The sequence below is a fragment of the Styela clava genome, chromosome 7 (genome assembly GCF_964204865.1).
Source record: "Styela clava chromosome 7, kaStyClav1.hap1.2, whole genome shotgun sequence".
Classification (NCBI taxonomy): domain Eukaryota; kingdom Metazoa; phylum Chordata; class Ascidiacea; order Stolidobranchia; family Styelidae; genus Styela; species Styela clava.
The window spans coordinates 2,643,999-2,895,684 of NC_135256.1; the positions used below are offsets into that span (position 1 = coordinate 2,643,999).

The window sequence follows — 251,686 nt, forward strand, 5'->3', positions numbered from 1 at the left end:
CATCGCCTTAGGGCGGTTCACGTAACCACTGGTCGGTTACGGCTTCCTCCACCATCAAGTACATGCTTCCGAAAAAAAATGGCTAACTAATCCCATACCCGATTTGAACTGGTAACCGAACGAGACGCCGTCGTTCGCCATATGGTTAAGCCATCTTATCACTTTCTTCTCCCGCGGGATAAATATGTAAATCCTATTCTAATGCAAAAACTCCACAGATCATCAAACAGTGTCGTCGAGTGCACTCACTTAGTTCGTGTTGTTATTTCGTGATTACCGATTGACGTGCGTTTGTTTGTGTTCCGTGGTGATTTAATTCGTCGAATTCGTGAGTCGAAATGAATTGAGTTATATATCTTGTTTTAATAGCCCATTCAAACAACTCCTTCGATAGCTCAGTTGGTAGAGCGGTGGACTGTAGAGGTTGATTACTCAGTAATCCATAGGTCGCTGGTTCGAATCCGGCTCGAAGGATATTTTGCGTATTCATCGACCAGGAGGAAAAGTTACAAACATTTATTGGCAACTTATGGCAACATAGTGCATGATTGCCACCAGGTAAACTCATGTTGATATTAATTGAAGCACAAACGATGTAATTTGCCTTATCGTTTTGCTAACACCGGTTGTGCTTCGTTTATTATCAACTTACGGCAACGACGCTGTGAAATTGTCCTCTCATGCTCATAATTACAGCAATTAGCTTGTGTTGAACCGCAGCAAAGCTTTATTTTTTATTTTTAAGTTAGACCTTATCAACTATCGGGTCCGGCCGGAGGTCGGAAAACGTGGATTTGCAAGTTTTTTGTCTTCCGTTATGAATTTTTTCGTCAATGTCGTGACTGTCAGAGATGAAGTATATAAATTGTTATAATAGACTTCTTTAACAACTCCTTCGATAGCTCAGTTGGTAGAGCGGTGGACTGTAGAGGTTGATTACCCAGTAATCCATAGGTCGCTGGTTCGAATCCGGCTCGAAGGATATTTTGCGTATTCATCAACAAATGGAAAAGTTACAAGCATTTATTGGCAGCTTACGGCCATGATACTGTGAACTTGTCACCGCTTGCCATGCTTATATGCTCATTATGGTATTTAGCTTATGTGGAGCTGAAGCAAAGATTTGTATTCCGAGCAGGGGCGTAACTGAGAATTTTCAAATGAGGAAAGTTCTAGGATTTGTAATTGTCAAGATACACCCTAACAGCAAGCGAATCTGGCAAGGGTTCGGGAAACGTAGATTTTAGAGGCTGAGAATCGTTTCAAGCTGCGAAAATTGCTGTGTTCGATGCAGAACAATGCTTTTCTCAGATTTCAAAAGGGGGGAGTACCACCCTGAACCCCCCTCCTTGTTTCTTCCCTACATCCGAGCACCCTTTGGCAGAAATATTGACTCATACTTCGGCACCAAATTTCAGATTTGAAATGAAAATAAAAATAGATCGAATCTAATTCCTACTATGAGACGATCGGTGACAGTACATTTGAACCCATGTACATTTGAACCCATGCGTATATCCACGGGTTCAATCTATATGCGGGTGCTAAAACCCATGGGTTAGGGTTAGTATCGGTTTAACTATCCGTGAAACAAAAAAAATTCCATAGGTGCAATAGCATACAGGTGCAATTGTCATGGGTTCAAATGTACGTGGGTTAAAATGTAATGGAACCGAGACGATCAATCTTAACTACGACGGCCTTTGCAAATGCTTCCTTTTAAAATTTTGGGTTAACTTGACTATTTTTCAGTTTACTTTTTGTTTGGCTTTTTAAGTTTTGAACATAAAATTGGTAGCGGCAGTCGGAGAGTTGGTAATGATTTGAAAATTTAAAATTCCAGCCCAATATGCATTCCTCTTAGCCCTCACCCTAACTGAATAATACTTTTTTTTTTAATTTTGAGCGGTTGTGGGGTGTTTCCTTAGGCCGGGGCTTCGTACAAAAGGCGATACTTTTGATTGTGGATTTGTTGTTTCGTAAATATCGGTTTTACATTAATTATTCCGCTGATCGTGTGTTTTGTCTTCCGTGGTGAATTAATTCGTCAAAGTCGTTCCGACAACTCCTTCGATAGCTCAGTTGGTAGAGCGGTGGACTGTAGAGGTTGATTACTCAGTAATCCATAGGTCGCTGGTTCGAATCCGGCTCGAAGGATATTTTACGTATTTTTCAGCAAGGGAAAAGGTTACGAACATTTATGGAAAGCTTAGTAGCAATAAAGCTTTGAAGTTGCCATCACATATGCCATGTTTATGATTACTGTATTTACATCGTGCGGAACCGAAGCAAAGATTCGTCTTCCGAGTACACTTTAGCAAAAATATCCACTCCTACGAACGTTCCAATTCCCAGTTTTGTAATAAAAAAAAATAGATCGAATCTAATTCCTACTATAAGACGATTAATCTTAACCACGACGGCTTTGCAAATGCTTTCTTTTCATACTTTGGGTTAACTTGACCATTTTTAAGTTTACTTTTTGTTTTGCGTTTCAAATTTTGAACATAGAGTTTGTAGCCGCAGTCGGAGATATTTTGGATTCTTTATCTTTTGTACAAATCCCCCGCTACTAATGCGAAAAATGTAAGATTTGAAAAAAAACCTCCGTCATTTTTTAAAATAACAAATTAGTAATTATCCAGTTGGATTAGAGTTAGGAATGATTAGGAAAATTAATTTCCAGTGCAATTTGCATTCTTGGCCGTTACCCTAACTGAATAGTACTTTTTTTTTTAAATTTTGAGCGGTTGTGGGGTGTTCCTTTACGCCGGGGCTTCGTACAAAAGGCGATATTTTTGATTGTGGATTTGTTGTTTCGTAATTACCGGTTTTTCATTTATTATGCCGCTAATTCCAATTTGGAAGCGTAAAAAAATAGATCGAATCTAATTCATACTATGAGACAATCAATCTTAACTACGACGGCCTTTGCAATTGCTTGCTTTTTTTTTATTTTGGGTTAACTTGACCATATTTCAGTTTACTTCAGTTTTGCTTTTTGAGCCCCTGTCACTAATGCAAAAATATGAGAGTTGAGAAAAATACCTACGCCGCATTTTGAAAAACCAAATTAGTAATTATCTGGGGCTCCCGAAGTATGCGAACCAAGATGGCGGACATCGGAATGTAATATGTGTACTAGGTTAGGGTTAGGCCATAATTTTAGGTATAAATACTACGGGAGGCTCTTGGCTAGTCTTCGAACTGATAATAGGACTAAAATAAGGAAAATTGGAAAAAAATTATCGCCTAACCTTAACCTGTTACCCATGTTACGTTCCGATGTCCGCCATCTTGGTTCGCATACTTCGGGAGCCCCAATTATCTAGTTGGATTACAGTTAGGAATAATTTGAAAATTTCAGCGCTATCTGCATTCTTGGCCCTCAACCCTAACTGGATAATTATTACTAATTATTTTTATTTTGAGCGGTGGCTGTGGCTTCGTACAAAAAATCCGACATTTTTTTGATCGTTGATTTGTTTTTCCTAATTACCGGTTTTTCATTTATTCCACCGCTGATCGTGTGTTTATCTGCCGTGGTGATTAATTCGTCAAAGTCGTGACAGGCGAAATTGAATTGAGTTATATATATTGTTATAACAGCCTGTTCAAACAACTCCTTCGATAGCTCAGTTGGTAGAGCGGTGGACTGTAGAGGTTATTACTCGGTAATCCATAGGTCGCTGGTTCGAATCCGGCTCGAAGGATATTTTGCATTTCTATCGACAGCAATGAACAAATACCGTTCCTTATTGGCATTCTATGAAGGCTATATTATATCGTTATATGGAATTGTGGAAAGTTTCCATCACGCGGCATTCTTTCATAGTGAAACACTAACCTCCGTATTCGACTTCATGGCGCTTTTCATAATTAGGGCGAAATTATTCGAAGGTCGCTGGTGGCAGGTTCGAATCCGGCTCAAAGGAATTTTCGGGAAATGTAAACTTTGATTAATTTCGAAGAAAGCTCTGACTTTGGTTAGATGGAACATTACAGAAATATATTTGTGCAAGTGCGCATCAAAACTCCCAAATCACCCAACACAGCTATCTTTTAGGGGGAGCTGGCTACGATGGCTGTATGGTCGTATCGTTCCCCCCAGTCTATACCGAAAAACTTGCGTATGTTCTTGTATATTTTATTATCGTTGTAATGCTCGTTTCTTCTGGATGACAAAATAATAAATCTCTCTCCACTCTTGCTATGACATCCTTACATAGTACCCGTATGAATCCACCAGCGCAAAAGAATGGGAAAAGGGTAGGTAATTAGTTTCGCGTAAGCTCAACTGATGGCTTGTATCAAAAATCTACAGATTATTTTGATTGTTCATTTGTTGTTGCGTAACTACCGGTCTCTCATTTATTTTTATCTCCCGTGATGATTTTATTCGTCAAAGTCGTGACATTCGAAATTGAGTTATAAATTGTTATAACAGCTTGTTCAAATAACTCCTTCGATAGCTCAGTTGGTAGAGCGGTGGACTGTAGTGGTTGATTACTCAGTAATCCATAGGTCGCTGGTTCGAATCCGGCTCGAAGGATATTTTGCGTATTTTTCAGCAAGAGAAAAATGATGAAACAATAGATCGACTCTAATTCCTATTTCGCGACGATCAATTTTTCAGTTTATATATTGTTTTGCTTATTAAATCTCGAACATAGGATGAGCATTCCTAACCCTCATCCTAACTGAACAATTACTAATTTTTCTTTTATTTGCGGGGGATTCGCACAAAAGATCCGATATTTTTTATTGTTTCGTAATTGCCGGTCTTTCATTTTTTATTGGGTCGCTGATCGTGTTTTTGTCCTCCGTGATCAATCAATTCAAAGTCGTGACAGTTTAAATCACACTGTTTAATGAGGATTGTAATACCAGCGGAGTCAACAACTCCTTCGATAGCTCAGTTGGTAGAGCGGTGGACTGTAGAGGTTGAATACCCAGTAATCCATAGGTCGCTGGTTCGAATCCGGCTCGAAGGACATTTTACATTTATCGCTTAGGGATGAACGCTCAGTTATTTCTGAAAGTATGCAAAGTTTCCATTTCTCGCCGCGCTTCTGATCACTCAACACTCTTAATTCTAGCATAAAAATATTCGACCAACTCCACTTCCGACTTGGTGGTGTGGCGAATAGCACTGAGATTAGATTATCGCATATCTAGTAAATTACCCTGCGTGGGTTCGCGGCTTTGAATCCCGTGGTTGGAATTTATGTGCGAAAGGCTATTGTTTTTGTTGAAAATTTAACTTAACTAGATCTTTCTATATTTTGATTTCTTTTACTTCCGAATATATCTTTATATTAAACTGTTTTCAACGATGTCAAGATGTGCGTTGACATTTGCGATCGAATCATTCACTAATGGTCGCGTGTCTTCCCTATCGCCTTCGATACCTCAGTTGGTAGAGCGGTGGACTGTAGGGATTAATCACTCAGTAATCCATAGGTCGCTGGTTCGAATCCGGCTCGAAGGATATTTCGATTACTACCTAATATCCTTATATAGATTTATGTTACATTTTCATTACTTGTCCGGAAAGTATTGGGGGACTGATAGTGAAAGTGTGGCACTACGGATATGACCATCTTGACAGAAAAATTATCGTTAATTATAGCCGATCATGCGTGGGACTTATCATGTTGGCACTACAAGTTACATATCTCGGGTTCAAATCCCATGCTCCATATCTCGTCAAGAGTGTTATAAATTAGGTGTGCAATGATAAAGCGGAAAAATTCCTGCTCTTCCAAATCAGATTTCAGTGGTCGTATGGACAAAATTACTTCGCTTTGGTCGTACGTCGCCATCGACTCGACCCTGTGACTTTTCGGGCGATACGTTATGCAGATATCTAATTTATTTATACAATCACGACTCAGAAAAGATTACTGTAGCGTGTTCACAATCAAATAATAATTGCTGTACTATGTTGTCGTAAATATCACTCATCTAACGTTGGTGGCACAATCAATTCATGCCGAAAATATTATAAAAAGTCAGCGCTGTGCACGCATTTAGAGTAGCCATAAAAGGTTGAAAACCACTGCTTTAATTCCTATTTCATAATTAGACGACACGCCCACTGTAGATCTGCAGCGTAGTATATCTAAGGTTTATTTACATTAAATGGCATTACCGATTTATCTGATCTTCTTTCGTGACCAAATATGGTCATATCCACGATTTATATATAGTTTTGTCACAGTTACCAATTCACAATTATTATGATGTCATTGGAACAGAAATAGGAAAATTATAACTTTGATTGTAGCCGCGAGACAGAAAATGAATAAAATAAACAAACATTGATGTAAATTTGAACATTATGCTGGTCTTGGTCATTTTGCTGGCTACAGATAAAGATCAGCAAACTGATAGGATAGGTTACTCTACGATGTCATTATTGGTGATGTCATTCGAATACTAATTAAATAGGTTATCCTGTGATGTCATTATTGGTGATGTCATTCGAATACTAATTAAATGAGTTATCCAGTGTCATTATTGGTGATGTCATTCGAATACTAATTAAATATGATATCCTGTGATGTCATCATCGGCGATGTCATTAGAATACTAATTAATATAGGTTATCTTATGATGTCATTATTGGTGATGTCATTCGAATACTAATTGAATAGGTTATCCTATGATGTTATTATTGGTGATGTCATTTGAATATTAATTAAGAAGCATTTAGGTTAGAAAAATTTTTCAATGCTTTCCAAACAAACGATCCTTCAATAAATATTGTGTTAATTTGATTTGTAAAGATTTGAATTTTGAAATTGGTCCCTTTCTAAATTTTATGAGCATTTTGGGTTGGAATGATGCCTTTTGGTGGTTTCCGTCAAATTTTGAGATAACTTGAGTCAAATTTTCCCCAAAATTCTGACTCGCGCGCATTCTTAAGAGAGAAGTGGAGTACTTCGTAATAATAATGGAGCGCAAATAATCAGACAAACCCAATCAGAGAACGAAATTGAGTTCTCGTGCTACTTTTGTCTGTTGATTTTTCTAATCGAAGCAGTTCTTTCACGTGAATGTCAGTTAGCACAGATCAATGCTTTGATTTCACGTGTTTTAGGGTAGAAAACACAGATTCGCGGATGTATGTTGACCCAAACATTGACAATATCCTAAGCGCCGCTCGTTTGACATTGGGGTATTTTTGCATTGGCATGCTTTTCCATAACCTAATGGTCTCTTCCCTTGGAGCACATTTCAGCTAGTATTCCTCATAAAGATCAATCATCTTCAACTCAGTTGCAGCCCCGTCTGAGACTAAAGGGAATTTCAGACAATTCGTCTCAGAATTAAATGAGTCATCGACGACGTAATCTGTGAGGTTTTATCTGAACTTCAAATAAACTCAAATGGTAAACTGCAAGTTTGCCGCCGGACTTCGTTTTCGATGCGATTACGACAGGCGTGGTAGTGCAATAAACAATTGTCAAACCAAAGAATGCGATTGTGACGTAATAATGGGCGTTTGCATGGTAACGTGAATAAAGGCGCTCGTGTGTCTTCGAAATAATAGAAGAATTCTCGATGAATCATAATATGTTTAATCGAAACATGATGAAGTTTAGAAGTAATTTTTTCTTAAAATAACCAAGGCGAAAAGAGCCGCATGTAACCGGCACAAGAGTCGTAGCTAGCCTCGGTTTGGCCACTCCTGGACTAGACCATCTCGCCCACGCGCCCATCGTATTACGCATTACCTCATATAAATGGAAAATTCACAAGTTTCCTTTTGACGCTACTCAATAAATCAGATTACAACATTCTCCCATAAAATAGCAACAAACGCCGCACCCATGTCGTACGATTAATCATAAACAAAGCAAAACCACTACTTTTGCTTTCATACATGTTTTATTTATAAAATTGTATACAAACACAAAATTTTAAATTAATAGGCTTCTGAAACAAGTTTTACATATAGAAAGATCTTTAAAAATTTAAAGGCATAATCTGTTTATGCACGAAATAGAGTTTCCATAATTTTTTGACATTAAGCGCACATGCCGTCCTAAATTATCTAATGACGGTCATTTTTCGATCAATTTTTGATCCTATTATGTTATCTATATGTGAGCAGATAAGAAGTTAACATTGTCATGATGTTATTTTTCATATGATATCACGATTCAAATAAAACGACCAGATCAAAAATATGAGATTTAAGAAAAACATCCCCGACACATGTAAAAACAAAAAGATCTTTGTGTGATAAAAACAGTTGAGTTTTTGATTTCCCTATTTTAAAAAAACAGATTCGTCATTTAGAAGCATACCCCAACCCTATGAACCTAACGGTTTTACCACGAATACTGGTTTTACTGCAAAATGCTATTACGGCGAATTTTCCGGACATGTAGGATATGAATAATGTTTTGCGACGCAATCGACTTAATCTTCGACAAACGGTTTGGAAACCAATTCGATTGTACACGAAGGGTACAGATGTATCGCTGTGAAATTATTGCTGTTTTTATGGAAAATACACTTTTCTCTGTAACTAATGAACTAACCAAAAAAAGTAGAAAATACGTGGATGAAACGTAAATAATATCCAAAATGAACAAGTGTAAATATCCAAAGTAAGGCGGGCAACATCAGATCTAACAAATATTTGCGTTTTTATTTGCCCTCTCAAAAAATTGTCTACTGTTGGCCACCGTTCGAGAACCGCTGGTATAACAGGTTGTATAAATTCAGGAGTTCTCACAATTTCATTAATTTATAAACTGCCAAAATCTCACAACACACGAAGCATTGATAAAGTATAAAATTTATTTTTTATAACTACGCCAAGAAAAATTTGGAAATTTATTTAATCAATGTGATATGTGAGTTTGTTTTGTGCACATGAATTGCTAAAATATCGCTGATATTCAGTATACCTAACCGTACTTCTTACTCGCGGTTAATTTTTGACCCATTTGAGATCATCGTGAAGAAAATTGATAAAACATTTTGCCGGGGATTAGATTGATATTTCGCGACATACTCGAAATTATATTGCATTATAACTAATTGGTTCTTAAACGGTGGAGCGTGGCCCACAAGAGATGCGTAGAAAATTTGTTGAGGAGACGGGGAGCTAAATAAAAATATTTGTGGGATTCGTTCTTGCCCGCCATATTTCCAATATTTACATTTCTTTATTTCGGATATCTACGTTTCATCCACGCATTTTCTACGTTTTTTTTTTTTAAATACACTTTCGTCTTACTATCTGTTATTTGTAGCTTATTGTTAAATAATTATTATTGAGGTGTGGCGCGTGACTTTTTTTGAAAATTCGACAAGGCTTAAAAAGTTTGAGAATCACTGAAATATCGTTAAAACAGAGCCTATGCAAGATCCTATATTAGAAGACTCTTCATTTACATAGAATTACAGCAAAAAAAGAGAATCATAGTTATAATAGGGTTCACGAATAACTATAAGTTCATGCTGATCTCTGCGTTTGAAAATTATATTACGCAAGGTTAAAAAAGTAACGGATAACGGATACAAAAGATTGTTTCCCTAAAGTTCAAATATTTAGTATTTATTTATTTGTTTAGTAAATAACCTTTAAGGAAATTATTGCGATTTTTATCATTTGATTTATAATATTTACTCTTTATCGCAATGAGTTGGCAAAATCTATTTCGAATTCTGTAACGAACCTAGCGAGACAGTCAGTACTTGGCGTGAGATAGTTTGATTGAACATGCTTCTCTAGGATCGTGATTATGATCTTATACAATACAATTTTATTTCCACCTTCGTCTAAAACACGGTACAAAGAAGAAACAAGAAAGACTCATGAGAAAAAGGGCAAAACCTAAAACTCGTGAAGAAAAGAAAAAGTACATTCAACTGGAATTACGAATAACACTAGCATTGCAAGTCGATGTTTATTTATTTCAGCGTTCTGACAGAACGTGTGGCTAACGAGTTTTTGTGGAGAAAGGTTTGATAATTTACAAAAATGTCCTTCGAGCCGGATTCGAACCAGCGACCTATGGATCACTGAGCAATCACCTCTACAGTCCACCGCTCTACCAACTGAGCTATCGAAGGAGCTGATAAGCGTGTAAAAGGGTTTTATTGAAGACGGTTTTCACGGGGAGTCGCAACTTGAGCAACTTTTTTTGAGGGCGTCACAACACAAAAAAGTTTGAGAACCACTGCTAAAACGAATATTAGCGAACATGCTTCCCTAAGATCGTGATTCTGATCTCATACCATACAATTTTATTTCGATCCTTCGTCTGAAACACGGTACAAAAAAGAAACAAAAGAGAATCACCTCTACAGTCCACCGCTCTACCAACTGAGCTATCGAAGGAGTTATGAACCTCTCGCAATAAAATGGAGATAAATTTAATTTAACCAAAGTTTTCACGATTGTTAGCGAAAGAGCCGAATCGCTCACGGCTGATGACGACAGAAAACACACTCAAGTGCGATATGATGCCAGGTGTTGGTCTAGCTTGGTAGAAGAAGAAGGAACGAGGAATAGCCGTCTTGAAGCACAGATAAAAATAAGTTATTGGGAAATACATTTTTGCACCGCGAATCCTGGTTTATTTTCGATTACAATGATAATTGCACTGATTGGTTTTCAACCGGAAGACGTCGGAAACGGTCATCATCGTTCGCTCCCCAAGTTGTGCCATGAATTTAGTTATTACTTATCGATCTTAAGATCGGTAAGTATATTGATAGGTATTTGTATGTATGTCTGTGTGTGTGTGTGTGTGTGTGTCTGTTAGATGAACGCGATATCTCACGAACGCGGTTGAATCTGCTCCAAATTTTGCATGTGCATGCACCTTACCTCGGACCAGACGCCTATCAATTTTGGGTTAATTATGTCGTATAATTAGCGAGTTATTAACTAATTACCGATCTAAGATCGATAAGTCTTCGGTCTCCGACCGATATTCTCGTTATTATATTGATGTTGCTTATAACTGGCTTAGTTTTGTGCAACAGGACTATGATATTACGCACGGGTGTTCAAATGCTTCGACCCGATATGAAGACGTATTCTATAACAAAAGATAAAATTCTGGAATTTGTTAGTAAGTTGATAATATTTATATTCAGTTCTTTGCAACAATTGCAGCTTTGCAAGACGATGTTTATCAAAATCACCGCTCTGACACAACGCGATGAGTTGGGGTATTGTATAAACGTTTGATAATTGACTAAAATATCCTTCGAGCCGGATTCGAACAAGCGACCTATGAATTACTGAGCAATCAACCTCTACAGTCCACCGCTCTACCAACTGAGCTATCGAAGGAGTTGTGATTTTACCGCAATAAAATGGACATAAACCTAATTTATCTAAAGTCGTCACGACTTTGAACGAAAGAGCCGAATCGCTCACGACTGATGATGACAGTAAACACATCCAAGTTTTCAACTAACTCTTAAAATAACTATTTAGTGATGTATTTTTTTTTTTTGAAGTGCTATTTCGCTACGTGCAGGATTAGATCAGTTATTCTTGAATAAAGAAAATCCATATATATACGATAGTAAAAAACAATAGAATCCATATATTTCTTAATTACTCCTAAAAAAATGAATACAATTTATTTAACACTTGAACTTCTGTTTGTATATCATTGTATCGAGAAAGCTCAGTAATCTAAGACGCTATGCACCAAAGTCATGTTATATCTAGAACAGGGTGGTCCAAGATTGGCAGCTCCGCGGGCCACAAAATTACTTTTGCATTGTTCGCGGGCAACAATAGTGCCAAGAACTTCGCTCGTTATACTTCGCTAGTTGCCTCAGCAAGCCATAACACTGTCAATTCAGTGACATTAGGGATGCAACAATATGTCAGAAGATTTTTTGGTTAATTTTATGACGATGAACACGAAATGCGATTTTTTAATTCCTCTCCGAATGTGACGCGGGCCACAGATAATGAAGCGGCAGGCCACATGTGGCCCGCGGGCCTGGGTTTGAACCACCCTGATCTAGAATATCTTCCAAATGGGTTCTAGGAAGATTCGCGCATAGGAAAAACCGCCGCAAGAGCATTCTGCTGTGAAACAAGTATTTGTGATAAAAACAGTTAAGTTTTTGAAGTACCTTTTAATTTAAAAAAGATTTGTTATTTAAGATTATACCTGAATTGTTTTAATCACAAATACTTGTTTTACAGCAAAATGCTTTTGCAGCGATTTTTCCGATGCGGCGAGATTTCCTACGACGAAATTTCCTGCAGCGAATTTTCCGGACACGTTCCAAATTACTTGGCTTCTATTTTGGGGTTCACCATCTATATATGGACATTCTTTCAATTGTCCGTGTGTACGCGAAACAAGCAGCGGAAGGAATTTCTCCGTTAAATTTGAGAGTTCGGAAATGCACTTTGTTATATATTATATGTTATTTTGGGAATTTAATAAAGCGAGAATTCAAAAGTAACAAAAACAACTTTAAAAATGTGTACGTGATGAATTATTGGTTACGGAGAAAATTTATTCGATTTCTTCGAACAAGGCCTAATCTTTACATTTCAATTTAGAAGTTTTCTCTTTGTTGTAGAGAGTAGAGGCTGGTCATTTATAAGAACCCACAACACCAATTTTCGCTTTTGGAACATTGTAAACGTCTAATTTTCATAGAAGTTTAAATCATTCGTTTCCCACATAGTTAGCTAATTACAGATCGACTCAATTGTCGTTTGATGATTGTTACTTTCGTCTGCACGCGATGCAAAGTGTGTTGTGTTACGTCACTTTAAGAATTTCATTGTGGTCATTGTGATACAACTATTGTTCTCTCGCTGAGAACGACTTGGAACATTCAGGGCTTAAAGATTAGAAAAGATTAATTAACGAAAACGTATTAAACTAATAGTTTTTTTAAGAGAACACTCATCTTTAACTACTGGAAATTCAAAGCTGGCAAACAGTTTTCAATATTTAATGCAGGTGGTTGGTAATATTATTTATACAGGGTGTTAAAAAAGTAACGCAATATTAACAGAAGTTAAGATGAAATACTACCTAAAACATTTAACGATTTTACCAGTATTGAATTACGGTGAAATGTCATTTACACATTTCAAGACTGACGCTTTTTAACGTTGCTATGGCGAAAAACTTTACCTTAATTTTGCGTAACTTTTTTACTACCCCGCAGATCAAACCCGCTGTCTGTCGAATCACATGGCATGGCTATAAGGCAGGGGTTCCCAAACCGCGGCCCGCGGACCGAATCCGGCCCGCGTAACGATTTAAAATGGCCCGCCGAGCTTAAGCGGAATTGTAAAACAGATTTTGTTTCTACCTTTTTGCAATCTAGAAACCTCCGATTGTTATGTCATTATCACAGTTTAAGCTCGTGTTCATCATAGCATTCCGTCATAGCATTATATAAGTATCTCAATTATACGTACCGGTGTTAGGATCACAAAGGCAGTAATTTGGTTTTCAGCCATGCAAGAAAGGTTCGAAGGCTCGTATTCCTGTATTGAAAGGAATCAAACTTCAGCGATTTATCCACTTTGCCAACGAACTATTTTAGTTCTGTGGCAATACTACATAAAGCGCCATTAGGTGTCAAACAAACACGTTTCTTCCGGCCCGCAAACATCCTTCCGATTCTAATTTTGGCCCGCGGCCAATAAAGTTTGGGAACCCCTGCTATAAGGTATTCATATGACCGTGTATTCATCTCGGTTCCTAGCCTGCTGTATATGAATAAGGTAGTCAAATATCCTTCTATGAAGAAAGAAAATGGCGATGAGGACCAAATTCATCCAACAAATTCCAAATGCGCTGTTTATATGATTACAAAATAACCCGCTTCGGAAGAGCCCATTGAAATGGCGATTGGGGCAATATATTTATCCCTATTCCAGTCAATATAGAAGCCCAATAACCGTCTTGGGAGGAGGTCATTGAGATGGCGATTGGGACCATGTATTTATTTATCACTATGTCTGTTGTCCAAAGAAGCCCAATAACGGAAGAGTCCATTTAAAATAAACATTGAGATCAGTGGGTGACCGTGCATTTGAACCCACGTACATTTGAACCCGTGTGTATATCCGCGGGTTCAATCTATATGCGGGTGCTAAAACCCATGGGTTAGGGTTAGTATGGGTTCTAATATCTGTAAAACAAAAACAAAATTCCATGGGTGCAATAGTATGGAGGTGGGTTCAAATGGAATGGAATCAGTTCAGTGCTATTCTTAAGTAGATGTTCACTGCTTCAGAAAGCAGCCAGAAATACATTTCTTGACGTCTGAAATAAGCCTAAATGACGAATAACACTAATCAATGAAATAGCGCGAACTTAACGGTTATACATATGTAAATTAAATGTGCGTTGTGAACTCAGTTCGGTTTATTTCAAACTCAAGTCCAGTCAGACTTCAACCCTGAATTTCCAGGAACATATGTTTAAAAATTCCACTTCTCGTCATTACAAATCATTAAACACAATTTACATAATCTCATTAAATATACTCATTCTTCAATTATGCCGAATAGCATCCATTTCTTTTGGTCTGTGGCTGAAATTATCATTACCTGTATCGTTAAGGAGCTTAATAGCTTCCTGTCTAACGCGTGATCCTTTGTTGTATATTGTATAAAATGTATCTTTTTTTACTTGGGATTTGCGCATCTTCTCTTCGAATTGGGCTTTATACCTGACATGGGCAAACTACGGCCCGCGGGCCAAATCCGACCCGCTGGGTAATTCAATCGGGCCCACCCTATGCTGCCACAACCAAGGTAAAACCAAATTTTGATGTTTCAGCTTAAAAATGAGCTTAAGGAATTTGTTGAGATTGCGGTTAGATAGATTCAATTTTAGCACGAGGCTTATTGTTTTTCACGTTTGCAACACTGTAAATATTGTTCATAAAATGTAAATTTTCACGCTACACTCACATGACCCGCCAGTCAAAGTGGGCAACATTTTTGGCCCCTGGTCTAAAAACCTTACCCACCCCTGCTCTATACCATGCAAAGGTTTTCAACCGGGGTTCAGTGGTACCCCGAGGTTCCGTGAGATACTATTTAAATCCGAGAGTAAAAGTGAGTATATTATTAAAATATAATCAAATACCTGTTGGGTTTGCCACTATTGTTAAACTAGCTACGGGGTCCGCTATATAATATGATGAAGAGATCCATGTGCAGTTATTCGTTTTTATAGTAATGCTGTTTTTCTTGTCACTTGCTAAACTTATTGAATTTTCGGTTGAATCTTTATAATGAACTGAATTTATAAGTTTGATCCTTATCCGTTTACCAAGAACGACAACCGGATGACTTACTGTAGTTTGTCATGAGATTGTGTCGTAACAACTTTTTCACGGGTTAAGTATGAAAAACCCCCAAAAATAGGATGATCAAATCATGGTAATTTAATACCAGAGTGTAAAATAGAAGTTCCCGAAATGCTCTATTAAGCGATATAGAAAAATAGCAGCTTTGATAAACCAGATTATTAAATACCATATTTTGTTCGACTTTATTGTATTCATCACCAAGGGTACTGCACTCGATAATCAGTATCCGTTTCGGCGTCTCCTTTCACCCTGGAATGTGATTTTTTATATTTTCCTTCAATTTGTGTATGTATAGTTCGTATTTTCAGCCTGGTGAAGAACTAAATTACAGATTCCTGGTACACAAAACTACGCCAGGTATAAACATGATAAAATAGTAGTAAGTCCCAATCTGGCATAAAAGCGCGAATTTTGATTCGAGTACCATAATTCCCTATTAGTCAGACCTACCCATATTTATCAAATTCAAAGTATCGCCGCAGTAAAACGAAATTAGCTGATATCACATTGCATGGCATATTTCTAATTGTTAGATGTATTCAGTCAAAGCTAAAAATGAACATAAGGCACCACCCAAAATTAAAAAAAAACTGGAACAGGTACAGCTTTGAAACCCGTGCCAAATGGCCCTCGGGTCCAAAATGGTAGAAGATCCAAAAAGTCCATTTCTGAATTTTATTATTTGGTTTCTGCGAGACTAACTACTCATCCTTCTTCTATGCTTTTGTGAATCCGTATGCATATATTGCAAGGATGCTGTAGCAAGAGTAGAGATAACAATCCTAAGTGATTCAAGAGTCTTGCTGCACACTAACACAAATATATTTCTGTAACGTTTCGTCTGACCAAGGTCCGACTTCTTCAGACATACATAAGAAGTCTGACCTTGGTCAGACGAAACGTTACAGAAATATATTTGTGTTAGTGTGCAGCAAGACTCTTGAATCACTCTGAATTTTATTGCGGCAATGTTAACAGGGTGGTCGCTGGAAAATTTTAAGGTCAGATGAGATCACGAATAAAATGCGTGCTCACTCATTTTTTTTTCGGTACGTTTTTGTTTTTTTTAGGTTGATATCTTTCAGGTTCTATTTGATTTATATTTTAACACCCACTTTATGGAAGAAATCAGGAAACAGCATTGTAACATTGATGCTTTTTAAAAAAAATAGCTGTTTGATAAATTTTCTGTAGTTGGACATCAAACTATGTAACTACACCAAACTAACTAAGCCACAATTTTTTCAAAGCGAAAAATTCCGAAATAAAAATTACCAACAAATCGGAAATTCAGCCAATTAATTGTTTGATTATAGCGGTAAATAGTTATAATTTATAAAGTTTCAGAAATATTCCATTAACGCGAAAATTAGGGTCAAAAAGGTAGGAAATTCGAGTAATTTTGGTCAAATTGGAAACGAAAAATTTGTCACGTTTTAAATTTTATAATTGTTTATTTCCGTATTGGTAATTATTACGTCATAACATATATGATTGTTACCCACAATACATATTATTCATGTAATTATGCTGTTATAAAAGCGATTGATATTGTCGTCTTCCAATGTACATATGTAGGCGTGACGCGATTACCTTTTCAAATCTTGTATTCGTTTTATTTATTACATATTAATTGGTTTGATGTTTGAATGTAAGTATCTGTGATGCAACAAATAGTAAAATGGTAAACGTTATACTCTGGGCTGCCATCGATATGAACCCGGAAATAAGGACATATGTCAAAATAGGGACGTTTCTTAGAAATGGGGACAAAAATATTTTCTAAGACAAACTTTAAAAAAAATGGGACAAATCTTAGAAATAAGGACGTTATGGCAGCCATGGCTGTACCCAATGGATAGAAAACTCATTGTCAGCCCAAATACATTGAAAATGACGCAGCTCAATCGATAATCACCCTGAAATGCCATTTTTAATTTATTTTTTTATATTATGTTATGACTTCATTACAAATATAACATAAACAATAAAATTCACTGGAAAATTAAAAAAGTAATAGTTTTTTGTTGAAAAAACAAGGGACCCAAGAAAAAATTTAGGCGAGCCGATTTTGAGTCGCGACCCATAGGTTGGGAAACACTGGTCTGCGATATATCCTCAGGCCTTTAGATTTTGGATGCATGGGTTTTCGTAAAACTCAAACCGAACATAGAAGGCGAAAGTTCAACGCCCTTGAAAAAAGGCCATTCATTTCTCAGAGCTCAATATCAGCGGTAATTTTCACATTATAACGGGTTACAAGGTTATTATCATGTATGAGAAAAGGCGTTTAAACTTTTACCTGAATCTCTATCACGAGACCACGAAAAAACATCGAGGGTCACGGCCCTGTAATCCGTGCACGCAAGCTTTCCTGAAGTATACATTGTGGTATTTTGTGTGGTTAGCGGTAGGAACTAGGAACAAGAACATACAACTCTGCACAGTGATGCGTCGGAAGTTTAAAACACGGAATCTGTGGAGTTGCGTTCGAAAGGTTTGTTTTATTGAGCCACATCATTTCAGTCTAGAAATACAGTCAAAATAGTAGAAATAACGTAAAAAAACACAAGACGACATTAAAGTTATCTATTATACGAGCGAAACTATACTCTTATGTTGGCTAAATTAATTTCAATAAGAACCAAGACCAATTTTTGACGCTCCCGTAGTATGTGAACCAAGATGGCGGACACCGGAACGTAGTGTCTGTACCAGGTTTGGGTTATTCCATAATTTTATTCCAATTTTCTATATTTTAGTTCCATTACGAGTTCGGGGACTCGGGGCCAAGTGACTCCCGTAGTATATGTACCTGAAATTATGGACCAACCCTAATCTGGTACACATACTACGTTCCAGTGTCCGCCATATTGGTTTACATACTACGGGATTGGTATATTGTCATTTTAAAGCCGCAAATAATCAACAGGTTTTCTGTTAAAACCTTCCATCAATGTGTTTTGTCAATATTGTTGGCTAAGTAATAAAATTAAAAGAAGATTACAATATGTATCGTACTCGATTCTAAGAAAAGTATTCAAAATAATACAAAGGGTATTGTACGCTAAAGGTGACGTAACCATGCTCCTCCCAAAGTTTACAAAATTAGATATTCCAGATGAATGAATCACAAACGCAGAGTTGCAGAAACGCTAAAATTTAAAAAAAATGTTTATGCTTTGCCATAATTTCTGTTTTATATTTGCTGAGATTAGATAGCGATAATCTGTCATGTGGTAATGATGTAATGCAGTTCGACAGCCATATTTGGTCATGCCAACCACAAAAACCAAAAATATACGCTGTCAAAAATTTGAGTAAAATAACCAAAATTTATGTATGATTGTTAAATTATCATTATGCATTATTATTATGAAATATTTCGCTACTAGCCCATGAGACATATAAGAAATAGACACAAAGAATTCACAGTAAAATGAGAGAGAAAAATTGCAGCCGAATGTTGAATTAATTGTACACAATGTTACAGGGGCATAGCTATCTTCAGCTAGAGTTTCAAGCTACGAAAATACAAATGCTATGTATGATACAAAAAGATTTTATTTTTTTTACACTCTGAAAGTGGGGAGGGGGGGGGGGGGAGGCGGCGACCTCTAAAACCGCTACGCCTCTACGAGTTCCCGTGATTAATAATGGGACGAAATGTTCATAAAGTCATTTTACAATTTTAATTCAGTTTTTTATACATCTTAACCAGGTATGCTTTATATTATTCACTGTTTATTTAAGTTTTTACTTGATTCCACACATCTGTACGGGATAACAAACTATATATTGCGCAATTTCAAAATTTAAGGTTTTTACTTCATTTAATACACCTTCATATGCTCGTCATTAGTTGCACAAAGCACATTAAAGTTATGTTACCTAATTTAAAAAATGACGACAACATCCTGTAATACGCGCGGGCGAGCCATACAATAACCAAATCTAAATTGTGAAATATACAACAGCATCGTAAGAAACTAACTAGCTACGCCACTAGACTTTTTGTTCATTCTTGTAAGCAATTTTGAATTTGGTGGTCAAGGTTGAATGAGCATTTTTCGGCGCTCCAGATGTATGTTTACCAATATGGAGGTAACCAATTTTGTTCGCCTATTTTACATCAAGTTGTATAAAGGGACTGAAACCTATAGGCAGGGGGATATTCACTTAAATAACACGGACATTTCGCAAACTCGTAATATAACTAAAATAAGGAAAATCGGAATAAAATTATGGCTTAACCCTAACTCGGTACACATACTTCGGGTGTACCCAATATTATGCCAAGTATGACAGAATTTATTTCTTGTTTGTATTTTTTTATGTACTTTACCCTAGTTATGACTTAGCATCCTGTACTAGTAAACTCTATTGTAATATTTTTTTTCATGGATTTTGGAAATGATTACATCATCGGCGCGTGTAAAAACTCATGTATAGACTGAAAAATCCACGTCTCATGCGCGATTACATCAAAGCATCAGGACAAGCAAGTATGGTTTTTGTATAGACTATGAATATCAATGTTTCACGCGCGGATGATCCCCACATCGAAATGTCAAGATAAGCCTCAATTTTAGACAAATAATCTGATGATATTTAACTTTGTTTACAAAACACTCATAAAATATTTGTCGTTGCGCTTCCCGTGATAGTATAATGCGATAAGCGTTTCAACTCAAAGTAAAGTGTGTGGCATTACGAATACTTTACAGAGAGCTTTTTTGTTTAAATGAGAGATCGGGCATTCTTCTTCTATTTTTAATTTTTGTGAAATAAGTTTAAAAAAATGAAAGAGAATAAATTAAGTAATCGTTTTAACTAAAATTAAATCTGTGTGACATTACAAATACTTTACAGAGGTATTTTTAGAGCTTTGATAGGTGATATATAAACTTTTTTTTATTTGTGAAAAAGTTTAAAGAAAAACAAATGATTTTAAGTAATATTACTCACACGAACTTGAGTATATTGTAATTAATAAATTCACGCACAATGATGTTGATGTTGTCTCCTGTTGTCAGATTAGGGTTCGTCGGAGTCGTAATTTTAAATTTTGAACAATCTTTAGTCTAAAGTCAAAATTACGAATTCCAGCAAAGTTTTCGAAGTTAAAAAAGCTCAAGTCTTGAAAAACTTGTGAAAACAAATATTTTTGCCTTTTTACATATTCACCTTACGGCACTCCATAAGTGTGTGTACCAATATGAATGTAACTGATGTTTTTCGCCTACTTTACATCAAGTTGTGTAAAGGTACTGACACCTACGGGCAGGGGTTATATTCACTTGACTAACACAGACAGTCCCCAAACTTGTAATAGAACCAAAATAAGGGAAAGCGGAATAAAGTTATAGCCTAACCCTAACCTGGTATACACACTACGGGAGTAACTGACCTCACAACAGGGCCTTAAACAAGTAGCATTTCATAAGATGAAAGCTGATGGTTCAATCAAAAAAAGATGGAAAAAAAAAAAATTCGACTAAAATTGACACTTTCACTTTGATAATTAAATGCAAATGACCACTCAGTAGCAAAAAACAGCATCACCATACTTTGCTACTATACAATCAAAATTACCTTTAGTAACACAAATAAATCTAGCAATTTTTGAAAGGTCTGTTGCCCATCTCAAAATGTCTTTGTGGCCCAGCAGTTGGCTATGGCCCACTGGTGGAAAACTGGTGGTCAATCCGATTTTATGACACGATGGATGAGGTGGTGGACAAGTTATTTATTCTACAATGCCATCATATAGTCGAAAACTTCAAGCTTCTGATACACTTCTAATTGGTTTTTGGCTATTTAAGTATCGAAACTCCTCAAGTACAAGCTAATTGCATGTTCAACATTTCATTGTTCGTTAATAATGAATTAAATGTGATTACACAATCGTAAGCTTATTGCTTTGTCACGGAAGAAACGTGTTTGATTGTTCTGTAACAATCGGTTTCGACAACAGCTTTACAATAGATTTGTTTCGTTGCAGTCCGCCGTGCCATTACGCGCCGTTCCGAATGAAACTCTATTTAAGTTGCAGTTCACTTCACTTATGGTTAAAATACTTTCGATGAAAATCAGGAAGAATGTCCATTCATTACATCAATGGATGGTTTATCTTCTGTATTACGCTCTTCACTCGGATCAAGGCCATGTAATAGCTTCCACTGATATGTAATACGTTATTATTTTTGGAGGGAACCGGAATCTTTATTAGTAGTAGTCCAGTGGCGTATTTAGGGTGTGGCAGCCATGGGCGCCGTTCGAACAGGGGCGCAAAAACGACGAAAAGTTTTAATCGTAAAATGTTTACATAAAATAAGGCACAGCTATCTCATTTTAATAACAGTCGTTATAAATTGTCAACCAACTATCAATTGGGCAAAAATTAAGGTGCAAGAATATTCGCGGGCCGGGAGAGGCGAGCGCACGCACGAGGCCGATACCGGTACTTATAATGATTAAGATACTGGCATAATCGGATTGTTATAAAAATACACGTGCTCAAACTGTGATAAGGACATGAGAAATGGCGGTATCTGTAACTCAGAAGCAACTGCTCTAGTCTCTTTAATCGATTCAATTCGTCATTTTAGATGACGCTTCTGACGTACGAGAGAAATTGTTTTATACGCAAGCTCGCGACTGCGCTCATTCTTCATCCATAGTATACTCGACAGAAATACCAAATTTTGCTTTCACAAGAAAACTGTTAAAAATACGTGTTGCAAGTTTTTATATACATACTCAGTACTTAAATTCGTTTAATTAATACAACAGGAGATATAGTTAAACTATTAGAAATAAGTTCATAAGTTAGGCTTTCTATACCAAGAAAAAATAGTACAACGGCACTATTGAATTCTGCTTACAAAGACAATACTTAAATAGAATAGTGATAAGTCTATACAATGCACTTTCGTTTTGAAAGCTATTTTAATATGGAAAATGCAACAATAGAGTATTTTGTTAAGAATATCACACGAAGCTTGCAGTGATTATATAAAATAGGCTTGTAATATAAATAAAAAATAATACAGTGGAGCTCATGGAATTTGCCTACATACGTGAATTGTTGAAAATAATAGTCATAAGTCGATCACTAAATGAAACAAGTTTTATTGTCGGATATAACATAAACGAATCACTTTTTATATCCAAATTTAACGGTTTCGTTAAAATTTTTGAAAACAATATTTCATTGTTTAATTTTATAAAAATACATCGAAAATGCGCCTACAGCAACTACTTAAAATGTCTTTGTTCGACGAAACATAAGAAATAATCTCGAAAAAGGTGTCGTAAATGTTTCCATGAATGTAATCAGGAAATTGTAAGCCGTAAATATTTATTCTTTCTGCTCTTTGTATACATTTTGTATAACTAAAAGTCGTGTAAGCCGAATGGGTTTGGGTGTTAGTTGAAAGAGCAGACTTCACAAACTGAATTTAATAAAATGGTTATAGTTATAATATCAATAGTTATAATCTGATGTCGCAAGGATAAACTCTTAATTCAACCAGAGGTTCCAAGAGGGTTTTCTGAAGAATTTTATTTGAATTGCTTTCTTTATAGATGTTTATATATATCAAAAGCTGCAATCTATGCGCAAAGATACACTCATCCTCCACTGAGAGCGAGTCCGACCCTCCTTTAACAGCGTTTATTTAAATTGTTGCAAGACTCGTGGAGCCGTTTTCTATAGAGACATTTATGCCACATGATGGATTTTTTTGAAAAGTCCATAAAGCGGCTTACGAGTTTTTTTCATCAGTATTATTAACACTTTACCTTGGGATGTTATCTCTTTATTTGTAACTTTCATAATGAATTCTCAAAACTTTTTCTATATATATGGTATTTAGGTAAAGTTAAATATGAACTGAACAGTGTGATATTCTCGATACTGCGTAACTGCTACAAATTCACGTATTCAGGCTTCCGATTGCCCAATTATATTTATAAAAAGAAATGCTGAAAAGTTTTCAGTATACACTGGTTGATACACCAGATACAAAATAATTCAAGTCAATACGGTCAGGGAAATAGATTGAAAAAAGGAATTTTACAAAGCACAAGTTAATCGTGTGTTGAGTGTACTATATCCGTTTGTGCTGTTTATGTATATGTGTGTTTTAATACAAAAAAACGTGTTGAGTTGGACTGTTTTTTTTATAGATAATCGCAGTCGGACACTGTAAACTTCTGATACTGCCGAACCAGAAAATAAAGGAAAGGCAAATCTGCGACCTCAGTGATATCTAGATAACGGTCCTAATATTCTTCTCTAATACTTGACTTCTGGATAATTGCAAAACACATTACGTATTCATGTTACATATTTAAATCCCGCCGCGGATGTTTAGAGTTTGTGACAAAACTTCAAACATAAAAACACGAAGTTATAGTTCTTGGAAAGATATTCGCTCAGATAACACAAGATTAAAATGCCGGTTTATTAAAACATTACGCTACCTAACGTTCAAGTGATATAAGTAAGTGCAGCAAGTAGCAATGTTTGTATACACAACTTGACAAGTCATTTTTGTGCGTGACACATGCTTAAAGCTATTGTGATAGAGACGAACAACTTGAAAATTGGGAACGATTTCAAAGAATTGAGTTTAAAAGAAATCTGAGGTTTACAAAGAACGCGTTTTTATGAATTTCGATACCGGTTTTCATATATTCACTCTGGATATACGACAACTATTATGTGAAGAATTATTATTTTGGGAAGAACCTGATTCTTCCCGGTTTGCAAGTCACACCCTAACAGGGATGTGTGGAATATCGGAATTACTATAAAATGGATATTACATGTTTGATTTATTTGCTTTTTCGAAAATTTTGGCATGTGAAATTTTCGAATACCAAATTAGTTTTGTCTAATTTGAACTATTGGCAAAAATGCGAGGGGTGACGTTCAAATAAACTGACGGGATTTCACACTAAGTACTGAGCTTAATAAGCTCAAATCGAAAGTTTCGAAAAACGTAAAAATCAAATAGTGTAGTCATCTTTACTCTTGATACTGCACCATTGCATTTTACTCATATGGATACACCAAAGCTAAGGCGTAAAAAAGGATAAGTAGGCTAGTTAGTACCACATAAAAAAATGTGTGTGAGTGTGTAGCAAGGCTCTTGGATCACTTACAATTATCATCTTTACGATTTCTACAGTATTCTCGCATCATACGCGTTCGGGTCCGTCAGCGAAAACGAACAGAGGAACGATAAGTAGTTAGTCCAGAGCAACCCCAACTTATAATTCTTGATCTAATCTTTAAAGTTTTAGTTTACACATTTCCCGTTTTATTTAGATAAATTAACATTCCTCAGGATTAGTCGTTGACCCTTGCCCATGAACTTGATTTACTGGACGTTGTTATGGCAGGAAAATAACTTTACGGTGAATTAAATGAGATCTTTATCTTGTCACGTTTTGTTGTTCGCGAAGTGGCAATCTAAATGAGCGCTAACGCGAGTTTATATTGATCACGCAATATCAATCAATCATCATTTTATTCGTCAGAACAAAATAAACGTATCATAAGAAAAAAGTAATTTTAGGACAATAGAAAGAAATTGCTCTTCTGAAGCAATCAGTATGTCGAAAGGCAGTACTAAAGTATATAGGGGTTGTGGCGGTCACGAAATGACGAATGAAATAAGCGCTAATGCGAGCTTCGGTCGGTAAAAAGTTCTACTCCTTAAAATGGTAACAAATGCTGGTCAGTTTCGTTGCACTTCAATAAGGAGTCCGGTAGTTTTTTTCACAGGTTACTCGCGAAGACATCTTGCGTTCGCGCTTAAAGTTGTTTAAATGTTAAGTAATTCTCACAAAACGATTGAATTAAAGAGTTCTATTGTGTCGCCATAACATGTTGACGACTGTTTATTATTGCGAAACAATGGCATAAACAGAAAGTTCCTTAATTCTCGCTAATATAAATTTAACAATAAGTACTTGTTTTCGATAGAAAAATTGCGTGAATTATCGTTAATCTTCCCAAAAATTCACCTGCATTTTGGCACACGATGTAGAACCTGCCAGATTGTTTAAAATTTGTGACATAACAATAGGGCAATAATTGAATAAATGCACACGAATGTCGAGCATCGTTGTCAGTACGGCTGTAGCTGAGTTCTGAATTTGCTGAAGGGATTGGACAAGTGTGACTGAGTAAAAATTGTGACCATTCAACTTGAAAAAAAAAACAGTAAAAATTTGTGCCGCATTTACGAATCAAAAGAAATTTTAAAAATTAAAATAAACACAGTCTTCTTGCGACTTCTCCCATTTTTCAGCGATGACAATTTGAAATTTAACGATACATTTGTTTTGAAGAAAAACGATGTTTCCCAGCCTCGCTAAAAATCTACGCAATGCAGCAAAACATTAGGCCTACGGCGTGAGTCGTACAAAAAGTTCGAAGCTCCAATATCTTATTCAGTGTGCGGTAAATTGAGCAGACAATGCTAAACCTGAAAAAATAATCAAAACAGCCTTCTTGTGACTTTTCCCATTTTTCAGGGATGACATTTTGAAATTTAACGATACATAAGTTTCGGAGAAGAGCGACAACAATTCAGCAAAACGTTAGGCTTACATGAAAGGTCAGAGCTCCAATATCTTACTCCATGTGCGGTAAATCAAGCTGATAATGGGGAAGCGAAAGATTCCGGTCATTCCAAAAATAGAACCTCCCAGTATGTTTCCCAGCTTTTTATAATCCGGGAGGGGGGAGGGGGTGTTCTGAAATTAAAGGGGTGATAAATATTTTGCTATTATCGATAAAACTTTTAAAAAAAATGTGTTGTGCATTTAACAGACGAACTACATTGATAAATATTTAGGGGTGCTCACCCTCTAAATTACAACCTCCTCACGTCAATGGATGCCAGCGCAGAAATTTATTCCGGATGCAGGTGTGAAAAACCGCCCACAATTGCAAACTCATCCATTACCCGCAAAGGCGGCATCAGTGCCATGATCGGTTTTCCGCATGGGATGTGGCTGCTAAAATTCATTGTTCTGCTGTCGCTCTAGGCACCCACAGAAGAATCTAAATTCTGTTGTAAAGTTCACATTCCACACTGTCAAGAGCCTGTCAACTTTATCAGATTATTTTATTTATTCAAGATAGTAACGACATGTTTTTCCACCGTACTACCGATTGCCGAACTATTTTTGGCGCATCAACTCAATGAAAGGAGAATATGCATCATTAAGTTGACTACATTTCACGTTTAATCAGATATTCGCAATCAGTAACCTTTTACATAAATGAATTTTGAACCTGATAGGTGGCGATTTATGAGGAGACAGCCATGGTACAGAAGCTTTAGGCAGTGGTTCCCAAATTGAAGGCCGGGGGCCAAAATATAGAACGCAAAAAAGTAAAAATATAAAGTGTTTAACTATTTCACTCAAGTTTGGCGGACCATATTAAATCATTACGCGGGCCACTGCACGGCAGATGACATTTATCAAATGAGTTAAAAACGTTTTATGTATAACCAGATAATTGCAATCAGTAAACACTTGTCCATCTAAAAGTTATCTGGCATACACGCAAAGAATGTTCTATATTTGCGTTGCGTGTAATCGACACCGTCACGCAATATTGGTCGATAGACTACTATCAATGAACAATGAACTTACTGTAAATAACATGTATGTTGCATGATACACATCTATCAACAGCGCTCCAGAAATGTGTGTACCAATAGGGAGGTAGCTAATTTTGTTCGCCTACTTCACATCAAGTTGTGTAAAGGGACTGAAACCTGTGGGCAGGGGGGTATATTCACTTGGCTAACACAGACAGTCTCCGAACTCGTAACAGAACTAAAATAAGGAAGATCGAAATGAAATTATGGCTACGCCCTAATCTGGTGCATACATTACAGGAGTACCCTATTAACATCGATAAACATGCACCTAATCGACAACTTCAATGAACCATGGCCAAGAAAACACTCTCAATGAAGTGCTGGAAATAATTGTGAACTGCTTGTTTATTGATGCACATTTTCAACAGCGATGAACATGTTAAGAAACCTCAAATATTTTTCGTTTAACAACAGCGTTTTTGCTGACATTACGAAAAGTTGTGTTAACCCCTTCAACACGTTTCTTCGTGAATGCCGAAAAAGAAGTCACACTGTATCTATATGTATTTTACATATTAGTGTATAGGAAGAGGCGCTAAGACTTGTACGTTCAGAAATATTGCCAGCTGTGTTGGGGGTTGGAAATATGATGAAGAGGGTGTGAGGAATTGATGCGAACGCTGCTTTCTGAATTTCAAATTGCCAAGTTTGACCGTAACAACTAGCGGGTCCGACCAGAAAACGTTGGTTTTCAAAAGTCTTGAGGGCCTAAGAAGCATTTCAAGCTCCGAAAAATTGCTATGTTTACATTTTTGAAGAGGGTTTCGAACCTGCGATGATTTGAGGTGCTTTGACAATCTTATTCCTAACGCCTAGCGCCACACCGCTAACTTAGGTCTAATACTTTACCCGATAAGAAATCGCGCCCACGAACAATAAACTGATTCATATTATAGATCAGGATTCGTGATACAGTGAATATCAGATTTTCCCACTTTTTAAAAATAAACAATTCAACAAACAAATCTTATCATTAGAAGTTAAAAATGTCATCTGCCAGACAAACTAGACACTGTGACGCCATAACGTTAAATTAGTTTCGTTCGCAATGCTGGATGTTTGATTGTGATGATAACAAGAGGAATGAGAAAATCGCACACCTCGTTGTTTGCAGCAGAAATGGAAAACCAGCATTTTTTTCGAATATTTAGATCCCTAAAATTGGCTAAAGCACCGAAGTAATTGCAAAACCAGAGAAGCCCAATCACTTAAAAGTGTTCACCGTGTTTCCCAAGCATCGCCTCAACGCTGTGCTGAGCCCACAGGCACGTCGTCATGAAGCTTGTTTCTTGTGTTACATCCAGCGTGAATAATATAGTCTCAGGCCGCTCTATTGTATAATAAGCCATACCATGCAGACTGCGAGAATGTTCAACATCCTGCGCATATTTTGCGAAATAATCGAGTGCAAGATGCGACTGTTTTTTGTGTTAATTCAAAGCAAAATCTCAATAACAGGACGCGATTTATCGCTACAGATGTGACGTATTTCCTGTCGAATTTTTAAAATCGGATTACTACCACACGATTTGTAAAACTTTTATTTGCCATCGAATTATGGTCATATAAGCGCAGCATTGTGCTGACACAAAAGATTATCTTAAATATTATGATTCACAATAGAATAACAACTTTTAAAACAATGGAATTACAATTTAACCACAATCAAACATGAATCATGGTTAGGCTTCGTTAATTGTCAACATTTCAATTGTGGCCCAAACATATCAACACATCACGCTTGAATGTCCTTTATTTAATTTCAAATCTCAATATTTCATTGTTCTACAACAATAAAGATTATTTTTAAATCTCACAAAGACTCGCAAATGTTTTCTGAAGATACATCGTGTTTTTCGTTGTCTCTATTGTACTCTGACAAGCATGAGAAAATATGTGATCACTCAATCTCAGGATGGAACATGATGTCACACAATTTTCTGGTACTCCCGAAGTAGATGAACCAAGATGGCATAATCGTTAGGCCATAATCGTATTCCAGTTCTAATACGAGTTCGGGGACTAGCCAAGTGACTCCCGTAGTATTTGTACCCGAAATCATGGTCTAACCTGGTACTGGTACACATGCTACGTTCCGGTGTCGCCATTTTGATTCACATACTCCGGGAGTACCAATATTCTTTCTTATAACAGGGAACAGCCATCACATGAGTATGAGGGCTAACGTGAATTTTATCCAGTCAATAACACCTGAAACAGTTCTTATCACATACCACTATACATAATGCGCACAAATTAGAGTGCTCCCGAAGTATGTGAACCAAGGTAGCGGACATAGGAACGTAATATGTGAACCAGGTTGGGGTTGAGCCATATTTTCAGGTACAAATATTACGGGAGTCACATGGCTTGAACACGAACTCGTAATAAAACTAAAATAAGGAAATTGTGGTAAAATTGCGGCCTAACTCTAACTTGGTACACATGCTACGTTCCGGTGTCCGCCATAATGGTTCAGATACTTCGGGAGTACCCGGAATTAGGCCACGTTCTTACACGGTACTAGACTATATGATATTCAACAAAAGTTGAAATGTTGAAAAATATCAAAATGAGAGAAAACACAAATTCCAATTTTTAAAGCCGTTAGGTCGTCAGGATTAGGCGCAAAGTTGTCGGGAAGATCAGTGTACAAATTTTCAGAAATACTCTTGTTGCAATTGTCGTCTTCACAAATTCATGGGTTGCATTGTGACGAGAATAAAACAATCAGATAAAGACAGCTAATAAATTAACTCGACAAAATGCTTTCTACGAGAGATTAGATACTACTCTATGATGGTTGATGATATAAATTGCCTGATACTTCCGACACGAATTGTGGGTATTCCACAAATATTTTGGCGACAAAGATCTTCAAAAATAAAATTATGTCACCTGGCTTTCTACATATTATACTCTTTCATCTTGCCGCCACAATACAAAAGTCGTTGAAATAATAATTTGACATGCTACTGTATTGTGTTTTAACAATACAAATTACGTTTCAATTGTTCGGAAATAAATGATATCATTATTTTGACAACATTTCTGTGTATTGGAAATGTCACAGTAACAATAACATTGTTTTAAAACAATAGTCCTTCCAAATTTGTAACAACAGATTATTACAAAACAATACCAAGAAAATAGACATCACCCGCCCTTTAATGATACATGTATCGCATGTCATTTAGAAATTATTGAGGGTGAAACGAGGGCAAAGCTTTTACGACAATTATGACAACATAACTAAACAGATTAAGCATAAAATATCGCAAATTTGCTGCGTCAACAAGACTGGAAGTCTGCCATAATTTGTTTTCACTAAATGGTAAAAAATCGAAAACAAGTAACGTCCATCTATGCAAACTTTGCTTTGTCATTAGATTTTTAACCACATTTTTTGGGGTGGGACAGGAGATTGTCTATGTCTATTAAATGTAAAAGACTGGGTAGTGATATATTTTTTGCTGTTAGTGTTTATGCTTGGATAAAGAAAGCCATTATTTGCACTGATTGGGTCCGCAATTGCCGTTCATATGTAATGAGTCGTGTATTATACATTATTTTACGCGTTGCCGAGCATGGCCATAGGGTTAGAAGTGAACGTGCCGGAAACGTCAGAATACTCTTCCGAATAGACATTCAAAGGTTGGCGCAATTCATAACCTTTATTTATTACCCGTTTATTTGGACCCGATATCTTTGTCATTTACGAACCGATAATCTGCAACAGTGAATGCTGTCAAATATACACTGATATTAACAGCAACCTCTAATGCAGTGGTTCCCAACCTTTTAGGGCTCGTGGCCCCCTTCCGGAGGCTTTTAGCACTCACAAGCTCCCCCGTTCCTCTTTCCAGTGGTATTTATAGTGGTAGTTTGATTGGTGGATTGGTTCCGAAAACAATTTTTTGTCTCTGTGACAAATAAGATAATTCTGGATCTGGTAAGAAAAACTTGGAGATGCTGTTTTCAAAATATCCGTCTGTCAGTCAATAAGGTGAAATGAGGTCGAGGCCGGATAAGATATATTATGACAACACTTAAAAACAGGTGTGAGATAATGAAAAATCGTTTTTTTAGTCTTGCTGGGATATTTATTCGCAGACATTTTAATTTTGGTCACTTGAACCCTCACTTCAAATTAGGTTTCAAACTGAAATGGGCAAACTAAGAGCCGCAGGCTAAATACGGCTTGTTGGGTAATTCAATCTAGCCCGCCTAATTCTACCACAATCGAACAAAATTCAAATTTTATTGTAGCTCAAGGAATTTGCTGAGATTGCGATTAAATTTACTTTTGGCACAAGGCTTATTGTTTTTCTCGTTTGCTTGTGTAACACTGCAAATATTGTTCATAAAATGTAACTATTTACGTCACACCAGTCTAGGTGGGCAAAATTTTTGGTCCAAAAACCTTGCCTACCCCTGCTTCAAGAGTTATCTTCATGAAGCTTGCATATATCCCCCTAGGATTTTTGATAACTCAATCTTTTACTATTCAGCACTTTCATGTACTTTAGCAAGGGTGGAGGGTTTATAAAAAGGATTATAAAAAGCAGAGCAGAAATATTATTTTCCCAACACAGCGATTTGCGGGACTTCACTCCCGAATAATATAGATAGCATGTTTTCAAATATGTCGCAGAGTTCGCGAATGACATAGATAATAAGTTTATTTCGTGGTGCCAGAAATAACAACACAGATTATTATACATTACCGTACTGATTTCATCGCAATTGACAGGAAGTTGCGATGGACCAAAAGTGGTCATCATGAGCCTGCGACGCCAAGATTCAAATTGAAGTGAACTAAAAAAAAAGCAATAGACACAAAGAGAATCTTAGTCATTCAGAATTTCAACAACAAGGGATCGGTATACGGTAAATCTTTATATATGATATGAATGCTATGCTTGTAAATTTATTTTCATAGTACTTAGATAATGAATTATATGATACGCTGTTTAATAAAATTGTCTCCTACTAACGTTAAAAAAATAAACATGTTCGGGAAAATCGCGATCCTAACGCGCATCGACCTGGCAATTTAAATTGCTATTTATGTATGGATGCTTAGCGCTATCAAGTGGTAAAACAAAACAAGGATTTAAAACGAACCGTGTTGACGTCCTTGTTATCACAAATAAGTCTTTAATACGAGAATGTTTTGAAGGCTCATAAGCAAACTAATCCAATTCGATCAACAATGACGAGAATTGTAGCAAGTGGGAAAATCTCAATCAAGTGACCCAAACCTTTTTTTCGAAGAAATCAAGCAAGCGTCCATATTTATCCAGGTAGCTACTCTGTTTCGAATGAATCCGATTTTGAATAACCAACCCGATAGGTTTCATTGATACGACATAAAAGGGGCATGAGCATGGGCGTAGCAATGCCAAAGGATGCGGTTACTTTTTCAAACGTAAGGACGCGCCACATATCAGTGTTCGTATATTGTTCCACGAAAAAGAAACTACAAAAAGTCATAATAATGCGTAACTATAAAATACTGGGTAACTTCAATGCGCTTTCACAACAGTGTATTGAACCTAGTGCAGCTGAATCAAAACAGTGGGAATGTAATCCATGTTTTGGTATCGACTATTGTTGCTAATCCAAGCAGATAAACGGGGTTGTCGCGGGTACAATGTATCTCAAGTGCCAAAATAATAAACAATATCCCACCAGCGCTGAAATGCGTAACTTTGTAGAAAGTGAGTACGGCGATTCCAGGCAATGTGAATGAGTCGTATGGAAAAAGTCGCAACTGAGCACTCTGGCGTAAAAATCGGACAATGGCGAATTGTGAAAATTCATGCCATTCAAAAAAAGTTACTTCGGTATAATGGTGTACCAGGTTATAGGATTATGCTATAATTTCATTCCGATTTTCCTTATTTTAGTTCTATTACGAGTTCGGGGACTATATGTGTTAGCCAAGTAAATATACACCCTTAACATAGGTTTCAGTCCCTTTACACAACTTGATGTAAAATTGGCGAACAAAATTTCAATATTAGTACACACACTTCTGGAGCGCCCAAATATTAGTAGCTTCCTCTATATAAGTGGCTGCTTATGGAAAGTTCGGGGCAAACATATAAACACGCCACATAAAAAAATTGGGGTTCTTGCTTGTGTTGGTAATGAAATCAGTTTGGAAATTATAGCTTTTAGTCGTCGCAGTGGAATCAAATCTATAAATCCGCCGAGTCTGCAAACAAACATATTATATTCGCAAGTCCATATCATGCTACAAAGTACTCGATGGAGTAAGTAAAAGGGTATGAGTGCAGGCTATCTTGAATTCCATAAATGTGCGCTAACACAGACTATGTTAGAAATAATCTGGTCGTACGATTGATGATCACCATCCGGTGAAATATTTTTTTATTTCTAAAGTGATAGAAGTGCAATGTGTCAGGCTGTATATGTTTGAATATATAGGTATATTTACTAAAATTAACGCAAAGAAAATTTGTTTTGCGTAGCATTGTGAAATAAACTCGAGTATTTTTGAGCGCCATGCACCAACAAACTGCCTATGAGTTTTACCTAAGAGCTCGATCATCAAAATATACAAAAAACAACACATGTCTAGTTTTTTCACTGAATTATTATATCAGATATAATATTAAATAATAAAATCATTTAAACTTATCTTAAAACTAACAATTTTTTTTGTCAAACCGACCAACAAATGTTCGTTTTCAGAAGACGCATGCTGAAACATAATTTAAATATGGCGGAATACGATAGTCAAAATATTTCGTCTTCGAAAACATGTTTACAATTTCTACTACAAAGTAGCGAGTTAGAGCATCTTTCTGAAGCAATCAGGCGAATCACAATATTGTTGCAATGTTTAGGAACTTCTCATAACGTCAACCGCCGTGAGAAAAGTTCGTGCAAATCGAAGAAAAATTTATATAGGAAAAACTCAAACTTCACAGTAATAGTAAGATCCCAAATTTTCATTTTGATTACTCAAATATTGGCGCTCCAGAAGTGTATGTACCAATATGGAGGTAACTAGTTTTGTTCGTCTGCTCTACATCAAGTTGTATAAAGGAACTGAAACCTATGGGCAGGTGGTATATACATTTGGCTAACGTGGACAGTCCCCGAGCTCGTAAAAAACTAAAATATGCTCAGTTCAACCGGCAAGCTTAAGGAAAATCGGAATAAAATTATCGCTTGAATCTACCTGGTACTGGAATACTCAAATATTTTACTTGTTGAATACATATTACATTTAATTAGCACGGTGGTTTTGAACCTTTTATGGCTCGCGCCGCCCTTTTGGAGGATTTTAGCACTCATGGCGCTCCGTTTATAATTCCAGTGGTATTTATAGCGGTATTTTAGTTGGGAGATTCCAAATCCTGTTATGTTCAAACAAATCATGCCAAACAAAAAAAATCTGTGAAATAACCTTATTCAGCCACGGCCCACTGCTGGGCCACAGTAAGATAACAGGTGTGCCACAAACATATGAAAAATTGATAGAGTTATTGATAAATTAGTTAATTTTGACTGTAGTAGCAATGAATGATCGTGCTGTTTTCTGCTACTGAGCGATAATTTCTATTCTAATTATTTGAGTGAAAGCGTCCATTCTTGCGGAAATGTTTTTTTTTTGCTTCTCTTGTAGTTTTCCCTTTTGCACGAGAAAGTTAATGGGTCACAGAATATTTATGCAACGGTGAGTCCAGTGGAAAGGAAGACACGTGAGTGAACGACAATATACAAACTTTACCACCTCAGTTTTTTTTTTTCATTCAAATTTAAGATTTGTAAAGAAATACACAAAATTCATTTATTCCTCACAATAAATATGCGTTTTTCTGTGACTTTGATGGTATCTGTCTGACCAAAAAGGTATTTAAAAATTAGAAAATCTCTAGTGAAAAGGAAGCCGCGCGTCAAGTGTTTGCACGGAGCGACCGGAAAGCCGTTTCAAGTGTTTAATAAATTGCGAATTGATTCGAAGGAGTTTCTTCAATTGAATTGAATGACAGGTTGATTGTGAAGTGACAATGGAGGGCATTGTGATATTTAAATTTTTGACATGTTTGATAACAATCAATTAAATGTAAGTGGTGGTAACATTGTGTAGGGACAATGGTAGGATCATATTACATTCTCAAGTTCTCGATTAAAAGATTCCGTAATACAGTATTTACGTAATGAATTACACCAGTTACCCGCTCTACGTATGGCCACCCGTATTTCGAATGAAAATTGAGAGCTTTCGAATATTAAACCTTCACAATTGCTCAATTTAAATATTTTGTTAGAAATAGCTCCTTATCACCACCTTATGGACATTACAACCAAGGACAAGGCATCAAGACAGGTAATTTCGTAATTGAATATGATTTACATATTTATCACTGGGATATAAAAGGCGGCTTCATACTAGTCTGGTTACCAGTTCATTTTGGGTATGGAATTAATTAGTCATTTATTTGTTTCGGACGCATGGACTTAGAAAAGCAAATAAAATTTGTATTTGATAGGGGCTGAGAAGCGATAAATATGGCTTCCTGGTCAAGCTCTGTATCGCTATTACAAAACTAACTTTAGACGGGTAGTAATAATTCTCTCGGTTGTACCGGAATTAGAAAAAACATTAAAGAAATAAGAAACGCTAATCTAAGTTTCAGTTTGAAGAGTAGAAATGTGGTATTTGCATTTTTATTTTGTTTCAAACAGTGCTTGACACAACACGCGGACGAACATAGACCAACTAATTGCGTACTAACATCTTCTGTGTCTTCAATGTGATGGACAACCCGGCAAACCAATTGTGTGGTTTTAAAGTGGACAATAAATATAAAAGCGAGGTTATAAGGGTAGATTTTGCAGTAGATTGATAGCGAGAGAACAGTACATAACACACACAACCCTGTGTTCTTAGAAATTGTTTTCATTTCTCACCCAAACCACGCTCAGATCCAAAGATTGATAACATTGTAATGCAAAGATAAAAAGATCGTATTGCGCTCTCAAGTTCAGTATGTTTACTATTCTACATAATATATTTTTTTAATCGGGGTAGGCGTGCTAGAGGTGTAGCAATAAAATGTATTGTTCAAAAAATCTCAACGTTAGGGTACAAAAATCAGATCATTTATCAGATAAATTTTTCGAGGTGAGGGAACCATTAAGAAAATAATCTTTCTAAAATTCTACTGTTGTGAAACATTACCTCAATTTCCAACAAAATTCGCTGAAATGATACAGTACAGTATTTACGTATAAACCCGATCAATAAGGTATTTTTTGGTTTGAAGAAGAAAAAACGCAGAACTTTCGGATTTCCTTATCAAGCGGCGATGGCTACTGTAGTGTATGTTGCTAAACTCCGAGTGCCGAGACTGCGCTTACTTTTGTGTCCGCTTTAAAGTCTCTAATAACGTATAAATCCTTGTTGTATATTTTATGAAAATTCAGCAACAATAAAACAGTATAAAATAGATAATGAAACACTAAAAGAACTTAACTTAGTTGAGTTAGGAAACTTATGATGCTCGAAGCGGTTGACATCGACGAAAGGTTTCCTCAGCACACTCAAAAAAAAAGGCAGACACTGGAACGTAGTGTGTGCACCAGGTTAGGATTAGGTCATATTTTTAGGTACAAATACTACGCAAGTCACTCGACTAATCCCCGAACTCGTAACAGAACTAAAATAAAGAAAATTGGAATAAAATTATGGCCTAATGGGAACTCCCGCAGTATTTGTACCTGAAATTATGGCCTAACCCTAACCTGGTACACATACTATGTTCCAGTGTCTAACCTGGTACGCATACGACGTTTCGGTGTCTTGGTTCACATAGTACGGGAATACCAAAATTTTTTCACGTAAAATGTGCCGTTTTTTCTGAACCAAATAAGATTAACACGAGCTTACGCTTACGGCATGGACAAACACGTATTCTGCCGGTAGTTCCAACATGTCTTTCCTGTTATTTTTTCCTCTAATTTCAAATAGAGTAGAGAAACCATATTTGCAGAGCCATGCAGTTAAAAATTGCAACATTACTTCGATGTTGTTGTTTTGAAACTGATTATTGAATAGAAATTTCAGGGAAGATAAACTTCCAAAACTGATTATCAATTGGAGTAAGTTGCATATTGAACGAAAGTAAATAAATATATATATTCACTTTAGATCAGGGGCGTTCAAACTGCGGCCCGCAAGGAAAAATTGTGCGGCCCCAGAAAAGTGCCAATTTTTAAAGAAGTGCCTGCAAAACGAGTTTTAGTTCAGATAATCTGGCGCGTGCGAGCAATTTCGATTATTTTTGCGTCGCAAAGTCTATACCAGTACATGAGTGCCACTGTCCTATTAGTAAAACTAGCTAGCAAAATACACGGTGTTGCAAAAAGGTGTTTCTCACTGAATTCGTTTAAAGTCGGTGTGACAATAAATTTGAATAGTAGTTTTCTTCAGAAATTGATGCTCATCATTTCTGCAAGGACCCCTAACAATGCCGTAGGATCAATAACAAAAAGAAACAATTTTTTGTGCCTGTAACCCTAAAAAAGCTATCCTAAATAAAGGTGCGGTCCGTGGCGTCTCACAGTTACTTGTAACTGGCCTTCTGACAATAAATGTTACACACCCTTGCTTCAGATAGTTAAGGCTAAGTTATCAAACTAAACATGAATGCTAGGTCTGCTTGCGCTTGTTGTCGAGAGTTCCAGGCCTTACCTTTAGCAAACTTACACATATATATAAAAAGCACTCACCCGCATTTTCGACACAGTTGGTGGTCTGCAGAAAATTATGTCAGTGTTCACCCGTTCTCCCCGACGCTAACTCCCTGTACACTCAAATAATCTACGGAAACCTAAAGTCACCCAGCATGAAAAAAGACTGCATTTCTGAACTGAAACTACAAATCGGCTCACGTGCTTCATAGATTCGAGTATATACTATGGCGTCATAATTATTTATTACACTATTGTGAAGGTTGCCACATTGGATAATTTTTGATACGAACATAAAGTAGTATAGAGATGGAGGATGGTAAATCATATTGACAAATTTCACTTGATGAGACTTAGGATAGGATTTGCCTATTCATCCGATGCTCGTCCGGTTACCATTCCATGTCGGGTATGGGATTAGTTAGGTATTTGTTTTCGGAAGCATGGACTTGATGGTAGAGGAAGCCGTAACCGATCATCGGCGGCGAGGAGTCCAGCAATCCTCTCGCACATAACCATGCCGTATTTTTAGCTCTTAGCACTACGAGCCACACCGCCGCGCCTTCGGTACTTCAATGCACATGCACTAAAAACGCGCTTTCCATGACACCTATCACGAGTTCGGTGACTAGCCAAGTGACTACCGTAGTATTTATACCTAAAATACGGCCTTACCCTAACCTGGTACACATACGTTGAGGTGTCTGCCATCTTGGTGCACATACTTCTGCAAGTACTCCACATACACAAAGACTTCATTCACAACCTATATACTTTCTGACAAACCATTTATTATACTTTATTTGCATGCATGATAACCTGAAAGGCACATTTCATAACAGGAAATATCTTTTAAAAATGAACTTCAAGAAGAAAAAATATTTACATTAACAGAAATACCTACGGAGCCAAGCACAGCTACAATAAAATAAATGGAAACCCACCGGACCATTTCGAAATTACGAAAATCGGTGGAGTATACATGCACTTTGCACAATCAACCAATCTGGTTTTGGACCTCCAGAAGTATGCGCACCAAGATGACGCACAACCTGAACATAGTCTTGTGTACCGGTTAGGATTCAGGTTGTGCGACATCTTGGTGCACATATTCTGGAGCACCCTGGTTAAATGTAAATGTGACCTTAAAATGAGTAAATAAAATCTGGATGAAAAGTTCTAGGAGCAACAACACCAAAGCACAAATATTCATTTTCTGGCAATTCAATAGTTCAAAAAATTATTTGCATGGAGAATAAACAAAAAAAACAATGGAAGACATAACAAAATAATCAGGGGTGGGTTGAAATAGGGAAGAAGTCAGTATTTGATACATTGAGGTGCCGGTGAAGAGCAAACGCATATTAACACTAGGAATACAAAATTGTATCTGGAGTTTCACTGTATGTGCATAGTCTTATGATGCTTTTTCTGAGTCCTCACTAAACCATGAAACACAGTCGAAAAAAGGTTGACTTAGAGCTATATTAATAACGGAGCTTAAAATCTAGTGTTCAACCCCTATTGCTACAACTATGATGTAATAATTCAGATTGAGGAAGATTTCGATACCACCAAAATACATAATAGCTCCTCCTGTATGGAGTGAAGGCGTGAATATGCCTTATGCAGTGGTTCCCGACCTTTTATGGCTCGTGGCCCTTCCCGGAGGTTTTTAGCACTCATGGCCCGGTATATCATTCCAGTGGTATTAATAGTGTGTATTTGATTGGAAGATTTCAAATCCCATTATGTTCAAACAATTCATGCTCAACAAAGTAAAAACACTCTGTGAAATAACCCTATCAGGCAATGAAACTAGGAAGAAAAACTAACACCAGTTATGCGCCTAGCATGGTGGCCCCTTCCAACTGCTTTGTGGCCCCCTTGGTGGGCAACTGGCCCCCAGTTGGGAACCGCAGCCTTATAGCATGCTTACCTTTGCAACGTGTTTCAAGAAAAAAAAATGAAAAAAATATACTAATAAAGGAATAGACACTATTATTGCTCCAAACAGATGAAAAACATATTTGATCAAAATTGCAAAGAAAAAGTATAAACACAAAAAACAATAATATATTTCAATCAAACAATTTGGGCGAGACTTGGATCCCTATGCCACTGCTTATTACTAGGCTTGTTTTTATAAACAATAAAATTATTGATTGTAATAGCTAATCATAAAGAAAACCATGGCCTATCACAGTCAAGTGAATATACTCTCTGCCCATAGGTTTCAGTCCCTTTATACAACTTGATAAAGTAGGCGAACAAAACTAGTTTCCTCCATATTGGTACACACACTTCTGGAGGGCCATTTTTCTGCTCAGAAAAGATATTCTGGTAACACTTTGAATTACAACTTATTTGCTAGAAATTGTGATTATTGCTTTTTTTGTTATCAGAAAATAAATAAAAACTATCAATTCAATATACTACATACATAACTATATCTACGAAAAATTCTAAAGATAAAAAAGTTACTACTAATGAAAATGATTTTCAAAAAGGCACTCGTGGTATTCATGGCACGGGAGACAAACGTGTAAAGTGTGTGTTTCAAGTAATGAGACCAATAACAGCAAATATTAGACTTGCTTGGTGATTTAAAACTGCCGTATACAGCATTAAAAATAGTACGTTAGAGACAGTCTCAGCTTATAGTAGTTACTCGAGAATTCCTCAAATTCACAATTTTTGAAAAATGTTCTAAAATATGCATGAAATGGATAATTTACAATGATGAGCATGTTCTACCAGTGAAACGTTTCAGGGACCCTTTTTTCTGCGATAGCCCTATATACTGCCGTCCTTGGTCACAATGTGGAAATAATATGTCGCTTAGGGCAATCAGAAACAAACAAAAGATTTTAAGCTAGTAATTTTGTAAATAATAAAATTCGCATAATCAGTTAATATAGTTAAAAGCCAAATAAGCTTGCCTAATATACAGCAATACAGATGTACTCGATCCTTTTTTTTATGAAATATGTTTGAACGACTCTGTTAAGCGAGTCACTGTCAAGCGTTGCACTGTCATATGGACTGAGATGCACATATTGAATGTATTAAGGAGAAAAATGGCACGCAACCTTCCCATATAGACAGTTACAGGGACTCTGTTTCTTTTTCTATGAGTGATGACAGGATAGATTATAAATATCTAGCTGTCATGTTTCTGAATGATATTATTATGAAGATATTACTTCTTAATCATTGTTTCTTTAAATAGAGACCCTATTGACGCTACAGGACATAAATTGGTTGAATACAAAATATCTTTTAGCATAATATAACGACGGTAGTAAGTATATGGTGCCACCAATATTAACACACCCTAATAATATGTTAGTATCGTTTCCAAATGCATTCCTGAAATGATTTTATCCTGTCATTTGAAATGTTTTTTCAGAAATTTAGTTTCGAATATTTGCACTGAAAAAGGAATAAAAAGCTCCGTTTAAAATTTCTGTTTGTTCATGCACAATAAAGAATATAAGCAAGAAATGTAAAAAATATGGCCACCCAATGTACCTTGCAGACATGTGAGATCAGATTAAAAGATTTTACTTGTAATAGGAGTCCTACGTTTATTGTTTATTTAAGTTGGATACCGATTTAAGCTTAAAGTATAAAAAGGCAAACCACTGAGCTTTTTATTGTCAGAATTTTGTTATATTTGTTTATTTTACTAGAGTTTGACCCAAGGTTGAAAATACATGACATTTTTGTCTGTCTAGATCTGTAAATAGGACGAGACATCAGAGCCTCAATAAGAGCCTCAATAGGTCCATGATTTTATATTATTATTCTTTCTAATTCACCTGTTTTCTGTTCTACCACCAGTCTATATTTATCGCCAGTCCCTAATGTCCTGGACAAGCCTAAAAAAGCCAGCTAACACTTGAAAGAATGCTATGCTCATGATAATATAAGGTACAACAGACTGAATCCCAGTATAAGTAGAATCCTCGTGTTCAAATTTAACTTTAAATTCTCCAGCAAATGATAAATCTCCTGCGCGATATAATGATCTGAAAAAGGAATATGAAAACATTTAGGACAGTGGTTCCCAACATCTTTCGTTAAACTCCTTCCTCATTATCCATGAAAACTACGTTATTTGTTCAATCTTCAATGGATTCTTCAACTAGTAATATGCACAAGTCTCACTCCCACTTTTATACAGTTTGAGTAGTTTATGATGTGTGCGTAAATGAGTTATTTTTTTTTTTCTCATTTACTTTGGGGATTTCAATTCCAACAACAAAAAAAAAAAAAAAAAAACGTGGCGAAATGTTTTTTAAAAATAGACCCCAATACACTAATCATAAGCGGCTGTCACTAACAATGCCGGTCACAAGGCTGCAGCTGAAAGACGAGAGAGCAAGCAAGCAATGATATGCTGGTACAAGGTGACCCCAAAAACAAGACCCGGGTCATTTGAAACATATTCTAGAGCAAACATAACTTTTGCAAATAACTTCCTTTGAAATTTACAAAATATAAACCCAATGTAAAATCTCTATCAGCGGTAATGCAGCAGCAGAAGTCTCACTGGTATTTTCCCAAATAGTGAATCTGCCTGTACATGTCTAGAAGGTTTATTATTGTGTATTTTTATTTGAAAGTAACAAAGCATTGTTTTTAATTTTGGTCGGCACACGAGAGAATTTTGTCGTTAAATTCAGCCGATTTTGGCACTCGAGCCGAAAAAGGTTGCGCACCCCTGTTCTGGAGCGAACATAACTTTTGTGCAAAGAGTTCTAGACCAGAGCTACTCAACTGGCGGACCGCGGTCCGAATCCGGACCTTTCGAGTATTGGATTTGAACCGCACCGAATTCCTTATTTAGGATCATTAGCCCCACTTTTTAAGTTTCATTTTATAAAATGACTTTTATAGTTTTGAATATATATGACAAGAACTATAACCCCATAATAAACAATCTTGATTTGCTAGTAATCATTCACCGGCCGAGGAAGTGCACGTTTAAGGATGCCAAAAAAAAAATCTGGAAAGATCAGACCCAAATAATTTTGAAAATTTGTATGCGGATCTTCGGTAAAAATAGTTGAGTAGCCCTGTTCTAGATTACTGAAATTTTTTGGTACGATCATCCAAAAACAGAAAGTCGAGTGTTGAATAAATTTACTTCATTTTCACAGAAGTAACAAATTAAGTTCTTGTATTTGATCCCCATGATTTGGTTTATACATGTATTTGTTTATTCTTTGTAAATATTGTTTCCAAATTTATTCTAAAGTTTTATAACCCTCGCTTCTACTTACATGTAATCCGAATGATTCTCTCCACACACACTTTGTTCGTTTGTCTCCGCGTTGTGTCATGTAATAGCGCCCACTAGTTCATGGACTTGGTGAAGGTAATGACTTCTTAGAGGTAGACCAAAAGTACGCTCGAGAGGAATGGCACTGCACTGAAAAATAAAAGATAAGGTATTTGGGCCGTCACCATCAGCAAAATCATGTTTACGATAGCTTTTGCACAAGCTCTTCAGAAACTATCAACATAATTTTTTTTTTTAATGAGCAAAATGTGGGGTGAAACAACGTGAATTTGTAGAAAACTTCAAAAATATATAGAAGTGCTAGACAGTTTTCGAATTTGCATCTCCAAGTCTTAAAAAATTAAAAGTGATTTATCCAGGAGTGACATTTTCTTCTACGAACCACAACAACAATTTAACGAAACACTGAATATTGTTGATGCCGACAACAAATTTTAGCCTAGTCTCTCGCAGCTTTTTCGGGACTTTCCTTCTCTTCAAAATAAACAAAGAATACCGATCCTTACATTCCTAGAAGCAGGAAGACTAAAGTTCAATTAATCCAGGGAAAAGTGACATTTTGTATCACGAACCACAACAACATGACCAAGAACATTCAGCAAAACATTGCATATCATCGCAGCCAAACCGAATTAGCTTACGCTGCATTTCAAGATTTTGAGACATCGCATTCAAAGTTTGATATTGCCAAACTTAAACACAGAAGATGTTCCCTCATCTATAATGACAGAAGATCAAATAAAGTCCATTTCTTTGGTTTTACTGCGACGCCCAGTGATTCGTGACTCATGTTGTTATCTCCAGACTAAAGTTCAATGTCTCATGTTTTTCGTGATCAAAATCGACCCCCCCCAATAAAAATGAATACCGAATACTATTCCTTACATTCCTAGACGTAGGAAGACTAAAGTTTAATTTCTCATTTTTTTCGTAATCAAAATATATCCCCTCCCTCCCCCACAAAAAAAAAATACAGAATACTCTTCTATACATTCCTAGATGCACGTAGACTACAGTTTAATTTCTCATCTTTTTCGTAATCAAGATATATCCCCTCCCCCCCACAAAAAAAAAAATACAGAATACTCTTCTATACATTCCTAGATGCATGTAGACTAAAGTTTAATTTCTCATCTTTTTCTTATCAAAATCCCCCATCCCCCCTTCTTAAAAAAAAAGGAGGCTCCCGAAGTATGCGAACCAAGATGGCGGACATCGAAATGTAATATGTGTACTAGGTTAGGGTTAGGCCATAATTTTAAATACTACGAGAGGCTCTTGGCTAGTCTTCGAACTGATAATAGGACTAAAATAAGGAAAATTGGAAAAAAAATTATCGCCTAACCCTAACCTGTTACCCATGTCACGTTCCGATGTCCGCCATCTTGGTTCGCATACTTCGGGAGCACCAAAAAAAGATATAGAATACTATTCCTTACATTCCGAGAAGCAGGAAGACTAAAGTTTAATTTTTCATCTTTTTCGTAATCAAAATCCTCTTCCCAAGGTTTAAATCTAGATATTTCTCCAACCGGTAACAAATGTCCTTCCGTTGTGAAAATCCAGCTTAGTTGTTTGTTGTTTACTGGGTTTTCGACATCAAAAAGCTGAAATAAAACAACACCCTATTGACACAAGGAATTAACAGCACAAAGTAAAAATATCCAATCTAAATGATAAATTGCATCAGTGCGGAAGTCTCCTAATACAGTATTTTGGCCACAATTGCGGTATTCGACTTTAAAGGTGACTTTAAAATTGGAAAATCGAAATAAATTTTCATACATTTCCAACACAGATTTTAAAACTTATGCATTAGTCTTGTTTGAGTAGTTATAGGATCGGATTTACATATTTATTTATATTAAGGAGAGAAAAAAGGTAAGATGGCTTAGCTTAAACATATGGCGAACCACGGCCTCTTGCCGGTTATCAGGCCATGTCAAGTATGGGATTAGTTAGCCAGTTACCAGTTTCAGAAGATGAACTTGATGGCGGAGAGATCCGTCCATAACGAACAGCGATTACGTGAACCACCCTACAGCGGCAGGGAGTCCAGCAATCCTCTCGCACATAATTATTGTCACAAGAGTTAATGCTGCCAACACACATAGAGTAATCAGAGGCGCGATAGCGAGCGTATACCTCTTAGCACAATGCGCCAAATAACCTATTGTGGAGCAGAAAAAACTTCACTGGAAACTCACCAGATATAAATATTTACAAGTTTCACTAAGAAAAAAAGATTCCATTCTGTCTTCTTGTGATTTATCCAGAACATTGTGAAGTGATGCATATCCGCAATGCGTTCGAGCGTGACGATTTATAGATTGCAGAATTTCTTGACCGACATGAAGATAAAAAGGATTTTTGGTCGCCTGAAAAAGAGGGAAAATCTTGTGTGTTGAAATAACCAATAACAACTATCTTTTCCAACACAACCATAGTTAAGATAAGTAGTTCACAATTGGGGGCACAGCGAAGTTTACAGGGGTCACAGAATGCTAGCGTAAAACTTATTTTACTTTTCCCTTCAAAAAAAAACTTTCTGTTCTTCCCGGTTTCATTGCTTGTTAATTACCACTGAAATGATAAACAGGAACCTATGAGTGTTAAAAGCGTTCGAAAGCGCCATCGTCAGCGACCTCCTTGTGTCTGCTGAAATAACGACTGTAGTTTTTATGGATATCAATTTTGTTGAAAATATCGAAGAAAATAACGTCATAATGACCCCGTTTGTAACTTTGTGCTTCTTACCACTATAAAAACGTAAGCCTAGCTGTTGTAAATAAACTGTTTTCTATTCATAGTTTTTTCATATTGAGATTTTCAGACCCCGGCCCAGTAACTGAGTCCCTGATGTATAGAGTGCTGTGAGAGGTCGATCACACATAAATTTTCCTATAATTTCATGGCGCAAATATTAAGAGCCACTTACAGGGTTTTCTCTCAAATACAAAGTAAGAACTCATCATAACTTACTTGATATAATAAATAAGTGCTTTCTACGAGTTCTGGTCTTAAAGGATAAAAACGAACGTCAGGCATTTTTAGTTTCCAATTGAATCTCTCTGGTAGCGCATCATAGCGTTTCCATATTGCATAATATAAAGCATGACAACATATGGCTTCTTCTATGTCTCCACTTAGCACCTGATATGTGAAATTTTAAAAAATAATGGGAGGAAAAAATTGTATCAAAATACATCGAATGTTGAGTGCAAATTAACAATTATCAAGTTCAAACTGGGGATCCTGATCTGGCATGTCTCCGTGGGCCGCGTAATTTTTTCTTGCGAGTCGCATTTGGCCTGTGTGCCACAAATTGCATATCCCCGGTTTAAAGAAAACATTTCCCAGTTTTCACGAATTTTTTTGGACAAAAATGCTTTAATAAAACTATATAACTCACCAATAATCCAGGTAGAAATGCTTGCAATGAATCGACCCATGTATTCAGCATATATCCATTGGTGATGTCTACATTGACATAGATAGGAGGGTCGCCATAACCACTGTTGCAATGCTCTCGCCTAAAAGAAAAATTTTTGGATGTCACGACTAGGATTGAAAATTTAAGAATAATTTCTTGATACTCTCGGAGTATGTGTACCAGGTTAGGGTCCCGACATAATTTTACTCCGATTTTCCTTATTTTAGTTCTTTTACGATTTCGGGGACTGTCTGTGTTAGCCAAGTGAATAGGTTTTCAGTTCCTTTATACAACTTGATGTAAAGTGCGCGAACAAAATTAGTTACCTCTATATTGGTACACACACTTCTGGTAGCGCTTTGAAAATAACAGCGAATATCATACATGTTTACATTTAAGATACATTTGAAAGGTTTCACATATATACATGTGATTTTTGAATTTTCACATAACACATCAAGCTTAGCCCCTTCTTAAAAACTTATTAACATTTTGCATAGCATAGAATATTATTCTGATATACTGATAATTACTGTGACTATCATAGTATGTGTTTACATTTAAAAAATATGGGAAAAGGTAGGTAGGTAGTATGCGAATCAAGATGGCGGACACCGGACTGTAGCATGTGTACCAGGTTAGAGTTAGGCCATAATTTCAGGTACAAATACTACAGGAGTCACTTGGCTAGTACCCGACCTCGTAAAAGAAGTAAAATAAGGAAAATTTGAATAAAACTATGGCCTAACCCCAACCTGTAACACATTCTACGTTCCAGTGTCCACCATCTTGGTTCGCATACTACAGGAGTACCAAAAAATATTTGAAAGGTTAACACATATATCTATGTGACTTTTGACCAATTTTCACATATCACACTTACCCCCTTCTTAAAAAATTCTTAACATTTTGCATAGCTTCTGTGAACATATGGAGATCTTCTTCATCTCCAAATAATATGTGAGCCTGAAAAACAATATAAATTGGTATATATTAGTGTCTAATGCAGTTGTTCGGAACTTTTTAAGTCATACCACTTTTTAGAATTTGTGAAGTCTAGCTATTAATAAGCTACAAATAACAGATGAAAAGGCGAAAGTACGTTTTATTCAAAAAACAAGTTGAAAATGGTGCTCCAGAAGTGCGCATGCACCAAGATATCGCACAACCTCAATTCTAACCGGTACACATCTACTATGTTCAGGTGGTGCGCCATCTTGGTGCGCATACTTCTGGAGGTCCCAAATATTTTTATTTTTAATTAGCTTCACTCCCTCTCAAAAAATTGTCTATGGCCCATCCCTCCTCACACCCCTAGCCCACTTCACTATTCGAGAACCACTGGTCATAAATCAACGTAGTACTAGTCGCTCTTGGTATTTTAACTTAAATCAGAGACAAGTCTACTCTTCTGAACATGTTATATAAATGAATACATCTCAATTTAAAGCAGAAAAGTATTTTAACTTAAATCAGAGACGAGTCTACTCTTCTGAACATGTTATATAAATGAATACATCTCAATTTAAAGCAGAAAAGTATTTTAACTTAAATCAGAGACGAGTCTACTCTTCTGAACATGTTATATAAATGAATACATCTCAATTTAATGCAAAATGAAAAGTATTTTAACTTGAATCAGAGACGAGTCTACTCTTCTGAACATGTTATATAAATGAATACATCTCAATTTAAAGCAGAAAAGTATTTTAACTTAAATCAGAGACGAGTCTACTGGTTCTCATTTGCTGGGCCACAAATCTATTAATAAACGCTAGAGTTATTGATAAATTTAGTTAAATTGGTGGTTGTAGTAATGAATGACAATGCAGTTTATGCTACAAAGCGGCATTCATCATTCAAATTTTTCATTCTAAGTAAATGTGTCTATTTTTGCAAAAAGATTTTTTTGGTTTTCTTGTAGTTTTTCCCTGCATGATAAGTTAACGAGCCCGAGAACTTTTGTGCAACACAAACGGGACATTTGGTTGAGAACCACTGAGCTAACCGAATATTTCCGGCTGACATTGCACACCCTGGTTGAGGTGGTGGACATGGGATTTGAATTCAACCTGTAATGTCAACTTAGTCAAGTTCAACATTTTAACCAAGAGTGTATCCAAGAATTTTCAAAAGAGGGGGTTCTGACATTTCTAATCCAAGTTAGACCATAACAGCTAACGGGTATTGACGGGGTCATCAGGGTCTAAAAAGCGTTTCAAGCTACGAAATATCGCTTATGATACAGAAAAATCGGACTTCCTGAAGTATGTGCACCAAGATATCGCACAACCTGAGTTGTGCGAGTACCAAAAAATCTCTTTTTTTACATTTAAACAGGGAGAATTTTCTGACCCACAAGCCCCCCGGGTACGTCCCTGGCTACAAGCACAACACAACTGCACCCATATGAAATAAAATATATAAGACTGGATATCTCAGACTTGAGATCCCACCTTTAATAAATATTCAAAATAAGAATCTATTCCAGCTCCCACTCCGCTAAGTCTGCTTGTCCATTTTCCTGTGTTCACATCAATTGCAAGACCTGGGTAAGTAATGTATTGGTGATTTAATGCAAAGGGTGTGCAAACTATGGCCAGCGAGCCAAATGCGGCCCATGTGGAAAAATTGTGTGGCCCACGGAAAAGTGCCAATTTCAAATGACCTGCGGCCCGCGAAACAAGTTTTTAATTTCGTTCAATCGGGTACCAGCGAGTAATCCCAATTCTTTTGCGTTGCAACACTTATACCGGAATCAAATTTCTTTATTATGCCTATGATGTTAAAATGTCCTAACAGTTAGCTTGCCCAAAGCGAACATTGCATGTCATAAGATCAATAAGCAAAATTTTTTTGCGAGCAACTACTAGAAAGCAAAGCAAAAGTTGAATTCCATCAATTTTTTAAAAAGTGTAGTGAAAGTAATTTTTTTTTATTTTTGATATCAAAAGACATTGGAATTTTATTGGACTGCATTCATTTCATCGAACAATTTAAAATTTCACCCAGGTTTTTGATGGTTTATAAAAAATGGCCTGAAATGTAGAAATTTTGGTATAATTGACATATTTTGTGATGATCCCGGACACAAAATGTTCGATTGTGTGGTACAGTTATTTCACATGGAATCGACGCATTGGATTTAAGTTAATAAAGTTTAAATGTTTGCAGTGCTGTAGGACATTTCTTCACCCATTTAACGATTCATTACCAGAATTTTAAGAGATGATAGAGGCCGCTATTTCGAAGTGGAAAAATGTCCTGTAGTGTCACTTGGAATAGCCCATATGTTAAATAAGGGTGCAATCCGCTAACTAATCCCAAACTCAACATGAATTGGTGACAGGACGAGATGCTGTGGTGCGCCACATGATTAAGACGTTTGCCGACTTTCCTCTCCCTAAGATAAAAATGATGACTTACCAAGCAGTCCAGTTGTTCCATGTCTTCTTTTCCAAATCTCTCGGACAGCTCTCCTTGCAGAATTCTCAAAAGTTGGATCTCCGATTAATCTGCTCAGCATTCCAAATTCAAGGAGAAGGCTTCCAGCACCAGCAGTTGCTGTATCAGTCAATGTATTCTTGGGTACTCCATATTGTAAGTTGACCTGAGATAGTTTGTAAATATAAATAAGCGAACATTTTCATTGATGGAATATTGCAACAATCTGTTTATTTTACTGAAATCATAATATACAATGTTCGGTACTCCTGAAGTATGCGCACCAAGATGTCGCATAACCTGAACCCTAACCTGGTACACAACCAGAGTTCAGGTTGTGCTTCAGGAGGTCCCAATGTTTTTAGGATTTACATATTTAGGGTCTCGTGTAGTTCCGTACCTAACGTACTTCTATTGGAATCGTTGCGACGAGAAAACGAGAGAAATAACTGTTCGATTTCGGGTGCTCGTTTGCGCGTCTTGGATGGCAGCTCGTATAGTTTGAAGGGCTCTATTACGTCACTGTGACGTCGTAATGACGTAATTTTCAAATGGTCTAGTCAGGGTGGGGTTAGGATTGATACATAAAAAAATTGTCATGCTACGCCCACTAGAAGTATGTTAGGTAAGAAACTACATGAGACCCCATATTTATCCCGGGAGAAGAATACCTATAGGACGGTTTAATCCTATGGTGACCCACTACCAGCCAATGTCGTGTATGGGATGAGTTTGCCAGTAACATGTTTTTGGAAGCATGGACTCTTTTCAAGAAAAGGTTTTTAGCTGTACTCAGTTGCCTGTGAGCTTTCACTTACGTACTGTCAGTGTACCCGCCTAAATAAAGAGCTTTGTATGCCAAGTGGTTTAGTAAGAGTTCGGCGCTCCATACCGATAGGGAGAGAACTCACCTAAAAGAAGGAAAACTGGAATAAAATTATGGCCTAACCTCAACCTGGTACACATACTACGGGAGTACCCCCTCATCAACATACCCTCGGATACGGAATTCCATTCGGCGTATTTTCAAACGCTGTCATCAATCGTACTGCGAGATCGTGGGCAAGTGAGAGAAGTTCGTTGTCATAATCCACAGGTCGAAGGTCACCAAAAGGTTGTTCTGGGTCATTGATTATGAGATGAGCAGATAAGAGAGAACCGAGGACCCTGGATATAGAAATGATCTAAATTATATTACGCACTTCCAATGGGGCTTTTAATTTAATTAATTTTTCTAGGTTTTTATTGAGATAGTTTAGTGAAAACATCAAATTTCGATTAATCAAACAACGCAAGCAAAAGCAACTCATCATTTTTTCGTTCTAACTCTGGCACGACTGACTTTTTTATTGGCTGAAAAGCAATCTTGACTGGATATATACATATATAAGGTACTATGTACTGGGATTGGGAATAAAACCGTACTGCTACCTGTACAAGCGTAACCGATAAGGTAGGTCACCGTTTACAGATAATGTTGAAAGACAGTAGGTTCAAAATTCTACAATTTCAATTTTTTTAAATTACATATTTGAACCTCGGATGTCGCTGCTCAATAACCAACTTTGGTTCCCTGCGACTTCCCTTCCCCAGTAAAACTGTGTAATTATCATTTTCTCATGATTTGTTTCGTTTGTTGTTTTTTTCACTGGTTAGAAAAAATAAACTTGACTTGTTCTTTAAAAGCATCTCTCTCTCTCTGTGAATTTTTAAACCAGAACCAGAATCGTTTTTAAATCATAAAAGTAAATCAGTTATTCACAAAGGCAATCTAAAATATTAAATCAAATTCGATTTTAAGCTTCTTTCATCAAAACTCACTAAAGCTAAGTTTGGTCATCATAATTTTTGAGTGAAGTTATCTCAATCCTTTAGCTGTGGTTAGTCACGATGAGTCACAAACCTGATATTTGTCTCGAACACTTGCACAGTTGAATTTCTGTCGAACGAAACTGTTTCTAGAACAAGCTGAACAGCATTCTTGAACTCTGTGACATTACCAAGTATCTAGGAAAAAAGTGAACTTCAAAAAATTGGAATATGTTGCAAATATCTTACAGTTCAAGCCTAATTAAAGTAATTAGGTTTAGTATCAATTATTATTTAGCAAGGCAGTTTAGCAAGGCAGTTTCTTACAGTTAATTTTAGAGTCTAATTAAACTAATTACGTTTAGTATCAACTATTATTCAACAAGGCAGTTTCCTACAGTTAATTTTAAAGTCTAATTAAACTAATTACGTTAAGTATCAACTATTATTTAACAAGGCAGTTTCCTACAGTTAATTTCAAAGTCTAATTAAACTAATTACGTTTAGTATCAACTAATATTTAACAAGCCATTTTCTTACAGTTAACTCTAAAGTCTAATTAAAGTATCAATTATCATTTAACGTATGCCCAGTATGGATTTCCACCGTTTGAGGCCCACATCTTTCCTGGGTTACTAATGGGTAAAGGAACCGCAATATAATTTCGAGCAATGTGCGTATCGTCGGTATTCTTGCGCAAACAATATATTGCAGCTAATAATCGAAACATGTGTTCACTAAGATTCCTACAAGATAGAAGGTGAACATGTATTGAATAGGCAGAATAAAAAAGCATCCAGTCTAACTCTCTCAAAGTTGAAGAAACTTAGTGTGGTGATTTATGTCTTGAAGTTTGCTGTTTTTCTTTCTGTATTAGGTTCACCACACTTGGCAACAAGATTTTGAGGATGTATCATGAAACTAACAGTGATAAGCTTAAATACTAAACGACATGTAATGACATGGGATGGCATTACTTAAGCAAAATAGATGCTCTCGAGTTTTTGCACGGTGATACATTCCCACACATACAATTACTATTGGGCAATAATTGCTTACCAAATCCAAAATAGAAAATAAAATTTACTAGAAAATGAAATCAATAACTTTTTGTTGCAAAAGTGATCCTAGAAGATTTTTAGCCGACCCATAAGTTGGAAACACTGGTCTAGCCCACCAAGTAAATCCATATTCATAATTTGAATGAATCAACTCACAGCTAATGTATCCAGAGAATCCACCAGAGTCAGTGAAAAGTTTCCAAGAACGTCGTTTATATTGATATTGGATCTGAAAGAAAATACAATTCTTCGTATAGGCAGGATAGGATTGACATATTTATTCCGAAGGAGAGGAAAGCCGATGAGACAGCTTAATCATATGGTGAACCATGGTCTCTCGTCTGAGTTACCATGTCCATGTCGAATATGGAATTAGTAAGCCAGTTATCTGTTTTCGAATACATGGACTTGATGGTGAAAGGAGCAATAACCGACCAGCAGTTATGCGAATTCTATTTCCTCAAAGTAAAGTGAGCCGTTAGAGTAATTCTTCAAATGACATTTACTGCCAACCTTTTTTCTTTTGGGACCCACTTTTGTTGCACAGAAAATATTGTGGCTCACTTACTTAATCCTGCAAAGGGAAAAGTCACAGGAAAATCAAAACAAAAAATTCTTTTCCAAAAGATAGACACCTCCTCTTAATATTTAAATTGAGAATTACCACTCATTAGCAATAAAACAGCAACAAAGTTCATTGCCTGTACAATCAAAGTTTAACCAATTTATCGATAACTCTAGCAATTTTCAATGGATTTGTAGCCCACCTAAAAATGTTTCTGTGACCCACTGGTTCTGCTATAGCGAGAAAGAACCAAAAAAAATCTCAGACATCCTTGCAACACATAAAGATCCAACAGTACAAGAAACGTGTAGTAAAGGATGAACAACACAAACATGATAATAATTTGATAAGTAAACAGAACTTACGGATTCTCAATATCAGGCCCACGACCGGAACATGCGATGGGATTCAACTCATCCTGTAACAAAACAAATCAGAAAACTTGAGTTGCAAAAAAATCTGAGCAAGATATATTCAAAGTAATCCTTTCTGGTAAGCGATTACAAAATTTTCAAAATGCAGACTAAAATCTTCTAGAATTTGGGACGACATAAATTATGTGCCTTCCTAACAAAATTTGAATGAATACTTGTTAAGCAGGGAAGCTGCTGGACAAGCTGACTTTTTTGTTAATAGATGGATTGCGCCTTTTCTTGTTCTAATATTCCATGATTTTACAACTGAACCAAATTTACTTGGATTTTTGAAGATGAAATAACAAGCAATATGACACGTATTATTGCTACACGTACACGTCAAGGAACGTACATGCAAGGAAGGACACTGGATCACAAATTACAATCTTACAATTACAATCTTACACGTACATGTCAAGGAAGGACACAGGATCACAAATTACAATCTTGTTTCTCTTTTACATTAGCAGAGAAAATGTCAAACATTGATTCATTAAACATTATGTAGATAATTATATTTCAAACGTTTTATTAACAGTAAATGGCGCTTCCGAAGTGTGTGTACCAATATGGAGGCAACTAATTTTGTTTGCCCACAGACATTCCCCGAAATCGTAATAGAACTAAAATAAGGAAAATCGGAATAAAATTATGGCCCAAACCTAACTTGGTAAGCACACTACAGGAGTACCCAGAAATATACTGTGAAGTGGCTGCATTAGAAACCAAAATTGAAAGCTTTTTTATTACTATTTGCACACTTATTCCACCTTTATTGAGCGGAGTGTAACAAGTTAGAATAATTCCATGTAAAAAATAACGAGTCGATGCTGCTTATATACTCAGCGATTTGAAGATTCAAAACACTTACTTGTGGAAAAGCATATTTCATGTAGTTATCATATCCATAATAAAACATCTTCTTGGCTTCATTTTTGAGATTAAGTCTGTCTTTCCTCGAGAAATAATGATATTTATTTCCATAAAATTCTCGCCAGAATTCATGAGAGCTTTCATTTCCACCCGGAAAAAATTCATATTCCTCATAAAAATTATTGTCAACAGCTGTCACTTCATATATATTCAGAAGCGTTGCTATGACAATACAAATATACATCGAAAAGTCAGTACTCCCCAAAACCCCCCAAAATGTTGTGAAATTTCTATTTTATCATCTTCTTGCCCTCTTCAGTTACGATGCCAAATTTTTCTCTTCCATCGTAGTTCAATCAATATTCTATCAAATTTTATTTTAATTTCTGTTATCTGTCATAAAAAATGTCTATTAATTTCATGGGTTCGCGCTGCATCATCCTTACAAGACTTTTTGAAATTTTGAATTGAGTGTTTCGCCAAAATTTTGTTTGTGTGCCTTGGAAGTTGATAGTTTTTCAACTGTGGAGCCATGGTAATTTCTGGATTTGCTTTTTATAAAAATAGGATGAGGTTCTTAAAACAGTAACAGCTCACAAATTGTGCTTGTGTTAGGAATAAGCCATCGGACCTCGTTTTACCCTGCGTGGGTTCGCAGGTTCGGGCCTCCTCAATTATGTGTGGGGAGATTGTTGGGCTCCTTGCCATCGTAGGGCGGTAAGGTGGTTCACGACTCACGTAATCGCTGGTCAGTTACAGCTTCCTCAACCATCAACATCAAGTCCATGCATCTGAAAACAAATAACTGGCTACCAGTACCGGTACCAGTAACTACCGGTACCGTAATCAGATAACCGACATAGATGGGTACCGGTACCGGTAACCGAAACAAAACCGTGGTTCGTCATGTCGTTATTCCAGTATTCCGTTCTATTGGCCTTCCTCTCCCCGGGAAAAAATACAGAAAATTCTAAACAGTTTCAAAAGCTTTCTCAATAATGCAATAGAATTGGGCAGTCAATATACAACTTACATACAATACGGTACAGTACGATACTGGTATATGGTTATTTCGTATCCTTTCTCTTATATTGTCCTCAAAACAAAACTAGAATACACGATAACTCACAAACTCGAGAGAACCTCAATACAACATAGCAAATTTAATTCTGCGATGTTCCCATGGAACACTTAACAAAAATTGACCAAAATTCGAGCGAATATAACATTTTCCTGTTTATCAGTATTATAAAAAAAAATATTCATAAAATGTTTCTAAAATAACTGAACGGCAAAATATAAATGCGTTCAAAGATATTTTATTTATGGCATTTGCATGGGAGCACTGAATCATTTGCGAGACGTAGCTCAGGAACGTAATGGAGCGTGACAAAAATACTACATCATTACCAGCTACCGGTAATTACTTTCCGTTTAGTATCCCTGAGATTCAAAGAATTCTAGAGACTATTATTACACGCATGAATTTGCTATTTTAAATCCAATGAAGTACGATGATATGCAAAAAGGTATCTGAATTTAATTTAACTAACGGAAAATGTTGCGTGGTAAATGGATTGTTTTTGATGATACGTAGGTCAAAAAAACAACTTTTGGAAACCCAGCTATCGTTTATGAGGGATTTCACATCGAGCAAAGCTGTGACTGATATTTTTTTTCAATTCAACCCTGCTTTACTTTTTTTTTAAACAGGATTATTACTTATCGATTTTGATCGGTAAGTATGTTGATAGGTATTTGTCTGTCTGTCTGTCTGTTAGATGCACGCAATATCTCACGAAAGCGAGATTGAATCTGCTCCAGATTTTGCATGTCCGTTTATCACATCTCGGATCAGAAGCCTATTGATTTTGGGCGAATTATGTCGTATAATTAGCGAGTTATTAATTAATTAGTGATGGGACACAAAGTGTCACTATGGAGTAAGAGCGCTGTTTTGGGGGATCACCTAACTTTCGATCGATAAGTCTTCCGCCTCTGACCGATATTCTCTTCAATGTTCTATCATTATAAACATCCTTGGATAGTCTTATCACTCTTCAAGATAAAGTTGATGACCTCAACAGTTTTCCTCCAGATAATGTATTTCATAGATGTTATCACGGAGCAAGGCTTTCAAGTCTTTACGCATAGATAGAGCTATTATTTTTGTGTGTGGTATCATTCAAGCTTGACACTGCCTGCCTCGGGAGATGTGGTGGGCATGGGTTAGAAACCAGGATCTTGCAAATTGCGATGCTAACTTAGTTTATTACACCAACAACTTCTGAAACATTAGGATCTACATATTTATCCATGGGAAGAGGAAAGTCAATAAGATGGCTTAATCATATGGCGAACCATGGCCTCTCGTCTGGTTGTCAGTCCAGGTCGGGTATGAAATTAGTTTTTCAGATGAATAGACTTGATAGTGGAGCAAGCCGTAACCGACAAGCCTTTACGTAAACAGCGTCGAGGAGTCCAGCAATCCTTCTGCACATAACCATTCCAGTATGGGGTTCGACCCGGTAGCGAGCAGATTCCTAACGCTTAGCATGATGCGTCACACCGCCAGGTCAAGATTTGAAGCCTGTATCTTGCAAATTATGATTTGTGACGCCAACCTAGTTCGTTACACTTACAACTTCTAGAACATTTGCGAACAATTTTGTTCACAACACTATTCTTTCGACTCAAATCACAACACATGCTTAATTTTTCTAATATATTTTCTGATTACCATAGAAATTGAAACGAAATTATTTGACGACAGAAAAGTTAAAACAGTGGCAGAATAAAATAATGAGAATGATGATTCAGGGATAATAATTCTGACTAATTGGCGAAGAAAGAATCAAAAAGAAATTATCATAAAAAGAAATAATTAGTAAACAGTATGTATAATTTTATTGGGCTTACAACAGGCACACAAACCGCAACTACTTACACAGTATGAAGCTACCATTTTTCAAAGGGCAGAATCTTCCCTTTTACCAACGCCAATGAAATCCTCATAGACAAAAAATAATTTTAATAATATTTCTCACCATCACTTCATACAAGCGACTAGAATCTGCCCAGTTCTACATTTTCTAGTTAATTATTTTGAAAAATAAAATTTTCTTATACTTTTGAGAGGTGCTTTCATCCCTTCACACAAACATCCACTGCAAATGTAAAACAATTACTACTACATTCGATTCTATCACAAATGGTTGAAGGTTTGTGCTGTATTTAGTGTTTCCACCTTTTTGGCGCAATGCGTTAATTTTTGTATTTCAGGTTTCTAATTTATTAATCAAAGGCGAGCGTTTTCTCTCTCTAATGGGAATTATTCTCGTTTAATTATACTTGCATTTGCTCACAAAGAACCAAAGTTCTATGAAAAAATCTTGTGCAATAATTTGGACTTTAGAAATGAAGACTACACAGGGGATCGTAACTCCATAGTGGGTGAAAGAAAAAGTCCAACACTGTCTAAAATACTTGTTACCAATATGAATTGTGAGGTAACAAAACACTTTTGCTGCTGAAAAAAATTTTTGAATTCCAGAAGCTAGTTTGGGCCACATTTTAAGTCAATCAAATTGCGGGATTTCCTAATAAATATTCTATGATATAAGAAGAGCATCAACTCTCTTGAAATGTTTTCTATCATAAACTGATAATAGTAAACATAAAATAATATGTTTTTAATTAATAATACATAAATTCCCAAACCATACCCCTCTAACATAAGCATACATGGAGGGGTGTTATATTGACAGCAGGCTAGAAATAGGGATATATATGTAGTCCTAATCGCCATTTAAATTGCTTACTCCACAGAGCGGTAATATGATGCCATATAGATGCAGGTTAAAAATGGGTATGAATATGGTTCAAATTGTCATTAGACTATTGCGTAGATGCAATTGAGCTTCCATAAAGACAGCGAAGTTCGATTTTGGGGCACGCCTATAATCTTCAAACCATGAAAGCAATTCATCAATGTCTCAAAATAAATAACACAGAAAATCGTGTCTTTGTGTAAGATTACTGATGCAGAGGCTCCAGTAGTAGATGAAAATCACATAACCGAAGTTTGGGAATGTACACTTTGCTATATCTGGTTGCAGGAGAGATAAAGGGAACTGCTGCTAAACTACTATGGACAAGCTTGTGCAGCCAACAGATTTGGGCATAACTGGGGGCTTACCCAGATGGGGGGCTTGGGGGTGTAACGCCCCTCTTAAAATCTGAAAAAAGGCGTTTTTATGCATCATACATGGAAGTTTTTGGGAATGCTTTTTAGACCCCCCAAGATTCTTGAAAGCCCAACTTTTTAGCTCAGAGGCGTGCAACATACGGCCCGCGGTACCTATTACGTGGTCCGCTACAGACTTCATACTTCGTAGCCTATAAATTTAAAAACTTTTTCTGAATTGTAACGGCATCATTGGCATTTTTGACAAGACTACATCACACTGCGATTTAATTCCGTCTACAGTACTGTGACGACCCCCCATTGTTGCAGCATAATGTGCATTGTATGAAAACCACCTTGTTTTGACAGTGGTACGTGATCTTACTTTATGGTTGCAGGTTGTTATACGAAAAAGCTTAACAAAGTTCAAATGTCTAGCAATAAGAAAAGTTGATTATCTTATCAATCACCTACCCAATGAATAAATTGATTGTGCTCTTTCATTAAATAAATTATTCATAAAAAATTATGAGTTGTTCGATGGTCTGGCCCCCCGGTATCGCTTAACTTGTAGTTTGTGGCCCATTGCGCTAAACAGTTGCACGCTCCCGCTCTAGCTGTTATGGTCCAACTTGCCAATTAGAAATTTAAACTCCACTTTGAAAAATCCTGGCTATGCCCCAAGGCATAATCGCAATTTATGAAGTAAACAGTGTCCCTGTGAAGTGGCCATTGGGCTAAAAGTTTTGAAAATCACTCGTACAAATAACATCAAAAAGCCTTGATTAATAGACTAGTTTATATGATTCTTATACCGGAAGAAAAAATATGAAGAAATTAAGTTTGGAACTTGGAAAAAGTCAAAAGAAATTACTCTAAAGTAAAAAATTTGCCTACATGAGCATGTCCCCATTGAGGTTTACCAACTTAAATTGATAGAAATCATTATAGAAGAGTTTAGAATAGGAATAGACATATGGTCTCAATCTGCATTTGAATGGCAAACTCCGTAGAGAATTATTGGTCTGCCATATAGACAGCAAGTTGGAAGGTGGGATGGGTATATGGCATCAATCGCCATATGAATGGCATCCTCCCTAGAGGGCTGCGATATAGACAACTGGTTAGGAATAAGGATAGATACAAAGTCTCAATCGGCATATGAATCGGCATATAGATAGCAGGAAGTTTTCCAACTTAGATTGGTCGAAATCATTATAGAAGAGGTGATGAAGCCTTAAATGTAATTTGCTGAATTTGAACAATATTGTAATTGACCTTCTGTATGTTGCATCGAAACCTGTAAAAAAGAATTGAAGTTAAGATAGGATTTTCATATTATCTCGGGGGAGAGGGAAGCTGATAAGATGGCACAATCATTCGGTGGGTCGATGCCTCTTCGGTTACCAAGCCATGCCAGGTATTGAATTATTGTTTCCAATGCATGAACTCAATGGTAACTTGAAGTTAAAATTTGTTAAAAAATTAACATTGAGATAGAATTATTGCTGGCTAAATTTGGACGTTCAGTCGCATTATGAACATTTATGTGCACAAACGCAAGATCATCGTTGATTAAAGGGAATATGATTACAACCTTTCCTTGTGGTAATAATTTAATGATAACGGAGTCAAATTTTCATTCCAATGTGTAATGATTTGTATTGCAGAAAGTAATATGGGGATTTTAACCTGAAGAAAATGAGAAAAATATATATTTTCGGATTTCGAACAACTCCACCAATTTTTTATTAGAATACTTTGTTGATACTTTTGCTAATTATGATTAGATACCAGCTTAAAAAGGGCCTGTTTCTTTGTAATATTTTCAAATAAAAACATTTTCGGGGAGATGGGGGGCAATGGGTTAACACAGCTTGAAATGGGGAGGTGGTGGGCAATGGGTTAACCATAGCTTGATATAAATAAACAAAATAAAAGAAATCGCACCTGTTTAAGTAATCATAAATGTATAAACTAGCGATTATCCTTTGCAACATTATGGAAAAACCAGTTGAGTGAAGTCGACCAGGCATCTTTCAAAGCTTTGTTGAATTTGCTTCGGAACTGTTTCCGAGCCTGTTCTTCTGACACATGGAGTGCTAGAGATTCACGAAGATAGTTGAGATCCTCCTGTATAAATAGGAAATATTGAAAGTTGGTTAGTTGGAAGACGAAAAGAATCTAAAATTTAAACACATTCCTTATTAAATATTGCGATATTTGTCATGTTTAACACAGAAATTTGGGTAATCCCGTAGTATGTGAACCAAGATAGCGGACACCGGAACATAGTATGTGTACCAGGTTAGAGTTACGCCATAACTTCAGGTACAAATATCATGGGAGTCGCTTGGCTAGTCCCCGAACTCGTAATAGAACTAAAATGAGGAAAATTGGAATAAAATTATGGCCCAAGGTCAAAATTTGCATTCAAAAAATCATTCAGTTCTTTTAACTGTTTAACTGAAACTGTAAACTTTTCCAACTCTTGCGCCAATCAGAATTTGCTGTTTTATAACTTACAACTAGAAATTTATGCAATTTCAGTAGATTAATAGTCGCCATAACTTTGTTCAGAGATGAGTCTCCTGTACTTCTGAGTGAGTGCGCTTAATGTACTACCATAATTTCGGTAGCTCTCAGGATTTAGGTGGTCTCCCGCATGCTTGCTTGCAATACAGATGAGTCTCTTTACTTTTGAGTGAGCACATGTGACTTTGCTTTGTGGGAATTCTTCAAAAATAATTTTAAATACACATAAAGATCAACTTACCAGAGAAGTCAACTCAGGCAATCCGGATGACAACATCAGTGAAAAGAGAGTGACAAATAAAAATCCTTTTTTTCGAAGAATCAAGAATGCATGATCACATAGCTGGAAAAGAAATATTTTATCAACAGTGAACAACGGAGAGGGTCGCTAATATGCTCGCAAATACACCGGTGACAGAAGACATTAAGGTAGTTTTTCAAATAGTCAACTGGCGCATAATATACCACTGCCCTAATATCGCAAAAAAGCAGTTACCAAAGTAAGAGGTCGCCTCTTACGGCATAACTCTGATCGCACTATGATCACATAACTGGAAAAGAAAATTTTTATCAATAGTGAACAACGGGGAGTGTCGCCAATATGCTCGCAAATACACCGGTGACAGTAGACATTAAGGTAGTTTTTCAGATAGTCAACTGGCGCATAATATACCACTGCCCTAATATCGCAAAAAAACAGTTACCAAAGTAAGAGGTCGCCTCTCACGGCATAACTCTGATCGCACTATGATCACATAGCTGGAAAAGAAATATTTTATCAACAGTGAACAACGGAGAATGTCGTTAATATGCTCGCAAATACACCTGTGACAGAAGACATTAAGGCAGTTTTCCAGACAGTCAACTGGCGCATAATATACCACTGCCCTAATATCGCAAAAAAACAGTTACCAAAGTAAGAGGTCGCCTCTTATGGCATAACTCTGATCGCACTATGATCGCATAACTGGAAAAGAAAAATTTTATCAACAGTGAACAACGGAGAGTGTCGCTAATATGCTCGCAAATACACCGGTGACAAGTGACATTAAGGTAGTTTTCCAGATAGTCAACTGGCGCATAATATACTACTGCCCTAATATCGCAAAAAAACAGTTACCAAAGTAAGGGGTCGCCTCTTACGGCATAACTCTGATCGCACTATGATCACATAACTGGAAAAGAAAAATTTTATCAACAGTGAACAACGGAGTGTGTCGCTAATATGCTCGCAAATACATCGATGACAGAAGACATTAAAGTAGTTTTTCAAATAGTCAACTGGCGCATAATATACCACTGACCTAATATCGCAAAAAAACAGTTACCAAAGTAAGAGGTCGCTTCTTACGGCATAACTCTGATCGCACTAAAAGTATGGCTTACACATGCATAACTCTGATTGCACTCAAACAAAATGACCTTTGCTAACTTAATTCCAACAGCTACAACTCGAACCATGATAAGTTCTCCATATAAAAGAGTAAACGCACACGCACACACACACGAAGCAGTGCTTGGTACGCTATGATGGCAATAACAAATTGTGATTGGTTGTCGTACATGTGAATGTGATCACATGTGGCTTATATCCAAATTTTATTAAATTCACTATTTTAGTGCCGTTTTAGAGGGTCAGTTGGCTCCTATGCAAGAATATACTATAAATAGCAGCTATTAAAATTTTTTTAGTTTTCTAAAATTTGCTCGGAATTGCAATGGTAGTAGGTTCCAATTTTCACTATCCCGGGACAAAAAAGTTTGAGAAACGCTGAATTAAATAGATACAATCAACTACATACAAACCTTTCTAAATTTCTCAAATTCTTCTTTCGTGTCTGTCTTTCCTTTATTGATGACATGAACAAAGTCATGAGCGAGAACAAACGGAACTCTCTCTCGCTTGATTCCATATTTCGATTTGAAATTCCCGAGAATGTGACCAAAGTCAATGTGGAAGAGCTGAAAGAAGTTTTAAACAATTTTAATCTTTCTTTATCTTGGCAAATCGCTTTTCCATCGCTATCATACTTTCTATACTTTAAAGATCATTTTGTTTCGCCAGTATTAGGTTTTCTTTCATATATATTCATAGTTCATACAATTTAGTCAATATTAGCCAGCTAAATTATTGCAAAGGGGTGTTCAAGCGACTCCAAAGTATATTTAATAAATGTCTTAATCAAACAGCAATAAATGTCCAGAGCAATAACCAAAGTAACACATACAGACATAAGCAACACCAACTGAGCTGTGCTCCAGACTACTGAGTGCACATGGCCATATCACCTTCACAGGTGGTTGGTCATGAACAGTCGCCTGCAACTGATGACATCAGAGGTCATTCTCAACCATCTGGGAAAATGCTAGTTGCCAGAAATACAGTTAACAAGGAGTTTCTTGACCCTTTGGAATGTTTCATTGGGGTTCGCTATACCATATATGTATATATATATACAACTGTAAAGAACTTATTCTTATCTATGAGATATATATCTATTCAGTAAGGTCGGAAATATCAGGGCAAACACTTTAAATGTTAACCGTATAAAATTAACCGATTAACCGCAGCGTGTTGTTTGAGATAATAAGTTACGTCCCATTGGTTCCAAAACAATATTGTGTGATATTATCTTGCTATCGCTTGAAATTACTAATGAATCGAGATGGTTTCATGGCCGCTCTACTGCAAGAGTTATGCAGCGTATATTCAGACATATGAACATATTTTTTTAACCGATTACCCGGTTATCACTTCCGCTATTCAGTTATATATAAATAACGGTATTTTATATTTTTATATCCTTTGCTTTTTACCAGTTCTGCAAGTCTTACTATGAATAAGACTGCTAAAAACCACTTGCCAGATATTACCTGTCCTTTCTCAGTGACCATGATATTATCGGAGTGTCGATCACCAACTCCCAGCACATATGTGGCAACACAGTATCCAGCACAGGAATATGTGAAGTTTTGTATTGCAGTTTCTAGTCTGTTCAGGAATGTAATGAAGTAAGAAACAGTTTTATGAAAGATAAATAACGTTATTTAGGGCAAAATTTTGATAATAGTTGGTCTAGAAAATAGACCACATGTATTTCTTGATTACTTCAAAAAATGGCTAGAGTTATTGATAAAATAGTTAAACTTTGATTTCAGTAGCAATGAATGAATATGCTATTTTTGTTACTGAGTAGTAATTCTCACTCTGTCTATCTATACAAAAATAATTTTCTTTTGTTTCTCCTATAACCTTTCCTTTGCATGACAAAGTTAATAGGCCAAGGAATCTTTCGTTCGTCAAAAGCGGGCCTCGACAAAAAAAGAAGTCTTTCACGCCCCTCATACAAACTTACTCTTTAGGAGTCTTGTTGTATTCCTGGATCCATTCAAACAATGTTTCATGTCTAAATGCTGCAGTGAATCGACCAGCTTTCTTCTTTTGAATATTAGCAATGGTGTTGGAATTTGTAACAACCTGAAATATGGTAGGTTGTAAGGCATTTTATGTAAGTTTTCCATGTCTTTACTCCAGGGGTTCTCAAACTATTGATGCTATGGGACCCATGAAGAAGTTGACTTTTTTTTACATCCCACAATAAATTTTAAAAAAATTAATTATTGGAACATATGGATAATGTCATATTTGAACTGCCGCCTTGTTGCTGCATTTTGAAGCTAACATTGTCAAATTTTATTAATGCTGATATTAGTTCTTCATACAGTCACAAAATTAGCCAAGTCAGTATTTTAATAAATAAACAAAAAGCCACACAAACCTCGGTACAAGCCGCCACTGATATCATTTTATTAATTTTTATAACACATTTACTGCAAATAACAGTTTAGATAAAAATGTTGAAAGCTAATACACTTAAAAAAAAGCAAGCTTTTCTAGTGCATAGCTTATTACTACACAGATGTTCACACTACAAACATCCATGACAGCGGTTCCCAACCAGGGGTCCCCCAGGGGAGCCACAGTTGAAAGAGGGCCACAGCGCTAGGCGCAAAAAAGATTTTACTTTTCACTTCACAAGAAAACTGTCTGTTAATTCTAGTTTCGTTGCTTGATAATTTCATTTCACAGAGTGTTTTCACTTTATTGTGCATGAATTGTTTGATCATAATGGGATTTGAAATCAATAATCATAATAACACTAATAATACCACTGGAATGATAAACACTGGGGCCCATGAGTTCTAAAAGCTCCCAGAATGGGGCCACAAGCCCTAAAAGGTTGGGAACCAATGATCATGATATTTTTGATGTGGTTGGTGGTAAAAGAGCTATGTAATAATGAATAGGATAGGATTTACATTTTTATCCCGGGGGAGAGGAAAGCCGATAAGACGGCTTATCCATATGGCGAACCACGGCCTCTCGTCTGGTTACCATTCCAAGTCGGGTATGGGATTAGTTATATTGTTTGTTTTCGGAAGCATGGACTTGGTGGTGGAGGAAGCCGTAACCGACCAGCGGTTACGTGAACCACCCAACGACTGCGAGGAGTCCAGCAATTCTCTCGCACATAACCATCCCTGCATGGGATTCGAACCTGCGAACCCACGCAGAGTAATTAGAGGTGCGGTGGCGAGCGTATTCCTAACGCTCAGCCCGTTGAGCCACACCGTGGCGCCAATAGTAATAGTAGTAATATAATAGAAAAGGTGAAGTACAACACATTACCAAAATCCATAATTCAGTGATTAAACAATATAAGCAAACCTCAATCATTCCCATCTTTACTCCGGTAGATAAACAACCATAAGGAATCATCCTGAGATCCAAACCTTCCGATTTCCACAGAATATCCATGATGGATATAATCTGCAATGTCAGCATATCTTGACGAAGATCTGGAATTAATAAGAAAGAAATGCTCAAATCTAGGCTATGGAGTCGAAGAATATTTATACAGAGGCAGCCAGTAATTTTCAAAAGAGGGGGGAAGGGGGAGGAGTCAGATATTTCTAATTGCCAAGTTAGACTGTAACAGCTGGCAGGTATCGCCGAACGCTGAAAAACAAAAGTTTCCAAGAGTCTTCAAAGCGCTTCAAGCTGAGGAAAATTTGCGCGTTCGATACAAGAAAAATGCTTTTTTTTCACATTTCAGAAGGGAGTTCCGACCTCCAATCCCCCCACCCAACTCCCTTGTTCGTACAATTGACTCCAGCTCATATTGCTGGAAATTGTAAACAAATTCGTTCATTAACACTGTTTTTATTGCATCGAGACTGTCTCCGTCATGTCTGCATAGGCAAAAAACAATTTCACACAAAAAAAATTTGATAATTCACATCCTGCAGTGGGATGAATGTATACAAAAGCTCGTTTCATCTCAAATGCAGTGTCATCATGGCAAATCATACTTCGACCTTCTCTGGCAGCGAGGCACACTTGTCGCACTCATGTCATGAATGTCACGTACACAAGCACAAGTACAAGATTCATCATAGTTGCAGCGTCATCATGGCAAATCATACTTCGACCTTCTCTGGCACCCAAGCGCAGTTGGCACCCCAAGAAACCTGTTTTATAATATAATAACACATTCTTGAAAATAAAGAACATACCATCTCCATTTTTATAGATGACGCTTATCTTTCCAGTCAGAGAATCCTGGTTCTTGAAAACCAACCATAGAGGCCTCATCTTGCTGTTCATAACTTTGCATGGCTCGGTTCTGAATGAGAAATTATACAATATAAAAAAGGGAATTGCTGCCTTCAAATAAAACTCAATTGCGATCTTTAATGTGCATTTTATGCTTTCTGAAGTTTTTAAACATGAAGGCCTGAATAATAATGACAATGTCAACAAAACAACATAACCTCACGACATTTACACTTTTTTTTACATTTATTTAATGAGAGGTGCGTGGCTGCTGCTCTGAACACATCTTTTCAAATATTCAATCATTTATTAGTTATGTTTAACACAATTCTGATTATTTTTGGTGCGCACTCAGCAAATCGCCGCTCCCTTTGGAACCACTAACTTCTTAATGAAGTACTACACTTATGAATAACATAATCTTTTTCCACGAAATACTAAGTATATTTATGAGATTTCGTTAGATCATAGTCTAAATTCTTCAGATAAAACAAGATATGGCTTAATAAACAGCGAATAAAGCTCATAAATAAACTTACTATTTTGTGAAAATAGATTGTTATTCATATTTATCTTTATAATACTATCTCATTTAAGCATCCTTGTGGCAACTGACACATATGGAACCGAAGTAGGAAGTAAACAGGGAGAAAGAACTTGCTGTTTTGTACACAATACCCTAGTACAGGGTTACTCAACTATTTTTACCGAAGATTCTACTTCAAAAATATTTGTGTCCGGTTTTTCCACAAAATTATATTCCGGCATCCTCAAACATGCACTTCCTCGGCCGACTAATGGTTATTAGCTAATCAAGTTTGTATGTTATGGTGTTATAGTTATTTTCATATATATTTAAAGGGGCTCCCGAAGTATGCGAACCAAGATGGCGGACATCGGAATGTAATATGTGTACTAGGTTAGGGTTAGGCCATAATTTTAGGTATAAATACTACGGGAGGCTCTTGGCTAGTCTTCGAACCGATAATAGGACTAAAATAAGGAAAATTGGAAAAAATTTATCGCCTAACCCTAACCTGTTACCCATGTTACGTTCCGATGTCCGCCATCTTGGTTCGCATACTCCGGGCGCACCTATTTAAATCTATAAAAGGAATTTTATAAGAGAAAACTTCAAAAGTGCAATAATTCAAAATAAAGAATTAGGCGCGGTCCGAATCAAATACCCAAAAGGTCCGGATTTAGACCGCAGTCCACCAGTTGAGTAGCCGTGACCTAGCACACCCAATACTACACTTACTCCGGCTTCTCTAGTAAAATGCTTGGGTCCAGCGGACATTCCACTTGGCTGAGAGCCTCAGAGTATGATTCTTGGTTGATGCATTCATGTAGAGCTTGTCTTCCTTGACTTGGAACATCACTCTGCTTGATGCCAGGTGATTTAACCTGTGGAATGGAAGGATTTCATAGTGAAATATGGTTTAAAATCGAAAATCAGCAGTTATATTGGATGTAATGGCCTAGCACAGAGCTTCCCAAACTGGGAGTCATAAAGTAACGTATTTCTCTAGGTATAGTACGCACTTTCGCAGCCAAATTTCAAGTTCAGAATAAGGGAGTGCGTATTATGCATTGACATAGAAAATATCGAAACAATATTAATCCTTATTTTATGCTTAACTGGCTAATAATTCTCACATATAATAATCCTAATAAGTGTTTTAATTTCATTTAGCAAAGCCTGTTAGGACTGTTAGACCGACTATTATCATATAATACAACCTTATATTACACAATCAGAATAGATGTATATTAGCTTGCACAGCACCCATGCTGCAATTATGATAAGCAAGAACAAGCAGATACCAAATCAATGAAGCGTAAAACAATAACAATGAAAGAAGTTAACAGGCAGTGTTGCCAGAAATAGACAAAACAAAATAGTACAAATAATACAATATCAACAATTTCAGATCATGCTTGTTTCAGTAGAATCCAACGTAATTTAGCGTTAGTAAAATCAGCAAGCATCTTAATCAATTCAGAACTCAAGCGTCCGAACGAATTAAAAGAACAGCTGTACATAAATCATAATATGTCACTCAAATTAGTGACGGCATCTTTGAAGTGCAAGTGTCTGAGCACACGCTCTGAATTCTTTGACTTTGGGCCTCAGATTTTAAAAAGATCAGAGACAAATAACAGCATGCATGAAGAAAAACTGTAATTTATATGCCAGGCTAAATATTAAACCAAAAAGCCTTGCAAACTACGAAAGAGTCTTGCAACCTGATCTTACCAATTGATTCAGTGATTTCATTTTCATCAAAGCGTCATGTTGTCTCACTAAGTTATGCAGATGTGGAATATTGCCGTACAAATAGGCTTCCAATATCAGAGAGAATCTCCCACCAACGTACTGATCTGACATCTCAGACCTAAAAATAGAATATGAGTGAACTTGTATCTAGTTAGTGTTACACGGACGATATAAGAATTCCTCCCCAAATAAGGAATTCTTAACCCATTTAATTTAGTACTTCCGTAGTGCAATGTTTCCCAAACCCCTGCGGACTCCTGTTTGTGAATCTTGTTTTTGACAAACCCCCATCCTATGTCGTATTAATTTATGTGCCTAACAAACGAGAAAGTATGTCGTTTCCTTTAATGAAATAAAACTTATGAGTCTGAATAAATACATACTAACGTTGAATACTGGCAGGCTGACGCAATTCAATAAGATTAAGATCTATTTGTGTTTGTTCAGGACTCTTTTCATATGGTTACGGACCCCCTGTGCAGTCATCACGGAGCCCCAGGTGTCTGCGGCCCCCAGTTTGGGAAACCCTGCCGTAGTGTATGTACCAGGTTTGGGTTTGGCCATAATATTGCTACAAAGTTACGGGAGACCACTACAGTGTCAATAGCTACTGAAACTGTACAGATTTATGGTGGTGCACACAACCAGAATGAAAAGGAGACTAATATCTGAACAAAATTACTCCTCGCCGGCGTAGGGTGGTCGTACCATCAAGTCCAATCATCTGGAACAAATAACCAGCTAACTATAATCCCAAACCCGACATGGACTGGTAACCGGACGAGAGGCTTCGGTTCGCTGAATGATTAAGCCGTCTTACCAACTTTCCTCTCTCTCTCAGGATAAATATGTGAATCCTATCCACCAATAAAATGTCCAGAGGTATGGACATTTTACACCATATTTGAAGCACTTCAATTCAATAAGCGCATACTTACTTCAAATGCCAGAATAGAAAATGTCCAACTTTTCTGTTTTTCCAGGCTCTTTCAAGAAGAAACAACACGAGCGGGTTATCGATGTACGATTCATATTTGATAACTTGAACTAATTGAAGTAGATACTGTTGAAGTTGGTCGTCTCTGAAAAAAAAAGAGTTTGCTTTGACCAAATTTCTCAGTACTCCCGTAGTATGCGTATCAAAATGGCGGACACCTGAACATAGTATGTGAACCAGGTTAGGGTTAGGCCATAATTTTATACCAATTTTCTTTATTTTAGTTCTATTACGAGTTCTGGCACTAGCCAAGTGACTTCCGTAGTATTTGTATCAAAAATTCTAAAGAGAGAAAAAACTTGTTAGACTAACAAATTTCGTCCGCATAATTCAGCACTTTCATAGTCAAATTTATTTCCAATATTAGGGAATACATGTTATGCTTTGGGGGCACACTTTAATTTTAAAATGGTGTAAAACAACTTAATTCCTTGATCAGAGTTGTATGATGTGATATGAAACATTGTTTTTAAAATATGATGAGGTGACTTACGGTAGTTTTCTTAAACAAGAAACGGCAAATTCTCGAACTTTTTCATCAGCGTACTGACAATCAAGCAATTCTAACGCTCGTTCGGGTTCCAGTTGAGTCCAACAGTTCAGTAAAGCTTGCATCTGGAAAGGAAAAGCACTTATGCAAGATTTTAGAAAGATTGTGGCTGATATGGCCCCAACAAGACATGAGATTCCAAATTTTAAGAACAGTTTATCCTTTGTATCGAACTTAATAACAACAGATCTCCTCATTCCAGAAAATTATGGGTACTTCCGTAGTGTGTACCAGGTTAGGGTTAGGCTAATAATTAACAGGCTAATAATTTTATTCAGATTTACCTTATTTTAGTTCTATTACGAGTTCTGGGACTGTCCGTGTTAGCCAAGTGAATATACTCCCTGCCCATAAGTTTCAGTCCCTTCACACAACTTGATGTGAAGTAAAGAACCAAATTAGTTACCTTCATTTTGGTATACACACGTCTGGAGTGCCACATTATGTATACAATTACATTAGCTACATAAACATGGCACTCTTAACAAATCTAATACATAACTTCTGGAATGCCGAGAATATAACGCATTAACGCTAAAGAAATACATTTATGCTACTGTGCAGCAGGACTCTCCATTCATTTAGAAGTTAGAATGTTAGTCTTTAATCTTGCTACAGCATCCTTGCATTGTACACATAGGGATCCACTACTAGAAAACTAAAATAGGGAAAATCGGAATAAAATTATGGCGCAACCCTAACCTGGTACACACACTATGGGAATACCAATTAATCTATCCCATTAATCTTAATCTATCCTATTTCACAAACCTGAGCGACACTTTTGTAGGAATTCCACTTGATGGTGCCAAGTATCTTTGACAAATACTGAGGATAATGGTCTCTGCATTCCATACGAAGGTACCTGTCAATAAAGATAGAATAAGATTTTTATATTTATCCCCGAAAAGAGGAAAACTGATATGTCGGTTTAATGATATGGAGAACCGCTACCTCTCGTTCGGTTACCATTCCAGGCATGGACTTGATGATGGAGGAAGCTGTAAGCCAGGCGTGTGCAACCTGCGGCAAAATTGTGCAGCCCGCGAAGAAGTACCAATTTTGAATGGTGTGCGACCCGAGAAACGTTGCAAAGCCAATACCAGAGTCCAATTTATTTCATATGACGCTACAATGAGCGAAGTTAGCTTGTGCGTCGCCCCTAACACAAGATATTTTTCATATTTATCTGCAAAGAAAGAAAAGTTCATTTTGAAAACATAAGTCCGTGGCACTCCATTGGTTACCAGTAATATTGCTCAGATATGAGTCTTCATTTTGTTTGAGTAAGTGCACATAACATCGCTGAGTTATAATTACTGTTGAGTGAGTTTGTCACCTGGCTCTGAGAATAGCAATTCCTTTTCATTCTCAAACAATTCATCTTACAACTACCCCCCCAAAAAAATCCCCCCTACCATAGCAGTTCTTTTTCATTCTCAAACAATTCATCCTGAGATGGTTTTCCAAGCATTTCATCTAGTTGCTGTAAGTGAGTCTTCGAAGCTTTTGTGAAGATCTCTGGGTTTGTTGCGACATCAGTCTGCTGTGCTGCCTCTGCTAGTACCTGCAACATAGAATTTGTCAATTTTTTCTTTGGGAGGGGGGGGGGGGTTAAAAACCTTCAGAAAGTAGAACTGTCGGTCTACATGTTTAAATATAGAATTATTATAACATGTTATATAGAATGTCGTTGGAAGTCTTAATCTTTTTTTAAATTGCGAAGAGAATTTATCGATACCGTATATTGTTTTGGCCGTCACATAAATGAAGTAAAATACTTGAACAATTACTGATCAAAAAACAACAAATCTGGTTAAGATATATACTGACTTCAAGGCAAAATTCAACCTGTAATGGGACTTAATGGACACCCTGTATATCATTTACTTGTGCTGTAGCTGTTTATATTGAGCAGTGGTTCTCAAACTTTTAAGAATTTGTCAAGTCTCGCGCCCCAACTCAAAAATAAATAGTTCCAATAACCTACATATAACAGACAGTAGGCAAAAGTATTATTCAGAATGTTGAAAATACATGGATGGAACACAAATATCAAAAATAAGAAATGGAAATATCCAAAATATGGCGGGAAAGATCAAATATTTTTGTTTTCAAGCAGCTTCACGCCCGCTCAAAAAAGAAGAACTACTGGCTTATAGAAAGAACTAATCCATGGGTGCAAAATTTTTTTACTATTGTCACCTTTATTATGCTCAGGTATGAGGAGGCCAATCGACGATGCTATGTATCTACATTTTTAACTATAAAATTGGGGATCCAGGAGTATGTGTACCAATATGGAGGTAACTAATTTTATTCGCCTACTTTACATCAAGTTGTGTGAACGGGCTGAAATCTATAGGCAGGGGTATATTCACTTGGGCAATACAGACAGTCACTGAACTCATAGTAGAACTAAAATAAGGAAATTCGGAATAAAAGTATGGCCTAACCTGGCACACACACTACAGGGAGTAACATAGAATTAGTATAACTTGTTATGTTTCATTTACTCGTGCCACAGCTGTTTACATAAGTGAAAATGAATAAAAAAATATATTAAATTTTCGGAATCGGAATCGCAGTCCCAGACAATTTTCAAAAAATATCTCAAATTTTTTTTTACTCACGTCTTGGAATGGAGGGTAGGCCACAGGAGTTGCGTATTCAGAAAGATCTAGTTCAATGTACACACTTTCCTCGTCTGGGTTGGTTGTTACGACACCTAGTGGATTTAACGTGTCGTTTTCAAGATTCTCGGGCCAACTCCAACATGGCAGAGTATGCTGTGAATATAAAACATCAATAAAAATTATTTTATTCGCGTGATGGCCTAATTCAACATTTCCCAATGGGGGGAGGTTTTCCACTGTTTTCGCATAAGAAATATCGAATCATCGTATATCCCTCGCATATAAGAAGACCCCCTAAAACGTTGAATTTATAAAATTCGCATATAAGCGGACTCTACAAATCGTAACACGCCACACGCACCTTTCACAGAAAATGGTTGTAGAAGGGAATAAATGAAAATGATAACCAACCATCCTTTAGTGCGATCAGAGTCATATAAGCTAAATTTTTTACCCAAAGTTGACAACTTTATTCTTTTTCGAGAAGGAAATATAGGAATATAACTTTGTTTTCAATGTAGTTTTACTAATATTATTTAGTTATTATTGTAATACATATTTATACACACATTATTAGGCTTGCACGTAATTTACGAATTTACGGAATCTAATATCAGTTACATAGGCAAATTTTGAATTATGTAAAGTCGTAATTATTGACAAATCGAACTCAGTTCTCCCGAGGATAAATATGTAAATCCTATCCTATCTTTAAGCGAGTTTGAAATATGACCCCAGTCGCCATTTCAAGCTGCTGTACTTCCCATTGACAACTGACAAGTTGAATAACCAATAAAACGAGAATATTGGTCAGAGACTGAAGACTTATCGATCAAAAGTTAGGGGATCCCCCAAAACAGCGCTCTTATTCCATAGTGACACCTTGTGTCCAATTGCTAATCAATTAATAACTCGCTAATTATACGACATAATTCATTCAAAATCAATAGGCTTCTGGCCCGACATATGATGAATGCACATGCAAAATCTGGAGCAGATTCAATCCCGCTTTCGTGAGATATCGCGTGCATCTAACAGAAAGACAGACAAATACCTATCAACATACTTACCGATTAAAATCGATAAGTAATAATCAACTCACCCTCCCGCTTTTCAAAACTCCTTGGAAATCAAAAATATTCATGTTGACCCAGAATAAAGGAGTTGAATTTGCGTAAATGGATCTTTGGTCGTTCTGTGAAAATAAAATAGAGAGAACAGTTATTACCTGGCTTTTTCATAGGTACTCCCGTAGTGTGTGTACCAGGTTAGGATTAGGGCATACTTTTATTCTGGTTTTTCTTATTTTGGTTCTATTACGAGTTCTGTCTGTGTTAGACAAGTGAATACGCTCCCTTCCCATTCGTTTCAGTCCCTTCTCACAACTTAATGTAAAGTATGCGAACAAAATTACTTACTTCCATATTGGTACACATACTTCTGGAGCGCCTTTTCATATTAAGTAAAAGCAAATGTGGTGTGGCCATTGTGCTAAACATTAGGAATACGCTCGCAACCCCACCTCTGATTACCTTGGATTCGCAGGTTCGAATCCCATGCAAGGATAGTTATGTGTGAGCAGATTGCTGTACTCCTTGCCTCCGTAGGAAGGTTCACCTAACCAACCACTGGCCAGTTACAGCTTCCTCCACCATCAAGTTCATGCTTCCGAGAAACAAATAATTGGCTAAGTAAACCCATAATCGGCATGAATTGGTAACAGGACGAGAGGCCGTGGTTCGTCACATGATTAAGCCGTCCTATAGGCTTCCCCCCAGATGGATATGTAAATCCTATTCTATCCTAAATGTCGTAAATGTCTCAAAAGCCTAACTATTGCAGGGTTTTGCTTTCTTGATCAAAGTCAGACTTCTTCAGACAAACATTTATCAAACTATTCCCAATAATAGCAGTTTTTATGTATCGGAGCATGCATGTACAAAGAGTTGTTCTTGTGGGGAAAAAAATTCTACATAAAATTTACTTTTTTATCTCCTTTCTTCTTGTTTGTTCCCTTTTTCACATCTTTCTTATCAATGACACAGATTGAAATACAGAGACGAGAATTCCTCGGCAGGTGGCAAGACGTTATATCAAAATAACAGATGTCTTCCCAGTCCAATGTCAACTTCTCATTCTCTAAAAAAACATAATCTTGTTAAATGAAAATAAAACAACACAGGATTGAAAGCAAGAGAGTACAAAAAAATACAAAGTACACCGCAGTACTTAACAGCAAGGTCGCAGGTGGCACATCACGGAAAGCGTTGAAAAATATGCTTGCAATTGCACCCCGGATTATACTGTTCAGGTTCACATCCTTTGGGGGTTAATTATTTGCGAGAGGATTGCTGGACTCCTCGCCGCCTTAGGGTGGTTCACGTAACCGCTGGTCAGTTACGGCTTCCTCCACCATCAAATCCATGTTTCTGAAACACATAACTGGCTAATTAATCCCATACCCGACCTGGACTGGTAACCAGACAATAGGCCGTGGTTCGCCATATGATTGAACCATCTTATCAACTTTCCTCTCCGAGTGATAAAAATGATATCTTATCGTCACTGGATTTCTTTGGAAATAGCTAACCAGGTGGCATTCTTGCCAGTATCTAAATTTCTATTCTCTCACCTCTCGTCTCCTTTGCATTATGAGTGTAGCAGGTATTGCATAGTGTTGAAATCCCATGGTAGAGGCCGATGTGAACAATGAACTAAAAAGAAAATTAAATAGAGATGACTAGGCTCAACTGATTATCATACCGGCATATTACCGGGTACTCCCATTGTGTGTGTACCAGGTTAGGGCATAATTTTATTCCAATATTACTTTTTATTTTAGTTCTATTACGAGTTCGGGGACTGTCTGTGTTAGCCAAGTGAATATACCCCCTGTCCATAGGTTGGATTCCGGTTATATATCTTGAAGTAAAGTAGGCGAACAAAATTAGTTAAATCCATATTGGTACACACACTTCTGGACCAGCCATTGCCGTGGGCTACGCCTGTTTTTCCCAACCTATGGGTTTGAACCCAAAACTAGGTCAATTGAAATTCTTTTAAGTCGGTTGTTTTTCAAAAAAATCATGATTTGGTATTGAAGTGCTGATCAATTGTATTTATGGGAAGTATCACTGTGTAAAAAAGTATGGAGCATCTATTTTGATCAAGTAAAGCCATGCTACAAATTCAGAAGCTCGTTGATAGCAAACAGTCAGTGAATAAACAATGATATAATTTTCAAAAAATTGACAAATTTGGCATGAAACTTTAGGAAGCATCTAAAAATAATTAAACGTAAAATATTTCAACATTTCCAACTCTTTGCGTACTCTCACCTTTTTGTCAATCTTGGTGTTGATGTTCCCGGTCCTCACGACTTGAACATTGAATGAAGTATCAAGTTTCCAAAGAGACATCGTGTTGTGACGTCGACTCGGCATGGGCGGAGGTAGTGGGGCAAGCTGTATAATAAAATAGAATTATTATATTATAGTCTAAGCCAAGGGTGCAGAGCCTGCGCCCGCGGAGAAGTGACAATGCGGCCCGCGAAACGAGGGTTTATCTTACTTTTATCTGATACGTGAGAGTACTTCCAATTCTTTTTTGTTCCAAGGTTTACCTGTGCTTGTGCAAAGCGAACAACGCATGTCATCAGATCAATAACCAAAATTTTAGTGCCTGCAACTACTAGAAAGCATATGTAAATAAAGGCCCGCAATTTCACCCAGTTATTTGTATCTGGCCCTTCTATTAGAGGTTAAACTCCCCTCGTCTAAGGCAGTGGTTTCTGAACAGCAGTCCGTTTAACGATTTTATATGGCCCGCCGAACTTTAGTAAAGAATTTCACCACTTTGTTTTTTCTTTTTTGCATTCTAGATACCGCCATTGTTTCGTCATTGTAGTTTAAGCACATACATATTCATAATAATTCAATTATACCGGTATCTTATCAGTAGCAGTACCGCCACGTGCGGGCGCTCCCGTCCAGCGAATATCCTTCCGATTCTAATTTTGGCCCCCGATCAATCAACATTAGGAACCACTAGTCTACGGCGAGGAATCACACACATCTTGCTATTCCAGATATTGCCTGAAATTTGCTCAGATGTAATAGTTCAACTGCTGCTGCAGGGAATTCCCCAAGTAGTCATCATCGATATGCTATGTCACGTCACGGACGTCAAAAATTTCCTTGTTGTGGGTATGCTCGCTGGAGCATGACGTTGAGTTTATCTAGTTCGTCAATATTTTTTTTATGGAATCTTCCGCTCTCACATATATTTTAGTTCCCAAATTGTTTGAATTATTTATGCTGATTTACTTCTGTATTGTTCGATTTAATCTGCTTCTATAATGGTGTCGCTGACATGATGACTTTTGATAGTCTTTTCGCGACCCCTCGTCTATTGCAGTTCAAATATTGTACTTTTTTCTTTCAATGAATTCTATTTAATTTTTACCATTTGTTTAAATGTACAATGTTTTTGCACGACGAAAAATGAACATCTGAATCTGAGATGACCTAATATTCAGATGTCCTAATAAAACAACGTAACATTTCCGAAGCTAACTGGGTTCAATGATCCAAAATAAAGAATCAAATGTAATCTGAATCGAACACTCGAAAAGTCAGGATTCTAGGCGCGGTCCGTTTGTTGAATTACACTGCACTAAACTATCACACTATGATTACCTTCAATTGTTCGAATCCATATGATGATTGAGGCAAGATCGGTCGAATTGAAGCGACATGATATAATATCAATGTGGGCGTGTCTGGGGGTTGGGTCTCTTCAACATTGGGTCGTTTTACTAATCCATCACGGAGAACCTGTTGCCAGAAACAAAACAAAAATTTAGTGAAAATAAAAGATGCTTTATTGGTAAGGCTGCTTAATGCAAATGACAAATAACTTAGGTATAAGAAAATTTGCGTAAAGCAAGTTCATGCACACTCACTCAGAAATAAAGAAGACTCAACTCTGAGCAAAGTTATCGACTTACCGGTACTCCCTCGAAAGTAAAGGAGACTCATTTCTGAGAAAAGTTATGGCCACTCACTCAGAAGTAAAGAAGACCCATCTTCGAGAAAAGTAAAGGGCACGCGCTCAAAAGTAAAGAAGACCTTACTATTTGCTTTACTATTGCAAAATTTTGGATGCTTATTTTGCAAGTGTTTGTTGACACTTACAAACTGAGTTACATGATCAAAAACATCATTTTGATCAAAATATACAACCAGGTGCCTCCAACAGGTACTGATAGCTAATTTTAGAATAGTCTTGCCAACGAAGTGTCTGAGCGGCTGCAGAAATTACCATTGTTACATCATCGTTTACTGTTTGCTGATTGGTTATAGTTACATATATAAACAAAGAGAAAATTGATGCTCGAAGAAACTCCATTGCACAAGACTTTAAAGCAAGTCAATAAGGACCAGAACACATCTAGGAAGATGTGGACTCCACTTTACCGATATAAAGTACTGTCACTGGTACGCTAAAAACACATTGAAAACATGTTCGCTGACCATAAGCTCAGCAAAATTTATCATAGAGAAATCCATGTGGTGGTACGTTTAGTCAAAATCGGCAAAAGTTGGAATAAAACAAACAGTAAAACAAACTAAATTTTTCAAAAAAAAAAAATGGCCATCATCAACCTCAGAAAATTTGAAACAAATAAATTCAGTAGTTGATTGAAAACATAATATGTTCCAAAAACATCAACAATCTGTAAGTCAACATCAAAAAGAACAGTCAAAATGCAAAAGATAAGATAATAGCTGATACCTTGTATTGAAAAAGCTGATAATTTCCTACAATATATTCTTTCCCTGGTGCTCTGAGAACGTAATCTTCGGGATTGGTAGTCGGAAGAGCAATGCCTGGGTATTGAAAGAGTATATTTTAAAAATTTGCTAGAAGCATGGGTTTTCAATTGATAGGAATTTTTTTCAGTTAATAGTGGACATGACAACTTAGTACCGGGGTGGGCAACATGAGGCCTGCGGGGCGGGTCCCGCTGACTGTACATCAGTACATTACGATATTACATTATTACACTTTTAGAACATTATGATGAATTCATTATGTGTTTTTGGTCTCTATTTTTTGAAGTGTAAACTTTACTTTAAACGTAATTTATAATTTTTTTTCTTGCATTATCGAATAAATATGTGATTATTAAAATATTGAATAAAATTCATGTTGTAGTCCGGCCCGCCGAGAACTTCATTTTCCCATATCTGGCCCGCCGACTGAAGAAGTTACCCACCCCTGACTTAGTAGACACAGCAACAATGATATTGACTGTCGCTAAAACTCTCTTATCCAAATACCTCGACCGCCACTCGAGGTGAAAAAAAAGAGTAGAAATTGCCGGAACAGAATGACTATGGTATATCTGAAAATTATATCTCTGTTGTTTCCAAAATTTAATCATCGGTATGTAACAATGACTTCTTATACATATTTCAAATGAAAATTTCACAAAAAATAAAGGCTAAAGTGTTTCTGTTCTATGCATTAATGTTTTTCAACCTATGGGTGACCTGTTTAAAGTTTTATTTTGTTTATTTTATACAGTATTTGGTATTGTAGAATCGCCCAATAGTAATTTTGTATGTGGAAAATTTCACAGCATGAAACTTGGAGTCTACTTTGCCTGAGTAAACCCACAACATGATTTCAAAAACTCACTGTTGGCAAACAAGCACAACGTACTAACTACCAATTAATTTCTGATGAAATAAATATTATGTAAAAATGACTGTAATAGGCGCTTTCGAAGTATGTGAACCAAGATGGCGGACATCTGAACGTAGTATGTGTACCAGGTTAGGGTTAGGCCATAAGTTAGGCCTAATTTTTCTCATTTTAATTCTATAACGAGTTCGGGGATTAGCCAAGTGACTAACCCTAACCTGGTACACATACTACGTCCAGGTGTCCGCCATCTTGGTTCACATACTACGGGAGTACCCTGTAATGTAGTAGCCATTTAACTTTGCGGCCATAAAAGCACAACATATCGTTCCGTATGTAAGAATATTCTTGGGTCGCAAAATTTCACAAAATTTATTTTTTTCAAATATTTGGGTTAATTGAAAAAAAAGTTGGTAACAACTGCTATGCGTTACCTGCATTCCTCCATGTTGACAAAGCTTCCCTTGTAAGATCGTGGCTCATCCAGTTCGGATTAACTTTCATTTTCTTCACCATACCCTAGATTAAAAAGAAACACTTTGTACAACTTTTAAGAATTGAATATTTTTCCTACGGTACTCCCGTAGTATGTGTACCAGGTTACAAGATATGTGCATGCAGAAAAATCCTTTCTAAAAAAATTGTAGTCAGGGATGTCGAAAAGGATTGAATATCCAGCCGATGATGTGGCCCGCAGCTTCATTATTTGTGGCCCGCGTCACATTTGGAGAGTAATCAAAAAATCGTATTTGATATTGTTTTGTCAAAAAATTAACCAGAATATTATCACTAATATCACTGAATCGACAAGTCTTTTGGCTAGCTGAGGCAACTAGCGAAGTTGAATGATGGTGTTTGTTTTGTATTGTACTGTTTACCTATTCTTGACGCTATTGGTGCCCGCAAACGATGCAAATATAATTTTGTGGCCCTCGGAGGCGACAACCTTGGACCACCCTGCTTTAGGCACCAAGAGTCTTGAGATAACTCCTGTTTTCCGGAACCATCAGCAGTTGCTGTCTAACTAGGCAATTACATATTCCAGAAACCCCGTCCCCCTTTTGAAAAATCCATGAAACGATCCTGAAAATGACGCAAGTTAGAATATATCCACCCTATGAGATTTTATTTCAAAATTCATTCAAATAGTAGACTCTTCTGATGACCTCCAAGCGAGCAAGTGCAGTTTTAAGTATTCTGTGGCGTCTGCAGCTGCCACAAAACCATGTGGGTATTTCCATACCATGGCCGCTACGGCCAAACTTATGGCGACTGAGTTTTTAGCCGCCTCAAACCAATGACCAGCTGCGTTACCGCGCAGCAAATTGAAAACCAATGGCAGGTAAAATTTTTCTGCCGTAACCACGACAGGTGGGCCGTAAAGACAGGGCTGCCCCTTATGGTGACAAATATTGGGTGTGTTGGAACGTTTTTCTTATGAATACAGTTTTGATGGATTTGGGGTTAGGATTTAAGTAGATAGAATTTCGCATAATAGATTAAAGTCTGGTACATTAATTTGTGAATATACCGTTAATACTGATTACTGAATAGCGCTATAAAACCATGGCAAGAGCTGCCGCGGTTCGTTCGTGGCATGAGCTGCCATGAAGTAGTAAGAACTGCGCCTCCAAGGGAGGGCCACCCCCCAATAAATGCATAATAGTTGCTTGTTCTTAGCCCAGTGGTCCCCAAACTTTTTTAAAAAATTTCATGGCGAACCCCTTGCAATTTTTTTAATGATTCACAGCCTGCACTAAAACAAAATATTAAAAGAACACAACAAAAAATCAATGCGTCGTATAATTAAAAACACTAAAACGAACAAAAGTATATGTCGAAGGTTAATAGAATGGGTGCACTTGTTTCGTTGTGGAGCAGTATTTAGAAGCAAACTGGCATAACTGAACTGCCTACTGCAGGGGTGCACAACTCAAATGAGGATACGTGCCAAATTTTTCAAAATAATCTTGTCGCGTGCCACGCTCAATTGTGGTATTGTAAATTAACTCCCGTAAAACAAACAAATTGCAATAACAATACATAATAACGGATATCTATTTATTGAAACAATTTAATGTCCTGAAAAAAAAACTGCTGATTTTGATATAAACGTGATATTTTAATGTATATCATAAATATTTCTTTATTTTACAAAACCGTTCGCGTGCCACGTTTGAGCGTATGGCGTGCCAAATTTGGCACGCGTGCCTCGTGTTGTGCACCCCTGGCCTACCGTAACTCCCTCCTATACCAGTAAATCCGGGCCCTGAGAAAATGCTTCACGGGCCCCAATTTGGGAACAACTGTCTTAGCCTTTTAGAAACTATTCAACAACTTCAAAAAATACTGTACCTCTACATTCTCATATTTTACAGGAACAAGTCCATACTGCCTCAAGAAAGGTTCTTGTTCGTACACAATGGAGGGTGGATAATTATGATTTAATAAATCCTTCCAATGCATCTTCTCCCTTTCGTTGACAACCTCAAGAGCTTTCTTTCGCATTTTTGTCCTGAAATGAGCTTTCTCTGGATCTTTGTTGATTTCACTTTCATCTGAAATAGAAAATTTTTGCGTTTTTACCCAGGGAGAGGAAACTCGTCCATCACAGCCTCTCGTCCAGTTACCTATCCGTGTCGGACATGAGATTTTAGTTAGTTAGCCAGTTATCTGTTTCAGATGCACAGACTTGATAGTAGAGGAAGTCGTAATCGACCAGCGGCGACATGAACCACATTCAAAACATTAGTGAAAGTCACTTAAGCCGGAGTCAGGAGTTGGAAATTACGACTCTTAATAATGATAATGATCAGAGTCAAAATTTCAGACAGAAACTCAAAAAGCATCCAGTTGATTAAGTATTCTTAACAGACAATTAAATGCTTGTTCAAAATTTGATTTTTTCATGATTTGGAGCTGGGGTATTCGAAAAGACCTCAGCAGGGTTTTCTCAATGAGGAAACAATGAGTTTGGAACAAAAGAGAAACTGTTAAAATTGTGGTACTCCCGTAGTGTGTGTACTAGGTTAGGGTTAGGCCATAATTTTATTCCGATTTTCCTTATTTTAGTTCTAACACGAGTTCAGGGACTGTCTGTGTTAGCCAAGTGAATATACCTCCTGCCCATGGGTTTCAGTCCCTTTATACAACTTGATGTAAATTAGGCAAACAAAATTAGTCACCTTCGTATTGGTACACACACTCATGGAGCGCCAAAATCCTACCATTAGTTTAAACTTACTTTTGATTCCAGCAAGTGTTTTGATTTCTTGTGCAACTCGTTTTTCTTCAATGTTTCCTTGTCGTTTGACAAGTTTGAGCATCGGCAGCTCATGAAGAAGGTCAATCTGGAGAAAGAAGGTCATTGAAAGTTTAAATTAACAGCATGGATGCACTTTAACAAGATATATTTACAAGGGTGTCCAAATACAAATTCATACAAATTTAATACCATTAGATGGCCTATTTCCTTGATTTTAGAAATCATTTCATTAGAGCAGGGGTTCCCAAACCGCGGCCCGCAGGCCAAATCCGGCCCGCGTAACGATTCAAAATGGCCCGCCGAGCTTGAGTGAAATAGTGTGCAAGTTAGTGCAACAGATTTTGCTTCACCTTTTTTCATTCTAGATAGCGCCAAGTGTTACGCCATTATCACACTTCAAGCACGTGTTTTTATCGTAACAATTCAACTAAAGCATTATCTCAATTATTCGTACCGGTATTATGATAACATAGGGCAGTAATTTTATTTATGAACCATAAGAGCTTAGACATGTCACGCGCTTTCAGGCGCTACACTCTTCCGGCCCGCGAACATCCCTCCGATTCAAGTTTTGGCCCGCGGCCAATAAAGTTTGGGAACCCCTGCATTAGAGTATCATTTTGAACAATCCAAAGCCCCCAGAGTCAAAATGACTGTAACTGTATAAAATAGAGGTACAATAATATATATTGGATATTGAATGAATGAATCGTAGAAGGTTTGCAAAAAATTCAAATATCGCTTAGCCTTACGGTAATAAATGCACTTGATGTAAAGTAGGCGAACAAAATTAGTTACATCCAGCGACAAGAGCAAAATTACAGCAAAATTTTTATCCATGTGAGCGCATTTTTAACAAAAACTGTCGGATCAGGATTTTATAATTGATGAAAAAAATCTGGGTGGACACGGGCCACAGTAAAGGTCTTGGGAGCCGGGTTATGGCGCACGGGCCGCTTGTTGCACATTTCTGTAATAGAGCTTGAGATTTCTCAGTGACCTCTGATACTATGACAAAGATTTCTTGGAAAAATCTATCAGAACATTTACTTTATTAAGTTTAACATTGCCGTTCATATCAAATAGGGTTAAATAGATCCGAAAGTTTTAACCAGAAATTGCAGTGTCGAAACTCGCAACGATCATACTGTGCACTCATTCAGAATTTGTAATTTAGAAAGAAGATCTAAAAAGTTACAAACTACTAAAATTGCTATGTATGATACAGAAAATTTTTTCTTTTTACTTTTCAAAAGGGGGGGGGGGGGGGGGGGGTATCAGCATATCGACTTTAACTCACTTGATTAAAGATTTTATAATTTGTGACACAGCTCGTGAATAGATCATCTAAGTAAACACTCTTTTTTTCTATGTACTCAATTTGGAATTCCCACACCGGTATATAATAATTATAAAGCAATTGATACCAATTTATACCAAAGCCAATTGTTAATAATTAGTAATTATAAATTATTATAATTAATTCTAAATCAATTCGATTTGTTTAAACATCTCCGGTGAAATCAAAAGCTCTTATAGGCATAACAGTCAAAGGAAAATTTCAATCAAAGCACGGGAATCATTCTTGAAAGAAACTGTAGATAGAAATTTGATTGAACAAATTTGTCAATAATTAGTAAAATAATTGTTGAATAAAACAAAAAACATTATTAACAAAAAAAATTGTTGTTGAAAAGTAATTGAATCGATTTGTAAATAATTATTATAAAATAAAACAACAGACGTGATTAAAAATGTCAACTTCGAACGCTCAAATATTATTCGCACAATCACGTCAACAATATTCCAGTAACAAACATGTTTGCAAATCGATTAGGAGACGAAATTACCAAAACTAAATATAGAAAGGTAGATCAATAGTTTGTTTGAACGCGTAAACTGATCCTGGGAAATAATTACGGCCACACATGGAGTGTGATGTTATGGTGTAATTTATATGTTATTTGTACATGGATATGTGATATTTGTTTTTATGTGAATTGAGCTAGTTATATGCTTCTTGTATGGTATATCGCTTGTTTGGGCGTGTAAACTGCTCCTATAAAATAATTACGGCCACACATGAAACATGTATAGAATGGAATCTTATGATGTACTCTATATGTGATTCATGTATGGTTAGGTTATGTGTGATATTTGATTGTTATGTGAATTGAGCTCGTTATGTGCTTATTGTATGGAATATCGCTTGTTCTGATGTGTAAACTGATCCCACGAAAGAATTATGGCCACACATGAAACACATATAGAATTTCATGTTATGGTGTACTCTATATGTATTTCATGTATGATTATGTGTGATTTGATTCTTATGTGAATTGAGCAAGATACCGGTATGTGCTAATTATTTGGCCTTTTATTAATATATAATTAGGTTATCCTTGGATACATAGACGGTTATTTGGTTATCATGCTTGGTATTTGCCCGGTTGAATGATATTTATGATTTGCAAAGTAATTGCCTGGTTTTTGCCAAACAAATAAATAAAAAACAGAATCATGAAATCAGGATGGAAAACAAAACCTTGGACAAGGTTTAAAACATACAGAATATAACATGTGAGGTTTTGCCAAGAAGAAGTTATTTTATACACGATCACAGGCACCAACAAATTGACATAAGGCACTAATTAAAATCAAAACTAAAACAGGTACAGATACGAAAGCCAGACCAAAATATACACAATGACAGGAGATCAGAAAAAGAGCATTTCTGAAAAATGTGAAATACCGGTAAGCTACTTTCATTTTCATTGGGAAGCCCATGTTGGTTATCCTGTTTTCACATTGTTCTGTGGGCTGTGGCCCTCGCTTGATAAACCTTTCTGCTATCCACACAGAAACTGACGTCATATACATTCTCACATGACACCTCAAATACAACATCGTCAGCCTATCATAGGTAAATAGAATTTGCATCAACACGCACAGATTGAAACAAGGTTTGTTGAAATGAATTTTGTTTTTGAACAAGCTAAACCGAAAGTACCAATATGGAGGTAACTAATTAAGTTTGTCTACTTTACATCAAGTTGTGTAAAGGGACTGAAACCTATTGGCAACAAGCTAAACCGAAAGTACCAATATGGAGGTAACTAATTAAGTTTGTCTACTTTACATCAAGTTGTGTAAAGGGACTGAAACCTATTGGCAGGTGGTATATTCACTTGGCTAACACAAACAGTCCCCAAAATCTTAATAGAACTGAAACAAGGAAAATGGGAATAAAATTATGGCCTAACCCTAACCTCGTACACACACTACGGGAGTACTGAAAAATTGTGTTCATAGCAATTTCATTTCCGAATTTTGAGCCCTGCCAAGACTTGACAGACAAAGAAGGGGTTTTGACTTGATTCATCTCAGGCCAATTTCCTTTTCCCGACCTTTGGGAAATCATGGGAATTAATGTGTTGATTTCATAATTTGATCATTTTATGAAAAAAAAAATAGATTGACTTAAAATTGCATTTGTATTAATGGTTTTTATGATTACTGAAGCTTTTGGGTACAATCATACATAAACAGAAGTTAAGTGTTAAATTTTAAAATTTTCCCCATTTTAGAGAAAAAGTGATATTTTACAATTCTGTTATTTTGGTTACCCTGTATTACGTATTCATAAAGATTATTCCCTGTTATAACCCAGCTCAGGGATAACTGGCGGACCGCGGTCCGAGTTCGGACCTTTCGAGTATTTGATTCGGACCGCACCTAATTCTTTATTTTGGATCATTAGCCCCACTTTCAAAGTTTCCTAAATTCCTACCATAAAATACTTTTATTGTTTTGAATATAATATATGAAAAGAATTATAACACCATAATAAATAATCTTGATTAGTTAATAATCATTAGTCGGCCGAAGAAATGCGCGATTAATGAGGATGCTGAAATATATTATCTGGAAAGACCGGACCCAAATAATTTTAAAGTTTTGTATGAGAATCTTCGGTAAAAATAGTTCGTAGCCCTGACCTAACTTATAAAAACTCTCAACTCTTACCTCAATAAGCCTTCTGTTTTCAGTCACAATTTCTTCTGTAGTTCCTATCCCTGTGACGTACATGAACACGTACATATCTGGTCCCGAGAGTTGTCCAAATAAAGGGAATTGTATTGCACGATCCCATAATTGCTGTGAATAAAAAATAACATAATAAATATTTTGGGATTATTATTTAGGGGGTTCACAGCATTTGGTTTTGTTTGACATAAATAAGATGCTGCACACTAACATAAGATGTATTTACAACAAACTGTAAACTGCTTGTCTGAGGAAGTATGATTTTAGTCAGACGAAACGTAGAAGAAATACATTTGTGTTAGTGTGCAGCAAGACCCTTGAAATGCATAGAATGGTATTTATTCCTGCTACAGCATCCTTGCATTATACAAATACAAACTCTTCAATTAGGTGAATATTATTAATATGTAACATAGGAAATAATATTCTGCTGTCGTGAACCCAATATACCTTTTCAATATGTAATTCAAGAGTCTTGCTGCACGATAACACAAATGTATTTCTGTAATGTTTGGTCTGATGAAAGTTAGGATTCCTCAGACAAGCAGCTAACAACAATTGTGATTGGTCAATAGGCATAGTGTGCAGCAGGACTCTTGAATTACTTAATATAGTCATGTTTATTCCTGCTACAGCATCCTTGCAATACACCAAGCATACATATCCTCTATCACAGCGTTTCTCAATCTGTTCTAAACTGCGACTAAATTGGTCGCCATGCCGATCTCTGTCATACTTCGGTGGCTCTGGGTAAATTTGTCTCCCACCTGGCGACAAACAGGCGGACAGGACTAGCTAGCTAAACAGGCGGACAGGCCTAGCTATCTAAACAGGCGAACAGGCCTAGCTATCTAAACAGGGGGACAGGCCTAGCTATCTAAACAGGGGGACAGGTCTAGCTATCTAAACAGGCGGACAGGTCTAGCTATCTAAACAGGCGGACAGGCCTAGCTATCTAAACAGGCGGACAGGCCTAGCTATCTAAACAGGCGGACAGGCCTAGCTATCTAAACAGGCGGACAGGCCTAGCTATCTAAACAGGCGGACAGGCCTAGCTATCTAAACAGGCGGACAGATCTAGCTATCTAAACAGGCGGACAGGCCTAGCTATCTAAACAGGCGGACAGGCCTAGCTATCTAAACAGGCGGACAGGCCTAGCTATCTAAACAGGCGGACAGGCCTAGCTATCTAAACAGGCGGACAGGCCTAGCTATCTAAACAGGCGGACAGGCCTAGCTATCTAAACAAGGGGACAGGTCTAGCTATCTAAACAGGTGGACAGGTCTAGCTATCTAAACAGGCGTACAGGCCTAGCTATCTAAACAGGTGGACAGGCCTAGCTATCTAAACAGGTGGACAGGTCTAGTGCTAGTCTGGAAAGCATGAAGTTTTCGTTAACCGTTGAATGTCATAAACCGTCTGCCTAACTTTTTTTAACTGTCAAGTTTACAACAACCTTTAAATTTTACCATAGAATCAGTTTTTTGGAAACCAACCATCAATATTATCTTCTGATTTTTTGGTATTCTGCAAGGCAAGATAAAAACTGTAGGTGTTCTGAGGCAAAAAAAGATTGAGAAACGCTGCTTTAGTATGAAGGAGAGGGAATTAGTCTCGCACAACTTAATTCAGAATTACCTTTTTAATTTTTTCAATAGTTGAATTCCTTTCTACTTCCATAGGTATGTAGATTCCAGTGGGAAGTAAAAAATCCACCATGACATAAGCTGAGTTATGGTATCCCCACTCATCATATATCGTCTCCTCTTCTTCATGCTGGTTATGGTGGTACATCTTGCTCTGTAAGAATATTATTGTTTCTCAAGGTTGGGCTCGGCAAATGCTCGCCACTACACATCTGATTACCCAGTGTGGGTTTGCAGGTTGGAAACCTTTGGGGAATAATTATGTACGAGAGGATTTCTGAACTCTGTTCCACCGTCGGCTTCCTCCACCATTGACCAATTTTGTTGCAAAATAAAACGCATTATAAAAATTTGCTGCTCAGGTAATTTCAAGATATTTTGTTGCTTAAGTTGACGTCAAATTGTACCAATTTTTAATTACTGGTAGACCAAACACTTACCTATAGATTGAATCTAGCGACTATCCAAAAAAACTGTGATATTTCCAATAAAAATTTGAAATCAGTCGGGGGTTGGTGTATTTGGTCGTATAATGATTCACATTTTTGTGATATTTATTATGAAAGTCTAAACCTAACTGTTTAAAGATAAATCATAGTGTTGAACATGTTGCAAATTTAAGTAGGAAAACTTGACGTTCATGAGCGTTGCATGGATGGGATAAAAACACCAAGTAGCAAAATGTGACCACATATCGTTCATAAACGCCTCTTCGATAACCGCATCGCTCGCTCACGTCCATACCAAAACAATTTCATTGCTGTTGCCATTTTATTGATGACTGTATTTTTTTGTTGGCAAAATAGTAAATCTGTCTTCCCATTCCTATCAGCCTAACGGTTGAAAGATGAATTATAGCGTTGTAGATGTTGCAAATTTAAGTGAGAAAACTTGAAGCTGATTTTTCATATTCATTTCAACTTCATTATAGGAACTAAGACAGTGAGAAGAAAAATGTGACATGACAGTTTAATTATATGGACAGCAAAGGCTTCTTGCTCAGCTATCATTGTCCTTTCTTCTATTCGAAATGAAGCGCTTGATTTTTTAACTTTTTCCTAAGATTCTGTAATTTCATTTTTATCAAATTTTTTAAGCAACGTAATTGGATGAGATGGGAACTGTCAGAAGTGATAGACCTAAGTGTCGCTGCTTGATAACCAGACTTGGTTCTCAGACCAGACTTGCGAACCGGTATAATTTAATTTTTATCGAGTAGTTTCTGAGTAGATTGTGGTGTGTGTGTTTCAATTAATTTTAATACTTTTGAGTGAGCGAACAGTACCACCTCTTTCCGCAGCACCTTTCAGTCTAACTTCTGTAGGTTTTAAACTTCACTTAAGGTTTTGTTCGCTTTCCTGATTCTGTAATCAGTTTTATATTGTTTTTATCATTTTTTATCGTCTTTCAACGTTCAGACGTTACCGGTACCGTACCGTGGCTGATTACCGTACAGGATTATGGAGTTGAAATAAACTTATACTATCTAAGCCCCGTGTACCTTGACCGATTACCGGTTCCCCTAGCGGGTTACTTATAACAGTATAACCATTCAACGAAATATTGAACTGTGTTCATCTCCCTCAAATAAACCCGAAAAACGCTAAGCGTATGCTGCCGCGTTATACAGCAGAGGAAGCCATAGCGTAAAACACAAATCTGGTAAACAACTACTTCCTTGTCGTCACGCTTCATCTCCTTTCTTTGCGTCATGCTGCGAGTGTCTCCCATTTGATACATTCGTCATGAGATTTTACTGAATTATTGTTTCCAATGTGCCCGAATTTCCTATTTTCTTAGTTAGAGACGTACACATATGTGTTAGGAATGACATATTTCCGTACAACGAAACCATATTGGTCAGGGCTAACTTATTTTTATTTGAATAAATCGACATTTCGGTTTTTCCCCTCCACAAAACTAACATGAAATAGTTTGCTCGAAATTCCTCATATTTACCTGTATTAGTTTCACTGGGTTGACATTTAGAAAAGTCTACAAAATGTACTTCTTGCTTTTTTACCTCTGGTCGAATTACTTCCTGGCCACCTTTACCTATTTATATCTGGACACGAACAGTGTCAATGTTCACGAACAGTGTCAATGTTATGTAACATCTATGGTGCCATATACCGAGGCTTACCATGCGTCCCGCTTTTCAGCGTTTTGTCCCGCCGTCCCGATAAGTCGGTCAAAGGTCCCAATTTTCCAGCATAATACACAAACATGTTCTCGTTACTGTTGTTTCTGTGTAGCGCAGCGCTAGCCTACTTACTGAAGGTGAATGCGTTTGTTTTCCGCTGATTCCCATTGATGTCAGACGTATCGCATGTAAAACCAATACTATTTAGTCTAAATTCGCATTATTTGTACCGGTATCGTTAACGTCAATTCTTTCCTATTTTTCAAACTGAGCCCGATATTTGGACAGAGAATATGCGCATGAAATTTCGATAACAATATGGTTTGGCGAGGCGGTGTGGCTCAACGGGCTAAACGTTAGGAATACGCTCGCCACAACACCTCTAATTACTCTGCGTGGGTTCGCAGGTTCGAATTCCATGCAGGGATGGTTATGTGCGATTTCTGGACTCCTCGCCGTCGTTGGGTGGTTCACGTAACCGCTGGTCGGTTACGACTTCCTCCACCACCAAGTCCATGCTTCCGAAAACAAACAATATAACTAATCCCATACCAGACTTGGAATGGTAACCAGACGAGAGGCCGTGGTTCGCCATATGGATAAGCCGTCTTATCGGCTTTCTTTTCCCCCGGGATAAATATGTAAATCTTATCCTAACCGCTTATCAATGTGATTCAGCCTCCATGAATAAGTCTAAAATTAAAAACACCTCTTCAAACCAGGCTGTGGAGTAACAGAACATCTCGCTCGTATTCATTCTGAAGGATTACTCAAGACCAACATAACATTTAACATGGTTTGTTTTGGAGTTCCAATTAGTTGCAAAACGTTTCTGGTAATAGTACCCCATATCGCCTTCCGAATTAATATTTTTGTATGCAGTACTGACTAAAATCTCTCAAAACAACAGGTTTCATTATAAGCTGCTTGTGTTTGAATGCTCAACTTTTTTCTTGCTAATCAACAAAGAGTCAGGTCATCTAGAGCTGAAATTTTGGGAACCATGTTTATCAAAATGAAACATCTTTATATGGAATGATATGTATATTTTCAACACCAAAAACTACACAATTATTTGTACAAGAACAACAGTAATCCAAGCAGTAGAAAGCAGTGGGATATTTGCTAAGCAGAGAAAAAATAGTCTTTAGTCCACCTGCGAGAAACTCCATAAACATAGTAGCACATGCACAACCAGAAAGAAGCAACAAACGATAAGTTTAACCAACGTTTTTCCAAACTTGATCAGGGAAATATGGCCTGTTCATTCAGACAATCGTTTGCTTCTTAATATTTGTACAAGGATTACTATGAATAAGCTTGGTAGAAACCCCTCGCTAATCTCATCATCGAGAGATAATGAAATTTGATGACATGCGTTGGGCATGGGAATACAATTTCTAACAAGTAGAGCTAGCATGCGTGGGACCTGAATAAAGTGGGGAATGTAGTGACGTAATCCAACCAAATGCTCTGCATTGCAGGTGACCCAAAAGATTAGCTAGGGTTAGTTAAACACAACTCTTCCAATTTATACAAGATTTGACAAGTGTGCCATTGGATCGGACTGTAACATATTATTTTGGGGTCGAGACACCTTGGTTTATAGACAAATATCCCTGGAACTTGAATGAAATAGAAAAAAATAAGTGAAAATGAATTACAATGTACAAGTCATTTGTAGTGATAAATACAGTTAGCTTGTTATATGGGCAGTGCTTGTGCCTTTGATAAATGAAATTTTTCAACTAAACACAGAAGGTGTTACCATGGTTATCAAACACAAGAGGCAGTTATTTAAATTTTGAGGATAAGTTGTTTTTATTCAGTGAAAATTAATTACATATGTATTCGAGAATACTGTGAATTTTTATAAATCAAACATTGTCTGACTTTGTGGCTTTTCATGTTGACTGAAAAATAGGAGATCCTGCACTGATATAAATTTCTTATAACATCCAATACAAAGCTACCGTATATCTACCGTTAAATAGTTTCTTTCAGGGCAGTGGATCATTGAACTGTCTCTTTAAACATAACTGTGGTTCATAATAACAATGTATAAGAATAGAAAGTGAGAATGAAAGTGAAATCCTAGGCAGGTTAGGGTTCTATGTACATTCAGATGAATAGAGCAGGCAAATAACGACATCTCAAAGAATGGACATCTTTGTGCGTGTAAAAATTTATATAGAAAGACAGCTCAAACAAAACACATATATACATTTGTGGGTGGGTACTCCACAGAGGTATGTGTACCAATATGAAGGTAACTAATTTTGTTCACCTACTTTACATCAAGTTGTGTAAAGGGACTGAAACCTATGTGCAGGAGGAATATTCACCCTGCTAACACAGACAGTCTCCGAACTCGTAATAAAACTAAAATAAATAAAATTGGAATAAAATTATGGCCTAACCCTAACTTGGTTCACATACTACGGGAGTACCCATTTGTGACCGAAAGTTTTTTGTGCCCAGAATAGCTGATTCGGAGCGTATTGTTAGTAGACAAATAGGATCCGATGTTTTCTTGGTTAGGATAATGAATCAGCAGGCCAGCGGCGAAAAAATTAAGATGCAGGGCAAAATGGCGGTCCGCACAAACTAATAATCGAGAAATTTGATGATGGCCGTTCAATATGATACTATTATGTTATTTGATAAATTGTATGAAAGAACAACAACAAAATTAATATGATTCATGCAAAACAAATAAGATATTTACAAAGTATTAAAACCCCATGTGTGAAAGATATTATTCCTGGGAATTCGTAGCGGGACACAAACTTTTTTATTTTATGCAACGCTCATTCACACTAGGATTTAGTTCTTTTAGATTTAATATAACTTCGAAAATTGGCTTTTATATCGAACTTTGTAAAAACTTAATGACACTGCGACAGCTTTTTTACTTTCCCCAAATGTAACAGAAAAATTAGCAATTTTTTGATTGGCAGTTCAATAGCAGCAGAACAGTGAAAATTGAGGCAGTTTTTGTGGGCACGACCGCAATTTAAAACAAGACACATAAAACCTTGAAGAAACATGTAAATTACACATAGAGAACACATATAATATAAAATATTTCAACCTAATAAAATGCGTAAACATATCCGACACGCTTTACATACTCCACAATTTTTTTTTAAAATTACATCTTAGTCTTGTAAGAGCAAGTGGCAATTTTTAACATTTTTGAACTATTCAGAGACGAGTTTCAGATTTCTAATGGTGATAATAAAAGTTTCTGACAAAAATTAAAAAAGCAATGAATTGATAAGACGATGAAAGAAGTTGAATTATGTTACGTAGGACTCAAAAGTTCTGTCAATCATCTTAAAATAGTTTTCAAAATGGCTCAAGGTTTCGTTGAAATTTCAGTCAGCCTTGTCTAACAGCTTAAATTTGATTATTCGGCGACATCTGGCGTTGCCGCATAAAATTTATTATACATAAGATAAAATCAATTGTTCCAATATGAAGTACAAAAAGTGGATAAAATATACTAAATTTGAACATTTCTGAATAACTAACTTCTACAATTTTTTTTACAAATTCTAAAACCTTTAAAATAGTGCGCTCCACAAAATCACACATTTGAGAAATCTTCGACAGACACAAATGAGTAATTTTGAGAAGGTACGCAGATATAAAAGCAATAATTTTGAGTAGTAAGTATCTGGCAAAAAAACAAAATTTATTAGAATAGCAAGTCACTCAAACACAAGAGTCCTGTCTTGATCACTTCAGAAATACTACATAGTGGGGTTTGAATAGAAAGATGGCCACCTAGAAATAGTCAACCGTTCAGATATGGGCTACTGTCGTCTTGGACGCTTCGGTATTATTTTTTTAACATGGTATAAATCAGGGATGTCCAACAATCGTCCCGCAGCTCACCAAGCCATTTAGTGTGGCCCTTGTCAACACTAAGATTTTCCCCATCAAGCAAAAAAAGCAAAATTGTTGCAGTATTAAAACTTTCGCAGTTTTGGCCAGTGCATTTATTACTGTAAGGCTAAGCAATAGCCGCATTGCATTATCTTCTATGGCTTTTCCCGCTAAATGTTTGGCCCACCGACAAAAATTGATGCACACCACTGGAATAAGAAGTATGGAACAAGGACAGAAACCATTGATAAAGTGTTTAGAATTTCCCATCTCCCTCATACGAAAATTCTATTATAAAGTGAGGAAACTTTACAAAAAAGACATTTGTGTGGTAGGTAGTAAGAAAATCCCATCCATGTACAATATCTTCTATGCAATCTCACACTCAGACAAAATACAGATAAAGCCTCCTTCAAGCGTTTTTTTCAATTCTTTCTATAATGTTATATTTGTTTCTTGTGTCAGAATTTCTGGGTGGTACTTTCCGGATACACATAATTGGGTAACTAATATAGTTTAGTCTCTAAAATGTGAAACAGTTCTTTCATTCGGAGACATTTCCCCCAAAACAGGAAAAATTGAGAGCAGTACTTTGTAATTCCCCTTATCGGGGTACACTTTTTAAGCCTTCTTCCCTCTTGTTGCCCGTTTAGATTTCCTGACTGGAGCAGGGTCCTCAATCTTCTTAGCCTGAGACGCTTTCGTAGCGGGTGCCGTTGGTTTCTTGCCACGTGTAGTGCGCTTTGGCTCATCTGCGACCTTTTCTACTTCTTCAAGCGCTGGTGAACCATGATTTCTTCTCTTTGGTGCATTTTCAATTGGGGCTTCCGTAGCATCGGGCGTCTTGCGCTTACGACGACCTCTATTGGTTGTTTCTTGTGTGATGGGTTTATTTTCAGAACTTGCTGTGTTTTTAGAGCGACCCTTAGTGGATAAGCGTACATTTTTTGCCTCTGGTTCAATCTCGGTGTTAATAATGTTAGATGTCTTTGAAGCACGAGATGATCGTTTAGCTGCCGCAGATACTGGTTTTTGCTCAATTTTAGTTTCTTTCTCTGGTCGGGATTCAACAATCTCCTTTGACTTTTTTCGTGAGCGAGACGATTGTTTTGGCACTACCGGTGCAACTTCTTCTGATGTTATTTGTTGTTCTGCATCCACGATTTTCTTCGATCTTGATTGTCTCGATGTTGGTGGGGTAGTTTCAGCAGCTTTTTCTGTTACCATGGGTGGTTCCACATCAACGGTTTTCTTCGACCTTGATGACCTTTTCGACACCGTTGTTATAACAACCTCTTCATTCACAGCCGTAGCTTTCGCAGTATCCTTAGCTCCACTTACAGAGGCCTTTTTACTAACTTTACTATCTGAAGGAACTATTTCTGCAGCAACTGCTTTGCCTCTGCGAGTAGATCTGGTAGGAGCGGGCCCTACAGCTTCTGGTTCAGGTTTTTCAGCAGTGGCCTTGGTTGTTCTAGTTGTTTTGCCACCTCTTGAAGTTTTGTCTTCCGACGCGGCCGACTTTTCTTTTTGCTTTGAAGAAATTTCCGTTTCATCTTGCTCTGCAATAACTTCGAGTGTTTGTTCCGTGGATGCTTTGCGACCTCTAGTGGATCTTTTAGTTGTCAAAACTTCTGTAACTTGTTGAATCGCTTCATTTTTACGAGCACGAGACGATCTTTTTGGTTCTGTAGCTTCTTCCACAACAGCTTGACTTCCTTTTTTGCCACGTGCTGATTTTCGAGCGGCCACTTGTTTTATTTCAGCATCTACTACTTTTTCAGCTTCAATGGGAGCATTCATTTTTGTCGTGGTGGTTTCGTTAACAATAATTTCTTCTTGTGCTAGAGCTTTACGAGATCTGCTGGATCTTTTTGGTTGGATATCATCTTGAGCAATGTTTTGGGCCTCAGTTTCTCTGACGTCCGATTTTACCTTCTTCTGCGGCATGACGACAAAATCATCTCTCAGGGAAGACGGAGTCTTTCGTTTTCGTGTTGATCTTTTGCCTGAATCCTCGTCCAAAACATTTTCGATCGCTTTCTTATCAGAGCCTTTCTTATTTTCAGCAGTTTTCTTTGTTCTTGGTGCCCGCCCACTTCTCTTACTTCTAGCAGGTGAGTTTTTCTCCACATTCTGAGATTCGGTCTGTTCTGGTTGACTGGTTTTCTCAGCAATAACTGCCGTAGTTTGTACGTTTTCGTCATCTTTTCCAAATAAACTATCCAATCCATATTCCCCATCAATAGGCTTGTAAACGACTTTTTCTTTCGGTGTTTGCAGTAAACGTTTCAAGCCAAATTTTTTCTCCACTGGTGCGTTCTTTACTTTATCGGTGGGTGTTTTCAGTAAACGTTTCGTGCCAAAGTGTTTTTCAACTTCCTTGTTTTTCGTTCTCTCTTTTGGCGTCTGTAGGAGCCGCTTGGTTCCGAAATTCTTATCCACGGGTTCGTATTTCGATTTTTCTTTCGGAGTTTTGAGAAGCCTCTTTGTTCCAAAATGAACCTTGACCTCTTCACCTTTGACCCTGGGTGTCTTCATCAAACGCTTGGTGCCGAATTCGCCATTTATTCCAGTAGCCTTGATTTTCTGTTTGGGAGTCTTCATGAGACGTTTTGTTCCGAGATTTTCCTCCACTGGCGCATTTTTTACCTTTTCTTTTGGAGTTTTGAGAAGTCGTTTTGTGCCGAAATGAGATTCGACAGCGCCGTACTTTTCTTTGGGAGTTTTCTTAATAAATTTGGGATTCTGTGTTTCTTCAGCGACAGATAGAATCGATTCTCCCTCAGTGAAACTCTCCTCGCTTGAGTAGTCTGTGCTCATGTTGAAGTCAACTGGAGTCTGTGAGAAAGAAATGGAAAATTTAATAAATATAAGTACCATTAGTGTGGTTTTTAAAACATTTAGCCTATGGTAAAATTGAAACCTTTGCTATAAACTTCACAATTAAAAAATTAGGCAGATGGTTAACGAAAATTCCATGGTATTAATAAGACTGGCACGAGTCCTATCCGCCTGTTTGTCGCCAGTTGGAAGACAAATTTATGACCCAGAGCTGCCGAAGTACAATCGTGATGAATTGAGTTGGCAAAAGCTAAATGCTAAGATTATGCCCTTCAAATACCAATAGCTTCTCCTTCTTACATTTTGGTAGCAGAGAGCAAATCAGAGCTGAAAATGAGTATGAAAATGAGGAAAATTTTAGAGCCATTTAACTTGCAATCATGACCCGAGATCTTAGCCTCCTCCTCCTTTCAAAGTTTTTGGAAGACTGAACAAGTCGCTAATAACGCGCGTGGTTATATTTTGCTAAAATCGCTGTTTTCGTGAGCGCGGCGTGTCATTTAGGCCGCAAAAATCTTTACAGCGATGCTTATTCTTTCTAAATCACAAATTTCTCTTCTCCCTTTTGAAAATCCTGGCTGCGCCCCTGATCATGACAATATTTAATTGAAATTGTTCTGTCTATTGTGAGTCACTCACCATGTCTAAATCATCGTCCATTCTTTTCTGAGTTCGTCCAATATAAATGGTTGCGGGTGAATCGGCATGAGTCAGGGCTCGAATTTGTGCAGGAGTTTTAGCAACTGGTCTTCGTGCACCTCTGTTAGCTGGTTTGGATTGCTGGAAGAAAAAAAGAGATAAAAAGAGAAAAAAAATTTGATACCAGGTTAGGGTTAGGCCATAATTTTAGGTACAAATACTTTGGGAGTCACTTGCCTAGTACCCGAACTCGTAATAGAACTAAAATACGGAGAATTGGAATAATATTGTAGCCTAACCCTAACCTGGTGCACATACTACGTTTCGGTGTCCGCCATCTTGGTTCACATACTTCGGGAGTACCAAAATATATTTTTTTTAAATGTCCCCAAGTGAAGTGACTCCAAGAATAATTTATATATGATTCCAGGCCCCAGCTATATTCGGCCAATGCTAACAAGAAAGATACCGGCTAAAAACAATATTACAACCGTACTCACCACAAATAATTCAGCGGCAGTAGAAGTCGTTGTTTTAGTCAGCGGTTGGTTGTCTGCGTTCTTTCTGACAATCTCTGACCATAGGAGGACACCACTCTTCCTGTTGGAAGAAAAACATTATATTTAATGAAGAGAGAAGAAAAAAAAAATTTGGTAGAAAAACCGCATATTTAATGAAGAGAAATATACTTAACAGGTTTTAGTTTTAGTTTAGAAATTTGACAGTCAGGCTAAAAAAAGGTCAACTTTGAGCCACTAAAAGGCTGTTGATTTCTTTTTCAAATATTCAACGAGTTCTGTGAGATTCCATATTTCATCAATAATTCTGCAGTATTCCTGTCTATATTCATCTATATTTGGACATATTTTATTTATGAAGTTAAAAATCTAGAATAATAACCAACCTTTTTACTCTCAAACTTTTTCTTCTGGCAGATTTGGAAATTGATTTCCTGTCTACACCACTTCTGCGAGGAGTTTTCTTCGCAAGAGATTTTCTTCTCCCTGGGGTGACACGACTCTTCGTTGCAGATTTAGGGGTCTCGGTGGTCTGTTTCTCCGCAGCTTGGGTCAAGTTTTCTGCATTAGAGAAAGTAGCGATATCTTGGGGTGAATTAATTCTCAAAGATGACCTTCTTCTGCCTGGGGTTGTCAGATTCTGCTTTGCAGATTTAGGGGTCATAGTCGATGGTTTCTCCGCAGTTTTGCTCTTGTTTTCTTCATTAGATGGAGTCGCAACCTCTTGTGGTGATTTAATTCTCAAAGACGAACGTCTGGAATTTTTGTTTTCAGATTTTGGCGTTTTCCCAACACTTTTCCTACTTAACGGCAAAGATTGCTCCAAAATCCCAAAGTCATACGACTCATCGAAAATTTCTTCAGCTTCCTGTTTTGGCATCTTCTTTGTTGATGGCATTGGCGTGATCTTGTTATCAATATATGAAGAATCCAGATTTTCATTCATTTTCGGGGTATTTTTTACCTCATCTATCTTCCGAGTGCTTTTTTTAGCTGATTTCTGCGTTTTACTGGTTTTTCTCGCTGGTGTTTTTCTTTCAATAATCTGTAGTTCAATGTACGATGAATCAAATTCTTCTTCTTCAGAATCCATTGTGACATCACCCTCCCCATATTCTGATGTCATAGGAGTGTTTTCGACACTTTTCGGAGTGTTCGAAGTTGATTTTGTCGTGGACCATCCTGGAGTCTTGCTTCCTGTTTTTGGAGTTGCTTCCTGTTCATTGACCTCTAACCCCTTATTTTCTTCCATATAAGGAAGCGTATCATCAGTGTCATAGTAGCTGTCATCAACATTAACAGTTAGTAGCGTTCTTCGGTTGGACTTCGGAGTAGGTCCGAGACTCTTACGCTTCTCACTTGGTGTCACTACAGAGATTTCACCGTAAGGGACTGTGTCGTCTGAACTAGGATTAATTTCGTATTCAGAATCCTCTTCTGCACCCTCAAGCGGTTCGGCCATTTTGGGGGTTTGGAGTTGCACACTTGTACGCTTGCTCCTTCGCCCTGGAGTGGTGCTCTTCCTCTGTGGTGCCTCAAGTGGAATCGTATCGTCAAATATGTAATTTATTTCAATTTGCGGCTCGTTGCTTGGTTCCAGAATCTGTTGTGTAGCTTTCACGCTACTTCTGCGTTTTTTGGTCGCAGATTTTTCGACTGGCTGTGGAACTGGGGAGTCGTAAGGTATAGTATCATCTAGCGCCATCTTTTGGATGCTATCTCTACTTTCTTTGGTCGCGGATTTTGGGGGAACCACCCCTGGAGAGGGCTCATATGGTACGGTATCATCCAAACTATTAATATGCGCAGATTTGATGCTGCTGCGTCGCTTTTTGGTTGAGGATTTCGGTTTTGCTGGCGAAGCTTCATATGGCACTGTATCATTCAGTATACTCTGTTGTGTTGCATCAGACGAAGGAATCTCCATTTTCATACTACTTCGTCTCTTTTTAGCTGCTGGTGTGTTATTTTCAGCCACCACAGAAGTTAGGTTAGAACCAGAATTTATATCAGCAACCTTCGATGCCTCCTTTTCCCCTAAGCTTTGTCTACGAGCTGGGGTTTCCACTTTTTCCTCGATCACTTCGACATCGTTGGGTTCTGCATCAAATAAGTCAGGGCTCAATGGTCGTGTAGCATCAACATCTGGATCACTCTTTCCAAGACTTTTTCGTCCACTAGAGGTCTTTTTAACAGGAGTTTTTTGAGGTCCAGTGGGAGTCGAACCGGAAGACACAAGTTCTGCAACCTCGTCTGGCGTTACCTGCTTGCTTCGGCGCATATTTGTTGTTTTCTTTTCCTCAGCTGAGTTTTCTGGTAAACTTTGAGTTGCAGTTTGCGGAGTTGCTTGCTTTCCAACGCTTTGTCTTCTCCCTGGTGTAGACTTGTTTTTAGTTGGCTTGTTCAGTCCAACTAATTCTACTAGCTCGTCAAAACTACGTTTTCTTTGTGGTTTTTCTGCGCTTTTCGGCGAAGGCTTTTTTCCTATACTTTTACGTTTTATGATCTTCATGTCACCACTAGGAGTGCCCTTCGTTTCCCTTAAAACACTCTGTCTGCGAGTAAGAGCAATTGGAGTGTTTCCAAGGCCCTGCATGGGTAAAGCACCCTTTTTAACAGGGGTATTAGGGGGCATGAACGCAGCGAACTGCTCTGGACTAAGCTGTGGCCCGAACGATACTCTACGACTTCCTTGCTTGACACGTTGAATCAGAGTAGATTGCGGCGTTCCCATACTTTTCATCTGAGATTCCGTCATGTTGTCAATGTTCCTCATCGATGGTGGATATTCAAACCTAAAAAAGAATGCAAACTGCATCATGTTCAACAATAAATACAAGACAATAAGCTTAAATTTGGAAATGTTGAAAAGTTAACTGTGAGTTGTTCTTTAATTTTGTGGTTGTCAGAAATGAAAAGGCTTTTTTCGAACAATACGGGGAATGTGATCAATCAAACTAATAAATTTTTGGAATGACTAAGTTCAAGATTATTTTAGAAATATCAAATAAAATTGATTGTAATAATTGATTCCTCCAATTTTATTTCTAAGCAAATTCTGTCGATACCAGGAAACCCCTCAATCCTAAGAAAAACCACGCCGACAAGAATTGCAAAAAAATGACTTTAAGTATCTAGATCAGGACAGAGGCAGGCAAATTTTTGTACCAGGAGACCACTGGCTGGCCACGTAAGTGTAACATAAAAATGTACATTTTATGAACAATATTCACAGTGTTACAAAAGAAAAAGTGGAAAACTATAAGCCCCATGCCGAAACAAAATTCAAGTTCAATAAATTCAGATTTCAATAACAAGTGCGTAGAATTAATGTAGTGCATGTAAGATTGCTTGAAAGCAGAAATTTATAGCATCATAGGGCAGATTCAATCACCTAATCAGCCAAATTTGGCTCGCGAGTCGTAGTTTGCACATCAGGATTCTAGATTCCTGAAGTTTTTTAAAAACTCATCTCACCTGAAAGAACGACCAGCAATAGTTAAAACATCATTGTGATTAATTGTTGCATCATTGTTAACTTCCTTGTTATTGACCAATAGCTCACCTTCCTGAATAAAAATGTAATTGGTTAAATGAATCAATTCTTCAGCGCATTTATAACTAGTCTTGCAATCAGGGTGGTGCAATGTTAAAAATGTTAGTTTTGTTGGCATTGCAACTAACGTATATCGGTTTTGAATCTCATGTCCACCATGTCTACTACGTTGAATACAAGGGGATGCAACCTACGGTATCAATGAGAAGTTCACCAAATTTTAAAATGATGAAGCGATTTAGTAATTAATTGAGCAAAAATTAACATGTATAGGAATAATCTATATCTGTACTTCAGAAACAAAGTAGCCTTAAAGATACGAGTGCTTGCTTGTCTGAGTGGGCCCACATGATGGGGGGCGCAGATGGGTTGGAAAGGGGCCACAATGCCATCCACACAACTTTTTCCTTTGCAAGCTAACTCCCAATTCTTCCCTATTTCACAGGGTGTTTTCACTTCTTTGAGCATGAATTGGACATAATTGGAGCCATAAAAGTCTCTGAAAGTGGGTCACAAGCCATAAAACATTGGGAACTAATGTTGTACACATTTGATGTAATATATTAAGATAAACGTGAAGATTCTGGTTTTTCTACAATCAAAGTGATTTCCTATGTCTGTATGTATCTGTGACGGATTAGCTATTGCCTTATTCAGAGTGAAGTTATAAAATATCAAAATTATATCAACAAAATGGACTCTGGCCAAGTAGATGCTGTAACTGTTTCAATAACTTCAAACAAAAATGCGATTTGAAATGAACGCCGTAGCTGCTTAATAATACTGAACAAAAATATGATGTTTGTCTGGTGGGAATGACTTTCACATCCAGACATCACATTTTTGTTTGTCGTTATTTAGGCATTTACTTCGTTATACCCCAAAGAAAAGTACACACTTGATTTATCTTTGAGAGAACAAAGTTTCCATTTTCATCGGCTTGAAGTTTGCATTCCCTGTCTGAAACAGTCGGGAGCTGAATTCGAATCTCACAATCGCCATCTCTGAAACAGGAAAATAAAAAATAAGTGAAGTATCATTTTATTGTGTTTGCTTTATTCCATTATTTTACGTCTGTTGTTTTGACAGTTGTCTGAGTTGTAGATGACTCAATGTAGAAGGGCATTTTTCTTTTTAGAACTTAGCCTGCAGAATTGTGATTGAATAATTAACAAACTACAGACAGACAGAACTACTGCAGATTGGGAACTATTTCCGTATTTTGTCAGGGCATTTATTCAAACACATGCCCGTACATTACATTTCTGTATTTATAGGCATACCAGTACAGTACTGCAAGAATACTGGCTAACTGGTGCCAAATTTCTTAAAATTTAAAAAAAAATTAATATAAAAAAAAAGAAAATCTCACCTTCCGAATGTGCAATTATTATTAGTCACTGGATATTGCGATCCACTCGTCCCATTCCTTTTAATAACGGTTATTTTGCCGTAAATATTGGCCGACATTTTCATTTACTTGTCGGACCAAAAACAATCTCTCTTCAAAACATAAACACTCTTGTTTTATATAAAACTATCTTATTATTTATTCTAAAACCTGCAAAAATATTTTAAATCTCAATAAGTGTTACAATATTTCGCAAACACCAAACTAGAAAAACGAAAATCATTCCAATTACATAAATTGCTGAAACAGAAAAACGCAAAATGAAATCGCCGATCGTACTACTGTACTATACCTAAAAGGCTAAAACAATAAAACGACCTTAGCCTGTGCCGCAAAGTGTTTACAATTTCAAGTGTAAACTTATTGTTTATGTAATTACCGTGATAACAAAGTAATCAATCGTTAATTACAAATTTCTAATTAAGAGAAAAAGGCGCTCACACTCCACGACGACTCGAGACGAAAAAATGCGGAGCGAGCAAGCGGGAATTTCAAATTCAAAACTTCCGTCTCCGTAGCGCCGCATGTGTTTACCTATTTTTCAGGAAAAACTTGATAGATTTATGGACTTTTCCCCGACCTTTGACCCTCGGAAAATTCTCCCTATACTTTACCATTGCAAAATTGTCAAGGCTATTTTAAGAGTGCTTTTGCGAGTTGGCGTCTGTAAAATGGGGTATGTGTTCCAAACCATCATTATGATTCATCGCATACAACAATCTGTTTTTTAAAAGTACCGTTAAAGAATTTCAGGCTAGTCTATCCCAGCTATTTCTACACTAATTTTTATTACTGCAATTAAATTAAAACTCCTAGAAAGACAGAGTGATCATTGAATTATCTGATTTTTATTTAAGTTCCCAAAACACAACTGAAAACTAACGAATAGAGTTCAAAAACGCGAAAACGAGGTAATGTTTACAATCACGCTTGAAAATCAGTCTGAGTGAGAAAAGTGTCTGAGCGGATGCGAAAAGGGGGCATTGTTACGTCACTTTTTGCATCTTGCTGATTGGCCAATGTTACGAAGTAAACAAGGAAGTCGATGCTCGGGGAAAGGTCCATACGCTAGTACTAGTGATAGCAAAGAGGAAAAATTGGAAATACTTTAATTCATATATTTAATTTATCAACCAATGTGTTTGCCACCAATGGAATTCAATTTTTCAATGTTTGGCCACAAGCGGCGCTAGCACACGGTCGACAACAATCAAGGCATTCCGTTCTCAAACGGGAAGCGTGCAGCTCAACTTTTGCAAGTCACGGTGGGCGGTCGCCGGTTTATTGCAAAAAAATTTGCTTTCATATTAACGCGTAGATCAGGATGTCGATTAGAAAACATAATCAAATTAAACTTCATGGCGTATTGAACCTTCACCATTTCTAGTCGAGTGAACAAATAAATAACCCACCAACCGCAACATATGGAGAGGACGACCGTGAGCATCCCGCAATGCATTGCCCATGTTTCACGTAGTGTGATTATTTCTACATCTTTCTATTCTTATTTTTGCGACATTATGATATAATCAAGAAAATCGGAAACTACAACATATAGTTTGATTTGGACTGGTCAATTATGGCTTTCAAATTGCGAACTATGATTTCATTGGGTTTGTAGCAACAAGAATAAAAGGCGCACTTGACGAAATTTTCATTAAACAATTTTAACACTTACCTATTTACAATGTGTCTCTTGAATTCGAATTGTCCGACCTTTACCTTAGGATCGTGAAAGCGTGTCTGATTTCGATTTCACTTCGAACAGTCAATAAATAACAAATTGCTTTTATGCGCAAGTAAAATGTCGCCTCTTACTCTAATTAGGATTTTTCGTTGGATCGTCTCTTATGCCAAGATCCTTTTATAAAAATTAAAATTTATCATGATGAGACGTATTGACAATAAATCCCACACAATAGCGCCTGAGTAATTGACACGCATGTTTTGGAACTTGAACGCTCCATAATCTGACTATTGTACATATCGTCGTTGTGCCGTACCTCTTTGTCTTTCGTATTGTACTACTAGAGTTTCATTTGTACATTCCATATCTGCGGCCCTACTACAACACAACAGCCATGAACTGCAGTTATACTTATTATGGGCGCATGTCGCACATCCCTGTCTTAGGCACGGCGGTGTGGCTCATCGTGCTAAGCGTTAAGAATACGCTCGCCACCGCATCTCTAATTACTCTGAGTTGGTTCGCAGGTTCGAATCTCATGCAGGGTGGTTATGTGCGAGGGGGTTGCTGGACTCCTCGCCGCCGTAGGGCGGTTCACGTAACCGCTGGTCGGTTACGATTTCCTCCACCATCAAGTCCATGCTTCCGAAAAACAAGTAACCAACTAATCCCATACTCTACATCAGGGGTGGCCAACACGTCGATTGTCGAGTCTCAGGTAGACGATCGCATCTAATGTTGATGGAATTTGATAGCATACCCCAAAATTTTTCTATTAACTAGTTTCATGCAGTGTCTGTTGTGTTTTAAAACAGGACGAATACAGTACTGTACTTGCGCAAAATGAGGCTGTATATCTGAATTGTATGACTCAAATAAATTATGGAAATTTTTTCGGGAACAATTCGAAGATTTTAGTCGATCGGGGTCGAAAGCAGGTTGGTCACACCTGCTCTACATGGAATGGTATCCGGACGAGTGGCCGTGGTTCGCCATATGGATAAGCCGCCTTTCCTCTCCCCCGGGATAAATATGTAAATCCTATCCTATCCTAGACAAGTAAGATGTATAGGGTTTCTGTTTTACTGTTTAAATATTATGCAGATACAATTACATTTTTGAGGCAAATAAACATGCATACATTTATCTCATATACAATGGCATATCACTTCTATAAAAATATTTGTTCAGGACATTCTTTTTGGATCGTTTGTAATCTTATTGGAATAACTTTGGTATGTGGTAGGCATCATCTACGGTGAACTCGTAAGTGCAAAGAGCGAGGCCGGGCTTTGATGGTGGTCGCTCTCTCCCGTCTATATCATAAAATTGTTTATTAAATTGTTTATGCTGTTTTGTTATAAGTTATAACTGTTCATTCTGGTTGCAAAATTTTTTTTCTCTCTCACATTATCTCAATAAAAATCTCATGTATTTATTTTAAGTAAATACTAAAAGTTTGCTCCCGCCCTCGAAGATTTGCGATTGATTGAATTTTTAATTTGAACGTCTTGGTTACGGAAACAGAATCCAATGTCGAACCTGTCCAATCGGAAGTGCGCCCGCGTGGCTATTTTTCGTGATGCAGATGTAAGGCACATCAAGCTGCCCCTAAACCGCAGATGGCTTGTTTCAATCCCTCGCGTCATTTATATTTCAACTTCATATATTTCTCTTCTTTTTTCAGGTAAGTATTTCTACTTGGGAACGCATTGTGTGAAACCTATTACCTTCAATTTGAATTATTTTCACCTCTCCTCTAATATAAATAATATAATAAAAACATTGGAATCGTAATAAAGCTCAGTGAATGTGTAACACTTCTAAATAGGATTTACTCTCAAGAATATTTTCTAATTTATGTAATATTTCAAACACTCACCCCATTACAAAATGGCGAAGTGACGAGACAATTAATTAAATTGAATGACAGATAACGCTGAAGTATTTCCCCGAAATCATGATATTTTTTAATCTTCAAACAAATTTTAACCGCAAGACTGACCGAAAACGAAAAAACAAATGCGCAAATTGCTTTAATTTTAACTCTGCCTGAAACCTCAATAACAATAATTTGACAATCGTATTTTTCTTTCCTAAAAAGTGATATTCGCCGCCATTTTGTACCGTTATGTAATGGGATTTGTGAAAAAAGTAATATTGATAATGACAATAACATATTGTCACATACAGGAGACGACAATTTCGTTCATTTTGTAAACATGAGTTGTTTAGAGTTGATACTTTAAGATTCAGTAGGCTTGGTACAATTTAATTATGTGAGTGTGTAATGTTTTGGAGGCGGCAGGAGTCAAAGAATGATTACTCTTACACAGTTGTACTAAAAAGGTGGGGCGTAGGCATTTTTTGAAGAGGAGTGAAGCTAATTAAAGTTTTTGTTTGAATTGATCTTGCCGCTTTATTTTGTTTATTGTTTAAAGATTGCAGAGAGCTGTTGTGACAAATTTTGCTCGTTTTTTAAACTTATTCATTATGTACGTTCCATCCAAGTATTTTCAAATAAAACATACTCTCGCCTTACTATCTGTTATTTGTAGATTATTATTAGCTAGTTATTTTTGAGGTGAGACGCGAGACTTCGAATATTGGTCGAAGACCGAAGACATATCGATCGAAAGTTAGGGGATCCTAAAACAGAAACTGCTGTTCCGATTTATGCGCTCTTACTCCATAGCGACACCGTGTGTCCCATCACTAATTAATTATTAACTCGCTAATTATACGACATAATTCATCCAAAATCAGGCTTCTGATCCGAGATATGATGAATGCACATGCAAAATTTCAACCTTGCTTTCGTGAGATATCGCGTGTATCTAACAGACAGACAAGCAAACAGACAAATACCTATCAACATACTTACCGATCGATAAGTAAAAAGGGGCATGGCTTGAAAAGTTTGAGAACCACTGCTTTAATAACAAGTCGGAATCGCGCGAATCGAGTTTAGATATGCGAACATTAGCGGCTGCATATGTATTCCAACGTTATTACTTTTGTATATTTACTAAAACGAAATTGAATTTATTAACCGGACTAGGGCCGTGGTTTGCCATAATATGATCAAGACGTCCTATCGTTTTTTTTCTCCCCCGGGATAAATATGTAAGTCTTTCCTTATTTTTGTAGTTGTTGGCAGATTTATGTTATAGAATCTATTTCTGTAATATTGTACCATACATATCCTTGTAATGAGTTCCTTGTGCACTATTTTAAAAGCTTCTTTTTCCAATTCATGGCAGTAAGAGTTATTTTATTGGATCTCCAGAAGTATGTGCACCAAGATGGCGCACAACCTGAACATAGAATGTGTACCAGGTTAGGGTTCAGGTTATGCGCCATCTTAGTGCACATACTTCGGAGCGCCAAAAATTTATCTTAACGTTGTGGCACACGTCGTTTTGTTATTATGTTGCTGTTGTTATTAGAATTTTTTTCTGCTTCTTATCGCCTTTCTCTTTAATTACTGGACCAAATTGCTTTGAAATTCCCAGTGGTTGAAAAATGTATTTTCCGTTAGAAGGGTGAAACTTTCATTTATTTCCAAAAAATTTCTGTAGGTCTAAAGGGATTCGTTTTTGTGAGAGATGACGTCATTAAAATTGCGCACCTTGTGGCGGTTACGTTTGCGTTAGCCCTGAAGATTGTGCTATATTTTGGACTTCGCGGTACCTATAGAATTTGTGTCTATACATTTGACCATCGCTCTCTTCTTATTTTATAAAGCGTTTTTACACTTTTAATCCAAGCGGCCATTGACTAGTATTATTTGGCCATGTACTTTCAACGATATTTTGATCAAAAATTTAGCAATTTTTCTTCGTAATTATAATTTTATACCACACTTTCATTTCCTGTATTAGAAGTAAACCAACTACTCATTTAAGTTGTTTTTTAGACGTTTTAGTCTTGATAAACGGTGGTAATTATGATTAGAAAAAGATAATAATTTAATGGGACCGCTGCCAATTAATGTTTATGAATAACTTAATGTTAGGTCGGGCACGAGTCGATGAGGAAATTCCGATTAACCACGCTATACGTAGTTAAACTGAAATTCATTTCCCGCGAATGTGATCAGGGCGATTTCTACTTATTATCGGCTGATTTATTAAAGCCTATTTAGATTGAAGCTCTGGTATGGCAAATTACGGCCCGCGGGCCGCGGCCAAATCCGGCCCATAGGTTAATTCCATCCGGCCCGCCTGATGTTGCCACAACCAAACTAAAATTGTCATGTTTTAGCTAAAAGTATCTCAAGGAATTTGTTGAGATTGCGATTAAATTTAGTTTGGCACGAGGCTTTCTGTTTTCCACTTTTGCTTTTGTAACCGTGTAAATCTTGTTTATAAAATTTAACTTTTTAGTTACACTTACATGAGCCGCCAGTCTAGATGGGCACTTTTGGCCCGTGATACAAAAACCTTGCCCCTTCATGCTGAAACTCAATTGCGCCATATGCCTATGGGGCTTACCATAAATATTCATTTTGTTACATTTTTTAACGGTTGCAATCCATTTATCACTGTGCGTCAATTTAACTTCTAACGTTAGCTATACCGCATATACTATACTATAGCTATACTAGCTATACCGCTACCGTTAGCTATACCGGCTTACCATAAATATTCATTTTGTTACATTTTTCAACGGTTACAATCCATTTATCACTGTGCGTCAATTCAACTTCTAACGTTAGCTATACCGCAGTTAAATTATTCAAAACGCCGAAAAGAAGGTGCATGTTTTCCCCTGAGTTGATTATTACTAAATTTGAGAAATTCACCTTCCACGAATGAGAACAGGGTAAATTTTTACGTAAACGTGGTTGATTGACTAAAACCTATTCATAATTGAGCTGCATCCCGCGATATACCTGGGATACTGGTCAGTGGTGGACTCGGCATTCTCACACGCAGCCGTGGGACAATTCTCCATAAGCCCTAGATTATCATTGGTTCTATACTAAATGATGACATAGAATAACGTAAAATAATAAAGACGATTATTTTTACGCATCATTGGGTGCATATCCAATGCCTTTTTTGGAATGAAGATTCATTCGTTAATGTACACGGTGGACTTGACCAGGAATTCTTTTGGGGTTGTGGAGTCCTTTATGACAACATATAGATTAAACACTTTACCCGTAGTCCTGGGACAATGCCCGGAAACACCCAGATTCCTCGCCTTTTTCTCATAAGTTCTAGACCAGTTGTTCCTAAATCTTTCCAAAATAGTCCTCCCACGGGTCATTTTTAAGTTCCCAATACGTATAAAAACTCTATTTTCATTTTTCATTCACGGAACATTCGCGATACGTGCAATTTGTACTCTGGATTTTGTATTATTTGAATAGTTTGTTTGGTAATGCATCACAATAATACTGAATAAGTAATATTACACGCAAAACCAAATTCAATTTTCCCCCCATAAAAAAAAATTCTTATTTCTCCCGTGGAGGAATTCTCTCCCGTCTCAACTTTCATTTTCTCGTTTACCCCTTTTCCAGTTTCAAAAGTTAAATTTTAACCCCTACTGTTATTCACTTCTACGTTATGAGCACAATGGGCTTTGTAAAAAGAGTTTTCACTGTAGAATTGCGCATATAAGTATCTGAAAGTTTTATGTTGAGTTCACATATGTTCAGTTGAAGTACACAGCAATTGTTTTTATTCATAACTATCGAACGTATGTCGCCGCATTCCCAACATTTCTGGAATCTGCTACACGTCCAAGTGGCACATTAGATCATATATTGAACGAAAACCGGTGCTTTAGTTATTCATGAGGCAAAAAAAAAAAAATTCTTCGGGCGAATTTGCGCTGTTGCATAAAATAATCGGGTAGAGTAGAATCAAAGTAGAGATTGAGATTCACTGAATGAATTACTTGATTTTTATTAACTGACAACCTATTTTGGGTCACTCCGTATGGTACTCCGGTAGTGTGTTTACCAGGTTAGGATTAGGCCAGAATTTTATTCCGATTTTTCTTATTTTAGTTCTATTACGAGTTTGGAGACTGTTTGTGTTAGCCAAGAGAATATACCCTCTGACCATAGTCCTTTACACAACTTCATGTAAAGTAAGCGAACAAAATTAGTTACCTCCATATTGGTACACACACTTCTGGAGCGCCCCGTATATAAAACTAACTTGTTATAAATGTGGGTATAGGATTGATAGTGAGATAAAGTTTGTTTCGTGAACAGGTGTAATTCATGGTATAAAGAACCCCAGTTGCCGCTTTGCTTGTGATTTCACTTGCTTAACGTGATCTCAATCGCATAACAAAGTAATCGGTGATTCATTTTTCCATCATACTAAATTTAAATTACACACAGTGAATAAATAATACAAAAAACGAGTAAATTGGCACGCCAGGATGGAGGGAGTCGAGACATCAAGACTGCTAATCGAGCAGCGACACCCATGAGTAAGTAGTACCGTGTTTCCCCGAAAATAAGAACAAGCCCTATTTCAATTTTTTCCGAAAAATAACACTAGGGCTTATTTTGAGGAGATGTCTCATGTTTTCATTTATCAAAAACAAAATTACAAAGTAGAGAATAACGAGATTTTAAAATATACCAAAATATGAAAACCGATATCCATTTACTTATAAATAACACGTTTTTATTTAAAATAACTGCAAAACATGGACTATCAATCATTTGAAACCTGTCAAACAAATTTTTTTTCAAGGTAGGTCTTATTTTCGGGGAAACACGTAGCACCGATTGTGTGCAAATACCTTCAAGATTAATCTGCGAGTTACACTACAATGAACAAAATATGTGACACTATACACATGTAGTACAGCTTTGCAGACCACTTATTGTTGTCTGGTTTTAAACTCTGAGGACAATTATCGCTGGTATGTAAATGAACAAATTAATCTAACGTGATTAGCGAGTTATAATAAACACAATGAACAAAATATGTGCACTATTCACATCTAACAGCTCTAAGTAGACAAATCAACAGTAATACGTGAGTAAAAAACAGAAAATGAAAGTGAATACCTCATTGATGTGTGTTTACTACCTTTGTTACTTTGATGGTTTTGGTCTGTTGAAGATTATCGCTAATTATCCACTACTAACGACAATTTTTGAGTTTTCGACTTATGTTTTCACAAGTGCTAGTTAACAAAACAAGTAAACGTGCCGTTTTACCGTTACCGCGTAGAACTGCACATATTTCTGGAATTTTGAGTGTTGGCTTACGTACATAGTAATGCTCTACAACAGGGTGGTCCAAGGTTGCGAGGTTAAAGTGCCGCAAAAACTTTTGAGGTCTCGCGGACAAAGTCGGAGAAAACCAAAAATTGATCAAAACATCGCGTACACTCAATTTAAATATATTTAAGAATGAGAGTTTATTGTTCTAATCGATAAATTTCGGTATCTTTTCTCGTGTTTTGTTTTGTAATTGAGCTTCAGATTACTTTCGTTACAGATATTACTTGAAAACACACCAGACACTGTGGTTTAACGTTGTTATGGGTTAGGAAATACGTTTATTCTCAGTTTACTTCGGTCACCTTTATTTTTCTACACTCATTGTATCATGAATTTATTACTCAATGCTACTGTCAAAAAACAACCAAGTCCGTCTAAGTTGGGACCTCGGGCACGGACAATAAAAAAAACTGGATCGCGCGGAGCTAAGTCAGCTCTGCGGTTCGCTCGATCGATTCGATTGATATATTAGTTGAAAAGTACGAATTGTGATTGTATGGAAAGTATAAGACAGTGGTTCCGAATATGTTATGGCTCGCGGCTCCATTCCGGAGGCTTCCAGTGTTATTTTGATTGGTCGATGTCCAAACAATTCATTCACAACTAAGTCAAAACACCATGTGAAATAACATTATCACGCAATGAAATAAAAGGAACGGGGTATTCTGATAAAGTGAGATCAGTTTTGCGCCTAGCATTGTGCCCCCAATCCAACTGCTTTGTGGCCCCCTTGAAGGGCCACATGACTCCGTTTGGGAACCGATGTAATAAAAAATACCTAGGCCAAGTTTTAAATCCAATATCTAATTTAGTCGGTGTATTATGTCAATTATTAAATTTCCAACATCAAGACAGAGTCGTCAAAAACGTATATATATATAATAATGACATTCGTCACGTGTCAATATTAGTTATCAACAGGATTTTGCTAATTACATATTAATGCTAAAGCTCTCAGTTTAATTTAGTTTCACTGTTCTTCATTATTAGTAAAGATACTTGGGTTTGAACAAGTTGAGGTTTGTGTTGTAAAATATAGACGTGAATTTTTGCAGGCGTAAGTGTGTTAACGTGAATACCGTCATGTCGGCTGTAAAATCTCTTCAAGTTGAGATAGAACTCATCGGCTTATATGCAAATGTTTGTAAAATGCACGGTTATAGCAGGTTCTGCTTATATGCGGAAAAATATATATTATATATATATATATTCAAAAAGTTAGCCTGGCAATCCCATTTCTCTTAATGTAAAAAGCAGGCTGAAAACTATCTTCAGAAGGAAATATTTATATTCATAATTTTTGTATATTGCAGAAGGATCTGAACCAAGAAAATGGCTTCATTCATTTATGAAAAAGAAGCATTTATGTAAGTTTCATAAATTATGAAACGACTTTCACATTTTTTAGTAATTTGCTAATTGCCTTTCTGAAGAATGTAATTTCAATTAAATCCGTTTCCTTGTGTTTGTATTTAAAATGGGGAATTTGCATACTGTGGGCGAAATAATTGCGGATTCATTAGAAATTATGTAATTTACTTTGATCTGAAGTGCAATAAATGTCTTAAATATAGAAAATAATTTTTAAAGTGGTTACATAACATTATTAAGAAATCCACAACTCAAGGAAATCTCAAATTAACTAATTATCAATAAAATAAAGTACATTAAAACCATAAAATTTTGGTTTCTAAATCAAGAAAATTGTTAAATGTAAAACAGACTTTACCGATGATTTCACTAAATAAAAACTGCGTAGTTATAGAAACAGTAATTATAAAATACATAAAAAACGTTATTTCTATTTAGACTGCATTATTTTAGAAAGAGGGAGGGGTTGTAATATCCTTTGCTTCAAGTAAAACTGTTTTTCTGGAAAAACGCCATAACATTTGAAAACAATATTACTAGATATTTAATTTAAATAAATTTTTGCGCTAGGAATACATGATTATTGCAATTTTAAAATATTGTAAAACACGAGTCTGTTGCACAGATTTTTAGATTGTGTTGTTTTCAAATCAGGAATTTAAAGTAATATACAAAACTTCAATATAGTCACCACAAAATCTGAGGAAATGTGTAAATATTGAATTCATTGTTCAAAACTTCCAGATGTTTTTTTTATTAAATTAATATGAAAATGCAGTTCCGGTTTGTGTACGTGCTCAACTATTGAGCGTATTTCTATTGTAAAGTACTAATTCATTGACACTTCTTCTGATCCTCTTACTTTAACTAGCCCGTGTACAACATAAAAGAGCAATAAGTTTGTAATAAAATGAGTCACATTTACGACATTTAATTCGCTAATTTCAGAAATTCCTCAAAATGTTGTCAAAGGTTATCCAATTTTCGTTTGTGATATTACAAAAAACAACAAAGCTATGAAAAAAAATTCAGAAAAAAGGCTAAAATTAGCAAAGATGGATAAAGATGCGTAATTTTTAAAAATAGAAGACACTCGCGAACTTCCATATCTGAGGCTAAGCAATTCAGATCACGAACTTTTCAAACAAACAACAATTTACCGCGAAAAAAAAGACTATTCGAAAATATGTTGAAGTACTCTGGCATCTCACACAACTGTTTAACACAGCTTTTGCAGTGGTGTGTCAGACGAGCACAAAAAGATCTGGATCACATTATATCTAGTCTAAATTACCTTCACTTGGATTTTCTGTAAAATTTGACCAAAAAATACACCTGTAACTAATAAAGTAAAGCACTAGTTTAAATTTTGTGACACAGAGCCACGTCATGTTCCAGACAAACAAACCTCAACCACGAAAAAAAAACGTGTAAAAGAACACTGGCATTTTGAATTATGTTTGAAGCTACCAGAAACACAATAATAAAACCTAAAGCATACCTACCTATTATATCTAGTCTAAATTACTTTTACTGGAATTTTTTTTTAATTTTATTCCAACATTTCAATGAGAAGCTGCCACTAATACAAATGGCACTGATAATTTTAATGGACCGTTCGCAATTTACTTTTGAACTACCTGGATTTGGTTTATCACCAAATAGGGAACGTGCTCGAGTAGAAATCATAAACTGAAGCGGAAAATGATTTACGAAAGTCAAAATTTCCGTAATCAAATAATTGTTTTGAATATGTGGAAGTTAATTTTATAGTTTAGATCAAGAATTGCGTCACATTTTTATAGAAGGTTTCATGATATATATAAATGTTTTTGAAGATACCCTTATGACCAGATAGCAGTGTTTTAAATAACCTTGCTGTCGCAAATCACAGAACAAAAAATAGTTAATTTATTACTCTGTGTTAATATAGTCAGTCATATAAAAGAAATAGTCAGTCACAGGAAAAGCGGATAGAAATTTTACCGAATCTACTACTCCTATTTTAGTGAGCTTGGGGATTTGCGAACGCCAACCTTTTTATTCAATTCAAGATTAATGCAGTTATTGCTTTTTTGAACAATTACAAAAATTAGCCAAGTCAATATTTTAACTTGCGCTGATTATTTGGTTTCTGCGAGACTAACTATTTATCCTTCTACTATGCTTTTGTGTCGGTGGATCCGTATGCATATATTGCAAGGATGCTGTAGCAAGAGTAGAGATATCTATCCTAAGTGATTTAAGAGTCTTGCTGCACACGAACACAAATATATTTCTGTAACGTTTCGTCTGACCGAGGTCAGACTTCTTTAGACAAGCATTTTACAACTATCAACAAGCCAACCTTTTTGTAAACAAAAAATTCGAATATCGAATATTGGTGTTTTTTGACGGTTTTTCACTGTTTTTAAGCGTTTTAGCAGGGTTCTTGGTGTTTTTTGACGGTTTTTCACTGTTTTTAAGCGTTTTAGCAGGGTTAATTTTTAAAATGTCTCGCAAGCGTTTCCCCGGCTCTAAACGAATTTAATTGTTGGATTGGATTCAAAATGTACGTGCAAATCTGGAAACGCACTAGTTTGCAGCACTAACAGAGCCACGTCATGGCACATTCCGAACAAATAAACTTCAACCGCGAAAAAGTAAAGAATTCTAAGTCTTTCAGTCTACGCCGATGTACCGCATGTCTGTTCCACATAATTTTCATTTTCCACCGCAGTGCTAATGGAGAAATTCTTATTCGCCTTCATCTCCTTTTTGACATATAAGGCAAGCCAATATAACATTTAAAAATTGAATTAGCACGAAAATAATACAGTCAAAATACCAAGATACAAATTAATTATTAGCATTTCGGCTTATCATTCAATTCCCGACTACTTCCTTGGAACCTAGGACAGTGTCGGTAAATTTTTATTACATTGAAAAAAAAGGTATTTTCGAAAACATTCATTTCCGTATAATAGACAAGAGAGCGATGCTCAAATATATGGACACAAAAGCCAAAACCAAATAGTACGGACACGCAATCTGTCACAGTAAACTAACGGTAACGCAGTCTTCACAACTTCGCCCGAATGCGTAACTGTCACAGGTTACGCAACTTTTAATTTTGATGACGTCATTGCAGACAAAAAACGTATCCCATAGAGACCACAAACATATTTGAACTAAATAAAAGTAATAGCCTTCTAGAGAAAATGCATTCTTGAATCACTGAAATTTTCGAGGCAATTGGTTCAGAAGTGATCCAGTAGCGTTTGTTTTCACAATAACAAGAAGATGAAAAAACTAACGAGATCAGCCAAAACAAGAACATAATAACAACACGATCCATGTAGACATTTCGTGTCCAATAGTCACTATTGTATAGTGCATAAACATAAATTTGGAAATATTAATCTCTATAATTCATATCAGGAGTGGTCGATCGCGATCGAGCGCGACCCGGGTAGTCGATCGCGTTTGATGTTATGTGAATTTGAATTTACTGTAGGTACTATAAATATACTATCAAATTAAATGTAACATAAAAAATACATTAAAGAGATGCGCCCACGGAACCGAGAATATTGGCAGCAGTAGAATTTTTGTATGCGTCTGTGTAGTTATTTGCATATATATTCAGCATTCTTTCGTTTTTGTGTATTATTATTACCGAACAGTCGATCGCGAGCTAGTTTCAAAATTTTAGTCGATCGCGGTCGAAAAAACGTTGGCCACCCCTGATCTATATCAAGCGGAATGCCGTCGATGCTAGAAACCACGTCATAGTGCAAATTGCGATATATTGCGACTTAAATTACAAACATAGAACGTCTAAAATACAAAACATTCATTAATCAAAACATTTAATTTACACACTACTTATCGCAACACGTTTGACTATCAACCCGCTTGAAAGTTGTTGAACTAAGGTGTTTAATTATATGTTAAACAACACCTTGAAGCAAGGCACGAAACAACAAAGCGGCAACAATGCGTCAATACCTTAAAAAACTACTTTGTCACCGAAAGAGTTGTCAGAATTTGACGCAAATATCACACGGCTTGACGTCGATTTCTGCTGCAAATTTGTAGTGAATTTAAAGATTTGCAGTTTGACAATAAATTAAACTAAGACGGTCGGTAAATATATTTCAAGAATACTTCAGCAATCAATAATAGCGCTATGTTGAATCTGAATAATGTTACATCAGAATCGGTTTCGAGCTTGAGATTTTATTTTTTCCTCATACAATTATTTTGTTCAAAACTTAATTCTACGACAGCATTTTTGTGAGACATACAGTTTGACGTCGTTCAAGATGGTTTAACCTATCAATTTGAATTTGGTTATTCACAATTTGAGCCAGCTTTGTTCGGAAAAATTATTCACATGTTGACCCAACTTTCTTGTGACCAGTTTAGAAGGCCTGTATGCTTCAAACAAGTATCCGAACGGATTGAGGCGACCTGTGATTTATTTAGCGTAAATGAAGAAGTGAGTGCTGATTCGAAAATGCTTCGTGTGTGTGTTTTGTTTAAATGAGCATAATACAACCTTCGTCAAATTTGCATAGGCTTCATAGGCTGAGATCCTTCATCTGTTTTCCCCTGATATTTCGTTGTTATCACGAACGGCTCTATGGCTCTTTCTACAGTTTGGCATACCGTATAAAATTTAGTACATTTCGTATTGCCATGGAAATTCATTTCTAGTCACCGTATTTAATAGAAAGCGCAGTGAAAAAAGCAATCGTAATAAACGAAAATTACTAGTATTTAATAATGCGACGTTCGTAGTATATAGCAGTTGGCAGTCATTTCGAAGCAAACAAAAGTCGAAAAGTCAAATGATCATAAAAATGAATACAAGCGAAATATACCACTACCAAGCCTCGATAGATCATAAGCATAGCATACATATATACACGCATCTAATAATATTGGAGAAATTCCTTTTCGTTGATCATTTTCCGCCATTTTGCTAGCAAGCGATTAGCAAATACCACGAAGCGTAATAACAGGGCGGTTAGAAGTTTGTTAAGCACAAATTACCTCTTCAAAAAATTACTAAAAATCTTAATAGCAGGTTACCACAGTTGGAAGGAAGTGCATAAATAACGGTCGCGCGTCGAAGTGTGCGCCTTTCGATAACCTATTTCAAGGTTAGATTTACTAATTGACCTTAAAAATTGAACGAAATTATTTTTACTATGGTTTAAGTTTTTTATTATTTGGATATAATGATATATACAATAGAAATAGGAAATATAATGCTATATTGATTGAGTTGTAATTTAAAATTCCTATTGAATCATTTTTGTAGATTGAAAATAAGACAATAAATCTACATTCTTAGTTGCATCTTTTTTAGGTTTGAAAAATTTGGAGCAGTTCGTGGTGGCGAATAGATACAGCACTTGACTAGTGCTGTATCTATTAACTTTTACAGTTAACGTTGGCAAAGAGTAGCGTTACGAGATGTACCAACTGTCCAGAGGCTTCGTTTATGAATCAGCTTTTGGCCCTAAAAAGTTGTAATTGTCGATAATAAAGCTAACAAACTTTTATTAAATTCAGATATATTAAAAAAAAATTACAAATTCAAACAAAAATATAAAAAATCGCCTAAATCAAAATGTGGAAGTTATTGGCTGTCTTCTGTATTGTTTTTATTGGAGAAGAAGCTCTCGCAAGACCCAAGATTCAGGTGAGTTTAGATTAATTTGTATTTTATTGATTGTAAAGACAATAAACCAATCGATTTATTTTTATAACGACATTTTCAATGTCGGGAAATAAAGACCACAAATGCTACATTCTTGTTTTGACGTCTATTGTTATAAACACGTAGAATGCAATACTGCCTAAATAAATACGATGGCGTAAAGTTGCCGGAGAAAGAGGACCGAGTTTTCGTTTGCACAATATCTTTTTTTGATCACAAAACTTTAATATGTTAAAATGATTAGTGCACGATTTACAGCAGAATATACTTTTGCAAAGCATATCCCTGTTACAACATATCCAGAAGACGTCAATTTTATGTATCGGAATCGTTTTATTTATAGACATAAAAAAAAGCGCGAAATTGTCTTTGAATGAGAAAAATAGTGAATTTTTATGTGTAACTGTGTAACAAGTTTGCTGAGCTGCTCGCGCGTTGTATGATTGAGTTTGGAAAGAGCTGACCAGATAATCTTTTGCCTCGTGTAGGCTATTATCGATGTCTAGATTTTTTCAGCAGAAAAGTCAAAAGTACGAATCTAAGTGAATTTCCATACTCAGTAGTTGGTACTGGGCTTTGTTATGGTAATAAATGCTCAACTGTAAAGTAAAGTTTTGTCAACGTGTTAGTAAAGTCCACCTACACAGCCACATTGAAAATAGCAGAGTTGTCAACCTTTTTTAGTCTGCGTTAAATTTCAAAACTAATTCTGCGGACCGGTCAACTCTCAAAATCAACCCAAAATGTCAAAAACAGGAAACATAATAAAACTAATGTGATTACGACGAAGTATGCAATTCAAAAGCAGACAATTCAATTTAATGAAAAATTTACTGCTATTTTCCCGATATCACATAGACCGGTGGTTGAGAACCACTAGTAAACGGAGTACTTATTACTTACAAATTGTGCGCGTTTTACACAAAGTATGGCAATATTCCCCAATATGAAGTGAAACGACTGATCTGATAAGGCAAAGACATCATTCGCCCTTATGTTGGTTTGCAATAATTAAAATGAAATCATAGGAACTGTAATTCAATAATGTTTAATATTCCTATAATGCTATAAACTTGATTATCATAGAGAAACAGATTTGGATTATTTTCTCGTGCAATTTTGATAATAGATAATGGTTGCCTACGAGCCTCATTCACAAATATCATTTTCGCGGAAATTTTCATTCTCACATTTCCGACCACCCATTAGCTCCGAGTAAAATACCGCGTTCGCAGATTACGAAAGGACCCACTTGAAATATATAATAAAAAAAATTGCGGAACGCGAAAAATGGCAAAAAAATTGGCGCCGAAAAATTATGTCATCGAAACTGTGTATAGTGTGTGAGGCGAAATCTTTGAATATGAATCATCATTTGAAACCGAATTTAAGTGTCTAATTTATTTAATTCTCCGAGTTAGTGAAAGAGGGTTTGTAAATCTTCAAAGGTAGTGGTGTTTGGTAAGAGATCAAAAGGAGTAATGCTTCCGAAAAGAGAGAAATTTGAATTTATCCTGGCATGGGACGACGACGTCTGCTTATCATTCCAGGTGGTGAATGATAGGTTTTATTTGTTCAAGATACCGGATGCACAATCGGCGGAAAAGGGCGATTGCTAAAGAGCGATTGTCTATGCCGCAGAAAACACTCTAATTGTGTGAAGGATTTTAACTCTGTCGCAAAAATTATATATCCACGGTATTCCAACTAACACCATTAGCCTTCGGTCAGTAACATACGCTTTTTGTATCGCAGAGTGTAACACCGAGTTGTGCGAATTTGAAAATTGTCAGTGTTAGAACATTTACTCTCTTACTTGTCAAGACCGGTTTTATGATGCTTCCTTTTTACTAAAAGGTTTGATAAATTCTGATATAACCCAATGTATCCTCACATCTGTGGCAAATGATTAGGAGCATTTCAGTCAAGGTGCATAGGAACTGTGTTTTAAAATAAAATTGTCTCCAATATTCATATAAATTGGTAGTTCAGCATAATTGCGCTTTCACGTAAAACGTCTTCCACAAATTACAACAATCCGTTTAATCCTAAAATTTTTGCGAGAAGGCGTAACTACAATGTTAGCGACGCGTAATTAGTGACAAACAAACAACAACTAAGTAGTCTCAAGAATTTTGCAAATTCTCAAATAAGAAGTGCCGCTAACATCGGCAATTATAATAATCGCGTTATATAAAAAAAATTGGTAAAACTAACCTAAATATCGATTCAGTTGAAGTGCGCTTATTAAGTACGTACAATTTAATATGGAATCGGATCTTTTGTATAAATCCCCCGCCAACACTCGAAATAAGATATCCAGTTAGGGTTAGTAAGCAGATTGCCTCGGACATTTATATTTTTAAATCGTTTCTCGCGCAAACCCGACCTGGATTATTACTAATTTTTTTATAATAGACCGCGGCAGATGTTTATTTCTCGAACCTAGCATTTTTGTATCACTCTCTTTTGCTTTGTACAAGAGGTCTATGGAACACTATACACTATCAGACAGTGAATCGATTGTTAGCTTCATTCATATATTATTTAAGACCCACGAATTTCAATTTAAATCCATCATTTTTGTAGAAGTATATCCACAATAATTAAGTAAATTTTTTGCCACTAAATTTAGATCTGAATGCAAAAAAAAATCGTATAAATTAACACTAATTAACGGTATTAGTGGATTGCTAAACATGCTCTTGCTAATTGCTTCGATTGAGGAATTCACATCAACACATAATTAGTGAGAACAAACAGTAAATCAACGAGTCAACAAACTACGTAATGATAAGCTATTACAACTATTTTAAATGTAACTGAAATTATTGGGCTTGCGAAACGGGAGAAAAAGTTAGTTCGGCCTCCAGTTCATTCAATGCAGCGCGACTTGAAATATTTCGAGCCAAATTTGAAGCGCGACCGCGAATTGCCGCACGACTTAAAGATCTGTTAAATTAAAGAGTGTCCCTGAACTGGTTTATCGCGTCTTATTTCATTCTGCAGTTCTTCACCGTATTCCGTATGTAAAATGTGTATTTTCAGTACGGCAATACTGATTAAGGCAAAGAAGTATTTTTCATTTTTTTCCTTTCTCACTTTCGATTACAACACTCACACGATGTACAAACAAACCTCGACCATCGACGAAAAGAAAAAAAACAAGATGGCGGCGATTCAAAATTTTGCTCTGAACCGATTCGAATACTTTACTATTCGATTCGAAATGCCCAGCCCATTGTGTATAATATACTGAGATAGAAAAGAACATTATCATACTATTTTGACATATTGCTACTCGGGTGTTCGATTCGGGTCTATTCTTTTTAAGCCATCAATCCCGGTTTTGGGGTTTTCGCAATGTGATTTTCAATTTATTTATAAATGATGCGTTTACTACCTCAATTTTTATTTAAAGAAAAAAACGAGCATACACTAATACTTTTACGTGCAGTCTCAGCAACAGCGCGATTTATGCCACCACAACTTTAAAATTACTATTTGTACACAAATTTTTGAATGCCCGGTGGAAATTTAGAAGTGACCAAGTAATATCGCTTCATATTGCACCGGGTGTTAAGAAAAGGGGTTTCGAAAATAGGGGGTTTCGAGTTTCAAAAACTGCTCTAAAATCCGACTTTACTGGTTCGGTCAAACACTCTAATCGCCACCATGTCTTTGAAACATAAATCTTCGATTCGTCTTACTAAAATAGTTTTGAAGAAAAGATGGCAACAAAGTTAAAGCGACTTCACACATGCAAGAAAACAAATACGTACCAGTACTTAATTGTCAAGCGATGCAAATTACACATTGTACAACAGCAATGAAATGCTAATTGTGTATTGAGATACATTTGATTCACTTAGGTAGGTGGCAACAAACATGAATTGAATACCTGTACTTTCTAACCCGGTATTATCACAATTCAATTCCGTATATAGTGAAAACTAACTGGCAAATTTGGGCGCGGCTTTACCAGCTTCCGAAGTTACATGTGAAATTGTTTTCGACATATTGACAAGGTTCAGGATATTAGGTGTCAAACATTTTCACTACGACCGATAGTCAAGTTAATATGGTTTCCATTTCAATCAAATTTTTCAACTTTTATACTCGATACTGCCTTAGCGATTAAATCAAAATTAGGCCATGTGAGAGAGAGAAATGAAAATGTCACCAAGTCAGTCATCTGATTTATCTGGAAAGTCGGCATTCCTAGAACGACTGAATCAAAAATGAATATGTCACTTTTGAATACAAACAGGAATTTCAAGTGGTATGTATTTTTAGAGAATTTTTCAATACCTGAGTGACATTTACTACACCATACGAAGGAATGTTGGATCGAACTAATCCCATCCTGTTTACCAGTTCACACACAATTGAAACATCTTGTAATCCAACCTAAGTCGGTATGATCTCGAGATCAAAACTAAAATTATTCGGAAGCAACTGATCCTGTAAATGACGAATCATAGAAAATCATGTAAAACTAAAGGTCGACGTGTAGTAGTTTGGGAATATGTGAACACACAAAAAAGTTACAACATGCCAACGAGACGACAAATATTTTAATTGGTGGCCTGAATAGGTCGACGTCGTCAACGAGGAAGCCTATTGTACAAAATAAGCTATTCTAATATGAGCCTGACCTTCACAGCAGCTCACTCTAACCATTTGCCTTAATTTAACATCTACCCACACCTGGAACACGGGATCTTGATTTGCTTCATTAAACAACATTCACAACAAATTGGATCATTTTGTAACTTATAGCAGTGCTATACTTCAAGTGGAAAGTCGATAAAAATACATCATAAAACTAATTACCTTGGCAGACTTAACCGACATATGTATGTAGATTTACAGCGCTCTTAACGTGCACGATTATAAAATAATGCAATAAAGCATGGAACTCATCTTAGGATATATATAGGCTGCATCTCATACAAGTGAATTGAAAACGGACATTATTTTTCAGGAACAGCAAACCGACAACCCCCTGAGATATCCTGTTTTGGTAGAAGCAATATCAGATTTTTCGCGTAGATTGATGACGGAAATGACGCAGTTGAATAGCGACGTCAATATTGTCATGTCACCACTGAGCATTAGCAGTGTGATGGGGATGTTATGGCTTGGAGCGGGAGGTGAAACAAGGCAAGTAGTTTTGATTGTCCAGTACAGAGATAAGGCAAAATATTTATATATTCCTTTGATTCAAAAGTATTTCTGTACAATGACAATTTTATTTCAAGTATCCATATGATCAAAGTCACAGAATTTCAATGCTGACAATTTCCAATGCCACTCCAGATTATTGCTTTCTACTCCAAAATTATGTAGAGCAGACAAAACATAAAATAACCACCTAAAACATATCGTGATAGCGCTGTATAAGCCTTTTACCTTGTTCAATTTTAGGCGAGAAATAGAACAGACTTGCAGATTTGGTGATGATACCGGAAGATTGTTCAAGTATATAAACTATCAGGTATTTTTTTCCTAACTATATTAAAATATTTAATCGTAATAAAATGATTTTATATGTAATTGTATTGAGTATGTATCCTGCGAAAATGGTGGACATTGCTACATGCAACGATATATTTCTCCCTGATTCAAAATTTTGAAACAAATTTCTAAATACTTTACCAATAATCCCAATATATAACAGGCTTTCTCCTCGCCCATTGGTCTCAGAGAAAAAGGGAAAGCAGATGTCATGTTGGCCAATGCTTTATTTTATGAGAAATCGGAAAAATTGAAGAGTGAATTCATGAATAACGCGTTGGAATATCACCAAGCTGATATACTGGGATTGAATTTTAAATTCAGTCCTGAGGTAAGAACTTGATAGTAATTATTCACGGGACTATACCAACTTTGATACAAAGTACAAGTGATGTTGGAATCGTTACTTAAAAGTTTAAACAACAATCAACTCTCGCGCAGTCCCACCCCTCGTGATGGCTTACATTTACCGATGCATCAACCTTTGTCTTTAATCTAAATTTGTAATTATTTTTCTTCAGAAAAAAAATTCCATTTTGAATAATTCGAATCTTTTAGTTATCAAATAAAACATAACAAAAGGGTTTCAGAATTCAAAATCTAAACTGGGATTTCTTATAGAAATCGATAAGTAATAATCGAAAATACAATTGACGAAAACGATTAGATATTTAAACGAATCAAAATCGAAATATTTTCTTGAGGTAACCGAATAGACATACGACCATCTATGCATCGAGCGCTTCGACCAACTTTGTCAGTATTCTCCGACACAGATGCGAAAATATTCGAGAAAATTGAATAGCGAAAAACCGATACAAAATGTCCATGCATATTTTTCAGAAATCGTTGAAGACCATCAACCAATGGGTACACAACAAGACGCGTGGTGTAATAAAACAGCTTCTATCTTCAAATGATGTTTCCGTCACAACGAGAGCAGTATTGACGAACGCGATTTATTTCTCCGGTTCTTGGAGATACCCATTCCATACTTCGGCGACCATTTTGGACAATTTTACGACGTTATCAGGAAATCGTGTAAAGGTAATAATCTTATTATTTTATTTTGTCCTTGCCATCAACCTAAAAAAATTTCTGGACGGTCCACAACCACCCGTTGATGCCTAGCCCAATTACCCCGAAACAGAGATAAAATGTTTTTGTGTATGTTCAGTTCGCCAAAGGAAATACACTTACAATACAAAGATAAACGCTAACTGGATGGCATGCTTGTGCTATGAATGATATTGGGTTCAAAATAGTGGCTTTGATTTGATGTATTGCATTCAAGCTATTTTACAATAATCGGGGTTTGATTTGTGTGAGTAAATTAAGCATACAAAAGTTGTTTCAAATTCGTCATAGATCACAAGAAAAAAACTTAGAGTGAAAACCCAGTTTTCATAAATAAAATTACTCATATCATAAAACAGGTTCCCACCATGCACCAAGAAGTTCGACTTCGTTATATGAAGAAATGTCAGAGTTCATCGGGAGACTTGTCTGCATTCGGACAGATTTGCACAAGAGCTGAACAACCAAATGTCATAGAAATTCCATACGCGTAAGTTTTATGTGTTATACCGTTAGCCAGACATTCGTCAAAATTTGGCGAAGTGTAGAACAGCTTTTGTTGTTTTCGAGACATTTGATATACTGGATTAGGGGTTCCCAGACTGGGGTAAATGTACCCCCTGGCGTACATTTCAACTTTTCAAGGGGTGCATCATATTAAGTATAGAAATATTCTCCTATAACTTCTAATCTGCCTTTAAATATTACAACGTGATGTTCATATTTGAAGACCTTAGTTCCACAACTCCTTAGGAAGTCACATTTTCACCCCAGTAAAGGCTTTGACTACAACTACAGTAACTATCGAATTAACATTTACAGTTCACATGACGCTTTTCATCACAATACGTACGGCATTTTGGGGTTACACAAGATCTATGAATTGTCTGAAGGGTACCTATTAATATTGAGTTTGATAAACCCTGTACTAGATCATCTAATATTGGAAATTCAATATTTTCGAGTGTGAGGGTGGCTGGACCTCACCACGTTGAAGTCGTATACGTAAGATATGTATTCCATCCACTCTCCTACGGTCTAATAAATATTAGTGGGCAATGTATAGCCGGTCCTGCCACACATATTAGCTCGTATCAATAGCAGTGTCGGTGTGAAACCTTATAATAAAAAAGTGTACAAACGTGATTGCTAGCGATTGTTATTGGTGCTGAATATCCTAGCAATACTTGGGTACTTTAGTTTTGTATATTAGAAGTATAATATTTAAATTACAGGAATGGAAAATATGTTATGATCATTCTGGTACCGAACGATGACTTCAGTTTCAAAGACATAGAAGAAAACTTGGAGAACGAGTATGACAGCTGGAGACGAGGTGTTGTCAGCGGACTGATTGAACTTTGTCTGCCGAAATTCCAGGTAAAATACTGCTACTATACTTGGAAATTTTATTGTGAAATATTTTCACAATCGCTCCTTTTAATTGTTCGACCGATTCATAAGATGTGAATTGGTAAAATGACTGGATATTGATAGATGAGTTACAATTGGGTAGTAATAAAGACCCAACTGAATTTAACACAACTCTTGATAACAAAGCCGATTTACATCGAGAATTGTTCAGAACATCTCGTAATTGTCCCAGAAGCCTGATTGGTGACTTGATTTGATCACTAAATCTTTTTTGAGTTAGGATGGTATGATACACAAATATATCCAAAAAAGCCTTGACAGACGTGGCAGGTTTCAAACAATGATATTTTGGGTTCATTTCAGATGAATTTTCAATCTGATCTCGAATTATCCTTGCGGCGTCTTGGAATAACAGCTGCGTTCCAGTGGAGTAGAGCAAACTTTGAAAACTTGAGCGAGGACAGACTTTCTTTCTCAAAATGTAAGTTTTTTATTGCGAATATTCTTTAGATGTGGAAGAGGCGACGTGAAGATATTGGCGGACTTCAAAAAATTGATCGGCGCGGGGATATAGCGGTGAAAGTGTTTTACTTAACTGACTTGGCATCGCAGATTACACATCTCGGTTTCAGCCATGCCTTCCTCACCTAACCCATGATGTAATAAATTGGGTAGGAAAAGTTGGACCGGATGGATCACATATCGTGAAATTTCAATGTCTGCTTTTACAGCGCATTGCGAAAGTCGTGAATAAGCGTTGTCCACAACTTTTCTCGGCATAAATGCTGTTTTCGTTCTGAATATTATATTAAAATTTCAATTACATTGAAACTGATTTCCAACAATACAATTTACAATATTTATTTACAGTTATCCACAAAGCTGCTGTAGTCGTTGACGAAAAAGGAACGAAAGCTGCCGCGTCTTCGGCTTCTATCGCAATTCTACGTAAGGCATCAGATCTTGCATATTTCAAAATCGACCGATCGTTCCTATTTTTTGTTGAAGACACCAGCACAAGAGCACAGTTATTTGCAGGAAGAATCATTGACCCAACGAAATCTAACAATGTACTCTGAATAATACTGTTTTTCATCAAAAGATCTTTCTAATTGACGGGAAGAAAATGGGGAAAAAATGATGCCATTCTAATTACAAATATGTAAACAAATATGAAGTTTATCGCGATTCCCATGTCACTCTCACGGGTGCTTAACTTCGATACTATAATCAATATGTCACAAAGAAATTCGCTTTTAAGAGTCTTTCACATCTTCAATCTGGATAGCACGTCCTTGATGTAGACCACTTAATACGCAAGGCTCTACTAAATTCAGTAGGGTCCGATAGGCAGTGTAAGGCGGCCATGTCTCTACTTAGTGAATGTCGACAAGACAAGAAAGTAGATTCGTCAAGGCACCTACAATTCTCTATCATATTATCCACGCATTTCATATCGAAAACTTTTACACGGTAATTCCTATTCTTTTGCGTGGCGAAGAATATACCTTTGTCTAATTTAATATGTAAGCCTATGACCTTACAGTGCCCTAACAGCTAACTCGTGCGAAGTGAAAAACGCATGTCATAAGATCAATTAACAAAATTTTGCAACAACTTTGCCTGCAACTACTAGAAAGCCTATGTTAAATAAAAGGTGCGGCGCGCGGTTTCACCCAGTCATTTCTATCTGGCCCTTCTAAAGGTTGCACACTCCTGCCCTAGACACCAACCACGCTTTATTAACTTAATGAGCACGCACGCTTAATTAAGCAATATCGATTTCAAACAATTGCGCGTTTGGAAAACCTACACGTCATGTCGCCTACTGAATTCATACAGCTCAGACACACAAAAAACTGAATGTTTAAATTCGAACGTGCGTGGTCATGATGGAGTTGTGATAAATGTTAGTCTTTGAAAGACCTGAACGTTTTAGTTCCGGTATAGATCAATATGCGCCTAGTTCGAAACTGCACCGTAGATACCGAAATCAACCTTCAATCATGCGTTTTTGTTATGACTGTTTTATTCTGGTTAGCAAATATAAATCTTTCTTTCGCTATTTCATTTAAGAAAAATTAAGTTAATTTATTATCAGACAAAAAGCAAAACTTAACTGCTAGAATATCTAAGCCGCGGATGATGAGTAAATTTACACGTAGTCTTTATTCGTCGATCGCTAATGTATGTTAATTTATTTTATTTATTATAATAATCAGTGTTCAAAACTGTATTTTTATTGTATATTACGAAACGAATAAATTGGAGTGATATGAATAAGAAACTGTGACTTATTGGAACCTCTGGCGTATCAGTTGTAAATGCGCATTGTATCCGATTTACTAACAATAAAACCTTAAACTTGAACTGAAAAAATCCTTAAAACGCTAAGCAAACTAAGTCGATTTACAAATCTGTTTGAAAATATTTTGAAATGGCTCTGCTTTCGTATTTTCCGTCAGTATCTTAAATTCCATATTAATGGTTTAACACCCTAATTTTTTAAAGTGTTCTTCCTATTGAATAGGAGACCAATGTTCAAGATTAGTTCTTTTCTGCTTAATGAGATACCAAGTACTCGAGTAGAGTACTGTTTCTATAATGGTAAGGCAATATTTCCTCGTAATACAGAGATTTTATAATGCTATTGCTATTAGATATACGCAATTACGAGGTGTCAATTTTTGTCATGTTTGTGATTGAGCACGCTACTAAATAGTGAGTATTCCAAAAGTAATCATATTCTGAAAGGCAACATGTAAATAAATTCGTAGATACAGGTCCAAAGTAATAGAAAGGATGCGCAAAGTTAATACTATTCAAAAATACTCGTCACATCCGTTGTTAAAGAAGGGGTATCCATCGAAGCCCCAGCAGGTTGTCATGGAAAGGCGATTATACCCGTCTAATAATTTAAGTTCTACAGACTAAAACAAAGCATATTACAATAACACATATTCTCACGAGACAGTCTAGTCAGCTATCTAAACTGGGGTTTTCAATATCGATATACTATATATACCTGCTCAAACTAAGGATTAGCTAGTTATAAATGACTCCAATATGCAATGGAACGCAATTACGTAAAGCCACAGACGCTACTATCGCCAGAGATACGTTTATTCTTTTAGATGTACTTAGCGTGGAAGTACAGGGTTCAGAATACTGATCTCGCGGAAAAGTGTAACGCAGAAGTTAGGATAGTATTCCATATTGATCCCGGGGAGTGAAAACCGATAAGACGGCCTAATTGATATGGGGAACCACGGCCTGGCACGGTTTTCTGGCAAATTTTGACACCTCCGTGTTCTAAATGCAAAATACCTAACCAGTGAAACCTTCCAGCTGCAAAGACTTGGAAATTATATATAAATTTGTTTATATGTCCATGTATGATAAGTCTTATAACAGGATAAGTTTTCATATTTATAGTAGTAATATTTATTCATCACCATGTGAATATTGAAGATACATTTACAAACAGACAGACAGATAAAAAACATAATGGGTATATGCTAATGAGAAATTAAATAAGTTGACTTAGCCGTGTAACAGGCAGTGGTCTCCTGTCTACATCGTCCGATCACCATGTCATGTTGGATATTCGAATCGTTAACCAGTTTATCGTTCCAGATGCGCCGACTTTGATAACTGATCAGCAAAAAAACGTGAACTTTCCTTTGACAACGAGGGTGCTAGCAATCCTCTCACGCATCATGTAATACGCGATTACAAGCTGGCATAACGAGGAAATAATATTTATTTAGGTCGAAATTCTTACCTTGATCCACGGCGCTTTAGTTAGAATAGGGTATATCCACAAATGTTGATTTCGCCATTGCATAAATCACGAGCTGAGTTAGAGTACACCACGAAAAGTTAAGATACCGGTACTTCATGCAAAGCATGCCAGAAGTTATATCTGTAATGGGCTGGTCACAATTGTAATATCATTTATGTTCGCAAAACAAAACTAAGGGAAAAATTGTGAAATACGTAAATATTCATTTAATACTCCCGAGGTGCACGAATTGATTGATTAATTTTGATAATTTGACATTTAGATTTTTTCTTTTATACGTAAACATGCAAAATATCTGACAAATTGTATTGTTTTTTAAAAAGGATTCTGACGCAATAATAAGTTTAAATTTTCCACGAAACCACAGTCCAAACCGCTTGAAATACGACACAACGGGACTGATTTTCAGGACGTAAACAAATGTGTTGCTGTGCGAAGCCTCTCTGTTAGTTTTTGTGATGTTTTTAGAGAATGAATCAATCATCAATCATCAAAAGTGAAATAAAATAGCTGGTAATGGCTGGAGAAACGGCAACTCAGTATCAGATGTTTAGCAGTCATCTATCTCCAAACAGTAATTATATGGGTGAGTTTACCTTTCCCACGCTGTCAATGAATGAAAAAAAACGGACGAGAGGCCGTGGTTTACAGGTTTAAGCTGTCTTATCGGCTTTCCTCTTCCTTGGGGAAATATGTAAATATTACCTTACTTACACCCTTGGCACTACTGCACTAATTGTTACGGTATCGGTACTGAAATCCACATGCATTTAGAAATTTCTATCTTTAAACAACTTCCAAGGCAAATGTAAAACAGAGTCCAGAAGTCTGAAGGGTGAAAGTCAGTGGGGGTTTAGTTTAGTACCACAAGTACTTTCATTGGGCGTAGCATAACGAATTTTGCATATGTTATTCCTAACCCCCACCTGACTATGCCTTCCAAAAATTACAACACTATGACATCACCATCACATCATAGAGCTTGCCAAAGTATAATTATGATTGCCCGAAATGGCATTTGAGCCGCCGATAACGAACTCACTAATGCCGGATATCTCTCTCATATCGTGATCGCTGCGACGAGAAAACAAGAGAAATGGCTTGCTCGATTTCGGCTGATCATCTGTGCGTTTTGGACGACTATCCACATACTTTGGTGAACCTTAATACGCCACTGTGACGTCGCAATGACGTAATTTTTCGGTGACGTGGTCAGGTGGGGGTTAGGAATGATATATGCAAAAATTGTTGAGCGTACTCCAGGACACCCGAAAAGTCTGTATACCATTACGAAAGCCATTGCGTACTTTGAAACTAAATATATCAAATCCGAAATTTTCAATTATAGCTCCACCACATTTGTATGAAGCAGAGATGGGCGTTCCACCAGAATCATTTGCTCCAGTGTTTCAGTTCAGGAAACGGCATGGAGAGATTAACTGGAGAAAAGTTGCAATGATTGATGTTGACAAAGTTGCAAGAGAGTTGGACATTGACACGTTACAGGTGAGGAGAGGTTTTAAATAAGAATTTGTTCACACTGACTTCTAAGGCTTGTACTAATTTAGTTTATTTTGACTTCATAATACAACTATGAAGTTTTCTAACTAGTTAGAGTTGGAATTTTGGGCGCTCCAGAAGTGTGTGCCCCAATATGGAGGTAACTAATTTTGTTCGCCTATCTGACATGAAGTTGTGTAAAGGGACTGAAACCTATGGGCGGGGGTCTCACTTGGCTCACACAGACAGTCCCCGATATCGTAATAGAACTAAAATAAGGACAATCGAAATAAAATTATGGCACAACACTAACCTGGTACATACACTACGGGAGTACCAAATTTAGAATTATAATTTTAGAATTTAGAGGTCGATTCAATGGTGATGAATAGTGACGATTTAGATTTTCTCTGAAGTTTGGAGCTAGAGTCGAAAATCGGAAATCAAAACTTTTATCAATCTTTTGGATTAGTATCTTATTCCTATTGATATTTGTTTCATGTCCAGTAATAGCTGTAACTGAGTGATTTTCTACACCGAACATAATATTATATATGTATTTTTAGTCAAGCTCTACAGAGATCATGTGAAATGTATTTCATTATAATTGAATTTGTTAATTCAGGAATCAGGTAGGCAATATCAATAGTTCAAGTCCTTCCAATCTCATTATGTATCAATATTTGCTCGTCCAGAACCTTGTTTGGAGTGAAGGTGTTTCGTAAATAGTCACCATCTATAATTTTGTTCACTTTCATCATTTTAGGAGCACATCCAGACTGTGGCATTCTGTAACATTGATGTTGTTTCTGACCTTGACCCAATGTTTGCAAAATTGTTCAAGCTGTCACAATATATGATCGAGTATATGCTACATTCTCAGGTAAGACATGTTCCCTCATTTCATGTCATCATTTTTCCACTACTGTTTTCAAAGTTGATTCGACTTAATAATATCTCTACTAGTTCAGAACATCAAATTCTGTGATTTAAATCTAATTCACAAGGATTAGGTGTGTAGGTCATTAGGTGTTTCACCTTTTCGGCATAGAACTGAAACTCTGGCAATTCAAACTGAAACCCCGGCGATAGCCAGTGAAGGGGGCTTTGATGGCCGAATCCCCTCACTTTGTAAAAAAAAAAACTGTGTCATACAGACCCGCAAGACTCCTAAAAACCTGCCAGCTGTCACGTTCTAACTTGACAACTAGAAATTTCAGACTTCAAGCTGTTTTAAACAACTCAACTAGTAAATGAGAATCAGCCTATATATTATATTAGAATTTGAAATATTTTTGCTTTTGGCAGAGTTCACTTCAAGCAATTATAGCAGAGCTCGAAAACAAACTAGAGATTGCAGCAGCACAGCAGAATTCAGCACAGGATAAAATAGGAGAATTAAACGATGATGTTCAAAAATTAAAAGCTGAGAATAAAAAGCGTCGGAAAATGATTGAACAACAACAAATGTTGATTGAATCTGGGGCTTCAAGCTACTACAAGGTGAAGTACGGCTATGCATAGATCAACCTTTTAGGTCAGTGGTTCCCATACCATGGCCCGTGGGCCAATTACTGCTTACGTAACGATTTAATACGGCTTGTCAAACTTATGTTTTACCTTTTTGCGTTCTAGATACCACCAATTGTCATGCCATTATCACAGTTTAAGCATGTGTATATTCGTAATAATTCAATTACACCGTTATATTAAATATGCATACAGGGTTCTCCCCTCTTTGGCCCGCGAATATCCCTTCACTTCTAATTTTGACCCTTGCCCAATCAACTTTGGGAACCACTGTTTGTAGGTGGAACGTAACCCAATGAAACCTTACATAGGATGGAGGAACTCCTGTGCAATAGTTTGATTGTCTTTTATGGTCTGAAATGTATGAACTATAAATAACTATAGATACATAGAAGTGACATATACTGGCAAAATGATCTTTAAATATACTGACAAACCTTAATTAGATTCTATTATTCTCATGATGTCACGCAACTGTGTCTTAGGACAATAAAATAGTCTTTTTCCCTAGAAATCAGAATTAATAATATTAATTTTGTGTATAGCCTATCAAAATTTCATAAGAATATCTGGGGCTCTCCTTAGATTAGGTATGTTACAAAAAAATTAAAGTTCATCCGATTTAAATAAAAACTGCACCAGTGGATAGATCTAAGTGAAAATAAGAAACCAATACCAAGTTTGCGAAAAATGGTCAAGAATTAACGGAGATATCTGCATTTAAGTACCGCCCGATAGGCCAATTTTTTCCATAAGGATTGTATTGCGCCGACTCAAAAACTGTGACCGCGAGAATGTCAGACCGATAAACAACAGAATGTATCTCGGCTATTTTTGGAGGTAATCGAAAAAAATTTTGAACGAAAAGTTATTGTGAATAGAAGAACCTAATGCAAAAAAGTTTACAAATTCTTTTTAACGATATTAGCTGCTTTTCAATTAATTATGTACGAGAAAGTTTCTGAACTTTACATAACCTCTGGTCGGCAACGACCTTCCCAATACGCAAGTCCCCGCATACGCGGCAATTAACTGATTTAGCGTTTTTCATATCCGACCTTAATGAACGATTAATTATCATTTAATATTCCTTAACTCGTAGGAGATTTACCGCGCTTAGTGAAACGCAAAACGAGAGAAATCGCTGCGAGGGAAAATGTCGGCATTCAGTCGATAACTGGTGCGCGTTGACAGACGCGTGCTAAGATCATACTTCTCGTGCCTTGAATTAATTTGTACCGTTTCGTAAACGTATGCGAATTGACTTTTTTCAATAAGAACTTTAATAAATATAAAAAAAAAACACATATCAATCTTTAATTTTTCGATGTGCGTCACATCTAAGAAAATTCAGATTACTTTAGGATTTTATTCTGGCAACGATCATTGAGGCCGTCGGAAGATCGTCGCAAATCAACCCTGGAGTTCAGCATATTAGTTTGACAGTGCCTCGTTGCGGGTAATAATTAACGATGTTCTGATTGAACAAACTTCATAAAAATCGGTAAGTATCAAGTTAGGAATGACATACATGCGTCCATATATATTTTATTGGTGTCCATAGACAATATCATTAATTTGCAGTACGTATAACTTTAGCGTAATTTTTAAAAGCCCCGAATGTTGGGAAATTTATGCGCTAATGAAAAAATTCGAATACCAAATCATAGTTGCGCATTTTATCTAAGTTATGTCCAAATTTCATGGAATTCCAAACAATAGCAAGCAGTCCGTAGTCGTTTTTATGAGCGGTATTCTGACACGGCGTTACGGTACTTAGCAGATGTGGTGCGTACATTTTTTGGCGCGAAAAAGCGCGTTTTGTAACATTCCTACTTAGATGTGATACTTTTAATATCACATATTTACTGCCATTGGTATTTCAGAAGATAATTGTTCTATTCTTATTCCCAGTGTCCTCATTGTGAGAAAGCCTTCATGAATGCCAGTTTCCTCCAAGGTCATATGCAAAGGAAGCACCCTGGATCAGTTAATTATATCGGAGATGTCATAGGTGGGAGCTTAACACATTTTATATAATTTTTTGGGCGCTTCAGAAGTGTGTGTACCAATTTGTATGTAACTAATTTTGTTCGCCTATTTTACATCAAGTTATGTAAGGGACTGAAACCCATGGGCAGGGGGTATATTCACTTGGCTAACACAGGCAGTCCCCGAACTTGTATTAGAACTGAAATAGGGAAAATCGGAATGAAGTTATGGCCTAACCCTGACCTGGTACACATACTTCGGGAGTACCATTTTTTGAGTTTTTTTCAAGACAAGACTACAAAAACCTCTCAGAAGTTGAGGAAATTAACTTTTCCACTGACGTTCATTCACCCATTTTGCTCTGAACAATGTTCTATGCAAGCATCTACTGATATATAACTATTTTTCGGAAAGACCAGAATCATCTCGGTTTGGAATTGCTTACCCGATTCACCACACTCTGGGTGAGGTGGAGGGCATGGGATTTGAACCCGAGATGTTCAATTTGTGATGCCAACAATTGTTAATTGAAACACTTTAACCGCTAGGCCACTTATAGAATTCAAATATCTCAAGTGCCCGTTGATCACACAAGAATTGGAAGGGTTTTGAAAGTTACCAATAAGGCCTTTATGAAAAGAAAAATTCAAACGATCTTCATGTACTGAATGAGGGGGCCGTGGTTCTTTATTCGTCTTTTCTTTCACCCATAATTACTATAAAACTATTTTTGGGGCTCCCGAAGTATGCGAACCAAGATGGCGGACACCGGAATGTAATATGTGTACTAGGTTAGGGTTAGGCCATAATTTTAGGTATAAATACTACGGGAGACTCTTGGCTAGTCTTCGAACTGATAATAGGACTAAAATAAGGGAAAGTTGGAAAAAAATTATCGCCTAACCTGTTACCCATGTTACGTTCCGATGTCCGCCATCTTGGTTCGCATACTTCGGGAGCACCCTATTTTTTCTGCTACACGAAGTGTTCTGTTGCAGCATGCTGTACATTTACTTGTCTTCTCACTCTTTGTACGACCTAGGTTAAAAGTTACAATATTTTGAAACGACAGGGAACTCAATGCTTGAATTCCTCCCCCAGTTGGGAGACTTTAAATTTTATCTTCCATGTTTTTTTTTCAGCCCATTCTCAACGAGAACAGTCCAGATTGGCAGGAAGACTACAAAATTTAGATGAAGATCTGCAACAAGAAAGAGTCAATTTTGCTGATAAACTTAAAAAGGTATGAATACAGTGTTTGGATTCAGCCGGTTTGCACTGGTTCTTTAGAACTGTCTCACAGAATTTTATGAGATCAGCGAACCGGTTATCATTACTGAAAAAAACATGAATTTTTGTAACAGAACCGGCTTAAAAATTTGATTTTTGTGAAGGAACTGGCTGTCATAAAATTTGAATCCCACCACTATATGAAGAGGTCACTTTCCCAAGTGGGCCACCCACAGATAATAGACTCGGTTACTAAGCCAGAGGTTTAAAACTCAATATGAAATTATGAATGAAAAACAGTTTATTTATGAAAATCTAGCTTCGATAACATCGCCTGCCTGTTTGTTTCACTGATGTAACCCTATAGGTCAGGGTGATCCAAACCCAGGCCCGCGGGCCACACATGGCCCACTGCTTCATTATATGTGGCCCGCGTCGGATTCGGAGTGTAATTAAAAAATCGCATTCGATGTTATTTCGTCATGAAATTGACCAGAAAAATCTTTTGACATACTGTTACATCACTAACGTCACTGGATTAACTAGTGTTATGGCATTTTTTCCGTTATGAAGAGTTCCAAATCTTACACTAAATGTAGATATAGGAAGACTTTTGCAAGTTTTTTGGTGGTTTTTGCATGTTTTAGATTGATAAATGACAAATATTTATCGATGTGTTTGCACAATAAAATTTTTATTTTTTGTTTTGCACTGTTTACCTATTCTTGGCACTATTGTGGCCCGCGAACAGTCAAAAATAATTTTGTGGCCCTCGACAACCTTGAACCACCCTGCCATAAGTATTTGTCACAAGAGAAATTTATATCCATATAATCTATAGTCCCCCACCTCTGGTTTAATTGTAAAGTTTTATGCAGGTTGTCCGAAGATTATTACATACATACATATTTATCACATTACACGACTAATTACCATGTCATGGTCCAAATCTTCTGTGAGGTATAATTTACTTGGACTGATTTCCTTTTTACCAGCTTTCTTTTCCCTCCAAATAAGGGGTGGGTAAATCTAAAAACATTTTCGTGTGTTAAATTCCTCAGTAGTGAAACAAGTTTATAACAAAGTTCGCCGAGACGTCCTGAATATTCAGAAGACGTTCGGTGTAATCGCTTCGACATTGTAACTGATAATATGTTCCATTTTCTCTGCATTTAGGCTGAGGAGGAGAAAGCAGCCTGGGGGGCTCGAACGAAGCGAGATATGCAGCGCTGGAAGAAAGAAGAGGAGGGAAAATGGAGGAAAGAATTAGAAGAAATGAAAGGTAGTTTCCTGAAAGAAATTCAACAACTAAGAGCCCAGGAGTCGGAATATAAGTTGGTAAGTGACTAGAGCTATCCAAATATTATTGCGTAATCCTAAATGTATTTCCATTGTACAATAAAAACTCCTGCTTCAATCGTTTTGAGCAGCATATACCTCAAACTCTCCCATCCAAATATTTCAAGGGTTCCATAAAACTTGAGCATCTCCACCAAGAATAGTGCCTGAGACTAGCGTTTATGCCTGCAAATTGTGCGAAAAAACAGAATTCAAATATTTATTAATTAAGCGAAAACAGAAAAAACTTTTTAGTGCATGAACTGGTTGGTATCTGTGTGGGATCGCTTCATACATTTACTGCGAGTGTAACCATTCAGACACAAAATTTATGCCAGATGTTTCAGTTATGTGAAATTCACTTGCTCATAGCTGTTTCCTGATCACATTGACCTTTGACTCCCATGTCAATCGTTATTCACTAATGCATAATTGATTGCTATATCAATCAATCAATCAATTTATTTTGGTCACTCTGAAAAAAACAAAACAACAACAAACGTGCAAAGGAAATGGAGGACGGGCATGACCCAATAAAAAAGTTAAAAACGTACAAGTACGTGCCCGTCCACCAAAAACAGTCGAAAGAACACAATAAAATAAAGACACGATGTAAAATCGGGCAATGCCTTTAAAATCAATTTTAAAATGTGAGACAAGGATCAATGATGCTTCGCACTGAAGATAAGTTCCCTCTAGATTAGACTCCATGAACCTCACCTGGCGTTGAAGGCAGACTTGCATTCGTTGTGCAAAATTGCCAATCACTTGATTTTCTTTCTAGAAAATAACCAACCTCCAAATGACAATGGATGAAAGGCATTCTAACCTTGGTGAACTGGTCGACGACATTGAAGGAGAAAAACAAAAATTATCTATATATGAGCAAAGAATCAAATCTTTGGAACAAACAAACGCTGATAAAGAAAGTCAGGTCAGTTGAGAAACTGAACAATCTGGAAACTTTTAATGAGTGGATTTTTTAGTGGCTTGGCGGTGTGGCGCATCGTGCTGAGTGTTTGGATTAGGATTGATTATGTGCGATAGGATTGCTGGACTCCTCGCCGCCGTAGGGTGGTTGAAGTAATTGCTGGTCGATTACGGCTTCCTCCACCATCAAATCCATGCTTCCGAAAACAAATAACTGGCTAACTAATCCCATACACGACCTGGACTGGTAACCGGACGAGAGGCCGTGGTTCACCATATGATTAAGCTGTCTTATCGGCTTTCCTCTCCCTCTGGATAATTATGTAAATCTTATCATATCCTTTTATGTAACTATTATCAAGATTTTACTACAGACAAATACTCTGAATAAGAAACCACCTATTAATTAAAACCGAACTCTTTGTGAAACCTGGTTTGGCATTGCCTATCTGGTTCAGGGGATCCAAACCCAGGCCCCCGGGCCACATGTTGCCCGCCGCTTCATTATCTGTGGCCCGCGACACATTCGAAGAGTAATCAAAAAATCACATTTTGTGTTGTTTCGTCATAAAATTAATGAGAAAAGTCTTTTGATATATTGTCATCACTAATGTCACTGAATTAAATAGTGTTATGGCTAGCTGGGGAAACTAGCGAAGTTGAATGATGTGCTTGGCAGTCTAAATTGTTATCTGGCTTTCTATCTTTTTGGTCGGGAATATATGCCAACAATATAGGAATCATAGAAAACTAAAAATCGAATGCGGATTCTATTAGCCTAGAATGGCTATGCCTGATATCTATGTGAGTGCACAATAAAAGTGTTTGTTTGTATTGCACTGTTTACCAATTTATGGCACTATTGTGGCCCGCAAACAATGCAAAAATAATTTTGTGGCCCGCGGAGCCGACCACCTTGGACAACCCTGATCTAGTTTATCACACTCTGTGTTAGGAATATGTATGAGATTTGAACCTGTTGTTTTTAATTACTAGGGCAGGGGTTCTGAACGTTTTATGACTCTTGGCCCGCTTTCCAGAAGATCTTAGAACTTATTGCCCCCCTATTTGTCATTGCGGCAGTTTATTTATAGTGTTATTTTAATTGGCAGATCAAATCAGTCCCATTAGGTTCAAACAACTCATGTTTAACAGAGTGAAAACGTCCTGTGGCCCACTTAGGGGGCCTCCGGCCGGCCCTTGGATAAAACTGCTGCTGTGGGAGTTTTTCGTTTAGTTTCCATTCTGTGCAAGAAGATGCTCTGATCTTTACAAGGTCAACACAATATATGCTCTGTCAACTTTTATGTCGTATTTTTCACTAACATTCATTGGGTTAAATTTTCATACTCTGCTTGACTAAGAATAGTTGGGGCTCCCGAAGTATGCGAACCAAGATGGTGGACATCGGAATGTAATATGTGTACTAGGTTAGGGTTAGGCCATAATTTTAGGTATAAATATTACGGGAGGCTCTTGGCTAATCTTCGAACTGATAATCGGACTAATATAAGGAAAATTGGAAAAAAATTACCGCCTAACCCTAACCTGTTACCCATGTTACGTTCCGATGTCCGCCATCTTGGTTCGCATAATTCGGGAGCACCGAATAGTTAAACAGAGGATTAAGACTAAACAATATAGGTTTTGCCAGTTGTGTATTTGTTATTATTATCATATTTTATTATCCTGATGAAACAGGCCTGAATGTACATTTGAGACACAGGCAAAAACTTAGTTGTTTGCATTTCAGTGTGTTTTTGTTTATGTTGGCAGCTTTTCATATGTTTCCTATTAACCACAAATATTTCTTTCAGTTGAGACAATTATCCGCTGAAATGGCTTCTATCCGAGACAGAAACAGACAAGCATTGAAAGATCACCAACGTCAAATGGCCGATACTTACGGTTCTCAACTCAACTCTTTGAAAGCAAAGGTATGGTTTAGCACAGTGGTCGGCAACCACCGGGCCGCGGCCCATCGCCGGTCCGCGGAAACGTTACTTCCGGTCCGCAGAGAGGTAACACAAAAGATAAATAATAAATAAGTAATAAAACCTCTACAATCTAACCACAAACCCCACGACTAAAAAACAGCACAACAACAGTAAACCAGACAAACACAACACCAGGGGTCGGAAAAAATGCTACCCGCGATCTAATTTGTTGCGGACCTTGAACGACCCGACATTTAATAAATAAAACAAAAATTAATCCCAAATTTATTATTGTCTCTACACGGATTTATATGGTGACAAGTGCTGCTGTACGGAGCTATTTATGTAACAAGTAGCGTCAGTTGTATGTCGTTCGAGTAAATTTTGATTTTTAAAATTTGAAAATGTCTGAAAAACGGAGCGACGCGGGTCGAGCCTTCCAAAGTGCTTGAACGGAAAAATATTTTCCTTTCTTGTGCATTTCAAAACCGGTTTGCTCAATATACTCAGTCAACATCGCAGTTGGTAAGTGTTTCAATGTCAAACTCGTTACGAAACGAGTCGTCGAAAATTCGACCCCTAGACCCGGGACTGCGCCACAGCTCATCTATTCGACAGTGCAAAACGTGTAACGTGCACGTTCGGAAGAACATATGGCCTTGAGCAGCTTTATCTAAAATGCATTACACTTAGATTGAATTTCGTACTCGCTTGTCAGATCATCATTTCGACGACGAGTTGCCATAAAAACATCATCTTTCACATTGATAATAAGTAGGCTACATAAAAACAATGTATTGTTGGATAATAAAAAAACGCCACATATACATCTCATTGGGACATGCTTTCAACACAGCAATAGAAGGGCAGCAATGCGAATGCGCCATAATTTGAAGTTTTATTATGTTAGCGATTGTTCGAAGGCGGAAATATTGCGGCCCGCGCGCTACCGGAGATGTTTATATTCGGCTCGCAAGTACATGAAGTATGCCGACCACTGCATAACAATATTGAGCAACATGTCTGATTTCATGAACAATTGCCATGTCAGTATGTCGCAATAATGCTGGGTCAATTGTTCTCTCTACGCCCGTATAAGAATGACTCTCATCAGCCCGACTAAGATTTCCACAACAAAACGATACAGGCATTGTTAACATTCCCGAAATCTTGATGTGAGGCCTGGTTTTCAATATTGATAACTACAAAAACGGAATAACGAAATAGGATGGAAGTAAGAAACACGTTACGTGTGTCAATGTCGACCATATCCCGAATATGGGGACAGTTAATGGCCATCAAACAAATACAGACATCACATTAAATAGCATCACCGTCGTTTTTAGTATATTGTCAACATAAATTTTCTAGAGAGTATAATTTATTGCATAGGCTTAGTTCGTTTGTAAAAAGGTGGTCCGCCAAAAGTTTGGTCAAGCTTTACCGGTCCGTCACTTGAAAAAGGTTGCCGACCACTGGTTTAGCATGTTTGGGGAATATATTTGTGTCGTGGATGGCTGATGTAATAACATAGTATTGAAATAAACTAGTGGCCGAAAATTTTGCCCGCCTAGATTGGTGGGCCATGTAAGTGTGACATAAAAAGTTAATTTTATGAACCGAATGGCAAGATGGCAATGACCGAATGGCAATGCGTAAGCTACGTATAAAAAAAGGGTAATCCCGAAGTATGTGAACCAAGATGGCGAGCACCGGAACGTAGTATGTGTACCAGGCTATGGTTAGTCCATAATTTCAGGTACAATTTTCCTTATTTTAGTTCTATTACGAGTTCGGAGACTAGCCAAGTGACTCCCGTAGTATTTGAACCTCAAATTATGGCCTAACCCTAACCTGGTACACATACTTCGTTCCGGTGTCCGCCATCTTGGTTCACATACTTCGGGAGTACCAAAAAAGAACATTAAAAGTGCGTTATAGGGACGATAGCAAAACCTCGTCTGCACTAAATTGAAACTCGAAATAGGCAGTCGAATAAGCTGTGAAAAGCACGCCATCGATTTAGTGGGCGAGAAAACGTTTTGTTAACATCCCCATAACATGAAAGTATGTGAGAACCTAAAATACAGAGAGTCACAGAACTGGTATGTGGGGGAAGGGGCTGAAGCTGATAATATGACATATCAATTAGATAAGAGACATTCTGTTCCTGTCAGATTCATAAGAATGGATGTAATGAAAGTTAACATATCGATCATTTCGCAAAAGTCTTCTTGTTGGAATTTTTTTGTTGCGCCTAAGGAATCGATCAATCCCAATTTTATTTTCATGAGATAGTTGAAGCAACTAGCGTTTTATTAAGGCCACATTTGCTTGGAAAATTAATCCAGATAAATTGTATACCTTGCTGTAAATCGCAATTGCGTCATCTTAGAGATATGTGATAATCTAATTTTGAATGAGCTAATTGAGCTGGTTATGTTCATACTCTGTTTTTATTTTACAGTTAAATGATCGTGGAAAAGTTCCAAAGGAGCGAGTGAGTACTTACTTATATTATAGATTAGGGTTTCCCAAACTTTATTGGCCGCGGGCCAAAATTAGAATCGGAAGGGTGTTCGCGGGCCGGAAGAGCGTAGTGCGCGATGATTTAGTCATGACATTTTTTTAAAACATGTTTGTTAACTCATAATGATGCTTCATGACGTATTTCTTCAGAATTGGAATGGTTTGCTGACAAAGAAGACAAATTGCTGAAGTTTGATTTTTTCCAATACAGAAATACGAACGCTGCCATTTCTTTATTTAAGATTTAAATAAAATCTGTTTCCAGAGTGTAATTTATGTTTGTTATTTGACATCTCAAGCTTTCTTATATGGTTATTATCTGAATCACCGCCCTATGTTATCCTAATACTCAATACGTATAATTGAGAGATGAGTGTGCTTAAACTGTAATAATGACATAACAATTGGCAGTGTCCATAGATCACAAAAAAGTATAAACAAAGTCTGTTGAACACTATTTCACTTAAGCTCGACGGGCCATTTTAAATTGTTATGCGGGCCGGATTTGGCCCGCAGTTTGAGAACCCCTGTTATAAATTGTACATTGTACGTAGCAGTCCACATTTGACATAATTTTGCTGGTGTCATAGGTTGGAGATTCTTGGCAGTGGCTTAGACATTTTTTTCAATGGGGGGGAGGGAGAAAAAAGCTAGCGGATCCGACCGAAGGCTGGAAAACGTGCGTTTTCATGAGTCTTGATGGTCTAAAAACGTTTTGATATATGAAAAATTTCCATGTATGATACAGAAAACTGCTTTTTTACGATTCAAAAAGGAAGGGGGTTTCATATCATCTGTGTTGTGAACGCCATGCTGAAATATACATAATTCCCTACAAAAAAGTTTTTTAACAATTTTTGTCTTGCTACAGTCTATTGTAGTTGAAAAATTGGCCCCAATTATTTACTTTGTGTGAGGGGCTGTACTTCAGCCCCTGAAATTCGTTGCACGGCTCTCTGTGGGGTCGTGACCCCCAGTTTGGGAAGCCCCACTCTATAGTCAGTAAAAATCCTAATCGTCGTACATTCTGTAATATCTTAAAAATGAGTGAATTCTATCTATTGTTCCACTACGATGTTGATGAGACTTTATAGTTAAGCCTTTACTTTAATCTTATGCAAGGAAATTCATTTCATAATTTTTACATTTTTTTTTAGGAAATTGTGCCGATGGCTGTTCCAGAAGCTGCAGGTGAGTTAATGACTGGAACTTTGATGCCAGATTTTGTAGATTTTCATACAAATTTTCTCCAGTACTAGAGTCGGAATTTGGCATGTTTTAAATGGTATTGATACCTGAAACATACTTTTCAAACAAGGGATGGGGAGCCAGTTCGAAATCATTCAAGCACTGGTTCCAGAAATTCATTTCTTTACATTTACATTGTAGCTGGGCCCCGTCTCCATACCAACTACCCATGAAATGGTTCTAGTAAATCTTGCCGCAAGAAATTTCGCTGCATAGGAAAAATCGCAGCATGAAGAATAGTCGCAAAGCATTTTGCTGTAAAACAGTCTTTGAAGCACTTTTATATTTCAAAAAGATTCGTTATTTAGAGCATACCCTAACACTATAAACCTAACCGTTTTCATCACAAATACTTGTTTTACAGCAAATTGCTTTTCTGCGGCGATTTTTCATGCGATGAAATCTCCTGCTGCAAATTTCCCGGACAGGCCATGAAATATCTGCCTGAATGCAGTTTCATGGAGGTTAAATATCTAATAGTCGCCACAGCGTGTAAAACTTCGAATGGTGATTGGAGATATCCCAGTTCTTTCCAAAATGTTCCAACTTATGTGTCTTGTGTAGAGTCCTGTTGACAGTACAACGGGTGTAAAATAGGTTTATTAATCCAGTGAAATTGCGAGAACAATTCAAACAGAAATTGATTCAAATTATCTTTCCCAGTGTCTTATGAAGAAGTTGACGCTCGTTCAAGCGATGCACTTTCAGAAATGCGAAGAAATCAACAAAATTTCGCTCGACAGATGAGACCTTTCATGTTACAACTGATGGAGAATAAACTACAAGACTGCGGCGTTGACCCGGTGAGTTTTTACCTATTAAAATTATTTGGATTTTGTTTTATGGTAAATCTTAGTGAATCTGAAGTCTATTGAGCAGGGAAGGCCGAAGCCAATTTGTCCTTTGCTCTTGAATACTTTCATTTTCAATAAGAATCTCCTGAAGTATGCGCACCAAGACGACGCACAACTTGAAATCAGATTGTGTACTAAGTTAGGGTTCAGGTTATGCGACATCTTGGTGCGCATACTTCAGGAGCACCTTCGATAATAATTAATTCAAATATATTGCTATTTAACCCAGTGGTTCCAACTTTTTTCCCGAATACCTTCCTTTGCCTATTTTAAAACTCTCCATCCTGTCCAGCTTATATAAGTACTGTTTCAGTTTGTATGTTAGTTTGTATTCCTTGAGTTATTTTAGCTGAAACATCAAAATTGGGTTTCAGTTTGGTTGTGGCAGCATCAGGCGGGCCAGATTGAATTAGCCAACGGGCCGGATTTGGCCCGCGGGCCGGATTTTGCTCATGCCTGCTCTAGAACAGAAGTTCTCAAACTTTAATTAAAAAACATGTTGAAAATCCTGGATGGAATCACAATCTCTAAACCAGGGGTGCACAACCTTTTTGCTATTGGCGGCCACATTGCATTTCTTTTTATACAATACGGCCGCTAGGAGGTTAATAGCGCGCCGAAGGTGCGCGAAATTTTTTGGCTTTTAACGTCATAACCGCGTATTTGACCTGTGCGAGGTGCACTCTGCCCAATTATGAAGTATGTAGGACTACTTGGAAGTATAATATTCGCATTTTAAAAGGATTTTTTTTTTTCGGTGGACCTATTCTAGAGCAGATATATTCTGCTAGTTGCATAATGGTTGCACAATTTTGAAAAAAATCGAAAGTCGGGGAGCGGGGAGGGGCGGTCACCCCCATTTTCATGTCCCCAAAAGTATAATAAAATGTCAAATATTTTTATGAATTTATTCTATAAAAGTTTGCAAAGAATTGTAGCAATTTAATGACTCCTTTGGTCTTGCATGTGGGCAGATAAACTTGCAAAGTCAGGTAATTGGCAGCAAATACACCATCTAGATTGTGACGCTATGTGTCGTCTGACTTTTTTGCAGTGCTTCTGTTTTGCTTCAATATACGCCAGCATAGCCGCCAAATCCTATATTTTGAACTTTTTTTTTCATAGGATTTTGTATGTGGACAGCCGCATTTATTTTTCGCGACGGCCGCAGGTTGTGCACCGTTGCTCTAAACAATAAAGAAATGTAATATCCAAAATAAGGCGGGAAAGATATAATCTAAGAAATATTTTTATTTTTAATTAGCTTTACGCCCCCTCAAAAAATTGTCTACGCCCACCCTTGTGCGTCCCATCGTTTGATTCATTTGCTCTAGAATATGGATTCTAGTTTTTTTGTATTACCCTAAACTTACACATTTACAGACTGCACCTGGTATCAGCTCACAAACACTTGCAAATAAACTAATGGTTCGTAAGACAGAGCGACAACGCAAGGCAAAGGAACAACCCGGATTTTTCTCAATTCGTGATCAAATGAGAAGAAAAGTAGATGAAGAGGCTTCTAGAAGAGGTAAGATTATTTGTTGTAAGGGAGTTGGACCCTTTTCAACATGTTTCCCCGTCTATCCTTCTTAGATCTCCTTGTTATTTGTTTAATCTTTGGTGAATCAGCACCTCTCTATTTGACTTATGTATAGTTCGAATATTTTATAACAGAGGTGTGCAAAATTTGGTGCTCCCGAAGTATTGTACCAAGATGGCACACAACCTGAACATAGTGTGCGTACCAGATTAGCGTTCCGTGAATTCCCCATGCAAATAACATTAGTGAACGGAAATCCAAATCGAAATCAATTATCTATCAGTTTAGAGACGCCAAATGTTTAATATTGAGAATTTAAATATCGATATGATATATTTTGAAATGAGGGGAGGATTACTGCAGCTGCAGCCGAGATGTGATATGCGTCTCACGCCAAATCATATGAAATAATAAAATAAATCAAATTCTAAGTTTTGTGAGTATATATATGTATATACAGTGGTGGGGTTCTATGGAACCGTCTCACGTAATTTTATGAGATCAGCGAACCGGTAAGCATTACGATTTACTGTCAATGTTCTGTTTGTAACAGAACCGACTGAAAAAAAAATACTTTTGTGAAGGAACCGGCTGACAAAAAATTTGAATCCCATCACTGTATATATATATTTATCGGTTCCATTACATTTGAACCCACGTACATTTGAACCCATGACAATTGCACCTGTATGCTATTGCACCTATGGAATTTTTTTTGTTTCACGGATAGTTGAACCCATACTAACCCTAACCCATGGGTTTAGCACCCGCATATAGATTGAACCCGTGGATATACACATGGATTCAAATGCACGTGGGTTGAAATGTACGGTCCCCATATTTATCATTACATGTGAACTGTTAATTTATTAACTCTCTTGCCCAGGTTCTCCACCTAGAAAGAGAAGAGGGAGAGCTCCATCACACCTACCAAGGCAATGGTAATTATAGCTTATTGAGCTACACCCGAATCCCATAACTGCATGTTGGTTTAGCATCTGCATGATATTAAAGATATCGGACCTCCTGAAGTATGCGCACCAAGATGGCGCACAACCTGAATTCAGGTTGTGTACCAGGTTAGGTTTCAGGTTATGCGACATCTTGGTGCGCATACTTCAGGAGTATCAAGATATCATTATTCTACTCATTTGTTTTCATATTTCTTTCTTTTTGATGATTTGCCTGAAAAGTTGTTCATTCGTTTCGATGGAATCAGTCATGTACAGTACATGCTTTATATTCCTTCAGGCAATTTTCTCCATCTCCTGTTAGTGCCAGTCGTTCGCTGGAGCAGTATCCATCAGGACCGCAGTTCAGACAAACAGCGCCAGCAGGAAGGATAGATCACCCACCGTCCCCAAAACGTAGAAATGGTAACGGTCCATCGGTCAAGCGTAAACAAGATAAACCAATGACAAGAGAGGAATTGAACACCAGATTTGAAGATGATGAGTAAGTAGACTTGAGTTATTTTGATGAGGACGCTCAAACGATACTGGTATAGTTGAATTGTTATGAATATACACATGCTTGAACTGTGATAATGAACAATTGGTAGTATCTAGAATGCAAAACTATTTCACTTATAGTCAGTGGGCTATATTAAATCGTTACACAGGCTTTGCCCACGGGCTGTGGTTTGGGAACCACTGCCTTATATTGTGTATAAATACCATCTTTCAGTTAGTGATATTTTCAATCTTTTTCCAGATCACCATGGGATTCTGAACTCAGTGAACAAAGGGACATTCCTGGCCCATCGAGACCACAAGGTAAAGTAATAGCCAGTCATGAGTGTTGACAAATAAACAATTTGAATAGAATGCAAAATAAATGCAGTTTTATAAATATGTTGCGTTTGAACTGAGATACTTGTATCTAAAATTTATTATTTTCATAAAAAATTATGGTTAAAGTTGTATGGAATTCACTACCACATCGGATGTTTTACGAGAATTTGTATATACCGTATAAATTTGAAATGATTGAAAAAGTGTGGGTAACACTGGTATATCCTATTATATAAAGTCGAGTTTAAAACTCAATAGTTATCAAACTAAGGATCAGCTTATATGCGCATGACTCTGATCGCACTAAAAATTCAGATTATACGCGCATGACTCTGGACTGAAAAGCCCTCTTTGGGGGGTTTGACAGTGATAGTGAGGATGAATTTGAAGGATTTTGAGACACTTACCACCGTCATCAATAAAAGTAAAACAACAATAATGGTTATCACTTTCATTAATTTTCTTTTGCAACCATTTGCTGTGATACAGCATTTTATGATTTGTAGGGTTGGCTTATAGGTGGATTTTTATAAATCCACCATTTTAGGGTGGAGATCTACGGTTTGTGCATTTTATGTCCATATCTTTACTCAAAGTTGAGTTTCTCTAAACAAGTGCTTTGAGCAAATTTTACCTCTTTTTTCATCAGAACCGCAACTTACTCCGTCCACCGGCCGACAAGCAACCACACCAAAGACTCCAATCACCACTAGGATTCCAACTACCGCATCCACTCAACGACAAGAAGATTCCTGGGATTCTGATGAGCTTGATGACATCCTCAGTCCCGAGACAGACATCAGGGAAACGAGACCAAAAAGTGCTGGTGAGAATGGACTCAAATTTTTTCCTTAGTGCGAGGGTTTCCAACCGAGGGTCCTTGACCTCTAAGGGGGCCACAAAGCAGTTGTAGAGGGCCACGATGCTAGGTGTAAGGTTGTTTCCTATTCCTCTTCACAAGATAACGTACTGTTCTTCCTAGTTTCATTGCGTGGGTGTTTTCACTTAGTTGAGCATGGATTGTTTGAACATAATGGGATTTGGAATCAACCAATCAAATGCCACTGGAATGATAAACAGGGGGGCTATGAGTGCTAAAAACCTCCGGAAGAGGCCAGAAGCCATAAAACGTTGGGAAACCTTAGCATATTGTTATGATTAGGAAAATCTGAAGTATCTTTCCTGTTAGCTGTTCAAGTTTGCTCAAAGCCAGGTCCTTCAGGAAAGCTATTTCCCAGGTAGCAGTCCTTTGGTCGTGCATGAGCAAAATAACCCAATCACAAGAGAGAAAAGATTACTGGTAGAAGAGCTGCGAGTCAGCTCAAAGCAAGTTCTTCAATGTCTCACTAGAACAGCAAAATTCAGGATAAAATATCAAGCCGTGTGAAATAAAAGTAATGACATCAGGTATATGACTCTTTCCATTTCCTAGTATTGGAAATTTAATTCGATAAATCCATTAGCCATAGAATACTTTTGTTAATAATGATTTTTATTTCAAATCCAGGCAGCACTAAAATCCAGAAACTTGGAGCAAACATAGAATCTCAGCTTCAGTCTAGAACGACTTCTAAACCTCCTGCTGGATCTGTTGATCTGATGGCTGGGAAACATTCTGTTACTGGTAGCAGTACACAGGTCAAAGTGGGTATATTTCTTTTCGTTTCAAAAATTGAAAATGGTTGTTCAAAATTTCACTTAAGAGTGTTAAATTTAACTTTTTGGCATCATAGGCAGCGGCGTAGCCAGTGGTGGGATTCAGCCGGTTCGCACTGGTTCTATAGAACCATCTCACAGAATTTTATGAGATAACCGGTTAGCATTACTGAAAAAAACATGACTTTTTGTTACAGAACCGGGTAAAAAATATGATTTTTGTGATGGAATCGGCTGACAAAAATATCTCACCACTGGGCATTGTCATGGGTTCTGAAATTGCTAACAGCTAGCGTTTCAAGCTATGAAAACTTGCTATGTGTGACACAGAAAAATGGGGGCTCCCGAAGTATGCGAACCAAGATGGCGGACATCGGAATGTACTATGTGTACTGGGTTAGGGTTAGGCCATAATTTTAGGTATAAATACTACGGGAGGCTCTTGGCTAGTCTTCGAACTGATAATAGGACGAAAGTAAGGAAAATTGGAAAAAAATAATCGCCTAACTCTAACCTGTTACCCATGTCACGTTCCGATGTCCGCCATCTTGGTTCGCATACTTCGGGAGCACCGAAAAATGTTTGTTTTCAACCGCAACCCCGAACCCACCAGAAGCATACAGTGTTCATTACTGTATGATGGAGACAAAGATCAGCAGTCTTGCCCCTGAACTTCCCCCATTTATGGGATAGTGGAGTGTGGCCTATTACCGGGTAATGTTAATAAGTGTCTCTAACAGCTTAAAGTTACACCATGTGTTATCAGAGCAGTAAAACTGCATAAAATTCCATCAAAATTGTTTTGAGTTTAAAGGCAATGACATTTCTCAAAAAAATATTTCAGCTTTTTTTTTTTTTCAGCATTTTGATTCTGACGACGATGACTTTTCACCTGTTTCATCATTACATGAACCATCACCAAAACCAGGTAAAATTCACTGTGTTTTTCTAACAGTAAAATTTTTGTTGTATTCAATCAAATCAAGGTATGAAGACTATAAATCAAATTTGAAAGCTGAAGAAAAAAACTAAAAATTTTGGATCAGAAAAATATCTAGAACTCTGCTCTTTGTATAGTAACTTGCTCACCCATCTCCCCCTTCTTTGCCCTAAAAATCTTCTCTATGTGATTAGGTAATATGAATTTTTTTTACACGAGTTGGCTGAAATAAGATCACAATCTCCGAAACTCATAAAATCGAAAAAATTATGATAGAATAGTAGCAAGCTGTGATAAGCCACAAAAAATGTGCAAAAGCTCGGTGTGAAAAACGCTAAATACTTTGCACAAACAGTGAAAAACTGTCAAAAATCTTTCAGAAACAGTGAAAAACAATTCCCTGCTAAGGCCAATAAAAAACAGGAGCAAAGAAGTGATTGGAAGCATCTGGCACCTATCAAAAGCCTAAACCTAGTGAATATTGAACTGATTCAAATCACTGCAAGAGAATGCGATAGAGAGAAAGAGGGATTATTATTTCCTCAACCGGAAAAAAAGTGGCATTGCAATAATAATAAAAATATACATCAGCATAAGCGAAGTGGTTCTAAGAAATATCAACGTAGGAAATATCACAGCATAGGAAAAATCGCTGTATGAAAAATCGCCCTATTTAAAAAAGATTCGTTATTTAAGATCATACCCTAACCCAGTGTTTTTCAACCTTTTTCGAGCCAAGGCACACTTTTTTCAGTGAGAAGATCCCGCGGCACACACAACTGAAAATATGAGGAAAAGAACCAATATTCACAATATAAGTGTTATATTGTTAATATAAGATTTTTAACACTGAAGAAATATGTTGAATAGGACATCCTGAATAGTAATCTAATAAAAACAAAGACAAAAAAGCAAATCGCCACCTGATGCTGCCACCGTACTACATGATTACTCTGCCGGGCGCTACACCGCATAGACACACAATTTGGAGAATTTCCCACGGCACCCCTGACAATAATTTACGGCACACCGGTGTGCCGCGGCACCCCGGTTGAAAAACACTGCCCTAACCCAATAAACATAACTGTTTTAATCACATAATACTTGTTTTACAGCAAAATGCTCTTGCTGCGATTTTTCATGCGGCAAAATTTTCTGACACAAGCAAAATATTTTTTCGTATAGACTGCGAAAGCGATACAACCATACAGTCATCAGATTTAGTTCCCCTCAATAAATTTAAAGGAACAAATTTTGTTTAAAGCTCTTTTTCTCCTTCCAGCACCCAGAGGTTCCCAACAAGCTCTTTCCAAAGTCCATCAAAGTACGGCGTCATCAACAAATACACTGGGTACAAGCGTATGGGGATCTAACCAAGGTAAATACATAAAACATGCCCAAAAATTCAAATTTGGAATCCATAACAAGTGGCTACTTGAGTAGAAATAAAAGGCTGGTAATTGTTTGACTCGGCGGTGTGGCACATCTTGCTAAACGTCAGGAATACACTGGCCATCCTATCTCTGATTACCTTGTGTAGGTTCGCAGGTCCGAATCTATTGCCATTATATATATGGTATGAAAAAATCTCGTCAATTCGATATTGTTGTGGTTGGCAAGTATGAATGACTTTTCTGTATTGGATGTTTAATCCCAACTGTGACACCTTTAATCCTATTTTGTATATTTTTCAGGTAAACCGGGAACTGGTAAAAATGCGACTGCAGACCAACAATCAGACTGGGATGATGACATCAGTGACCTTTGACACCGAGTTACATTTTTTCATAATTACAATATAAGCATTATGAGTTAGATAAGATAACTCGTTTCGAACTCCGTCATGGTACAAAATAATTACAATACTAAAGACAAACTTCAAATGAGACATGGAAGGGTGCTCCCGAAGTATGTGTACCAAGATGGCACACAACCTGAAAATAGTATGTGTACCAGTTTGGGGTTCAGGTTGTGCGTCATCTTGGAACATATACTTCCGGAGCGCCCATGGAAGTACTACAGGGGAATCTCAACTTGTGACATAGAATATAATAGTCAAGTTCTACTATTGTCATATCCAACCTGTCCTGGTACCCAGACAACAGGCCATGCTTTGTAACATGCCATTATCAGCTTTCCTCTCTCTCAGGATGAATTGAAAACCCCATCATCACTATGCTGATTTGCTTTTGAAAATTTTGCTCTAATATCATTACACTAGTTTTTAGCTTATATTCCGATTGTAAAATTTTGCCCAAAGAAAATATGGCATTTCTATATAATAACTCAATTATTTAATTATTAACTTAACGATATTAGTCCCTTATTAGTTGGGTTTCTTCGAGACTAGCTATTTATTCTCCTATGCTTTTGCACTGGTGGATTCATATACGGTACATATAATTGAAGAGTGAAGACATATTTTTTAAATTTTTCAACATTTCTGACTGACTGTTATTTTGTAAGTTGGTTATGTTTGTCTTAAGAAGTCTGAACTTGATCAGAAAAAGCATTACAAATCATTAATTTAATCTTCGAAACGCTTTGAACTGGCCGACCATGGAAGTTTTTTTTGCAAAAAATAGTTTATATATAAAGTTTAATAAGGCAGGTATTCTTTATATTAACATAGCTACATATTTTACATTTTCTTCGTTCTGTTCTCAAGTATTTCACATTTATGTATTATTTTTGGGTTCACACATTTTTTTGTAGGCTATTAGTATTAAACATTTGCTTTAAGCAAAAAACTGAAGGGACATTTGGAATTGAAACAAGGATGTCCAAAACGAATCAAAATTCTATTTGAAAAAGGAGATATTTGATTTTAAAATTTGGTAACTATGTATACCCATTTTTTACTTCTTAATAATACCCATTATTGTGTTTATTACACTAACGTTTGCATTGGCGATTCTATTTCTCGTAATTTGGAATATTTGCTTGAATTTGCTTTGTCATCATTTATTCATAAAAAGTTGAAAATGCAAATATTTATATTTCAGTTCAAGGTTGATATGTATTTCACATTATTGTCTGTGACCATATTGCAATTTTTAAAAATAATTTGATTTAAATCCTATGTTAAATTGGTTAAGGCAATGCCAATCCGAGAAAACTGAGAAAATCTGAAAAATTAGTACATTCTTGTTTATCAGACTATCAGTATCTGATTGTCCAGAGTAGTGGTTCTCAACCTTTTTCCTTCCATGGCCCATTTTGTTAACGATAATTCTGTGGCTCATTAAATTTTCCATGCCAGGGTAAAACTACAAGAAAAATAAATCTTATTGCGATATATGTACTTTCACGTTAATAATTGGAACGTAAATAACAGCAGCTTCATCATTTATTTCTGCTGCAATCAAAATTTAATATAGTGACGAAATCAAAATAAATTTATCAATAACTCTTTCAATTTTCAATAATTTTGTGGCCCAACTCAAAATATTGCTTTGTCTGAGAAGTGAGCCATGACTTACTGGTTGAGAACTGATGGTCTGAAGCCAAAGGTGTGAAAACAATTTTCCATGTATTTTTTCTCCAAGCAAACTAACAAAAACCACCACCCAGGATTCATAATTTCTGTTATTAATGCTCAGATGAAAAGGTTACTGTTCTTTTAATATAAAAGCTGTTTGTTCAAAGACCTGAAAATCTCGTTGAAATTCCATGATTAATTGGGTTCTTCTATCGTTCTGACTTTATAATTTTATTTAAGATTTATAGATTTTAAGCAGTTGGTCTAGTTTTTTTTAATTTTTGTGCTAACTAAATATTTTTGCACACATATATAGTTCGTATTACCTATGTCGTAACAAATTATGGTACACTTTCCATTTTATCAGATTTTTTTGGGAATAAAAAATTTGCTCATTATCAAAAGTTGAACCTTATTACAGTTGAATACAATCTGAAAAATATACCTGAAAAAATATTTTTTGCACGCAAAGTCTGTATTACCTATTTCATCACAAACTTTGGTACACTTTACTCTTTCATTAAGTTTTTTTGTTCAATTAATTTTGAGAAAGGAAAATTTGGCGCTTTGGAAATATTCGTACCAAGATGACGCACAACCTGGTACACCTACTATGTTCAGGTTGTGCGGCATCTATATATGAATATTTCGAGAGCACCGAAAATTTTCAATAGAAGAATTTAAATATTATTACAGTTGAATACAATCTGATAAAATATCTTGGATTTGGTTTTTGGAAATGGCATTTTCTCAATTTGTGTATGTTTAATATGTACACCCATTTCTCATATTATTACTCATTATTCTGTTTATTACACTAACATTTGGGCGCTCCAGAAGTGTTTTCCACGTTTGCTTCCGTAACACTGTAAATATTTCTCATAAAATGTAAAGTTTTTGACCCCAGGTCAAGAAACCTTGCTCACACCTGTGCTGGATGTGTCTGTATGAATATTTTATTCCTCAATTTCTGTAACATTAAAAAAATATGTTGGTTTTGTAGCTAGAAACGGTACGGTATTCTTGAGTTGCTTTTTATTATCATAATGACTATGCTGTAGCAACAATGAAGATGAATATCCTAAGTCAGGGCTACTTAACTGGCGGACCGCGGTCCGAATCCGGACCTTTCGAGTATTTGATTCGGACCGCACCTAATTATTTATTTTGGATCATTACCTCAACTTTTTGAATTTCCTATTATAAAACGACTTTCATAGTTTTGAATATATATGAAAAGAACTATAACACCATAATAAACAATTTTAATTTGCTACTAATCATTAGTCGGTCGAGGAAGTGCTCGTTTAAGGATGCCGAAATATCATTTCTGGAAAGACCGGACCCAAATAATTTTGAAGTTTTGTTTGCGGACCTTCGATAAAAATAGTTGAGTAGCCCTGTCCTAAGTGATTCGAGAGACTTGGTGAACACTAACTCAATTATATTTCTGCGCTGTTTCGTCTGACAAAAGTCAACTCATTTAGACAAATATTATTCAATTACCGAATGATTATTAGTTTTCGGTGTTGCATTCTTTATTACACTATTTTTTTTATTACCTCTAGTTATTTTTAGCTCTGCTTGGGTGACTAATTTGTGTCATATCAGTAATTAAATCCAAGTTGCAAGTATTATTTTGAGATAGCAATTACTGAAGTGTGTTAAGTATATTTTATTTCTCAATTTCTGTAACATTGAAAAATATGTTTGTTATGTAGCTAGAAATGTAGGGTATTCCTAAAGTTGCTTTTTATTATAATAACTATGCTATTTTACTAAAAAAATATATACTCAAAAGATTTTGTGTGTGTTGTTGGTTTAAAAAAATTGGTGGTATGGCTACGCAGATATGCATATTATGTCAATCACACATTTTTTTAAATGTTAGTGAGATGTAGGAAAACAGACTCAAAATTACTATTTTGCTTATTGTTGGAAAACCACTGGTGTGGAGGAAGAAATTTCTTGAGTTCGAATCTAATACTTACAATAACCAAAGTTAGCGAGCCAATTCTGAAAAACCAATCTATTCGCCAAACTTCTTTATCATTAAACGTGTTAGTAAAGCACCAACATTCTTGTGTAAGGCAAAAATGGTATTCACAAAGTGTCGTAGATGTTTATTTTGTGCCAAATCAGACGCCTGGTTACATGCATTCTCTCAATTTACCGAGAATCGGTATTTGCTAAAGTTCTTTAACATGCTGAAATGCTCGCAAACTAACGAGGGAAAATTTTTTCTCATTAACGGTAGTCCAGCCTGCTCTTAGCATGGATTCAAGGTTAAAATAGTCTTGCTGTGGTATTTGTATACTTCATGAAAAATCGGCACACCTGAAGGAAAACAGTCTCAAAATAAAAATTGAAATAGATTTATTTCACAAAAATAATATATATATATGTTCTAGAAGTCAAAAAATTGTTGGTTTCCATTCATTCTGGTGTTTCCTCTATATCATCCATATCCGGATCCAATTCTGCAAGATCGTATTCTGCTTCCTCTTCATTTTGTTCAGCAGTATCTTCTGGTTTTTCTTCAGATTCTTTCTCTGCGGAATCCTGGTTGTGAAATGTAAATAAAGTGTGAGATTTGATTTTTTGTATATTACACTTATTCATGGCGTGGCAATGTGGGACATTGTGCTTGGTGTTAGGAATACTCACGCCAACGAACTTCCGATTACTCTGCGTGTGTTCGCAAGTTCGAATCTCGTATATAATTATGTTATGTTATGAAAGGATTGCTGGACTCCCCGTCGCCGTTGGAGGGTTCACGTAACTGCTGGTCAGTTACGGCTTTCTCTTTCTTCAAGTCCAAATGAAACAAATTACTGACAAACTAATCCCATAACCTAACAGTATGGAAAGAGCTGCAATTTTGGACGAGATAGAAATCTTCCGATTTGGCACTGCTCGCCAGGTTTAATACACCATGAACGAGGTGGTGGGCAGTGTTCCCTCTAAGGTGTGCGCGCGCACACAGCTTTTAGAGGCTGCGCACACGCATAGATTTACTGCGCACAGACGTATTTCGATGTAATGTAACAATGTTCTCGGTTGGCAGGTTGAGAAAGTTTGTTGTTGGTCCACCCATTACCCGGTTAGAACGCCAAAATTTCTTCATTGGTTTTTGCACAAATATTAGTCATTTCCAAAAAAGTGCGCACACACCAAAATTTCTGCGCACACATACTACAAAAAATTAGAGGGAACAAGGTGGTGGGCATCAAATTTGAATGTGAAACCTGCAATGCCGACACAGTTCTGACTAATGATTTAACTGCTAGGCCATTGTCACACTATGGATTGGGTGAAATTACTACTACTATGCCGTGTCCGGAAATTTTGACGCATAGGATAATTCGGCGCATGAAAAATCGCCGCAAGAGTATTTTGCTGTAAAACAAGTATTTGTGATAAAAACAGTTTCGATTTATAGGGAATGTTCTTAAATAACAAATCTTTGTTTAATAAAGGGATTTTTAAAAACCTAACTGTTTTTATCACAAATACTTGTTTTACAGCAAAATGCTCTTGCGGCAATTTTTTCTATGCTGCGAGATTTCCTACAGCGAAATTTCCTGCGTTGTAGTTTATTTTATGCTACTATGCTATCAAGAGCCGACACCGGTGATGCTGATTTTTCATACTTATTAGGCATAGGGTAGATGACTCTACAAGAGTCCACACATGTCTGTCGGTTCTGACGTTTAGTGGTTACACATTCACAAACAGACATAGGTCAGGTAACACTTCTTAAAATAGTTGATAGAAGACTGATAACAGAACCTGTCAAGATTATATCGTGCTAAGCGTTAGGGATATGCACCTCTGATTAACCTGCACGCTTCTGTTGTGTGTGAGAGGATAGGGTACTCCTGTAGTATGTGTATCAGGTTAGGGTTAGGCCATAATTTTATTTTGATCTTCATTAATTTAGTTCTATTACGAGTTCAGAGACTGTCTGTGTTAGCCAAGTGGATATAGGTTTCAGTCTCTTTACACAACTTGATGTAAAATTAGTTACCTCCATATTGGTACACACACTTCTGGAGCGCCAAGGCTAGTATAAGATGGAGGTATATCAGTTAATCTAGAGCAGTGGTTCCCAAAGTGGGGTCCTATTATCTATTATATGGCTCATAGCTTGATTATACAAAAATTAAGTGCCTAAATTTGCCAAATACACATTTGTCGCCTTTTGCCCCTTTGCAATCACTGCTGAAGACACTGATTCTTTACTCTTACTGTTTTGATCACGCTGCTCATTGTGATGTCACAGAGCTGTGGGCCTGTGATATCACAGAGAGTTCAATCGCTGTCAATACAAGTTAACTAATTGGTATAGCTGACGCTGCCTTTTTGCATGTTTGTTGGTATAGAAAGGAGTTACAGTTGGCACTAGGCAGTTTATGAAGTTATGCCAGTTTTACAACGAAACAAGTCTCATTAAACTTCGTCATATACTTTTGTTCGTCTTGATGTTTTTCACCGTACGATGCATTGATTTTTTGTTGTGAACATTCAATGTTTTGTTCTAGTGGCTGGTAGTCATCAATAAAATTGCAAGGGGTCTGTCATGAGATTTTTTCAAAAAGTTTGGAAACCACCGATATAGAGACCTTTGAATCAATTAAAACTTGAAACAAAATCTCTTGACAAACCTTTCCTTCTGTACCATTGGTTGCCTCATTTTCCTCCTTGATAATTTCTAGTTTATCGCCACCTGGTGTTTTGGTGAGGGAGTCTGTTGTAATGAATTCCGCAGTCACCTCAACATTTTCACCAAAGACCTAGAATGAATGAAAAAATGGTTCCTGTGATGTCACACGATAAATCCTTGGCAAAGTGGTCGACAGACAGCATCTAATATCATTGGCAACCTTATTTCGATATTCTCATAGATGTCATTGCGGGAATCATTATTAACAGCAATAAGTTTCGTTGAAACCCCCCTTTTTGAAATGTAAAAAAGGCATTTTTCCGTATCATACATAAAAACTTTTTGTAGTTCGAAATGCATTTTGGACCCTCAAGAAAATCCCACATTTTCCGGCCCTCGTGGGACCTGCTAGCTAATACAAACTTGGCAATTAGGAATTTCAGCACCACCCCTTTGAAAGTCTTATTTGTTATATTCTGGGTAAACTGGTGGATATAACTTTTGCATATTTGCGCCTAGATATGTTTTTCAAAAAATTTAAATTCGAATATAAAAACCAAACAACACAAACCTTTTCTTCTACTAATGCTGGTTCTTCCTCAGGGAAAACAAGTCGAATATCCTGAAAAATAAAAATTTATTCATTCATAATTGAAATCAAAAAATTTACTTAAAATTCAAGAAAACCTTCAAGAGTGGCTACTTGTATGGCGCCTTGTTCAGAGCAAACTCACTTTTTTCACTTCATTTTCTAATTCAGTTATTTTCTTCATTGTCTCGTCATCAGGTTTAAGATCCCAAACCACCTGGTACGAACCTGGTGTCGTGAATTTAACTGGGAGAGAGAATACACAGTTCTTGACGCCATACCAACCTGGAAAATAAGAAAAATTACAGAAGCTGTAAGCCTTTTTTCGAACGATATGAATTTCATATATGATGTCAGAAACTAATTTCATTGTTAATATCGAATACTTGAATTGAAGTTAATTTATCGGGCAATTTGTTACACTATCAAATGAACCGCAGTGAGCGCAGAATAACAATTACCATGCAACAGAGGACGTCATAACGCTAACAATGAGGCTTTTGTGAAATCACAAACAAGGATAGGATTTACATATTTATCTCTTGGGGGGGAGGAAAGCCAATAAGACGGCTTATCCATATGGCAAACCACGGCCTCTCGTCCGGTTACCATTCCATGTCGGGTATGGGATTAGTTATATTGTTTGTTTTCAGAAGCATGGACTTGGATGGACTGAGCATGGACAACCTTTGTGCAAAACAACCGCATTTGATCAATGATAACACTCAAAGCCTACTAACTAGCGTAGCGCCTAACACTCGTGAAAGTGTTAATTTCTTGCTTGCAAAACTCGCTCCAAATTATTACGCACCTTCACTTTCCACTCCTAAGGAGAACATCTCATCGCCCTTTGAACCCAAAAACCAATCATGCATGAGTGAAGACAATGCCGAAGCTGCGCTAACACTTCCATCATGATGCAATTGGTCTTTCAAGGTTGTTTCATGCTTTTGAAGGTCAGATATGAAGTCTGTTGATAACCATTTACTGAAAGGATATACAGTAGTTTATTTTTACACTTCTGAAAATACACACTAAACGAACACAAGTTAAAAAAATTAAAAAAAATTGCAGGGTACAGTGTCAAAAAATATGTATATTGGAAAAACATTTCAGTACAACCTAGCATACCCAGCACTCGCACTTTTTTAACAGGGAAAATGAACCAGAGCAAATATAATATTGAATCACGCAGTGGCCACACTAGCAATGGAATAAACCTATACGAATTTATTTCTTGAAACTCAGATGCTGCAACTTAAACTCTTTAATAATTAGGAAAACTGGAGTTAAAGAAAGCCATAACGATTCTATAAATTATTAGTGCCCTTGTTCAGAGCCTTGCTATGAGCCTACTACAAACCAAAAAGATCTCACTTGTCATAAACCATTTCGATGACAGGTCTCGAGAACCAATCAGGACCCCAAACTGCGCCATCATAATTGTGCGTTCGAGCTAAAGAAATGTCCGCAAATATTCTTTCTGCTCCATCGTTTGCACAGTCTCCCCACACGATGGCGTCTTTCACTCCAACTGAATTTGTTTTCAATTTATTTGCAAGCAATGCTCTCATTCTACGTTCCTAGAAACAATAAGAAAGGAAGAAATTAAGGTTGACAAAATATTTTAGAAAAAGGTTAGATTTTCATATTTTTTCGAGCCGTTTCCACGGTTTCACTTTATACAATGTTCTGTATGAGCAGGTGCTTTTAAATTAGAAGTTACAATAGTCTGGAAGAACAGCGATTTTTTTTGTTTGGTATTGCTCATTCAATTTATTACAACCTGTGACGAAGTGGTGGGAATGAGGTGCTGCCATGGTCCACTGCTGGGCCACAGATAAATTTTCAGGATGGGCCAGAAAATAAAAGATTGAGAACCACTGGTTAAAGCAAACTCGAAAAAAATATATCCAGGGATCTTACCTGCAGCCTGGAAGCAGCCACTATATTTTGTTTTGAAATATTTGTTGCATTTTCTATCAGAACATGAGTGTTGAAATTGACTGGCCCACTGCCTGATACGATTACCTAAACGAGAATATTTTGTTATAAACTGAATGAGTAGTTCAGTGTCTTTCGACCAAAACGTTTTTGCAGGTGCAAGAACTTGAACAACGAATAGAGCTATAACTTCCTGTTTCCCAACCGGAGAGAAATTTTTTCGACGACGAAGAGGAATTTTCCCTTGCACATAATTATTTCCCACATATGGGGAGAAGAGATGCGATGACGAGCGCATCCCTAACGCTAAGTGCGGTGCGCCACATCTCGATGTGGGTCTGGTAGGCTCGTGGTTAGCAAGAAGGGGCTCCCGAACTATGTGCACCAAGATGCCGCACAACCTGAACACCAATCTGGTACACATACAATGTTCAGGTTGTGCGCCATCTTGGTGCACATACTTCTGGAGATCCAGCAAGAATTTGGCAGGTAGCATTTGATAACATCTTGTTACATTTGTTAAGCAGCAACGAAACTGCAACCATGTTTCTAGCGCTTAGCAAGTCGTACCAAATATCACACACTATTAATTAAATACTTATTCCTACCTTTACATCAGCCAGAGCATGGTTATTCAATATTTCAGCATATTTTTCAAATAACTTGGCATTCCTCTTCAACCAGTCAGTCCTAGGAACAAGAAAATTAAAAATATTGAACAATTTTATAAAACATAGTTTTGCTAGCTATTGGCTCAGTGATGTGACGCATCGTGCAAGTGTTAAAAATACGAACGCCACAGCATCTCTAATTGGGTCTCTAAGTGTGGGTCTTTGTGGGTTCAAATCCTGTGTGGGATAATTATGTACAAGGACTCCTCGCCTCCGTAGGGTAGTTTATGTAACCGCTGGTCAGTTACGCCTTCCTCCACCATTAGGTCCACGCATCTGAAAACGAAAAATAACCGGCCAACTGATTCCCTACCCAATATGGACTGGTAACCAACCGAATGAGAGGCCGTGGTTCGCCATATGATTGAGCCAGATTATAGGCTTTCCTTATTTCCGGGGACACAAATATAAATCCTATCCTAAACTAGCTTAGTACCTAGCAGTGACTTCTTGTGTAGAGCCTTCTTCAGCGAAAGAAGCATATAAATCTGTGGTATGAAAAAATCTACCTTGAATCTGTTTGTCCTTTCTTATTTTCCATCGAAACTTCGTCAAGAATAAAAACTGCTGTTGTGTTTTTCAATGCTTTCTCAGGATCAGAGGTCAAGGTCGTTTGACGAAGAAGGGGATATGCAAGGTCAAACGACTCCAACTCAAGTCCTGAATAAAGAATATGATGATAAATATAAATAAAAACTTGCCATGTCACCCAGAGTGCACTAAATTAGGGGTATTGGCAATGCAAATGACCTGATGGATGTTACATCATGTGGGTTTGCAGATTCGTAACCCAGGGGGGTAATATCGTAGGAAAGAGGATTGCTGGAATTCTTGCATCTGTAGAATGGTAAACATAACAGTTGGTTGGCTTTGGCTTCTTCCACTATCGAAGTCTATGCACTTGAAAGAAATGACTGGTTAAATGAGTATTTCAAATCTAGCAAGGTTACTGAGCTGGCTACCGGATATAAAGATGTGATTTGCAAAAAGATTGAGTTGTCATATCGGCTTATCGGATAAATAAGTGCGAGAGGATTGCTGCCATAGGGTGGTTCACATAATCATTGTTCGGTTAGGACTTTCTCCACCATGTAGTCCATGCATCAGAAACCAATAACTGGCTAACTAATCTCATACCCAACATAAACTGGTAATGGGATGAGAGGCCGTGGTTTACCATATGATCAAGTAGTCTTATCAGCTTTCCTCTCCTCCATGATAAATATGAAAATTTGGCGCGGCTGTGTGGCTCAACAGGCTAAGCGTTAGGAATACGCTCGCCACCGCACCTCTAATCACTCTGTGTGGGTTCGCAGGTTCGAATCCCATGCAGGGATGGTTATGTGCGAGAGGATTGCTGGACTCCTCGCCGTCCTTGGGTGGTTCACGTATCCGCTGGTCGGTTACGGCTTCCTCCACCACCAAGTCCATGCTTCCAAAAACAAACAATACAGTAAAACTAATCTCATACCCGACTTGGAATGGTAACCGGACGAGAGGCCGTGGTTCGCCCTATGGATAAGCCGTCTTATCGGCTTTCCTCTCCCCCGGGATAAATATGTAAATCCTATCCTATAAACAGCATGCTCTTGGATCAAACCTTACCTTTCAATATATTCATGTTATCTTCTGAATCGAGCAATCTCAAAGCTATTTCAACTTCTGATCCAAACACTTCTCCACTTGCTATAGCCGGGACTAAATGATAGGTCGATGGACAGGAAGCGCTGCAATAAAAATAACATAGAATTTCTAGTTTTATATCAGAAGTTATGTGCAAGGATAGCGGGGACTAACATTTGTGTCATTTTCAGATACTGACTCCGATGTCCTGTTGGAGTCAAATGTGTCCCTGATAGCATCTGAAAAATGTGAAATGATCGCCACTAACACACCACAAGGCAGGCACATATTTGATAAATATCAATTATTACAAGAAGAGACCTTGTCTTTTTGGTAAATAACTGCTTACGCTAGAAGGAAAATAATAACAAAATTTTCCCGGGCTCGCTAAAAAGTGCCAGAACCAGTGCCTTACTCATAACACTTTAACGGTTGGGCCAGCAATTCCCAACCAAGGGTCTGTGGCACCCAAGAAGGGCCACAGAGCAGTTAATGGGGGCCACAATGCTAGACACAAAACTGATTTTGCATTTCACTACAAGACCCCCCCTCTTTCTTCCTAGTTTCATCGCTTGATAAAGTTATTTCACAGGGTGTTTCACTTGGTTGAGCATGAATTGTTTGAACATAATAGGATTTGGAATCCACCAATCGAAATAACACTATAAATACCACTGCAATGATAAACAAGGGGGCACATGAGTGCTAAAACCCCTCCAGAAAGAGGGAACAAGCAATGAAAGGTTGTAAACCACTGCGCTCGGCTATCAGGGCGCAGCCCATAATATAGATGTTAGTTTGTCCAGAGCAGGGTTACTCAAACTTTTTGAGCCGCTGTTTGTGAATCTTATTTTCGACCCTCAATTATTTTCGAGTCTCAACCTGTATTTGTCATCATATTGGTAAGAGCTGAAAATGATGCCTCACACTGCTGTGTCATAAAAGATTTGGTAGTCAAAATGAAATTTTAATTGCCTTTTCTGACAGCAAAAGATAAAAGTCTGTAACGATAAACTCAGAAGGTAATGGCTTTTAGATTGAAACCAATCGATCAGACTATTTTCATATCAATGCAACCCCTGATGCAGTCATTACGAACCCCCAGGGGTCTATGGAACCCTGTTTGGGAAACCCTGGTATAGAGATCCTTGTTCATTAAGAACATATAAAACAAAACACAAAAGATATTTAAAAAAAACTTACTTAGTAATACAAATATGTATAGGTTTGCTTAAACTTTTATAATACTCTTCTTCTTTTTTCTTCTCATCACTCATTCTCTCATTTTCTTCTCTCATTTTTAACATCAAATCTGTCATGATATTCGACGTCACTCCGTAGTAACACTAAATGATAGAAGTTAATTTATTTGTTTTATAATTTGTAGTCTGAACAAGACCTCATGGAGACCACGATTGTTTATAATAACCCAAGAATAATAATTCTCAGAGACAGGATATCCACACAAGACCAGACCAGCCTAAAACATGCAAAAATAGTAAGTTTGAAATAGAGTCTTTTTTTCTAAAGTTTATGTATCTGGAACAATTACCGCATTTGGATCCAAAACATTCAACTTTTTAATATATATATGTGTGTGATATTTCTCTTTTTTTCTGATCCGAAATAATGTGCACTATTAATAATGCTCAAAGACTATTGTTTTAAACCGTCTTTCCTGCACAATTGAGATAATAATTACATAGTATCGGAATATCGGTATAGGAATATCAGCAATATCGGTCGTTTTCGAATATCGGCGTATCAACCTTTTAGCTGGTATCGGTATCGGCAACAAAAGTGGTATCGGTACATCTCTACTGGTAACCAGACAAGAGAAGCCATATGACTTAGCCATCTTATCGTCTTTTCTCTCACCTAAGATAAATATGAAAATCTAATTCTACTCTTTCCAACCTGGGCATATTCAAGGAATTCATTGAATCCACCGATCAATGAACCTTTTCCTCCTCGGTCGACTAATTCTCGCCACACGATGGGGCTCTTCACATGACTCCATTTATTTTTTATACAAAGATCCCGAAGCCAATCCGACCACTCTTCAACTGGTTTAACAATTTTGTGGACCTTTAAAAGTAAAAATGTTTTTATGAAATGCATCCTGAGCAATTCGTCCGGTTATCATTCCAAGTCGGGTATGGGATTAGCTATATTGTTTGTTTTCAGAAGCATGGACTTGGTGGTGGAGGAAGCCGTAACCAACCAGCGGTTACGGGAACCACCCAACGATGGCGAGGAGTCCAGCAATCCTCTCGCACATAACCATCCCTGGGTTCGAACCTGCGAACCCACGCAGAGTAATTAGAGGTGCGGTGGCGAGGGTATTCCGAACGCTTGGCCCGTTGAGCCACACCGCCGCGCCAACGCATATTGTTATGCGTAACATAACATATTTTGAATATGTCAATCCTAATCTCCGCCTGACCGTATCATCCAAAAGTTATGCCACTACAACGTCACAGTGACATAATAGAGCCCTTCAAACATCGTCCAAGACCACAGACAATCACCCGAAATCAAGCAAGCAATTTTTCTTGAGAGAGATTGCTGACGTTAGTTCTTTATCGTCAGCGCAGATGCCATTTCAGGTGATCGTGGGTATACTTTGGCAATCTCTATGACATCGTAGTGATGAGATTTTAGGATGGCGTAGTCAAGTAAGGGTTAGAACTGTTATGTGCAAAAATCATTATGACAACTAAAAGTACTTAAGGTATGAATCTACACGAAACCAGTAAATTGGTGTGCTAAGATTTCTGGGGTCTCGTGTAGTTTCGTACCTAAAGTACTTATAGTGGGCGTAGAATAACAGTTTTTTGATATGTCAATCCTAACCCCCATCTGACTACGCCATCCAAAAATTATGTCACTACGACATCACAATCACGTCATAGAGCTTGCCAAATATTCGTACAATCGCCCGAAATGGCATTGGCGCCGACGACAAAGAACTGGCTGACGTAATCGATCTCTCTCCTATTGGAATCGTTGCGACGAGAAACGAGAGAAATAACTGTTCGATTTCGGGTGCTCGTTTGCGCGTCTTGGATGGCAGTTCATATAGTTTGAAGGGCTCTATTACGTCACTGTGACGTCGTGTTGACATAATTTTTGGATGGTGTAGTCAGGAGGGGGTTAGGATTGATATGTGAAAAAATTGTTATGCTACGCCCACTAGAAGTATGTTAGGTACGAAACTACATGAGACCCGATTTCTGATATAAACAAACAAAACTTAACTTACTTTGAACTGAGGCAGATTTATACAAAGTTCATCTGCTAGAAGTTCAAGTTTCGCATAATATGGGCAATTACAGGAACCTGGGAAATAAAAGACATGATATTAGATTTGGGAAATAAAACTCAATTATGTTATCGAGTGCAGTTTTGAGTATTCTGTGGCGTCTGCAGCTGCCGCAAAACCATGGCGGTATTTCCATACCATGGTCGCTACGGCCAAACCTATGGCGACTGACTTTTTAGTTGCCACAAACCAATGACGAGCTGCCGTTACCTCTGCAGCAAATTGAAAACCAATGGCAGGTAAAATTTTACTGCCATAACCCCCGCAGGTAGGCCGTAAAAACAGGGCTGTCCTTTATGGTAATAAATATTGGGTAAGTTGGAACGTTTTTCCCATGGATACAGTTTTGATGGATTTGGGGTTAGGGTAAGGGTTTAAGTAGATATAATTCCGCATGATCATTGAAATCAGGTACATTAATTTGTGAATATACCGTCAATACTGATTACTGAATAGCGCTATAAAACCATGGCAAGAGCTACCGCGATTCGTTCGTGGAAGGAGCTGCCATGAAGTGGTAAGAACTGTGCCTCTATATTATTATACTTATGAGAATAAATTATTTGTATTCAGTCATGAAATGATACAAAAACTAGACTACTATAATAATTTCTGTTATTGTGTTATGTAACACGGTTCAATACAATTTATTTCGAAAATATAAAAACAGGAATGCCTGGCTGCCTGGAGAGCAAGAAAAACTTTCAGACTTTAGAACACGTTTATAACATGTAATGTATTTTGTGAAAATTCAGACATTTCAGCATTTATATACCAGTATCTATTAGTTGGAAAATGGAGCTTAACAAAATTTTCATCTGAAAGACTAAAAACATGCAAGAAAAGAGTAAAAACTAACCTGCGATAACAAACTTGGCCATGACGAAAAGTTATGGTGTGTGAGATGATGCGTGTGATATCTCTATGGTGATTTGAATACGGTTCTCTGTCGCCATCTACCGTACAATCATTTTGAACATGTTCGTATATTTATGGATTGCTTGAATATATCATTACAACTGAGAGTTTTATAAAGAAAACTTTCTAGCGATATTTAAAATTATTATTTTTTCACATTCAAAACACTTTTTAGTCAAATTTCTATAAAATGAATTTTAAATTCTGTTACGCATATTTGTGATATAATACGATAACCCTAACATAAAAAAATAAATTTTCGAGTAATTTTCCTGTATAATGTTTTGATGTTTATAAGCCACAACTAAAATTAAAATCCTAAAATAGTGAACACGTACCACTTCTTTTGACAAAACTCAAATTCTGTACGCTATGAACCTCACTTAAGATTTTATTCGCTCGCCTGATTCTATAATCAGTTTTTATTTATTCATTTTTATTAAATATTTTATCGTCCGTTATGCTGATTATGGAGTCGAAGTAAACTTATTAGTACAACGACGACAAGTATCGTTGCGTGACGCACACCAGATGTCGCCTTTTTGACACATCAACACCGCGGGTCTTCCACGTCTTGCGAATTTACGGTTTGTGTCGATTCTCAACTTTAGCGTTCTCATCTAATTTTCAAAGTGTTTTGCATTTTAAAAGGCAGACAAGATGGCTCCGAAATCTCAATTTAGTCAAGAAGAGGAAATGCTTTTGCGTGACTTTGGGAGGAACCTCTCTAGAAAATCATCAATCATTTTCTATTTTCATGGCCTTTTCATTTCCGCTGTGCCGATATGTGAGTTGCGTTTTCACTATTTTTGTTGCAGGAATTTTGAGGCTGCGATCCGTGAAATGTTTTTTAATATTCCATAGGCTATTATGCACCATAAATATTACAAGAAAATGTTGAAAGCAAAGAAAAATATAGTCTAGTTCGATAGTTTAGAGTAGGAGAAGACTCAAAGATGGGATTTTCCATTCATTCCACTGTCCTAATACTGTAATGCAATGTAATTTTTCGAAATCTAGGTATTGCTGTATTGTGGCTTTGTCTAATTTTGTTTATTGCTCTATTGTATATTGTACTTGAGTACGACACATTTCTCCTATTCCAAGATTAGACCCACGTTGAAAGACCTCAATTATCACAGTGACTGCAAAACCCTCTTTTAGGCGACAGTATGGGCCTCCATAGCGACTTATATCTACAAATCAGCTTTGCGCATTAAACTAAAAAGGAGTGCAGTCTGAAATATCACTATTGGATTACTCTGAATAATACGATTCACCGAAGGGAATAAGTTTTTTATTGTAGCATTCAAGATTTTTCAGCAAAAAAAACAAATTTTCAATCATGTGACGGCCATAAATTTAGATTATTATCAAGTCGAGCACAGTGCAAACTTAATTTCAGAGACAAATGGAGTGTTTGTTGTATTGAACCAAATGTCGGGAAATCTTGAAATTGGAGAACTCTGCCTACTTACAAAAAGCAGTCCTTATTGATCATTTTATTTCATATTTTCAGGGCTCTACATTCGCATCCATCAAATGGATCTTGTTGAAACCCCGATCCCATTTGTCCTCGTGACTTTAATCAGCATGTATCTCATTACTATTGCTTACAAGAACAATAAATTTGAGCTGAAGCACAAGTAAGTTTTGAAATTGATTCATGATTGGGTGGCGGTAATGGTGGGATTCAGCCGGTTTGCACCGGTTCTATAGAACCGTCTCACAGAATTTTATGAGATCAGCAAACCGGTTGGCATTACTGGTTGCTGTCAATGTTCTGTCTGTAACAGAACCAGCTGAAATATATAACTTTTGCAAAGGAACCAGCTGACAAAAAATTTGAATCCCACCACTAGGTGGTGATCCACAGTCTGTCGACCACTGTATTAGTGTCTTCTTCTGCAGAGTCTTTTTTGTAATAGGGGAGTAGAAACAGCTCGAACAAAATAGCTGTATATGTGGCACATAGGCCTACTACCAATATATACCTTACATGTGATGTATGGGGACTAATGGTATATTGAGGGGCTTTCAAAGCTGACTCTTGATGGAGATGGAGCTGAGCTCACCATGTTAGCTAGAGCTACCAGAAATTTTAGTGATTCCAGCTCCTAGTCATCTGATTATTAATTCACATTAATAATTTTCTGATACTTCATACAAATAAATTAATTTTCAAGCTGAGTTTATATGCAAGTTACAGTTTAATTTTGTACCCCATATGTCATACTTTAAAGTTTCACTGCCACGAAACTGCATTTGGGCTGATGTTTAATGGTTTACTAGTAGTGGTTACAACTAAAATCATCAATGGTTATGAAGCCGGAACTAAAGCTCGGCTTCACTATAAAGAGGTGAAGCGCCGGAGCCACAGTTCGAATACACTATAGCTCTGGAGCCGAAGCGCTTGTGGTTTCCCCACTTCTGCTTGCAACCACTAGGACGAGACTTTATACAGCTGTTTTGAGAGAATGATTATATGTATATTCTCAATTTGTAAACTATTGTCACATTCCATTGAAATATTTAGATACCAGTTCTAAGCTTCTATTATCACGTAATATTTTTGTCTTGAAACCCTGAATATGCTTCCTCTTTCCATATTCACAAATATTATTTATTTTTTTCATTGTTACAGACTCGCACAAAAACGTGAAGACCCGATTGCAAAAGAAATCAGTGAACGACTCAGTGAGAAAATATCAAAGAAAGAAAAGGATGAAAGGTATATTTATTCAAAATATTCTAAAAATCAACAAAGCATGACTGAGCAGCATTAAAAGTATGGAATGTTATTATGCAATATTCTGACTGGTCTTGCTTCGTTGAGCATTGGTAGTCGGTCGTTAATTTTTCATTCCTATTAAAAAGGTCCTTGATGTGGATTGAGCTGAATATTTATATTTTGGTACTCCTGTAAAGTATGCGAACAAAATTAGTTACCTCCATATTGGTTCCAACAGTACTGGTACGCCGATATTTTCACAAGTAATTATTGACCTTACACGGTGGTCACTAAAAAAACAGAAAACTTGTCAGACAGCTATTCATTTTTACAAAGAGTAACTTATACTTTTTAAAGGCATATGTTGTATTCTACTTATAGATGCTCAAAGTGTCATCCATGCACTTCAGAGCAGTGTCTTACCCTAGTAGTCCAAGCTTGTGTTCCAACAGTACTGGTACGCCGATATTTTCACAAGTAATTATTGACCTTACAGGGTGGTCACTAAAAAAAACAGAAAACTTGTCAGACAGCTATTCATTTTTACAAAGAGTAACTTTTACGTTACGGCATATGTTGTATTCCACTTGTAGATGCTCAAAGTGTCGTCCATGCACTTCAGAGCAGTGTCTTACCCTAGAAGTCCAAGCTTGTGTAGCGTTTTGAAGGTTAATTTGTGGGATATCGTTCCAATTCAACCTATACCTATACGCATTTAGTCGTGATCTCATCTGATCTTCTGCTTTTTAGCGACCACCCTGTACATCAGACATGGGCAAAGTACGAGCCGCGAGCCAAATCCGTTGGGTTATTCAATCTGGCCCCCCTGATGCTGCCACAACTAAACTGAAATCGAATTTTGATGTTTTAGCAAAAAATAGCTCAAGAAATTGTTGAGATTGCGGTTAAATTCAGTTTTGGCATGAGGCATATTGTTTTCCACTTTTGCTTGTGTAACACTATGAATTTGGTTCATAAATGTTACTTTTTACGTCACACTTACATGGCCAGTCAGTCTAGGTGGACAACATATTTGGCCCATGGTTCTAAAACCTTGCTCACCTCTGCTGTACATCCATTCAGTGTTGTTTTTTTATTCTCAAAATTCAGAATCCTCTGGAGAAAGAACGAGATAGCGGAAGCAGAATCGATGCAACTTTCAATCTTGTACAGCAACGCGTTGTTCCTCGTTGCCATGATCACCATCTCATTCTTTCTCTTGAAAAGTTATTCCTCCCTCCCCAATTACGTCTTATCGATGATCGGTGCGAGCGGCCTTACTGCTCTCCTGTCAACCGGAACAAAGAAAGGTTAAAGTTCAAGGGACATAGGAAGTGTTTGTTTCATTGCTAAATTAAATATTTGAAAACTCTAGGAAGAAATCAATTTCCACACAAAAAAAAAGAACTTTGAACTTTTCTGCTAAATATTTTTTGTTTATGATGATTCTCAATCCAAGTGTATTTTTACCTTTTGGTTGCTCTCGGTTACCAGTTGGTCTGCTGGTACCTGTATGTAATTGCTCTCAATAATCATTCAGTCTGCTGCCCTCCAGTGACAATCAAATTGTAATGGCACTTGAGAATATTTTATATGCTAGCCATTAGTTGGGATTTCCCCTTTGTGATCATTTTGAATGCTGACCAGTAGTGACCATCTAATTTTGATGGTCATCTGTGATACCTCCAATATTCCTTCAGCTGGTTGACATCTGGTTGCAATGATCGTCACTGGTAATTGGGTTTTCATACTATTATGCCCATCTGTCTAATCTAGTGGTGACAACTTTTATTGGTCATTTAGTGTGCTAGCGTCTTGTCTTGTGGCAGTTTGCATAAATCGTAAATTTGTAAACTACTATGAAAGAGAGCCAGCTGCACTATTTCACCAATGTTCACTTGTGTTTCTCATTCCTAACCAAATAGTCTTCTCTTGATGTCTGTCGGGATAAATTGTTATAGTATAAAATATATACATGTTGAAGTTCCATAATGTAGTTGCCAGATCTCGAAGCGTTTTATTAATGATGAAGCATAAGATTTGTATTGACAATTTCTTTCTATATATATATATTGAGAACTTTATTACGTCCCTAGATCCTATGGCTATGATTTTCACAATATATTTTTCTCTGTATGATTGGCAAGCTGAATTTGTGAACTGTTGAAACAAATACATTAAGATCTTCCGAATTCCAAAATTGAAACAAAAATTAAGACATCAAACACTATAATTTTTGGATTTTTTTTTATTCATGGTGTCCTTGTTACTTTTAACAGTTGTTTCGAGCAGACTATGATATATTTAATTGTGCTCAATGTTTTTTAACAAATTTTGTGTGAGGGGGGATTGTTGGTGTAACAATTGTTGAAAATATTTTCGATTGTCGAATGAAGCAAAATCATGAAGCAATATTAAACTGGAAAAACGTTAACTGTTTGAAGATGTTCTTAATAGCAGGGGGCGGAAGATGTACATTTTCTTGAAGCTGTAATGTTTTGTGTAGAGCCATGTGTCGTATATTTCAGGAAGATAATCTTAGATTGATAAACACGGGATAGCATGATCGCTAAGAATTATATTAAGATTACAGTAGAGCCTTCATACTACAAAAGAGTTCAGGTATGAAGTTTCCTAGGTTTTTGTGGAAATATTGCGTCGACTAAGGAAAGACGCTTCTACATACAAAAATGGAAAAAACGCATGTAGTGAAATTTGCTTATTGGACACGTAGTGGACATAGCGATCGTTTCAATATTATGTTGTTGTTGGACACGTAGTGGACATAACGATCGTTTCAATATTATGTTCTTGTTCTTTGACACGTTTTTAAAAAGTCGCTTTTTTCTTCGAATACTGGACCAATTGCTTTGAAATTTTCAGTGGTTAAAGATTAATTTTTTCGCTAGAAGGCTATTACTTTTGTTTATTTCAAAATTTTGCGTGAATTCTATGAAATTTGATATTTCGTCTAAAATTTTGCTGTATTATTTTTTATCCATGGGAACACGGATTTTAGTCAGTGTCATGACTGCATGTACGTTTCGATTCTGCAAAATTCTTGCTACTGGAAATTCAGAACTTTTTTGAGGGTACCGGTAGCGTCAAAGGTACCGGTAAGGACTGATTCGCTCTGGTCTGACGTGTCCAAATATTTGTGCGTAGCTCTCTTGTTGTTCTTAGTGTCCTTGTTCTTTGACACGTTTTGAAGAAATCGCTTTTCTCTTCGAATACTGGACCAATTGCTTTGAAATTTTCAGTGGTTGAAGATAAAATTTTTCTCCAGAAGGCTATTACTTTTTTTCGCTATGACGTCATCAAAATTATTCCCACTGAGTGGCGCTACGTGTTCATATATTTGAGCATAGCTCTCTTGTTTTATATCATACGAAAAAGCAGAAAAAGAATGAATTTCGCTCGGATTGATATTGAAATATGAGATTGTTTTCAACTGAAAATTCACTATTCATATATTAGATGCTTCAATAGTGTACTATAGGGAGCCCAAATCTTATTAAGTCTACTGATCTTGGAGGGAATAAAATGTTTTGTAATGGGTACCTCATTTGCAAACTGTATGGATCGGCGTTGATGTGTGAAAGTGATTTAGTCTTAAGTGGTGAATAGTGCAGGACAAGATCCCAAACAAAACACTATGCGGTAAACTGCCAAGCATCACAACCATAATAAGGAAAGACGCCTTAGATTCAGCGGCCACTGCAATAGAAACAATAAATAAATCGTACATGAACTGATCCTATGGGGAAAAAAGCGTGGGGAGACAACAACGTACACATATTGATCAACTTGAACGGGACACGGGAATATCACAGGAGAATCTTGCTTGCAAAATGGGAGACGGGGAAAGATGGAAGAAGATAATCATAGGCAATTCTGGCAACTTTGGCAACTTGGCATTTGACTCTACTATAATCAGCTTGGCAATATGTTTTCAATAGAATCTTCCTTTTATATTTTAATTAACGATTAGAAGATCGATCAATTTGGCAATGACAACCATTACAAAAATATCAATATGGTGTGGCAAATAATTTTCTTCTTTTCTAGTATTTATTCATTTTTTTTTGTTTACTGTATAGTATACCTTAAATTTATCGCGTTTTATTCTTACTCAAATAACTTCTCAGTGGTGTGTGTGTGCGTGGCTTGTGGGTGCATGTGAGCGTGTGTGGAATAACTTAATAATTTTAGGTGAGTAAACACGGACCACTTCCTCTTGGCAAAACCTTCCATCTTATATTTTGTACGTTATAAACCTTATCTAAGGTTTGCTCCCCTGATTTCATAATCAGTTTTTATTTATTTGTTTTTATCTGTCAAATGTATTGTTATGCTGATTATGGAGTCGAAATAAACTTATACCTTATAGCTGAGATTCGACTGCCATCGCATAAGTGAAGTAAATTGGGAATATCTTGATCTTTTACCACGAAATCCATTAGGGCAGGGGTGTGCAAACTGCGGCCCGCAATGAAATATTGTGCGGCCCGCAGAGAAGTGTCAATTTTAAAAGTTGTGTCCACGAAACGAGTTTTTAGTTTAGTTAAACTATTATGTGCGAGCAATTTCAATCCTTTTGCTTTGTAAAGCCTTTACCATTACTTGAGTGCCGCTGTCATATTAGCAAAACTAGCCGAAGAAATACCTAATGTTCTAACACGTCTTTCTTACTGAATTCGTTTAAAGTCGGTGTGACGAATAAATTTGTTCATTTGTGCACGAACCCTAACACACCGTAAGATCAATACAAAAAAAAACTATTTTGTGCTTGCAACTAGGCCTACTAGAAAGGCTATGTTGAATGAAGGTCCGAGGTGCGGTTTCACCCAATTAGGCTCCTTGAATCTAGCCCTTTTGTAATAAAGGTTGCACACCCTTGCATTAGGGTAATCCATTCACATTTGCACTCCCGTGTGCGGTCCAACGTATTAGCACACATTTTCACGCACGAAAGTTTGCACCAAGCACAAACTACGAGTTTCAATTGATCATAGATGACACGTTTTTTCTCTCTTTACAGGTAACGATGACCATCCCATTTTCTTTCTTTCGAAGAAATAACCCCCGCATACGTAGACTACTTCGATTATTATTTTGCACAAATAACTAACCCGATCGTTATATCGTGCATTTCGAATTTCCTCCGCCATCAAGTCCATGTATTTGAAACAAGTCACATGCTAACTAACCTTATTCTCGACATAAATTGGTGACGGGACGAGAGGCCGTGGTTTGCCATATGTTTAAGCTGTATTATCGGATTTCCTTTCCACCCAGGATGAATATGTAAATCCTATCTATTCTATTATAAATCGTATATCATAAATAAGAATTGTATGGTTAAATATAGTTAATCGATATAATGCCGATCTTCACAGTCCAAATACCCACGCCATGCTGAAGAAAACATCAGGCGATTTCAACCATAGTTGACTTTGCGCAATCGCCACCGAGTCACCACTTTCAAAATTTTCGTTCCTTTTTGTGGATCGGTGGACTTAAACTAATAATTTACTTGATCAATCAATCAATTTTATGTTAGTCGCTCTGAAAGAAACAAAACAACAACAAACGGACAAAAAAGTGCAGAGGACCTGGAGGACGGGCATTACTTAATCAAAAAATGAATAATAAAGAAGTTGAAAACGTACAAGTACGTGCCCGTTCACAAAAAACAGCCAGATTCAGATTCAGATATTTATTTCCGTCGTGCATGAAATATTGTTCAGTTTACGATTAAACAAAGAACACAAAAAATTAATCAGTTGAGAAAAAAAAGAGGCAATATTTCGATTGCAATTGACGAGAGGCCGCGAAAAAACTATCAACACTTCGTTGAAACGGCGACTGCTTGGCATATATCAAGTTTTATTGACGTACCTATTGTTTTTTTTTAATCACATATTTAGTTCGTCTTTATTGGACACATTAGTGAATATAACGATCGTTTTGTTATTATGTTGTTGTTGTTCTTGTTCTTTGTCACAGAAAAAAAATCGCTTTTCTCTTTTATTACTGGACCAATCGCTTTGAAATTTTCAGTGCTCAAAGATTAAATTTATCGCTATGAGGCTATTACAGTACTTTCATTTATTTCAAATATTTCGAAGAGCTGCATGGCATACGATTGATGATATGACGTCATCAAAATTTGCCACTATGTGGCGCCGCGGGTCCATGAATTTGAGCATAGCTCTCTTGATCTATTTATCATGTTCTGTTGGACTTCTCCAAGGCCCGACCATAGGTGCAGACGCTCGATAACCAGAATTGTTTTTCAGCGTCTCCCTTCACCCTGAAGTGCGTTTTTTTTTAAATTTTTTTCGAATTTGTAAATGTATAGCTCAGCTTTTCAGTATGATGATGAAATAAATTACTGATTGCTAATACACGCTGTCAATTATATCTTACAATGAGAAAATTGGACGCAATTAATGCACCGAGTTGACTAATTGTTTACGACTGGACTACCGTAATTATATTCGAGTTGGCTAATTGTTCGCGACGAATATCTGCGATTGGGAATAACGTGAATAATGAGAAACTCGAGAGCGAGAAATAAATTTGACTTGGGAAGACAGGATTTTTCACGTCTGTCAATTCTTTATTTGTTATCATAAACAAGAGTTCTTAGATTTCGACGAGTACAACCAGTAGTGGGAACCCGTTGTTTGAAATCTAATAAGGTAAATCAGCAAGCAAACTTTCGTCAGTCGTATTGGAATTGCTCTATTCACATAAAGAATAGTACCGATAATTGCAGCAAAAACAATTTAAATCATAAATTTGAAAATGCGCGTATTCTTGTTGTCTTCCTCAAAGATTTTACACGATAAACATGATTCAATATCTCGTCGGTTTTGTATTATTTCCAAATTCAATTTTGATCGGGATGGATTTTAATTTGGATTGAAAGATGTTCACGTTTGTGATAATATAAAATAATTTGAGTTGTTTCTTCGTACTAATAATTGCCACCTTCTGTATATTTTATCATCACAAGACAAAAAAATAAATAAACATACATGCGTACATCTTTTTTTTTGAAACGTGACACGCCGACGGGTTTAAATAATATGCATCGTAATTTCAATCGCATTGGTGACGTTTATCCGTCAACGATTTCCTTCGCATCTTTGCTCACCTGCGGTGACCTGTTACGCCAGTTTTGTTCTAGTCTGTGGCATTTTTATTGATTTATTTCAGAAGGTGTGCTCATTATTTATCATATTTTGTGTGGTGAGGTATTTGACTGTTAGTTAATTGTGCAAATTTGATATGTTTAAAGAAAGCGTTCTTCGGCGGCCGTCGTGCGTGGGTACTTGACAAGGTCACGAGGCCCGCGGGCTAGATGCAGAGATTGGAAAGCGACGTCTGTAATCAACTTAATCCATCCTGCTTGTTTTTCTTGTTGATTGGCTTTGTCTTCAGTTAATCCACAGATTTGCGAATTTAGTAGGAATACATTATTATTTTCCTTTAATTAACAAACTCTGAAACTGCTAAACTGGAAAATATTACGAAACTCAAAATACTGAAATACAGAAATATAGGTAACACTAACAACAGGATTATGGATGTGAAATCAGGAGATGGAGTATGTTATAAAATTGTTAATACAGTAATACCATATGTCAGTACTGCAGTACCGGTATGTGACAAATAATTTCATTTTCAACTTTTATTTTATTTATTTCTCGTATATTACTTCCTCACCCTATATCCAGATATCTGTGTAGTTTGTGTGTAATTTAATACTTTTAGGTCAGTGAACACGCCCCACTTTATTGGGTAAAACCTTCAAACCTAAATTCTGCACGTTATGAATTTACTTGAGGTTTTGATTGCTCGCCAGATTTATTAATTATTTTATCATTTGTTTAGTCCAAAATTAACCGGGTCTCTTGTAGTTTCGTACCTAACGTACTTCTAGTAGGCGTAGCATAACAATTTTTTGACATGCCAATCCTAACCCTCACCTGACTACGCCATCCAAAAATTACGTCACTACGATGTCACAATCACGTCATAGAGCTTGCCAAATTCTCGTACGATCGCCCGAAATAGCATCGGCACGGCGATAAAGAACTGACTAACGTCAGCGATCTCTCTCCTATTGGGATCGTTGCGACGAGAAAACGAGAGAAATGGCTGTTCGATTTCGGGTTCTCGTCTGCGCGTCTTAGATGACAGTTTGCATAGTTTGAAGGGCTCTTTTACGTCACTGCAGCACTGTGACGTCGTAGTGACGTAATTTTTGAATGGTGTGGTCAGGTGGGGTTAGGATTGACACGTGAAAAAATTGTTGTGCTACGCCCACTAGAAGTATGTTAGGTACGAAACTACATGAGACCCAATAAACCTATACTTATACATTAGGTGCAAAAGTGATTGGAATTGTATTTAATCGAATTTATTTGAAGGTCTAAGGCGGGGGTCAGCAACCTTTTGTCGCTCGCGGGCCAAAATTAAGGTTGCAAGTCATTGGTGGGCTGCACATATTTTTATAAAGTTGAAAAACCGAACGGATGGTACTTTTTATAATAAAAATCAAGCAGTGATACATCTCGAATAGAATATAGATTTATTTCCTCATAGCATCTCATAAAATCCCATTTGAATATTTTCAGCGCCATTGAACCCTTTGTACTTATAGTTGTTAGGTTATAATATAATTTAGTCTAAAGAATATATTCGCCAAAACGAATGTTTTGTTACAATAATATAGTGAGGAGTCGCGGGTCTAAGGAGTTGGTTGGCATAATCTTGTTTTTGGCATGTTTTAATTTTTAAAGAACTATAAGATAGAGTCACTTGTATAGGAATGTTAGGGTCTTACTACTTACTGAATACAGCGCAAAACAGCGCAAAGAGCGCAAAATAGCGCGAAACAGCGCGAAACAGAAGGAAACCAGCGCAAAACAGAGGGAAACAGCGCAAAACAGGAGACGCAGTCATTACCACCTCCTGCCACGAAAGAACCATGGCGCCTCTCGCCATGGTTTTATGACGCTATTTCCGGTATATTTACAAGGTTATGTACCGGATTATAGGTCATCATGCGAAATTTTATCTACCTTTTCGGTGCTCCAGTAGTATGTGCAGCAATATGTCGCACAACCTGAATCCGCTACACACACACACACACACACATACTATTTTCAAGTTGTGCGCCATCTTGGTGCACATACTTCTGGAGGCCCTTTTTACCTAACCCCAAAGCCAACCATATCCATGTGGAAAAGGTTCTAAATTATGGTACCCAAAATGTGTCACCAGCAGGGGCAGACTTGCCATTACAGCATTACTGGCTACATACGTTGGTTTGTGTTTTTAATTTGCTGCCGTGGTAATCCAACTCAAAACAAGGTGCCCCGAACTCATTGCAAAATTTTTTTCTGCTTCACACTGTTTCCCTCTGTTTTGCGCTGTTTCCCCACTATTTTGCGCTGTTTCCCTCTGTTTTGCGCTGTTTCGCGCTCTTTGGGGTGTTTCGCGCTGTATTCAGTAAGTAGTAAGACCGGGAATGTTATTTGAAAAAATATACTTAGTTGAGCAAAATTCAAAATTTACATTTTGAAAAAAAAATTTAAAATCTTTTAAAATTTGAAAGTTTTATGTGAAATTTGTCAAATTTTTCTCACTGACTTATTCTATGCCAAAAAAATTTGCCACACCATCGGATAATTGAAATTCTAAATTCAAAATTAATTCTAGGATCTGAGAATATCACATTCACCATTACTGTAGCAAATTTTTTTGACAACTGTATTCTTTGTATTCATTAAATATCAAATCTTTTAATCCAGGTTTTGTTGTAGTTTAGTTTGGGTAACAAAATATTCAAAATGATGCTGAGGAGCCCAGCTGCATCAAAGAATATCCAATCTGTCTTGAAACGATTTTCTTCTTCTCAAGTCGCAAAACAAGACTCGAATGATGGACAAATATCCAAAACAAAAGTAAAGAATGGCATCACTGTTGTTACAACCGATATTCCATCTCTTCATGCAAATGTTATGCTCTTAGCAAAAGCTGGAAGTCGCTACGAAAACCCATCTTCAAATTTAGGTATTTCACATTGTCTTCGCGCCGGTGCTTTGCTTAGCTCTGACAAGGATACTGCTTGGCATTACACTCAGTTGCTAGGCAACTTTGGAGGAGATTTCTCAGTCTCAGGTACAAGGGAACATGTTTCTTACAATTTGAAATGTGGACGACGTGTTTGGAGAGACCTTATTACAGAAGTCGTTGCACCGTCTGTCTGTCGGAATAGTTTTTTCTGGTGGGAACTAGATCAAATAAGCAAATCCATGAAAACACAGTTAGCTCACGCAAACACTGACCCAGCGTTTAATCTAATTGAAGCAGTGCACCAAGCATCGTTTCGTGGGGGGCTTGGAAATTCTGTTATATCCCCTGAAGGCATGATTGGCTCTCATACAACAGAAATGGCGCAAGAATTTTTCAATTCCAATTACAACTTGGCCAACATGGTGCTTGCGGGAAACGGAGTAAACCACGACGAGCTCTGCGATGTCGCTGAGACTGCTTTTGAGTTGCCATCAAGAGGATCGACTGGTAAGCCGTCGGAGTTCATTTCAAGCGAGGTTCGACTTCACGAGAGAGGGGACGCAGCTCATGTCGGCCTTTCGTTTTGCGGCTCGGCACTCAATGACCAAGATGCGATTGCTATTGCTGTAGTACAAAATATTCTTGACTCGAGTAGTAACGTAAAACGACAATCTGGACGTACAGATCGTATCGGAAGTGCTGTTGGTAAGAAAGTTGACGGCGTATTTGCAACCTCAGCATATAATGTTAATTATTCCGACGCTGGTCTCATAGGAGTTTACATCAAATCAGATCCCGCTAGTATCGGCCATGCGGTGTCAGCAGTGAGAGAGGAACTCGGAGCAATGGCAGAGGGCGGCATATCGGACAAAGAAGTGACTGCAGGAAAGAATAGTCTCAAATCAGGCATTTTAATGCAAGCAGAATGTTCCGAATCAGTTTTAAGCGATGTTGCAGTTCAAACTTCTCTTCTCGGTGGAGCTGTGTCGCCACAAGAAATATCAGCGAAAATTGACGCTGTGACGACATCTCAAGTAGCCAGAGTCGCAAAGAAAGTTTTTGGAGGAAAGAAAAGTCTTGCCGCTGTAGGAGATATCACTAATTGCCCTTATTTAGCTGATTTATGAATTTCTTTGTGTGATTGAGATAGGTTTTGGACTGATATATGTTATTAAGTTTCATTTTTTCACCTGCGGAAATTTTCAACCACAATTTTGGCCTTGTATTTAATGTTCCAAATTTATTATTTTGAATATTCTAGTATTTGTATTACTGTTAAGCAATGGTAAAATTCATTGATGCTGTAACTGTCACTCTGTTGGAAGTAATTTAGTAACACTGACCCAAAATGCCTGCAAGAAATTTGATTATTAATATATATTATATTTTTGAATGCTTTATTCTTCTATACACGGATTCATAATATTTTCAATCGAAAATTTCAAAATATTAGAGTGTAATCTGCTTTGGTATAATTTTACCGAAACCTGTCATCAAATTCAATGAGGCATGACCTGACAGCAATAGTACTCCCTGGTTTAGACAATTTTTTTCAAACTATTCATGCTTCAGTGCTTTTTTGTGAGGAAACACTCCCAATCTACCGATTGGACAAGGCTTCCATATTGAAGCTTAATTAAAAGTTTTGCACAGGAGTTCAAAACCCTGATATATTTTCTAATGTATAATTCAAAATTTGATAATAATTTGTCTGATATTAACGAGAACTAAAGCCAACAAATTTATTAAATGCTTCGTTCTGCGTCGTGTAGTACCACACTAGTATAACATGTGCAATTGAAATTCTGATGAAAGGAATAATATTAACCTAATTAAGGTTGTGAAATTCTGGCAGTTTCGCTCCAGTGAATCTTTTTATTGATTCAAGCAGAATTCCAATACCATATTAACTGGTGTGCTCTACTCCATACTAAAGACTTGCAACTGTCTTTGTTAACCTAACTAAGATTGTAAAATTCTGACAGTTCTGCTTCATTACATGTTATTTGGCTTCAAGATAGTATTTGATACCTGGATTGAATATTTTGTACAACCAATGGCATTTCCAACTGTCTTTATGCTTACCGGTATTTATTCTCTAGTTTTTAAATTCTGATGGGCAGAAGAATGTTGATTTAACTAAGGTTGTAAAATTCTTACAGTTCCGCTTCATTTCATGTTTTTTTGGTTTAAGATGGTCTTTGATCTAGAGTTCTATACAACCATGGCATTTCCAACTGTCTTTATGCTTACCGGTATTTATTTGCAAGTTCTTAAAATCTGATTGACGGAATAATGTTAACCTAAATAGGGTTGTGAAATTCTGGCAGTTCCGCCCTGTTTCATGTTTTTTTTGGTTCAAGATAGTCTATCTATATAACTATGACTTTTCCGACTGTCTTCATGCTTATTTATTTGCTAGTTCCTAAACATTTATTCCGTGTGAATAATAATATTTCCGTTGTTTTGCTATTCTAAGGAATTATAGTTTTAAAAATACTATGGGTTCCAGAATTGTTTCTTTCACCTTTGTGTTGTTATGTCTGCAAGCAACATACGGTTTCTATCTTCCTGGACTGGTGCCGCATAGTTACTGTCCAAAGGAGACAACTGAGTGTAAGGTAAGGGTCTTTTTTTTTTTTATTCAAAATTTGCAAAGCTATGGTATCTCGTGTTACCTATTTAGTTCCTGTTGGACCAACCACTTGTCTTTATTCTATGCTTTTTCACTGGTGGATTAGTATCATAGTAACTCAACTTAAATTGCCATTGTGAATACGTAAAAATAACCCACTTAGAAGAGTGGTTTTGATTTAGTGACCGTATGGCCAGTCCGACCTCCTATCAAATCGGTTGTTAGTCGTTTAGTTAAGTTATTATTTGATTTGTTGACTGAGGACTTGGTGATGAAGATACTTATTCAACTAATGGAGCATAACAAGTAATCTATCTTAGGCTTAACTGATGGAAAAATCTTGGTACTCCGGTAGTATGTGTGTCAGGTTAGGGTTAGGCCATAATTTTATTCCGATTTCCCTTATCTTAGTTCTATTACGAGTTCGGGGACTGTCTGTGTTAGCCAAGTGAACATACCCCCTGCCCATAGGTTTCAGTCCCTTTATACAACTTGATGTAAAATAGGCGAACAAAATTAGTTACCTCCATATTGGTACACATACTCCTGGAGCGCCGAACTCTTAAATTAATGCAAATGATTGTAAAACGTATTCGCAATTGGAAGCTTATTGGCATTTTCTAAATTATTGCCTACTTGGAACAGATGAAAATAGTTTCTTTAACATTATGTGTTGCTAACAGAGTTAGGTTCCAAGGCACTCACTCGTCACTAGGCTTTTAACCACAAACAACTGACATTCAAGAACATTTTATTTTTGGAATATCTCTTTCACTCAAGTGATATGAACGCGGGTTTTATTTTTAATTTGATGATATTTCCCTTCATAAAATATTAATTCCAATTTTTTAAAATCGAAATATTCAGTGCTCGCGAAGTATCGTATGTGAATCAAGATGGCGGACATCTGAACATAGTATGTGTACCGGTTAGGATTAGGCCATAATTTTACTCTTATTTTCTTTATTTTAGATCTATTACGAGTTCCGGGACTAGCCAATTATGGCCTAACCCTAACCTGGTACACATACTACGTTCTAGTGTTCTTCATCTTAGTTCACATACTTCGGGAGTACCAAATGTTCGATACATATTTTGAATTTGAATGTTCATCCTTGCTACTACCATTTGTGGTCTATCTTCTTTCATCCGTTTTCAAATTAAAATTGCCTGAGGCAAATCTATATTTCTGTATAAACTTGCTTACACGTGTATGTTGTAAGTTTAGAAGTGTGTCTTATTTGAAGCCCTAATACCCTAAAACAATATTGAGTGCCACTTTGGTATGCGATCTCTCTTTACTAACATGATTTGAATTGGATGGTTTAGTTTCATAAACCTTGTAAAAACAGTGAAAAACCAGCAAAAACCTTGCAAAAACGGTGGAAAACCACTGAAAACCTTGCGAAAATGTGCAAACAGAATAAATAGGTGAAACTTGAAAAAAAAAACGATTTTGAGAAATTGAAAATATATATTTTTGATTTTCAATTCCTGTAATTTTTAATTAAAATACTTAATTGAGTATTGCTTTAATAAACTATTTAAATAGAAAACTAAATAGATAGAGAACAGAGGTAGAACAGAGCACCTATTTCTTTGCAAATTTTTTCAGATAATATTTTTTCAAAATTTCAATCCCGTTATTCACTCTGTTTTGAAACCACTTAACAGGGGCTAAGCCAGGAATATTTTTTCAGAGGGAGGGTTTGGAATTTTCTAATTGCCAAGTTAGACCAGAGCAGCTGGCAGGCTAATTAATTACTAATTACTATCATTAGTTACATTTTTCATTCATACAATAATTGAGTGAAGATATGTTTTGCAGAACGCAAATATTCTAAATTTTTTGTGCTTTTATTTGGTGCAATATTAATTTTCAATTATAAGTTAGGACATGATTTACACATCCATTACGAGGAGAGGAAAGCTGACCGGACAACCTAATGGGTCACTAGCACTTAGCGTGATGTGGCAACCATCGAGCCATGTTATGTAGATTCATTCTAGTACATTTCGTGATGATTTATGTTTTACATACGAGTTCCTTCCTTAACCGGGTTGATTTCCTGTGTTTGTTCTGTGAGAGCAGCAACACAGTCCAAATTACAATCGGTTAGATAGATATCCTGGTTTTTAAATTAAATTGGCGTTATTTTTATCAACGATGCTGTCACACAGTATATAAATTATTCTCAAAATTAAGGATTTAAAATACGAAGGATATAAATATTTTAATATTGATTCAATTTAAATTGATCAAACTATTCCAAAATCAGGAATTTTTAATATTGATACAATCATTTCAAATTGTTTTGAATTGTCAATTCAGTTTGGTTTGGACTTTGTGGATAATAATGCAGTGTTGTCTGTCAATTCTGTCCAATGTCAAATATTCCTGATTTTGGAATATTTTTCGAGCAATTCACAAAGTCTCACATTAAAACCATTTGATTTCTAATTTCTTTTCTGCAACAAGATTCAAATTTGTTGAATATACATCAACTATTGTATATTCTTCATTGAACAAGGCTCATTTTGTGGGAACTCCCATCATAGTCCCATGTGTAGGTTAGGGTTAGGCTATAATTTCATTCTGATTTTTCATTATTTTAGTTCTATTACGAGTTCGGGGAATGTCTGTGTTAGCCAAGTGAATATACCCCCTGCCAATAGGTTTCAGTCCCTTTACACAACTTGATGTAAAGTAGGCGAACAAAATTAGTTACCTCCATATTGGTGCACACACTCCTGGAGATTATTTCAGAATGTATCCCTGATAGTAACTTATTCAATTTTGGGTGCTCCCGAAGTATGCGAACCAAGATGGCGGACATCGGAACGTAACATGGGTAACAGGTTAGGGTTAGGCGATAATTTCTTTCCAATTTTCCTTATTTTAGTCCTATTATCAGTTTGAAGACTAGCCAAGAGCCTCCCATAGTATTTGTACCTAAAATTATGGCCTAACCCTAACCTAGTACACATATTACATTCCGATGTCCGCCATCTTGGTTCGCATACTTCGGGAGCCCCCAATTTTGTCATCTGGCTGAGATTCCTAAAACCAGTATTTATTAACCTGAGGTATATTCACCCTGTGGGTGAATTTCCTTGTTTCAGAGGTATATAAATCCAAATCAAAAACAATAAAAATCAAATCTAAAGCAGGAAATCGACCTGATTTTGAATCTGGCTGTCTTTGTGTATTATCTACTACTCTACCAGACATTGAACAGCTGGTTGCCAATGAATAAATGCATCTGTCACATTAGATGAATATATTGAAGTTTCAATAAATGAGCGCCATCCCGAACTTTTTCGTTTTGGAACTTTTTATTCTTCCCTCACCCTCACTTTGCTTTGCTGACTCGGTAAAAAGTGCGAACAGGTTAAGAAACCACTGTTCTAGACCAGTGTTTTCTAATCTTTTTTTTCAAGCGATCCAATTGTCTAAAAATAGATTTTGTATAATTCGTGACCCAAGGAGATGCTCAAATGTTAAACTTGTAGTACTTTTGGGACTGAAATTAAATGAATAACATAAAACAATCAATTTTATATAACATTTATTTCCCTAGAAATTGCTTTAAAGGGAGAAAGTTGCGCATGTTTGCCATTTTTTTATGAAATAATACTCTCCATATATACAATTACTATTAAGCAACATTTCAATACCAAAATTAATTTTTTTTAATAAAATTTACTATAAAAAAATCACCGTAGTTAATTTTAGGTTTTTAACAAAAAAAGCAAGCAACCTAGGGAAATTTTCAGGTGCCCCAGTTTTAGGTTGAGAAACACTGTTTTAAGCCATCTTATACCCACTATTCTTATCAGTATAACTCTAATAAAATTCATTTTCAGAACAAAATTTACATGTACGTGAACAGATTGACGTCAGCAGAAAGTGTTATACCGTACGACTACAGCTCGTTTGATTTTTGTGAAGCACCAGAGGGTACAGGGCAAAAAGGCATCTCAGAGAATCTGGGACAAGTCCTTTTCGGTGAGAGGATTCACACCTCACCATACCAGGTTGGTGTTTGATTATGTAAGATAAGATTTACTTATTTAACTGGTATACAGGCCTGATAGCGACTGTCAAAACAGCGACTGTCATAATGGCAAGTGATTCAAGAGTCTTGTTGCACACTAACACAAATATATTTCTGTAACGTGCTGTCTGACCAAGGTCAGACTTCTTCAGGGCGACTGCATTAAAAACAGCGACTGTTATGATAGCGACTTAACTTTTTGTACAAGAATGACAAAACAAAGTTATGGTTAGGGTGTGGAAGATGGAATGTGTGTGTGGCGGGGCGGGGGGTCTGGGGTGAAAGAGTGCGTGTGCGCGTAAGCCTTAGATTTAATAAAGGAAGTGATGTCGCTTTTGTGGCAGTCGCTGTTTTAAATAAATTGCTGTCGTGTAGTCGCTGTTTTAAATGAATTGTTATCGTGTAGTCGCTCTATTGACAGTCGCTCACTTGATTACGTCACTATTATGAAGTCGCCATTATGGAAGTCGCTGTTCTGACGGTCACTATTTGGAACCCGAGCCATTTAGCCACAGCCTCTCGCCCGGTTGTCAGTCCATGTCGGGTTTGGGATTAGTTAGTTATTTGTTTCATATGCATGGCCGTGATGGCAAAAGAAGTCATAAACGTCAAGTGGTTATGTGAACCATCCTACAGCTATGAGGAGTTCAGCAATCCTCTCGCACATGACTATCTCCCACAGGATTCAAAACTGTAAACAGGGTAACGAGAATATCGGTCGGAGACCGAAGACTTATCGATCGATCCATGCGCTCTTACTCCATAGTGACATCGTGTGTCCCATCACTAATTAATTAATAACTTGCTAATTATACGACATTATTCATCCAAAATTAATGGGCTTTTGGTCCGAGATATGATGAATGCACATGCAAAAGTTGGAGGAGATTCAGCTTTCGTGAGATATCGAGTAATATACGAAAGTGTCTAACAGACAAACAGACAAACACACAACCAGACAAATACCGATCTTACGATCGATAAGTAATCAGTGGTGCGGTGGCAAGCGCTTAAGAGTCTGAGACTGAGTTATATTATTTTGGTGACTTAAGTTATCCAGATTCTTTGTTAAATTGAAACTCCAGCCTCTCTAATAATGGTTTCTCTTGTAATATTTTTTCTAAAATTTTGTTTCTCATTTCAGTTCAGTTTTGATAAGAATGAAACTTGTGTGAAAGTTTGCACAAAATCTTACAAAATGAGTAACACTGAAGATAAGAAGAAGGTGGAATTCCTGAAATATGGAATGCTATTCAGCTATGAGAACCACTGGTAAGTCTGTTTGTACTGCTCTATACACGGCTATATGCAAGCAGATTTTGTTTGTTTATAGCATAATATGGTAGGCTTACTCCCGTAGTGTATCTACCAGGTTAGAGTTACGCCATACTGGTAAGTCTGTTTGTACTGTTCTATACACGGCTATATGCAAGCAGATTTTGTTTGTTCATAGCATAATATAGGGTAGGCCTACTCCCGTAGTGTATCTACCAGGTTAGAGTTACGCCATACTGGTAAGTCTGTTTGTACTGCTCTATACACGGCTATACGCAAGCAGATTTAGTTTTTTTATAGCATAATATGGTAGGCTTACTCCCGTAGTGTGTCTACCAGGTTAGAGTTACGCCATAGTTTTATTCCCATTTTCCTTATTTTTGTTCTATTACGAGATCGGGGAATGTCGGTGTTGGCCAAGTGAACCCCCTGCCCATAGGTTTCAAACTCTTTACAGAACTCTATGTAGTCATAACCTAGTAAAACCTAAAACAACCAAAAACCCTAAAGAAACAAAAGCAGCCTAATCGGATAACAAATCGAATAACAAATCGAATAAGAAATGAGTAAGCACGCATTTTATTTGTGATCTCATTTGACCTTCCAATTTTCTGCTTTTTTATCGATCAGCCAGTATATTCTTCTGTTGAACATTTAGAAATATTCCAGAATGTTATTAGATTATTCTGTTTCAGCCGCCTTGCCATTATTCTCATGTAAATTTATCATAGTGTCTCGCATGAAAAATCTCAATCAATTTTTCTTATTTAGGATTGTGGACAACATGCCAGTAGCCTGGTGCTACAAGACAAGTGTAGGACAGCAATACTGCAGCACAGGATTCCCGATTGGATGTTTTGTGGACAAGCAAGGCCGCCAGAAAGATGCTTGCCAGATGGACGTATGTATTGTTTTATATACCGGGTGGTCAAGAAATAGATTCTTGTTTCAGGGCTGATCAGTTTCAATATATTACCAACTTGCAGGTCTTCTTATAGACCAGTGGTTCCCAACCTTTTTACTCTGGCGGACCGGTAAAATTAAATTAAATGTACTCGCGGACCGGCAAAAATTGGAATGTTCGGAACAGAAAAGAGTAACATATATGTGCTTAATATAATGCAATGTCGGGCACTCAATATGCTTTTAGACAAAAAAGGCACACTTGAAAACATTTCACACGAAGAAAATCTATCAAATATTGTGTCGGCCAAAAATTGAAATAAGTGAAACATAAAATAATACCATATATTTGCGTAATGAAATGCAGTGTTGGGCACCCATTATGCGTAAAAAGGCATACATAAAATATCTCACTCAAAAAAAAACATGTACATGCCAAATCATGTAAAAACACAATTAACTCTAGTGAGAATTTTGCTGTTATTTCGTTTTCAATATAAAACTGCAAACGAGGCCTCAAAGAAGTTTCTGCAACACGTGGCTCTGCAGCGGCGTGTAGCCGATTTCTGTGCTCCGTTTTATTCAAGCTTTATCTTTTTCATCGGGTTCATAATATTAATCCCTCTGCAGTTGACCGACAGCTCAAACGATATGAAGTTCGGTAAAGCGATTGAGACGGCATAAAAACAACAAAACAACGAAATTTCTTGCGGACCGGCAAAAAAGCTTCGCGGACCGGCGGTTGGGAACCACTGTTATAGACAAATGGTCAAACCCTATCTTAATACAACCAAATACTCCAATCGGGTAAAAAAATAATCATACCTAATGCAAGAAAAGACAATATTGAAAAAGTAATGGCGTCTTTGAGTTCTGAAAATTTAAATTGATTTTTCTAGTAGTAAAGTGTTTTTACAACAACAATGTTCCAATCCAACAAGAACAACAATTTTGGAAACGTCCCATAGGCCTGTAATGACTTCGGCTCCATAGCCATGGATAATCAGGACTCAAAACTACAATATAATAGTCTCATATTTCAAAATTGAGCTTCAAACTTTCAAATCAAAACGCTCCAGCTCCATCTCTAATAAAAAAGTATGGCTCCAGCTACCCATCAAAAGTATTCTTGTCTTGTTTCAGCTTGACACTTGAAAAATAAATCTAAATTTTGCTTGTAGCTGGATAAAATCTTTTTTCGAGAGCATGAATTGCTTTGAAGAATCGTTGTCCGTCCATCCCTACTCTAAACACTTTATTGTCTTGTTACAGCCAAAAACTTTCATCGATCCACAGACGTTCTATGTATTCAACCATGTTGACATCAAGATTAGATATCACAGCGGGAAAGCAAAAGACTGGGTCGGGGCCAGACTGGTTCGAGTGACCGTGGATCCTAGAAGGTGAGATGTATACCAGGCTTCCCAAACTTTTAAGCTCTAACCCAGGGGTGGGTAACTTCTCTAGTCGGCGGGCCAGATGTGGGAAAATGAAGTTCTCGGCGGGCCGGATTATAACATGAATAGTATTCAATATCTTAATAATCACATATTTATTCGCTAATGCAAGAAAGAAAATTATAAATCGTGTTTAAAGTAAAGTTTAAACTACAAAAAAATAACCAAAAAACACATAATGAATTTATCATAATGTACTAAAAGTGTAATAATGTAATATCATAATGTACCGATGTACAGTCAGCGGGCTGTTCAAAATCTCGTATGTTGCCCACCCCTGCTCTAACCCCTTCCAATATAGGGTGTCCATGGGGTAATATAAATTTTTAAAATTGCAAAGGGATTTTATTGATACCATATATTGTTTTGGCCCTCACAGATGTATTAGATGAAGTAAAAGTACTTAACAATTACTAAAAAACAACAAACCTGGTTAAAATATATTGAGAACTGACTCCATAAAAAAATTCAAATTGTAAAGGGATTCTATGGGCACCCTGTATATTAAAACTTTCCTTGACACCTGTTCAGGTTTAAAATTCCAAACATTTCGATATATGCATTTCCAATGTTGTTAATGCCTAAACGGTATAACAATCAAATTCGGCATAATAATCAGTCGGCATTGCCATTGCTTCTCTGATCCTATGTTTTCTCTCAAAATAGGGGATTTATGTTTTGCACTAGTCTCAATAATTGTGTCTTGAATCAAAAGTCTAAAATAATACAGCTCTCTATGTGAAATTTGTGTACTCTTCTTTGTGACATCTTGTGGGGTCACGACCCCTAGTTTGGGAAGCCCTGGTGTATATTAATGTTTTGCCAGACTTTTTCATCCCATATTCGCGCCTCCGCACCAGGCTGTGCAAAGGCAGTCATTGATATATAAGAATCTGTAAGGAGTAACTATTTTTTGACGGCCCTTAATCTTTCTGATGCAACATTGGCTGCCCAACAACTCGACCCGCTAAGCCGGCAGGGGTCGGCAACCTACGGGCCGCGGAGTAATATAATCCGGCCCGCGACGCTTCACTGAATTATAATAACAAAACAGGAGTTTTGACGATTTTATTCTTTACGTAACAAAATTTATTGTGGGACAGGTGTAGACTAAATTATATTATAATCTAAGTATAAAATTCACAATTATTCGTTTAATAAGCTTATAATATAATTGTAATTAGACAAATGGCAACAAAACGCAGAAAAGTTGATGCTAAGTGCAAAGGGTTCAATGGCGCCGAAAATATTCAAATGGTATTTTTGAGATGCAATGCAATACGAAAATATTTCTATATTCTATTTGAGAGATCACTTCATGATTTTTATTATAAAAAGTATCGTCCGTTCGGTTTTCAACTTTCTAAAAATATGTGCCGCCCGCCAATGACTTGTAACCCGTAATTTTGGCCCGCGATCGACAAAAAGTTGTAGACCCCTGCGCTAAGTCATTTACTCTGGCCCTTGTCAAAACTCAGATTTTTCTCATTCGAATAAAATCCTAATCTGGCTGTTTATGTTTTGAAAATTTGATGATTTTTTGCTTTTGTGGCTGTTTTTAATCTTTTGCCATTTTCACTTGGTGCCTTTATTATTGTAATGCTGAGTGATGGCCGCATACCGCATTACGCATTTTCAGAATCTGGATTTCCCGGGATCGCAACATTAGGCTGTATAGTTGCAAAGAAGAGCAATTTTCCTGCAACAACAATAATGTTACAAAACTACCAATATGTACACATCATGTTCAATAAAAGTCTCCTACAATTCCATATTTTTTTTCAGTTACAAAGACGATAAATGCTCTGGTGCACCTTTAGGAATTCTGAAGGATAATAAAGATGATGTGACAATTCCTTACACGTACAGCGTATATTTTATTGTAAGTCATTCCAGTCATATATGTAGGCTGTAAACTCTGTACTTTCGTATTGTGTGTACCAGGTTGGGGTTGCAGGGGTTTGTAACCCGTGGTCCGCGGGCTAAATTGGGCCCTCAAATAAAACTTGTGCGGGCCGCAAAACGGGTTTGCAATTTAGTTTAATCTGGCACGTGCAAGTCCATTTTATTATCTATGCCTATGACGTTACAATGCTCATAATTTTATTCTGGTTTTTCTCATTTTAGTTCTATTAGGAGTTTGGGGACTGTTTGTTTTAGTCAAGTGAATATACTCTCTGCTCATAGGTTTCAGTCCTTTTACACAACTTGATGTAAAGTAGGCGAACAAAATTAGTTACCTTCATAAGGGTACACACACTTCTGGAGCGCCGGAAATTTCTTTAGGTCAGGAAATGCTCGTCAATTTCCACATTTCACACTTGCGTGTGAATTTTATATTTTATTGTAAGGCTAACTAATCTCATATTCTACATGGACTGGTAACCGGTCGTGGTTTTCCATATGTTTTATTCATTTCTTAGTGTATGCTTGTGGTAACCATAAGTTGGTTATCAATTTTCACTCATTGTAAGGCTAAATGAGTAAACCCTTATTCTGATTTTATAAACTTAGCTATTAAATTTAACCGGTTTAACGTTTTTATCCCTAAATTCAAAATTTGAATTTACAGCCAGACGATAAAATAGAATGGGCGTCGAGATGGGACTATGTTTTGGACAGTTTACCAAATACAAATATCCAATGGTTCTCCATCATGAATTCGTTGGTTATCGTGTTGTTCTTGTCCGGTATGGTCGCAATGATTATGATTCGATCGCTCCATAAGGATATCGCAAGATATAACCAAACGGAATCTCAAGTAAGTGGTTGGGTCTGTTTCATATTTATAACTTCTTTTGATAACTTTTCAACTCGTGGTTGGGTGTTCAATATGATCAATTTGTAGATTTATTGGGACCATTATCATGTCCTGATCTTCCTGGGTATTTTTAAGCAACAAGATTCCATCAGCAACAGCAGCCCACTAAGTCATAGATTCTCAAAGTGCTCCATACAGAGCTCCAGGCCTTCTCAGAGAAACCTGGCTCTGTGTGCTATTTTTTTACTTATTAAAATATTGATCCTAAGTGATTGTTTAAATATGCATGTAACTGCTTTTCGTGTTATAGTTGAACTATGTATGTCTGAAGAAGTCTCAGACGAAACGTTACAGAAATATATTTGTGTTAGTGTGCAGCAAGACTCTTGAATCACTTAGGATAGTTATCTCTACTCTTGCTACAGCATCCTTGCAATATATGCATACGGATCCATCGGCACAAAAGCATAGAAGAAGGATAAGTAGTTAATCTCGCAGAAACCAAATAATCAGCGCAAGTTAAAATATTGACTTGGCTAATTTTTGTAACTGTTCAAAAAAGCAATATCTGCATTAATAAATTTGAAAAGCCGCAAATACATCCGAGTCATTAAATCAAGTAATATTAATTTACACAAGAACATTATTAATCGGTAAAGAACAATGTTTTTTTGTTTGTTTTATTTCTATAAATTCATTTATTTAAGTAATAAGCTACCTCTTTACAGGCTCCATAACACCAAAAGTTTGAGAACCCCTGATAAAGTTCATAATTTGTTTTCCAGGATGAAGCCCAAGAGGAATTTGGTTGGAAACTTGTTCACGGCGACGTCTTCCGATCTCCGAAGAAACCAATGTTATTGGCTGTTCTTAATGGTGTTGGGATACAGGTGTAGTTGTTGAATTGGATTATTTATTTCAGTCTATCACATCGCTTTTTGATTAGTCAAATTTAAAAGAGCTAATAAAATAGAGAAATAAAAAGAAAGATCAAAATGTGGTCTTTGGTCCATAATGACAGAAAAAAGTCCAGTTCTGAAAAATGTGACAGACTACTTTGAATTTACTGCAGTGATTTGCTCTACTTGTCAGCGACGATTCGTGAAATGGGAAATGTCATTACCAGAGCAGTGGCGTGTCAAACTTACCTGCTGCCCCTGGCGAGTTTTTGGTAATGCTGCCCCCTATACCTAACTTTAAAAATAGTTTGGGGGAGAAACAAATTATAGATGTTGTTTTACATGATATTAAATGAAGTAAAGGCCAAGTGAGAGTGAAATGTTTGTTAATATTACTAATTAAATCATCGAACTGAGCAACAAAATCACCCCTATAAAGTGCTGCCCGATGCGGCTGCCCCTTTGGCCCCCCTCTAGACACTGTTACCATTTTATTGGAGACGGAACCAAGCTTAACATAACACTAGGAGTTGGAGCTAACTGACATTTAGTGACTCCTGCTTCTAATTATTTCTCCACATTTATACTTCTTTTATACTTCACACAATTAATAAAATCTTTGCTTTTCAGTTTATAATTTTCTTCTTTAACTTTCAGATTTACGTGATGGTGTTTGTAACCTTGATATTTGCTTGTTTGGGATTCCTATCTCCGGCAAACCGTGGGGCACTCGGTACGACATCCGTTGTATTGTTTGTTTGCCTTGGAATTCTGTCTGGTTACGCTTCAGCAAGATTTTATAAAAGTGAGTATAGTTGTGTATTGTTTTGGAAGGGGCCTGGAACGGTGGCACAGTTGGGGAGTTTCCGGGGTCGTAACCCTCTTTTAAAATATTTGGAGAAGACCTAAAAAGTCGTTACTAAGATGCGATTTTCACAGGGATGATTTTGTTATTGTTGCATGTGAATTATGGGGGCGCTGAATTTATATTTTTGCCCCCTCTCCCCCCTTTTTTTTTTAAATCCATGGACTGGAATTCTTTGGAATTCAAACTTTTGATAACTCTTGTTTGGCGTGAATTTGTATATTTAGGTTGAAACGCTTTATACCTGGAATAGTTCAAAATTCCATGTTCCAATTGATTTCAATTATTATTAATTCAAATGGGCGGATTTTTTGTGTATGGTAATTTCCGCTATGATGGAAAAGATTTCTAATAAAAATGATAATCAATACTCGCTGATTCTTTACATATTAAATATTATCCAGACTCTAAGACAAGTCCACTTCAAAAATTCTTTCCTCCAGAAAGGTATACATACCTGTGGAAAACATACTTTCGAGACATACCCAACTATAGCCCCCATTACTAATAGGCTTATTACATCAACTTTTTGAAACTCCTAAAAAAATGAAATTTCTTTTTCAGCATTTGGAGGCGAGCGATGGAAAACCAATGTCATGATGACGTCCTTCTTAGTCTCTGGGTGAGTAATTGGTATTTTTATATGAATAATTGATTGGAAAGGGGCCATTACCTAGGCCAGTGGTTCTCTGACGGTGGGGCGCACCCCACAAGAGGGCGTAGACAATTTTTTGAGGGAGTGAAACTAATTAAAAATAAAAATATATGTTAGAATTGATCTTGTCCGCCTTGTTTTGAATATTTACATTTCTTGATTGTTTGAATTGATTTATTATGTACACATATTTTCAATGTGTTTTTTGAATGAAACATAAGACGAGAATATCGGTCAGAGACCGAAGACTTATCGATCGAAAGTTAGGGTATCCCCCAAAACAGCGCTCTTACTCCATAGTGACACCTTGTGTCCCATCACTAATTAATTAATAACTTGCTAATTATACGACATAATTCGCTCAAAATCAATAGGCTTCTGGTCCGAGATAAGATGAACGCACATGCAAAATCTGGAGCAGATTCAATCTCGCATTCGTGAGATATCGCGTGCATCTAACAAACAAACAAACAGACAGACAAATACCTATCAACATACTTACCGATTAAAATCGATAAGTAATAACTGGATAGATGTTGAAAGCACCTTTACAAATAAGAAAAGGCATTTAAAAATAACTGGGTGCTAAGTCTGTCATGGATCACATAAAGAAGTTCCCTGAGTCATATGGTGGCCCACACAACGTATGTTGCTTTCCTATAATCTCCTAATTTTGCCTTCAATTTCCAGAACAATTTTTCTCGTCTTTTTCTTCATGAATCTGATTCTATGGGGAGCTGGAAGTTCAGCAGCAATTCCATTCTTTACTCTCGTAGCCGTACTTGCTCTGTGGTTTGGAATCTCCGTTCCTCTCACATTCATTGGAGCATACTTTGGATATAAGAAAAGGGTAAGAGATAGTTTCATGCTTTTTGTTTGGATAGATTTGGGATATTTTATATTTTACATACTGTGAGTCGGTATAAAATTTTTGGGGCTCCCGAAGTATGCGAATCAAGATGGCGGACATCGGAATGTAATATGTGTACTAGGTTAGGGTTAGGCCATAATTTTAGGTATAAATACTACGGGAGGCTCTTGGCTAGTCTTCGAACTGATAATAGGACTAAACTGAGGAAAATTGGAAAGAAATTATCGCCTAACCCTAACCTGTTACATTCCGATGTCCGCCATCTTGGTTCGCATACTTCGGGAGCACCAAATTTTTTTTATTGTTGCACCAAAATCTGCCTCCACAAAAGGTTTTTGAAAAGAGATAGATTGTCATATTGAACTATCGGGATCTGGCTATTTTCTTGTGGAAATTTCATTTTTAGATCATTTTACAACAAGTTGAACATTCAAGTGCTCATGGTTGCTAATTTACTATTCAATAAGAATCTTCAGAGTATAGCTTACCAGCTCTATCTTGCTGTTCTAGCATACAATTTATTTTACACTGTGGTACTTTTATCGGGTATTTTATAGATGTTTTATGCTATCATAAGCGAGTAGACCCGTATGACTATTTTGTGGTTAACCTGTCTTAAATGTTTTTATTTTTCATAATAAAACTTTCATCTTTTTAATACAGATTTTCAAAGTATAAATAGAAGATTAAATCGGATAATTTTTATTTCAGCCAATTGAGCATCCAGTCCGCACCAATCAAATCCCGAGACAGATCCCCCCTCAGCTGATCTACACGCAACCACTATCTTGTATCGTGATGGGTGGAATCCTTCCGTTCGGTTGCATCTTCATCCAACTATTTTTCATCCTTCATTCCATCTGGTCACATCAGCTTTACTACATGTTTGGCTTCCTATTCCTTGTTGCCATAATCCTGGTCATCACCTGTAGTGAGACAGCTGTACTGTTGTGCTATTTCCATTTGGCTTCTGAGGTGAGAATATTTCAACTTAAAGTAAACTTAGATCTCTATTTTGGGCGCTCCGGAATTATGTGTACCAAGATGGCGCACAACCTGAACTGTAAACTGGTACAGGTTGTGCGCCATCTTGGTACACATACTTCGGGATCACCCTATTTTGGACGTTTAAAGCCATGCTTGAATCTTGTCTATGTGGGTATCAGTCAATAAGATCATTTCTTATAAAAAAATAAGCAACCAAATGTAAAATAAATTCAACTAAATTACCAGCAGTTATTTGAACCACCCTAAGGTGGCGAGGAGTTCACCAACTCTCTTGCACGTGATTACCCCCACGGACCCACGCAGGGTGATCAGAAGTGCGAGGACAAGTGTATTCCTAACGCTTAGCATGATGGGGGGGCATTATTAAACTAAAGGCTATACTTAGACTCGTTCTTAATCCCGGGAATAACTTAAATGATAAGGTAAAAGGCGATCATACAATTTGGAATATCTTTCCTGGTCATCCTATTCACTTCCTTCCATATGACCTATCAACTTTAACCTTTACATTCCAGGATTATCGTTGGTGGTGGCGTTCGTTCCTGACGTCAGGATTCACAGCAGTTTATTTCTTCTTGTATGCAATGCATTTCTACGTTACTAAGTTAGCCATCGAAGGAGTCACGTCAGCTATTCTCTATTTCGGCTACACATTGATTATGACGATCATGATTTTCCTTTTCTGCGGTGAGTGTTATGTATGAGATATTTTCACGCCTACAGGTGTAGTCAGAAATTTCTATTAGGAGGGGGGTTTTAGCTACTACGAAAAATTGCCAAGTTCGACTGCAACAGCTTGCAGGTCCGGTCGGAAACCGTAAAATGTGGGTTTTCAAGAGCCTTCATGGTCGAAAAATCGTTTTAAGCTACTACGAAAAATTGCTATATATTATACAGAAAAGTGCTTTTTTTACATTACAAAAAGGGATCCTAACAGGAGGTGCATCTCTGAGAAAAGTTAATAAGGGCACTCACTTCGTAGTAAAAATAGACTCATCTCTGAGCAAAATTACATTCACTCACTCAGAAGTAAAAGAGACTCATCTCTGAGCAAAGTTACGAGCACTCACTCAGAAGTAAAGGAGACTCGTCTCTGAGCAAAGTTACGAGCACTCACTCAGAAGTAAAGGAGACTCATCTCTGAGCAAAGTTATGAGCATTCACTCAGAAGTAAAGGAGACTCATCTCTGAGCAAAGTTATGAGCATTCACTCAGAAGTAAAGGAGACTCATCTCTGAGCAAAGTTATGAGCATTCACTCAGAAGTAAAGGAGACTCATCTCTGAGCAAAGTTACGAGCACTCACTCAGAAGTAAAGGAGACTCATCTCTGAGCAAAGTTATGAGCATTCACTCAGAAGTAAAAGAGACTCGTCTCTGAGCAAAGTTATGAGCATTCACTCAGAAGTAAAGGAGACTCGTCTCTGAGCAAAGTTACGAGCACTCACTCAGAAGTAAAGGAGACTCGTCTCTGAGCAAAGTTATGAGCATTCACTCAGAAGTAAAGGAGACTCGTCTCTGAGCAAAGTTACGAACACTCACTCAGAAGTAAAGGAGACTCATCTCTGAGCAAAGTAAAGGAGACTCGTCTCTGAGCAAAGTTACGAGCACTCACTCAGAAGTAAAGGAGACTCGTCTCTGAGCAAAGTTATGAGCATTCACTCAGAAGTAAAGGAGACTCATCTCTGAGGCAAAGTTACGAGCACTCACTCAGAAGTAAAGGAGACTCATCTCTGAGGCAAAGTTACGAGCACTCACTCAGAAGTAAAGGAGACTGTCTCTGAGCAAAGTTATGGGCATTCACTCAGAAGTAAAGGAGACTCATCTCTGAGGCAAAGTTACGAGCACTCACTCAGAAGTAAAGGAGACTCGTCTCTGAGCAAAGTTATGGGCATTCACTCAGAAGTAAAGGAGACTCGTCTCTGAGCAAAGTTATGAGCACTTACTCAGAAGTAAAGGAGACTCGTCTCTGAGCAAAGTTATGAGCACTTACTCAGAAGTAAAGGAGACTCATCTCTGAGCAAAGTTATGGGCACTCACTCAGAAGTAAAGGAGACTCATCTCTGAGCAAAGTTACGAGCACTCACTCAGAAGTAAAGGAGACTCATCTCTGAGCAAAGTTGCGAGCACTCACTCAGAAGTAAAGCAGACTCATCTCTGAGCAAAGATACGAGAACTCACTCAGAAGTAAAAGAGACTCATCTCTGAGTAAAGTTATGCGCACTCAATTCGAAGTAAAATAGACTTATCTTTGACCAAAGTTATGCGCACTCACTTCGAAAGAAAATAGACTTATCTTTGACCAAAGTTATGCGCACTCACTTCGAAGTAAAATAGGCTCATCTCTGACCAAATTTATGAGCACTCACTCTGAAGTAAAAGAGACTCATCTCTGAGCAAAGTTACGGGCACTCAATCTGAAGTAAAGGAGACTCATCTCTGAGCAAAGTTATGAGCACTCACTTCGAAGTAAAAGAGAATAATATCTGAGCAAAATTACGGGCACTCACTCAGAAGTAAAGGAGACTCGTCTCTGATCAAAGTTATGCGCACTCACTTCAAAGTAAACTGGACTCATTTCTGAGCAAAGTTACGGGCACTCACTTCAAAGTAAAAATAGACTCATCTCTGAGCAAAGTTATGGGCACTCACTTCGAAGTAAAAATGACTCATCTCTGAGCAAAGTTATGCGCACTCGCTTCGAAGTAAAATAGTCTCATCTCTGAGCAATGTTACGGGCACTCACTCAGAAGTAAAGGAGACTCGTCTCTGAGCAAAGTTATGAGCACTCACTCAGAAGTAAAGAAGACTCATCTCAGAGCAAAGTTACGAGCACTCACTCAGAAGTAAAGGAGACTCGTCTCTGAGCAAAGGTATGAGCACTCACTCAGAAGTAAAGGAGACTCGTCTCTGAGCAAAGTTATGAGCATTCACTCAGAAGTAAAGGAGACTCGTCTCTGAACAAAGTTATGGGCACTCACTCAGAAGTAAAGGAGACTCGTCTCTGAGCAAAGTTACGTGCACTCACTCAGAAGTAAAGGAGACTCATCTCTGAGCAAAGTTATGAGCACTCACTCAGAAGTAAAGGAGACTCGTCTCTGAGCAAAGTTATGAGCATTCACTCAGAAGTAAAGGAGACTCATCTCTGAGCAAAGCTATGAGCATTCACTCAGAAGTAAAGGAGACTCGTCTCTGAGCAAAGTTGCATTCAATCACTCAGAAGTAAAGGAGACTCGTCTCCGAGCAAGGTTATGGGCACTCACTCCGAAGTAAAATAGAGTTATCTTTGACCAAAGTTATGCGCATTCATTTCGAAGTAAAATAGACTCATCTCTGAGCAAAGTCAATCATGACATTCAAACTAATAAATTTACATTTAATTTCAGGTACTATCGGATTCATAGCTTGCTTCTGGTTTGTGAGTAAGATTTACAGCGTCGTCAAAGTTGACTGATTGTTCCAACTGGGGAGGACTAAAAAAACGTGACTTTTCAAACACCGACAAAAACAAAGAAAATAGCTATATATATAATACAGACACACTGGAAAAACACTTTTACTGATGAAGGGGAATTCCCATATTGTGATGCTTTTATTTTTGCTTTGTAGTTTTTATTGGTGCCACGAGAATCAAAGTTAAGAGGGGAGAGGGGGGGGAAATGTTTTAAAATTGTTGTACTTAGTCCAATTGTGATTTTTTTTTTTATGGGAAATCCATTTATGCCTTAGTCTGAAGAATATACAGTGTGGTCGCTAGAAAAAACAGAAAATTTGTCAATCAGCCATTTATTTTCTAAAAGAATAACTTTTACATAGTTTTCTCAACAACTCAAAACGAGAATATAGGTCGAAGACAGAAGACTTATCGATCGAAACTGCGGTTTCAATTCATGACTCTATAGTGACACCGCGAGTTTCATCACTAATTAATTAATAACTCGCTAATTATACCACATAATTCATCCAAAATTAATAGGCTTCTGGTCCGAGATATGATGAATGCACATGCAAAACCACGCCTTCGTGAGATATCGCGTGCATCTAACAAACAGACAAATACCTATCAACATACTTACCGATCTAAAGATCGATAAGTAACAACCTAGAATAAATAAAAACGAATCAAAAAAGAAATGAGTAAGCACCCATTTTATTCGTTATCTCATCTAAACTTCAAAATTTCTGATTTTTTAGCGACGACCCTGTATTGTTGCCATATTTTTAAAATTTGTGACATCTTTGGAAATTTGTGTCAATAGTGAAATGAAAAGCTGATAGGAGGATGCCATTAAACCGAATAAATTCTTGGCATCTCCATTGCAGGGATAGCTCATCCATATATGTTTGTGCTTGAATTTCAACTCTTCTATCAATAATCCCCACATCAGTTGAAGGCTCGTCCCCTTTTTTGGATTGCGAAATGACACGTGGTTTCGTCACATAAGTGATCAAACTTGTTAAAATAATACAACTTTAATTGAGTGCTCTTAATTCTTCTATCAGTGCTCATTCTACTTTTAGTTAGGTTTTGTGTTCGGTACAAAATTCAGTACTCTTGTATTGTGTGTACCTGGTTAGGCTATAATTTCATTTCAATTTTCCCTTATTTTAGTTCTATTACGAGTCCGAGGACTGTTGTGTTAGCCAAATGAATATACCCTTTGCCCATAGGTTTCAGTCCCTTTACACAACTTGATGTAAAGTAGGCAAACAAAATTAGTTACCTCCATATTGTAACACACAGCGCCCAAAATTCTAATGATAGCCGTGTGGTGGTTTTGTGGCAAAGCATCACTGATGTTTTATGAATATTGTGCAGTTATATTATTGTCCTTGAAATACCAGGACCTTTTTATTTCTTTTGCATGTGGAAGATTGTCATTTTGTGTCCTATAGTTTATTTTAATTTGTTTTGTAGCATTCGCTAGAGATGGACTGAAATGAGGATTCTCAATGGTACTGTTCATTTGGTACTCCCGTAGTATGTGTACCAGATTAGGCCATAATTTTATTTCCCCCTACTCATAGGTTCCAGTCTCTTTACACAACTTGATGTAAAGTAGGCGAACAAAATTAGTTACCTCCATATTGGTACACATACTTCTGGAGCGCCGTTTATTTACTATCCGATATGACAGATAATTATGTTAACCACAATTTTGAAAATAATCGCCGGCAAAATTCAGACATATTTGAGAAATGAAAAAATCGAAATCTGTGGTTACATCCCTTTTTCAGAATTTTCAAACATACTTTGATGTTTCATTTTTCAAACTTATACCCTTATCAAATATAATATTGAAGAGGGGCTCTGATAACAAATGTATTTCCAATGTATCCTGTTAATAAAAGTGCACTTTCCATATAGTTGTAAATAGTAGTAGCTCATTGTAATTTATTATATTATTTGTCGGAGTACTTGCTGTGATTCGTGATACGGACAATTATATCGGGTGGTCGCTATAAAATCAAACAGCTGTTTATTTTTACAAAGAATAACGTTTTTGAAAGCATGTGTTATATAACACTCATAGGTGCGCAAAATGTCATTCGTGCACTTCAGAGCGGCGTCTTAACCAGAAGTCCAAGCTCGTCTAGCGTTTGGAAGATCAACTTGTGGTATATCGTTCCAATTCAACCTACCTTTAATCGTGATCTCATCTGACTTAAAAATTTTCTGCTTTTCTAGCGATCACCCTGTATGTTAATGCTTATAGTGGCCTTCATTGGCATGGTTTCAATTTTCAGGGTGTTAAAACGATGGGCCTGAATATATTATCATGAAATGCCTCTCGAATGTTCAAAGTTTTATTTGAAAATACCTGGTATCTAATCATGGTTTGAAACAATATTTACCAAAGTATTTCAGTAAAAATCACAAGAGTTAAAAATTTTGCATTGTCTCAAAACCATGTTTACAATCTCTGCTCTTCTGGGTTAGAAGCCTTAACAAAGATCGCCCTTGGGGACAACCTTGAGACTATGCATTTGTCCAAGGCATTTAAAACAGGGGTGTGCAACAGGCATACATGGCCACAACACAGCCGCCAAGCCAGTGTGGCCCTCAACACTCAGATTCTATTATGTGTTGAATCCTAATCTGACAGTTTATGCCCAAAAGGCGCACACATGGGTAAAAGCCATACTTTTTTTTGCTCTTCTCATTGCGTTAAATCTTTCGCTGTTTTGCCTGGTGCCTTTAATATTGTAAGGCTTATCGATAGTCTTTTTCATTGTGAGAATTTTTCATTCGTTGTGTACATGGAAAGACTGCGTGTCCCAGTTAGATGTCTGAAGTTGGTTATATGACCTGCAAACAAATGTTGCACACCCCTGGTTTAAGAACTTCACAGAGACCTTTGTACAATGTCTATTTGGTAACTGAATGGAGACTTTTGAAATGTGATAGATTTAATCATTTTAATCAAAGTTATGGAATAAATCAAGCTCAACTTAGTTTTAAGTTGTACGAATTTTGATAAAAAAATATTTTTTGCTGTTAACTACTCATTTCGTTCGTGACATTTTTCTCCATAGCATTCTGGTTCTTTAACAAGTAGTTTCTGAATTTTCAAATTTGCATTCAATATACCCTGATTGATTTCCCAGCGTACACAGTGCCTAACCTTGGTGCCAGAAATGTTTGTTATCGAAACAACAATCTAGAAATGAAGTTATTGTGGCGAAACAACAATCTAGAAATGAAGTTATTGTGGAATTAGTGTTTCTTTTTTACCGCTTTGTCTGTTCAATTCCAAGATATAATCCTGTAATTAAAGAAAATAAAAGCTACGTGTATGAAGTTGAATGTCTGTCTGTCTGGAATTTTAGAGGCGAAGTCAGGATTTAGATGTATGTTGACAACTCAAGATGGTTTTTCAGAGAAATGTTCTGGAAATGACTTGCAAGGAGTGTTGATGATAGCGAGCGAGTGTGAGGCCGTTCCAGTGCGGTTTTGCATCCCATGGGTATGGGCAAGAGGACTGGAACCCTTGTTGCCGTAAGGTGGCTCATGTAACCGCTGGTTGGATATGGTCTCCTCTGCCATCAAGTCCATGCATGTGAAACAAATACCTTGATAATCCCATGGACTAGAAAGGCAATCGATTGCCATATCGTATTGACTTTCGCAATAACAATGTTTGATTCCCCACTTTGTGAAGAACGAGTTAGCTCTAAACATTCATCTGAGTGTGTTAATTCTGTAAGTTGTCTCTGTTGGGCAATTTGCTAAAAAATTTTGATATTTCTAGATAGTCTCATTGGATCTTGGCATTCCAGTGGTCGAACTTAACTTTGCAGCTCATGTTGAGGGCGAAAACCTATCAACAAGCTAACAATATTTAAAGTAGATTATAGTCTATTTGTCTTAAATCAAAAACTAGCAACTGGGCCACTTTTTGCAGATTTGACAGGTGCCAGATCAAAAATTCTATGACAAACTAAACGAATGATATCAGCTACAAACAGGTGGCAATTGAAATGAGGTAGAACTCTCACGATCCACAGCCTCTCATTCGGTTACCATTCCATGCCGGGTATGGGATTAGTTAGCGCCAGATAGATGGACTTCACATCTTATTCTCACTCCTAATTAATATTATTAGAATCCTGCTATGATGCAAAAAAAATTGCAAGACACAGCGCGGAAATCCATTAAAGCTGAGGAAGTTTCAAATCGATCAATTTTCTTTTGGTAGCTGGGTCTCGTGTAGTCCCGTACCTAACGTACTTCTAGTGGACGTAGCATAACAATTTTTTGATATGTCAATCCTAACCCCCATCTGACTACGCCATCGAAAAATTACGTCACAATCACGTCATAGAGCTTGCCAAATATACGTACAATCACCCGAAATGGCATTGGCGCCGATGATAAAGAACTGACTGGCATTATCGATCTCTCCCCTATTGGAATCGTTGCGACGAGAAAACGAGAGAAATAACTGTTCGATTTCGGGTGATCGTTTGCTCGTCTTGGATAGCAGTTCGTATAGTTTGAAGGGCTCTATTACGTCACTGCGACGTCGTGTTGACGTAATTTTTGTATGGTGTAGTCAAGTGGGGGTTATGCTTGATACGTGAAAAAATTGTCATGCTACGCCCACTAGAAGTATGTTAAGTACGAAACTACATGAGACCCTGGTAGCTCTGGCATATAATAACAGCAACAAACTGTTAAAACCCCCAGCGCTAAACATAACGAGAGAAAACACAGATATGAAATCAACGTTTGCTCAAATTTGCTCACGACGAACGAACGACCGACGAACGAGTGACGTCGAGGTGAGTGACGCAATTTTGCGGTCGAAGTTGTTCAAACTTTAGGCGAGAGTCTCTGTATATAAATCATTTACTAATTGTGAGAATTCATACTCCTTTTATCTTCAAACTGAATAATGAGTTGCAAAATTTATTTTTTTGTACTTGATCTTTTAATTTGAATATTTGCTATATCAAACAATAAACTTCTGTGAATTTTTATCATATATGTGCCCCAAAAGCATTTTTTAAATGTGCTATTTGCATGTGAATATTGAATAATAATAAGGATATTTCAGTTTTATCCGAAAAATTATACAATATAATACGTAACGCCATTAAAGTCTAATGAAATAGCGTAATTCGAGGGCAGAAACTCACAAGAAAAATTCGAATATTGGATTCTTAATTTTTGACACAAAAATATGATATATTCTAAATAATCAAAAAATAACGATGTTATTATATAATATAACCTTCATCTATTCTGGTATTTTTTATCAATTTTTTATCAGACCAAAATGTTGCGTAATGTGAAAAATGTCATCTGTAAAATATTAAATGTTATTTTTTCAACGTCGTTATGCGCGACCGATTACTTCAGGTGAGTCGAATTTTTGTCTTGACGTCGCCATTAATTTCCAATTTCGTCACGAAGTCCGTTTTTCTAGTTCTATATTTGATCGGTAAGGTTTCCTAGATTGAAAAAGGTATTTTATGAATATTTTAAACTTTGTTAATTGGTTAAATTTATGCCTATTGGTGCGTCATTGCGTCATCAAAATGGTGTGGGCTGGTACTACCATCAGATATCGTTGATGACGTGATGCCACCTGCGTAAAAATAGCCTCAGTTAATGTTTGATAGAATCATGGCGCAACCCTTTGTCCTATGTTATTTGGTAAACACAGAGTTCTTCTCTTTTTCCTGTGACAAAAAGTAAGAACAAAGTTAAAGAAAGGATAAAGGCCAACGCTGAGGAATGCGAAGGCTTTTTTACTGTTTTCTGGTCTTAGGTTCAGTAGGTTACAGGGTGAGGCGGCCATTTACTGACACTACTCTGGTAATTTTGTAAAAAGGTTAGGTTACCGGTATTTGACAATATTTTAGCGGCAGATTGGATTCTCGTATTCTCTGCAACATTCATATTGGTCATTCCCATAAACCACCGGCTGTGTGAATGTCAGAATGTGTAGATCGGATTTTAGTACGATTCGTTAATATTTCACCAGAGTCTGTTACAAACGGTGAATTGTCATTTTGACACCTAATATTTCTCTGTGCGATTTGGCCTAAGGGATGTGTGGATATTTTCGATACCTATAAAATAGTCCGATTCTTCGCTCGCTCGGAATTAAAAAAATTGGTCTTGTCATGTGCCAATGCAGTACGGCACACGATACAAATTCCAATAATGTCCTGTCATTTAGTTCAATAAAACAAACACCTCATGTGTCTCACAATTCACAAACAAGGGCCGCCTGACGTAACGGCAGAAACGTCATATTACGCCATGCTTCTCCCGGTAATATTCTAAATTAATCGTGCCGTCACATGACCAAAGTTGCAGTTCTTTGCTAAAACTCTCAAATGCCATGGTAGAAAAATTTTCCCTTTGGTAAATCGAATTATTTTTTCCAGAAGAATTCAATGATGACGTTTTTAAATTGTGTTATTTTGCAGTTTTTTGCTCAGCTTCATTTTACTGTATTTCTACCGATATTGAGGGACAACAATGTCCAGACATCCCCCAAGGAAGGGGTGTTTGTTCATCGGCAAATGGGATTCTTCGAAAGGAGACAATGTCTCTAGATCTGTATAGTATGCCGTACTGCAATGTCTTTTTGCGAATAAAATTTATCACAATAATCTTGGAGACAATAAGTTTCGCATACTGCAGGGGTTATTGTAGGAAAAAACAAAATATTTGTCACGTTCATTTTCAAATCGCGGCAGCGGCGAAACTTTCATGCTTTCTCGCGCTTGCCCAGTCTCAAATACTGTATGCGAGTAATGTGTATTGTATTTTGTGCATGTACTGTACTGTACTCCTTCTGTTTTACACTGCACGCTCAAAACTGGTTCAAGGCAATTTTTTGGTCGATCGACGTCTTGGTCACCCTTGCTCTAACTTCAAACCAGGGTTATGTAACCTTTTTAACAGGCGGGCCAAATACAAGTAACTGGGTGAAACCGCGGGCCGCACCTAGAAACTCTCTGGATACGAAAAACATTCGTACTTTTCATTCGGTATTTTTCTGTTATTTCTTCTTACCGTGTGTACCCTAAAGAATTCTATTTGCGAATGGGTTTCTGTAATTTATACGAAATTAATTTGTTCCAAGCCCCTTCGTAAGTACGGACGCTGTTTACCTGAAAGACATTAATCCTTCCCTCCACAAAACTCTGACATAATATTTGACTGGACTAAGCAAAGACTGTGGAGAGTGGGAGGACGGCGGTCGGGGGAGGCGTTAAAAGTTAATATCTGAAGGAGATCGTAATGTTCGAAAATAAGCACAAGTACATGAAATTTAAAATTTTATTTTATTCATTATAAGACTGCCTTCAATTACGATAAAAAATGAAATAATTGTGAAATGTTTTAAATCCAAACGTTGGGGTCGGCGATATTCTGTATCCTTTCAAACTCGAAAACCGATAATCGAAGTTCGCGATATTGGAATGATAAATTCGAATTGAACATCCGTGCTTCAAGCACTGCATCAAAATAAGCAAATATCGCTACACTACACGCATTTTTTGTTTTCGGATGTGGAAAATCTTACATTAGTCCAGGCAAGTTTTACGAAAATAATTCCCGTAAGTTTAATTTTTCATATCCAGGGCCATTCGAAGGTAGAGTTTCTACTATATTATGCAAGAACAAAAAGTTGTTCCTTTTTGTAATTGATCTTACGGCATTGTTCGGGGTCCTAGCAGAAATCCTGAGTTGAATCGCAAAAAATTTTGAAGCAAACTGCTATTTAAATTTATTGTCACACCGACTTTAAACGAATTCAGTGGGAAACGCTCTTTTATAACATTGCGTATTTTCCAACAGGATCTTTCTAGCTAGCTTCACTGATATGGCAGTGGCACTCGGATACTGGTATATATGCTTCGCAACGCTCCAGATTAATTATTAATTAAACTAAAAACTCGTTTCGCGGGCACATTTTTCAAAATTGGGCTCTTCTTTGTGGGCTGCACAATTTTTCTTTGCGGGCCGCATTTGGCCCACGGGCTGCAATTCGTTCACCCCTGCTTTAAACTACAGATTTTCGGCCATCTCCAGACAATAGTCTTCACTTCCCTTTCTTTAGACATTTTTCTTCAGACAGTATTCAGTTGAAGTGTTTCTGTGTGTAGGACTGCTTGGGACTATAGTTCTTTTGTGTTATTTTCCTCATTACAAGGTTTCACGGACATTTTAATCAAACCAAAATTGTTGAAAAATTTTAGCTCATGTAAATAAGAAGCCAAAATGTGTTTGTACCTAATTTCATAGTCAGAAATATGAACAAGCGTTTCCCCGTTGTTTCTAATTTTGATGATTTTGTTGACAATTTTTTATCGGATGAAGAAAGTAGTGATTTCTCGGATTCTGACGAAATAGACAGTGACGTAGAATTTCATTTGTACAGCCAACTTCATTATGCTGCGGAAAACGAAGTTATATCTGATGCCATATCACTTCATAATGAAGTAAGTGTCGTAGAAATATCTGGTATTTCTGCGGATCAGAATGAGAATGCTCGTAGCCAAAATAGGATTGAGCCAATAAACCCACTTGATGGCGATAGACAAGATGAAACACCAATCGTAGAAACTTGTTTTTCTGCGGATCAAAATGCCTTTAAGAGTTTTCGTAACCAAAATAAAACTAAGACAATAAATCCACTTGGTGGCGATAGACAAGATGAAACTGCAACCTTCTCTACCCAAGACAGCGATACAAGGTTTGGTCAAAATTTCGACAGTTCTATTGAAATCTCGGACAGTCCTAGTTCAAAGAATAATCTCATAAATGTTACCCCAATTCTAAATGTCACAGAGGCCGAAGAAACAATTGAACCTTCAATTCCAAGTGAATACAATCCTGTTTCAGAATCGAAACAGTTCAGCTATGATTCTGACTCTCTTGAAACTGATTTGCTCGTTGAAAGGCCGAACGTTGAGCAAGCCGTTTTAGATGACAATTCATCACATAGTTCTATCGATTATATCATAGAAAATGATTTTATTGTTACTGATGAAGTTTCAGGCGATGAAAGTAATTCTGGGCTTGATCGAATTTGTAGCGGTACTGCGACCCCCACTTTGCAAAAAATTGATGAAAAAAATGATGACAAAGTCTTTAATGAGGAAGATCTTTCTCGTTTACGAGAACATCTGGATTCGGAAACAAGCGATTTTGTTCCTGAAACTTGGGAAATAGTTGATAGTGTGGAAGATGGCTCTTCTGATAGCTGTGATGGGGGAATAGACCTTCACATCTCAGAAAAACAAGAGGAACCCGACATGGAAATGGGACAAGAACCAAACGATGCGTGGATTCCAGAAAAAGGCCCAAAGTCATGCTGGAAAATAGATATAGAAGATACCAAGCAATTTACTACTAATAATAATAATGCTGGCAGAGCAGGGAGGTATTTTGTTGGTAATTCTAAAAATTCAGGAATAAGATGCAGAAATTGTGATGAAGTGGGCCACAAAGTGAAAGACTGTACTGTGGAAAAGAAGGGACCAGCATGCTTCATGTGCGGAAACAGGGGTCATGTTGGCCGTGACTGTCCTCAAAAGGAGGGTTTAAGATACCGGGGGCGACACATGGTATGTAATAGATGTTCTCAAGAAGGTCATATACAAATTGATTGTCCGGATTTATGGAGACAGTTTCATATAACTACAAAACCTGGTCCTATTCAAGTCCCAACTATACCAGTGCCGCTCAAAAGTGATCCCCAATGCTTTAATTGCGCAGGGATCGGCCACTTTGGTCATGAATGTGAATCTCCGAGAGCAAATCAATTTTACGCGATGCTAGCGCCTTACGTTCAACGATACGATAAAAAAGCTGTTTCTACGGTTCCACAGGATTTAAGAAAGAAATTGAAAGGAAAGAGAAGTTCAGAGTCTCAAGGAAGTTCGCATTTTGAAAGATCTTATGGAGGCAATCGTGGTAACCATGGTGACTTCTCACAGGAGAAAGAGTCTAATAATAACTATGCAAGACGGAAAGAACGTCAACATATTATATTTGATTCACCTGAACGCCAACCTTCCAAATCCAGAAGACATGGTGTTAAAGTTCAAGTGCGAGAGAGTCGTCAACCGAGCACTGAAAGGCAGAGAATAGCTCATAATCAGCTACGTCCTGCTGACAAGGCGTTACGGAAAAAGAGCAATAAAAGATCTAAAACGAAGTTTGAAAAAGAAATCCCACAAGAAACAAGTTCATCCACTAGAAAAAAGCTTGACAGAACGTTCAAAAAGCAAATTCCACAAGAATCAAGTTCTTCAGCTCTAAACTTTTTTGACAAAAGGGTTGTTTCTTATGAAGTGTCAAAAGATGATGTGCAATTTTCTAAAAATATGCGAAGCTCAAAGCGAAAAGTATCTTACAAAGAATCTAAATCTCAAAACAAACATTACAACCCAGAACCTAATTTACAAAACGATGAATTTTTTCGTTCAAACAGTAAAAATCGAAAATCGAATAATCCTGGCCATTCTTTTGAAAGATCGAATAATAAAAAAAGGAAATTTATTGAACGAGGAAAACCTGATAGAGGTTTTCGTAGGCATTTTAATTAGTTGGTTTAACTACGTTATGCTACGTATTATTTTCAACTGTGAACCTATTTCTTTATTTATATTAGGAATAAATCAGGAGTAGCAATGAAAGGGTAGATCAGGGCTTCTCAAATCGAATGGGTGAACAACGAATTTTAGGGTTTGCAAAGATCACACCAAATTCACACAAAGTGCTATCGGCCTATCTATTAAACTTTTTTAGGCGTTCGATTCGAAACACAATTATCAAAACTGGTGCAAAACATAATTTACACTCACAATAGCGACGTTTTTGCGGCCAAAATTTTGATAGTTAAGAAGCCCTGGGGTTAATGATACCACTGTAATGCCCTAAATTTGATGTGTGCTTTTATTTTATTTTTTTTTAAATTTGCTTAAAGCATGTTCCCTCAGGAATATAGGAGGTTTATCTTATTTTTTGCATTAACTGCATTTACTACATTCTGGTTCATCTTGGTATGATTATCACCAGTAAAAATCAATGAAGTGCGACTCGTCGGAATAATAATATTCTGTCTGGAATTCGGACTGTTTCTTTTTATGCTGCATTCATTTTAGAGAATGTGTGACATCAAATATATCCATGTTTTCGTTTTAATTTAGATTAGTGTTCCAAAGTGTGTTTTGATTATATTCTGCCTTATTTCTCTGATATGAACATGGTCAAATCACACCGAACTAGACCAATTTATCTTTCTTAAAATCCTATCCAAGTTGCAAAACTTGGAATTAAAATTTTGTGATTTTGTTGTGTTCATTCAATAGCCAGAATATCCTTATTTAAACATTGCATTACCATTGCTGTCATTTTATGCTCCACTGATTCATAGGTTCGAATGAGTTCTTGAATTTCATTGCTGAGAAACTTCAAAATTTGTGCAAATTTGAAGTTTTAATATGTTCATTCTTTACCTATGTACTCCAGTTTTAATTCAATTTACTCCCAGTTTTAATGCATTTCTGATCTAACTTATTTTATTTTTGATCTAGCTTTATGCTCGTAAACAAATTAAGTTTAAGTCTTGAATATTTTTGTTGAAAAAAAAATGGAGGAGCAGACTACAGTGTCAGCCCTGCCAACAAGTAAGGATTTGGAACAATGGATTGAACAACTGTACGACTGCAAGCAACTAGCGGAAAGCAACGTCAAAACGTTGTGCGACAAGGCCAAGGAGATTTTAGCAAAAGAATCAAATGTGCAAGAAGTGAAATGTCCGGTGACTGTCTGTGGAGACGTCCATGGACAATTCCATGATTTGATGGAATTGTTCCGTATCGGTGGTCGCTCGCCTGATACAAATTATTTGTTCATGGGTGACTACGTGGATAGAGGTTACTATTCTGTTGAAACTGTAACCTTGCTTGTCGCTTTGAAGGTCAGATTTCAGCATCGTATTACAATTTTACGTGGAAATCATGAATCTCGACAAATTACCCAAGTTTACGGATTTTATGACGAATGTTTAAGAAAATACGGAAATGCTAATGTCTGGAAATATTTCACTGATCTTTTCGATTACCTCCCGCTGACGGCGCTCGTCGACGGACAAATTTTCTGTCTCCATGGTGGACTGTCACCTTCTATTGATACGCTTGATCACATTCGTGCTTTGGACCGTCTTCAAGAAGTACCACACGAAGGACCGATGTGTGACCTTTTATGGTCTGACCCAGATGATCGAAGCGGTTGGGGTATTTCCCCTCGTGGTGCTGGATATACTTTTGGACAAGACATCTCGGAAACGTTTAACCATCACAATGGTCTCACTCTCATCTCTCGTGCTCACCAACTTGTCATGGAAGGTTATAACTGGAGTCAAGATCGCAACGTCGTAACCATTTTCAGCGCTCCTAACTACTGCTACAGATGTGGAAACCAGGCCGCTCTTATGGAATTAGACGACGCTCTACGCTACTCATTCTTACAATTTGATCCCGCTCCGAGACGTGGAGAACCCCATGTTACTAGACGCACTCCCGATTATTTCCTGTGATTTTTTTCACTCAAGATTTCTGGAACTCAATTATTCCACTATCGGTTTTATCAAGCCACTTTGGATCATATATTTACTGGTGTTTTTCACTTATTGTCGTGACTTGATCATCTTTGAGTTTTGAAAACCAAGCGGAACATTTTTAGAAAAACACTTATAATGAAATCTGCTATTTAAATAGAAACCGAATTAATTTTTCTACAGATTAGGCCATTCAAAAATTGCTAGGACTATGTATCCATCCCTTTTTGTTACCTGCTATCTACATGGCAACCCGATAACCCTCTGAGGTCATTCAAATGCAGATTGAGACCCTTTATCTGTCTTTATTCTTAACCTTCTGTCTATACAACAGCCCAATAGCCCTCCATGGACACTTTGAATGCTAATTGGTGCCATGTAACCATCCCTACTCTAAGAAAAAGGCCATTCAAAAAGTGCTGTCTATACGGTAACCATCAGTTCAATATGGAGGAGGCCATTAAAGTATGAATGCCCTTTCTCAATTAGTCTATCCACATTATTATTGACAGGTTGCGAAAAATCCCCTCTATATGCCGGTAATTACATTTTAGTAAGGTTTGGTTCTTACCATGTTTCTGATGTATGTTCCGTTCACGGTTTCAAGTAAGAATATTCAAGGATTTCTTACTGTGAAAAAGCTGGGATAATTTAAACAGAATTTTGCAGTTTTTGTTTATGGATAACTCGCTTTGTGATGTTAATATTTTTATCATTGTTTGGTCTAATTGTCTTTTACTTTTCATCGTATATTTAATAGGATAATTTAAAATGTAACTCAGAACATGGCTAACCAAGTGGCCATTAACAAATAGAGGACTATGGGCTTATTAAGACCAGGCACTTGCGTCTTACAAGATGTCATATTTGTTAAGTTTGAGAAGTCTATTTTGACAGCTCTAACGCTTGATAAATATAAGTGATATTGTTTTTTTATGCCATTTTTTTTTGGTTTGCTTGCAACTCAATTCTACTTCTTGTGGCATAACTTTCATAATATTTTGCTGTTTTAAACTGTATGATTTCTTCGAAATGTTTCAATCTGAATCTAAATTTAGTCATGTACGGTACCATGTACAAATATTGAATTAAATCCAACATTCAAATTCAACAAATTGTCACAGAGGATATAAATGTGTGTTAAATAACTGTAATTTCTAATAATATCATAGATCATTTTTTCTTATTTTGGCTTTTCATATTTTGTTAGACTTGAATACCTTAAAAGCATAATTTTCATTGATTGTAGCATTTAAAAATTCCACAAATTATCCTTGCTGTTCTATTATCAAACTGTCAATTCCACTATTCTTGTTTACCACAGCTTTCCACACTTATTTTGTGCATATCATATTGTCAAATTATTCAATGCTAGTTTCAAGAAAGTGTTATTATTAACCGATGCTATATGTGGCAAAATTCAGAGCGTTTGCATTTTTTCTCACCTGGAAAAATGTAGTGTTCCCCATTTATGCACATAATATTCTAATATTCATTTTATTGTTACATGAAGTGATATTTCAATATTTGACCGAATTCAAAGCCTTTTCAACTCTTTTTACATCTGGAAAAATGTAATGTTCCCCACTGATATTTTTCACATGAAGTTCAGATTAAACGGTTTCAAATACTTTCCTGGGCGTGTTCTAACGATTATCACTAGTACTTTTATTAATGAGATTTTTCATCCTAATTCTGTTGGGATCTAAACCATTAGCTCTAGTAATCTTGTGGTTTATTCAAATTAAATTGTCATCATTGATTTTATATTACATAGTGGTTTCATCTGCTCTAGTAAATTCAAATTTTCTATGCCAATTATCGACAAGGCCATGGCTATTTAGGTAGTTTAACAAAGTGTACATACCCCAGATTAATGGAATTCATTGCATTCGTATTTTTAAAAATTATCATGGATTGAAACTACAGTTTTATGAGTGAAAATACCCTTTTCAAAAATATCTTTGGCATTATGATGCTGTTATTGTCTGTATTTTTAGTTTGCTGGTCAGCTTGAATTCTTAAAATCCATATCTTATTGTATCATCATTTGTATTTCAGTGGGTAGATGATATGTTATATTCTCATAATCTAGATGAGTTGCAGAAAAATATTTTGAACAGGTATAGGTAGCTAAACTAATTTAATTTGCATAAAAAAGTATTTTCTGGTCCGGACTAGGGATATTTTAGAGATTTTAAATAATGTGAAAAAAATTCTTTCAGTAGGGTTTGATTTATAAAAATGACATGAGCTGATAATTGAATAAATTCTTAGGTTTTTCCTAACAGCACTTTTTATAAGTATGGCATGTCATAAAAAAAGATAATACATTTTGTAGCAACAAGACAAATTTTTGCTAAACTACCGTAATCTAAAATTTGGATTGAAACCAAATACCGAAAATTGAATTAGACTCTCTAACGCGCAATTTATACCATGTAATAGTATGTAATAACGCTTTGATTGGCGTTTCTATAACCTAGCCAGCCCTTATGCTTTACTCAATAATATTTTGAATGTCAATACCTAATAATGAAACGATGTAATATTATGACAAGCTGTCTGGCTATGTTGTCATCTATACCTGACGTTGTTATCACAATGGTTTCGATTAACAAAATGTCATGCACATACAATATCATTTGATTATATCACAACCATAAACAGTAACAGCAAAAACCTTGAATAGCCCTGCTTTTGAGGACACATTTTAATTTCTCATCTGACAAATACTACAAATTTTTTACCATTTGATTGTTTTGTTCTAATGATGAATAATTTAACATTATACATTTCTTCTGCAATTCATTTTGATTTGAGAACTCTAAATTTCATACACTTGTCGAGTGTCAAATAGATTAGTAGAACCATGCTTTGTCTGAAATTTTGTTTCTTGAAGTAAGCAATAAATGAATTTCAGACTTACGTAATCGCACCATTGTCAAGTTGATTTTACTCATTAGATTGTATTTTGATTCAACATTTTTCAATTTTCAGTAAATTTTTGAAAACAGAATTCAGACTCTTCTTCTAATTATTTCTATCCCATCAAGATGAAACCATGGTATCACAAGTTCCCGCATTTTTTTTTAAATATTCAGAGAAAATATTTGAAAGAATGCTCTGAATAAATATATGAATGTAACATCACAAGTCCCCCCCCTCCCCCCAGTCATGCCCAGGCAAGCATGACCTATTTTCCTTGAATCACACACGGCCGCATATAATTTATGTATATTATTGATCGAAACAGCACTGTATAGTGTTTATAATTTGTAAATGAATGTGTCCTGATCATCCAACTACAATTATGACTAGTTCTATTGAGTGTTCCTCCCAATCTTTCATTTCTCTGAGTCCCAGTGTTCTCCTAGCTTAAAAGTTCTTCTATGATTAGAAACTATAGGGAATAATTTGAGGATATTAACTGCTATTAGAATGAATTAAATCCTAGTTTTCAACAAATATTTTGCAGGAAGACTATACATTTGGGTCCTGTATTTCTCATATATCATATGACCAAAAAACTTAGTCCCCTTATTATGACTGTTGGCATTAGGTGTGAATAATGAAAGAGTATTTAACTGACTCTAAAAGAAAATTTTTGGAAGTTCTGATTGAAATTGAAATTATAGTTTTTGCCATCCATATGTAAAAGGCACTGGGGTACATTGTTCAAATTGAATTATAGATATTGCCTTCCAGTTGGTTGGCCTGCAACCATTATAACCGAAACTATTACAGTTTTAAGAGTTCATGTCAGATTCGTAATATTGTTTAAAAATTGCTAGGGGAACACTGGAGTGTATAAGGAACTAGTTTGGGAACCTCTTGTCTAGCATAATTGCTTAATTTCAATTTGTAAATTTGATTGCATGTATTCTTGCGTATATTATATCTATCCTGTACTGGCGTATTATTATTTGATCTGAATCTTTCTCCGCAAAATGTGTTTTTATTTTGCTCCAAAATCTGTTTTCCTGCTCGCTGCATCACTTTGCTATTATGTATTGTTTCATTAGTAGCCGCATAAATTTTTTAGTCACTCCCAGGACCTCTGTGCTTTCTTTTTTCAATATGATAAAGAATTCCACTATTTCGTGTGTTTGTTTCCCTTTTCATGTTTTTTTTTTCAAGTATATTGTACTCAAAAAGCTCAAAAATGTTGATTAAAATCAAAATTAGGTAAAATATTTTTCACTGAATATAATTTTACACTCTGAGTCCTAGAAAATGAAATATTTTTGGTTTTTGGAGTGATTGCTAATAATTATTAGTCCTTGTTACGAATTCATCAAATCAAAATGTTATTTTATTTGGCTCTTAGTACTTATTGCTAGTCTGATAGAGGGATCCCAGGTTTATGTATGTCAATATAGTAAATTCTTGATTTTACAAACAATTTTCAATATGTTAGTTTGAATCTACTCAGATTATTTCTAAAGTTTAATTCTCTAATTCTTCTAATAGAAAATGTAAATTTGATATTCCAGAGTTAAAAGTCTCTTTTTGAAATATATCTAAAAATAGCAAATTTTTTTTTATATTTCTGGAAAATACTAAAACCAAGCGTTTCTTATCCAAGCCATTATCTATGGGTTTGATAAATTACATCTCCGGCCCTTGCTCGATAAAATACAGAAATTGCACATACTAAAGCACCCTTGAACCTCTTGCCCTTATTTCAAATAATTAAAACTGCTAAAATTTATCTTCGGATTTAATATGGTTAAACTTCGACTACACCCGATCAAAGATAAAGGAACTCATACTCCTTGCCCTGATATTGTATTATCTTCGACTTTAATCAAGTTTTTCTCTGGCCATACTTGATCAAATATGAAGTAGCATGCCCTGATTTTAAACAATAAAAGCTGCCAAGTACTACAGTTGCTATAAGTGATAATTATTTATTGATTGGAGTTGAATGGTTGTTCCATATCATTACATTCTGGCTGTCTGGTGATGGCCATTGTGCTCAGTATGTGAAATAGTATTCAGAAATCAGGACTGAGTTGGAGCCGCTGGTGGTGTTTATATGTTAGAGTTGCTTTTTATATTATAATTATAAATTGGTAAAAGATCTAAGGACTATCTAATAAGTGAGACAATTTAGTAATTTTGTTTAAAGTTTGTCATTTGAAATAGGTAATAATATAATCAGACAAAAAGGCTATGTTTTGGAATCTCTGTCGTTGTGTTGTAACTTGTAAGTTTTAACTTCAATTTGCAATTTTCAAGTAGTATTCCTTCTAATAGGTATATCATCAGATAAGTAAACATTTCAATTTGATTCCACTGCTAAGTTGAAACCAGATTTTCAAATGCTACGAACTTTTAACCATCATTCATGTAATAATATTACAGTGTGACTCAGGTCATGCAAACGATTCCCGTTATTGCAGTAATGTTGTCATCAATTAAATCTCACTGCGCTTCCGTTGTATAGTTGTTGTTGCGACCACAAACAGGAGCATATTCTCAAGGGTATATAATAGTTTGATGAGTAATGGGTTTGGAAAATGCTTAATAAAATGTTAGTTTATGCAAGTAAAACAGATTTAGATAGAATTTGTAGTAAGGATGTAAATTATGGCAGACCAGTTTAAACCGGAATAATCTGGATTAGGTGTTTGAGTCATATTGTACCTTTTTATTTTGCAAGAACAAATTCTCAAGGTATCTCCGTCTCTTATCGCCTGTGTGTTTGTGAACCCGCTTGAGATCGATTCTGTAGATAGGATGGAAATTGTGGCAGACTGGTTTAAACCGGAATAATCTAGATAATGAGAGGTTTCTGAATCATATTGTAACCTATAAATTGTCAAAAACAAATTGTCAAGACATTTAAAATCCAATTAAACCTGATAATACTTTGTATATTCATTTTCAAATTGAAACCGACTCAAACGGGTTTAATCTGGTTCTCAGCAAACAGGTTTTCAGTTTTGGACCAAGCTTTATTGAAGTTGTCTGATCTAGCACAAAAACAAACATAATTTGAATTGAAAAATAAAATTTCATGAAATTTTTGGATTTCAACGTCATAGAAATAAGAGTTTATCAACTATTCGAAGAATAGTGACAATTTAGATAGGACATGAGTTGTTACTATTAATACTAGAATGCTGTATTCCCATGGGGTCACAGTGTGGTGCCAAATGTTTTGATATGGTTTGCAAATGAGAGAGTGATTGCCAAATGCTTGAAATATTCTGAGTGATCGCAGCATGGCAGTGTCTGCCGAAGGCAAGTGTACAGAAGTTAAAGCGAGTCGTCCAGAAATATATATTTTTAGATTTCTCGAATCTTTTCCTAACTTGGCAAAAAGGGATAAAGTACTATAAATATTATTTGACAGTGAATTAAGGTGGGCTTGTAGTGGTATGGAACTGTAACCCAACCAAAAAGAAAAATGAATTTATCCCAAAAACTGAGTTTATTTTAACCCACTGGTCAGAGCACCAAATAATGCAGTACACATAAAGTTAGCTTACTTGAGCCTTTAACTTGGCAAAAATAGATGAGTTAGACTAAATTTGAGCTTATTTTAACACCATTAGTTAGAGCACCTAATATAAATATTATAAAATTAATCAATATTCTCTGAATTAAATTAATTTCACTTTTCGTAAATCTGCGATTATTTATAAATTAAAATCTTAATTAATCTCTTTAATATTGATTAATTAATCCTCATTATATAACTGGTGTATTAGCAATATATTAGCCTACCATACAGCACAGGACGTCTTAGTTAACATAGGGTTTTTGATGAGTTAATATATGCAGACAGTGATACTAATATGGGTTTTAAGATTAGATATTTAGAATATTTCACTGGCACTATTCTGAATACTGTGTGAAAATTATTTTTGAATTTTGATGATACAAAAAGTGGGCGGGCTGTAGTTATTGTTTGGATTGGTTTAGTATTCTATAAACTTATATTGAATTTTGTTTTCCATCAGCAAGTTTATGGAATCGTGGCGTGGCTTTACTTAATCAAGTTGAGTTGGATGATTTTTTTTTATGACTGACTGATATCCATTGCTCAAATTAGGTGTTTTGTAAACTGAAATATTTTGAATTATGACAAAATCAACAATTTGCTATATTGGATATACCGATGCCTAATTTTAGTTTCGAATTTCACTGATTTACATTATTGAATTTGTCTGGTGATTCAATTCAATATTTAAATAGGGCTAATCCTCTCCCAATTATATCTTGTATTGATTCTTATAATGAACTCAAGGGGAAAGGTGATATGTCTTATTAAGGCGCAAAATTCAAATTTTGTGAACCATACCCTGCATATTATGATCATTTTATGTATTGACATTTTTGAGCTTTTTTTGCGTTCGTATACTTGTTTTTTTGTTATCTTGTGGATTTGTAAGGCCTTTATTATGCTCATTTACAAAGAAGACAGTGGTCAAATATGGACGGGGCAAAGTTGAGCTAATGTTTTAACTGTTACCTTGAGTAGTACTGTTTTTTTTGTTCAATATTAGACAAAATCTTTATTATTCGGCCTATAATTATAGAAACTTATTAATATTTGAGATTAGGTTGATTACTATATGTAGTCTACTTCATCAGATCTCAAAACAAGAGTCCCAAAAGTTTTAAGTCTTTTTCTAATTAAAAGTGAGGTCTGTCTGATCAGTACCATCAATTCCAACTTCATTTTTTGTTGTAAACTTATTAAAACAGTCCGAAATATGGATTTTTTGACCATAGATGCGGCACGCTTAATGGATCATTTCATCAAGCAGTTTCGCTCTACTGGATATTTTAGAAAATTTTTTGCTGATTTGCAATATCTAACATAAAATGGCTATTGTCCTGTTTTAGGCAATAAAAAAAACAAAAGTGTCATTTTTTAAATGTTTGTAAGATTTTTCCATGGCCGAGTATATTCCTTGTATGTTGTTTGCACTCGCACGACTCAGGTATAAAGTTATGATTGGAGCAGGCTTGGCCATGTATAAGCCAACGGTAAAATGTGACCGAAGGCTGATATTATAGTTGATTCAAGCATGGCCGAGTGTGTTTCAAATTATATTTTTATGTCTGGGGTTCCATTTATCCAAATATTATTATCTAAAAAACGAAGGCAGGAGAATTTCAGAAATTTGGTAATTTGAAATTTTGTGAACTTACATCAGCGGTTCTCCATACTTTTTTACCCCCCCCGCTTTTTAATAAAAATCAATTAATATTGCTTTTGATGGGTCATTATCAGTTATTTAATGCGCCAGACTTAATATTACAAAAACCAACAAATGATAGCAAAAAAATTGATGTATTACAGCCAAAGAATTTTCCATTATTTCACTTGGCGCTTAGTAACTTTCCTCCTAACTTAGAGCTTTAAATAGGCATCCTGTTATAGTTTAATGAACCAGACTTTTTTAAAATTGGTGTAGCCTATTCTGTAAAACAGATTTCTCTATTTTGTCTCAAACCTTTGAAAAAGAAAATTTCAGTTTACCAAATTTTAAAATTCTCCTGCCTTCTTGTTACAGCGAATATGTTATGTTCCTTTTTGTATTTTGTGTATTCTAGTCTTTATCGAATAATTATTATGAAAAAAAAAATTAATTTCACCCTCCAATTTTTGAAATGTTAGTCATGTTGAAATTTTATTGCAAAAAATGACTGTCATTTGCCCAGTTGTAAATTCATTTTTTCATGGATGTACTTCAAATATTTTGGGCTTTAAAAAGGTTAATTATAAATAACTGTGTAACTAATTATAATTAGTGTAAAAAGACTGTATAAAAAATTATGAGTACATTCACAATTTGGAAGCGAATTTTTTATTTAGTTTATTCAAATAACAGGCTTAATTTAGATTCTCTTAAAAAATTTGATAAAGATATTTTGTACTCCCCACAAAATATTCATTTTTGTCGTCTTTATCGAAAAATCCCATTTTGCAATAAAATTTCGACTGATGTAATGTGTTCTGCTTTTGTGTGTTTTGGATCAGTAAAAAAATTCATTTCAATGCCATTTTTTGTTTAATTTTTAGGACGAAAATGAACTTATAGCATTAAATTTTGGTCCAAATTGGACTGATATTAGATAAAATTAATTAAAAGTTGGTTTCTGGGAAGATCAAATTTGAAATCTGCAATATGGGAGGTGCTGTAGTGTCTCGACTAATTGTGTAAGTATTATACATATTATTTATTGCTAAAATGAAGAAGCCAATAAGCCTGAAATGAAACATTTCAGAATAATTAAAATGGGAAATGTTTGTTTTACATCTATGTCTAAATAATTTTAATAGTTCATAATTTGATGTGTTAAATTCTCAATTTTATAAAGTTTTGCTGTGGGTTTTTTTCAATTTTATCGGTATAATAAGCAATTGAAATGCCACAGAAGCTTGAATTAAATGTTTCAGAATAATAATTAAAATAAGAAATGGCTATTTTGTATAGAAGTACGAACTGTATAACAGTTCGAATATTTTAGTCGATTAGAATTTAAATATATCCATAAGTTGAATGTTTGATTTAAGAAAAGTTCCATTTAAAAAATTATTATTTTTTAGACAGGCATAGTTACCGACTAATGTTTCTCACTAAATTTATATGGCTATACACTTGTCAAACATATTAATAAAGTGTCGGAATGAAAGGCCACATAAATAAATAAACAATATCTGTTGAAACTTATAGTGTCATATTTTAATGACCCCTCATTGTCAAATTTTGATGCTACTGTTGTCAAATTTTCTTAATGCTGTTATTACTTCTTTGGACTGTTACAAAATTAGCCAAGTCAGTATTGTAGTAAACAAATAGCACGCCGAGCCCTCAGGTTTCTCTCACTTTCTATATTTGAAAATATGATTTTATACAGCATTTGGTTGACTTGAATATTCTGTTTTGGCTGTCAATCCTTGTGCGTTGTCCAATAAATTTTTCCATATTAAAATTATATTTCTCAGGCTCATAGGAGGAACCCTATACCCAGCATATGAATCTTACAAAGCTGTCAAGAGCGCAAATGTCAGACAATATGTAAGTAGATGACTATAAATAACGAATAGGACATCTTTGCTAGTCAACCTTTAGATCAGTAATTCCCAAAACACGGCCTGCGGGTTGTTATAGGCGATTTAATATGGCCCGCCGGACTTGAAAGAAATAGTTTAACCCCTATGTTTTAACTTGCCCGGAACTGGTGGTATATTTACTGGTGCCGGCTGAATCGTTTCCTTCTCCCAGTCCATGAATATCCTTCCGCTTTCAATTTTTCCTCACGTACACGGTCAATCAACTTCAGTAACCACTGCTTTAGTATTTAGTTTAAAGCAGAGGTCGGCAACCTACGGCCGGATCCGGCCCGATGAGTAATATAATTCGGCCCGTGACGCTTCACTGAATTATAGTAATAAAACAGCCCTTTGGCGATTATATTCTTTAGACTAAATTATATTATAACCTGACAAGTATATAATTCACAATTACTCGTTTAATAAGCCTATAATTTAATTATAATTAGAAAAATGGAAACAAAACGCAGAAAAGTTGATGATAACTGCAAAGGGTTCAATGGCGCTGAAAATATATTCAAATTGAATTTTTTGAGATACAAGAACAAAATAAATCTATATTCTATTCGAGAGATGTTTCACTGCTTGATTTTAAATATAAAAAGTATCATTTGTTCGGTTTTCAAAAATAGGTGCGACCCGCCAATGACTTGCAACCCCTAATGTTGGCCCATGAGCGAGGAAAGGTTGCCGACCCCTGGTTTAGAGATTTGTAAAATCTATCCTTAATTTGAGAGACTGTTCTGATATTTGGAATTTGCTTCTTCTGAGCTGTTTGCGTTTCATTTTTTTTTTCTTCACATATTTTGTTAAGCAGCATCTTGTGGTGCGCGTTGTTATTTGCTATTATCATAGTTATTTGTTCATCAGAGATTGCTTACAATTTTACTAATGTACGTGAGTTTTAAACAATTCATGGGCCGGTGTTTTCCAAACTTTTGTTATCATGACCTTCTTGGCACGATCAAATTTCTTTGCAACCTCCAGGACCTAAAATAAAAATTGAGGTGAAATTTAATATTACAGAGAATATTGAAAATATATAGTAATAAAATCCACAATACCTTATTATACGAGAATGATGTTGTAAGAAGATGCTTGCATATTGCATATGGTAGTGGGTCTCTGTACTGATTCCAAATCTTTCAAATTTAATCGATATTTTGTTTTAACATAATTTGGTGTCGAAAAATATTTTTTCACAATCCCCATTGAGACCTTTCGTACCTCACGGGCCGGCGGAACCCTCAGTCTGAAGAGCCCTGCCATAGAACTTAACTTCTTTTGTCAAATAACCATAGAATAGAAATTTCACAAAACCTCCTTTTTTCAGGTCCGCTGGATGATGTACTGGGTTATATTTGCACTTTTTATCACAGTCGAAACGTTCACAGATATTCTGTTATCCTGGCTTCCTTTTTATTATGAAATCAAAGTTGGATTCCTTATCTGGCTTCTATCACCGTATACTAAAGGTGCAGCATTTTTATATAGAAAGTAAGTATTCTTATCTGTTGAATTTTATATTTTCATCTTATCAAATTGAATTTTTACTGATATGCATTTATTGGACTCCCGTAGTATATGTACTGGGACAAATACAAATTAGGGTTAGGCCATAATTCTATCCTGATTTTCCTTAAGCTTTCCGTTTGAACTGAGAATATTTTAGTTTTCTTCAGAGTTTGGGGACTGTCTGTGTTAGCCAAGGGAAAATACCCTCTGCCCATAGTAAGTAAAGTAGGCGAACAAAATTAGTTACCTCCGTATTGGTAGTTGGTACTTCTGGAGTGCCGATTTATTTACCAGCGTTTACCAAGCTATGGGTCGTGAACCAAAACTGGGTCGCTTGTTTTTTCAACAAAAGCGCGAAAGTTATTGGGTTTATTTCAGGATAAATTTTATTGTTTATTATATTTTCAGTCTTGAAGTGTTGCTTAATAGTAATTGTTATATGGGAAGTATCACAGCGTAAAATCTTGGAAGCATTCATTTTGGGACCTCCTGAAATATGCGCACCAAGATGACGCACAACCTGAACTCAGGTTGTGTACCAGGTTAGGGTTCAGGTTGTGCGACATCTTGGTGCGCATACTTCAGGAGTACCCTATTTTGAATACGCTATACATAATTGCCCAAAATTTTCAAAAACTCGCTGATTGCAAACAAGCAGACTTTTTTCACTACGACAACTTTAAATTATTTCCTGTTGAAATAAAAATGACTGTTTTATATTAGTCATTTAATTTTGCTGCCATAAAAGTACTATTCTATCCAATTAAAAGAGTCCAGCTGCACACTAACACAAATGTATTTCTGTAACGTTTCATCCGACCAGAGTCAGACTTCCTCAGACAAGCAGTTTACAACAAGCGGTTGTTGTAAACTATTCGCGTTCAGACTAAACACTATTTCCAACAAGCTGTTGTTGTAAACTGCTTGTCTGAGGAAGTCTGACTCTGGTCGGACGAAACATTACAGAAATACATTTGTGTTAGTGTGCAGCTGGACTCTTTAATTGGATAGAATAGTCATGTTTATTCCAGCTACAGCATCCTTGCAGTATACGCATACGGATCCACTAGCATAAAGGCATAGAGAAAAGATAGGAAGTTAGTCTCGCGCAACCTAACTCAAATTTATAAAAGTACTACGTGCCGTTTCGTGTGTGGGTATAAGAAGGTTGCAAACTGTCACTCTAATGAAATCCCAATGGATAGAAAATATTATAAGGCACCACCTAAAATCAAAATTAAAATATGACCAGCATTGAAGTCCAGACCATGGAATGTCCATTTCTATATAATGTGATATAAGCTATGGTGATATAATTAGGTGATGCATAATAACGTGAGGCTTATAATATTGAACAACACAGATTAAATTAAGCTGCATAATACTTCAGAAAAGACTAATTGATTCTATATATGCTCACTAGTAATCCTAATACGTAACATGCTACGTCTTATGATTTAATTGTCTCGTTATTATACAACTAGAAACTATGTGGGAGTAGAATGATGCAATTTGTTCATCAATATAGTGTGTAGGTGATTAAAATTATTGGCTCATAACCATTCCCTATATATGGCCTGTATATGGTATTGAATACCTGTACAGTGGGGGTGGGCAAGATTTTAGGACTAGAGGCCAATGCTTTTTCTTATGATACGTTTATTTTGTGCTGACGAATAAATGATGATTGATTGATTGATAGCCAGTTTTATGTCTAACAACCTGTTTTGCATATTCACAGATTTGTACATCCAACGCTATCACGTAGAGAGCCTGAAATCGACAGGTTTTTGACGTCAGCGAGAGAGCGAAGTTACGCTACGATGGTTGATGTTGGTACAAGAGGAATCAATGTCGCTGCCAATGCTGTTGTAACAGCTGCTGTGAAAGTAAGTTGAGATTGAAAAGTTTATTCGGTTTTCATTCTGAATAATAGTTCAGAATTATTCTACCATATTTTCTGAATTTACTGAAATTCGGTTTTCTGAAGTTTGGAGTACACAATTTTTGGCATTCTAGAAATGTGTGTACCAGGAAGGTAGGAGGTAGCTAATTTTGTTCACCTATTTTATGTCAAGTTGTGTAAAGGGACTGAAACCTATTGGCAGGGGGTATATTCACTTGGCTTACACAGACAGTTCCCAAACTCATAATAGAACTAAAATGAGGAAAATTGGAATAAAATAATGTCTTAATCCTAACAGTACACACACTACGGTCTACGGCAGTACCCAATTTCCTCCAACCTTTCTCTAATCCAAATTTGAAGCCATTAAAGCTGACTGAGAGTTTGGATTTTGCTGTAAATTTTTCTTCATTCCTATAATCATACATAAAACCGTTATATATATTTTGTATTGAAATCCACATTTTACTTTTCTCAGGGCCAAGCCGTCGTCTCAGACAGACTAAAAAGTTTTAGTGTCAATGACCTTTCAAGATTATCAGATGAAACGCCAATTCATTCAATGAATCCTACTAACTACAATCCACCTATGCAAAGGGAACATTTACACAGGTCTCCGTTAGATCCTCAAAGATTTGAAAGAAGCTCTCAACACCCGCAATCTCAAAGTGCAATGCAAACAGAAATTCAATACAGACATTCTGCTGAGCAGGGTAGGTATATGCAAGAATGTGTACTCCTGTAGTGTGTGTACTAGGTTAGGGTTAGGCCATAAGTTTATTCCGATTTTCCTTATTTTAGTTCCATTATAAGTTCGGGGACTGTCTGTGTTAGCCAAGTGACCCCCCTGCCCATAGGTTTCGGTCCCATTACACAACTTGATTGAAAATTAGGCGTACAAAATTAGTTACCTTCATATTGGTACACATACTTCTGGAGCGCCCAGGAATGTCCAAAAGCGAATATCTCACTATTTCGAATACATTCTCAAATGGGATCATGTTCTTGTGAGAAATCATAAAGCCTCATCTTCAAGATCTCGTCTAAAACTGCACAAATCTAAAATGTCATTGTTTTCTGAGTTGTTTCTTACCAGTTGAGATATCGTACGCTTTGATATCTTGTCTGACAGCTCAAATTCACTAATTTCTGTTAGATGAAAATGTTCTAAATTATTCTTAAATTCAAAATTTTACTTTGTGGAATATATTGAAGTTTGAATGTTTTCTATAATCTGCAATTCGTTTTCCACATCTCTGAGTATAGAGGGTAAAGTATTTCATGATTCATTTTGTGTGGGAGGAAATCTGAAGGCTTCATCGTATGGCCACAATGGATGTTTCCCCGACCCTTGACCTCAGAAGATTCTTCCTATACTTCACTATGCAAAATTTTGTATGCTTATTTTAAAACTATTTTGGAGAGTTGGTGCTTATAAACTGGTGTACATGTTCAAAATCATTATTCAAGTTTTTAAGCGCATGCCACTTGTAGGTACTGACAGCTAATTTTAGCCCAGTCCCGCAGCATTTGCGGGACAAATTTTGGGGCTCCCGAAGTATGCGAACCAAGATGGCGGACATCGGAACGTAACATGGGTAACAGGTTAGGGTTAGACGATAATTTTTTTCCAATTTTCCGTATTTTAGTCCTATTATCAGTTCGAAGACTAGCCAAGAGCCTCTCGTAGTATTTATACCTAAAATTATGGCCTAGCCCTAACCTAGTACACATATTACATTCCGATGTCCGCCATCTTGGTTCGCATACTTCGGGAGCCCCCAAATTTTAGATTATTGAAACTCAACTAAAGCAATCCGAGCAACATAAGGACAATTAAATTCCTTGATTCACAACTACTTTTTGAAAACTTAACTAAAAACTGGCAAATAATACGCAAAACAACAGAAAACATGTCAATGTCTACAACCATGCTTGATTTGTTACATCATTATTGACTTATTGCTGATCGACCATTGTTACGGAAGTAAACAAGAAAATGCTTGAGGAAACATCCATCACTTTTTCTTGTCAAGTTCATGGTCAATGTCAAGTATGGAAATTTCATAATATATAACTAAGAAAGCCGCGAGTAACATCCGCTGTGTGCACTCCAGGACAGCCAGCTGGATTTTAATGAAATAAGATTTTTATTGGTCCCAGAAGAGAGAATATAAAACAGTTTTATCATATTCTAGGGAATTGCGACTCCCAGCTTCGGGGCCCGCCAAGGGGGCCACAGAGCTGTCGAAGTGGGGCCACAAGCTCACAATGCTAGTCGCGGAACTGATTTCATCTTTTCCTTGACAAGAAAAATCTCCGTTCCTACTAGTTTCATTGCTTGATAAGGTTATTTCACAGAGTGTTTTCACATTGTTGAGCATAAATTGTTTGAGCATAATGGGCTTTGGAATCTATCAATCAAAATAACACTATAAATACCACTGGGATGTTAAACAGGGAGCCATAAGTGCCTCAAGAAGTAGGCCACGAGCCCTAAAAGGTTGGAACCACTTTTCAGGACAATACTATGAACCATCCCATGATGGTGAAAAGTCCAGCAATACTTTGAATTCATATATAATTATCCCTCACATTTCATCATAAAGGAATAATTCAATCCACACTAGTAAATTTGAAATTATTTTCGAATTTTTTTTTTCAACTTCAGCCTCAGCCATGAATAATGAGCCATATCAGATGATTCATGCACCCACAGCACCATCTAGTGGCCTTTATCCTTCTGCTCCGTCCAGTGACGGGTACATGGTGACGGCATCAGGTGACCATGGAGGCCATATTGGTGGCCAATTCAAGGCATACTCAATGATGAATCTCTCTCAAGCAAGAGGGGATCAAGGACACAGTAAGTAATTTGTATTGTTCTGTTAGGATAGGATTTACATATTTATCTTGGGAATAGGAAAGACGATAAGGCAGCTTAATCATATGGCGATTCGTCCAGTTACCAGTCCATGACGGGTATGGGATTAGGTAATTATTAGTTATTAAGCATGGACTTGATGGTGGAGGTGTAACCGAACTGCAGAACCACCCTACGGGCCAGCAATCTTCTTGCACACCACTATCTTGGTCTATCGGCGGTGTGACGCATCGTGCTAAGCGTTAGGAGTACGCTCGCCACCGCACCTCTGATTACCCTTCACGGGTTCGCAGGTTCGAATCCCATGCGGGGATGATCATGTGCGAGAGGATTGCTGGACTTCTCGCCGCCGTAGGGTGGTTCACGTGACAGCTGGTCGGTTACGGCTTCCTCCACCATCAAGTCCATGCTTTCGAAAACAAAATAAATGGCTAAATAATCCCATACCCGACTTGGAATGGTAACCGGTCGAGAGGCCGTGGTTCGCCATATGATTAAGCCGTCTTATCGACTTTCCTCTCCCCCAGGATAAATATGTAGATCCTATCCTATCTCCGCGTGGGATTCGAACCCACAGAGGGTAATCTCGAGGTTCGATGGCAAGCATATTCCTAATACTTAGCATGATATGCCAAATCGCCAAGCCTGCTCTACCTAATAATATATCTGAAACTGCTTAGTCAGGGTTGACATTCATGTAGATGAATTGGTAGAAAAATCTGATCATGAGAAAGTTTGCTAAAGCAGTAACATGCATGAGCTCATGAGTAAAAAGACTTCTCTGAGCAGAGTTTTGAGTGACCACTGGAGTCACAAGAGCTACTAAACTGTCGGTAATTAAAAGTTGTGGTTGTGCACCTGTAAATATGCATGATGTGATATTTATACATTTTATAGCTGTTCAAGCTAATTCAGTAAACAGTCATAAGATATAATCCTAAGTATGCTTGCTCTCAGCACTTTTTGGAAGTACCAGAATTTCCCTGTGCGGATGTGCTACCAAGTTTATCACACCATGGGTGAGGTGGTGGCAGTGTTCCCTCTAAGGTGTGCGCGTGCACACAGCTTTCAGAGGCTGCGCACACGCATAGATTTACTGCGCACAGACGTATTTCGATGTAATGTAACAATGTTCTTTTTCCACCCTTTATTTGAATTAAAATAAAACCATCTGCTACAATCAATTTCATTTATTATTTTCCATGTATGTTCATTGTTATCTACTGATAACATATAGCCTTCACTAAAGCATTTACAATCTATAGAAAAACTTATTGAATAACCAAAATTTTCTTAATAAGCCCACTTATTATCCGGTTAGAACGTCAAAATTTCTTCATTGGTTTTTGCACAAATATTAGTCATTTCCAAAAAAGTGCGCACACACTGAAATTTCTGCGCACACATACTACAATAATTAGAGGGAACATTGGGTGGTTGGCATCAAATTTGAAATTTGGTCATGGAATTTGAATCCAAGAATTTAGACTTGCAATCAGCAGTTGAGTCATATTGAATTAAACTGAGAAGTAATTTAATAATTCTTCCTTCACAGCTTTAATGACCCGAACAATAGAATTCACATCAGCACCACCAGAAACTTCTGTGGACGACTCGATGCTTCCCGACCATCATGAATACAATGTATCAGGCGATGACAGACCTTACGATACATTGCCGAGGCAGAGAAGGAAAAAGAGCAGTAAAAAAGTGAGTAAAGCTCAGTTATCAGTAGAGTTTCCACGAGACTAAATTCCGATTTATTCTCAATGCCTTTACATTAATGAAACCGTATGCTTATAATGCAAGGATGCTGTAGCAGGAATAAACATGACTATACTATGCAATTCAAGAGTCGTGCTGCACACTAACAAAAATATATTTCTGTAACGTTTCTGACCAAAATCAGACATTGTTGTAAACTGCTTGTCTGAGGAAGTCTGATCTTGGTCAGACGAAACGTTACAAAAATACATTTGTGTTAGTGTGCAGCAGGACTCTAGAATTTTGAATTGCATAGAAAGTTCAGTTAATTTAAATAGCATGTTCCTAACTCTTGCTCCATTCCCTCTGCCTTTGTGTTAGTTAATCTGTACCTCAAACCATGCAAGTATTATGGTGCATTATGACATAGGTTCTCAAAGTGCTTCATACAGAGCCCAAAATTTCTGTGAGAGAAACCTAGGGGCTCTGGGAGTTATTCATTTATTTGTTAAAATACTGACTTGGCTAATTTCGTAACTTTCCAAAGAAGAATAAACGACATAAATAAAATTTGACAACGAGACGGTATTTCAAATATGACATCTATTTCAGGGGTTCCCAAATCATGGGTCGCGACCCCAAATTGAGTCGGAGTGATAAGTAGGTAGGGTCGCAAACACGTCATGGGGTCGCTGAGGTATGGTAGAGGATAGATGTACAAAACATCTAAGATTCGACAAACCATGTTAAATTTAGCAGTTTGTACCATGGCTTACTGTAAAACAGGCCCATAAACATCGCTCTATGCTTATGCTATAGAAAATGTAGGTGCTTATTGTGACATCACTGTTTGGTTTTAGCTTATTTTAGTTAATACCACCACATGACCAAACTCAAAAGTCCAGTGAAAGTAGCTCTATATCTCTGATCTATATCTATATGTTCCAATATACGGGCCAAATTTCAATTACAGACTTATTGCGACAGTATGAATTTTTTTGAATACAAAGCAGTATATACACACGAGTCACTAAATAAATTAATTTCAATTTAGGAACATTAATTAGTAACTAACGATGTGCTGTTTTTTCTGTATAATAAGACAATGTATTACATCACAATGTAAACTTCAACTATTTAATTTTTTGTGCCCGCTTGCTCCAGCTTGGACTATGGAAAAGAAGAAAGGTTTCACTATTATTACTTTTTATGCTTTTTGATTTTCATTGTTTAAATAACATTCAAATCACTTTTCATCCAAAATAAATTTGTTAAAGTTGTAAAATTGAAATAATGCATGATACTCTTCCCAAACCATTGACCAATTATGGACCGCATAACAATTTTCGCCGAATTTAGGTGACATAGTTTCACACTTCATGTTTTTACCTTTTTTTGTTCTAAATATCGCCAATTGTGGCACCCGTAGTGTGTGTACCAGGTTAGGCCATAACTTTATTCCGATTTCTTTTATTTTAGTTCTATTACGAATTTGAGGACTGTCGCTGTAAGCCAAGTGAATATACCCCCTGCTCATAGGCTTCAGTCCCTTTACACAACTTGATGTAAAGTAGGCGAACAAAATTATTTACCTCCGTATTGATACACACACTTCTGAAGCGCCGAACTCTTAATGCAAATGATTGTAAAAGGGTCTCGCAATTGGACCAGTGGACTGTGTAGTGACTTATTCAATTTCAAACATATCTCAATGCTTATCTAACCAATCCCTCTCATCCAGGACAAAGAATCAACATCAGTTCGAAGATCAAAGCGACATTCAAAAGCACAATCATATCATGAAGGAAGTTTAGATGAGAGGGATAGAGAATGAGGTTACTATGAGTCATTGACCTGGAGTTATGACCTTAGGGGTAACTCTGGGTCATTGACCCTTGCTATTGGTCAATGATTTGATACAATTTATAAGACTATCAGTGAACAACCAAGGATGGCTTTTGGTTACTTTTTGGGGTTACTGTGGTTCAAAGATGAAGGTTACTATGGGTCAATGACCCAAACCACTGTCCTTAAAGGTCAGTGAACTTTAAAAGTACTGTGATTGATGTTGCAAAGAAATGTCAATGGAAGCTTTTGATTGGTTAGCTCAGTTACTTTTATATATTGCTTTTATTGCCATTCTCTGCTGGTTATTATGAAGGGTTTGAAATGAACTATTTTTTGATACGAATAGCTTTATAGGAAATGCTTTATGAATGTTGCTTAAAAAATCTGCTGAATAGTTTGGGTGTTTTCTGCGTTTTTGGTACAATTTTGCTGAGTAAGCGTATTTTTATAGTATTTGAGCTTCATAGCTTTGATGAATGCTATGCAGGGTGTCCATAAAGTTGCAATTTGAAGTCGGTTCTTGATACATTCTCAACCAGGTTGGCTTTATTTTAATCAGTTGTGGGACTATATATCATATAGACAAATTCCTTTTGCAATTGGACAATTCTAAGACTTTATGAACACACTGTATATGCTAGACCAGGGTTGAATACTTTTTGATATTTCAGATACAAAATAGTTATAAATCTGGTTTTAAAGTTAAGTCTGGGTTGAAAATCCTCGATCAGGCTTATTTCATATTCAAATCATAGCACATTTTTTGGTACTTCCTAAGTATGTGAACCAAGATGTCGAACACCGGAACGTAGTATGTGTACCAGGTAAGGGTTAGGCCATAATTTCAGGTACAAATACTACGGGAGTCACTTGGATAGCCCCTTAACTTGTAATCTAACTAAAACTAGAGCTGCGTGCAGCTTTAACAGGCTTCCCGCGTAAAAAAAAATTTGCATTTCATTGCTAGCTGAGAACTTCTGCACATTTGAGGTGAATTTCAAGTTTGTAGGACCAATTTGAAAAAATAATAATAATAAATAAATAATAATAATAATAAAACACAGGAATACAATAGGTTCCCTGCTGACAAGCAGCGGGAAGCCTAATAAGAGAAATTGGAATAAAATTATGGCCTAACCCTAACCTGATACACATGCTACCATACTGCCATCTTGGTTCACATACTTTGGGATTACCCATGTTTTTTGCTGATTTTATTGCTTAAATTTTCGTCTGACAAAAGACACTGACACTGACACTTGTGAACTGCTTGTTTGACAGCGTCTGACTTTGGTCAAACATAACATCACAGAATAAAATGTAATAAGGTATTCAAAATACTTGAGCCATTCAATTATGGACATTTCAATGATTGCTCGTTAGATCCTATTTTCAATGTTAGACAATACTACTACCTAGTCAGCCCATAATTTTCTTTATTTATATATACGTAATGGGAAAAATTTAAGTGCAATATTGGACTTGGATGTTTTTCTGAAACTATGAGTTTGTTTTGAGCACTGCTTTTGAATTCAGCAAACAAAACACCTTTATCAGAAACAAAGTAATCCTATACCCGACATCAACTGGTAACCAGATAAGAGCCGGTAGTTTCATATGATTAGACTGTCTTATGGGCTTTCAACTCGTCCGGGTAGATATGAAAATCCTATCCAAGAGTGACTAAAATTGAATAATGACAATTCGAATTACGTCTTGAAATAAAGATGCCGAATATGGAATATATACATTATAAATTATGCCATGTTTAACAGAGGTAACATTGAATTTACTGTGTTTACAACACACAGTCCATGCATCTGAAACATCTAACTGGCCAACTAATCCCATACCCGACATAGATGGTAACCGGACGAGAGGCATGTTTCGCAATATGATTAAGCCTCTTATTGACTTTATTCTCCACTCCACCATGGGTAAATATGTAAAAATCCCAACACAACCCTCCCGCAAGCCTCTACAGACCCCATGGAATATCATATTTGCAGGAGAACGATTTGCATATGCATATTTTAAATGTCTTTTAATTATTGCAACACAGCTAGTAACATTGCACACAAAATTAGCCTTGTTTTTTGCGTTCACTCTGCCTTTGCAGGGTGTCGGTTTTTGACTGTTTATCTTCACCAAATTTCTCTTGTATAGTTTGCTGACCTATCTTCAATTAGGAATACGGTTTAGTTTTAAAATAATTTGAAATTAATTCTCCTTAGATCTATTTTAAATTACCGTCAAAATTTTTTTTCTGTAAAGATTTGCCAATTTAAAAAAAATATTTTTGTAAAGTTCCAATCAATAGTGAGTAAAAATATATTAAGAGTGTCCCTGTTGTGTCAAAACTGTTTTTTCTGTAAGGATTGTGAATTTTAAAAAGAAATTTTATTGACTGAAATTTAGCATATATCAAGGGTGTCACTGCTTGATAACCATTTGGTTTGAATATGGACATCACTATCTGTAACATATCCAAAAATTTTAACGACTTTTTTTTTTTACAAACATTTGTCAAGTTTTTCTCTCTGGTTCAAATTATCCAATTCACTGAGGCAGCTTAGTTTGAGAAGCATTATATAGATTGCCATTATCCTATTGCTTTTTGCATTATTTTTTTTTCTATTTCACAGGCCTGCTTGTAATAAGCTACCTTTCATTTTTTAATGTTCATTCTTTCACACATCAAGTGCTGCTTCTAGTTCATTGTACAGGGGTGTATACCGGCTTAAAGTCATTCAAAATAAGCGCATTGTTGATGAATTGGGTTAATTAGTATCAAGGATATTCAAAACTGAATAAGTTGTTATTCTGAACACATTCCAGAATAAAATTTTTGGGTACTCCCGAAGTATGTGATCCAAGATGGCAGACACCGGAACGTAGTATGTGTACCAGATTATGGTAGGGCCATAATTTTATTCCAATTTTGCTTATTTTAGTTCTATTAAGGGTTCGAGGACTAGCCAAGTGACTCCCGTAGTATTTGTACCTAAAATTATAGCCTATTCTTAACTTGGTAGTTGGTACACATACCACCACGTTCCAGTGTCCGCCATCTTGATTCAAATACTTTGAGAGTACCAATTTTCAAGTATGTTCTGTTGAATATGTTTAAACATTCCACACCATATTAATCAATGTCATGGTGTTTGTTAGTAGCATAGTTCAATTTAGAGTACTGGTATATTTCATTTCTTTGACTTTGAAACATTTCTTGGAATGCATTCAGAACAGTGAATTGATAAGTTTTGTTAGTTTCATTTGCTCTGAATCAACTTTGAATCTATCTCATGACCATCTTTGCTATGGATTCAAATTTATTCTCTTGCCACACACTTCATATAGCTCTCCATAGTAATCATTACACCATGACATCCACAATAAACAATCATTTTTGGGTAATCCCGTAGTTCCCGTAGTATGTGTACCAGATTAGGACATATTTTATTTCGATTTCCTGTATTATAGTTTTATTACGAGTTCAGGGACTGCCCGTGTTAGTCAATTGAAATACCACATGCCCATAGTTTTGAGTCCCTTTACACAACTTGATGTAAAGTAGGCGAACCAAATTAGTTACCTCCATATTGGTACTAATGGTACATGCACTTTTGGAGCGCTCTTTTTTGTATTTCAATGTTGGGTACACTTGTCTCATATCAAACTAATCTAAAAAACTGGCTTATGTTCATCGGATGTATTCAGAGCCCTGCTCTGAACAAAGCTCCAGACAGGTTTACATTCTATTTTGGCATATTATAGCCCCATCTGATTTTTCATTCATAACAACTTTATGATTAGCTTTGCATATATGATTTTTGGGTATTTGAAAAGATAATTTAAACTTAAATTTTGATGAATGTATGATTTTGATACTGAGCTTTGTAACTTTTTATCTGAAAGTATCATATTTTCAGTCAATTATGTTATGACTTCTTATCCTGCATGCAAAGCAATTAGAGTTTTGTGCCAAATATATGTGACGTTGATTTTAGGAATTATGGTCATTACTTGTGAAACATACAATGTTTGTAGTTTGTAGATCACAAACATTGGAATTGATGAAATCTTTATTAAAACTAACAAAGTTTTTATCAAATTTGCGAACATTTGTTACTTTGTCATATTTTTCACATGTATCTCGTGTGTTTTTCTCAAGTGGCTATCAAAATGAGTACATATATCCTCTCATAAAAACCGACCTCCTAAGAATGGCCCTAAAACGGTGAATTTGCCAACCCTACAAATCCTAACACGCTGCACGCACATATCACAGCAAATGGTTGCAGAAGAGATTTAATGAAAATTATAGCCATTATTGTTGTTTTACTTTCATCAATAATGTAGGAGAGTCAAAAAATCCTTCAAATTCATCCTCACTACAACTGTCAATCCATTTAGTGCGAAAAGAGTTATGTGCGTTGCGTATAAGGGAACCCCTGTAGTTTGGCAACTTTTAGCTTTAAACTCTGCTTATATGCAAGATACATACTTTGACTTATCATTAAAATTACTCTCAATCCGGCTACACATTGGAGAAAAAAATGAATCAATTCCGGGCTCAAATTAATCAGCAAACTAAAACACTGCTTTTCTGCTCTTCACCAAAGTAGTAGCTTTCCTATCAAAATGACTATATTTGCCATCAAAATTTACATAATCTTTTTTTCAAGTTTATTAGCCCATTTCTTGTGTCTATTGAAAATACTGGTTGTTTTATCATCCAAATTACTCTTTCTCTATAAACAAACGAGTTTTTAATGTACCGGGGTATAACTGATTTGATTTAACAAAGGCCATAATTGGGGGGGGGACCACTGTTTCGGTGAAATGGTGTCCTATAAATCCGGTTATCTCAAACTCAGAAGAAAATAGGTCATCTGGGGAAAATGCTTTATCTAACCTTATTCTATAGAAGAGATGTACCGCCAAAGGTGGTATCTGTTAAACTCTAATTAATGTTCTTATTTCTGCCCAGAGTTTATTCAAAACCCAAGTTTTTTCTGAAAACTAATTTAAAAATAATTTTGAGATATATTTGAGATATGAGCGATACGACTGAAATAATATTTTTTTACAACCATGATTTGTTTTTTCAAGGTATTTTGACTTTTATTCAACATGTTCAGTTCATTTATCACAATGTCAAAGGTATTTAGCAACTTCATATACCCCCCTATGAGAGAACTATTCATTTGGTTAATAGGACCAGGCCAGCAATCTTATTTCCAGCTTAGGACTCACAAGATATTTTAATTAAGCAAGTTTATTTTGCTTGTTGCTTCCTTGAAGCAAACAATCTGTTGCACTTCTGTTTATAATATTTCGCCTGTGATATTTTTGCCTTTATATATTTTGCTTATTATGGGTGATGATGTAGTAATACATGGTTGTGGTGCGAAATGATTCTTTCTGCTTGAAATGGGATTAAAGATAGAAATTTCACATACCGGTACTTATCCCAAGGATATGAAAGTCTCTTGTCTGTTTACCAGGCCATGTCTGGTATGGAATTAGTAGGCCAATTATTTGATTTGTTTCGATTTCATGGTGTAGGCTAGCAGTTACAGTCCTTACATGGGCACACTACGGCCCAAATCCGGCCCGTTTGGTAATTCAATCAGGCCCGCCTGGTGCTTCAACAACATAAGTGAAAACAAATGTTTTAGCTAAAAATAACTCGAAGAATTTGTTGAGATTGCGGTTAAATTTAGTTTCGGAACGAGGCTTACTGTTTTCCACTTTTGTAACACTGTGGATAAAATTCTGTTTATAAGTGTAACTCTTTACGTCACACTTACATGGCCCGACAGTCTAGGGGGGGGGGGGGGGGGGATTTTTTGGCCCCTGGTCTTAAAACCTTGCTCACCCCTGGGTTACACGAACCACTTTATATGAGAGCGAGGAGTTTAGCATTCCTCACATGATTCGAACCCACGCAAGGTAATCAGAAGTGCAATGACAAGCGTATTCCTGACGCTTATGGGTGGCATATGGTGACTAGCGACTCTGCTGATAGTTTGCGTAGGAGGCTATGCGGGTACTCACTCCCGAAGTGTGCGAACCAAGATGGCGGACACCATAACGTAGTATGTGTACCAGGTTAGGCCAAAATTTCAGGTACAAATACTACAAGAGCCACTTGGCTAGTGCCCGAACTAAAAACCAGGTTAGGGTTAGGCCATAATTCCAGGTACAAATACTACGGGAGCCACTTGGCTAGTCCCCGAACTAAAATAAGGAAAGTTGGTATAAAATCATGTCCTAATACTAACCGGGTACACATACCACGTTCCGGTGACGCCATTGGTTCTCATACTTCGCGAGTACCGCTATGCGTGGGTGGTTGGATGACACAACAGAGCTATAATAGCTGGGGTGCATTACCCCGGTGAGCGTGGAGACATGCGACCAAACGGAGAGTTTGGTTATGGTCAAGCTTCGGTTATTGGTGACACGTTGTTACTTGTAATTGAAACTTTGTACTGGTGTTTTAGGCCCTCCAGAAGTATGTGTACCAATATAGAGGTCACTAATTTTGTTTGTATATTTAAATAAGGAAAATCTGAATACAATTATGACCTAAACCTGGTACACATACTATGTGAGTACCTTTTTTATACAGGGCTACTACTTCGTGCCTTTTACTCAGAAAAAATCCTCATAAACGGCCACTTTTATTTAACAATATGTTAGTCGCTGCTATTTTTAAAATGAAGTATAAATTCTCTCTCTCAGGGCAAACCTACCAAAATCCACCACTGGTCCTTGGTATATTTTAAACCTCATTAGAATCCACCAACATAAAATTATGAAGATGCAGTTTTTGTGCAAATTTTATTTGAATATAGATGTACATAATACATATGTATATAAAATCACAATCTGACCCAATAACAAGGTGCAGGATAAAGGCATAGTAAGCTAACTGTCCTCTAAGCCAAATTTGCTCTCTAACGATATTTGTTTCTTACAGTGAATGGTCTATTTTACCATATAAAAAATACAGGCATATGTATACGTCATACAAATTAGTAAAAAGACGAATTCGCACAATTGATATGCTGCATGATATCTCATTGAGGACTAATAATGATTGAAACACAATTAGAAAAGTAATTTTATTTGTCAAATGACCAGAGTCAGTTTTTATGAAGAATAAAAATAAATATATTATATGCTCCAGAAGTATGTGTACCAATATGAAGATAATTAAATTTGATCGTCCATTTTACATCAAGTTGTGCAAAGGGACTGAAAGCTATGGGCAGGGGTATATTCACTTGGCTAACACGGACAGTCTCAGAACTCGTAATAGAATAATAAGTTAAATCGGGATAAAACTATTTCTTAACCCCAACCTGGTACACATACTTCGGGAGTATCATATATTCTATTAATATTTCATTTACTGGGGGTGAATTTATTTGTCATGTTTAATAATAAAAATACATCAACGAAAGCAAGAGAATAAATGCATTATGGTAAAAGAATTAAACAAATCACAGTTGAATAACTTTAAATCAGGGGTACCTTTAATACAAGAGGGCCAAATATAAATAACTGAATAAGACGCAAGGTAATTGGAATTATTCGCACATACTTTCTTAAAGTCGCGGGCCACACACCATTCAAAATTGACTCTTCTCCGCGGAACGCACAAAATTTCCTTGTGGACCGCGGGCCGCACTTTGCACACCCCCGCTTCAAATTATGTAATTTCCCCTAGTAACTAAATGCTGATTAAAGAACCTTGGTTTAGTTAGACAGGTGAGCATGCTTGATCGATCGATGGCGACTTAGGAGCATTTCTACCTGTTTTATTTATCGTGTTAAAATTATTCATATGGATGTCCTGAGACTTCTGACTACAAGGGATTTTGACGGGACCGTATCGGGTGTACGCAAAAAAAATCCCGCCAAAACAAGGCCCGCCCCATTCAGAGCAAAGTTTATAGACACTTTGATTCAGAGATAAATGGATAGCTAGTACGTTGCCATAGAGACAATATTCATCGTCGTAAACATTCACATTATATGAAATAGCTAGAGCGATTAAATTTTCAACAGAAAAAAGGATTGAAAATATGACATCGGCAATGTCGTCACTATCAACAGAAGTCCAACTGAACAGAAATACACTGCTCCATATTAAGTGACGTGCAGCGTTTATACAACGCCTTCCCCCCTTCGGTTGGTTGCGAATGAACCCAATCCCAATCAATACCCAGTGAATTCCCATAAAAAAGGCCGTCCACCACCCAGATATAAAACAAAACAAAAGAGCTATGCTCAAATATATGGACACGCAGCGCCACCCAGTGGCAATAATTTTGATGACGTTATAGCGAAAAAAAAGTAATAGCCTTCTGGAGAAAAATTTTATCTTTAACCACTGAAAATATCAAAGCAATTGGTCCAGTATTCGAAGAGAAAAGCGATTTTTTTAAAATGGAGACGGAGACAAATAACAATAACAACAAAATTTTGAAACGATCGTTATGGCCACTAAACGTGTCCAATAAACGAGAGAAAGAATTCGAGCCGACAGACAGACAGTTTTAATTACGGAAAGCAGAACAAATTTATACAGATCTTTGTTTGAGGGTTCACGTTCTTCATCTTCTTTCATAGTTTTTTCGGCTGATGATATAAAAGATATAGCAGCGGAAACATACAACTGTACATAAATATTCTCTCCACAAAATGAAAAAAGTAAGATTAATCTAAAGATCTGTGATGGATTTGACAGAAATTCCAATGCACTTGATGACTGATAAAATTTTCTCACCGGGGTCATCTCTGCCCCCTGATTTCTTAATGATGATAAAGCCATACCAGATGAACACGATCCCACCCAAAACAAGCGACACCGTTGCCAGAATTGCTACAGTCTTACTTTCCGATTCCCAGTCGACAATCACCGAAAGAATATCAGTGTTATATCGCAAGAAAAGGCACTTTGCCACATTTATATTGCACTCCCAAAACAATACATCGTCACGCTAATAACCGAATTGCGTAAGTCATTTTTGGCGATTTTGAGTTTTTCATAAAATAGGTATTTATGTAATGCTGCGAACCTGTCTGTTAACTCAGATTTTATTTCAAGAATTCCGAAACCCATAAAAATGGAGATTTAGTTTGACATGCACATTTGTGCAATTGTTTCGTCAAAATGAATTATCATTGTTACCGCGGGACTATTGTGACGTCACAAAGGCAATATAACCTCGGCGAAGTATTTTCGAGTTTTTGCATCCCGGATTCTGGCTTAGCGCGTATTAATTTGAATTTATACTACAGTATAGGAAGGCGTGCACTTGTGATATTCACTGTCCGAGTCCAATTCACCTTGGTTGGCTTTTATATTGGGATCATTGCTGTTTTATTCTTTATATTTATCATTAGTCTTTTTTCGGTGGGTGTGCAGAACGTGTTATATTATTGAAATATATATTTTTAAACATAAAAAATAATGTAATTGAAACTGATTAGCTATTTTGGGGATTAAACATTGTAGATACTGAAAATTACATTAGTTTTTGAAATGTTTAGTTTTCAGGACTGGTGCATATAGTAAAGTTGCAAAATTGCGTATGTCCCCAAGTCATAGACACATTTCTGCCTAAGTCACAGTGCGCCATTATGACGTCACTTAACTGCGTCATACAAATTAATCTAAATCCGGCTACGATCAAAAAATTGATCCATGGCAAATTATTGACTCTCAATGGCATAACAATATCATTAAGAAGTTATTTACGTTTTTCTCAAAACTGCTAAAAATGACCTACGCAATTCGGTTATTAGCGATTTACATATTTATCCCGGGGGAGAGGAAAGCCGATAATACGGCTTAACCATATGGCGAACCACGGCCGCTCGTCCGGTTACCAGTCCATGTCGGGTACTGTATTGGATTAGTTAGTTGTTTGTTTTTCGGAAGCATGGACTTGATGGTGGAGGAAGCCGTAACCGAACAGCGAATACGTGAACCACCCTACGGCGGCGAGGAGTCCAGCAATCCTCTCGCACCTAACCCTCGCTGCATGGGATTCGAACCTGCGAACCCATGCATGGTAATCAGAGGTGCGGTGGCGAGCGTATTCCAAACGCTTAGCACGATGAGCCACACCGCCGCGCCGCGTGTGGTATTTTAGTCGACCATGAATCAAAAAAGTTGCCGCCTTAGATTAAGACAGTAAATAATATCCATTCTAACTATCGCGGGGCATTACACAACACGTATTGGGTGGCGCCCAAGTCTTACAGGTTGATATATATATATCGTTAAAGATCAAGATTTGTAATAGAAAATGAATCTTCTGATGTCACAAGATACAAAATCATGATTAATACGGTAACTTTATTTTACGAGTCTTGCTCGCACAGAATAAACGCGCTGGTCCATAGTTGATTGTAATGGTTAAATTTAATAATTTACACCAATAATTAACGCCAGCTTCACGGAGAGCTGTATCCGCTACGGTCGCAAAGGTTGCTTCGGCATTTCATGGATAATCTTGTTTTTTGATGAAATTCCACTGTTGTTTTTTAAATTAATAATATTAAGCGGAGTAGGCTTTGTCAAACCAGAGATATCAGAGATACACCACATTAAAAATTATTATTTTAGGGTCGGCAACTTTTCGTCGCTCGCGGGCCAAAATTAGGCGTTACAAGTCATTGGCGGGCCACACATTTTAAAAAGTTGAAAACTGAACGGATGGTATTTTTTATATTAAAAATCAAGCAGTGATACATCTCTCGAATAGAATATAAATTTATTTCCTCATTGCATTTCAAATAATTTCAGCGTCATTGAACCCTTTGCACTTAGCATCAACTTTTCTGCGTTTTGTTGCCATTTGTCTCACTATAATTCAGTGAAGCGTCGCGGGCCGGATTATATTACTCCGCGGGCCGGATCCGGCTCGTTGGCCGTAGGTTGTCGACCCCTGTTTTAGGATATATTCAGAATAATAAATTATTATCATTGACTGTTCCTGATGTCACACATAATGGTTAACTTTCTCTTTTGTTCGAAAAATGTTTGTAAATGCACTTCCGTGTTTCCTCGAAAATAAGCCCCATAGCTTAAATTTTATAAATGATTTTAATATATAAGCCCTCTGCTTATTATAAAATCAAATAGCGCAAAATTTGTATTTGCTCTACATGTATAAGCAGATGGATATTGGTTTTCATATTTTGTATATTTGAAAATTTCGTAATTTTCTACTTTGTAATTTTGTTTTTGATGAATGAAAATAAAAGATCCCCCGAAAATAAGACCCCGCCTTATTTTGGGGGAAACGCGGTAATTTATTTTGAAAATCTCGTCATAATTGATAGGGGGGAGCTTTAGTATCGAACATACAGACAACAGTTTCGCCCTTTTCACGCGCCTGTACCAGTTTAGGGTATATTTATTCCGATTTTCCTTATTTTAGTTCTATTATGAGTTCGGGGACTGTTTGTGTTAGCCAAGTGAATATACCTCCTGCCCATAGGTTTCAGTGCCTTTATACAACTCGATGTATAGTGGGCGAACAAAATCAGTTACCTCCATATTGGTACACACACTTCTGGAGCGCCTATTTTTACCCATTCAAACCTTATTCAACATAAAATTACAGAAGTTATATTTTTGTGCAACTTTTATTTGGATATAGATCTGCAAAAACAAGCATTAAATCACAACATGACTCAATTATTAAATGTCGAATAAAAACAAATACCCCTATACAGAAGTAAGCTAGCTAAATGATCACAATACTCGATTACAACCAGTGCTACCTCTAAGACAATGTTACACTGAGCAAATGTTTGTTTAACTGAGCATCAAAATTTGGTGCTCCCAAAGTATGTTCACAAAAATGTCACACAACCTGAACTTAGCATGTGTAGCAGGTTAGAGTTCAGGTTATGCGCCATCTTGGTGCACTCACTTCAGAAGCTCCGAATATTTTAAGGCTGAGCAAAGTCCTAAAGATTTACAAACTTTGTGAAATGTTACAATAATAAAATATATCATAAGAATGCAAATTAAAGAGCAATGTAGGCTTGGCTAAACTAGCCCGTTCCAAATCATTTCAGAGAATTCAAGGTAATTGGATGAAACAGACACCTATATGATACAACTATGAACAGTGGCAATCAAACTACATGGAACGTAGAACGGGATTTTTAGCTAGGCGTTGGAAAATATTAGTCGGAGCCACGATTTGAAAGCGTAATGTTGCAAGTGCGCGAGAATGAAAATTTAACTGCGCAAATGGTCTGGTGGCAATGCGCAATGGCGCACCTAGAGGGAACCTTGATTACAAGCCAGGTGTTCTCTACATAAGCTAAACGAAATTAGTTCTTACAATAATATGAAATATGATGCTTACAATGATTGGCAAATAAAAAATATTGGTAAAAAATAGTGCTCCGGTAGTGTGTGTACCAGGCTAGGGTTAGGCCATAATTTTATTCCGATTTTCCTTATTTTAGTTATATTACGAGTTTGGGGACTGTCTGTGTTAGCCAAGTGAATATACGCCCTGCCCATAGTAATCAGTCCCTTTGCACAACTTGATGTAAAGTAGGCAAACAAAATTAGTTTCCTCCATATTGATACACACACTTCTGCAGCGCCAACAAATCACAGTCAATTTACTTATGACAATAGACCTTATTCATTAAAAACCCATCCTACGCGCAAAAAAAAAAGTGATGTAAAAAAATATTTTTTAACATTAGCTCTTATGGGGAATGTGATCACCAGAGCAGAAATTTGCATTTTATGTAATTTTCTAGATATCTTTCATTGTATACGTGAGCAGTTTTGAGGATAGAATATTTTTTAAATCTTTTTTGATATTTTTAATATGATAAACATGGTCAAGATTTTTAATAATCGTTCATTGGAATTTTAATGAGCGCGGTGTTTCCGATGACGTCATTCTCACTAGACCATGAGATTCTGCCAACGCGCCGTGCTCTGTGGGATATGTGCTCCAACTGCTTGTGATAACAGAATACTGGAATACCGGTACCGGGAACACAACTGGCGTTCAACGAAAGACCTATTTTGGTTTTAATTGGATGTTATATATTTCATGAATTCCATGTACATTTCTGGTACACCTTTCAAAATCCAATTGTACATACCATGTACAGTACCTATCCCAAAATTGGTGATGTTCAGGGCTGGATTTAGACCATGAGAGGCCCCTTCATATTTTTGAGCTCAGAATTTCTCTCTAAACAACACCCCATTTAATTGCTTAAAATGTAAAAATATGAAAGCATTAAACTTTTCATTCTCCCCATTCATGGGTGTGAATTTTTAATTAAAAGAATGATAATTTACTTGAGGCAGTTTTGCTTACAATTTCTTTGATCAAACAACCGCTACAGCCATACTTTAACATAGAAACTTCCAGCAGAATGCGCATAATAATAATTTCCCTTATTATGATGCAAACGACGCAATAATGGCTGTTTACAATGTGGTTGAAACTTGTTGTATACAGAATTTTCTACTAGCTTGATATATATATAAATACTTTTTGTAGGGTTTAAACTTGTCAAGTTTTCAAAAGAATTACAAACTTTGAAATCGAATTTCGAGGCTCTAGGTTTCAGCCTGCCTCGCCTATTGGTAAATCCAGCCCTGGTGATGGTCCCTACAGCTAATTTCTGGCCCTAATCACTCAGCAGATTAAAATAAATGGTTTTCAGCATTTATTAGCAAAGATAGATATTTTAATTAAACATATAGTTTAACTTAAACCTGTATAATGATATTATAAATATATGTCCCATTATTACTGCATTGTGAGAAGGCTTTCCACACTATCAAGTCTATAAGGTTTTAGCGTCTTCCAATGTCTCAGATGGAAACTTCAGTCTTCATTTCGCATATTCTTTTCATTAATGCCATTAGCATTTGAAGCTTGACTGATTCCAATGTACGTTTTCCATTGTTGTTTAATGTAATATCCTAAACGTGACTTCAAATTTTTTTCTCACTTCAACCATCACATGTTTGCATACCCCAGCTGACTTCTACTGATTTGTTATTAATTTACAATTTTTTTTATAAATTAACTGTCGTACTTGCTAAGTGTCCACTAAGTGAAAATCTACAAAAAAAAGCAGTGTTTAATAATGGACGACATTTTTAACCAAATCCAAAAATATTCCCTAACTTAGTCAACCTTAGTTAGGGTTATAGATTGTCAATGTTAAACGCTTCCAGTACCGGACGGACACGGACCCAAAGCGACATTAGCGCTGCATTTGCAGCGCATATCCCACAGAGCACGGCGCGTTGGCAGAATCTCATGGTCTAGTGAGAATGACGTCATCGGAAACACCGCGCTCATTAAAATTTTAATGAACGATTATCAAAAATCTTGACCATGTTTATCATGATAAAAATATCAAAAAAGATGTGAAAAATATTCTATCCTCAAAACTGCTCACGTATACAATGAAAGATATCTAGAAAATTATGAAAAATGCAAATTTCTGCTCTGGTGATCACATTTCCCATAAGAGCTAATGTTAAAAAAAATCTTTTTACATCACTTTTATTTTTTACGCGTAGGATGGGTTTTTAATGAATAAGGTCTAATATGTAATCACGACAAGTAGTGATTGTCAGATTTAGGCACACAGATGTTCCATGTCATACGCGTTTATTGTAAAACGGTTGACTGTAAATAAAGTGAAATAATCAATAAACAATCACAAGATGAGGGCGGAACGAAAATGCATAACCAGAAAGTTAATAGAAAATAAACTTACATATGATAACGCTCCAATCGACAAGAAACTGACAGGTAACGTGAACGATCACGTTATTAGACTATAATAGAAACTAAATTTAGAAAGCAGTTATGAAAATGAAAGCAGAATGAAATATAAAAATACATGAACAATTAAAGCAATAAATGACGACGATGGTCATATGGGGCCCCGGTTACGATACCCTCACCACAGTTCTACCTAACGAGACCAAATGCCACCCACACGCTAAGTCAGTAAAGCGGATAATGCGAAACCACACCACCGACACCATAACAAGATTAAACATGAACGTCCTACTACGCGTAAAGTCGAGATGCAAGAGCCACGCGCGACACGTCAGGTGCAGTAAAGCCCGCGAAATTCGCGTCAAAACAGAAAAGCAATTATCGA

General features: G+C 36.7%; 12 protein-coding genes and 9 non-coding genes across 22 annotated transcripts; 15 read left to right on the forward strand and 6 right to left on the reverse strand.

Annotated features, from left to right (window-relative positions):
* The first annotated feature begins 384 nt into the window (after window positions 1-384).
* Trnay-gua (transfer RNA tyrosine (anticodon GUA)) lies at window positions 385-474 on the forward strand. Its single transcript is given in 2 exon segments — window positions 385-421; window positions 439-474. It is a non-coding gene; the product is annotated as a tRNA-Tyr (tRNA).
* Window positions 475-892: 418 nt separating this feature from the next.
* Trnay-gua (transfer RNA tyrosine (anticodon GUA)) lies at window positions 893-982 on the forward strand. Its single transcript is given in 2 exon segments — window positions 893-929; window positions 947-982. It is a non-coding gene; the product is annotated as a tRNA-Tyr (tRNA).
* Window positions 983-2,067: 1,085 nt separating this feature from the next.
* Trnay-gua (transfer RNA tyrosine (anticodon GUA)) lies at window positions 2,068-2,157 on the forward strand. Its single transcript is given in 2 exon segments — window positions 2,068-2,104; window positions 2,122-2,157. It is a non-coding gene; the product is annotated as a tRNA-Tyr (tRNA).
* Window positions 2,158-3,624: 1,467 nt separating this feature from the next.
* Trnay-gua (transfer RNA tyrosine (anticodon GUA)) lies at window positions 3,625-3,713 on the forward strand. The gene is given in 2 exon segments: window positions 3,625-3,661; window positions 3,678-3,713. It is a non-coding gene; the product is annotated as a tRNA-Tyr (tRNA).
* A 749-nt stretch (window positions 3,714-4,462) lies between these two features.
* Trnay-gua (transfer RNA tyrosine (anticodon GUA)) lies at window positions 4,463-4,552 on the forward strand. Its single transcript is given in 2 exon segments — window positions 4,463-4,499; window positions 4,517-4,552. It is a non-coding gene; the product is annotated as a tRNA-Tyr (tRNA).
* Window positions 4,553-4,904: 352 nt separating this feature from the next.
* Trnay-gua (transfer RNA tyrosine (anticodon GUA)) lies at window positions 4,905-4,994 on the forward strand. The gene is given in 2 exon segments: window positions 4,905-4,941; window positions 4,959-4,994. It is a non-coding gene; the product is annotated as a tRNA-Tyr (tRNA).
* Window positions 4,995-5,401: 407 nt separating this feature from the next.
* Window positions 5,402-5,491, forward strand: Trnay-gua (transfer RNA tyrosine (anticodon GUA)). The gene is given in 2 exon segments: window positions 5,402-5,438; window positions 5,456-5,491. It is a non-coding gene; the product is annotated as a tRNA-Tyr (tRNA).
* A 4,518-nt stretch (window positions 5,492-10,009) lies between these two features.
* Window positions 10,010-10,098, reverse strand: Trnay-gua (transfer RNA tyrosine (anticodon GUA)). Its single transcript is given in 2 exon segments — window positions 10,010-10,045; window positions 10,062-10,098. It is a non-coding gene; the product is annotated as a tRNA-Tyr (tRNA).
* Window positions 10,099-11,239: 1,141 nt separating this feature from the next.
* Trnay-gua (transfer RNA tyrosine (anticodon GUA)) lies at window positions 11,240-11,329 on the reverse strand. The gene is given in 2 exon segments: window positions 11,240-11,275; window positions 11,293-11,329. It is a non-coding gene; the product is annotated as a tRNA-Tyr (tRNA).
* Window positions 11,330-38,558: 27,229 nt separating this feature from the next.
* LOC120328149 (ER degradation-enhancing alpha-mannosidase-like protein 1) lies at window positions 38,559-55,088 on the reverse strand. The gene is made up of 14 exons (XM_078114243.1): window positions 54,698-55,088; window positions 53,776-53,828; window positions 53,002-53,074; window positions 51,879-51,982; window positions 50,971-51,142; window positions 49,958-50,141; window positions 48,988-49,079; window positions 47,415-47,497; window positions 46,511-46,631; window positions 46,081-46,251; window positions 45,306-45,476; window positions 44,538-44,705; window positions 43,079-43,227; window positions 38,559-41,821 (listed from the first exon to the last, which is right to left on the reverse strand). Exons 1-13 carry the CDS (start codon window positions 54,941-54,943, stop codon window positions 43,135-43,137), a joined length of 1,731 nt encoding a protein of 576 aa, XP_077970369.1. The 5' UTR covers window positions 54,944-55,088; the 3' UTR covers window positions 38,559-41,821; window positions 43,079-43,134.
* A 2,321-nt stretch (window positions 55,089-57,409) lies between these two features.
* LOC120328286 (phosphatidylinositol 4,5-bisphosphate 3-kinase catalytic subunit beta isoform-like) lies at window positions 57,410-89,769 on the reverse strand. The gene is made up of 27 exons (XM_039394729.2): window positions 89,612-89,769; window positions 89,164-89,325; window positions 87,504-87,635; window positions 83,457-83,562; window positions 82,568-82,770; window positions 80,647-80,731; window positions 79,298-79,392; window positions 78,199-78,336; window positions 76,840-76,965; window positions 76,134-76,215; window positions 75,486-75,640; window positions 74,604-74,696; window positions 73,499-73,654; window positions 72,284-72,432; window positions 71,637-71,730; window positions 70,809-70,930; window positions 70,257-70,400; window positions 69,298-69,436; window positions 68,299-68,444; window positions 66,998-67,107; window positions 66,150-66,280; window positions 64,777-64,898; window positions 64,295-64,412; window positions 63,227-63,382; window positions 61,662-61,763; window positions 60,836-61,018; window positions 57,410-60,185 (listed from the first exon to the last, which is right to left on the reverse strand). The coding sequence occupies exons 2-26, from the start codon at window positions 89,317-89,319 to the stop codon at window positions 60,863-60,865; spliced, it is 3,216 nt and encodes a 1,071-aa protein (XP_039250663.2). The 5' UTR covers window positions 89,320-89,325; window positions 89,612-89,769; the 3' UTR covers window positions 57,410-60,185; window positions 60,836-60,862.
* A 2,570-nt stretch (window positions 89,770-92,339) lies between these two features.
* Window positions 92,340-104,338, reverse strand: LOC120328285 (uncharacterized). Its single transcript, XM_039394728.2, has 7 exons — window positions 104,138-104,338; window positions 103,664-103,769; window positions 102,687-102,778; window positions 99,596-102,004; window positions 99,192-99,291; window positions 98,692-98,832; window positions 92,340-98,049 (listed from the first exon to the last, which is right to left on the reverse strand). Exons 1-7 carry the CDS (start codon window positions 104,239-104,241, stop codon window positions 95,830-95,832), a joined length of 5,172 nt encoding a protein of 1,723 aa, XP_039250662.2. The 5' UTR covers window positions 104,242-104,338; the 3' UTR covers window positions 92,340-95,829.
* A 15,739-nt stretch (window positions 104,339-120,077) lies between these two features.
* LOC120328424 (serpin B6-like) lies at window positions 120,078-130,455 on the forward strand. The gene is made up of 9 exons (XM_039394901.2): window positions 120,078-120,196; window positions 125,202-125,380; window positions 125,645-125,714; window positions 125,898-126,065; window positions 126,578-126,781; window positions 127,171-127,301; window positions 128,047-128,191; window positions 128,549-128,666; window positions 129,056-130,455. Exons 1-9 carry the CDS (start codon window positions 120,125-120,127, stop codon window positions 129,262-129,264), a joined length of 1,296 nt encoding a protein of 431 aa, XP_039250835.2. The 5' UTR covers window positions 120,078-120,124; the 3' UTR covers window positions 129,265-130,455.
* Window positions 130,456-132,374: 1,919 nt separating this feature from the next.
* Window positions 132,375-158,293, forward strand: LOC120328712 (cilium assembly protein DZIP1L-like). Its single transcript, XM_039395244.2, has 21 exons — window positions 132,375-132,576; window positions 133,339-133,496; window positions 134,257-134,373; window positions 134,799-134,993; window positions 136,935-137,034; window positions 138,155-138,255; window positions 139,419-139,580; window positions 140,365-140,514; window positions 142,328-142,447; window positions 144,915-144,947; window positions 146,134-146,167; window positions 146,888-147,027; window positions 148,462-148,609; window positions 149,508-149,562; window positions 149,873-150,076; window positions 150,335-150,396; window positions 151,064-151,240; window positions 151,922-152,058; window positions 152,932-152,998; window positions 154,293-154,388; window positions 154,705-158,293. Exons 1-21 carry the CDS (start codon window positions 132,507-132,509, stop codon window positions 154,776-154,778), a joined length of 2,400 nt encoding a protein of 799 aa, XP_039251178.2. The 5' UTR covers window positions 132,375-132,506; the 3' UTR covers window positions 154,779-158,293.
* Window positions 158,294-158,850: 557 nt separating this feature from the next.
* On the reverse strand, window positions 158,851-170,246 carry LOC120327781 (putative malate dehydrogenase 1B). The gene is made up of 14 exons (XM_039394141.2): window positions 170,169-170,246; window positions 169,250-169,326; window positions 167,902-168,072; window positions 167,188-167,330; window positions 165,967-166,088; window positions 164,871-165,021; window positions 164,299-164,380; window positions 163,673-163,777; window positions 163,124-163,329; window positions 162,558-162,733; window positions 161,892-162,031; window positions 161,729-161,779; window positions 161,159-161,287; window positions 158,851-159,053 (listed from the first exon to the last, which is right to left on the reverse strand). Exons 1-14 carry the CDS (start codon window positions 170,188-170,190, stop codon window positions 158,928-158,930), a joined length of 1,701 nt encoding a protein of 566 aa, XP_039250075.2. The 5' UTR covers window positions 170,191-170,246; the 3' UTR covers window positions 158,851-158,927.
* Window positions 170,247-170,765: 519 nt separating this feature from the next.
* Window positions 170,766-175,392, forward strand: LOC120328826 (translocon-associated protein subunit gamma-like). Its single transcript, XM_039395370.2, has 4 exons — window positions 170,766-171,014; window positions 171,747-171,873; window positions 172,872-172,958; window positions 174,069-175,392. Exons 1-4 carry the CDS (start codon window positions 170,888-170,890, stop codon window positions 174,271-174,273), a joined length of 546 nt encoding a protein of 181 aa, XP_039251304.1. The 5' UTR covers window positions 170,766-170,887; the 3' UTR covers window positions 174,274-175,392.
* A 7,371-nt stretch (window positions 175,393-182,763) lies between these two features.
* Window positions 182,764-185,535, forward strand: LOC120328825 (cytochrome b-c1 complex subunit 2, mitochondrial-like). The gene has a single exon (XM_039395369.2). It carries the CDS (start codon window positions 182,828-182,830, stop codon window positions 184,178-184,180), a length of 1,353 nt encoding a protein of 450 aa, XP_039251303.2. The 5' UTR covers window positions 182,764-182,827; the 3' UTR covers window positions 184,181-185,535.
* Window positions 185,536-185,541: 6 nt separating this feature from the next.
* LOC120328824 (transmembrane 9 superfamily member 2-like) lies at window positions 185,542-207,246 on the forward strand. The gene is made up of 14 exons (XM_078114571.1): window positions 185,542-185,674; window positions 189,556-189,726; window positions 190,891-191,018; window positions 191,793-191,922; window positions 193,197-193,327; window positions 195,167-195,263; window positions 195,954-196,142; window positions 196,928-197,032; window positions 197,699-197,846; window positions 198,471-198,528; window positions 199,252-199,411; window positions 200,144-200,407; window positions 200,956-201,127; window positions 203,825-207,246. Exons 1-14 carry the CDS (start codon window positions 185,555-185,557, stop codon window positions 203,890-203,892), a joined length of 1,941 nt encoding a protein of 646 aa, XP_077970697.1. The 5' UTR covers window positions 185,542-185,554; the 3' UTR covers window positions 203,893-207,246.
* Window positions 207,247-211,562: 4,316 nt separating this feature from the next.
* LOC120327840 (uncharacterized) lies at window positions 211,563-215,510 on the forward strand. The gene has a single exon (XM_039394199.2). It carries the CDS (start codon window positions 212,220-212,222, stop codon window positions 214,518-214,520), a length of 2,301 nt encoding a protein of 766 aa, XP_039250133.2. The 5' UTR covers window positions 211,563-212,219; the 3' UTR covers window positions 214,521-215,510.
* On the forward strand, window positions 215,506-225,589 carry LOC120327841 (serine/threonine-protein phosphatase 2A catalytic subunit beta isoform). The gene has a single exon (XM_039394200.2). The coding sequence runs from the start codon at window positions 215,567-215,569 to the stop codon at window positions 216,512-216,514; it is 948 nt and encodes a 315-aa protein (XP_039250134.1). The 5' UTR covers window positions 215,506-215,566; the 3' UTR covers window positions 216,515-225,589.
* On the forward strand, window positions 225,583-241,891 carry LOC120327842 (receptor expression-enhancing protein 4-like). Of its 2 annotated transcripts, XM_078114845.1 has the most exons (9): window positions 225,583-225,719; window positions 226,509-226,581; window positions 227,950-228,113; window positions 229,873-230,020; window positions 230,516-230,663; window positions 230,700-230,750; window positions 232,709-232,903; window positions 234,477-234,631; window positions 236,367-241,891. In XM_078114845.1, the coding sequence occupies exons 1-9, from the start codon at window positions 225,688-225,690 to the stop codon at window positions 236,457-236,459; spliced, it is 1,059 nt and encodes a 352-aa protein (XP_077970971.1). In that variant the 5' UTR covers window positions 225,583-225,687; the 3' UTR covers window positions 236,460-241,891. The 2 variants fall into 2 exon arrangements, with proteins under 2 accessions (XP_077970971.1, XP_039250136.2); XM_039394202.2 differs by having other exon boundaries at window positions 230,516-230,750.
* Window positions 241,892-251,686: the final 9,795 nt, after the last annotated feature.

Excerpts from the sequence above, each read along its gene's own strand:
- LOC120328149 (XM_078114243.1), bottom strand. The coding sequence starts at position 54,943 with ATGTATATTTGTATTGTCATAGCAACGCTTCTGAATATATATGAAGTG. Across the intron at positions 53,075-53,775 it reads GGGCCTGATATTGAGAATCC|ATCCAATATCAATATAAACG; the intron begins GTAAGTTCTGTT and ends ATTTTCTTTCAG. Across the intron at positions 47,498-48,987 it reads ATTTTGAATATTTATTAAAG|GCTCACATATTATTTGGAGA; the intron begins GTGGGATCTCAA and ends ATTGTTTTTCAG.
- LOC120328286 (XM_039394729.2), bottom strand. The coding sequence starts at position 89,319 with ATGTACCACCATAACCAGCATGAAGAAGAGGAGACGATATATGATGAG. Across the intron at positions 87,636-89,163 it reads CTATTGAAAAAATTAAAAAG|CAATTATGGGATCGTGCAAT; the intron begins GTAATTCTGAAT and ends TTTTATTCACAG. Across the intron at positions 73,655-74,603 it reads GAGTTTTGAAAAGCGGGAGG|CATACTCTGCCATGTTGGAG; the intron begins GTGAGTTGATTA and ends TTATATTCACAG.
- LOC120328285 (XM_039394728.2), bottom strand. The coding sequence starts at position 104,241 with ATGAAAATGTCGGCCAATATTTACGGCAAAATAACCGTTATTAAAAGG. Across the intron at positions 103,770-104,137 it reads AATAATTGCACATTCGGAAG|AGATGGCGATTGTGAGATTC; the intron begins GTGAGATTTTCT and ends TTCCTGTTTCAG. Across the intron at positions 102,005-102,686 it reads ATTGCTGGTCGTTCTTTCAG|GTTTGAATATCCACCATCGA; the intron begins GTGAGATGAGTT and ends ATTCTTTTTTAG.
- LOC120328424 (XM_039394901.2), top strand. The coding sequence starts at position 120,125 with ATGTGGAAGTTATTGGCTGTCTTCTGTATTGTTTTTATTGGAGAAGAA. Across the intron at positions 120,197-125,201 it reads TCGCAAGACCCAAGATTCAG|GAACAGCAAACCGACAACCC; the intron begins GTGAGTTTAGAT and ends ATTATTTTTCAG. Across the intron at positions 125,715-125,897 it reads TCAAGTATATAAACTATCAG|GCTTTCTCCTCGCCCATTGG; the intron begins GTATTTTTTTCC and ends AATATATAACAG.
- LOC120328712 (XM_039395244.2), top strand. The coding sequence starts at position 132,507 with ATGGCTGGAGAAACGGCAACTCAGTATCAGATGTTTAGCAGTCATCTA. Across the intron at positions 132,577-133,338 it reads TCCAAACAGTAATTATATGG|CTCCACCACATTTGTATGAA; the intron begins GTGAGTTTACCT and ends TTTCAATTATAG. Across the intron at positions 148,610-149,507 it reads TGAAGAGGCTTCTAGAAGAG|GTTCTCCACCTAGAAAGAGA; the intron begins GTAAGATTATTT and ends TCTCTTGCCCAG.
- LOC120327781 (XM_039394141.2), bottom strand. The coding sequence starts at position 170,190 with ATGGCCAAGTTTGTTATCGCAG. Across the intron at positions 168,073-169,249 it reads TAAATCTGCCTCAGTTCAAA|GTCCACAAAATTGTTAAACC; the intron begins GTAAGTTAAGTT and ends TTACTTTTAAAG. Across the intron at positions 166,089-167,187 it reads ATACATATTTGTATTACTAA|CGCTTCCTGTCCATCGACCT; the intron begins GTAAGTTTTTTT and ends TTTTTATTGCAG.
- LOC120328826 (XM_039395370.2), top strand. The coding sequence starts at position 170,888 with ATGGCTCCGAAATCTCAATTTAGTCAAGAAGAGGAAATGCTTTTGCGT. Across the intron at positions 171,015-171,746 it reads CATTTCCGCTGTGCCGATAT|GGCTCTACATTCGCATCCAT; the intron begins GTGAGTTGCGTT and ends TCATATTTTCAG. Across the intron at positions 171,874-172,871 it reads AAATTTGAGCTGAAGCACAA|ACTCGCACAAAAACGTGAAG; the intron begins GTAAGTTTTGAA and ends TCATTGTTACAG.
- LOC120328825 (XM_039395369.2), top strand. The coding sequence starts at position 182,828 with ATGATGCTGAGGAGCCCAGCTGCATCAAAGAATATCCAATCTGTCTTG.
- LOC120328824 (XM_078114571.1), top strand. The coding sequence starts at position 185,555 with ATGGGTTCCAGAATTGTTTCTTTCACCTTTGTGTTGTTATGTCTGCAA. Across the intron at positions 193,328-195,166 it reads GTGACCGTGGATCCTAGAAG|TTACAAAGACGATAAATGCT; the intron begins GTGAGATGTATA and ends ATTTTTTTTCAG. Across the intron at positions 201,128-203,824 it reads CATGATTTTCCTTTTCTGCG|GTACTATCGGATTCATAGCT; the intron begins GTGAGTGTTATG and ends ATTTAATTTCAG.
- LOC120327840 (XM_039394199.2), top strand. The coding sequence starts at position 212,220 with ATGAACAAGCGTTTCCCCGTTGTTTCTAATTTTGATGATTTTGTTGAC.
- LOC120327841 (XM_039394200.2), top strand. The coding sequence starts at position 215,567 with ATGGAGGAGCAGACTACAGTGTCAGCCCTGCCAACAAGTAAGGATTTG.
- LOC120327842 (XM_039394202.2), top strand. The coding sequence starts at position 225,688 with ATGGGAGGTGCTGTAGTGTCTCGACTAATTGT. Across the intron at positions 225,720-226,508 it reads GTAGTGTCTCGACTAATTGT|GCTCATAGGAGGAACCCTAT; the intron begins GTAAGTATTATA and ends TATATTTCTCAG. Across the intron at positions 230,021-230,515 it reads TTGTAACAGCTGCTGTGAAA|GGCCAAGCCGTCGTCTCAGA; the intron begins GTAAGTTGAGAT and ends TACTTTTCTCAG.